General features: G+C 38.8%; 3 protein-coding genes across 5 annotated transcripts; 2 read left to right on the top strand and 1 right to left on the bottom strand.

Annotated features, from left to right (window-relative positions):
• Window positions 1-2,419: 2,419 nt before the first annotated feature.
• On the top strand, window positions 2,420-150,752 carry CPED1 (cadherin like and PC-esterase domain containing 1). Of its 2 annotated transcripts, none has more exons than XM_005519235.3 (23): window positions 2,420-2,571; window positions 3,047-3,521; window positions 15,665-15,851; window positions 36,519-36,625; window positions 38,481-38,556; window positions 49,813-49,969; window positions 51,489-51,657; window positions 64,052-64,194; window positions 65,564-65,636; window positions 67,181-67,348; window positions 68,359-68,463; window positions 69,493-69,662; window positions 75,036-75,103; window positions 75,422-75,466; window positions 77,322-77,508; window positions 80,305-80,473; window positions 124,670-124,787; window positions 131,284-131,420; window positions 141,119-141,339; window positions 141,587-141,688; window positions 141,908-141,995; window positions 143,844-143,990; window positions 147,619-150,752. In XM_005519235.3, exons 2-23 carry the CDS (start codon window positions 3,270-3,272, stop codon window positions 147,844-147,846), a joined length of 3,117 nt encoding a protein of 1,038 aa, XP_005519292.1. In that variant the 5' UTR covers window positions 2,420-2,571; window positions 3,047-3,269; the 3' UTR covers window positions 147,847-150,752. The 2 variants fall into 2 exon arrangements, with proteins under 2 accessions (XP_005519292.1, XP_014104364.1); XM_014248889.2 differs by having other exon boundaries at window positions 2,420-2,560.
• Window positions 150,753-166,708: 15,956 nt separating this feature from the next.
• Window positions 166,709-183,473, top strand: WNT16 (Wnt family member 16). 2 transcript variants are annotated; one of them, XR_015772473.1, is made up of 5 exons: window positions 166,709-167,021; window positions 167,114-167,352; window positions 169,126-169,412; window positions 175,914-177,099; window positions 178,159-183,473. XR_015772473.1 is itself a non-coding variant. In XM_005519521.2 (4 exons), the coding sequence occupies exons 1-4, from the start codon at window positions 166,936-166,938 to the stop codon at window positions 176,376-176,378; spliced, it is 1,077 nt and encodes a 358-aa protein (XP_005519578.1). In that variant the 5' UTR covers window positions 166,709-166,935; the 3' UTR covers window positions 176,379-177,936. The 2 variants fall into 2 exon arrangements, 1 of the variants encoding a protein (XP_005519578.1); XM_005519521.2 differs by lacking the exon at window positions 178,159-183,473 and having other exon boundaries at window positions 175,914-177,936.
• Window positions 183,018-211,866, bottom strand: FAM3C (FAM3 metabolism regulating signaling molecule C). Its single transcript, XM_005519234.3, has 10 exons — window positions 211,732-211,866; window positions 198,155-198,214; window positions 193,843-193,947; window positions 192,680-192,709; window positions 192,163-192,286; window positions 188,674-188,732; window positions 187,088-187,138; window positions 186,569-186,653; window positions 184,474-184,600; window positions 183,018-183,453 (listed from the first exon to the last, which is right to left on the bottom strand). Exons 2-10 carry the CDS (start codon window positions 198,165-198,167, stop codon window positions 183,364-183,366), a joined length of 684 nt encoding a protein of 227 aa, XP_005519291.1. The 5' UTR covers window positions 198,168-198,214; window positions 211,732-211,866; the 3' UTR covers window positions 183,018-183,363.
• Window positions 211,867-288,358: the final 76,492 nt, after the last annotated feature.

Genomic DNA, 288,358 nt, shown 5'->3' on the forward strand with positions numbered 1-288,358 from the left:
CCAGAGATGTCGTGGGATCCTGATTCAAAAGATAACAGGAATCATGTTCATTGCACTCTAGATGTGACTGAGGAAAGTATTTACATCCTAAGAAATGGGCATGGCATGCTGTTGTCATGAAAAGAAACCAAAAGTTAGAGAAAAATCCAGCTCACTCCTCAGAACATCTGGGGAAAGCAGATGCGTTGTAATGCAGTTAGGAAAAATGGTATGACCCAAAGAATGTACCCCCAAAAATGTAGACTTGTAAGTTCTTTTCCTTATCTTGTTCTCCCCAGTTCCCCTTATTGGTTGTGTAAATTCCCCCACCCCTTTCCCCTGTCCTCAAAAAGGAGTGCTTATCAATACCTCTTCCTCTTTCCCTCCTGCAACTTCACTCCGAAGGATCCCAAGAAATAAAGCTGCGACTGCCATCTCAGCAAAGGGAAAGAGCCTCATTTTTAGGGTCTCCTCTGGCAAGCTAGACTACCTCCCCTGCCTCCCTGGCCTCTGTGGGGTGGACAGTGGTAGCAGAGAGGCAGGGGACAAAGTAACAGTAGCACAGCTGCATAGAAGGCTGATTCCCAGGAATATACAGGACGCAGAATCATCCGCCTGCCTCTGCTGATACCTCCTTCATCTGTTCCCCGCTTGTCCTGAAGTCTTGGGACCCATGAATGGTTTTGGGGTTGCAGGAAGGGTGAATTGACTCTGAGACATTGGGGAAAATGCAAGAATAAAGACTTTACTTAAATAGCTGAAAGGGAAACATGATGTTGGGCTGGAGGGGGGAACATGATTACTCTCTGTGCTGAAGGTAACTGAGGGAGCAGGGGGTGGGGACAGAGAAGATTACTTTTTTCTAGAGTGGGGTTCTCCAAGGAGGTATGAGCTCCACATTACAAAACAACCATTAAGGCAAATCTATATAAAATGGTTTTAATCAAGTTTTTATTATGAGTTATTCTTCTAGGAATAACCCATAAAGCTCTGACTAAAATACCCTCACCAGAAATCTGAGAGAAGCTGACAGCCATGCAAATGCCGCCCACACAGCTGGTGGTTTTGGACCCAGAAATCTGGGCATGCCAAAATCTTCAGGACAAAATCTTCAGGAAGTCTCCTCTTCTGTTGATGGCATTAGTGTGGCTCCCAGGTAGGCTGGCCAGTAGTGTCTCTGCAATCCTTCTTTGAGTGTACCAGCTTCCTGAGTATCCCTCTCCATTGGATGGCAGAGAGCTACGCCACAGACAGCTGCAGGGAGTACCCATGGTTTTCTGATATCCTCTAGCCAGATTTGTTGGCTTGCTAGAGGTTTTGCAGCACAGGCTGGCTGGAGCAGCGCCTGAGGATGTTGAATTGGCGTGCAGGGAAGGAAGGAGCACAAGCAGCATGTCTCCAGAGAGCAAAGATGGGAGTTCCTCTGTGGTTCATAAGCATATATCACAGCAGGGCACAGGCATTTGGAATAGTCTTCTCTTGCTCAGGATAACCCAGGAGTCTAATTTAGGTAACTACAATTCCAGACATAAAACTAAAATGCAGTGTGTGCGACCACTAAGGTCCTGCATGAAGTATTCAATCACTTTGATAGCATTTTTTTTTGTCTGCAAACTAATAGCTTTAGTTTGATTGGGGGGGTGGGGGTTGGAATTTTAAAGCTGAATAAAAAAAAAAATTCAAAAAATATATAGTCTATCCTTCCTTGCTGTTTTTAGGCCTCTAATTTGGTAGTGCTGCTGCAGCTGCCAAACTGTAGATTGGCTCAAAGTTACTGTAACAACATTCATTTCTTATATATGAGGCAGTGTAGGAAGAACTGTCTTTTCAAAAAATCATTAACTAAGGATGGAAGATAACTTATAAACAGATATTTTTAGCTAAAATAACTTGATTATATTAGAAGTTCTGGTCTATAAATATAAGTTTGTGAACTGTTCCCATCTGTCTCGTCCCTGTCCTGTGTCAGTAGGGGGAAGTAGTAACTAAGACCTTCTGTGGCTTAGATACTAAGTGCTTTCATCAGAGTATTTTTGTCCACCCTCCTTTCTCTCCCTCTTTGACATCAGCAAGAAGTTTTATTTATATTCTGCTATGAGATATTACATCTACTAAGGAAAAGTACTGACACTGACTGCTTTGTCAGTGATGCTTATGTCCAAGTAAATCTGCTTAGTTTGCAACATTTTTTGTTAACCTGGATTAAAATACTGCAGGTGCTTCTCCCTGAAAGATATTAATATTGTTTCAATTAGGCTAATCACTGTAACAACAGTTTTCTAAAAATTGCAGTAATGGTGGTTCCGAGGCATGCAGCGTGAGCAAGGATCCCCCGTGCAGACCTCAGGCTCTGTCTCCAAACCCTGTGCCTGCTCTGAGCAGAGCCAGCTTAGCTCCACCCTCTGAGCAGTCCAGCCCTTATTTATATGAAGTCTGTGGTCCAACTGGCTTCAGATGGTGTGTGTTATGTGCGTGTGCCTGCCTCCTGAGTGTGTGAGACGAGCTGGGATCATGAGCCAGGGTTGTTCCAAGTGGTTTTAATCAGCAGCCCATTAGAGGAGAACGGAAAACTTCAAACAGGGTAAGAACCAAGTAAGTAAACCTAACTTTGAACTTGCAATCTGGACAAAACAAATGCAAATGAAAATCTTCATAGTCTGTCAGTTTTCAGATAAATTATCACTTTTAGAGAGAAAGCTGTGCCTTCTAACAGGAAGGAGGAAATTTAAAAGGACTGAAATTAAGGAAACTGTAAAAACAAAGTGGGAATTGAGAATGCAAGAGAGAAAAAACAGCAAACGATTGTTCACGAAGTTGGTACACTCTCTTACTTTTTTCAGCTGTGGACAGGACACATTAAGCTTTAACCTCTTGCTTTCTTGAACACTATTGGCTGGCTGAGTAAGTAGTTCCTTTTGTAAAGGGGGTGAGGATTTCTGTTCCTCACCTGTCTGCTGGCAGGTTTGTTTTTCTGAGAGCAGGGAGTGGAAGAGCTCTCCCCAGCTCCTTGCAGGATGTCCCATGGCATGCTGCTGTTTGCTGCCGCTCACTTGTTGTTTTTTCACAGGTTGTTCCAGTAACTCCATGGGAAGGTGTTCCTCAAACCTCAGCTCCTCTGCAACTCGTGACTTCTTGCCTGGCACCAGGAAAACATTCAGCAGCAGAAATGGGAAAATTCACGCTAGTTTTGGGTAAAGTGTGCTTCTGACTTTTTTTACCCTGGCAAGACGTGGCTACTTGGACTGCATCTGCAATGTGGCAAAGGACAAAGTGAGGTTGGCGAAGAGGCCATGGTTTGTGGGCAAGTCCCCAGATGCCGCAGGCTTTGTCGCCCTCGTCCCTTCCTTCTGGCCTTAGTAGTGGCCCTCTGTCTGTTCTGCCAGACCCTGACTCCTCTCATGTCCAGCAGCGTCCTTTCAGCAGTTGTTAATGGGATTGCACCCAACAAACTGACTAAAACTCAGCAAGGAAGATACAAGGAGGTCTCCCCAAGCACCATTCACTGCTTCCTCCCTGGCAGCAATTCAGAGACAGTGAAAAAGGTAAGTCAGCTGGAGCAGAGTGCTGAGCAATAATTAGCAAAGCAAGGGATAGCAAGTCTGGCAGGATCATCTGAGTCCAGCTAAAATTAGCCCAAGCTTGGAAGTCTGGATCTGTATACAAACAAATGGGTGATCTAATGACAGCAGCATATGGACAAGCACATTCCCATTACTAGCTCCTCAGTGTGCTATTAACACAGGAATCCTGAAATCTTCAACTGAAATATGGCATTGCTCTGTGATTCCAGCAAGATTTCAGTTTGCTGCACAGACCATGCTTTTATTTTGGCTCTGGGAATTGGTTTAGGCTTTACAGTACAGGCACGTAAATCAGGAGCCAGTGGGGTTTCATGGAAGTGACTGAGGCTGTTAATTGGCACAGGGACTGCAGCTGCCCTGTATTAGAGTTATCTGCTTGTCAGCTCTGAACTTTACTGGGATTCTGCTGAAAAGCTGGATTTAACTGCATCTGAGAAATAAAAGAATATTTTCAAATCACATTATATACTTTGGAATCTCTGTCTCACAAATTTTACTTTGTCCATAAGTTACCTGGCTTCATGTTTATTTTGTATAGGGTTTCTAGGATGGGTGTTAAAACCTAACAAATGGAGACACTGTTATTTTTGTTGGAAAATGTGGCTTGTTAAATGGTCTCCAGACCGAGGTAGTTATTTTTACTCTGGAATCTTATGATCAGCACTAGCACAAATGTTTCAGGTTTCCTTCAGTCCTATAGAGGAGCTGCTAACAGTGCAGCAGACAGCACACTGTGGAATTATCATTATGCTAACATTTTATATACACAACTGTAGCAGAACTGTAAAAAAATTGTAACCTCACAAATTATGGACAGCAACCACATGAAGCAGTTCAAAAATTAAAAAAACCCAAAAAACAAACAAGTCTGCTTCTTTGATTAGACAGAGTTCATAGTCTAAAAGGTCAGTAATATTGATTTTAGGAGAGCAGCTGTACAGTGCATCTTTTTCAACAATCAAAAACAGATATGGGGAATAACTATGGCGTGAACTCTTTAACCTTAACTCTTAAAATACTCAGTTTGTTTCTTATAGTACATGCTGCATTTGTCATAATTTTATTTTTTAATAACCTTTCAGTAAATTAGGTACCCAGATTCAGATCTGATCTGCAATATTACATAAATAATTACAGCTTAAAGGGAAATAAGCACAGCTGACATATGTGGGTTGCATTGGGTTATGTCTATAGAAACAGTCCATTCCTTTTTACTCATTGCTACTGTAATGGCAAAGAACATTTCATACATTGGGCTACTTAATGTCTGTAAGAGCTGGTGAAATAATGGCAAAGTTTTGCTAGTATGATTTTTGGCTGAAAATATCTATAGTATCTTGTTTTGCAAATTGCCTGAGAAAAAAGGCATATTGACATCGAACTTGGTGTGCTGGCCAATTGAAACGAGAAGAAAGCTTTTGTTTTTACAACATGTTGTACTTATGCTCTCCAGCATACGTGTTTGGATGTGACCATCACATGCACATGCTGGACCTTTCGTACAGATGTGTGTATATTAACCCTTATGTTTTCCAGGGCTGTGCTACCTTAACACATTCCTTTTCAAGTTCTTAAGACCACCCATAGCTGGCTCCCTGTTTGTCTTGAATTTTTCCTCCAGAGCATGATGAACAAAATGTCTTGCACATGTTGGGATGTTACTCTATGTTGCTCTCTGTTTCCCAACTTTCCCTGCTGGTTATGTGGGCTGAATAATAATCTCAGAGAACAGAAAAGACAAACATTGCCAAAAATCTCTACCACTTTGCTTTGAAAATGTGTTCTTGAACTGTGTGTTTTCATCCACTGCTTATTGAGACAGCTGAACTGTTATCTGGCTTGATTTTATTGGGCAGTCAGTAACATCTAAGACAGATGTTGCTTTTGAAACTTTACACTGTTTTATTTTACAGTCACGTGCCCACTGACAGGAGCTAGTTTGGAAACAACATTTCATTAAAGCCCTGGTTAAAATCTTCATGTATGAACCTGGAAAAATACTTTAACATATAGTTATTCACATTTGTAATTAACTAGTCATACATGAATTCTTATTCAATGAATAGTCCAGCAAGAAAATTTAAATGCATTAAAAAGAATCTGTTATACAGTTAAACAGTGACTTAAAGCAAACACCACATCATGTCTTATGAAATCAAAGTTCATTAATAAATTTTAAGGCAAATAAGACCCTGCTGGAGATAGAATTTTTTTTTTTTTAGGTAGCACATAGGGGATTTTGAGTGATAGCATGTGACACTGCAGATTCTCCTCTGCATAGGGCAGGTTTCCTTGCTTTCTTCAGAAAAACAACCAGTACTGTGTTGAGCCTGTTGTGAGAATTTGGTTCTGATTGTTATTACAGGGGCAAAATCCCCTTCCAAAATCTAGTAATTTCTTCATTCAGAGTATGCATGGCACTAAGTGCTTCAAAAAACCCCACAAAACCAAACCAAACGAAAAAAAAAACCCAGGCATCTTTTATGAGCCATTTGTTGGAAGCAAAGGAAGAGATCATATGTATTTCTGATGTCAACATCCACCTCATTTTGGAGAGTTACAGACAAGTGTAGAAGAAGCATGGGGATGGACATTGTCAATTACATCTGTAAATGTGTCTTTATGTGGGATGGAGCTCTTCCTATTGGGCACATAGTGCAAGCTGTCTTCTTTAAATTGCAAAAATGTAGATTTCATTCATAGCCTGGAAAACCAGAGAGAGCTCATAGTACTCCTCTCTCTCTGGTATCACACAGTTTTAAAAGCTGCTGGAGATCTTGTCCTGAAGCTTTAAATTCATAGGAACAGAGGTCAACATTTTCTAGTACAAAATTAAATGTTAATATTTGAAGCATGAAAAATAGAAGGCTTATTTTTGATTTTCCAGCATTAAAGGCAGTAGAGAGTGATATCACATCTAGCAGCAAACTGTCTGCAGGTTTAGCAGGGCACTCTTACCTCACAAATGATGAAATTTTTGTGGATTTGTATAGTAGGGAGAAGAGCTGGTGCTGTAGCATCAAAATTGGAATAGGTATCAACAAAAATAAAAAAGCCCACACAAGCCCGCTGTGTAGTTCGCCTGGCACAGTATTGTGCCAGAAATATTTTTGGTACCAGTGAGCTGATTACACTGATCTTAAATAATTTAGCTCTGCTTCTTGGCCAGTTTTGAGAAGAGCTAATTATCTGGTTAAGATGTGATTCCAGTCTCTGAATTAATTCAGCCAGAGGCAATTTATATGTCTCTGCACAGGAGTAATTTTGCCCAGGGAGGTGGTGTACCCCTGCTGGGTAGAAGGAATATAGGCTGTACTGCTTTTAGGAGTGCAGATACCTGGTGTTCAGTTGCTTTCCCAGTCAGAGAAGAACCAAACCCACTTTTCCTTTTTTCTTAAAAGGCCCAGTTCCCAAGCCATTAAGTTTTACATCCAGGTTGAAATTGTGAGCCTGGTTGAAACTGTGAGCCTGATGCAACATACTGGCAATGGGATTTTCTGTTTGGTCCTGGAAAGCAAAAGTGTCTCTTTTCCTTATTTCTTCTACAGCTGGAGAAAAAGGAGGAGGAAATTATTAATCACCTGTTATAGTTTTTACTCCAGTGACAGATACTTTTTTGGCCTACTAGCTTTCCAGCCATTGTGAATGTATTTAAACAAACAAACAAAAAATTCAGATTTTAAATTTGGTCCTGAAGGAGATTATTTCATGCATACTCACAGGCCTTTTGCTTCAAATCCCCTGGCCATTTAGGCCAGAGAACAAGAAAACAAAGATACACAGCTGATTGTATGAGAACTTGATGAGTGGGTCAGGCTGGCATCCAAATAAATGAAATACCACAGGTGTGGTGAAAAAAAGCTGTCTTCTTTTCAAGGCCCTGAACTTGCCACTTATGTTTTGTGTAAAAGGTGTATCTCAAAGATGAATTACACTGAAATGAGCAAACAGGAAGGATAAGAAAAGGCTTTTTATTGCTTCATTCTGAACAAATAGGATAGGATATAATTTCCTGGGAGTGGACAGTATGAAAGATCCAAGATAATGACAGCCTGATGTGGCCATATCTGAAAGATACTATGTACAAAAGGAAGGAAAAAAAATACAAACATCATGGTTTAGTCTTAACCAACATCTACAGGAAGATCCAGTCAAGCATCTTGCATAGGTTACTGGCTCAGGCATCTATATCTGAAAGTTGGCAGTGAAATTACTGAAAAGCTGAGAAAATGTTACTAGAGTATTAGAACACTGGACATCCAGATTGGAATTATCCTCTCTTTACTTGAGTGCTCCACTCTGTCAGAGGCAGATAGCTGGACTTCACAGTCAATGGAAATGACTGCATCTAAAGCAAAATTTATCATGAATTAATGCAGACATTTAAAACAAATTTAGTGAATTTCATCCTCTAAAGATATGTCTCCTATTGATTTGTTTTTTTATGGAATATGTTTGCTTCAGACAGAATAAGCAGGCAACAAAGGAGATAGGAGTGGAGTATGTTATGGAAGAAGGCATGGGGATAGGAAGCAGATGTAGGAGAATAGGGAACTACAGCTGCAAAGTAATAGTAACCTCAAAAAGTACTGAAGAGATTGTGTACAGAGGCAGCTGAATTTGTGCAAGGAAGGAGAAAGTGAGATGAGAATGGAAATGGGAAGAAAAGAGGACAAAGCTAATGAGAACTTCTGAAATGTAAATATCTGAAAAAGGAGAATTGAAGTTGGGTGTTAGAATGAGATTTTTTTTTTTTGCTATTATGCAGAATAGAGCATGGTGAGAGCTCTGGATAGAAAATATTTCATTATGCGTAATAAGGTTTGATACATTTTAAAGTAAATTTAGCTTAAAAGCTATTTTATAGAATAAGTAGGATGATAACTTTTCACAGAAGAACAAAGAACTTTGCTAGTATGAAACCTGTTGCAACTAGAAAGCAATCAGCATAGGAGGGTACAGCATCAGTGACTGATTTCCTCCAAATGATACCACATTCACATTCCGCCCTATGAAAGCAGGACATTTGTTTTCCTCTTTCGTAATGTAAAATGAAACGGCACTAAGGAAACAACTACTTCTACTAAGCAGAGAGCTAGAGATATTCTGGTGATAAAGGGCAAGGCTATTGTGGTAGCAGTCAGGAAAGAGGGGCAGGGTGGAGACTTGGAAGGAAGGGATCTTCGAGAAGGACACGTGAGGTGCAAATGGAGGCAGAATCTCACTCATGACTTCACTGCAACTTCCTCTAAAATGAGGTGTTTTGGTAAGTGGTAGCATTGGCTCATTGTCTGTTCTCAAGACAGGGCCTTTGGTACCATGTACCACATGCAGGCATAAAGCATTTTGATAAAATAGCTGTACCTCCTGCTCAGAATGTTGGTGATGACTGTGCAAATAACTCCAGTTTTGCTCTTGAATTTATAAAGTCATCAGAAGACAGCCATCAAAGTAATGCCAATAATCTAATTGCTTATTCTGTATTTATCCAACAAACAATTCAAAGCAGAATTACATTCCAGCCGTTTCATTCTTCAACACAGTCCTTTCTGATTAGGAACTTCACCAGAACATAAAGCAAACACATTTAAATATCCTCCAGAAAGTGAAACAGGAAATTAACTTCTCTCTTACTTCTTAATACAGCAGCCATGCCCACTTTTAAATATAATGGTAGTATGAACAACTTACTATTTCTCTGAACCTTTATGCAAACACAAAAAGGAATTTAGAAGTCACATTTGGAGCTAATAAACATCTGCATAGTCTCATAAATGAGCGGCTTGGGGCATTAGAACCACATGCTAAGTTTTTATTATCACTCTTCTTATTGATGTTGTTCATTAATAGTGCAGCATTTTCTGGGAGTCCCATTCATGTATTTTTTGTAATGTTGTTCTGCTAGGTGGTATTTAGTAGTAAAGGTGACTGACTTCCTTTGGTAGCTAAATGGAAATTTAGTCTGTTCACTGCCTGTGAATATTGCTAATAGTGCTGGCCTTGTTTTTATAAGGGCGGTTTTCCTTTGTGGTATTTTTGTTGCACTCTGCTTTCATGAAAAGGCCTTTTGGTTTGCACAGTGGCTCATACATCTCTTTTTCAGCTGCTCAGTACCTGCAGGAAGCAGGGGGGTTAAAGTAAGTGCAGTCAAGTTATTTGAAGCTACTGGACCAAGACTCTTGACAGTCTTGGCCAGCTCAGTGTGAAAAGTGGCTGCTTGTAATCAACACAGGGACTAATGACACCAGAACTGGGTAGCTGAAAAGATGATTAGCAGTTTTTGAGTTCTTTCCTGGGACAAGCTTAGGCCGACATGAGTTGGGCCATTATGTTAGGATAGAGAATTTTGTTTCTGCAGTTGAAGTGATGGTCAGTGAAATTCTATGGCAACAGTTCAAACTGTATATTTGCTTCTTTTCCAGGCATAGACAATGCATCAATATTTATGGAATTATGTAATATTCTTGGAATTTGAAAGAACTGCCAAGGAACTGTTTTGCTCTCTTCATCTTGAAATGTCTTCACTCTTTTCTTCTTGGCCAGAACAAAAACAGTAATTATTCATCATAAGATTCAGTTACTGACCAAATTCTAGTTTTTTTGGAACTACCCAGAAATTCTGTACAATAGAGGAAAACTTCAGAGACTAGTAGAATCAATTATATCCTTATACATTCATAATCTAGAATTGGATATGCCAGTTTCAAGGGAAATGTCAAAACATTTTCTTTTTAATAGAGAACTTTACAGCTCCCTGGAAGTTGCAGACAGACTGAACTAAGAATTGCAACTCTGAAAGTAGATGTCTATTTTCAGTTGCACAAGAATGGTTACATAATTCTTCAGATTTCATATTATATAATCTGGGCCTTTTATCTTGTTTGTTAACACATCAAAGGAGTATACATTCGATACAGTTTTTTAAAAAAGCATCTTTATTAAATTTTAATGGAGCTCAATTTGTTTTCTTTTGTGCTTTTCATGTTTTTCTGTAAACTGAAAACAAAATTACAAAATTAATTTTTATGCGTTTTTATTTACTTTACAGCCCATTCTGGTTTGTTTGGAACAGTTGTTAAGGCTGTAGATCATCTCTGTAACAGCCAATTTCATAAAATGAGGTCAGTGACTCAGCTAAGCGTAGTATTTTGTAAGCTATAAGAGCAGGTATATCATGTCAAAGCTGATCTAGGTCTCATCCAAAATCATACAGGAGATCTCAACCTTGCTGTAAAGCCTCATTAGTTTCTTGGAGACAAACAAACCATTTTCTAGGTATGACATGGGCTGCAGATGTTCTTGGTAATCCCTTTCATGTAAGATACATTGAATCTGTAATAAACCAACCTGCTAATAAATAGTCTGAGTCTTCAAACTGAGGAAGAACTAAAACATGGCTGGAACATGGAAGCATTTGACCATTTACCAATTATTCTCAAATTTTTAAAATGTTGTGGATCCATTACTTGTGTGTCTGAGTCTGTTGCACATTAAAATCATAGGAATGCCAAAAAAATCAGAACCGTAAAATGTGGAAATATGTGAACAGCTTATTTTCATCTATTGTATGCTGCTTCTCTTGTACTAACTCTGTCCAGACCTCATGATTGAGAAACATTTTATGAAAACCAGCAGACTCTTTAAATACATAAACATTACTGTTATTGCTATAATATTGGAAATACTCAAAAAAACATCTAGTAGTAATTAGATCAGCATGTCCAGTGATTTTGTATATGTCCATTTTGTATAACGCTTTGGAAAAAAGTACGGAATCACTTGCTACCAGCATGCAGTTGGCCAGATTTTTGAAAAAACTTCTGTGTAGGTGACAACCCACCCTACATAGCACTGGCTTGGCAAAGAAATAGAGAGAACACGCTGCATCTTATAACCTGGACTGCAAACAGCTATGAAAGGACGGGGCAGGGAAGATAAATTTGGCAACACTAAGCACGGATCTCAAGCAAGTACCGTAAAAGGTGTGGAGATACTTCATATTATTTAATAGTATCAGATTAGACATCAGGTCAAGCTGTTCAATTTAGACTCCTGAATGGTTTCCATGTCCCAGAGACGCCGCTGCGGCTCTTTGGGAAGCTGGTGGATAAAAGTGCCTGTGGGCAGCGCCTGTAGCCAGCCCGGGGGCTGGGGCACGGCCCGGTGTGTCCCTGCTCGGTCCCTCCCCGCAGCAGCAGAAGCCTGCGGAGCCCGGCAGCCTGGGCGGCTTTTGCGAGTCTCCGGAGTGAGTGTCCCGAGAAAAGCGCCCGCAGAAGCCGGTGCTGTGCCCTGTGTGTGAGGGCTGTCGCAAGGCCTCTGATCCCCCGCAGAAGCCGGTGCTGTGCCCTGTGTGTGAGGGCTGACACAAGGCCTCTGATCACCCATCCCGGGGACTGCGCCCGGTGGGAGCCTGGCACTGCGTGGGCCCCGTGGAGCCGCTCGGGGCCATTTCCTTTGTGTTTTGTGGAAATGACCCAGGTCACTGCCGCTGCCTGAACTTCCTCTTTTTTTTTTTTTTTTTTTTTTCTCCTATGCTATGAGTGTTGTGTTAAATATTCGTCACTGCCGAACCAGAGCGCTGTAAACATTGTAGCCCTTCCCCAGAGACGTGAGGAAGATGCATCCTCATGAAGGCTGCCGCTGAGGCGGGATCCTCCGTGGCGCATGGCGCTGCAGGCCCGAGCCCCTGAGGACGCCTCAGGGCTGCTTGGCTCCTGTCCCTTGTGCCTCGGGCCCGCAGGGGCCAAGGCCTGTAGCAGCAGATGTGCGAGCGAGGGAGCCCTGGCGTGCTGGCCCTGGAGCATTGAGTGCAGGGTCGTTTCTGGGCGCTTGAGGCAGGATCTCTTTATGTTTGAAGCAAAATACTTCAGAGGTGACACTGCAGGAGGTTTTGCACCCACAAAGAAAGGTGTGTTTTCATGGCATAATAGAAGTGGTAATTGTTAGTGAGGAGGGGGACACAGAAAGTGCCGCCGCATCCAAGGCAGGACCCTCGTCCCAGGCCGCGCTGGCAGAGACGGGAGAAGCTGTAATCGCCAGGAAAAATGGAGCAGGAGCAGAGACATGTCCTGGTCCGCAGCCCCTCCGTACTCCTCACGTGTCCTCAGTTCACCCTGCAGCGCTGGCCGCCGCAGCACACGTGGATGGAAAAAGGAATTTTCTAGCAAAATAAAGCAAGAGGTGTCTCTGTCTTCTGGGTTTCTTCCACGATGCAAGTGAAATGGAAAGTAGGAAGTATTTGGCTGGAATGCCTGGAAGAGAAAGGAGAGAGAGCACAAGAGGGGGGCTGGGACAAGGGCTGGATTTAGGAACAGGGAGGGAGGAAGGGAAATGGAGAGGAAGGGCTGCCAGCAGCAACTGGCGCTGCAAGAGAACAGGAAATCGAGAAGATAAGAGGAGAAGAAGGAGGGGCAAAGGCAGAAGGGGGCAAGAGTGACATTGCTGTGGTGGGCAATGGCCATCTGAGACTCTAACACTGTGCTTGCCACCTGATCAGTGTGTTTAAAAATTCTGGGATGTCAGGAACGCTGTCAAACAGGCGACCTAACACAGTTCCTGTGACTTCACCCTGTGCTATGTGTGCTTACTCTGGCCAGCAAGTGATCAACCTTTACTTGAATATCTCAGTTTCTAAACTAATTTTGGGTTGCACATTTAGCAAATGTGGAAGACTGATAGTGTTGTATTGAGACTTTTTTCAGGGTTCCTTCATCAGTAATCCTAACACTTTCCATGGAATGGCAATGACTGCACTGGAGCAAAAGAATCTTCGGTGTTAGAAGCTAAGGGCTCTGAAATATTTGTGTTCTTTACTGCTGCAGAAAAGCTTACACTTCAGCCAAGCACAGCATAAAACTGTGTCCCACATTCGGGGAATACACTGCTGCAAAGAGTGACTTTAGCACTAGATCCCAGGCCTATAAACAACCGGATGCGTCTTGAATGACATTTATTTGTAACAAAGCATCTCTCTCTTTTCAGTCTAGTTTACTGTGCAAAAAATGGTGGTGACTTTTTTGTGTAGTGCTTCCTATCTCCAGTGATAAACTTACTAAAATTAGAAGTTATGGAATAACTTAGTTTTCAAACTGCTGACAACTGTCAGGTTGAAATTCACAAACTTGCAAAGAGCTAATTTCATGTCCTGTATTTAATCCCTTCTGGTATATTTCAATCCTAAAACTTTCCAACCCTATCTTTCATCAAAATAAAATCTTAGTTTTTAATGGTGTTTTTATTGCAAAAGAACAGCCAGACTGTAGCAGCTATTAGTGTCCTAATTCCCACATGGAGCGTCCTATTTTTATGCTTTATTTTATTGGGGTTTGAACAGCAAGGTTTTGGTAGTAGGAGAGGCTACCAGGGTGGCTTCTGTGAGAAACTGCCAGAAGCTTCCCCCATGTCCCACAGAGTCAATTCCAGCCAGTTCCAAGACAGACCTGTCACTGGCCAAGGTCGAGCCCATCAGTGATGGTGGTAGCAACTCTGGAATAACAGATTTAAAGAGGGGGAAAAAAATGACTGTGCAACTGTGCAGACACCGGGTCAGTGAAGAAAGAGGGGGAGGAGGTAGAAGTTCAGCAGTTCAGGCACCAGAGCAAAGAGGTGTCTGCAGAATGTGATGAAGACTGTGGTGGGGAAGGCTGTCCCCTGCAGTCCACAGATGTCACAGTGGAGTAGAGATCCACCAGCTAGATCCACCACTAGAGATCTGGAAGTGGCCCACACTGGAACAGTTTGAAGAATTGCAGCCTGTAGGAAGAACTCATGTTGGAGAAGTTAGTGAAGGACTGTCTCCAATGGGAGGGATTCCACACTGAAGCAGGGGAAGAGTGTGAGGAGTCCTTCTGCTGAGGAGGAAAGAGCAGCAGAGACAATGTGTGATGACGAATTCACCAAGCCTCCAGTCCCAGCCCCCCTTCTCCACTGAGGGAGAGGTAGAGAATTTGTGAGGGAAGTTGAACCTGGGAAGAAGGGAGGGGTGGGGGCAAGGTGAATTGAGATTTGGTTCTATTTCTGATTATCTCGTTCTAATTCCATTTATTATCAAACAAATCAGTTTCCCCAAGCTGCGTCTGTTTTGCCTGTGACAGTAATCAATGAATGATCTATCCCTATTCTGACCTCTACCCACTGTATTTTTCCCTCTGTCCAGTTGGAAAGGGGAGTGGTAGGGTGGTTTTGGTGGGCACCTGGCTTCCAGATAGGATTAACCCACCACATTTATTTAAGGCATAAAATATCTCCCTTACCCAAAGATCAGATGGCAATGGCTCAGTGATTTGCTCTTCTCAGAAGTTAATGTTATGTTTGCACTATGACTGTGTGTTTGGGATGTCTGTTTTCCATTTCTTTCTTTTGAGAAGCTTATACCCCAGGGTAGATATAGAGGAGGGATTTTCTCTAGATGCCGTTGTCCCTAGGCACTATATGGGAAGACAGTAAGTGGTAGATAATCCAAGTGTTCCTTGGGATTCACTGGAGACATCAAATACCTTTCCACTTGCTCTTATATACAAGTCTCGCTGCCAGTCCTCCTTTGGGCTAGGTGGTGTTGGACTAATAAGGCAATAAAGGACTGACATAACAAGCTTACATTTAACTTTCTAGAGCACAGTAATCTCCAGTTCTGTTTAGGATTCCTGTGTATGATTTTACCCCAGTACTCTTCTTACTTAATAATGCTGCACAGCACAACTCAGATGCCTGCAATTTCCATCTGCATAAAACCCACATTCCTTGGAACACTTCACATGGGACCTACCAAGACCTCTCTGTTCAGGTGACCGTAGCCACAGTCAAAGTCAGATGGCAATTGCTGTTACCATCTCACCAGAGCAGCCCAGATCCTTGAGTGCTACGCAGAGCTTTCAAACCTTTATGGTATCAGCTTGAAATGAATATAGAAAAAATGGAGAGGCAGACAAAAAGGAATTTGTGGTCCCAAGTCCCTGATATAAAGAGAATTCTTAATCATACTAGAACTATTTTCACTGTTGTCACAGTAAGTTATGCTTTATTTTGTGAAAAACAACAACTGTATTTTATACTGCTGAGGAATGCCCTGTCCTACAACCATTGTCTTTGCACTGTGTTTGCTGTAGATCGATGTCTCCATTCTCCAGTACTTTGGAAGCCACACGAGAAGAGCAGTTCTCTATGCACCTGCTGCTCACCATGAAACGGACCGTCAGCTCTGTCAGCGCATCCTGGCAAAACATGGATATACAGTCACAGTCCTTGAAAACAGGAGACTTGTGGAAGATCTGAGGCATGAGGGCCCATATCACAGTAAGAATAATTGGACTTAGTTAATTTGTTAATTATTAAGTGTGATCACTAAATGTAGAATTGATCCAGTTTCTTCCACAGATATAAAGCATATAAACTCTGATAAAAATAAGGATAGAAGCCCAAATTATAGCCCTTCTCAGCTGTGTGGATAATTTTGCACAGTTAGGTGATTCTTTCATTAGCTATATCCTTCTGTAAAAAACAATGCAGCACAATAGTTCATCATAGTCTTGACAACTAAATCAGATCAGTTTGGTTCCTGATGACTTCTCATACCAACTTCATCAATATAACTGGGGGCTTTTCAATAGAATGTTGCATTACAAAACACATACCTGCTACATTTGTTTCTTTATCATTTTCTCTCCTAAAGAAAACTTGTACGTGTGAAGGCTATTTTTTCTTCTAGTAATGTTTTGATTGTTCTGCAGGCTTGTTAAAGAACACAGTATAAGACAAGTACATTTTGCACTTGCTGCTGAATATGGCATAAATTACTGTTGGTTCTCAGTTCCTGTTGAAATTTGATCAACACTTCAAGGAGACTACTGAAGAATCCCGATCTCTTGCACAAAGGACTGTAGCTCTATTGTGTAGAGTTACACTGTGCTTGATAGAGAAGCTTGGGCACTGGGTAGATATGTGATGACCATGTTTGAGTGTTCTTGGACACCTCAGCAGTATGAACTGAAACTGTGATGCCAATTTGGTCTTGGAAGTCAATTCAAGAAATGGAAAGCTTTGAAAAAAATGTGCATGCTACTATTCTGTCAGAAGAAAAATGGTGTAGTTAGATATTTCTTGTGCTAAAGGGAGTACTGTTTGCATCATTCAGGCTTGCAATACGCTTCTGGAGTTACCAAAGACTGCAGGTCTACCAAACCAGACAATTTCACAGATGAAAACTACAATTATTTACCATACTTGAGATTGCTTAAAATTCCATCACTAATTTCAAGTTTCTTTAAGCAACTTCCTTGAAAATAAGGTACATTTGGTTTTCTTTGGCAGGCTGAACCAAGAAGTTGTAAATTGTCTTCATCACACTTTTACTTTAATCTGGTTTTATAGTCACCTTTTAGCCACTCTTTGCCTTGAGTACTTTCCATCTCAGAGAGACAAAACACACCATGTCTGTGGGCTTTGCTAATGTCAGATGGGCTGCAGAGAAAAGTTGGTATCTCTGGGCACCATGTGCACCGTCTCTGTGAAATACTTTGGCTTCAAATAGCCAAGGGAGTGGGTATGCCAAATTCCGTTGCAACTTACAAAAAAAAAAAAGGGGGAAAAAAGACTCCACTAGATTTTCCTACTGTGCTGAATTCAAACTGAAGTTTTCCTGTACAGTTTTTACACTCCAAATATTGCCTCTGCAGAAATGAGCTTAACTGTGGATATTTATAATTTACAGGCTAGAATCAGTACTTCCTGAAGTATTTTTCCAGTAATAATAATAATTAAAAAAAAATAATAAAAAGGTCAGGTATTTTCCAGGAACATCCTACAGCTTCCAGCAGATGTTGGATTATGTAAAAAAGTCAAATGCTTGCCAATTTAAGGCAAAGAGTAAGACTCTACTAATTCCATTTCATGGCAGCATAAATCTGCCTTTAACTATTCTCTGTTATGTAAGTGTCTAGCTTTGAGGTTATGTTTTAAAAACAAGAAGTAAGTACTAGAACATATCTACATACCAACCCAATGATCTTTTCGTACAGCTAAGAAAATTACATTCAAAGTTAATTTTCTTGCCTAGATGATGGGGTTTAGTCTTCTGGATGGGATAGTATTCCTTATTTTGGAGAAGTATATTTTGAGCGATTCTTTGGCATATTTTTCTAATAGGAGTGTTTTAAGTTATGAAAAATAAGCTCCTTTAGGCCTCAATTAAAAATGTATAGATAATGCTCTGAGAAACACAGAGTATGAGTGCTGTGAAAATCTATTAAAAGAGTAATTTCTTGTTACTTGGTATTATTTAGAAGCTCTATCAGGTGCTTTTGTTTGTGTGCAGTCTTTCTTGCTCATATATCTTTTAAAGTTCACTCTAAATTTGAAAGGATTTTTTTGTTTTGAATGGCTGAGAGCCAAGACTCTAGCTGAAGTCATATATGGAAAAAAATTCACCACAAAACATTCCTAACTTTTTTTTTGTGTTGGCCTGCTAAGAGTTTTGGGACCAGTTCTGCTGCTGTTTGAAACCAAATTTGACAGCTCTGCACACTGATCTTCCAGAAAGATCCTCAACACCTGGGCTGCAGCACTGTGTTGAGTTCATTGCTGTCAGAGAGTAGAGAGAGTAACATCAGGGGAATAGTTTTCTTCAGTGGAAATTTTTTACTTCTTACAAATCAACCAAAACCATTTTGAGTTTTGGTAACTGGAAAACAGCTGGCTAAAAAGGAAAAACATAGCTTTTTTTTTTGTTTTTTTTTTTTTTTTTAAATCATGGCAAAGAGACTGTGGTTTATGGGTTTACTATGAAAAATCAATACAGATCTGTTCTGCAGTAAAACATAAATTATTCAAGCCCCTAATTTTTCACTGAAAAATAGCTTTGTCAGTAAATTCTCAAGCTGCTTTGCTTGAACAAAAAGTAGTTGTACTTTCACCATTCCTTAGCAATTAAACTCAGATGAAGGGAAAAGTCCATGGACGTCTGATAATACCTGTGCCTGCTCTGAGCTCTTTGAGATTTCCTTTTTCAGCAGACCTAAATGAGTCAGTTTGCTGTAAGTTTAACATGTCTCTTAGTCTGCTGCTGGGATGGAGATAGAGAGGTGGAACTGTGTTAGATCTGTGTTAGTAGCAAATGATGGAACAGTCAGATTTTGCAGAAAGCTGGGATTACCACCTTGGGAAATCTGTTTTAACATGGTCACTATCTTCAGTAAATATCTGTGGTAAATCCATTTTAAAGTAAACAGTTAAAAAGAAGTTGCTGATGAGCAAACAGCTCATCCTAACAGCTGATAAGAAAGGTGTCAGGTTATATTGGCCAGTACATCTACAAATGGCACGTTTATTTGGTTTGCCACGTACTGTGTTTGGCCTCCCCTGCCCTCCCCTCCCCTCCCCTCCCCCCCCCCTCCCCTCCCCTCCCCTCCCCTCCCCTCCCCTCCCCTCCCCTCCCCTCCCCTCCCCTCCCCTCCCCTCCCCTCCCGTTTTTTTGCCTCAACCCGGGACTGAGCGGTGTTGCTCTGTCAGAGACTAGTGGGATGAGCCACCTGGCTTCAGAGCCCCCTTAGATCCTCCCATAGTGGCAAATACCAGAGAAGAACTTGCCAAATATTTTTCAGTGTTTTCTGCCTTCTTCTCTGTTCTTCCAGTCTGAGAAGCTCTCATCTTCTGTTACCACAGTAAAGATTAACAGGATTTGTGTGTCCCTATGACTCTGTGCTACCCTGCCAACAGTTTCACAACATTTTTTAGAAGGAAGGTTTTATCTCAGAAATTTGTTTCACTGGTAGGAATTTCTGCCATCCAAAAATTGTGTTCCCACTGCCTGCTGCCTGAATCTTTCCTGAATTCCATCCTTTGCCCAGATGATATCTTCAAAGATAGACTGACTACTTATATCTTTCCTTACGGAGCCGTCAGTTTTTCTGTCCTTTGCTGAATGTGCCGGTGTCATTAGTCTTTGGTGACCCTTCCTTAATAGGCATTTGCTTCATTTCTCAATTCTTCACCTTTACTAATAGTTAAGCAAATCTCACCAAACTTCAGGCTCCAAGAAATGTGTGCAGCTGTATGCTACAAATCTGACTGGCCCATTTTAATTCATTCTGCAATAACATGCAAAATTCTGTCATTACCACTAGCTCTTGGAATGGAAAGGATTGTGCATATGCTCAGTGGTAGCCCATCGGATTGGCCATGGAAAAAGCATGTGTATTCAGGTTCCTGACAAACTGAGTGCAGCATAACATTATATGCTCCCTGCTGCCTTAGAGTGTGAGTAATTTGGTGGAAGCTTTTGCAATTGCAATAAGGGACTTTAAAAAAAAAGAATCATAAACCATTTTCATAGTATTGCTTTTACATGATCATTTCTTATTTTTAGAATACTGCAGTTAAGTATTTAAACTTTACTATTGCCTCTTTTTCCAGTTTGAGTGATATCCTTTGAAGATTAAATTTTAGCCATGCCATTAGAAAGATTGCCACAGTACAAATATTGATTTGGGTTGGGATTTTTTTGTGTGATTTAGTGTTCCATAAGATGAGTATTGAACCCATCTTTTCTTTGTTCAATATCTAGCTTTTCTGTCAATTTCCATGGAAATCAATGCCATTTTCATGTCCTATTCATTTTCCTGACATTGTTAAATAGGGATTATATACTACATAGATACTTAAATTTACATATATTGCAAAGAATATTAGATCTGAAGTTATTTACTCTTTTCTGATGTTATCAATATACACTGAATTCTGTTCTGTTTTCTGGTATTTTAAGAGCATGCTGTGTTCAAATACTTGGCTGTGTAAACTAAGCCCTGGTTCCAGCAGCTAACTATGAGGATGATCTGGCTGTTTGCAGATGTGGGAGTGGTGCTTGGGTGGAGCTGCACCAGGAACAGGAAGGGATGATTGAGACAACAGTCCCATGGGAGCAAATCTGAGCGAATCTTGGCCTTTCTCTTTATGTGCTAAGGTCAAGAGATCTGTCTGGTATTTAAAGTGGCACTGCTTATGTATTACAGTGAGGAGTAAATACCCGCTCACTGATAAAGCCACCTGAATATGTTCAGGCATAACTAATTTTTGCTGTAAAATGGTGGCTTAAGAATTGCATTTTTATGGGAGCTAAAGCCTCTGCTGCCCCTCTCTTGGCTCTCTGTATAGAGAGTTATGTTGCTTCTTTGTACCCTGTGGTGGTCACTCCCAGTAAAAGCTGGTGCTTGGGGAATGCCAGGAAACATGAGGCTGCAGGAGCAGGCACAGGTGTTCATAGATGTGGAGTGATGCTATCTGCAAAGTTTTCTGTCTCTCTCTATATTGCATGACTGAAGAAGCATCTGGGGAAAAATGCAAGAAAATTCTCATTTGATGTTCTGCAAAAGCAATTTTCCAAAGCAAATCTTGGTCAGTTTTTCATTTTGGTTTGTTTGGTATCCTTTGGAAAAATCACTTTTTCAAGAAAATTTACATTTTTCATGGAAGAAAATTACTCAGTTCACTTTGGTTTGCAGTTGGAGTTCCAAGGCTGGAAAATGTTGCCGCATCATTTAGAGATGGAGAAAACTAGGATAGAAACTGTATGAGTAACTGTCAGAACTAGGATGAAATGCATGCTCTTTGCTGTGTATCTTTATGTTATTCCTTTAGCGTATTCAATCACCCCTCACTATTCTCCTCACTGTTCATACTTTTCACCAGAGGCTAAACAGAAAAAGTATCAGCTTAATTGCTGACATCTGGCCAGCAGCAAGGTAGGAACTTGCAGAAGTTCTCCTTCGTAAGTGCAGCCAGTGACTGTTTCCTCAGAGCTGCTAATTAGTCTAGAGAATAAACTATAGCCATAGGTCTGGGAGGCCCCCAGGGCCATGGCTGGTGACTGTCAGACATCCATTTTTCATTTTCCAAGACATACCATATCAGCAAAATCAGTGAAAATGAGAGAAGGTGGTAGAGACAGGAGGACACAGCGATGCTCTTTCTTCAGTAAAAGTGAAGACTGGTATGTTTGGGTAAACAGAGGTACTTGTTAACACAAAGTGTTAACAAATTCTGCTGCCAAGGAAAAAAGAACAATCTGTTCATCATGCATGTAGTAATCAGGGTGCGATGTTCTACAACAAAGTTGTTATTAGGAAATCTGTTTTGGGAGTAAAGCTAGTGAAGTAATCAAATGGATTTCCTGGAGCTGTGGAGCATTCAATCTTAGATGTCTTGAAATATTAGGTAAAGAGATTATATTGGGTGTAGTGAGTCCTCTGGCCGGGCATGGTCTCACAGACTTCTTGGAGTACATGAATAGCCTTGAGAAAAAAAACTGAAGAGGGAAAATGGTGATTTCTAAAGATGGAGAGATTTCAGGTATGAATCAGCTGTGGTGATTCGGGGTTTGGAGGAACAAACAATATGTAGTTTAGAGCATCTTCTTAAAATGCAAAATATTCTCAAAACCCCCAGAATTTATGAGAATATATTCCTGATGGGAGTGGGGAAAAGGGAAAGGAGCAAAAATCTGTTGTGCTTAGATAATAGCCAGCTGAACTTTGAGAAGGTAGAAAGAGAATAGCGTATTATGAAATAGGGATGCTTTTCATGGGATGGCATGTAGAATAAGTACTAAGAGCAACAAATTTTCTCCCTTGCTGAATGGTTTTCTATGGAGTTAGAAATATATCAACAAGAGTAGGAAATACTAGTTTTAACTTTTTTTTTTTTTTTAATTTTACAGAATACAGTTAGGAGGAGCCCCTACTTGCTGTTTGTTTCAGCCTCGGACAAGTTTCCATGAAATCCAACTAACTTTAGCAAACAAATGTAAAGACTAAAGGCCCTAAGGAAAATTTCTTGTGTGTTCTGTAAACATCTGGTTGCCATTTTCAATTACAAGGACCAACCCACTGAAGGAAGCAGTTTAGTTTTTTTGGAACAGAAATGGGACACTGGGGTTTTTGTTCTTTTTTCATACTGGAGAGTAAAGGAAATGTCAGGAATAGAGAGGTCACTAGATGCTCAGCTTTTATAAATACAAAAGTCTCTGAGAAAATTAAAGTAAATTGAAATCAGGTTCTGAAAGTGTAAATAACCCTGTGGAAATAAGGTTAAATAAGCAGGACTGGAGATCCTAGCATGCCAGCAAAAGCACAAGATCATTCTATCATAAGTCAGTAATATAAAATACTGTGCCAAATAATAATGGTGAAGCTAGCCACAGAAATATTTTGTGGGTTACCACACAAATACATATGTATGTTCTAGTCTAGCAGATGTAACTTCTCTTCCCAAAATCCTTTTGGTTAACTGTTGGTACAAATATATAACCAACAGTATACAAAACTGGTTGGTTTCCTAATGCAAAATATATGTCATGCGAGTCCTGAGCTAAGTTTTGACAAATAAAACACATATTTTTGAAACACTTCTTTGTATGCTGTTAAACAAGGAGCTTCCTAAACAAGCTAAATAGGTAGAAATGTGTTCCTCAGAGCATACTGAGCTACAAACATGTAACAGATTTATTCTGCTTCCATAACATGGAAGTTCATTTAGTTTTGGGAAGGAAATAACATACCAGAAACATCCATTATCTTGATGACTTTTAGTTTTGCTTTTAGCAATTAATCTCATGATGCACACATCATTGGTTTCAGTACAAGACATAAGTTTCTGACATACACAAATGAATTCTGCTCTCTAATGTGATGCTGTGGTTTCATGTTAGAAAATCTAAATGCATCATATATTTTTCTGAACAATATGTATTCTTCTTCCTAATTACTAGCAGAACATGTTCATGCTTTGCAGAAGAGCACACAAATGATTTCTTTGTATTACTAAAATAAACCCTCTGTAAGATTGTACTGAATCCTCTGTTTCAAATGCACTCTTTTCATTTAGAAAGTGAAATTCTTTATTTGTTTATAACAAAAGTATGAAGACATTGAGCTCTGCCAGGTAAAATGAAAATATAGCATTTAGTCCTAAATGTACCAAACATATCTCTCTCAGAATGTTCTATTTATTTTTTTAAGCAGAACATACAGTCCAGTAGAGAGTGGTATTTAAGGGGCTGACTTAGAGATTACAATAATTAAAATGGTACACACTGATTACACAGTCAGCTAAAATTAAAGCTTTACTGGAATAAATTATGTCATGTTAACAGAATCTGAAAAACACCAGTGTCCAGGAAGATCCACATGTCAGCCAAAGGAAAGCAGCAATATGCACAGCTACTGAAATTAAATAAATACAAGGGATTTAGGCATCAGTATACCAGCCTTGTAATATGCTAATAATGTGCAAATCCTGTAGAAGAGTTTGAGGCAATTTTTATAACTGTAGTGTGTCGGATAAGAAGGTAGCAGCATACAATTGCTTTTTAAAGTATTTTTGGAATGTTTCCCTTTAAGAAATGAATCCTGGCTCTGATAGGGTTCAAGCAGACACTCTGGTTTATAAATATATATGCCCGTTTCTAAATGTCAGATAATTGTCTGCTAATATAGGTGCTGGGAGAATGTCAGTCAGTCTAGCCAGAAGCCTGTCACTGTCCTGCCAGAGCACTCTCTGTAAGGGATTGCTGGTGAGGACTGCTCAGTGATTTGGCTGCTGGAAGCTGAGGACCCTTTTTGATGCAGTCACTGGCTCTGAGCCCTGGTCAGCTGTGAGAAGTGTGCTGCTGCCTTTCAGCACTGTGCTCCCATTTTAGGTAGCGGCATTATATACCACTGAAACAAACACTTTTTTTTTTTTTTCTTTTCTACTTTGGCTACCATGACTTTCATTGGTTCAGGCAGAAAAAAGCTTATACACTATGTAGGCCTTCATTGTAATTTGCAGCCAGCCCACGCCATTCCTAGGTTCAGATTCCAACTTTCTCCAGCTGCATCCACTTTCAGCTGACAGCTCTTTTGAATGCTGCATCCTAAAGCCACCCCAGACATCAAAAGTGCAGTAGCCACCCACGGTTTAGAACATGTTTCTGAAAATTTCACACAACGTATTGTTTTTATGCTGGCTTATCTTACATCAAAAGGGAACCTTTTCTTCATGAGGGGAATGATTATTCTACCCTTCTGATGTTCACGGTACTCCCTCAGAGCTGATTTTTCAATGTAATATTGAATATTATTTTACTCAGTCCCTGAGGTTGTCCATTTGGAGGTAATCCTAGTTTGCACAGATGTCAAAGAGAGTAGAGGCTCCTCTGACATACTCAGAAATTGAAACTATTTCTCAGTTTCAAATTAGTCTTGAGAACCTTCAAATTTCTGGAAAAAAATTATTTAATACAGAAAATTACTACTAAAAGTGAACCCCCACACCCCCACTTTGGTTAAAAAGGAAAAACCCCACATATCAAGAATTTCTATCATTTTTGGCAGGCATGTTTCCTTACAAAACAGTGTCCATTTTTCACAACAGAAAGGCAAAATATTGAAGGGATTTGGATTAAAAAGTAACAGTGGAATAGGATTTGAGCAACTTCAACTGGTAGCAGGACTAAAAAAATATAGTCTTAAAATATTTCCTCAATGGTGCCTCACATAAATAAAATACATTTCTACTCTGATAGAGGGAAGCACAGAGGAGCTGAGTGATGTGCATTTTGGAAAGTTTGAACTAAATTGTTCAAGTCATAAAGTGTTTCTGTAACAAGATTATTGTTTAAAGACTTTGTTTCTGACATTTGTGCTAATGCTTTCAAAAATAAATATTTATCTATAAAAAGGATTCTCAGTTTTAATTTATAGCAACTACTTGAAGTATCTATATAGAGAGAGCTTACAGTGTTCTTCTGTGTTTTGTAAATATCAGATGAATCTGGCAGAACCACAGTTATTTTAGATCTGATAGAATACAGCTCAGTTGATCTGTTCATTGAAGAAAGACTTTTGGTGTAAAATGGTGTAAGACAAGATAATTTTTTGTTTATTAGAAATAAAACCAAATCACTATGATTTTTTTTTTTTTGCAACAGGTAAAATAGAAAACATATCAGCATGCCAAAGTACTGTTCAACAGGCTGATATACAAAATAAGAACAAGATCTAGCTATTTTGGAGCAAATCAAGAAATAAAGAAGCATTTGTCTGTTTAAATGGGAATTATGCATTTAAATATTTTTTTCCCATTTGGCTTCAGCAAATGTATTAAAAAACTCTCTCACTTCAGGTTTCACAGCCACAATGAAGCCAAGTATCAGTGGAGCCTGTCTAGAAGTCATTCTTCAACAAACAATAATTGAGGTAATTTTCTAAAAAGGTGAGGCTGAAGTCAAGGACTTTAAATACATAGAGTTTGACATGTTACCCTATTTTCCCTAGGAATGTAGTCTTAGGGCTTTAAAAAAGCTCTGAGGGTAGAAAAAAAGAAGTATTCAGGAAAGTACTAGCTCAGAAGGTAACTTAGACTAGTTAGGTTGCCTTTTTTAGAACAGGATGGTATATGAAGTAGGAGAAAGCATCAGGTTTTATTCTTCCTTTACCCAGCTCTATGGCACATATGATTTATGCCCTAGATGGTACAGTACACTTTTTTTTTTTTGCTAATCTAACAGTATGAGGATATCTGTTTATATTCAAAAGTGAGGTCTGACCCTACATTTCTTTAAAATGTTTGCAGAGATATTTCAAGGTCTACTTTAGACTCCATATTTTATGGATTCTCTGCATGGCAGTCCAGATATCTGTCATGGACTTCCACTATCCCATGGCACGCCAAGTGAGTAGAAGTGAAAGGCAGCATAGAGTGATACATAGAAAGTGGTATTTGAAGTACAGCTGGAAACCCTTACATTTGGCATGACTTAATTATTGCATCACTGTCTTCTGCAGTTTTGTCTAACTCATAAATAAAATGGGTCAACTCCCTAGTTCTAAGGACAAGTGATGCAGTATGGCTCATGTCCATGTATCTAAACTCTTTTCCCCTGTCTGAGGGTGGCCTGCTTTGCACTGAGTTTTAGGAACTGTCACTGGCTTAGGCTGTCTCCTGGGGTATTGCATGGCCACCCAGGGAGAAGAAAACAAACACAGTAGATGATTGCAGGCCAGTGGTTGAGCCTGTGTCATGATACTGTTTACTTTAGTAGTTGCTTTTATTCCCAAACTTCTTTTTTTCAGTTTTGTTTTTCCAGTATTGTTTCATGTCTCTTGGGTATGAGGGAATCTGGCACACTAATAAGGGTTGATACAGGTGCCTGAGTGCTGTCATTGCAGTGATCAAGGTCTGTGATTTGGATGTTAAAGTACGTTTTTTTGTTTCTTGCATTTGTGATCAAATTCAGTATTTTAACATCGTAATTGTTATCCTCATTGACTGTAATTAGAATGAGACAGGACATTAAGATAAATAAACCCATTTACTCCTTAGCTGCGTATTCTGAGGCTGCTATATTTCCATAGAAGGGAAGAGGCTGTTTTCTCAGCTCTGGTTCAGTTTCTACCTTTTAAAGTCAATGATGAATTCTCATTAGTGCCATCATTCAGAGGGCTTCTCAGCTCAGGTATATCATGTTCTGTTGCAAAGAGTGGGAGATTGGAGTGAAATGCAGGATGGAAAGTAATCGCAAGCTGACAATTTGGTTTCCTTGGGCAGAACTCCTCCCTAGGAACTACTTTCAAATTGGATCTTCTTTCCAGCCACCAGCTCTTTCTGTTTTTTGCATGTGCCTTTCTAAAAACCCAGACTCTTATAAAAGTAGCAGGATCCACAGGTTTTGCAGTTGTCTAGTGGGGAAAGGTGCCTCAGTACCACTTGTTCTTGTTGTTAAGTTCTGTGTACACACTCATCCAAGTTAGGATGTGCTTCCACAAGGTCCAAAAGGTGCTTTGGAGCTCCAGTTCACTCATCATGTTTGGCGCTGTGGTGGAGTCTCCCCAGGGACATTTTGGGGGTACCAGGGCAGGGGCTTGTATCAGGGTTACTGGGGTTACCCCACCCAGTATTGTGCCTCTGTGCTCCTTCGTGTGTGTGTGTCTGTGGACAAGAGAGTTTGTGGGCAGATCCCCTTCCTGCAATGTCCCTGGGAACAGCTGGAGCAGGGTGCTATTTGAATTCTCCCACCTGCTGCAGTTCCTCTGGGCTCCATTACACAGCTTGGTCCCTGCATGTCTCAGCTGCATGACCCTTCTTTCCACATGCACATTCTCTCCTTCCAGTTTTCACCTGGTTCTTCATGCCAATCTACTCTCAGTAGCCTGTCCATAATATTTCTCAATCTGTCTTTTTTGTCAGGCAGTTTCCTCCTCTACCTTCACAGAAGGTAAGAAAACACTTATACAGATTAATTTAGCTGAGCTTTGGCGGATCTGTGGCATCTGTGCTTTAACTAGGTACCAAGTACTTCCATCCTAAAATCCCACAATATGTGGGTGAGAAACATATATAGCAGTTTTGACTGTTGTAGCTTATGTTGTGTATTAAATACATATAAAGTAAGAATTCCAGCATTTGGGAGCAGTTGGGGTTCTAGGTTATTTTAGCTTGCGTACAAGAAGAGCATACTGTATTGGATTATTAGGAGCTTTTGGTTTCACTGAGGCTTGCTGTGCAGAAACTACCTGTGTGTGGAGAACATACCAAAGGAATCTGAATATTCATCCAAAGCATAGTGTGTAAGCACAGAAGTGGAATAACAGACTTGAGTGTTTGAATTGCCCCAATGTGTTTGTTGTTGGGTCAGAACTGCATATTTTCCTTTTATTTGCTATTGAACTCTTCTACAGCTCAGAAAGTATTTTGACAGCATATTTTCATACCTTGAGTTGACAGGTTTTGCCATAAAACCTACAGGTTGTTAGAGTTGCAATCTGTAATACAACTCAGCGGAGAATTACTCTTAGTCTGACAGCCTTTCCTGCAGTCATACTGCAGTGTTCTTCTCCCCATGTCAGACTAATAGAATTTTTGAATGCACTTTTATTTCCAGTATTCTACCCATTCTTTGGTTGCACAGAAAATATATGGATATGGTTTAATAATACTACAATTTTTTTTTTTTTTATACCTTTTGTTGTCTTACCAACAGGTATCTGCAAATTGAAAACCCAACTTTAAAACATTTGCTGTAGGTCTGAAAATTCTTTTTGGTTGTCTGTTATAGTTTGGTAATTTACTGATAGAAGAAAGGATTGTTAATCTATCGCATGACTGAATGTGATGTAAATGGAGAAAGGATTCCTCCTTTCCAGTCCTGTCTGTTTCCATTCTTTTACTTATGCCTGCAGTAGATTTCTTTTGCTTCTTTTGGAGAAAGTCATCTACCTTGTATTATCAAGTGCTCCAGTAAGGAAGATGGTACCTCTCTGACTTGGTAGCTAGGTCTAAGGCAGTTTCAGAGTTTGAGACCAGGCAGAAAAATTAAAATATCTTTACACATTTGAGAATATTTCTTATAGAAACAGGTAGCTCTTGAATTATTATGCTAATTTTTTTACTTTTAAAATTTGCCTTTGGATTGGCAAGGAAAGCAGGCTTGAAACCTGTCCCTGATATAAATAAACAGTAATAAAATGTTTCTTTCTTTCTGTCAAGAGTGGAAGCATTATGCCTCTCCATTTTTAGTTAGACCAAATATCCCTCCACAGCACTGGCAGAAGAGATACAGGATAGTCAAGCATTACTCTGTTTTTATGACAGGCACTGCAGACAACTTCAAATGCCTATTTCACTGCCTGAATTCTGAACTCAGATGTGACTGTGCATTAATTCGTGAGCATAGGGCATGTAGGTTTTGTGCTCAGCTGTTTGGAGACAGATGAACTGTCCTTGGAATTAAACTGGTTCCATTTAGTTCACACCAGCCTCTCCTCTACAAAGAGTGCTTCCCTTGGCACTTCAAATCCTCTTAGTTAGGGAGTAGTTGAGCCAGAAGAAAAATCCTGATCAATCCTCAAGGGGAGTGAGTAGTGACTGTCCCCAGGATTCCTTCAGCCTTTCCCTGGCAGCCACACAGCAACTGCACAAGTATTTTGTGAATGAATTGACTGTGTCCAACCGTCTCAGCCTCATACGTAGGGTATTTCCTCACACTTAAAACGCACCACAGCGATTAATGTGACAATAGATTTTAGCCTAATTTGTCACGCTAAGCTAGTGTCATGGCAGAGTACAGTCAGTGGTGAGCACACTCTGAAGCAGTGACAGATTTGTATATGGGCAGGTGAATAGCTGCTTTCCAGAATACTTCAGAAAATATCAGAAACCTCACCAACTTGTCCTGTGCTATCACTTATATGGAGTGATCATTTCTTCATTGTTGTTGTAGTGAGTCCATGTTGGTAATAGCTCATTACCATCAAGGGCCACACCAAAAGATAAATTTAAATACTTCCAATAACTACTGTTTTGAGGAGAAAATTCCTGAACACCTAGGTGTGAGACATTCCTTTAGGGAAAGTCTTATGAATGAAACAGCGATATCAAAAACTTGCAAGAAGACGTGTCACTAACAAAGAAAAACTATTCAGTCCAACAAGCACCTGATTTTTTTTTTATTATTATTCTGATATTTGCACAAGAAGACAGCCAAAGTGCTGTAATCAGAAATAGTCTTCAAAGGATATTTTCCCCTGGAGTGATACCTGTGAAGCTCAGATCTTCAGAGGTGTAGAATTCCCACATCCTCAGACCCCAACACACAGCCTGCCTGATGCTGCTGCCCTCTGAGATGCTGAAGAGCATGAAAATCAGACTAGAATTCAGAAGCTTTCAGTGAGGCAGAAGTGTCTTTCAGACAACTGTTAGTGCTTCCACATTATAATCCTGGCTGGATAACGATTGGCTCTCATAAATTGACTACATGGCAGGGTTGAAGCCCAACATATTTGTCTGTCCAGTTTAAAGTAGGATTTGTGCACAAACAGCTACTTCCATAAATCCATGCTTTATGGAATTCAGTACAATCTGTGGCCCCTCCATTACCATGCAGGAGCAGAGGAGGTTGACTTTTTTTTTCCCCCTTGTATATTATGAGGACTCATGACTCATGAAGTTAAAACTTACATTCATCTAAAACTTATATTTATTTTTTTTACAGATCAGGATTACAATATGCTATAACTGAATACTGTTAAATGCATCAGTATGTAAACAATAACTTTTCCTGAAAATCTTCTCTTTACATCCATGCAGCTTAGAGGTGCCAGAAAATATATTTCAAGTAGAGCTGACACGAATTGCTCTTAAAAAAGGATCCTGTACAAATCCCAGGATCTCCCTTAGGAGTGGTTCTATAGCCTCCTTAGAGTAAGGTATTCCAGTACTTTATATATGTGTTTAGAAACTCTTTTTATGTACTCTTTGCTGCAAATTAAAGTGCTTACTTTGTATCCTGTCTTTAGTGATTAGAGACAGCTGATTTTGGATGGATAAAAATTTATTCTGTGGTGTTGTTATTTAACTCCAGCCATCAGCAAAGCACCACTCAACTACTCGCTCATCTCCCCCTGGTGGGATAAGGGAGAGAATCAGAAGGGTAAAAAACTGTGTCTACAAGCAACAGAAAACAAGGAATTAATTCACCAGTTCCTGTGAACAGACAAGTTTCAGCCATCCCCAAGACAGGAGCTTCATAATGGGTGGAACCAAACCATTAATTGAGCTGACAAATGCCATCACTCTGAATGTGTGTGTCTTCCCCCCAGCTCCCTTCTTCCTTCTTTCCCCAGCTTTTGTTGTTAAGCACAGCATGATATGGTGTGGAATATCCTTTTGGCCAGTTGGGGTCAGCTGTCCTGGCTGTATCCCCTTCCAGCCTCATGCCTATCCCAGCCTCCTTGGTGCAGGTCAGAGTGAGACACCAAGAAGGCACTGACACTCATTAATAGTTAAAACAGTGGTGTGTTGTAAACTGGTTTGGTACCAAATCAAAAAGACATCACTGTGTGAGTTTGCTAGACAAAGGATTGACTCAATCGAAATTAGTCCCTGTAGGAGGTCTTCCAAAATCTATCTCCTTTTTCTAACCCTTTACTGAAACCATGTTTTCCAAAACTGGGGAACAGTCTTACTGGAGAGGTATGACCGAAACAAAATGAAGCAGAAGGATTAACTCCTGAACATTGTTACTGCCGTTACCCTCATAAACAGGTTTGGTTACAATTCTTGATATCTGCAGGGCTATTTAGAATTCTGTGGGGAATTGTCATGGAATAAATTAAAAATGAAATTTTAAAGGAGTGGATTCAACTCTTTCAGCATCAATAAATACTTGCCAAGAGGTGAAAAATTATTTATATTTGCTTTGTTGGTTGGTTTGGTTTTTTTTCTTTTTTGGAAACAATATTGTATTGTTAGTTCATATGTAGTTTATATATTTGGTCCTTCTCTGCAGTAGTGCTCTATGGCAAATTATACATCTCCATTTGATTTCTTCTTATGAACTATGGCACTTCTAACATGTTTTGAATTTCCCTGGATTGAATTTGGACCAATTATCAGAATTATTTTGAATTCTGACCATGCTTTGAAATGTCCTTATACTTCTTTTCAACTTGATGTCACTTGCTATTTATAAATGGACTTATTATTTCATCATTCAGTTTGTTACCAAAATATTTGTTCAGAATTGAATGTACAGTGGAGTATTTTTTGAGGTTCTACTTCAAAAAAAATCCACTTTGATAGTGGATTAGACTTCATTTTTTCAACTAGCTGTGCAATCACCTCATAGGTATGTTATGTGGAAACAATGTCTAAAGATTTACTAAAGTCAAATTGTTTCATTGCTAATATTTGCTTTTTTCCACTAAATCGGTTTCTCTGATTTCTGTTTACTAGATCAGTTACTCTGTCAGAAGAAAGGAGACTATTTTTATGTAATACGTTCTTGACAAATAAATGCTGACTGTTTCTTGTCTTCGTCTCCAGAGCTCATAAACGGGTTGATTTCAAGGTAGTGGTGTGAGCAAATGCAAAATTGCAAATTGACTTGAGATGAAATAAAAATAAATCCAAATGGCGCTTTTTATTTTTTTATATTTCCCAGAATGAATGAAATACAGGAAGATAAACATGAAAGATGAACATTTTATTTGATTTTTAAAGTTCTTTCATTTCAAAATTCAGGATGGAAACCTTGATAATGCAAAATGAAATTTTAGCCTGTGGTAATGAAATGAAGCTTAGTCATTTGATTAAATTAAATAATACACACCTAAAAGATTAAAAATTTCAGAGGTGCCTGCATCTAACAGTTTTCCTGCAAAATTTAGCCTCTAATGCCATAGTTCATGGGGAGAATGTGATCATTTCAAAGACTGGAATAAAATCACTTTACTTTAGAAATCAACTTCAGAAATTCTTGAAGTTTATCTATAAATTTGAAGCCCCATTAAATCCTACAGTTCTTATTTGGTTTCTGTTAACTTTGGTCTATTATATCGGAATACAAAAAGTCTCTGCAGAATATTATTGCAGAAAAAGTTGAATGTTTTTATTGATGTCTGCATTGCTATTTTCTCTGCTGCTACAAAACATTTGCTTTTCTCCCTAAACTATTATCTTTTAAATTAGTTTTTCTACATTAGCTATTTTAATTATTTCAAATGAAAAATAAGTGTCAAAGCCAATGAAAACAGTGCTATCTCATTGAAAATTAGAATTTTTACATTATATCAAATTTCAGTTGGAAAAGCTTTCAGTTTTCATACTCTCTGAATTGAATAGCATGTTCTTTGACTAATTCAGAATAAAAGGTGATCACATCAGTTTTCAATCAAATTATGCTATACTGCTATTTGAAGTAGAAACTTGGGTGGATATTTTTAGGTAAATATGAGATACACATTGCAGATATAAATACTTTTTGAGATGGGACTGGATTATGGCTTCAAAGACTGCAGGAGAGGAGAGGCTAAGAGCTGGCAAAAGACAGGTGAATAAAAGCATCATGCTGCCAGCTTGTATCCACTTCAAGCTCCCTTTGCCTCCATAGTTAGATATAATTCTGCAGATGAGCATTCCTTGTGTGTGCAAGGCCTTAATTAACAGACTGAACTAACTATCTTGATATTAAATGATATTCAGAGAGCAAATGAACATGCAATTGCATATTCTCATCTTGTTACCACCCTTTTACTTGTCCAAGTGCAAAATAATGCAAAGAGTAGAGAGTATCTCCATGAGGTGTAATTTCATACTGTCTAACTGATCTATGACTCCTGTGTGCTGAGCTCCACTGGTTTGCTGAATAAAGCAAACAGATTTCCGTAACTAGAGACAAAGTTCATTCTGTGGGAAAAGCTTCATGCAAATTTCTAGTAATTAAATTGTTCAGATATGAAGCATTCTTTTTAACCTTCCCCCTCAAATGTCCTGTAAAAGCTTGCTTCTGGTTTGAAGTCTGCAGGAAACCAGCAAAACAGTGTGTACATTGAAAATGGAATGTTATGAACATTATTAAAGTTTCTTCATTAAAGTCTCTAGAAACATTTTGAAACACAAGTCCTTCCGTACAGATGGTGTTTATTATTACTATCACTTTTGTTCTTTCTCTTTTATTGTAGAATGTTTTAGCTCACATGTATCTTGCTTTACTTTAAAAAGAAGTGCTGTGGAAGGAATCTTCGGTCCTTTGTGTGGCCCATGTGATACTGGAATACTAATAACAGTAGCACTTTTTTCCCTGAGATATACTTCTACTATTATTAAATATGCAGAAGGAAGACAGACTGTTGGTTTCCTGATCATAGATGTTCATTTTCCACAAAAAATTAAGCTCTGGAAGGAGTGACATGGGCAAATTTGAGGCAAGATGAAATAGAGGAACCTGTTATAGAACTAAACAGCTGAGGTAACCCATGACTCTTTTGGTTTTGTTTTCCAATAATGTTTTTTTCAGGTATAGTTAATGAGGGATATATTGATGATTTAAATAGAAGTCACACTGTTCTGTCAGCCTGAATCTGAGAGACAGTACTAGATGTACGCTGTTTTTCTAATAGGAAGTCTCCTGACTTCTATAAATAGACATGTTTCAGTTCTGATTGTTCTGTACTGAAATAACTGGCTAGAGGTTTAATTACGCAAATAGAAAACACAAGTAATGGCAGGCATTCAAGCTCTCCTGCACTTTTCTACTTCCTGGGTACTGGCTCAAAAGCAAACCAGATCTGAGGGTGCATTTTCCTTTTCTTCTCTTAGGTACATTCGTATTGATTACTCTGATGTATCCTAAAGGCAAGTACACAGTGCAGCATATCCTCTGGAGTCAGGGATCAAATTCTTCCCAGGGCAGGATGTGTCACAATAAACAAGGGAAGGAAATGAACTGCTTCTGAGAAATGGAGTTCCCTCCAGCTCCCTTTCAATTTGCACACAACTAGGCATTGTGATTTATATGTAATTATAATGATTTATTCAAAGGTGTTTACTAGTCAGAGGCATAAAAACTTGCTTATCTGATAATTACATAGCTGGTGAGGTCATTGAGTTGGTTGTTAGCACTGCCAAACTTTTGCACTAAAGTGAGATATTTGCTTGTACATTTCTTTAATGCTTCGTTTGTTTGCTATCTGTGACATTTTTATCTACCTGCAGGGGCTTTTTTGTTGTTTCTTTCACAAAGAAGCATGTAGTGAATCTGTCTTGCCTAAATTTCATATGCCCTAATTACTTTCATACCATAATACTGGTTCTCATAATGTGAAATTGAAGAACTTGTTACAGTAATAAACGCAGTATAACTGAAAATTGATCTCTTCAGCTTTGTCACAGTGCTTATAAACATAAAAAAGTAATAGTTACTTTCATAGACCTGGATCCATTCTATACAATCAGTTCATTACTGTACTTAACATAAATTGAGTGTTAAATCTCCTTAAGTGGAATCTTTACCCTGCTTGACATTTGTAATCATGATTGGGATAGGAAGAAAAAAATACATTTTGGAGAAAGAAAGAAAGAAAGGAAATAAATAAAATAAATACCTCTGTGCACCATCAGTGGGACCAAAATAAGGGGGTAATCTAAGAAAATTAAGAAGGTATCACAGATGGATAGCACAAAATGGAATAAAATACATGTAATCTTCCCAACCTTGGGAAAAAGAACCAGACAGTCCCTGAAATACCTATTCTGCAGGGAGCTTTGAGACCTGATTCTATACTTTTGGATGGTGTACTGCTTCTTTGATTGCCCTTTCTGTTTGTAAGTTCATTATTACTGATTGTCTTCCTGTCAATGAAATAACTCACTCTTTATTGAACATATGGTGTCCTCAGCAAATGTAATAATTCTGTTGTGAGCTGTCACCATCTCTAACTGGTCCATATAACAAAGCTTGTATACAGAACAAAACAAATGACCATGTGAGGAAGCTGACCAAGGTTATTTGAAGCAACAGTGGCATTTCTAAACCACATCACATGATGAGATATGAGCAAGTTCAAGACCTATTTGTATCTTCAGGCCAGCTTTGCCCCAGGAAGGAAGCATCACATTAGCTCGGAAGCTAGCAATCTAATTACCACTTGCACACCAGTTCTAGCTATGGCAGTCTGGTGTCTAATATTTAAGAATCCACTACACCAAAATTCCTGCTATTTGCAATAGCATGACCAGTAATACGTCCTGTAAAATTTACTTCCCATTAAAGAAAAACCTCAGAAGAACACCACCACTGCATGTACTGGATCCATGTTATAAGCATGCATGTTGAGGAGTTCAGAAAACAAAGAACAACTTAAAGCAGCATTGTGTTACCAAACTTTTTAATTTCTGAATGTTAAACAGGTCAAACAGCAGGGTTTGGACATCAGAAGGCAAGTATAGCAGGGAATGCCCACTGTGAAATATACTTCCAAAGCTTGAACTGTGGTACCAAATATGTCTTTTATCCTTCTGCCACCTGTAGCTGTTCATGTAATTAGCTCTCCAACAGTTTGCTGTTCTTCAGGATTTTGCTCAAAAGTATTTTTTATGCAAATAAGGATAGCATGATATTTTCTTTCTCAAAGTGCTTCTTTCCTTTCCGAACAGGTGGTATGACCCCTTGGGATCTTTTCATCTGCTTATCTTCCAGAAGAAATGATGGTACTGACTGCTTTCAAACAGAAGATTTGAGAAATATAGAGCATTTCCAGAAGGTATGAGATTACTGTACTATCTTTTGTGGGATTGGAAGGACAGGGTAGCCCAGATTTGCACCACTCACTCATAATAAGAGAGGTATCAAATGTTTATTTTATACTGCAGCAGCATGGCTTAGCAGAAATGTTTTTTCATGTTTTCTGTTTACTGAGAAATACTTGTCAGGTACCAGTATTTCATTCTTCTTTATATCACATCCAGTTATCATAAGCAATTTCTCATTTGAACATAGTATATTAGTTTGATTGTAAGTATTTTAATGTAAATACTGAAAATTGTTACAACTCAGTGTCAAGTTTACCTTTACTCTTCTTTAGCTTGAACTTTTGGATTCTTGGCTGCCCTCAACCAGCATGTCTGGCTGCAAAATTGTCTAAAAAGGCAATTATTTAAACAATTTTCCCTCTTGGAAAAGGGAATTTAGAAATAGTGAGAAACAATTAGAAAATGCATACAATATTTCAGAATGATAGTATAGGCAGAAGATAGAGATGCATGAATTTAGGCTTCATATCTTATATCACTACTGATTTTCACCTACGCAATTCCTCCCTTGTAAAATATAATTTAGGCACTTCTGCAAACAGTGACAATACTCCTACAATCGATAATGTGTAATCTGGACCAGGGCCTTCAGGGGAGTTCCTTGCTCTGGCACTGCAACCTGCTTCCGCGTGGTCCAAAGCATCAGTAGTACCAATTATCTTGGTATTTTCAGGATTTTTTTTTCTCACTTGAGCATGATGTGGACACAGTTTAGGTTACTTAGATATGTAATTTCTGTGTAAACACCTGACCTGTTGATAAAGATATGTGAGTAATATAAACTGAAGTCTTTGATAAAATGTGGCCAAGTTACAGGTACAGTTTGACTTGTATTTTAAGTAAAATAGCACAGATAATAATGGCAAGACTCTAAATTACTGACTCCAGCTTGAGGGTGTGAGAGAAATGGAGCTGCTTTTAAAAGGTGCCTTTGTTGATACAAAAAAACTACTGGTGTCCACAGAAGTCAGAGCTTCGAGCGTGTGCACTGGGGTTCTCTGGGACAGGATGCCCTATCGAAGTGTATGCAAAGTGAAATTTTTATGGCAGTTATAGTTTGCTAGAAACATGTTTTGAATATGCTCAGACAATAAAGCACCCTAGGCTTCTGCAAACTGCTTTTTTCTCATTCTACCTATAATAACATATCTGAGCCTCTAATGCTGTGCAATATAATAATCCTGACAGCATGCTGCAATGTCCAGATGTGTCACACATGAATAACTGAGACACAAGGTGATCAAAGGAATTTTCCGAGTTCTCTCAGGAAGTCTGCAGCTGAGCAGGGACTTAAACCAGATGGCCCATTCCTCCAGAAAACTTTAAATATTGAACTAACATTACTTGCTGCTGGCATGTCCGTACCAAAGTGCAGCAGTGTTTTGCTGCAGAGCTTACTTGTGATTTAGCTACATTGGCTTACTACTGATCGATCCCAAGCACAGCAATTCAAGAGGGTATTTCCATGCAGGGAGAGACAGTGGTTGGTAACTGAACAGAACAGAGAAGCTGCAGAGACTGAAAAGGGGACAGGGAATGGGTCAACATTCAGCAGCCATAGGGAGAGGTAAAGGCTTAAAATGTTGGGGTTTTATGGACACAGAGGAAGAGTCTACACCTTAACTTCATTATTCCAACATCACAAGGAGGGCAAAGTTATCATTTCCTCTTCATATTGATGGGAGTTTTGCACATGAGGTATCTCTGATAAATTAAACACAAACCTACTTAAGGCATTTTCCATTGAAGAAAAAAAGAACGTTTTTTTTTTAATGAAATCTTTAAAGCTTCTCTTTTTACATACAGGTAAACCTACTTCCAGAAATCCAGCATTTTCTTTGCAGAAAAGAGGGATTATGCCAGATAATAAAAGCCTTTTCAGGTAATCTGATTTCTTCAAATCTGCATATGTGATCATGGTCTTTTAATAGTAGTAACAGGAAGTTTCTGAAATGAGACTGTCAAGCTTACAATTCCATTTTACTTTTAGCCATGAATGCATAGAGGGAAAAAATGAAAGATTGATAATCCATTTTAAACATAGTTAACTATAGATTACAATTATGCAGTATCTTTCCAGGTAAAGATATTGCATCGTTCAGCTGTTGCATGTTGCAGAAATAATTTGGCTGTAAGTGTCTTATTTTTGGACTGTTTTGTGTTAATATAGTGTATTGGTATTTACACTTCTGTGACCTGGGCTTGGTGTAATATGTTTGTTCAGCTTTGCAAAAATGTTGTGGCATGGAGAAGGAGTAGGAGTCACAGTTTGGTTTCCATCCAGACATAATTTACTGATAAAAAGCCTTTATTGTGTATTAAGATCATCAACCAGAAAAGTTTAAAGGTTATGGGCAAGTTTCCAAAGAATTCTAATTTACCATGGGTAAAATTCATCTTTGAATAGAAACTGGAAAAAAACTGTTGTGAACTGTATTAGGTCTATTTAAACTTCCCTTTCTTTTACCCTCTTTTATATATATAATAAATTTAACACAGAAGGAAAGGATTCATTACATCTCATTTAACCATTTAGGAGTTAGATGTCCTCTGAAAGCAGTATTCTAATCTTCCATTTAAATAAGTGGAGAGAGATACATACCTACAAATGCTACTTCTTTTTATCTTAAAATATGTGTTTAAAATAGGTGTGTGGAATTAGTCTCTGCAGGTGCTTGCTACCCAATTATGTCTCACCACTGCCTGGAGAAATTGGTAGGCCCTGCTCGTGTTGTGACAGATTGTCTTAAAAAAAAACATTGGTTCACCTGCCACTTGAAAAAAGGCCAATTGCAGTGGCTTTATTATTTTACTGCCACAAGACCACAAACACAAGAGGCACTTACTACACACAGAGCTTTCTCTTTAAAATATGCACACTTTTACTGCCATCCATAAATGTGGTACAAGCCACTTTGTATTATTAAGCTGTTTGGTGTTTTATCCCATGCTGGGTTTATGTAGCAAGCTTCTGATAGTGGGAGTGGCTTTTGTGAGAAGCTGCCAGAAGCTTCCCTTCAGTCCAGCAGAGCCAATGCCAGCCAGCTCCAGGATGGATTTGCTGCTGGCCAAGGCTGAGCCCATAGTGGTGGTAGCACCTCTGGGATAAAATATTGAAGGGAAGTAAAACAATTGCACAACAGCACCTGGAGAGATTAATGAAGAAGGAGTGGGAAGAGGTGGTCCAGGCACCGGAGCAGAGGTTCACCAGCAGCCTGTGGTGCAGCCCAAGGGGTGACAGCTGTGCCTCTGTAGCCCACGGATGTACATGGGGGAGCAGAGATCCACCTGCGACCCATGGAACACCCAGTGCCAGGAGAGGTGGATGCCTGAAGGAAGCTGTGACCCTGTGGGAAGGCTCCTGGCAGGAGAGACCTGTGGAGAGAGGAGCCCACACTGGAGCAGTTTGTTCCTGAAGGACTGCACCCCATGGGAGGGACCCATGCTGGAGCAGTTCATGAAGAGCTGCAGCCTCTGGGAAGGACTCTCCTTGGAGAAGTTCACAGAGGACTGTCTCCTGGGAGAAGGGACCCCAAGCTGGAGTGTGAGGAGTCCTACCAGTGAGGAGAAAGGAGTGGCAGAGGCAATGTGTGATGAACTGACCACGGCTCCCATTCCCCTCTCCCTGCGTCACTGTGGGGAGGAGGTAGTAACTCAGAAGTAAAACTGAGCCTGGGAAGAAGGGAGGGATGGAGGGAAAGTGTTTAAGATTTAGTTTTATTTCTTGTTACCCTACTCTGAACTTGATTGGTAATAAATTCAATTAATATCCACACATTTTTTTTGCCTATGATGGTAATTAATGAGTGATCTCTCCCTGCAATGCCTCACAAGAATTTCATAAGTTTCTCTTGCCTGTCCAACTGAATGATAGGCTTTGGTGGGCACCTGGCATATAACCAGAGTCAACCTACCACATCTTGTCTTCAGGGAAGGGCCATTTGTAAGCATCTTATTCCTTACTTACATTTTTAGTGCTTTCCTGGCAAAGAGAAAAGAGAAAAGATGGTGAAATCCCAAGGTAATACATGTGCTTTGCGGTCTGGCTCTGAATCTTACCCTCACAGCAAAGGAGGATTATTCTAGCACTCAGTTGAGGAACTATCATACAGAAAAAGGCCTATCCCTTACTTCTCTGTTACCAATAAGAAAGGTTTAGAACCTAAATTAGCTGAAGTTTTTTAAAGTAAAAATAAAAAATCGTATCTCTTAAATCTAGGTATCTCCACATCAGCATGTGACTTAGGGCTGAGATAGCTATTTCAACACAAGGTTCTTGTGACAATTAAGATGCCATGGAGAGTCCAGCATGCCCAGTAGAATGGGCAGATTTGCCACAGAATCCATTTCCTTTTGGTCCAGCAGCTAGAGGTTTAGAGGGATATCCTGTGGTATCCTAGATGGCAATAGATGTCTATTTGTGGATACTGAATTTAACACTTGGTGTTTAGAGTAACCAAGCCCAAAAGAGCATTTATTCTCAGCATAATTCAGGGTTAGCTGAATTGCTCCACACAGACTTTATAGACTATACTTATGTACACTGACAGGAATGGCAACTTAGACTGTGGTACACAGTGGGGCCATCTCTGTATAGACCAGACCTCAGTTTAAACCCATGAATTAATCCTATTCAGTATCACTGGATATGTGACATGTAATCTAGAATGAGTGAAATTCATCCATAAAAGGTGAAATTAGAAGGAGAAGGGTAAATATTTTGATTTCAGGTTCAGGGGACAAAAAGGGCATAAGTTAGAGCAAACTAGTCTAGAGGTGAGACTTCAGATACTCCCCCTTCCATTCATCTGATAAAGCCAGCTCTTTCCACTTTCTTTTGCTTGCATTCTCCAACAATTCTCTCTTTCCAACAACAGCAGAGTTGCCAATTAGCAGGATTTGTTTGATCCTATATTTTAAAATTATTCACAGAAAGAACAGTTCTCATTAATATTTCCTCCACAAAACAGTTTGTTTCCTTTCAAACCAGCTATGTACTTTCCCTCTTGTGTGTTTGAGTCAACAGGGTTTCTCTGCAATTCCTGTTAAAGAGGATCAGTTGGTTTGTTATTACTGTCATTTAGTCAGCCTTCAAGGAGCCAAGCAATTTCCTGTAAAACTGAAAATACAAAGAATTGTGTCTCTAATTAAAGACGTAGCAAGCTGTAGAAAGAAACACCAGGCAGCAAGGCTGAGAAAATGGTATTACTGGATATACTGTGGCTATGACAGTGGTGATGTGGATAAGCAATGGTAAAGTGGTTTGGGTTTTCTTCATGTTACTTTATTTGTTGCTGTGCAACTCTTAAGATTCTAGGCTTTGTATTTAAAACAGCATGCCCATTCTCATACCCCTGTTGTATAGGAAAAGAAATTATTTATACAAAATATCAGGACAGTGCTTGTTTCTTTGTTCTTTCTCTTTAATGGAAAATGTTTTTGTCAGTCTGGCATTTCGTATTGCTTCTATCTCTATGGTGTTGGGGGAAATAATGCACTTACGATATTCTTTTTAAGAAGGAAGCTGGGAAGAGAAAAAAGTTAGGAAAATCCATCTGGACTAGAGGAGCAAAAAGATTAGAAATACATGCTGTGTGTGGATAAACTGGATTACCTTTGAAGAAGGGTTGCTGGAAGATGGTTGTGTGGATTTGTGGCAAAGGATTTGTGATGAGACATGAGAATAGTAAAAGATCTTAGAATTTGACATGGAAGACTACTTGCTGCACAGTCTGAGAGGATTGTTTGAACAAGTGCTTTTGCAGGGCAACTGGCCCAGTTTTTACTCAAGTGCCTGATGTCTGCTCACTGTATGGGACTTGGGCCTTGAGAAGGTTCTGATATAGCTAATAGATAACCAAGGAAGTCTCCTGGCATTTATTGCTCAGGTCAGCAAAAGCTTCAGTAGTTGTAGTGATCTGGAAATTAAATCTTCCTGCAAATGACCCAGACCTAGAAGCTCTCTGAGATTGGAAAATAACTGTAAAAGAGATTTCAGGCGTTCATACCTGGTAACCCACCATGTGTGGGTTTAGAACTGGGCTTGGATGCCTCCTGGAACTACTCCCAGCCAAGAGATGGAGAGGACTAAAATCCACAATGTAAGCAGAATTTCCCAGATTCAGTATAGGGCACAGGAAAAGTATACTGATGCATGTGCAACAAATACTATATTTGATGGGTTTTGCCTGGGAAAGTAGTGGAACTGTTTATAGCATTGCCTTCCTAATTTTCCTGTTCCATAAGGAATCCAAACTAGTGTGTCTTTCCATGTAAGCATTTGTCTAATTTCATCACTTCCACATCACAGGCCCAGCCTGTGCCATGCATAGCTATTTTCTCTACCCGTGCAAATAATTGATACTTTTTTAAAGTAATACTTTTGCTGTGTGCCTTCCTTCTGTGTTTCTGTTTATTGTCACTAGTGCAGACACTTTATGAGTGTCTGCCAGCCTCATGTGCTCCCATGATCTCCTGCTGGGCTGGCCAGCAGCATTAATCACACAGGTCTTGGGATAGGCATGAGCCTAATGAAATTGTATGGGAGGGAGAGCCAAAATAGTCCAGCTGTATGACTGTGTTCCCTCTCTGTGATATGTTTATGGTCTAGTGCTAACCCTGTGCTAACTTTCTTCTTCTGCTGCCTATACCCAGTGTCCTTGGGTTACTCTGGAGTTGACATGAAAGGTTATGACCTGAGGGGTAGGAAGCAAGACTTAGTGGAGCCACCTGTGGAAGAGAAGAGTTACAGATCAAATTTATTTTCTATTGTAACAATTCTATGTCTCTGAGACATGAATTTGATTTTTTTTATAGAAGGATGCATTTCTTTTGGCAGCTGGCCCTTATAAATATTTGCATACCAGTTTTGATCAGGTTTGTGCCTATTACCTTTCTGCTATTGAAGTTAATAGGAGCCTGAGGAGTGGCCAATAAAACCAGCATCTGATTTTTCCAATTAATTTGATTACAAACTATGTGAGGCAAGAATTTCATTGGTTTTACAGCAGTGTCAAATCTCAGCTAGATAAGAACAACTTAACAGCAAACATTAGTAGTTTGAAAAGAAATAAAGCAGCTAAATTAAGTTAATTACTTGGCCTTCTGTATTCTGCCTTGCCTCTAGTACAGAATTGTGGCTCTAATCATGCAACAGTCAGCCAGCATTGTCACTGAGCTGCTTTTTCCAAAGTTTGTAGCTTATCTGTGTAATTAAGTTCTAGTTTGAATGGTGCACACAGAAGAGGCAACCCTTCTAAAAAATACTGGAAAAAACCCCACACCTCTAACATTAATTCTTAAGATACTTTAGGAATGAAGACACAAACACTATACTTAATACTGTAAATAATATTTTTCATGTACCTGCCAAAACAGAGACGTAAAAAGCATGTTAAGTGATTAATCTAAACTGAAGCTGTATTTGCTGATGTTTCTAAAGGGAAAAATAAACAGCATCGTACAAATGTAGCATTGTCATAATTTTATCTTTTTAACTCTGAAACTTCACAGTGAATTTCAGTGCATTTCAACCCACAGTTTAAATTAATTTGCCTCTAGATCTGTTTTAGTATAAAATTGTTTGGTTTTTAATACTAAACTTGGTTAGGATAGTTTAAACTTCCAGAAATGACAAGCAGTTTGACATTTCTCCATTCTAAATATCCAGAGTGTGTTACTTTCAGATGAAGTGTATTACAGAGAGTAGGATCACTGCATTTTTTTAATGTAAAAAGCTTTTAAGGGCAGCTGAATCAGTAGTCAGCAGTGGGCAGGATATTGAACTTGCATCAATGTTGACATCGCAAATAAAGCTCATAATGCATATCAAGACCATCACATACTGAGTTTCTAGCAAAAAAAACATATTCCAGTGAACTCAATGCAAGTTTTTCCAGGACTTCACTGGGGGCCAGGATTGCCCCTAGTATTTCTAGTTTCCTTGAAATACTCATCATCTGCTTTGAGTTTCACAGCTACACTTTTCTAAATGCATAGGGCATAAAACTGAGTGCTAAAGGTTCTCTCTCTTTTTTTAGCAACCTCAGAGCATAATGTGTAAGACATTGTACATTACTAGTCTTTGTTTCAGTCTTTTCATCCAAAAATCAAATGGGTAGCAGGAGGCAATTCAATGGGATAGATCTGCTTTCTGTGACAGGTCTCAAGGCATGTAGTTGAAGTGGTTCAAGTGAAATCATCCATTCTCCAAAATCAACACTGAAAAACAGAAAAAAAATTGCATTTTGCATATTCATTGCTTTCACAGTTAAGCAGCTTAGAGCGGGTTGCTGTACCTGATTGAGACAAAGGTTACCAGGCTTTATTTTGATCAAAATTCCTTGTCCTGGAGGACTCGGAAGTCTGCCGAAGAATCTATGAAATTTTTTTAGGCATCTCCTGATGTGGAACAATCTTTGCAGCTGTTAAACACACCTTTCCAACCTACAGAGACTGGAAAATTGCCCAGCTGTAAATTCTAGAAGAGGACTATGTTGTAGAAATATAGCTTGCCTGGTCTGTATCACAGATAAGCTCTTTGTGCTCCAGCAGCCAACACAACAATATGGAGGGAGTTCTCCTAACTCGCCGAGGTGCCCTGTTTGAATGCAAACCTGCAAAGCTGACAGAGAGGACCTATTATCAGTAGTTCCTGAGTATGGTACTGTAGAAACAGCTGACAAATGACATGAGGTGCCATTCTCTTGTTTTTTTTAATGTCAGAGAATTGAGGCTCCTGTTAGAAACAGACTACCACTATGAAACTCTAGGAAGACATTCAAAAGGTTTCTATGCAGATGGAAAGGCTGCTCTACAGTTTCAGCATCAATGTACTTTAAGGTTCTAAAGCAGTGTTTTTCCTGCTAAAAAGAAAAGCAATTGGATGAATACCTTGCAAGTACAAATGTGCTGGGTTTACAATGTCATTTTATGAAAGAAATGAACAATGTGCTGGGCTAAGAACAAAGCACAGCACTTCAGTTACATTTCATTCCATCTCTAGCTTTGTGCTTCATTAAACAACCAGGAGCTCCCAGGGTGACTCAATCCCTCTTAAAATGTTTGTAACAGAACTGACAGTTGATGGGCACTTGAGAAACAAAATTACCTTTTTCTCACAGACAGTCTTAATTGTTCCTTGCTCCATGTCTGAGGTGTGTAAAATATAGTCTATTTGATCTTGTACAAAGTAAAGAAATTAACTAAAAACCCAAATCATAACCTTCCTTGTAACATTAAGGGATACTATAGAAGGAAAGATAAAGGACACATTCTCATTCATCTTCTGTTTCTTTTTCTTTCAACCAAATTTAACTCAGTTCAACCAGAAGGGTATTCTCCTGCTGAATTCCTTGCCTTTTCAGGTCATCAGGTGTTAACCTAAGTGTTCCATTTACCACCAGTCCAGGTGGCTACAGCCTGGCTTTGCTCCAGGAATTCTTAGTTTGTCCAAATGTACTTCTAGCTATTGGTAAACCTTTTGCTCAGACACATGTTGTAACTCTTTAATTAACTGTTCTTTATTATGTATGCGTTGAATCTCATGTTACACATCAGAACTCTGAGGCAAAGACAAGTAAATCACTTGTGAGCTGGAGATGGGGGGAGAAGGAGCAAGAAGTCATAGCTGTGTAAAAACACTTGTAAGAGGCCCCATTAGATGTCAGTGAGGCTGCTTCATTAGGTATCAGTTGTCACTGTCAACTGATCTCTTTGACTGTTGTACTTTGATAGATTGCGGTTGACAGAACAGTATCTGTCGCCAGTTCATGTGACAAAGAGGAGCTTAATTTTTTTGATCTAGAGGTGTTGACTTGCTTTGGTGGATTTTCTACCTCCTCTGCATATGCCATGCAGCTGTTCTTATGTCTCAGGTCTGTATTTTAACTCCTGCTGTGGTTAATGTGTGAATTCAGGTGAGAACATGTAGTGGCCTCCTTACTCATCAGCATGGCCTCACAGTGAACACCCTAGGAAAAGGTAAAGTGGTGTTTTTGTCGGTGTTTGCAACGGTACCATTCCAGAGATGTCAGCATCAGAAACCTTTTTCAAGCCAGAACTTCAGTGAAGCTTTGGGTTTTTTTTTCAAATTGAAAGCAAGTATCCAGCCATAAGTCCTTTGCTTTACACTGGAGCATTAAAAATGGCAGTAGCAAAAAGTACTTGTGGCAAAGCCTGCAGCTGCTCCTCAGGAAAAACAGCACGTTTCCATTACTGCATAGCCACTGTAAAAAGAAAAATAATCTTCTTTTTAATTTTTTTTTTCTCTGATCTTCAGAGTCTGCTGTAAAAAATACGATTTATAAATTTCAAATAATAAGATTTGAATTTTTGAAAGAGTGGATGTAGTCTGGACATGGTATTAGGATGCTGTGACTCTTTCTAACTTGGTTTCCCAAGCTGCCTGACATATCAACTGCTGAGGCTGCTTCACCTCTTCCACTATAAAATGTTGACGTTGTTTATGTACTTCAAGAGGACTGCTTAATTAACAACAGCTTGTGGAGTGATTTCAAGATGGAAAAACATGGCAATTACTGCAAACAGTAAAGGCACTGCAGGCTAATTTTCATTGATGATAAAGTTGATTAACAAATACACAGCTCTAATAAACACTGTTACTGCTTTTGAGTGCAGGAGCAGGTGAAGAGTTGCCATGAGAACGGATGCAGCTGAGTGTGCTCAGTTCAACACTACTGATGTCTCTTTATTATTATAATTGTGTTCATTGATTACTAGGAGTAGATTTACCAAAGTGAGGGAGAGTCACTCCCTTTTAACTCTGCCTGATGGTATACATGCTTTGTGTCGTCTCAAAGGAAGTGAGAGTATCACTTCTTAGAGCCCCCTTGTGATGGGCTGTCTCACAGGGGGTTGCTGACACAAAACCAACAAAGGGGTGTAAGGCACCAAAAAGATGCTCTGTAGAAGATGCATAATTTATGAGCATTGCCCTTTTTTAGTTTTCAGTGTTAATTGTCAGCACCCTGAAATTTGTTTAACTTTCTCTTCCTTAAGACATGGGAGGTGATTTTTTGGTTTTTGGGGCTTTATTTTGGTTTTTTGTTTTGTTTTGTTTTGGTTTTTGTTTTGTCTGTTTGTTTGGGGTTTTGTGTGTGTGTTTTTTGGGGTTTTTTTTTGGAAGAGGGGTGGCTGGGGTGTTTGGGGGTTGTTGTTTTTTTCTAAGTTAAGGCATTTTTCAGTGACTTAGAGCAATACCAATTATCTTCTACCTGGTAGTTTGAGAATTCGAGGAGAGTTGTGTTTTTCATCTGTCCCTACCCATTTGTTTTACTTTGTTAAATCCAGCTCCAGAAAATGGTCCACTGGGTAGTAAGAAATTAATTAATGTGAAAATAATCTTTTTTCTTTCCCTGAAACAACTAAAACTCTCATTTAAGAGGGATAAATACAGGTAGAGAAGCCACACCTCATTATTATCAAACTCTGTCTTGTGAGTTGTTACTTGTTGCTTTAGCAGCACAATTAGAAACATGTTTTTAAAAGGACACATTGCTTTCTCTTGAGTAATGATATGTACAGCCCTTCTCTGCCATGTTCTTATTTTCAGTAAAATGTTTACTTTATTTTAAATAGCTAAAGTGATGCACAGGAATAGTTACATGGGACCATTGCTAATTGCTATGGTGAACTACCATTGTCTATCTACAGGGTAGAAATTGCCATAGTAAAATGCCCTTGTGTCTTTACATCAAATCAGATATGGAAAAAATACAACTTGATTTTGCAGATCTGATTCCTAGGCATATTCAGAAGCAAGTCTGCTATATAAATTACTTAATGGGAGTTTACTGTCTTCCTCCTGTCACTACACAGTCAAGTAGGCAGAGCAGTCTGCTTTTGTCACTGTACCATCAAAATCCAGGTAGTCACTTGCAAAGTTCATATCAGTTATAATGCATAACACAACAGAAAGATTCACACAGTGTAGTGTGAATATAATTTGAGCATGATGTGCTCTAATAAATAACTGCCTGTTTTTGATTATTAGAGCCTTTAATCCTGTTAGATGGTGTATGTAAGGCAGAGGACCAGATTAATTCTAGATCCCAGTTGAGACTGGAAGGTTGAGCTGTGCTGATCTGATGAATGGCCAATAAATACAGACAATCACAATGTCATTTTAATAGCCTCTCTAGGAAAATGAGTAGTATTTTTCTTTAAATGTCTGTTTACAGCTCATCACCAGGAACATAACATCAGTTTTATTTTTCATTTCATGTACCAAAGTTGAGAGTGCATGCTTTAGAAAATAGGCTCTACACATAAATTCATAACATAGCACAATGCAGTATGTCATTAAAAAGAAAAATAATGCTGTTTGGGAATAATTTGAACAGCTTGATTTTTCCTGGCCATTACTTAAGAACTTGAAACGTGAGGTGTGTTAAGTTAATGAAAACTACCCTACATGAAATATTGACACGACATAAGGACTTTGTGCCTTTTTTATCAAGCACAGTAAAAGCAGAAAATACATACCACTCCTTGACTGATCTCACATCACAATATTTTGATTACTATTAATAGTCACATGCCTCAATAACCTTGAGAACTGTGGTACATGAACTGTGGTACCACTGTGTTTGGTGGCAGAACTGACTCCTATAGGTTTTAGTACCTGCAAATTGTAGCCTTAATGGTGAACACAGAAGCAAGGATATGTTTTTATTTATTGAGATATGTTATTACAATGGCAAAGTCCCTTCGTCCTTTGTCAAAGAAATTTTTATTCCCCATTAATTGTAATTAGTGCTTCATAAGAAACTAAGTTTTGGTATTCTATATTTGGAAATCAAGGATTTCAAAATTTTTTAGAAGAAAAAAGGGAATGCTTTTTTGTATGCATTATTGCTGCACTCACCTCTGAAGTGGAAGTTGCAGCTAAGCCTTTCAGCTTGCAGCTGGAAAGGAATGTTTGGTGGGGGTGAAACTCTCTGCTAGGAGATCCAAAAAGGTTTATTGTCTCAGCATTTGTTATTTTACATTTTCATCTGATGTTGATAGCTCTTCTCTGTCTATTGTATTTTATACATTTAATCCTTAGCAGCAGGAGTCCACTCCTGCTTTCAGTGCTCTGCTGACTTCCTTTCTCATCTCCTTGGTACTTTTCCAGACCTGCAGCTCCCACTTGTCACCCCAGACTGTTCTGGCCAGCCTGGACTGTCAAGGGCCAGCACCACAAGAAATGTGTCCCAGGGCAGCACAATCACTGAGCAGGCACGTGCCTCCCATCCGCAGCACTGGTGGAAGCAGAGCATGAGCACTAAGCTGTAAGTTAATGATAACCCACCCTCAGAAACTGCCAGTGCTTCAGCACACAGTTGTTTGGGAGTCAAGGATGCAGAATGGAGCAAAAGAGGAGACTACAGCAGATGGAGAACCTGGATGTATTGCATCTCATACTTGCAGAATGTTTTTTTCTGTTATTAGCCAAGTTTGCACATGTCTTGGTATAAACGTCCAAGTCTTTATGTTGAGGCATTGAAGCACCTCAACAGATAAATATAGACCCAGAAACACCCCAGAACCTTTAGGTCTCAAGGTGACTGAGCTGTTTCCTGCTCCTATCCTTGCTTTGCCGCTACCACGGACCCTCATGTGTAGTTCTTTGCACAGAGATTCTCCCTTAAGGTGAAGAACCAAGAAGTACTTGATAATTCGTCTGGTATCAAGTGCTGTTTCCTACACCACACTATTTCACAAATTTTATGTTCTGGGGACCTGCTGTTATGCAAAGGGCAGAAAAGGTTATCCTTAAGACAGATCTTATTAGACTTACTTAACAGATAGCAGAATTGAGGTCTGAAAAGGCCACATATTGCCAAAAATTACACAGAAATGGAAGAAGAGCCCTTTGTCTTTTACCAGTGATCAGTCTTAGAGACCAATAATTTCTGTAGTCATCTTCCCATTGAATTTTCTGTGAGGTAAATTGATACTCAGAGATTTTAAAAAGACAGATTAATAGCGCCATTGTGAATATGCACAAGTATAGCTCAGATTTTCCCAAGTAATGAGCTTTTAAATAACAGGTTTTTTTCTTGGGTTTGCTTTTTTTCTGTTCTGTTTCTATGTGTCTGGCTTTCTTTGTGTGTACTGTGGTAGCGGTAGGCCAGTTTATAGAGAGCTGTATCACTTCTTAAACAAAGTTACTTGCAGAATTCTTAGGTTTAACTGATTTATTATGGGTTATTTCTAGGATCCTAGTCTTTCATAATATTTGAAATTACTGGCTTTCATTAGGGGAAATACACGGCATCACATGTTTCTGTCCCTTTATTACAGAGAAAGTGCTAACAATAGTGCAGTCTTTCCATAGGTTTGGGTGGGGATGTTCTTCTGAATTCACTACAGATCAGCATCATATAGGATACCTTGACTATGTATTTCTGATATTTAAGATGCTTGGATTTCTTTAATTTAATCTTGATTTAATCTTTCACTCTGAATATTCTGGATTTGTAACACTTAATTATTCCCACAATGCAGTTACCCATATGTACCCTCAAACATCACTCCCTGGAAATATAGTTCCTTCATTTGTTTAGAAATTAAGGGTTAAAAATGCTGAAATCAGTAAAATGACTTGATGTAAAGCTTTGTTCCAGCCTACTTGATTTAATCTACTGTGTTGCTTAATTTAGGGGAAAAAGGGCTAATTTCCTATTTCCACGAATTCCACTATTTCACTATTTTCTTATAGCTCATTTTCAAAAGAACTGTAATATATGCTACATATATTTAATGCTACAACAGTAATAAATGCAGCATATTTTTATTTCTTTCCAGGAATCAAGTATCAACTACATCAGACCACAAGGACATCCTTAAAGCTCAAGACCTTTCTGTAATCATCAAAGCATATGTGCTTGTGACATCCTTAACACCTCTGCGGGCATTCATTCATTCAACCACCATGGTCTGGCATCCGCCCAAGAAGAAGCATTTTACCATAAAGGTAAAACATTTAATTTCCTCAGCTTTACATCTTTTAGGCAAAGTACATAGGCAGAAAACTAGAGAATATATTTTTTCTCTTTTACCCCTTCTTTATTAGCAGCCCACAGCCTACAGTGAATATTCTCCTAATATCCAGTTTTCATTTCTCAGAACAAGTGGAGTTTGCTTCATGAAGCAGGAAGGCATTGCCCTATGCACTGGGGGCCTGGGATTTGCATGTGTCCAAGCCCATTTTTATTGGTGACATTCGACAGTTAGTTGCAAAGTCAGAGTTTTTCTCTAAAGCACAGCAGTTTGGGTGCTGCTGTGCAGTAGCAACTTTTGCTGGGATATTGACAGTGTTGTGAAAAGGGGAAGTAAATATTTAAAACAGTTTGTTTAGATTTTTTTTTTTAGATGCGGTAAAACAGACTAGAGGAGGGTCAGGGCACTTCTAAATAAAGGGAATGAAGTGTACCATGGATAGGATGGTTCCCCCGTGGTCTCAGTTTTATGGAGAAGGATGTTTCATATGTGTCTTAGATTAATTCTGAACATGTCCAAGTGCATGGAGATACCCCTCTCTCTCCACAGCTTTCTTGCTCAGCAGCCCCATGGACTTGCAAATATGCCTTCCTATTCCTTTCTTCTTCTAGCAGGGGACTGTGCTTGTAACACATCAGCTCCTTGTGAAGAAACTACAGTTGTGCCACTGCTTCTCTTTTGAAGAATTAAGGTCACAACATGACAATGATTTATTGAGGTTACATAGATCAGCTCCTGCAGCAGCTGTTAAAGGATGGGTGTGCTTTGCCCATGTAGACTTCTTGGGGTAAGAGCAGGTCATGGCTTTGGATGAGTCTGAGTTGTGGTATCACTGTCAGGTCTATTGATGGTGTCAGCCGTTTGGTATGTTCTACAATTTTAGCTCTCACCAAGTGGAGTGCCTAGCTTAAGCTCATTATCTAATTCTAGTCATTGAAGAAACAGACACCTCTAGAGAACAAATCATCCTACTCAATTTAGATACCAGTTTTGGAATGAGTTTCCTGGTGAAAGCGTTTGCTTCCTTCTATGGGCTATGACATTCTTAGAGAACATGGCAAATTCTCGATTGCCAAAATTAGGTGAGTTGAATCTACTTCTCTCTTGCCCCCAACTTAAACTATGGAAATCCATAGAGATATATTACTTTGTCATGTATTTTCCTCTGTTTAGATTTGTGAAGAGTAATGGTCACTTGCTTTCAAATCCTGGGATTCAGTTTTGGTCTATGTTTATTAAAATAGCACAATATCCAGCAGCATCACTGTTGCAGCTCAAGTAGGACTACGTTAAGGGCTAGTAGTCATTACTAATTTTGATTTGGCTCTGAAAAACAATTCCCAGCGGGGGAAGTCTGCTGAACAGGGTGCCAGCCTCCATTTACAGAGCACTTTGGCAGCTGAAGAAGCAATAAAAATGATAGATGGAACTAGCAGTGCATCTATAGGGGTTCCAATCTATTTACTGCTGTTGGGGTGTTATGCCTTCCATAGCTTCAGACAAACTCATCAAAATTGTGAAAAAAACCCCGAAAGATAGGCACCTTTTGTGAAAGAAAACACATCTGTAGTGATGTAGATATTGACATGCAAATTAACAAAATGATGGAAAATGGGGTGTGTGAGGCTGCTTTTCAGCACAGTGTGCCCTGTAAAGAACATGGAAGGGGGCAGAGAACTTCCAGGAGAAGGGAGACACTGAGAATTCATAAAGTGGCTAGAAAGCACTACTGGGAAAATCATATAGAGGGTCTGTATTTGATTCAGAGGCAGCAGGTGGGTCACCCATCAGAAAATTCTTGGGAGAAGATATGAATTCAGCCATTGATATCTTTTGTTAAGAGATTTTGTCAAATTCCTCAAAAACTTCATGTAGCCCTCCATCAGTTGCCAGTGTGGCATACAATTCCAGTAGAGTCATCCCTCCCAAAGTAGCCAGTGGAGCAATGCATACTTGTAGCAGCCAAGGAGCCTGTTTCAGAAATCTCCTAAGCTTCAAGCTTCTGCCAGCTCTGTTTAGGATGGAAATTGCCACACTTTGAAGCTTCAACCTGTCAACATACAGACAGAATCTCCAAGACCTGTTTTTTCCACTGATTGACAGAATACCCAACAGGGACTAAATAAGCCTAGAGGGAAGACTTTGGTCTGGAAAAATTTGCCAGTGTTTTTCCATAACTGACTGAGTTGGTTTTTTTAATATTTTTTTTTAATGCAAATTTCAATTATCTGCTTTCAGTAATGTTATACCATAATTAAGAGACCTCCTCAGTGTGTATAGACCTCTGGTCAGGAAATTTTTTCTCATACCAATATAATTACAACATTTTTAATGAGAAATTCATCCACATTTATGGTTAACTTTGTTTTGCTATCACAAACTCAGTATGTTAAGTATGTTCAAAATTCTATCTCCCATGTACAACAATGCCTTATGGTTGCTAGGAGTTACTAGAATGTGGGAAATATGAAAGGGAGATTTAAAAGAACAACTGGAGATGGGGTAGCTATATGATATCAATGATTGAGAGAAACTGTGTAAAGAAAAAACAGGAGTTTCATTAAATAATACTGCATTCCCCACTGCCTTTTTGTTATTAAACTACTGCAAATGATTTTTGCAATGCATATTTGCTTTTTATTGTCATAGTGGCATGGCTTCTGAATGATTCCTTGAATAACCATTGGTCAAATGGCAGTTCAGGAAGAGTTCAAGTGTGTTTTGCTCACCAGCTGCCAGGCTTTCTCTGGATTATACATATTTCAGTATTTCATTTCAGAAAGCAAAAGAAGGTAAATCCCGAGCTGTCATGAGGATTTTGTGTGCAGTCAAAGGGTAACAAAAGTGCGGCTCTAGATTTGAGCCCAGCATGGGAAGATACAAGAGATGCAGGGGAGAAAAAGGCTTTCTTCCACACAGATGTTTAGATATGAGGCTTGTGTAATAGCCCTATTTCTTTGAGGAGAGTTGGAAACTGCTTATTTAGACCATCTGTGTGTTGAAAAAATATTGATAAAATAGAAGCTTTGTATTTTTCATATTGTACCAATAAAGAGAAGCATCTCTGTCAATGTATGCAATAATTCCTTTTGTGTTAATCGACATTATATATGTGTATTTAGAAGAATGCTGACCCCTGAATAATTATCTCCTTTATAGAAACCAGTGTGCAAACCAGTAGTTTATGATTAATTATTTCAAGGCTTAACACACTGCTTCCTTTGCCCTGCCATTAACCTTTCTCAACCTGATTCCAGTGCTTTATGAAGGGATTCACTTTTGTAGACAGAAGTACCACATCCTGCATTATCAGGGGAGGTTCTTCTGTGCTGTCAGCAACTTCCCTTGGCCCCTGCTATGGCTCATCATCCTTTTGCTCATCCAAAATAGACAGGTGCCTCCTGGACTTGAATTAGTTGACTGATGTTCTTGCATAACTCTTGATGCGCTCGGATGAAACCGTTCTTAAGTAATTTTCCAGTCATGAAGTGCAGTAAGTATAATTTATTAAAGCAGTGCTATGATGTGAGTCAATATAACTGGCACTGAAACTCTCTTTGTGTATTATGCATTTGGAAACTTGAGGAAAGAATTTTTATTTTTTTTTTGTCTTAACATACATGCAAATAAAGCTGGACCCTCACCTTTACAGGAAATCAATCTTAATATGACAGGCTGGTCTGGTTTTGAGCCAAGCGTGGTGGAAATTGAGTTGCAGTATCGCCGTCAAGTGGCCAGCTTTGGTACTACTTGAGTATTAGCCGCACGTATTTAAAGTGAGATAGAATGCAAACATACATATAGATAACGAGTAAAATTCTTGCAAACAGCTGAAAGGCTTGTGATTTTTTTCCCTTTATGTTTGTTTATTTGTTTTTTAATTTCATATAATTTCCTTGTCACTTACAGGAGCAAACACACAAGAAAAATTACCATAAATTCTTAATCAATTAGATTGCAGGGTTATTTGGGACTAAAATTAAATTTGCTCTTTAGGTTCTGTTAGAATGCTGTAATGCTCTTCTTTCTGGGAGACTGAACATAATACAAATGCTATCTCTGTTTTCTTTCCTCATGGTATCTGTAACTTCTCTTTTCATTGATATAAGAACAGAAGTCTTTCTGGACTGGAGGAGATCAAGGACATGCTTAGTCTGATACTCCATTTGTGGCAGTCAAGAGAGCATCATGAAACTGTGTAACAGGACAAACATAAAGTGGTAATGGTCCCTAGACAGACTCTATCTATTTCTGGTAACCTGTGGGGTTAGAAACACAAAACTGAAGTGTAATGAATATATGTCTTGATGTTTAATAAGATCCAGTGGGCTTCTTTGCATACAATTCTCTCCTAGATTTTTAAATTTATGAATGTTTTTGGTCTTAGCAATGCCTTCGAGCAATGATACTGTACAGATTATTTACATGTTCCTTGAGAAAGAGTATTTGTTTGCTTTAAAACTTCATCAAAGTCAAATATGACTTGATTTCATATCCTGAATTCTCATCTTAAAAGAAAGAATAAGAAATGCTTCCTTCTTTGTCTTCTTCATCTGTGTCAACCTGTCATGCAGTGCACAAATAAAATTCTTTCTTGAGTTCTTTTCTGCTTTTCTCATTCTGAATGTTCCTTATTTAGCCAAGTTAAGAGCTTGAGAGTGATTGTCCTCTACGACATGTGGATATGTCATAAGTTTTTAGACTATTATCCTGGCTCTTAGCTCTCTGGTGTTTTTCCAGTTCACCTATCCTCTTGCTTTGGCTGTTCAATCCAGTCAGCTCTCTAAGCATGCCCTTCTGTGGCTTCCAGCTTTCCTAGACCTGCCTCCTATTATCCTCATTCTTCTCATCTTCCCTTTTTTTTTTAATTCCAGTTTCCCTTAGTCAAGCTGATACACTTTTGGCTCTCACAGCAACCTGGGAAATACTGTTAGTAAACAACCATTACTTTTCCACTAAAATGTCAGAGCTGAGTTGGGAAACCATTCTTAGTTCAGTCTCAGTCAAAAAGCTGAATTTCATGGTAGCTGGAGCTGGTGAGTGGCTTTTTGCTTTTGGACTTAGTCTTAAGAGCAAGGAGCTTTGGAGAAAAGAAACCTTTCTCAGATGGCCTTTTCTTCTCCATGTAATTAAGTTATAAAAGTGTTAAGGGGCAAGATGTCAGGGTTTTTATGAACAATTTTTTTTTTCTGGACAACTTAATATCTTTTTAAAAAACTTTCGTAATGAAAAATATATACAGAAGCGGGAAATCTACTGTTAAAAATAGCTGGACACTAATGTGGTTTCCCCTTTCATCAAGTGCCATGTTAGAGCTGCAGAGATAGGGCACATCATAACAATAAATCAGGAGTGGAATAAACAGATTTACCTGAAGCTAATGAAATAAACTTATGATAAAATACTGAACTGTTTTCTCTGTTTTTTATTCTGGAACCACTGGTACATGGCTCATGAGTACATTTTTCTTCCATTACATGGCCTTTGACTATCTTTATGCCCTCTGGTCAGTGGAAAAGGTCTACCTGTGCTACCAGAAAATATAGGAAATAGTTTCATTGCTAAGTATGCTTCTTCCTTGCCTTCTGTGTGGAATTAGTTTTTATTCTTGCAGACATGTTAGATATTTAGATACTTCCATACATATAATCAAGGAGATTCTTGTTTGTGTGTAAAAGAATATTTTTATACCTATGAACAACTACTTATGCCCAAAAGTATTTGGACCTGGTGAAGAAATTTCACCAAAGACAGATCCAGTAAGAAGAATGAATGTACAAAAGTGAACTGAGAGAATAGAGCCTATGTTGAAAGGTTTTAGTGATTTACCGAATTTATTCAAGCTATTTTCAAGAAGAGGCAATTACTGTAAGACCATGAGAGCCTGAAGATCCAGCTGATCAGAAAGAGTGCAACAGCTCCAGTGCACAGCAGAACAATCTGGAGAGGATGCCCTTTGCTACTTCAAAAAGGGTAATTTCTTGAAACCAAAAGTCATGCTTTCACCACTCAGACATAAACCTTACTTTCAGCTCTTATCCTGATAACTTTTTCTGCCATGTCATTTTGAGGGCTACAACTAGGAACCAGCAAGATCTTTCAAAATCGATTAATAGAAATACTCTGAAGTAGGATGTTCTAAATCCCAAAATGTAAACCTCAAAATTGCATTGAATTGCTCAGTAGTGGTCTCTTTTCTTCTACCTCCTTGCCTCTGAGGTAGATTCAGAGCTCATCTATGTCTCCAAAGGGGAGTTACTGTTACAGGAAAAAACGTAGGAGTTCACATTGTTTAACCAAACCCAGAAGTGTCTAACTGATGATATACAATCAACTGGCAGCCAGTAATTATAATATACCTTCTATCAATTTCAGTAACAGAAGAGATAAATCATTATACCAGACACTTAAACACTTCATTTAACATTGCACATTCCTAAACATCCGTCTGTAAATACTCTTGGGAACTCTAGTGACATCTGCTCATTCACCCATGTTTATCCAGCCTCCATTTCACAGGCAACACAGATGACACAGTCCTGCTCTCCTGGGATGCAGTTTCCCTTCTTTTGTGCGTCTCTGCTTGGAGAAGAGGGAGGCCCTGCTCTGTGGTGCCCATTTCACATATACCTATGCAGGACCTGTGCCCATCCTTACATCTCAGTATTCCCTGAAATCTAGGCAGAAGCTGTGGTGCCAGCAGGCTGATTTGTGGCAGTGCCTGACCAGGTTTTGGCTCCTGCTCTCTCCACCCTGAGTCTCTCCCATGATGCAAATTTTCATGCTCCTTTTCTATTATTTCCCAAGCTGACTACTCCTTTGTTTCAAAAGTCACTTTGTCATTTCCTGATTATTATTTAACCTTGCTGATGGTCACATTCTTCTTTATCATAGTAAATTTGGTCAAACATCATCCCAGACAGTTCTGTGTATTCTAGACACACAGGTGGTGTTGTCCGTGGGCAGGCTGTATGAGCACTGCAGTGATAGATCTCCTGTCTTCAGTGTCTCACTTAGATTCCCCAGGGGAACCAAGCAACTTTAGATTGCAATTAATGTCACTGTTTTGAGACATCTGCTTTAGGATGGCATAAATTATGCTCTTCAAGCATCTGTGTTCTGCAGTGAGGTGTAAAAGGAACCTAGATGTTTAGCTTGTACATAGACATAAGCCATGTCGTCTTGTGTGGGATTCCTCCACATTACTGGCCCCTGAGTGACTTGTCTTCATGTGAGCTGTGTCTCTGAACACCTGTTGCAATCAACAGAGATCTAATCAGTGCAGTCAGTAAAGGAAGGTGTTCTAATTTTGCATTTATGGCCATTAATGTTAGTTAAGGACATGTTAGTTAATGTTAGTTGAGAAAAATCTTTTTTTGTTTCATAAGGAGGCACGATTGTTTAGTATTGAGCTAGAAAGCAACCTCAGAAGGATCACTACAGTTTGATTTTATACTCTTTCTCAGGGCTATCCTCAGCTGACCATTCAGGTAACTGCCCCAGGCTGCTCCAGCAGCTCTCCTGAGAAGTTAATTTGCAGAAAAATTGCCCAAGGAAAATTTTCTTGAGGGAATTACTACAGTCATCATAACATTCATCCCAGTGAGTGCCACACTCTTCCACTCTTCTTCAGGCTCCATGACTCCATGCATGAAATTTGCAAATGAGAATTCCTTTGTCAATTAAATTGCATTTTTTTAATGTGTCAGACCTTTACCTGATGATTCAGTGTATTTTTGAGGAGCCAGATGGATTTATGTCATTGAGATTATAAGGCTAATTTTAATGACTACAGATTTTAAAAACTGGATGTCAAAATGGGTGAAAAAAAAAGCATCATAAAATTAATATTGAGTTGGCCTTTTTTTTTTCCCAGTGGCTTTTCCTAAAGCAAGAAGTTATCGTGCAATGAAAGGTCAATGAGTTTAAATTAATCTAAAGAGTGTTTCTAGTTCATTCTGCCTTTACAGAAATGTACTTGATCCATGTAACTTGACTGCATTTCCACACTTCTGTAAGGCATTACATAAATAGTTGGAACATATCTCCAACTGTATGAGTCCAGTATCTGGATGAACACCTCCAAGCTTCTAAAAAGTCTTGCAATTCTGTATATAATGGAGTCATTGAATAAAATAAATGTGCATGTCTGCATTTAGTCTTACAGTCTACTAAAATTTAAACTCTATTCTTCTGCTTAAAAATTAGCCAGCCAGAGGTCAGCTTTGTCCCAGAACAGGTTCCTGCAATTGCTATCAGTATTTCCTACTCTGTCCTCTTTAAATCGTTCAAAGCTTCTATTAATCACACTCTATCAATGGTGAGGGTGAATTTTGCTGGACAGGCAGTCAGTTTCCTTTGAAAGTGAGAGGATCGGCATCAGTGGTGGTCACTTGAAGAAACCTTCAGCTCTTTAATATTTTGCAGTTGAACACAGATATTTATATACCTTTATTCACTCAGAAAAACCTGAGGTTGCTGCAGATTTTCACATATTATCACTCTTAATCCATACACTTTAAATTTTTCCTATCTGTTGCTGTAAACCCTGTGGAATCTGTTGGAGTCAAACTTAACCTGAACTTATTTAAATAGGGTTCTTTTATGAATTGGAATTTAACCTGAGTTTCATTAAAACCTAAGTATTCATCTCATCTCATCTCATCTCTATTGGCCCTGAACCAGCCTGACTAAATATTTATTTTCACCATTGGCTTAGAATAAACATTGGTCTCAAACCTGATATCCTCCAATGAGAACCTGTTGAGCAATGTTTCTGTTCTAGGCTGGCTAAGGAGGGCTGTAACTAAAATGCAATTTCTTGGGGATGCCAGTTCTATTTTAATGCCTGTTCTGGTGGCAACAGTTGACTATTATAGCTAACAGCATGCTCTGATTACCAGTAGGTCAAGCTAGCCTGTCTTCATCAATTGTTACTAGAAATGTATGGATTATGTATCCTTTGTGTTAAAGTGCTTGGGAATTAATGGTGAGGGAGGAAATGAGCTAATGGTGCTCTTACTCTTCCTTCCAGTAATCCCCATCCCTCCTTATAAAACTCTCCAGCTCCTTCTATTCCCTGTGCAGCACAGTAGACCATCTTCTCACTTATTCCTTCAATACCCACTGGAGATTTAGGAAGTTAAAGAAAAGGTGCAAGTCAGAGTAGTGGGAATGTAAGTTGTGTGCAGAATCTGGCAGAGGTGCTGTTAATAATTCCAAAATTCAGAGAAACCACCTTGGTGAGATGAGCCTTCATTTTAACTTTTTTCTTTATTTACCTGAACAGTTTAATTAACTGCTTTTGTCCTGAACGAGGAGCTGAAGTGGAACAATTTCACTTTAAGATGAATCTGAATCGGAACTGATTTGAAAAATGTGGAGCTTCTTGTTCTTAATCTTTGTACCACTCTGTGGGAGAAACACAGCTTTGGTGGTCTTAGACTTTGGGAAACAAGAACTTCTCCACCTGTTTTGGAGATGAAGTAGAGCATGATGTGAAGAGCTGCATAATCTCTAAATAATGCATCTGGGACTCCTTTACCCCATAGGCTCATGGAACTGCAGTACACATGGAAAACATTCTATGGTATAGAAATACAGTGTGATTTAATTCAAGATTTCAGCATCATGCAAATATCCAAAGAACAGAGTTGAGGAGTGCAACCTTTGCTTCACCATTTCCTGCAGTCAGAAGTTTAATTTTATAACTTCAGCCATATATATCATTGCCATTTTTTTTCCTACTGGCATTTCAAATCGCTTTGCTAAAAAGATGAAAAAAAAGTCCCAGGCACTATAAACCTTCGGCAAAGATCTGTGCATGGGTCACAATTCTTTTAGTCAGTAAAACTTAGAAAGGCAACCACTTGTTGAAATGAAAACAGAGGTGACAAGAACAGAAAGGAAAACAGACCAAATTCCTACCCTTCAGTTATTTACCAGCACAACTGGATGGAGTTAGTGAAACGGAAGAGAGCAAAAAGCTAAGGAGTATCAATGTTAGCTGCATATTTAAGTATCTCCCATGTCTGGCTGATAGCAATGTTACAGTATTTTTTAAAAAGGGAAAATAAAAAGTGCTTATTACATTTAACTACAATATGGTACCTGAAGAAACTGAAAGCCATTCATCTGTGCCAGTGCAGACCAGTGTGCTTGAAAGTATTCATGCTAACAAGGGGAGAATGGGAGACTCCAAAGCTGTCTAGAAAACTCTGTGGACTAGGGTGGAGAGAAGTATGCTATAAGTTCTGGTGTCAGCGCAGTGAATGCATCATAGCACATCAGGAACTAGCAGTGTATGCAGAGATCCATACTGGGTCTTTTCCTGTTCAACATCTTTGTCTGGATGATTGAGCAGAGTATATACTCAGCAAGTTTGCTGATGACAGAAAACTGGGAGGAGTCGCTGATACAGCAGATGATGATCCTGCCACCTGAAAGGATCTCAGCAGACTGGAGATAGGGGCTGACAAGGACCTCATGCAATTCAACATGGAATTGCAAAGTCCTACACCTGGGAAGGAAGAGCCTCAGGCACCAGCACCTGCTGGAGGCCAGCAGCTGGAAAACAGCTTTGCAGAAAAGGGTCTAGGACATCTAGCTGACCATCAGCCAGAAGTCTGCCCTTGTGGCACACCTGGAGTACTGTGTCCAGTTCTACATTCTCCAATACAAGAGGCATATGGAGAAAGTCCAGGGGTGGGTGGGGGGGCAGGCAATAAGGTGATTAAGAGTCTGCAGCATTCCTTATATGAGGAAATGCTGAAAGAGATGGGACTATTTAGCCTGGATAAGCTTCTCAGAGGCCAGAGGGATGTCACCAAAGTGTATGAATAGCTGAAGGAGGCTTTAAAGAAGACAAAGTCCCTTTTCAGTGGTGCCTAGGGACAGAACAGGAGGCCGTGGGCACAAGTTGAAACATGACATGCTCCTTCTGAGCATCAGGAAACACTTTTACTTAGAAGGTGACCAAGCACTGGCATGGGTTTCTCAGAGAAGTTGTGGAAGTCTTTATCCTTGGAGGTATTCAAAAGCTTTCTGGACACAATTCTGGGCAACTGACTGTAGATGACCCTGCTTAAGCAGGGAGTTTGGACCACATGACATCCAGAGCTCCTTGTGGTTCTGTGATCATGCTTTGGAGCCAAAATTTCACATTAAATTTTGTTGTGGACTTTTACCAAGGCCCACGCTTGGGAAACACATCTGCTGTGGATATATGTTCATGATTATAGCAGTCCAAGGCAGATAGAGAGGTGCCAAGCATATCACTCCTCAGGAGGGTTGTCTACAGAAGCCTACCTGCTTCCATTATGTTACACCACTGGGGCATGTATAAGTGGGTGATAACAGGAAATATATACTGGTATTTCTAAATAAATGTGGTAGCAAAATTTCCAATCAGAGAATTTTCCTTTCTTAGTGTTAATATATGTTCTGCATATACTTTACATGCTTTATTTCTGAAGATAGTATTTTTTGCTATGTGAAAGCGACTCTTTGGTAATACAGTACTACTATATTATCTAACAGTTTTACATAGTTCAGACCTTAACTGGGTTCTGTGCTCTATGATAACCCCAATGGAAATTCAAAGGTACCTCTTTCTTAGCACTGAGGACTCTGATATTACGAAATCTGCCTATGTCCCACTTTTCATGGGTCTCTGTGCTGCTTCAGTTTTTTCCCTGAATCTCTGTCTGAGGTGATGATAGGGGTGAATTTGCGTGAGTGATGAAAGCACCTGAAGACAGTGCTGTGCAGGCCAGCAAATAGGCCTTTGGTGGGGATTCATGAGTCTGAAAACCACAGTGCAGTGGCTGATCATTTTTCCAACATCTTTCTTCTATATTCTATTTAAAGCTTGTTGACCAGGGGTAAGGATTTGTAGTGAAGGTCAAGGGGGATATCGCTTGGCATATAAATGAGATAATAATAAAATAATAATATTCTCTATAAATATATAAATATATAAGATAATATAAATATAATAAATAATGTTCTCTAATAAAAGAGAAGGCTTTTACTTTGAGTGTGCTATTACCCACTGATGAAGATACAATAATTTGTGAGTTTGTTTGCCTAGAACCAGTGACAGCAAAATGTTTTATCAAATTAAGCCTAGATTCTGAGCAATATTTCTTAAAATGGTTAATAAAGATTTTGTTTCTGATATACTTATTTGTAAATAAAAAGTCATTCTATATTAGTGTGCTGTGTGAAGCTTTTCATTCCACTTCATTGTACAAATGAATAAGAATTGTAGGTAATATTCCAAGGCAATTTTTATCAGCCTTTTAATTTATGATTTTAAGCACTGATTTACTGTATAAGATCAAAAATATATGTATTCTCTTTCACAGCTGAAAAGGTTTTTTGAGATATTCTTCAGAAACAGTTCTCCCCAACAAGCCTTTAACAACATGAAGGAGGCTATAAACAAACTTCTACTTATAACTGAGGTCTTCAGCAAATCATCTCCCTCAGGACCAAATTCTTTCAATCAGTAAGTGACTTGCAGTAGTCATTGTAATTCTAGTGTGAAGATAGCTCCTTAGAATAGAATAAATATTGCAGAGGATACAAAAATCTTAAAATAAAAAATTCCCATCTTTTTCATACTTCTTTGTAAAGTAAGGACATGCTGCATTTAAGGAGTACAGCCCTTCAATACCCACAGTGTTTCTAGTTTGTGAAGAGGTTATGATGAATACTTAGGACCAGATGCTGTTCTAATGAAGTGTTTCTGGCAGCACAAATGAATAGAAATCACGCACAATTGGGCTAGTCCTAACATATATAAAGCTGTATTTCCTTTCAGTGAGCATTCTGTCATATGTCAAATAGTTAATGCTAGAGTAGCCCAGATTGTTTAGAGCTGGCTCTGGAAGGCAATCTGAACAAGAGACACTGTAAAACACTTTATAAGGTGTATGTTATGAAATATACCTAGGCACTAACAGTCACATTTCTGTGTGTAATCACTACTATTAGTGTTACAGTTCTTACACATAAATCAACCTCAATTATGTAATATTTTTACTAAATAAAGTTAATATTTGTTCTATGTATGTTATGTCCCATCCCTGACATTTTTATGATAAGTACTAAATAAGTTACTATTTATTAAATTTATGTGTTTAAGCTATTTTGAGAACCAGGTGTTTTAGTAGCAGTAATGTAAAGCTCATTATTTGACTTACACAACTTGGAATAAAGCTTATATTGTGAGTGGAGAGGGTAGCAAGGAGGGGAGGAGTGTAATGGGGATGAAGCTATTTTGACAGCGGTCCAAAATTTCTTCTTTACCAATGAAGTGGACTCTCTTGTTTGTGTAACACAAGATTTGCTTATAACTCCTGGCCTTTGTCTCCAAACATCCCCATAGGTGCAGCAGAGCTCTTTGGCTTCAGTGAGCCTGGAGTGTTTCACCATCCCTTCCCCTCCAAATGTCTTCAAGGCTTTTGCAGGGGCTCATTCACTCTCTTCCAAAGGCATTTCTTCCTTCACCACAATTCACCTCCCTTTCTGTCAATCATTAAAACCACTTTCATATAGCACTATTTTCACCACCTCACAATCTGACTCCTTTCACGTTTAATGCTGCTGGCTCTTAGAAATTTATTTAGTCTCTATCACATGTTGGTTTGTGACCCATCTGTGTTTGTTTTCCTGCATGTGTTCTCTGGACTTGAATGTGTATTGAATTTTACTGTGTACAGGGACATGGTTCAATGGTGGACTTGACCGTGCTAGGTTTATGATTGGAAACCATAATCTTAAAGGTCTTTTCCAACCTAAATTATTTAATGAGTCTATATTTCACAAGAGTACCTAACCTTACTGAAACTGATTTCTTTTATATTGTATTTCAGATGCAGCCAGTGTTTTCAAATGCTAACTTTTGACATTGGATTCAGCATGTCCATACACCCAGTAGTTCTTAAGGTGAGAAAATTGCACAAATTAATGACTGACTCAAAAAAATTACACCCAGAAGAACACAGCAGAAAACTCTCTTTGATAGGTACCCTCAAATGTCTAAGAAATGTACCAATACTTTAATATTAATTTTGGCTCATTGTGGAGAGTTTCTGTAGAAGAAACCAGTTTTCAAGAGTCAGAGTTCCTGTGATGAAATTCACCAGCCCATCAAAATGTGCAAACTTTTCAGTTTACATTAAAGGACTAATTATTATCCCAAATGAGTATCAGTGAAATAAAATCCATATGAAGCATTGCAGGAAAGTTGAGTTAGGTTTTAAATGTGACAGAGCAAAGATGAATGGAGGAAGTTAACAAAACACAATTGGCTTTTAATACAAATTAAAGTTCTCCATAAATTGGATTGTACTTCTTCATTTCATTACCTGCTTTGACCTCCACTGTGCTGCCTTCTTCCTGGATGATCCACAAGGCTCTTAAAACCAAGGAAGTGAGACCTGTGCAGTTTTTGTACCACTCCTGCCTCAGAACAACCTGTCCTGAAACTATTATTGTACTGCTTTCCAGCTGTTCTCATTACCTCATGTATACACATGAATATGCATATGCCTAAGTATGTAAAAAAAGTTTCTTTGTATTTATGACATACAGATATTAACAAAAATTGCTTAATATATTCCCACTTAAAATCTGTTCAAGTGTCTGGTAATAACAGTGCAGTCAATCTCTGCATTCTTTAAACACAAAGGAAAAATGCACATATGAAAGGAAGTTTGCAGAATTTAAAAAGTCCACAAAGACAATATTTTTGATTAGTCTGAGAAGACTTTTTTAGCTAGTATAAGAAATGTGGTATATCATAACAATTCAGTATATGTATACTAGGCTGTAATAAAATTATCCCAGAAGACCTTAAAAAACTAAACATAAAACATAATGTTTACCTACCTGTATAGAAGTTTCAACCATTATCCATAAATTTGTAGTAAATCAGTAAGATTTAGTAGTTTCTTCTGAAAAAACAAATGGCTCTAGAAAATAGCTGTTGATAATTAATGCAACATTGACTTTGAATATTATAAACTGAAAAGTATAGTATGCACACAACCTATTCAGATTGATGCTATATTTGTGTTTATGCCAAAACAATAATTTAGTCATAACTATGAATTTGTTCATTGTGTTTACATATGGTAAAACTTATACTTTCATCCGTAGTAACAGATGTTCTGTAGTAACCCTTAGCATATGAGTTTTTCAAGAGATATGTTAACATATAACCTGACATTTTATATTTTTAATCAAATTTCAAATCAAATATGGAAAACAAGCTTTTCACATGTGTCTGCAATACTGCACTCTTTCCACTGGAGGGCAGCAAACATTGTGGTATGGAGTTAAGACACTGTGGTGCAGCATTTGCTGTTTTGTAGTCCTGTCAACTTGTGTTGATAGTACATTTTCTTAAAGTTCCAGTTTAGTATTTATTGCTGTAAGAAAACTGGAATTTTTATTCAAAGTGTATTTTTTTATATTTTTTCCAACAGGTGCATGAAAACTTTGACTTTCAAGTTGAAAATGAATCAACTATTCAGGACCAAATTTCCAAAGAACTTCTTTTTGAAGATACATTTAAATTTCTCTTATCTAATGAATCTTCAACATCCAGTTTCATAGAAGCTTTGCAAAAAATATATGGATCATCTGTGAGCAAGGTAGTTCATTCCAACTCTTTCTTATTATTATTTAAAAATATTTATTTTTAAATTGTATGCTTCTGAAATTGTAGGTGCCAACTGATAGAATGAAGAATTTATTTAATCAAAACCATCTTTGATTGTATTCTGGGGATTAAAACTGTATTATATTAAACAATTGAGTTTTCTTTTGTAAAAATTCTACTCTCAAATGATGTAATTTTCCAAAATACTGTGCTTGAAAAATATATTTAAAGCTTTAAAAAAAAAAAATCCCATTATTTTTTTAAATGGTCTTTTTTTTAATATACAGATTTGTGTGTTTTCACAATTTCATCCAGAATGGGTTAACTCATGCATGGAGATCCATGAGCATCAGAATTAAATTTTGTTTCTTACAACTTTATGTCTTATTCTCATTGCAAAATCTAGTTCCAGGGTTTTGGGGTTTTTGGGGTTTTTTTTGGGTTGTGGTTTTTTGGTTTTTTTTTTTTTTTTTTTTTTGCATTTATAGAATCTAGCGTATAGAATATAGCATACATTTTGCTTCACTAGTGAAAACCATTTCTGATAAGCTGAGATCTCTTTCAGCAGTATTTCTCTCAGTCTGGGAATTTTTAAGGATGCATTTCTGAGAAGTCCCCTGCTTGAAAGACATACAGAGACTCATTTATCCAGGCAACTTCCGCCTCTTGGACAGATGTGGCTAAAACAGGGTCATGGGTTCTAAATTTATGTCAGGATAAAGTAGAAAGATGCAGTCATCCAGACATGTAGTGATATGATTACCCAGCCTATGTTCCAGAGACCAGTGGTTTCTACGGGTTGGTTTCTACACAAAACTAGGGCATAGTCTGCTTTACTCTGGACAGAAAAATGGGATGAGCTGTCAAGGAACTGGCTGGCTGAGGTTAGGGCTAGTTGAGAGCTGCTGTAACTTCTTCCCTATGATGAATGAAGGGATTGGGGTCTAATGAAAGCACATTGCTTTTGTGATTTCAGTAGACATTCTGCCCTTTCCTTCACAGGATGGAACATACAACAGAGAAGATGAGCAATGTTTCTCTTTGGAACAGATAAATTCAATGATTACTTTCATAAAGGAGCTGAAGAGTCTTGGACAATTTGAGCTGGTAAAGTAAATAGGTTTTTTTTTATTGGATATATATCTATAATGTAAATCTAACATTTCTCCTTCATTACTATTCTCTGCTGTCTTTGGCATATGTAATTAGGCTGGATGGGCAGGGAAGCAAGGAGATAGAGGTAACACTGATTTTACTTTGGTGGGTCATTTGAATTTAATTTAAAATAGATAAAGAAACAACAGAGTATTTGAGCTGAGCTTCCACTGAAAAGGACAGCTAAGCACAAACAGAGACCAGAAAATGGAAGGGAAGGAAAAGAATGAAAACAATGTAAATGACTAATGAGGTGATAAGAAAATAGAATGATAACAAAGCAAAGAAGGAAGGACTAGAGAAAGTACAGTACTGAGATCATTACCAGAGAGTAGATCTAGATGAAAAAGTAGAAAGAAAAAAAAAAAAAAAAGCAGGTGGAATATGTTATGTTTTCTTCTTCATGCTTTGAGGTAATTTTTGGAGAAGAATTTGGAGGAATAACAATCAATGTCTGTGAGTAGGCATAGTTAATGAGGGAAATGCTGGGTATTCAGAAAATAAAGGATCTGCAACTGAATCTTTTCTTCAGAAAGTATGCATGTTATCAGGATTTTTATGAGACTTCCTGGATGAGTACCCAGGATGGAGACTTTCTGAAGAGGCATTGAGTCTAGTAGATCTGGAATTCATAGAATTATTTGAGTTGGAAGGGGCCCGGAGGGATCATCAAGTCCAACTCTTAAGTGAATGGCCTATACAGGGATTGAACTTGTAACCTTGGCATTATTAGCTTCACACTCTGACCAGGTGAGCTAACCTCAGGGCCAGCTCAGAGGCAGAGAAGATCAACTTCCTCATCAGTACTGGTAATCCTGATTTGCAAGGCTGGGCATGACAGTCCTTTTCTAAGCATATGGGAAAGAACATTAATATATAATCAATCCTATGCTGTATATACTGTTTTCTGATCATTTGTCATATCTTTGCACTCTACAAATGTCATACTGTGTTGTCTCAAATCAGTGTCTCTCTTCTCAGCTTTTCCCTTCTTCTGCACCCAAGATCCAGATGTTGCTGCAGGAGCTATATCGAATGGTAGACCCAATGAGACGGCTTAATTCAGTCCTGACTGTGCATTGGTTGCTTTCCAGTGTCCTTCAACAGTTCCAGTTCATGAATAAAGAGGCACATACAAATCTTTCAGAGTGGTAAGATAACTATTATATGTGTTAAGGGTAGTTTCTCAAGTTATATAATTGCAATGTCTCCAGTGAGTGCCATAAAACTTTATCCTTCAGTAGATGTAGGTGTGCTTGTAACACTTGAGATGAAGGTCGATCATCCCATGTGGAGCCCTGTCAGCCATTCTGCCATTAGAACTGTAGCTAGGTTTATAAACAGAACAAGGTTTGCTTCTCTATCTAATATGAAGGACTGTGGATTGAAAATTAATCAGAAGTATCAGAATATTTTCTTTAAGAAAGATTAATTAGTTACATTTTTTTTCTAAACAACTGTAAACTCTAAATTAGGAGAATTTCCCAAGGTTAAGACTGTCTTAATTTATGCACCAATAAACAGCAAAACAGTAAAGAAAATCTAAAATTTCAGATGAAGGGTTTTCCAAAAGAATTAATAATTTTTATTTGCTCTAAATTTTCTGTCCAAAAAAACACAGGTCAGAGAGCATAATATTCTGAGAACCACATTTTAACTCCTTGTGAAAAGATGGAAAAAAATGCTGTAATTACAAGGTTAGATGCACTGAACTTTTGGCAAGAAGTTTTAACTTTCATGAGGAGAGAAAGAGGAAAGGAAGAACAGAACAAGGGAAAAAGGGACGAGGAAGGAGGGAAAAAGGGACAGGGAGGGAGGGAGGAAGGGAGGAAGGGAGGAAGGAAGGAAGGAAGGAAGGGAGGGAGGGAGGGAGGAAGGGAGGGAGGGAGGGAGGAAGGGAGGGAGGGGGGGAGGGAGGGAGGGAGGAAGGGAGGGAGGGAGGGAGGAAGGGAGGGAGGGAGGGAGGGAGGGAAGAAGGAAGGAAGGAAGGAAGGAAGGAAGGAAGGAAGGAAGGAAGGAAGGAAGGAAGGAAGGAAGGAAGGAAGGAAGGAAGGAAGGAAGGAAGGAAGGAAGGAAGGAAGGAAGGAAGGAAGCAAGGAAGTAAGGAAGGAGGGAAGGAAGGAAGGAAGGAAGGAAGGAAGGAAGGAAGGAAGGAAGGAAGGAAGGAAGGAAGGAAGGAAGAAAGGAAGGAAGGAAGGAAGGAAGGAAGGAAGGAAGGAAGGAAGGAAGGAAGGAAGGAAGGAAGGAAGGAAGGAAGGAAGGAAGGAAGGAAGGAAGGAAGGAAGGAAGGAAGGAAGGAAGGAAGGAAGGAAGGAAGGAAGGAAGGAAGGAAGGAAGGAAGGAAGGAAGTAAGTGGCGGAAGGAAGTGGCGGAAGGAAGGAAGGAAGTGGCGGAAGGAAGGAAGGAAGTGGCGGAAGGAAGGAAGTGGCGGAAGGAAGGAAGGAAGTGGCGGAAGGAAGGAAGGAAGGAAGGAAGGAAGGAAGGAAGGAAGGAAGGAAGGAAGGAAGGAAGGAAGGAAGGAAGGAAGGAAGGAAGGAAGGAAGGAAGGAAGGAAGGAAGGAAGGAAGGAAGGAAGGAAGGAAGGAAGGAAGGAAGGAAAGGAAGGAAGGAAGGAAAACTTATAATATATATAAAATATTCCAAAATATGTTTTCTGTTTCCATTATTATCTCTTAGCTAATGATGTTTCATATACATGTGTGCTATACTAACTACTGGCATTTATGATTTACAAACAAGGACTTGGGAAGAGGGTATTAGACAGTATGTTTCATTCCACTGAGTCTCAAGATGAATGTGTGAATAATATTAGTTTGTACATTTTGCTGGGAGAATGCTGTAGTGAGTATATAAGGCATCTGTAAGATTACTTAAGTTTTAATTTTGTTCCTTGTTGAATTGGGCATGGCTTTCAGCAAATCAATAATTATCTGTGTGTTTATTTGCTTTACTGTAAAGAGGAGCTTATACTTTATCACTGTACTAGGTAAATGTTTATTAGTGTTTTAAATATATGCAGTTCCATGAAAGTGCTAAATTATTGTTCTTACTGCCGACTCAGATCACTCTGATCACTCCGTGAGAAGTAACTCAAAGATGCAGCTGCTTGCATTCATATGTAAGCCCTTGCCCTTTTGCAGAAATATTTAGGTTTGCATATCAAAGCATACCAGCCTTTAGCAGCTTTCTGTTCTAATCTAAGCTGTGCCACTCACTCTGAGCAAGCCCCTTGGCCTCTTTTTTTTTCCTTCAAGCCCAACATTATTGTATGTGTATAAATGTGTAGAAGTACCATGACCTTTCTCCAGGGCATAGGCCAGTCTGCTTCTTTGCTCTGTATTTTTCTGCAGTGGCTAAACTAATAACACCATTCATTCATTCACTGTATAAAAAAACATGTCTTTTGACATTTCTAAATCAGAATCTTCTTCCTTTAGCTACATGCATGTGAGGTTTATGCATGTGTCAGATATGCATGTGATTATACTTAATTGCAGGGAGGAAAGAGCTTAGTTGTACTTACTCCCCAAATAACTCAGGTATGCATTCTCTTTGAGCTTTTTATTAAGCTTTTTTTTTCCCAGCTTTGATAAGTTTGTATATCCAAACACTTTTCCTGAATTTCTTCAGTTAAGACCAGGTTGTTTAATTTATTTATTTAACAGCTCTTATTTCTCTGACTGTGTAAAACTGGTATTTCCATTTATCAAATCTAGTGATTGCATAATTGACAGACAAGAAATATTTGGGAAAAATAGTGACTTCTGACTGAGGTCTTGTACAGTTACTTTGTTCACTGATCATGACTCCATAGGATGAAGGCAGGAAATAAGGATATAAAGATGTTTCCTAGTTCACATATTTTAACTCATTGCATAGACCATCAGAGCTATATTACAATTGCTACTGTCAATTCTTTGCCTTTCTTGTTTGCTGAATCAGAGAGATTCCTAAAGAGCAGGTTCACAGTCAATAGTTTGTGATGTACACATTGGGAATCTTTTGAAAGGTACATTCACAAGCATGTGCTCACCAAGAGTACTGACATAGAGACATTAGTTTCATTAGAGCTAACTGCAAAGTGTGTAGGCAAAGAGCACATCTGTACTTGACACCTCCAAGACAAATAAATAGGAGGCCACTCAAATAGATTAAGGACCTTTCTTGAGTAACAGCATGTGAAAGAAAGGAGTCTGCAAAGTCCTCTGTATTAGGAGGAGCTTCATAACTGCATCATATCTTAGTCCTCTGATTGCAAGGAGCTTGGACAAAGGAAAGCTTCATGGTGCTGATGATTAGAAAGCTCAGGCTGCAGTAGAGATAAATCACTGAACCATAGAGTCATTTATATTGGACAGGTTCCTCTCATCCTATGACTTATTATGTGGGAGAGTGACTCCACCTGGCTGTAACCTTGCTTCAGGGAGTTGTAGAGAGTGATAAGGTCTCCTGTGAGCCTCTTTTCCTCCAGACTAAATACCCTCACCTCACTGAGCTGCTCCTCATAAGGCTTGTGCTTCAGCCCCTTCCCCTGCTTCATTACCCTTCTCTGGACATGCTCCAGTACCTCAATGTATTTCATGCAGTGAGAAGCCAAAACTGAACATAAGATTTCAAGGTGTGGCGTCACCAGTGCTGAGTGCAGGGGGGACAATCACTGCCGCAGTCCTGCTGGCTGTGTTGCAATCTATCTTTCTCTAATATGATTTCTAAATGTTTCATGTTGCTATACTGCTGCAGTCAGATATAGTTATTATAGGTCTTTTAATGATGTCTGATGTTAATTGCAGTCTCTACAGATTTGAGATTCATACAGGTCATGCTGTTCCTTTCTAAGCAGGGACCTTGCAGTTGTGGTGGCAGCCACACTCCTGAGGTGTTCTCTGACTAAACCAAAGTCTGTCATTTCGTAGAGTTAAGACATGTTGCTTTCACTGTAAAACAAGGTTTGGGACCAGGCAAGCAAAAAGGAAGAAAAAAAATGTATTTTGTTCGGGCACCAGATGTACAAAGCGAAGCTGAGTCCCCAGGCAGGTGTGAAGGAGAGCTGCTTTATTGCAAAAACCAGGCCTTTTTAAGCAGCCAGGCCTTTATCAGTTACATAGTTTTAAATCATGGCAAACATAATCTGACCAACCACCATACCCCACAATGTGAACGCGTAATGGTTATAGAACTTGTTTTTGTACCTCTAATTCAGCTGAGTCACTTTCCCATAGTCCTCTTCTACTTAGCTGAAGTAGCAGGCTTGAGCCATGATTTTACAAGGGTAGTAAGGCTCTTATATTTTAAGTCTTTACCTATATGCAACAGTATTTGACAGACTTTAGCTGTTACTTCCTTGACAAGCATAAGGAGGGGTGCAAAATTACTTACAACTTGGAAAGCAAGCCCTCCAAGAGTTTAAGTGCCTCCTTTGAAGAAGGTGATGAATTTGCATGAAATTAGGGTGGTGTCTATACACTGCAAGCTCAGAACTACGTTTTCTTGCACACACAGACACAGATCTGCCAGCTGCTTCTTTCCTTATCTCATTGAGTTAATGCAGAAATCTGTTTTATCCCTGGAAAGTTTTTTATCACTGCACAGTTTACCTTTTTACATGATTGACCTCAATACTGCTTTCAGAAGCTCCTGTTGAAACATCAGTGATGGATGATTGAACAGAACAATATTGCCACCTCCCTTCCTTGACACAAACAGTGGCTTTGTGTCCTTCGAAATCCAAACTGCAGTATCCAGGAAGAAGCTGCATTACAAGAAATAAAAGAAACACTAGGAGGAAAACCAGTGAAAGCTTCAAGAAATGCTAATGGACCTCCAACCATGTCTTATCAGCCAGAAGGTTGGATTGAAGACAGGCCTACTCCCCTTTTTCTACCATGCTACCAAAGTTGTACTTGGAAGAAAAAATCTGCAGAGTTCACAATATGGGCACCACTGATATGTTGATTATTTGTTGCAATTGACTTGTCTTTTTTTTCACAGAGAATTTACACACGCACACACACACACACACACGCAGGATTTTTTTTTTCATTTGCAAACAAAGCAAAACACGTAGAGGTTCCATTTTAGAAAGTCATGCTAATGTCAGTACAGATAATCCCCTGGAGATTATCTTTATTTTTATCTTTACATGCCTTTATTTTTATTTAATTCTTTTTGAACAAAGTCTAACTTTGATCTTAAGTGTATGCAAAAAAATCTATCATAGAAGCAGGTAAAATATATGGTTTGGTTTATTTTCTTCTTGGCTATATCCACTCTTCCTTTTCCCAGCAATGCAACTATGTTTTGGAATTTATTTATTTTTTTTTGTATTGATGTGATGTGCTGCCATGCATTATGGAATGTGTGTTTTCTGTTACATTCACTCAGGAAATATCTCTAATGCTGGAAATATGAATTCAGAAGGTTCTTTTTTCTGTGGAGAATACTAAAATACTGAATTTTTTGCAAAATATTTCATTGTTTCTGTTCCTTACATTCATATAGAAATATGTCTGCTATTGAATTGACAGGCAACTTTCTCAAGAAAATATGAGTCCTAAGCAGAATGTTCCTTCTGACTTCAGAAAGAACCATGAAGGTAAGGGTTCAGAGTAAGGTCTTTTATACACAGTATGTTTTTCCTATTTATATTATGTCTGGTAACATGTGGATTGAGATCACATTGCCTTGCGTTCCAGCTGGAAAGTCTTAGCTTACTACATATAAAAGTTTCTTCCTTATCTTATGTAAATTGCTACATGGAGCCCATGAGCAGCATTTGCAAGCCTAAAGATCTTGCACTGTAAAGAATAAAAATACAATGTGTCTCTTAAAAGTAAAAGATGGTTGCTTCTATAGTAGGACAGTAATCAAGGTGAGAACAGAAAACTATTAGCTGTTTCTGTTTATCTTTCAGCATTGCATTATTCCAGTAAGACTGGAGAAAGACAATGCAGTTATGGTAAGTAAAGGTCTTTCTAGACCACAAAGGGGAAAAAAATTCTTCAAAAAATGTCTTGTGTTTCTCTGCATAATCGCTAAGCAAATAGAGTGGGCTTTTACTGAGTAAAGAAAAAGGATTTTTAAATAGCAAGAATGTTTATAAAGCACTTAATAAATGGGCTATTATGTTAAATAAGCCTCAAAACCAAAATTAAACATTGCTGTATGTCCATATTAATGTCAGTATTCCAGCACTCATTGATCCCTTGTCACACTTCAATAGACTTTTTCTCCCCTCTTTCCAATAACCTCAGCATACATTTGCTCCTATGGAAAAACCTTTAAACTTGTCTGGAGTTTAATAAGCTATTTTAAACTTTGTCTTCAGCTCGATAATGGAGTATTAAAGAGCTGCTTAAGAGATGAGGAGTTTTTCTAAAATATCTGTTTGTAGGAATATTTAAAATGTTTTAAAATATCTGTAAAGATGAAAAATATGTTTTTCTTTGGTGGTAGCAATGCTTTCTGCTGCCTTCCTTATTCCCAAATTATCTGAGGGGCACGTTTGTAAATGTGAAGCCATTTCCCTATGGTGGAAAGGTTTTGCTACACATTGAGCCTCATGTCCCCTCTGTTGCTGATCTCATGCTGCCTTCAGGAGCTATTGTTGTGCCAGATAGAGGCCAGAAATACTCCAGGGCTGGCTGTTTGGCATCACCTTTCTAATTGCATGATCCTTCATTTTAAAAATACCTCAATTAATTTTACTATGAAATTCTTCCTCATTTTTAAGCTAGTAGTGGGACAACATTTCTAAGTAAGGCATACAGAATATGAAGAACTATTTATATTCATCTGTAGAGACTTTCAAAGTGCCTTCTGTGTATCAATGTGTAAACTCTATCCCCTACAAAACTAGCCCAAATTCTGTTCTTCTGTTGGAATGTCTTCCCTTAAATTTTAATCCATGCAAAAGGGTTCTCAAATTGCCCCAGTTTGGTTCTCAGGGCAGATACTTCAAATTAGAAATAAAAATATTTGCCTCATTTTTTACCCTTTTAAGCCACAAGATTTTGTTAGATATTAGAGTAATTTCCTATCTGTAATATTTTCTCAAGTACCCAGTTTAAAACATGTACTAATGAATATATGTATAAAGCAGTTTTGAATGTATTATACTGTAAATCTGAATCCAATAGGCTGGATTAAAATATTTTTTGTAAGTAGGTTGCCAACAAATAATTATTCTCATGAGTAATTTGGCAAACTATAAAATAAAGGACACATTTGAGCAAATAGGATTTGATTGTTGAGATTTCATACACAGGAAAGGAGCTGGAATTTGTTGATATAGGAATTTCAATAAAACATTCTTCCAGCTGTACTGCAAATGACCCCATGGGTCTTGATATCTCCATGTGACTTGTTCTTATGAACAATAAGAATACTCTTATGTCTAAATTATTTTGATTTTTATTGGAAATTACACTTGTACATAAACCCTGTACACGGCCTGGTACCTAAGCAGGTTATGAATTTTGGCCTACCTCTTCTTTAAGTTTCAGTTAACTAGAGACAGATCTCCCAGACTTAATCCTTCCATTTTCAAAGGCTTACCCAGGCTTTGAGTTTTGTGACTAGGACTAAAGTGATTGGACACTGCATGTTTAAAATCCCTCCAAGGCCTGCAGATTTCTCTCAAGTGCCATTACAAACTCCATTAAAACTTTGCAGCAGGATTATGAATCTCAAAGTCACTAGGCATTAAATATCTTGCCACTGTACATGGTATCAATCTGCTAGAAGTTGCATGTTGTTTCAAAATGTTCATACATTTCACAATGTTTTTTTTCTTTGATGCCTTCTTGGAACAGATAAAGATACCCTATCTCATATCAGACAGATCTTCACCAGTCCACAGCTGGACTTGAATCCTCAGTTTAACCCAAAGATCAGAGAATACTATGCAGAAGTGCCATTTGACATGGTGACAGTGAAGATAGGAGCAGAACCCTCTAACTGTCAATGTCATGTACATCTCGACGACAAGAATGGGCCAAGGTATGAGCAACAAACTATGAGTGTAAAAACTTAATTTTGGAAGTATTGGAAATTTTTTTAATTGGAAATTTTTTTAGTTTCCAAAAACCCAGGACACAAGTAGATTAGTCACAGGAAAGTCAGAGGGAGTTCAACACTGAGAAATTTGTATTTATTTCCAATGTCCTGAAGGCAATGGTAATATGTTGTTCTCAAGCCATAATTAACTCTATCTTAATGGAGTGTACAGCTCCAATATCTCACCCAGCTTCTGTAGCCACTGACAGCATCAAAGCTGGGTGGGTAGAGACTATCACTATACTGCACACAGTAGGTGACAGGAAATTTGAGCTTTTGTATCCAGGTGTTAATTTTGCACAGTGCCCTGATCTGCTGCCGTGCTGGTCTTGGTCTGTTTACATGGGTCAAAATAGGGCAGCTGGCTTCAAAAGAAGAAATAAGTTGAAGTTTGCTAACTCAGAATGATCCATTTTTGTCATAGTTGTATTGTAGGGGATTGTCATAGAATCACAGAAGTCACATCGGAAAAGACTCTTAAGATCATCTTGTCCAGCTGTTAACCCAGCATTGCCAAGCCCACCACTAAACCATATCCATAAGTGTCACATCTACACAGCTTTTAAATTGCTCTCAAAATATTGACACAGCCACTGCCCTGGGCAGCCTGTTCCAATGCTTGACAGCCCTTTCAGTGAAGAAATTCTTCCTAATATCAAACCTAAACCTCCCCTGGTGCAACTTAAAGCCATTTCCTTTTGTCCTCTCACTTGGAAGAGGAGACTGACCCCCACCTTCTACAACCTCCTGTCCAGCAGTTGTCAAGAGTGACGTGGTCTCCCCTCAGTCTCCTTTTCTTCAGAATAGATACCTCTGGCTCCCTCAGCCACCTCTCACCAGACTTGTGCTCCAGTACCTTCACCTTGCTTCCTTCCTTCTCTGGATGTGCTCCAGCCACTCAATGTCTTTCGTGTAGTGAGGGGCACAAAACTGAACACAGGATTTGAGGTGTGGCCTCACCAATGCCAAGTACATGGGGGCAATCATTGCCCTGGTCCTGCTGGCCACATTATTCTTATCCTGACACAGGACAGAATGCCATTGACATTCTTGGCCACCTGGGCACATGCTGGGTCATGTTCAGCAGCTCTTGACCAGCACCCTCGGGTCCTTTTCTACCAGGTATCTTTGCAGCCACTTTGTCCGCAGTCTGTAGCTCTGCCTGCTCTGTGACCCAAGTGCAGGACCTGGAATTTGTCCTTGTTGAACCTATCCACCTGGCCTCAGCCTTTCCATCCAGCCTATCCAGATCCCTCTGAAGATCCTTTTTTCTCTCCGTTAGATCAACACTCCCACCCAACTTTGTGTTATCTGCAAACTGACTGACAGTGCCCTCAGTCTCCATGTCCATGTGATTGGTTTGGCCATACAGCCAGTTTTTTGTACAGCAAAATGTGTGTGAAAATAAGGTGTGAGCAGCCAGTTTTCTCCAGAAGAATGCTGTGGGAAACAGTGCCAAGGGCTTCACTAAAGTGTAGGTAGGCAACAGTCACAGACTTTCTCTCATCCACTAAGTGGGTTATCTTGTCATCCACAAGGATCCCAGCTTATGTGATCTTTTAGAGAACTATAAAGCTGGACGATAGAGGAGAGAGCAGTCATCACTAAACATCGTGTTTGAGCACTGACCCACAATAAACCATGATGTTTAATTGCTGCTATGAACCCTGGCACAGTTTTTGCTTTCCCAGCTAGCGCTGTCAGAGACAACAGCATGTACCAGGGACAATACCAATAGGTATTTTGGGTATGACCTGGTTTTAAGGTTGGGAGGAATAAATTGTTTATTTATCTGGGTCAGGTACCTCAGAAACAGAGAATGGGCTTCTTTACATACTAGCCATTAGTGAGTAGATAAATGGGAGAACAGGGACAGTGATTTACTTGGGAAGAAAAATTCTTAACCGTTTCAGAGCTAACTTTGCTTCATGACATGAAGTGCTTAACCAACACACCACCTTTTGACTGACTGGGAAGCAGATGCTTTGACCTAGAATGTCTGCTACTAACCAGAAAGTCTGTGCAGTTGTTACTGATCTAATGCCCAATATGTTTCCTGTTTTTTCAATAAGAAATCAGTCTTAATTAATCGTTTCAAAAGAAACTGTCATTAAATTCTTCCCCCAACATTTCTCTGTTTTAATGTTAACTGCCTTGGCAGTCAGCATGAATATATGTGAAAAACCTCAAAAAAACCTTGTAGAATGAAAAAGAATAGCAAGATGTTCTTTAAACTGAAAAATAAAAGTCCTGCATGTGCAGGTTCTGTGCCTTTCAGCATTTATTTCCCTGCTAAAGGAAGAAGAACACAGCTCATCTTTGCTCTAGTTTGTCACTCTGAGCAGTTTGTCTGGGAATCCATCACATTTGGCTAGTGGACAATTTCAGCAGCTAGCTACATTTCTGATTGTATTTGTCTCCCTACTGACTTCATCACAAATTTGGGCCTGTCAGGAATTATTGTCCTAATTATTTCATTCACAGATTTCATGTCAGAATACTTGTCACTGCCACTGTTTTCACTAAATTTCACTCTCAATATTTTGTCTTCTTGAAAGAACTTCAAATACTCACAAATCCTATTTTGCACTGATTTATTTAAAATCTCATGTATTTTATAAGAGAAAGAAAATGTTACTAATAGAAGCCTCTAGGAGCAAGTTTAACATCCATAGATAAGAGTGTAAAATCTTTGTTTCTTGAGTGTTTATTGCACTTCTTTCCTGTTTTGTCATACAGCAATGCTAACTACCCTCTTGGCCTTGGATTGAACAAAGTCATCATTCTCTTAATGGATGATTCACAGCCCAGCCCTGAGGTTGTGAGCAGCTACAGAATCACAATTTATCGAGAAGACCGCCCTAGCCTCCCTTTGTTTGATGACTATATGATGTGTGGGTTTGTGCAGGTATTGTCTCTACATTCTTTTGCTATACAAATTAATAGGAATAGCTGGATTGTGTTTATTTCATGGTAGAAATTAGGGTACCTGAGCCAAAGCTCATGTAGAGCCAGTTTTTGTTGAGATTGTATGAAATTCAGCATTTACAGAACACTTTAGATATAAAAGGCAAGCCCAGAGTCAGTACCTGTTACCATGTATTTGAGAGCTCCAGGTGAATTAATCCTTACTTTGGTCAGCCAAAAATTTCTTACAACTTTTCATAACTGTCTCCCTCTAACATTGGAGCCATGGTAATCCTTTTACCAGGAAAGATATTTATGGTGACAGTCTATTTATCAGTGTCCAAGACAAATGCTGCCAGATAATTTATGAATTAAAACTGTTTATTCTAGATCAATAAACACAATTAAAAAAACTTTCACTCATAATTCCAAAGGAAGGGATAATTATTGCTTACTTTGCATTTATCCAAATAAAAAATTTGGGAATGCACATAATTTACTCCCAACAAATAGCAGTCCTTAGGAAGGAGTGGGTCTGTTGAATGAAAAAAGGACCAGAGTCTGTCCAATATGGCTTAATAAGGGCTGGGAAAGGGGATCTCAGACTAAATTAGACACAAAAATTGAAAAAAGCTAATGAAAATAACAGTGAAGGTTTCAGTTTGTGATACTATAGTGATAAAAATACTATGCATAAGAGAGAAAACCTGGGACACATGCTGGATGAAAGCTCTTTGTGTTGCAAAGTTTGAGGACTACATGTTGGTTGTTGCTTGATATGGTGGGCAAAGATAAACTAGACAGTTCAAAGAGGGAAGTGACATTGTAAATGGTAATCGTGGGCAGTGCATTTTTCTGTGAAATTTTAGGCAGATTAACAGGATTGGTGGGTTTGTTCCAGGGCATCCAGGAGTAATATATTTTGTCACAATTAATTCTGCAACCAAGAAGCAGAATTTTTTAAACAATTGTGTTGAAACTGTCATGCTTGTTTATGTCAAATATCTAATCATATCTTTATTTATTTTCTGTACAAAGGTCTTAGTATATCCTTTAGCAAAACTTGCTATCCTTCCCTGGTTTCTTTCCATATACTGCAGAAGAGGTTGGGAGACCAGGGGGGTAGAAGGCAGAGCATTTATATGATGTGGTAGATCAAGAAGGATTTCTTCTTGGGGAGAAATAAGCACTAGGACTTAAAACAGGAGTCAAAGAGATTATAAATGTTGATAGCAAGTTCTGTGTTGGCAATAATTATCTCAATCAGGACTGCCAGAGAAAATGCAGGTAGTAGTCATAGTGTACTGCGTGCTGACCTGAATACCTGATTATGGTGATGCCTGGGCCCCCACCTATTCTCTGTCTCTTCTTTTAGACTTCTCTTACAAGCTCAAAAGGTCAAGGGCCTTTACGATTTGCACTGACTCAACACTACATGTAGTAGTTGCTACAGTAAAATAAGAATATACACATATAATACCTGAGATTTCAGTTCAGTTGTACAGCAACATGCTTGACATCTAAAGTATGGCAATATAAAAAGGAGAAGAGCAGTAAGTTGAACTGGAGTTATGTTACTAGGAGAACACACTGGCTGGAAAGATGTGAGGAAAGCTCTTTTTGTTTCCTTATTTGGGACACATATCTGAGTGTAGGAACAGGAATTCAACCTCAAAAATATCTTCCCACACCAGAGTTTACACTGTTGTTAATGTTTTATGATATCATTTATGAGACTGAGTATGAATCTTTGAAGCACTGTGAAGGCAAAGAGATCTAGACTGATAAACAGAAAAAGTGTTTTAGAAATTTCTTTTGATTGAGCTTGGTTTTGTGCTCCTCTGTGAATAACTGCCCTTTAATACAATTGTTCAGAGCTAGGGATGACTTCAGGAGTTCAGGGTAAAAATGAGATGAAAAGCATTCTTGTGGTATCTAATAAGCACTGTGAAGATACAGTATGAGATTCTAAAACAACTTTTAGATATGTTAGAGGCAAACTTATCAGAGAGTGCCTTTAAAAAACAAACAAAGGCTGGAGCTGGAGATAGAAATGGCATTCTAAAACACCTAAAAGTCTGCATTTTTTTCCTATTTGCTAGAAAGAATGTATCGCCTTTTCTTAGAATATTTTTTTTTATCAGTACAGAACTCAGGTCTTAAACAGCATCATTATATTTTGCTCTTCATACTAGAGAAATTTATGCAGTCTTGCAGAGTCAGTTGATACACCCTCATCAGTGGCATGAATACTTGTTCTGTTAGTAATGAGACGCCGTTTTAAAAGAAAAAGGATAAATACAGAGTGAACTGATGGAGTCTCCTTTGGACACTTGACTAGGTGCAAGTGGGATCACACATGAGGAGAGAAAGGCCACTGATAGTGGTGTGGTCTTTCTCATAGAAGGCTTCAGTTAAAATTCTAATCCAGCAGCTTTTTTTCCTCACTTTTTTTATGTTTAATCTCATTAAGATATTCAGGTTTCACTGCAAGATGATACTATAAGGAAGCTTACTATAAAAAGACAGAATGTGGGATGTGGTTTCCAACAGTCTAACAGTTCTCATGCAGTTGAATAATCCTGGGTTAATTTAGAGGTATTGAGTTGAGAAATGTGTGGTTCCAAGCCTTGCAACCCCTAAAAAGGGAAAAAAATACTGTCTCCTGTAGTTTTTGACAGCAGCTGTAATATCCCCATTAAAACCAAATTAGTGGAGGAGAAACAGTCATCTCACGATAGCACCTTCAGCAGATTTTGTTGCCTTCCATTCTGTGTTCTGCATTTTGACAGTATTGTTGGGACTGCAAATGGAGAGGCTATTGATTTGTGCTTGAACTTAATGTTGTGCAATTGCTGGCAATATTCAAATTAAGTATCCCTGAAAGAAGTGTTGTCATTTCATTATCACCTGTGAAGCTGTGATATGGAAGACAGTCATAATCCAAGGCAGTCAGCAGAAAAAACAGTGAGCTCTTAAGACATAGTTATCAGCATCGCTCTCAGGTGAAAGATCCCAGACTATGTACATACTGTCATAAAGGACAAAATATTTTACTCATTCTTGCACTGCCCATTATCTTTAAAATGCAAACAAATCTATCTATGCCTCACTTGAAATGTGTGGATGCTGCCTCTTTGACTGTTAATATTTGCCTAGTTGCAATCATAGAGAGTAACTGCAGATGTGCTTAGGGAAACTTTTTTGACCCTGTGAACTTCTGTATCTATTTGTACCTACAGTGTATTGTTGCCACATGGCTTGTTTTGTTTGTTTGTTTGGTCAGTTGGTTTGTTTGAGGGTGAGTTTGGGTTTGGTTTGTTGTTGTTGTCTTTTAATAATACAGTTAATTATTTGGGTTTGGATTTATATTGAGACCTATGGATAGCTAATGCTATATTTTATAGCATAGTGTGTTTCATTCTCTGTCATTTTCTTTTGTGCATTTGTACATTTTATTCCAAAATCAATGCTGTCCTACGGCTTTTCCAGGTCTGAAAGAATGAACTTACAGACAGCTTCAAAAACTTTCCTGATTTTTATAGAACATCTTATTCTTATGTATTATCTCTTGCATTTTTGTAAATCCTTTTATCATATTCTTTTTCTGAGAGCTGAAGAAGCCCAGCAGAGCTTATGATGAGATACTGGCATAGCATTGCTGACTGTAAAACACTAAATGGCTGCAATGCAGCTGGAAACAAAATGCTAGCAAGAACATGTTTATTTCTCTGTCTGTCTACTAAATTTCCATTGATCAAAAAGCAATTAAGACCTAAGACTATTAACTATATTTAACTTTAGTACAGATATTTTGGAGTACAGATGGAAGAAATTTTAGCTTAAGTTATAAATTTCCAAAGGAAAGTAAAATGGTTTTACTTTGTTTTAAACCATGTACTGTTGACATTGCGAAGCTTTTCATACCAGAATGTAAAAGCAAAAATTGTCAATTATAGAAACGGGTATTAACTCTTTGCCTACTACTTACATGGAAAGATTTCAAAGAATCTTGCAAATATTAAATAATGTAAAAAAAAAAAAAAAAGAAAAAAAAGAAAAAGGAACCAAACATCTTAGGAGAGAAACAAAGAACTTGTCCTGTAGTCGGACAGGCTGGATGCACACAAGTCTTTTCTGAATTTCTCATTAGCTTCATTAGGCTCAATGTGACCACCATTACAAACGACCCATTTCTTCTGTCTAAGGACATTGTGAATGCCATGAACAGACTCCTGGGTTTTGCAGTAGTTATTGTAGCAGCAGCTGACTCTCTTGGCAGTTCTAAGTTTGAGTGTCTTGCTTGAAAAGGCATGGAACGTGCATCTCTGGAACTACAGTCTAATTATATCAGCAACCAGACTGTATCTTATTTGCAAAGTTAGCTTACTTCCCTTTTAGAGCAAAAAAGAATATCTATTATAAGAGCAGGCATGCATTGCATTCCTCTGCCTTCTCAGATATAGAGTTGATGAATTTTTTTTCAGTGGTTTTGAATTTTTCAGAAAACAACATAAAAATGCCCCAGGCGTCAAAAAAAATAGTTTGAGTTCACTTTTTTTGTTGTTGTTGTTGTTATTCAAAGGATGATACGTTGATTCAGTGAGGACTATTTCACTTAAAATTTTTGGCATTCAAAATTTGTATAACTGTTAGATATTTTAGCCATTGTGCAGTCCAGAATGCTAACTCTTTTCAAGGAGGGAGTGGCTGGGACAACCAAAAAGCTCATTCATTTGATCTGAAAGAGCCAAGTCTACATTTTCCTCAGAAGCACTGGTGAGAGCACAGTATGACAATCATGTTTTCCAGGAGCAATGCCAACTTAAGCATCCCTTTCCCTGCCTGCAGCTACTCATGAACCAGATGGGAAAACTTTTTTAAAAAGAAACTAGTTTCTAGGATGGGCTTCTCATTCTCTCTATGTGAACACAAGGGAGTGGAAAGTGCAGGGGCAGAAATGAGCTGCTGAGCACAGAAGAAGGGTTACTGGGTGCTGTTTAAGGCAACTTTTTTCTTCATGAAAGAAATTCACACTGAGATTGGGTTTAAAGCTCTTGCTGGTTTTAAATGAACAGGAGCTTCATGTTCAAAAATTTTAGAAGTGATTTAAGAGTGGAAACACACAAAACACTAGAAGTATGTGTGCATTGCTCTTAACCTATAAATGATTTTGTTTCTGTATGACTGCAACCCACTTCCCAGGAAAAATGAAGTGAGGTTCACATTGCCTTGAGGAGCAAATACATAGTAAACTGAACATGTGTTAAATTGTCAGCAGGTCAGGTGAAAGCCACAAAATAGAGAGCTAATAGAAAGAGACTGCCATAAGAAGAAGGCTGAAGTCTTACATCTTCAACTGCTGTATGTCAACATGGTTCAATTAATTTCAGGGGAGCAATTCCAAATTATTGAGTACCTGTCCCAACAGAAACATATGGCTGAATTCTTTTCCATTGTATATGCCAGGCAATTCTTATGACTGAATTCATTTGCATAAAACTGCTGAAGTTTTTAGTAATTTTCCTCAATATTTATGTCGAACAACATCTTAAGATAATCTAAAAAACTACTTGAAGATGTTTTAAAGTATTTAAAGATCAAGGGATGTTCAATCACCATTCACGGTAAGTATAAACTGAACAAAGACCTGAATTTAATAACACAACTTGGTGCTTCTAAAAAAGTGTACTTAAGAGGATGCAGAAGTGAGAAATGTAAATAATAAATACACTTAGTTAATTTTCATGTAGAGGGTTAATGTGTCTCAGAGCAAACTTTGTCAAGTCAGCGTGTTCTATCTTTGTCAACATCTATACCACTGGGGAGAGAAAGCTTACCACATTTTCTTAATTATACCAAAGACTTCTGTGATGATTTAAAGCATTGCTCTGTAGATGAGTCATAGGAATAATTAACCATTGTGGTGGATATTCTTTATATTTATGCAGTTCTGTGCTAAACTCCTTTTGGATTGCAGAATCAGGATGTTGCTGTTAGGCTAACACCTTAATCAGCAGCCAGCATCTTCTGCTTTAGGGAAATGTCCCAAAAACACCACAGAGCATAGATCCACCATCTGAAGGAATTAATATAATGCTTTAGAAGTCAAGCCTGTCTTTCACCAACAAAGTTAACTTCATAGACAGTCTGCACTATCATCTGGTAGTCACGAGTTCACATAATCAGTGTTCAGTGAGACATCTGCTGCACTTTGAAGAGGCCACACAGAGAAAATGGGCACAACTTGGGCATAAAATGGAAAGTAATAACAAAAGAATGAGTTTGTATGTGCTTCTATTTAGGCATATCTTGCTTTGAGCATGGAATAAAAATTTATAATTTTATTCTGTGCGCTGTGCATGACTAGGATCATCATCCTATTCTTCAGTACTTCGGGGATGCCACATTACAAAGCCCAAACTTTAAGGCTCAAATTCGTGTTGGCTCCAGCTGCCCAGAGAAAAGTTTACAGTCTTCCAGTTTACTAGGCTCCTGATTTTATATTTGTTGTGCTTAGTCTTCTCTATGTAGCTAAGTTTCCTGTTTAACATGAGATACAAGATTAATACCAGATACCCTCCAGGAAATGCTTCCAGAAGTTTCAGGCAGAGACTGAAGAGAGCAGATGTTTCCATGTAGCAGCAGCTACATTTGTCATTATTACAGTGCACTGACTTGGGAAATGGTGTGTTACATGGATCACTGATGGATCAATTGCCGCCAGTGCTTTGAGACAATCTGTATGAATACTGATTCAATGATCCTACAATTATAAGCCAATAGTGACAGGGATGACACCAATGAGCTAATTTTGTTTATAATCATTAACTAGAAGAAGTTTTAAGTTGCTATAATAATTAGACCTTAAAGACTGAGAAATTTATAGGTAACTTTCAGCCTTAGTTTTTCCAATGTTCCTTTTCCTTGGCTGGCACTCTTGTGGATAAGTACTTCTTAAGTCAAGAGTGATATCACTTTAGCACCACTGACTTTATTGACACAACTAGGGTTGGTTGTAGCACTTCCTACCTCAGCAGTGGAAAATTTAGTATCTCCTACCATTCTTTTCTTCCTTTATGTGTTTGCAGTTTAGCACAGTCTTACTAGGAACATCCCACCCTCCTAGATACTCAGTTAGGTGACTCCTGACTTGAATTGTTATTTTGTTGCTATGCTGCCACAGAAAAATTTCATTAGATAAAAATTATGTGATGAAAGATAAACCTCAGTGACCTGACAGAGCAATTCCATTCTTTTGTGCGCTCAGGCCATTCCTCCCTTTCCCACAATCACTGATGTAATCCCATGAGTGTGCATGATACATTAGAGAAGATGAAGATCTGCCCATAAACTAGCCAAGGAGAAACTCGTAATTGCATGACTAAAAATGTCAGGGAGTTAAAATGTGACCTGTATGATTGCAACTGGGGAACAAAATCCCACTGGTGCTAGTGGGGTGTATGGTTGGAATTTCAGCCTTACAATGGCTGCTCCCTATGGTGCTACAGGATGGGGAAATGCTGAGGCTGATACAGTGCTGTGGGTGCAGATTCTATAGATACACTGCTATGTCTGAGCCCATGACAGATTGTTAGTAAAGACTGGAAGAGATCCAGATTTTTCTGATTCCTTGCCTTTAACCAAAGGATTAAAATGTCTTTTTAAATAATAGCAGCAAATCATTGTGGGTGGCTGTGAAAGGAGACAGATGACAGTAAATGCTGGGTAGGCAATTCTGCTCCTGGGAGAACACTGTTCTCTGGAAGAGTTTATCAGAAAACCTATTTTTATATAATTTTTGTCAGTTATGTGGTTTTTTGTTTGTGCTAAGTTATCAGGCAATCATCCCACATATTTAGATTTTCAGTTATAGTCCTTCTTTGCTCTTATTTTTGATGGTTTTAATATAATACAGGTCCAGAAACACTACTGGAATCACTTACATTTTGCTAGAGAACTGTTAGCAGTAACTTGAAAAAGATTCCTCATACCACACTTTTTTTGTGCTTATTCTTGCTTCCTCTCTCTGCCCTACACAGTAGTTTCTCCATGCATTGCTGCATTGTGGTGCAATTCAGGCAGATAGGTATAGCTTGATGGACTGATGGATGATGACTTTTCCTATAGGGAAAAGAGGGAGCCACACACTCAAATCACCCCAACCTGAGGCCAGCCGAGAGAGAGTGTTTGGGGGTGTCCTGGCCCAGCCTATTTGGGTTGTTTCCTTCTGGCTGCTCCTGCCTACAGAAAGGCACTGCTGGAGCCAGCCACTGGGCAGGCAGAGGCAGGTTCTCTTGAGTCATGCCCTAATGTTGTTCTAATGATATTACCTTGTGAGGGCACCTGGGATCTCTGGAGGGGAACAGATGATGTACTTAAGGACTCTGTTTCCCTCCACCAGCTGCTGTTGTTCCATGATTCCACAGGGAGCCTAGCTTAGCTGTCTCAATCACCATACTGGGTCAGGATTATGCATTGCCTACATTAACTAGGCTAAATTAGGAAGGTAGAGTGAAGCCCATAATCTTTTGATGCTTCCATTTTCAACTATACAATATCAGAACTTAAAAATTAATTGCTCAGTAAAGCATAAACCCTTACAGGTCTTTGAATGAACCACAAAGTATGAAAACTTGAAAGTTTGAGTTTAGCAGTTCTCTTTTACAAGTTCCAGAAAATCCAGTGACATTTAAAAGTACAGTAATTGAAGGGAGTAGGGAAGAAGAAGGGGTCATCCAAAGTTTCTGAACTGAAATATTTAGTGTATGTTTTGGGTAAATAGCTGTGTCGGTGTTTGCAATCTGTCAATGTATTGAATGCTGCCTGATTCACGAAGAGAAAGTTCATTAATTAGAAATAACTTGCACTGTATGACAGAACACAAAGCATTACAGCCATGATGAGGCTGCCACTTTATAAATCACAGTACAGGCATATGGGTGTAGTATTTGCAAAGTGTATGTTGAGTATAAATCTGTGGGGTTTTTATAAATGGTCACTGCAGTTTGTATTGAAGCAAAAGTCATTGTTAGGGTTAAACTTCAACAGCTTTGTGTGATACACCAGGGCTCTCTGATGCCTTGGTTACATTTTTTGGTGAACTGTGGCACTCGTTAAAAGGCTGATGTGGCAGTAGAGGGAGGAGGCTCTTTGTGCTGACTGTGTGCAAGCTGGTCTAAATACAAGGAACAATGTGCTACATGGCACACAGGCCATTCCAGCTACATGTTAATGAAATATCACAGTTTCTGGTACATGAGCTTGTTACTCTGCAAGACTTTGTGCCGTGCTCCTAGACATATCATGAGGGATGTATGGTAACACTATGTAAAGTCATGTTTGAGCACACAGAGTTGCATGTTCCTTAGTTACACAGCTGTACACCTCAGCTCTTCCAGTTCCGGGACTCTCCTAGTAGACTGTCATTTGGATTTAGTAACAGCTTCAGTGCCAAATTTTGTGATGTGTATAATGGTAAAAGAAAAGAAAAATATCCATAATTCAAGTCCTTTGAACAGGGAAAAGACTCCCTTTGACTTCCATGTATCTAACCTATTAGACTTATTTCTTAACAGGTAGGATCAAAAAATGAGTCTTTAGAAAAGAGTATACCTCCTATTGCATCTCCAGAAATAATTTCTAGTCTTTGATCATCTCAGCTTTTGATGCTAGTGGAAATTATTGGTGGCATTTTGGCATTGAAAAGCTGTAAAGTAAAATAGAGGGTATAGAGGTTATGAAAATATAAAGGGAAGTCCAATGAGTAATAGTAATGACATCATAAGGCTTAATAGCAATTTGTCTCAACTTCTAATGACAGACATAAAATCCTCATTTGGTAAAATAAAAGCAAAAAGGATAATTCTGCAATTCAGCCAAATAGCACAATAGAACAATGAAGAGTGATTTATTGCTGCACTGCATAAAGGCTGTCACTTACAGCTATATGGTCACAATGCATATTTGAAATGCAGATTGTTTTCCCTTTGCGCTGTTTTGGTAAAGAAGATGAGACATAACCAGAATTCTGCTGTGGGTCTCATGATCTGGTATAGATATTTTTGTTCTGCTTGAAAGAGCTTTGGGTGCTGTGGCTCCAGGTGTCAGTAACTTACATAGGCCACCATGCAAAAATTGGAAAATTGTATAATTCTGTATCTCAGTGAATACCTCAAAACCAAACTGAGACCTGAAGATTTTATCACAAAATGGGTCAGTCCTTGAGTTCTGGGCCTGTCCATGATAAAAGTGGGAAATTTGGTAACTCTTGTTAAGAAGCTTGAGAAATTGCATACTTCATGGACTGGAGAATTAGCTTAATTCATGTATGTCTCTAACATCAGTAAGTAGTTATACATATGTCACAAAAACCTAGGCGTTTTGTAGTTTCTTCTAGAGAAACTTTGGAAGCTCAGAATTCAACTTCTTTTCTTGAAGTTCAAGAGACAAATAAAGGACGTCAGTGTTGTAGATTATTTTATTTCGTTCCTCAGTAGCTTCTTGTAGAATGTTCTTAACTGAAGTCCAAAATAGAATCCTAGCTGTCTTGTCAGATTCTTTTCTGTATAAAGCTATTAAATGTATGAAAAAGGTTTTATTGTTCTAAAGACTGCTGGTTTCGGCCTATGTTGCTCCTGAGTAAGATGGTAAAAGCTTTTTGCATGGATAATTATAGTTTAATTGGTCTAATTTTGTGTTTAATAACTTTTAAAGAGCAGTAAAATGAGTCATTGAAAAGCATTTACAATGCAAGATGAGTCCAACACCTGAAGGACAAACTTCTGACAAAGTCAGGAAGCCAATCCACCACTGCTCTTGTTACTTTTGGAATTAGGGTAGGTATAAAACACAATCATTTATATAAAACACAATCACCCATATGTAACAAAGAAGAGACTCAGATTTGATACACTTTTCTTTGCTGAGAAAATCAGTTTCACAGTATAGATCCATTGCTATTTCTGTAGCTGTAAAATCTCAGTATCCTACAGAGAACTGTTATTCTCTTTACCTGGCCTTCCACAGTTTGTGTTTCAAAGCTGAAATCCAGGGCATTCATTATTGACAGTTCAATTGGTGTATTCTTTTCAGTTCACCTCATACACTGCTCTCAAATTCATCAGAAAATGTGAAATAGCCTGTTGAATTTTCCCCTTGATGATACCACAATAGATGTGAAAGAAGAGCTTCAGCATAAGGCTTCCTAAGTGTTAACAGATCATGAAAATTGGCAACAACTGTTGTGCTGAGTATCATAACCTGCAAGAGGAGGGCCAGCAATTCCACAGTGATGAGAAGAGAGTGCTTGGTGTTTGAGCTGTGGTCACATTTGCCTTTCAAGTCATTTGGGCCTCCATGCCACACTTTTCAGGAGAAGAAAGCTAATGCAGCTGCCTTTGTTAATCAGTCAGTATGACCCAAGCCCTCGGGGAGGCAGGCAAAGGCAGATATGTACTGAGACACACAATCCTTGCTGATTAACAGTGAAAGCTGGTAAAGTTACTCTCTAAGCCTGTCTGGCCCATCAGCTGCAGAAATGTAATTTAGATGATTATCTACATGCCCATTAAACCTTGTGACCCATCACTAGTCTGTTTGAAGTTTGCCTGCTTAAACTTGCTAATAGGAAGAATAGAAGGATTAACTCGGGGGTCATGAAATAGGAGAGCAGCAAAGAAGATGACAAAAGAGCAGAGGAAAACTTCCTACTGCATGTATTTGGTAAGGAGAAAGAACTACAGTACCATGATCATCTCAGCAGATACTGTTACTTTATGGAGGAAGCAAGCCATCTGGAATTCAGGCCATTTAATCCTTGTGTGTGTGTGCTTTCAATCTATTTTGTTTAGCTGCACAAATAAATTGAACTACCTGTGTGCTGAATGTTGTCAGGTTAGATGTTTACTAAACCTAATGCAACATAAAAGAGTGTAGAATGCTGGTGGACAGTGTTTCTGATTTTGTTCAGGGCTAGAGTGTGTAGATATGAACGAGTAAAAAATTTAAATCAATTACATCAGGGTAGCTGCAGTCAGGTCAGCATCAAGTTCAGTCTTGTTCCCTTCAGGATATGAAGCTCCAGCCATTACAGATGCTTGTTAACTAAAGGATTATGAATGAAAATATTACCCAGTGATCTATTTTTATTTATTCAAATTGAAATAAATATAAACATTTATAATAACCTGCTTAAATTATTTGCAGAATGTTGCAATGAAAATGGTGACCAGTTAAAACTAAACTCATAGAGAAAAGATGGGATGCATTGCAGAAAACAGAATGGAATACATGAGTACCTCAGTACGGGTGACCTAGGGTCTGACTAGATACTGGAAGAAAATGAGCTTGAAGTTTAAATGAAGTCTTGAAGGTCATTTACCTACTTTACATAGTACTACTCTTGAAGTGAGTCCTTGCCCTTTTGCTAAAGACAGTCAGCCTATTTGCCGAGAAACATTTGTTGGGAACATATTTCACTGTATTTCAAAGAAGAAAAAAAAACATTCCTCTCGTGCTATGTTAGGATCCCTAGGTTTTGCAGTATTAGGTCTCTTTATAAAGAATTATTGTGGTCTATTTTACAATACTTTTGGTATATTTACTTATTTAGAATTTTGTTCATATAGTTCTGATTAATCATAATTCTGTTTCTCATTTAATTGTGTTGAATCAAGCATATTTTCCAGTTATCTCAATCTGTTCATTTGAATGTACAGCTCTGTATGAAACACTGCAATATGCTACTGGCAGTATTCAGTCCTGTAGCAATTCATTTTAGAACCTGAAACTTTTCCCTCAGTATTTTTGGTATTTTTGTGACTGATAATGCAAACTCAGATACACAATGCTCTGAAGCTAATGCCTGTACTTTGTAATAAAATGCATAAATTTAAAAATTTCACTTTAACCATCACCTGAATATGCCTTGCACATTAATCTGGTTACAAGTTTTCCAAATAAGTGTCATCCACAGTTGGATCTTTAGTGTAAAACTGTCAGTCTTCACATTTTGGCCACACTGGCAGTGGTTCTCACCTCAAAAAATATAAAAGTTTTAGGAGGGAAACCAACTTCTGTTGCTGATCATAAGTTTTCCATTGAGTGACATGTACTCAGCTGTTTGCAACCAGACTGCTTCAGAGGACAGAAGTTATTCATAAATCTCATTCCATTGGTGTTGTCTGAAAAATAAAGTAGATGCCAATATCTGCTGGGAAGCCTTGTAGAAAACAGATCAAAGGCTTCTGGAGTTTATTTAAGAAGGAGCAGTTGTGAGTGGCTTAATGTCTGAGCATGGCATGAAAAGTGAAACAGCCATGCCAATGAGCCACCACATGCGGAAGTCCTCTGGACTTCAGTAAAGAATTTGAGTCATATGTGGTACAGGTGGACTGTTGTCTCATCCTGTCATTCTTTTATTCCTTTGTCTCTAAGGAAGGCATTGCTTCCTCTGTCGACCCCCATTAAAAAGGGGACAATTTCTTCTGAAAGTCATTGCAGGATAAAGCCACCTTCACTTACACAGTGTTGTGCCTACCAAAGAAATGCTGTCTTCTCTAGGGCGTTTGGTTTAAAGGTCTGTGATAGTGTGTAATTCACTTAACCTGTGGCCAGTGTTCTGGCCAGCATTTTTACTTTAATGGCATGAAGCTGTGTCAGACAAGATTTGGGCTAGATATTAGGAAAAGCTTTTTCATCCAGAGGGTGTTTGGGCACTGGAACAGGCTCTCGTAGGGAAGTGGTCACAGCACCAGCCTGACAGAATTCAAGGAGTGTTTGGACAATGCTCTCAGACACAGGGTGTGACTCTTGGGACTGTCCTGTGCAGGGCCAGTAGCTGAACTCAATGATCCTTATGTGTCTTTTCCAACTCTGGACATTCTATGAATCTATGGTTTGAGAGTTTCTGAATGAAACCTGTATCTCTGTTTCAGGGTGGGAAACTCTCTATTTTCCCATTAGAATTGTTTATTTTATGTTTGCTTCTGATATGTCTTTGTGGCAGGTTGACCCATGCCCACCAAAGCCACTCTATCACTCCACTCCTCAATTTGGCAGGAGAGAAAAAATATGATGAAAGGCTTGTGGGTCGAGGTAGGGTCAGGGAGAAGTCACTCACTGATAACTGTCATTGGCAAAACAGACTTGACTTAGGGGAATTTATTACCAATCAAAATCAGAGTAGGATAATGAAAAGTAAAACAAACCTTAAAAACACATTTCTCCCTACCCTTCCCTCCTTCCCAGGCCTTAATTTTGTTCTTGATTCTCTACCTCCAACCCACCAGTGCTAGGGAGAGAAGGGGAATGGGAGTTACGGCCGGTTCGTCACATGTTGTGTCTGCTGCTGCTTTCTCTTCAGAGAGAGGAGTCCTTACTGCTGCTCCAGCGTGACATCTCTCCCACAGGAGACAGTCCTCCTCAAACTTTTCCAGTGTGAGTCATTCTCCAAACTGCAGTTTTTCATGAACTGCTCTGGCATGTGTCCCTTTCCACAGGGTGCAGTCCTTTCAGAACAGACTGCTCCAGTGTGGGTCGCCTATGGAATCACAAGTCCTGCCAACAAACCTACTCCAGCGTGGACTCCTCTCCACAAGTTCTCAGGTCCCTGCCAGGAGTCTGCTCCAGCACAGGCTTCCCATGGGGTTTCAGTCTCCTCTCAGGCACCCATCTACTCCAGCATGGGGTTCTTCCATGGGCCGTGGATGGATCTCTGCTCCACCATGGACCTCCATAGGGGCATAGCCTGTCACACTATGATCTGCACCATGTTTTTTATGGGAATCTCTGCTCTAGCACTGGAGCACCTCCTCTCCCTCCTTCTCCACTGACTTTGGTGTCTGCACAGTTGTTTGTCTCACATATTCTCACTCCTCTCTTCTCTGGTCACAATTACTTCTGCACAGTAAATATTTTATATTCTTCCTTACTGTGTTATTCCAGAGGCACTACCACCATCTCTGAGTGGTTCAGTCTTGACCAGCAGCTGGTCTATCTTGGAGCTGGCTCTGTCTGACATGGAGGAACCTTCTGGCAACTTCTCACAGAAATTACCCCTGTAACTCCCTCCAGTACTAAAAGTACTAAACTTTCCATGCAAACCCACTGCAGTCCTGTAGAATGCCTTGATTTATAAAATACCTTGGGACAGCTGCAACATCTTCAGTTGATACCACTAATAGATTGTAATAAAAATAGTGTCTGTACTTTCCTATGGAGTCATTGCTCCTGTATTTTAGGGATTTCACATTATTTTCTTCTTCCTTCAAATATTCCCTCTGTGGCAACGTTTTCTTCATGAATGGCACATACAACAGTGAAAAAACCCAAAAAGCAAACCCTTAGAAGAACCTGAAAGGGCTTAAAAATCTAAATAAATGGCTATGCTGGCATCTCAAGGCAATAACTTACCCCTTAGTCATCTCTCTTTTTATTGACCGCAGTGGAGTACAAAGACACAAACGTTTTCCTGGCCGTACCAGGCTCTGTTGGGAGAGGGGCTGAGGAATGTTTCCTGTCACCCTGATCTCCTAGTTTGAGTTCCTGCAAGGAAAGGAAAAGCTTCAGCAGGGAAGTTCCCAACTATTGCATCTTTAGTAATGAAATCACTTTAGAAAAGGATCAAGGAACTTACTAGTTGCCACATGAAAAGAATACAAAGAGAAAGGGAGCAGGTATCAATTGCCATGATACTCACTGCTTATCACATCAGAAGCTCATTTCACATCTTCCTTCAAGCTGCTGATCCCAAAGAAACTAGGACTGTGCATGCCTGCCAGTTCTGTGTAAGTGCTCAGTATGTTCAAAATAATTTTTTACACCTTAATGCATCCAAGTGATCCTAGATACCTGTGGTTTGGTACCTGTACCAAACCCTGAATACCCTGAATGTTGCTGGCTGGTCACCTTATAGGGCAAAGTAATTTCTATGACCCCTTATTGCTATATGAATTTATTTCAATGAAGTATGTTGTCACAACTCAAAAACCCTACTGATGCTCCTGGTAACTGTCCCCATTTTGCTATACCATTCCTGATCCAGCAACCTAGTGTTTTTCATACTGTTGAGCTACAGATATAAATAAAAAAGAAAAAAATAAAAAAATTGGAAAAAAACCTCATGAGGGATTGTCTTGTTTTAATCAAAACTTTTTCCTAAGCAGACTTATTGTGCAATATGCCATAATATCTTTTTCAAGAGATGAAATGCTTGACAGAAAAGTTGCACAATTTTAATTTAGTGGTACTTTTGGGGGGATTTTTTAAAGCAGATGTTTAACACTTCAGAATTTTATTGTGGGAGAGTTTGAATGTGCTGGAAATTGGTTATGATAGTAACAAAAAAATCTCTAAGAGCTGCCAAGTAAATTCTAGACAAAAGGGAGCACTAATAGAATGCAGGAACTAAACAATAACATGGTAACAGCAAAAAGGCAGAAAATACTTCAGGAACCTCTAATACCCATGGCTTGATGAGGTTTCAGAGGGAAAACATGAAGATCTAGTGCATTTTTCTGCAAAGTGGTGTGCATGCTTAACTTCCCACACTGGACATTTCCACTGAAGTCAGAGGAATCACTTGTTCTGAATAATACTGTATGTCTCCATCTTTTCAGGCCCAAAGTCTTAAGCTATATTATTATGTCTGGGATGTGTATAGTTGTATCCATGTTCAGCATCCATTTGTCCAGGACAGTCATTATTTATTTATTCCTAAAACAGAAACATATTTGTAGTATCTATCGATGCTCCTGACTTTTGTCTTCTAAGTCTTTTTGCAATTTTGCATGATGACATGCTTTGTTATCTATGAAAAATGACCATGTTTGTTAAATATGAAAAATATAAATGATCTGTTTATTTTTTTTATGTGAATTATCACATTATTAATTCAGAAAAAGCATATTCATCGATTACACAGAGTCGATAAGTATCAAGGATTTTCTTATACATATAGAGCATGGGTAGTGTCCTCTGAACTAGTTTTGCAGTGGGATTTCCTGAAGTCTTTACAAATTGGTGGAACATAAGCTACTAGAATAATGAGAACTAACAAAGAAAGAATATAGCCTCTTAGTCCTTCTTTTTTCTTTCTTTCTTCCTGTTGATGTGTCCATCAGTAATATTTGGTTGTTTTGTTTGGGCATATTTGTGGAAAAGCATCTGTTAGGTCCACCTTCAATGTTCCTTTCAAAATGAAAAACTATGAAAATGAGAAATGCTAGTCTTCCTCATCTGCTAATGTAATGGAGTTTGATGAAATTCTGGGGGGGAAACAAGTCAAAGACATGCAATTTTGGAAATCTTCAAGTGGATTTAGAATTTGTGTCTCAATTCTCTTTGGGTCAGAACATTGGCAAGTAGGGGAAGTAATCAAAGGAGAGGGGGAAAACTTAATTGTATGTTTTGTGTTGGGAGTGACTGATCTTTTATCCTGTGAGCATCATACTCGGGTAACTCTTCAGACTTCAAGTTGTCATATTTTCCACTCATTTATGAATAGAGTAAAAAAGTACTCAACTGGCTATAAATTCCTTGCATGTACCTTTCAAATTTCTCCATAAAAACATTTTATCAACGGTATTAAATCAAATGCCATCAAGTATTCTGTGGCTGGTTTACTCGAGACTAAAAAAGTATATACAAAGAACTCTTTACCTGATCAGGAGATAATTGAAGCATTTTTTATTTTTAATAGTAAAATGCACTGAAGTATTACACAGTGCACATTATGTATTTTGTCAAATATGGTTTTATGTTCTTCCTTTCCTAAACTCACAGGTAAACACAGAACTTTCATTTGTCAGAAATCTTCAAGATACTAATGTTTACTGTCAAATCGACCACTCCTCTTACTGCTTCTTTATGTTTGCAGTTAAATAGTTAACTTCTCCCTTTGCCAAATCTTTGTATTCTTTTCACTGAATGAATTGACAAGTCTAACTCAGGAGTAAACACAACACCTGGAGTCTTCTAGCTGATTGTGCAATGAGAGCAGAGGCTAAACGGAGGTCTTCATAAAGATCTGGACATCCCACAGTAGAGTATGAGGAAAAAAAACCAACAAGAATTCTTTATACTTGATATAAAAAATATACTTGATATACTTGATAGTAGGAAAACATCAAAAACATGGAGATGCGTCATGCAGGACTGTGTGTTAATCTTCACATTAAAATCTTAGGGCATTACTTTTCCATTCTTAAAACAGTATGGAACAATTTAGAGGAGTTTTGGCTTGTCGGGTTTTTTTTTAATCTAAAATTCAAATCTTGTGCCTGGAAACATGAAATGTAAATGAAATTTTTGGCAGGGCCAGTCATGAGCAGAGTTCCTTCTTGTGGTTGTACAAGACAAGACTCTGCAGTATGCATACTGTATACCACCAAACAAATGACAGGAACGCATGACTAAAGAATTTACTTGTGTTTTAGCAACCTTGAGATCAAAATAATATAGATAGGTTACAGTGACCAAAGGAAAGTACTACAGTTATCTATACAAGCGGTAAATCCACTGAACAGAAGAGCCGTGTAAGAACAGCATCTATAGCAGTAGCTCTCAGTCTCTGGCATGCGCACTTTCACTGGTATTTCATTTCTGGTATTTGAAGTTCCTTCTCTATGATAACCTCTGCCACTGTTGCTCTCTGTTCAGCTGTGTATTCAGTCTTATGCTGTAATATTTTGTCTGCTACAGAGGGTTAGAGAAACTAAGGCTTGTGTTTAGAGCAAGACTAACAAAATAAAATTAATACTAAAAACAGTACAAGGTTATGGTACTTTGATTCTCCTGTATGAAATTTTTATAGGTCGTACATTTTCCTCTTTCTTTCTCCCTCCCCTTTTTCTTTCAGCTTTCTCACTTTTCTTGTTTCCTTTGAGAATTCTGCTGAGCATGTATAAAGTTTTAGGAAAAATGAGGTTAAAATTTGCCCTGCATGAGCCAATGCTCCCAGTAACCCACCTTCCCTTAGGGATGAAGTACAACATTTGTCACCTCAGTCACTGTGAAAGTTCTCATACAGATTTCACTCTCACAAAACTTCCAGTTCCCCAGCTTCAAGAGGGAAGTAGATGTTAGGAAAATTTTTAAGCTTGAAAATAGATTGGATATTTGTTTGCAATAATCCAAGCAGATTGGATTGCAATCCAAGAAGAATTGGAAGATGAGTACAAAAGACTGTAAGGCCACCTAGGACAGGTGGTGAAGCCCAGAATACAGTGACCCTCTGCAACAATGACCTTTCCCCCCTGTTGCAAACAGGGTTAAGCCCTCTTAAATATTGCACCACATTATCGAGTGCTTTAAAGGCTGTTGGTGAACAGGACTTTGAGATCCAGGATGTAAGGACATGGTCTGTGAATCCTTGGCTAAGTAGATACATTAGCTGTGCAGTTTTCTGGATGGTGTATAAAATACTGTTTCCTTTTACCTGAGCCCATGGAAGGCTTCTCCAGAGTTTGTTTGGCAGGGTGCTAAGACTCAGGCCCACTATCTCCTGATCGAGAAGGTGCACTGTAAGCTGTTAGAAATTGCAATTCCCAGTATTGCTAACACGTACAGATAGAGAACAGCTAGTGTGATAAGCAATGCTACCCAGAAAAAACCCTTCCAGAAGAAAAGACATCCCTATTAAAAAGACATGCCTATTAAAGGCATAATATAAACAGCAAAAAAACCATTGTGGATCACAGTGGGAGAAACTTGCCTTATGTCTCACTTATAGGAGTTCTTAACTTGCAGTAGTAAGGATAAAATTGCACTTTTCTTTTTTCTTTTTTTTTTTTTTAAGGAACTTTTGCCAAGGGATGAGAAGGTGCTTGTCTCACAGAACCCCAACCATCTTTAGTTCTTTGAAAAACACACTTTTGCACATGCTGATTTCAACTGTGCACACAGCTTTGGCCACACATTTCAAGATTTGTACACATGACTAGGATGCATTTTCCAAACTAATAATAAATATTCAAAAGTCTTTTAAAAAATGTGTGATGACTAACACATATTCAAAACTACCTGAAAGAAAATTCAGACTGCGAGACACAGGAATGTGGACTTGAAATGTCCAGCAGAGAAGTCAACATTATCTGCATGAAATTCTTCTGTGCAAAAGAAGGGAAAGATTATTCTCTTTATTTTACTTATATTCATGTATTTCTTTTCAGATATATTGCATACTTTATGTTGACAATATGAAGCAGTTTACTGTAATCCATAATAAACTTAGATTTTTTTTTTTTCTTGAGCTGTTTTATACTTTTTGCATTTTATTGTTGCAAATGAGGACTGAGCCTGTATTCAGCTGTTGCTGTTCCAGCCTGGCATAACCCTACCAAAGTAACTGAAGCTTTGTTACTGAGTACAGACTGTAGGTTTGTACATTTGCAAGGCATCTGGAAATTTTGGTGGATCAGTGCCAAACCCATAACTCATGGTTATTGCTTTCATTATGTGATGATTTTATGACATATTCCATTTTCATAACAGCAGTCTTTTAAATACAAGTGTCTGGGAACTGATACATTTCTGCCCCTAACCTTTGTTCATTGCTACCTTGGGTGAGGGTGTTTTATTGGAGACCAGGTAAAATGTATTTGTTTGAATCTAGTGTTTGATTATGACAAACTTCTAGCACTTCAGCTAAACGGTTTAGGCATCTGAGTCAGCTTCCAAGACAGGACTGAGGGCATCATAATGCTTCTGATCTTAAATCAGAAAATAACATGAAAGACTGAACCATTCATTCACTGAAAGACTGATATAGTCTCCTTAATATCATTTTCCTGGGAATATCAGTGTTTCCATTTGAAATGAGCACATCAGAAAAATGGAATGAAACAAGTTGTATTACTTTTTTTATACCTCTGGCTGTCTTTAGGAGTATAAAGTAACTTAACAGATATTTGATGCTTTGAATATTGGCAGTGTTAACCCTAGGTCTGAGACAGGATCATTTGCTTTCATTTGACACGTGGGTTTATGCACATAGGGTTTCAGAAATTACCAAATTTCACATTTGAATTATTACATATGACTAAACATTCTGTTTTAAAGAATGAGCTAAAGAAGCATAAATAGTGATTCAGTAGAAGGCATGGAATACTTTTTTTATCATCTTGGCAAGTTCTAAAATAAAATGTGTATAATTCCTTTGGAAGTTAGTTGATACATGTGCTAATTAGGTTCAGAAATAATGATTCATTATCTGTTCAGGCTTTCAGTTTTTCTACCCCTGCTTTGATTATTAGATGTCCAAAGAGGCTTCTTTTGAAGGCTGGTTCAGCATACTGGAATTGAAGCAATTTGGTTTTTCCAAAAATGACCTCTCAACCCAGAATGTCCTTCTGCTTCCTCCAGTCATACCCCAAAGTAAAAAAGAATGTAGCTCCTAGTTTCTTTTTCTTCTGCCTCCAATTCAGTTGTGTCCTGTCTTCTTCATTCTTAATGACCTCTTCCTGTTGTTCTCAATCTGCTCCAGGTTCTTCTGTCTATGTAACAAAATAGGTAGATTATTCCCCAGAAAGCTCTTTTCTCTGGCGGGAGAGAATAATTTGCTTCCTGGCCAATAGTTTCACTGGTGGTGAGATTCAGATCGAGGCGTGATGAGTACTGCTATGTCTTCCTCCTGACTGGCTTTGCCCTTCATAAAAAGTGCAGCACCACCTTATATAATTGTCTTGCTGATGGTCTAAGTGGTTCCTTCTGAATCATATTCCAATGATCATCCTGGACCAAAATATCTGACTAGTCAGTTTTCAGAGAATCTTTCTGTTACTAGTTTATGGAATTCTCCACAGTTCCAAATCAGTATAGTTGTCCTAAGGCAGCTGTATCTGCAATTTGATTTCTTATATAGTTTGATGATGGATTGATGTACAAAAGGATACCATGCAAACCTAATTTTCCAGTCAAGAAAAAAATCCACTCATTTGGGATTTTATCCAAGACAAAATATTTGCACCTGGAAAGTTGTGGTTTGGTCCCCACTACACAAAAAGGGCATGGACAGGTTGGAGAAGGTCCAGCACAAAGATGATCAAAGGACTGGGAAGCTTGCCAGGTGAGGAAAGGCTGAGACTGCTGGCTTTGTTCAGTCTTGGGAAAAGAAGACTTAGGGGAGACTTTAGCATTGTGTTCCAGTGTTTAAAGGATGGGTACAAAGAAGATGGAGACTCCCTTTTTACAAGGAGTTACATGGAAAAGATGAGGAGTAAAGTTATAAATTACTCTGGGGCAGATTTCATTTGGATACAGAAGGAATGTTTTTCACAATGAGGTCAGGCATTGAAATAAACTGCAAAGAAAACTGGTGGATTTACCCAACGTTGGACACCTAAGATTCAGTGGAAAGGTGCTGGGTCATTTTGTCTAGACTGTGCTTTTGACAAAGAAGTTGGAACAGATGCTTCCTGAGGTCACTTCCAACATGATATTCTATGTTTTTATGGTTCTATGGCAATTCAGATTGAGGCTCCAAGAAGGAACATCAGACAAAACTGGATTGAGAAAGTTCATTCCAGAACAGGTTAAAACCTTTGACTGGGACATCTTTGGTTAGAGGTGTATTAACCAACGGTGGGATGCACCAGGTCTCTGCTGTGTAGCTTTCAGTTGCTCCTGGTGAGCTGTTTGGTACTGCTTCCTCAGCAAACATGCAGTCACTTCTTGTAGAAATTCTCCTACACTCTTCAAAAAAAAAAATAACCAGGTTTTTTATATTGTGGTATGTAGAAATCAAAATGCTTTGGAGTCCTCAATAAATGAGTTATCACATTTCTGCCTTCTTTGAACCTCCTAAAGTCTGTTTCAACCTAAATTATTCCATACATCTGGGAGTGTAGAGTCCATGAAAATTAGTTGAGTGTCAAGACTGTTGAGAATGCCTCAGCTCCACAGGTTACTTCACAGTAACTCCATCCCATAGTATGCCCCTTCTGTAATTCCTGTGCACAGGAATCACAGGTGAGCTTTTCTCACCTCCTTTGTATATGTGTCCCAAGAAAGAAAACAGAGTATTTCCACTGCATCCAGCAAAATTTCACCTATCTTTGAAGGTCTGAGTTGACTGTAGCCCTTCAAATTTGCTAAATCCTACCAATAAGACTGTGTGCCTGCCAGCTGGCAATCAGATATACAAGTGAATAGAACTCATTAGCAGGGACTGGTTGTATTTGGAGATCAGACTTGCTGTGTACATATCCCACACATAGCTGCATCTAGATTCCAACCTCTGGACCTTTGGCAGAGTAAGGCAGGAGCATTGTCTGCCAAGTCAGACTGCAACTCCCCACTCAGCAAGTTAGAAGCTGTGCCAAACATGCCTTACTGTGAAGCTAAGTATGATACAAGTTACGTCCTAGTACTCTCATACCAGTTAGTCCACCTGAGAAGGTGGAACACATTCACTAATACTGTTTTTCTACACAGTTGTATTTACAATTTTGCGACATCTGACATTTTGATGGAGGGAGTTGATTAAGGTCCAAAGGTTGCAATGTACTGCTTGATATCACATTTAATCAAAAGTTCCACTCAGAAAAATTTGTCTCTTGATCATATTCACATAAAAATAACTTGGGTTAGTAATCAGTATCTTAGATTAATTCATGTTTTTAATAGTTTAAGTTGAAATGAGCATAAATAACCTGGAGTTTTCTATTAGCAGGTCTATTGGTTAAATATCCTTTTTTGTTTAGAATTCTGGATTCACTTTTTTTCACTTTCAAGCACATTCTATTTGTGCTTGAAAGAAGATTAATTCATGCCAGAGTCTATTCTGTATTGCACTGTTTTAAATTAACTTTATAGTTGCAAATCTCTAGAGAATTGCTATTTGTCCTGTGAATTAATTCCTTTCTACTAATGGTTAGTTAAAGATTCATCTATGAAACAAGGGAAGGTTCTATAAAGAAGAAATAATAGATGTGAAACAGATATTTGGCAAAGAACATTAGTGCTCATTCCTTCTCCCAATTGCTTTTTCTTAGTATTTCATGAGTGATAGATTATGTGGCTTCTCACAGATTTTTAGCTATATTGTGGAATGCCCTTTACTGGAAAACTTTAAGTGAGATCAGTAAAACTGCTGGTACACTTGATCTTGCCTCAGTATGGGAAAATGAACTAAATGACCCTGTGGATTTCTTTGCTAATGTGTTTCTATCCTGCTTTGTATGCACAGGATTCTCACAACTCAGATTTTTTTGTAAAAAGCTGCGCTATGCTACATTTAGTTAGCCTAAACTGGAAATAAAGTAGATCTGCTAAGAATTTTATCCATTTCTATTTCTCCTGTCTGAGTTTAAGAGCTTCTATTTCCCTTCAGCTTTAAAGAAGTGAAACAAGAGAGAAGTATAATTTAGAGACTTTTTATTGGCAGAAATCTTGCTCACAAATGCTTTGCTCTGTAAATTAAAGGTCAAGAGGATTTTAAACTAGGATGTTCCTTGCCAACAGTGCAATTTAGGAAGCAATTATTTGTAGCTAATATGGTTTGGAACAGATGCCATCATTAGAACAATGAGACTTCCCTTGATTTTGACCCAGTAAACATTCTGTTGTGAAGCTATGTAACCATACATATGGACATGAGGTAAATGAAGGAAGAGTTTGAGAATGGAAATCTCTAAATTGGTATCTGTATCATGATACAGATTTCAACTCAGATTGAATCTGGGACTGAGAATAAAGACTTCATTTATGATTGCTGAAGACTTATGAGGTTGTTGGAGGTCAACAGAACTGTGGTGTTATGATTTACATAAAAATATAAAAGCAAAGCAATTACTTTAATCCATTGTTCAAAGCAAGCTATTATGTCTACCTAGTTTAAATTAATAAACTGTGACGTAGTAGAAAACAAAGACATTTTCAGACATGTTTTACTTGCTAGCAAAATAATCTCCAACTATATATTGCTGCTTTAATGCTTTTCCAGAAATTCAGCCAAATCACTAAAAATTTAGTTTCCCAAGAAACTTTTTCTAAATACTGGCTTCATAAAACCAAATAGAAATTAATTTTTTTTTAAATGCTACTATTCTTTTTAAATGCCTTTTTTTATCTGAAGAAAGCTACTTTGTACAGTTATGAGAAACAATATATGGTCACAAGAGGTAAAGTTTTAATATGACTTAATTTTTGCAGCATAATCATTGGAAAATGTTAAAATTTTTTCCGCATTTATGGTCAACTGTGCACAATGAAGAAAAATTATTAATATTTTTCATGCTTTTTGCTCTGATATTGGTGGTAATTCCAACTGAAAGGAAGATGCATTTGCTAAACAAATGTGGCTAAATATGTTTTAGCCACACAGTTCCTATTGTATCTCCTGTTAGAGTCCTGTAGAATGGCCAGTGTCCAAGGACACAAAACGACGTAAAACATCTGTTCCAACATAAATATGGAAAACAACTTTAGGAGACATTTGTGTCTATTAGCATCAGCTGTGTTACATTTTTTAAACTTAGTATAAGTTCTAGTGTTCTGAACAAAGCCAGGGTATCTAAAATCCTGTTCTTCTGAAAGAGCAGAACAGAAATAGGACAGAAATGAAACAGTAAAAAAAAACAGCTGCTAAAAGAAGGCCTGTGATCACATGTAAATACTGGAATAATGTTTTAAAAAAAAAAAAAAAAAATTAATGATGCTACACACAGATCCCAGAAAAGCTGGACATATCTTGTCAAAAAGTATAATGATTTATTATCTTCAGGATCTATCTGGGTGTTTCTGAAAATAAAATTTGAACTGTGATTGCATACACATCATTAAGAAGGAGTACGTTTAGCTGTGGTTTTTTTCCATTTATAGCATTATGTTAAAGATTTTTGCCTAAATGCACTCCACTCTATTGATGCTTTTATCCAGTGAAGGAAGGCTCACATACTTTGAATACATAAAAGAACAAACAGTCTCAATTTCTGAGATTATGCTTAGTCTGTCCAACAAAAATGCTGACTTCAGTTACAAAAATTAACATTTACCATATTTTAAGCCTAGATAAGATTTCAAAAATAGCCACAGAAATTGTTAACTTGGTCCCTCTGTGTGGGAAGATTCTGCTGGATAATCCTATGGAAGGCAAAAATAGTTGTAGGCTTTATTGTGCAAGTTTGGTGCTTGGTCCAGGTAGGTGAAATCATGATGTCCTTAGCCAAGGGACATTTTCAGTGATCTCTTCCAGGCACAAACCCAGAAAAGCAGAGTCAATACATCATCTACACCTTCTTTATTTATTCTTTCCACTGGAGGTTATGTTTGGAAATAAACTCTTTATTCCCTGTTGTTTGACAGAGCTTGAATGCCTGACTGGCCAAATTAAGATGAGGCATTGTAGACCAGGCTCTGTCTGAAAGGTTAATCAATAAAAACAGAGGTCTCTGGTAGAAAAAATACTGTTTCAGAAAAAGAAAATGGAGTATTGTAATTGTTTTGTTCTACTTCAATAACTCTGTGTTTCATGGCTGTTATCAGCAAAGAGCAGATGGACAACTGAGTCATGGATCAAAGGTATACCACACTCTATAGGAATTTAAATTTTCTGTTTTACAAGAAATTAAACTAATAACCATAAACTTTAGACAGAAGCACTGAAAAAATGTGTAAATACACCAAAACAGAAATGTGAAAGTGTAATGTCTCCTCCAAATGCATTTTATTGTTCTCTCTGAAAGCAAGATATTTAAAATGGCTTAGCTTCAAAGCTCTATTTTTCATTATTGTGGTTTATGGCCCACAATTAGCTGTTTCCAAAGCCCATTCAAATCTCTTGTGTTCTTTGACTACTCCTACAGACTGTGAAAGAAATTGTTACCTATTGTGGATCATTAAGTTTTATATTTGGTTTGCTATAGGAAAAAATATTAACAGTATCTCCTGCTGCCTGCTATTCTTACAGCAGGAAAGATGGAGACACGTGTGTGGACTGCCTCTGTGCTTTACTGAAGCCTTAAAAGACATTTGTTTGATAAGTTGCAAGAGAACTGACATGATACCTGAAGAGCTACCATGTGCATTTCTGACAGCTGCTCCTGTAGCTGACAGTTTACATTGACCTTCTCTGCCAAATATTTTGCTTGGTCCCTGCTCTCTGCAAAAATGAAAATATGATAGTGGAATGGAAGGGAAAGTCTTCTATGACTCAAGTATTTTTTCAGTCTGTTCACTGTGCATGGGATTCATCTTACCTGATTTCTGTTTTCAACAGTGTGACCTAGTTCCTTTGGATGCCTATATGCTGGGGTGAATTAGCAATTTAAAGGCACAGTTCAGTTGATCTGTTCTGAATATTTTATCGATGTCTGGGTGGCTTAGCTATAAGGTTGTAGTGTCTGTGTTTCAGCTCCTAATATTTGATCAGATGAAACCTATCTTCTGTAATTTATATCCTGAGCAATCTGTTTAAAATGTGTTTGACTAAAATAAGTCATGCAAGCAAAGTTACGTGAGTCTCGTGCAGAGGAGGTAGGGAATGTGGTACAGACTCCTTTAGCAGGATGTTGGTTACATTCATTAGCACATGAAATTCATGTAGTTCAAACCTGATGTTGTAACTCTTGGTACCACTTTGTGACTACTGAGTATCTGATGATGGATGTTCAGGCTTGAAGACTTACAGGGTGTGGTCTGTATATGTGTACTTGAGCAGAATGAAAGCATTTGATCCTAAGGGATTGGACGTGTCTTGGATCTGGCTCTTCACCCACTGAAAATTCCTAAAACTCTTAAAAATACAGAGTCAGGTCATTATAGAGGTAACATGATTTTTGCATAAAGGTTTGTTTTGGAAAAAGAAGTGAAAGAAGACAAAATGGGGCAGGGGGTAGGAAAGAAGACAGGCGATGACAGAAATTGAGCAGAGAAACCACTTTTCCAATAATCACTTTATTTGAAAGTATAATTTCATTACCATTTTTTACTTTTTCTTTATATGGTTGAGGTTTTACCCTTCATCCAGGGTTTTATCATCTGTTAGAAATTTAATGTATAATTTAAATAAATGATAGAAAAATAAACCCACTAGTGATAAGAATGAAGGCTCTGTCTCTATGAAATAAAAATTCAGTGTTCACTTCTCACCTTATAAAGTTATGAAGCTTTGGTCCAGTCACATACTTCTGTGATTGTTCCCTACCTTTAGGTGTGAAAGTCGTTATTAGTTGTCAAAAGCTGTTGAAATATAAAAGCTGATCTGTAAATACTACTATTTGCTCTTACTATTTTGCAATAGAATATTATGAATAGCAAAGCAAATTAACATATAGTATAGAAGTTAAAAAATGCAGTTTTTATTCTTTTGAGTTTTCAAGTTCCTGCCTGCCAAAAAGGCTCCTTCAAAAGTGTCCATTGATCGTAAATAACAACTTAGAAAGGAAGTAAGGACCATCTGGAAATGTCTCTTTCATGGAAAGAACAAAGAAATGTATGGTGTCTAAGACTTGGAGTAGATTTCTGTCAAAATGGAAAGAGCACAACATATACTTTATTTTGGATATAGTTTTGATCCTCCCACTTGCTGAGCAAATGCTTGACTTTAAGAAGCTTGGAAACTTAATTAATAGTAATAAGGACCTGGATCAAGTTCATTCCTCTTGATAGGAGCATTCTCTTTGCATCAGCTCTTCATGGGAGCATTTCTGTTAGGAGGATACTTACAGTAATTTCTGTCTGTGGCTGATGGGCATTATCCTGGTTCCTCCAGAAGGCTATTAAATTTGGCACCATCCAAATACACTTCTGAAGCTACTACTGTCCATTCTTTGACTCAAAATTATTTCAGCTGTAGTGGTATAACTTACCAAACCTTGTTAAGCTGGAATCAAAGAATCCACTTACATGCCAAGACATGAATGACACAATACTCTTGGGTCAATGGGTTATCTCTGTCATAAAATATTACAGTTAAAAAATTAAGACAACTTGGTATTTTGTAGTCATCCTAAATTTGTCCAGATTTCCTTCAATTCTCTATGTCTCTAGTGTGTTTGAAGACTCTTTGAACAAAATGGAGGTGTTGATGCCTGTTTAAATCTAATCATCTCTCTCAGATGCCTAAACTGGATCATTAGTCCTTCAGAGTCATCTCAGTCCACTTAGTAAAGAGAATGGAGAAAAGTAATCCTTCAGAGAGTGAGATGGAGAACCTAACAGATGCCATCACAACATTACAGAAAACAGCTCTTCTTTAAGTCAATAGCAACCCAGTCCTTCTCCTTCTCAATGATTAAAGATAAGGATCACTTTTAAAACCAGGATTATAGTTTAGGTGATAGTGGTAAAAAAGACATTCACTGACCTTGTACTCTGCCTTTCCATAATTTTTGTAAACTGTCTTGCAGCTTCAGAAAAGACCTGTGAGTTTCCTGCATACTCTCTGTGAAAAGGGACTCTTACAATAAAGATACTACAGAAAGAAGTCTCTGTTCCTGTAACACCACTTCCTGTAACCAGGAACTGAAGTGGTTCTTCCTATGAAGTGCTGAGTATTTTGTTCTCAACCCAACAAAGTATTAATATGAGTGCTCAATCTTAATTGTGTGATCCTAAAGCAGGAAAATATGAATGGGAAACTATGTCCATTTCCCTAATGGTGGAAGCAGAACCTGATATAAATGAATACTTGTTTTGAGCTTTGTATTGCTATAATTATCTTATCTTTATAAACCAGAACTGATAATCAGTGACAGATAGCCAGTTAATTGTGAACTCCAATAAAGTGCTGAATTACAGCTCTTTTTTCAGTTGAAGCTGCATAATATCAAAGTAGGTTCTAAAACAGTAGTAACAACAAATACAGTATTTAATCTTCAGTCATTCAAATAAAACTTCATTGCAACAAGTAAAGTGCAGCTGATAAAATTAGATCTATTTTTGTCTCATAGAAAGAATATTTTTATTAGTTTGCGTTTGGATGTTATTAAATATATGAAACCTAAAGTGGAGCAGAATTCCCGGGCCAGATGAACCCCCAGTTTAGAGTTGGTCATTTCTTATGCCACTGAAGAATTGTTTTACTTAAACCATTAATTTAACTCACATCAATCAGTTCATAAAGGATTTGAATTTGCTTCTCCTACATCTCAGCATTTCTCATGAAAATTATAGAATCATCAGATTGTTAAATGTGGAAAAGACCTCTTAGATTATCAAGTTCAGCCATCAACCTATCATCACCACTGTTCACCAATAAACCAAGACCTTCAGTGCCATATCCACACATTTTTTTGAACACTTCCAGGTATGGTGACTGCATCACTTGCCTGGGCAGCCTGTTCCAGTGTTTGACAATTCTTTCTGTGAGGAAATTTTTCCAAATGCCTAATTTAAACCTCCCTTGGTGCAGCTTGAGGCCATTTCCATATCACTCCCAGGATATTTACTAATCAGCCTTTCCTGGCAAAACTAGAGGAATGCCCAGTCTGAATTGGAAAATCAGCACCATCAGGTTTCCTACAAGTGTGTGAAGGAAAAGCTACACCATAGGAAGCCCTCAAGGCACTTTTGGCCTGCAGCAGTTGCCTCAGGAGGGAAGGCTGAGGGAGGTGGTCTGTTATAATCCAGAATGCACAAGGTTTCCATGAGAGTTTGTCACAGCTTTCCTGTGCAAGAGGAAGTTGACAAGAGGGATCCAGGCTCATTATGGAAGAGCTTCACAGCAGAATAAAAGCTGATTGTCATGAGTTGAAACAGGGCAGTTTCTGGCTGGGAGTATGTAAGGGAACATTTCTTTCTTTGTGATTCAGTCTGCACAGTGGGGTTGGGCAGGGTCCATTCTTGGAGGTCTTCAAGCCCAGAATAGCAAAGAAATCTGAACAACCTGGTCTGATTTAATAGCTGAGACTGCACAGAGCAAGAGTTTAGATTACAGACCTCCTGAGGTTCTTTCTAAGTGGAATGATTTTGTGATTCTGTGAACTGTATGAAAGAAGATGGACACTTTTGAGGAGTGTAAAACAAACCTGATGTGCTCTTTGACTGTAGCAAATTGTTATGATGTGAAAGATTCAAAGCTATATGTGTTTGCTTATATTAATGGTTAGATGTGCCTTTTTGTTTTGAAATTCTATGATTTGACATTTGAAGTACATTATATAATTTATAAAAGATGAGGAGTGTTACAACTGTAATATATAAAATACAGATGAACATACCACAGCCTCAAGGTAACCCATTTCTTGTTTAGTAAGCCAGAAATACTTGTGGAAGTGTCATAGTATTCCAGAGTGCTACATTGTGCAAACAGATCTCTACCCTTTGTTGACATATGTGGAGCAAAAATATGTGGTTAAACAACCCATTGAACACTGCACATGTGGGTGTTGCAGGCAGCAAGTTATTCCAGACAAAATCTCAATAAAGCTATGATCAGCTTGCTTCTAGTTCATCATTTTTCTGACAGCGTATCATGATATGACACAGTATTTTTTTTTTATACATTACATCTGTGTGAGGAAAGCTTCAAATTAAGGATCTTGTATTTCAGAAAAGGACAAACAGACCTGAAGAGCTGCTCTGTTGGAGAAAAACATATTTATGAGTTGTATCTAGTAGGGTGCAAACACGAGCATTCGGGAAAATTATACTTTACTTTAGCTCCTGGCATTTGCGACATTCAATATTAAGCATGGTGAAACAATAGGAATTACTTTTGTAACTTGCTGTATTTGCTGTTTACAGGTACTTGTTAGTCTTATGCACCTTTGAAATAATTGCACTCAACAGCTGACACTGTCAGTCAGAAGACAGTGAGAAATATCTTGGGAAATGTCCAACTTCTTGTAAAAACTGGTTATGAGTAGCGCACTGTCAGTGGACCACCAGCACTCATAAACAACTATAGCACAGCTTTTGTTTGGCTTTAACTCAGAACTAATTTCACTGCTTCAGTCAGTTACTGGATGGTGAGAAAGGCAGAATAGGACCAAGAGAGCTTTTTTTGCTTTACATGAAAGGTCTTACAGCACATTCAAGTCTCATTTAATCATAGAACCATTAAGGTAGGAAAAGATCTCCAAGATCATCAAATCCAACCTTCATTTACATGAACCTTCACTTTTGCGTTCTGATACAGTGAAGAGGTTTATGCTGTTTCACCAGGAGGAAGTGGGATCATCCCTAAGACATGGAACTTGGCAGTGTGAAGGCCATTTGGAGCCTCTGCATGTCTGGGATTTCATAGCTGCATTCTAGGCTGATGAAGTTCATCAGCCTAGAAGGAACTTATTTAATCCCCACAATCACTATGTGGTGTTCTGTTAAGATCAGTCTTTGTATGGACATTTTGTAGTGCATAATTGTAAGCAATATTTTATCTACTATATGTTTTCTTTGAAGTTCACTAGTATGAAAACAGTGATGAAGTGCTTTCAGACTAGCAGACAATCTTGAGCTGTTTTCTCCTATGTTATTCTTTCAACACTGTAGGATAGTAGGTTAAATATTGCAAAATGGAGGAATTTCAAAGTATTTCCACACATTTTTTTAGCAGTTTAAAACAATTATTTAGGCAGTTCTATTAAATTGCCATAATACAGCACATCTAGACAGCCATATGTCCTAAGAAAACAATTTATTATTTGTTAAACCCATATCCTTCTTTCACCTTTCCCTTTTCTGACCTTCCCTCAAGATTTCTTATTGTCCTTCTCATGTTGGTAACATGAAAAAATAATTGGAAAAAGACAAGAAGTTCTTAAACATCAGTACTTTCCTATAAGTATCCTCCTCTGATTCAGTCAAGCAGAACTGAACCATTTTTTTGAGAGAAAGGGTTATTAGCAGATTAGTGGGTGGATCTGCACAGCAAAATTACTCCACATCTGTGTAATCCTATAAAAAAAAATACAGTAAAGTTTATACAGTATCTACTGTTGTCAGATGATAAAAAGGCTGTAAAAAGGATGTGGAAGGAAGGAATTAAAATTAAGTAAAAGCAAGATGACAACATCCTTGCACTAATACTTAATTTAACTTTTCTTAAATTTATATAATGCATTATATAAATTTATTAGATAAATTAGAATTATTAGATAACAGCATACAGTAGATAATGGAACCTAGTACATGCTTTATTATAAGACACTGTAATCTAATATTTGTTGGAACAGGTCCTTTCTATTATCTCAGTCTTTTTGTTGGTAGTATATCCTCTAAGTCTGATTTAAACTGGAAATATTTTAGTTTTTTGCAACAGCCTAGTCTGCTGTAGGGCCAGAGTCTCAATGTCCACAGTAAGCTCTTGCAGCTCCTTGCCACATGGAAGACAGCTGGCACTGGAGAGAATCTGGTCTGTGTGATTGGTTCAAGATTTGTAGGGCTTTTTGTAGAACTTTTTTTAATACTGGGAAGATACTGCATAAAATTCTTGTTCAAGATAGCTGTTATCTTACTGAGGAAGCGTAAGAAGATGAAAAATAGATGGTTAAAAACTAAGAGTATGGGAAGGTCCAGAGTGATACATCGGCTTGATTGTTCGTTTAGCTAAGGCAAAAATATTGAAAGTGTAAGATAATATTCAATCCATTATTTTAGAGCTGCTCAGCGAGCATTTCTTATAATCAAATAATCCTTTCAATCAGGAAGACAATGTGAGTCATAATGTATGGGGGTTTGCTACAGGATGTGAATGTATCCATGCCAACTCTGCTGAAGGAAAAACTTACTCCGTATCTCCAGAAAGATGAATTTACTGTAATTAATTTTATTAGTGGACAGAAGAAATTTAAACACTAAACACCTCACTGACTCCAAATACTTACAGAAGGTGGAGGAGTCCCTAGCTCTACAGAGAACTATTTCTTTGAAGTGCTGAATTTTGCTGAGCGAGTTCCACCTGGGCTGGGAACATTGCCCACATCCAAGTGTAGCCTCTGTCCTTACAAGAAAAACAGTAGTTAACATGTTTCTAACATCTCAGTGGAAACAACCTGAGTCACTTTGATTCATTATGTTTGTTGTGCTACCCTGATTGCTTTATCTGCCTCCTCTTTGCTCCCCAGACCTGAAGTAAATCACAGAAATCTTCCAGATGTCTTTCTATAAGGAGAGTGAATTTCTTTCTGAAAGTATTTGTATAGCTCAGGGGAAAATCAGTGTCCAATAAGATTTTATTAACTGCCTTAATACTTTGTTGAGGGAGCCTAAATTTTTATTTTTAAGGGTTTGGTTTTTTTTCTATTTCCACTATGTCCCATCTCTGTGCTAATGTGATCTCAATATTTAGCAATGCAAGAATTCAGCTCAGCATCACTTACCAAGTCGTGTGCAATAGAATAGTCATGAAGCATGTTATTCAGTTTTCAGAAGTAGTTGGTTTTTTGAGGGAGGCCTTGTTCAACTAGTGGCTGCTTGATTACTTTAGCTGAATGAAAAGTACATGTAGTAAATTACTGCAGGAAGGCTGTTAGAGAGCATGGAAAATTCTAACTTCAGCCTGCTTATTTGGCACTAACTGCATGCAATCTGTTTCTGCCCATGTGTGAGAGCTACCTGCATGCAGTCTGCTGTTCAGTGAGCCATCAAGCTGTAAGCCTGCTTTTTCAGTCTGTTGTGCACCAGAAGGCAAGTCTTTAATCAGTATTTTTTAAAAGAGATCACGGTTAGTAAAAATCCATTATATTCACTTCTGTGATTATAGAAGCCAGTGTGCTGCAAATTCACTGGAGTCAATTTCAAACCTATTATAGTTTAGAAAATAAATCACTACATGGCTAGATTTTTAGGTGTTCTAGGAAAACAAACTTAAGTGTCTTACTCTTGTCTCCCAGCTGTGTATATTAAATTAATATCTGGGGATATGTGAAATTTAGTGCTGGCCACAGCTATTAGAAATCAATTAAAATATTCTAACTTCAAGGCTCTTTTGAATGAAATACTTAATGATTTTCAAAATCAAATTTGTCCTTCATGCCATCATTTTTTTTTATGGTAAGCCACTGTGCAGTATAAGGGAAACATAAATGATAACCAGATTCTGTCTGTAAATGTATTTATCATTTGTGTTTTGATACAGTCTCCATTATGAGTGTTTTCCAAGAAACTTTAGTCTCAAATGATGTTGCCTTAATTCCTCTTAAGTAATTTTATTTTTACCAAAGCTTTTAACTGAAGAGGAAAAAAAGAGAAAAAAAGCATCACTTCTTAAATCTTCCCGTTGTCAGACTGTCTTTTGAAAATAAAGTCATAGTCATCCTTTCTGCAGCACCATGGGCTTATACAGAATGTTACACATATAAGTTATGGAGTTATGGATGGCGTTGGATGGACACCTATCCATGCACTGCTCATGTGTCACAGACATTTGAACAGATACTTTCTCTAGTGTCATTTACACATTCTTAGTTTTAGTCCTCACATTTTGTTGTGTAGGCAACAATGCTCTAAACTTTACATAAGTAATAGACTTTTCATAATGAATTTGCTGGTTACAGTTAGGAAGATTTGTGTAAATGCTCTCTATCTAAAAATATACTTTCTCAAGGTCTTTTGGCTCACTTAAGCAAACAGCCTAATGTTTTAATAAGAGAAGGGTCTGGTCTTTGGCCAGAAAACCTCAGAGATTGATTCTTTATCAGAGATGGGTCCTTTATCAAAGGTCACTTTAAAAACAGAACCAAATACAGACGGGTAAGGCAGCTGCTTGCAAGACTGCCAGGCACTCTGACCTGCCTCCCACTGAGCTGCTGGGAAAGCTCAAGGTGTAGGGATCACCCCTGCCCAGAGTCATTCCATGGCAATGAGCACATGCACATTTCAGGTGCCTCTTCTCTTCTTGGCACCTTTCAGATGAGAAGCATTAGTGGATGAGATGGCCTTTCACAGAAAATATATCCCCAGGCTCAAGTGTGACCCAATGGCACTGCCTTGTGTCCCCTTGTGTCTGTATATAGTTGGGTGATGTTTTTCAGTTCATGCCTGAGCAGACAAGCCACTTGGAACACACCTGCCTGTGAGCAAGAGTAGGTCCTTTCACGAGTGATATTGTTGTCTGAAGTGGAGGGTGTTTGGCTCTTGGGAACTGACTCAAATGAATCAAGTGTTCCACATGACTGCTCTGAGGATCTGACCCTGTCTGTTCCCTGGGACACCATTAAAGACAGCCAGCATCAAAGCCCATGGCTGCTCTGCAAACATGTGTCAGTGCAGACTGTAAATGTATAAAGGGAAATTCCTCCTGTTGCCCACACACACAAGTGTAATTTCCTTTAGAGTGAAGCTTCCATGCGTATGTAGACTCTGTCTTTACATGAAAGGGAGGAACTCACAGGTTTTTTTGGCATTGCCTTGGAAAACAGTTTTAGAAGTCTTCTACCTGATGTTTCTGAGCCTATATTAATGGCTTTCTCAATATTCCCCAGACCATGTGTAGCTGTGATGTGTATTCCAATGCATACTACACCATGGAGAACTGAATTTCTGTATAAAACAGTGTGTGCAGTAATTCCTTAAAAAAAAAAGAATTAATTTGCCCTGAAGCCAACATTATGTACATTACATTACATTTTGAAAGCTTGCCTTCAGTTTATCCATGGTTCACTAATACCTTTTCAGCCCTTTGGGATCCTTTAATCTCAGTTGAGAAAGTTGAGAAAAATTAGAATAAGAGAGGAAATACTGATATTCTTTTTTTTTTTTTTTCTTTGTCACATAAAGGAAGCAAAAGCAACAGAATCAGTGTTCATATTGAACTGATCTTGCAGAAATCTGTTCTTTTGCAACCTTGCAACCTGTCAGTCACCAGGCTTGCTGTTCATGATTAATATTTTGCTGAAAAAAATCAAAGTTACATTCCTTTTCTGATGTTCAGGTAATGTCGAGGAGAATCCAGGGCAATCAGTTGGAGACAGAGAGAGATTTAGGGATCCAGAGTTCTAGGGAAACAGAACATGTCCAAACAGTGTAACTAGGCTCATTATATACCGTGGAGGGAGTGTTAGTGAGATAAGGCTTGCAGAGAAAGGTTTAATATTTTTTTCTAGTAGAACATCGGATATAATTGGGGGGAAGAAAGCACACACACACACACACACACACACACACACACACACACACACAATTGGGTACACCCCTTTGTTAAACTTGAAATAAGAGTTCAGTTTGTAAATCTTGAGAAGATTCTCTGCACACCAGCACAATGATTAGGGTATCAGATATTTTCTGCCACAGATAGTGATATGGAAAGGAGGGTATCCTGGATTAACGTTTCTCTGGCAGTTATACATCCAGTGTTAGGTTACAGCAGAACCTGTCCTCCACTTTGAATTGCCATGATCTCTCATGGGTCATGATTGAACATGATCTCTCAGGGATCTCAGTACCTACTTCAGTCAGTCCTTTCTCACATGGCAGTTGTCAGGGATCTAGTGGTGCTCCCTCCATCCAATTTCAGCCTGTGTTCCTTATACACCCATAGACTATGGACAGAGTGGGTTCAAGGCTCTTTACAAGTCAACATTTAATTGTGTGTACAAAGCAAATGCAACCAGCTTCCTTGGGAGCACCTGGGACAGAACTAACCAGAATATCCTGTAGCCCCTAATTGGAGGGAAAACATTGGGAGCTTGAAGTGAAATCTCTGCTGCCAGTCAGTTCAAAGGGAGACTTTGAACTGTGTTTTCTATATCACAGGGAAATGTTATACCAGGGAAATACCAATTAATGCATTATGCACTGCACACTCCCAGTAACATGTTCTGAGAACACTTATTAGATCAAGTATTGTTGGCAAAGGGATTTTTAAACTCTGCTAGTGCTGAAGGGGCTGACTTACATATCTCTGTGAGCTGTGGGTGGCTTTGCCTATGCTCAATACAAGAAAATTAGGCACTTAGGAGGATGGTGATAACTGAATGAGGGTTTTGAGATGATACATTGCAAGGGTGAATAGTGGTGGATGGAGCTCCAAGATACAGAAAATAAGAGGCAGAGTTGTGAACTGGAATCAAACATTCTAAATCTCTCCTTTGAATTCTAACCTTGGTATGCCCCAGGCCCTAAATAAAAAGTTAATAAATGTACTTCACCATCTAAAGGATCTCATGCTAGAAATGAGAAAGAAGTGCTTTTGTTATGTTATACCCTGAAACACTGAGTTCATATCTCCAAGCCTTGCTCACTGGACCAAGTCCTAGGCTAATATGCTTTTTCAATGCATTGCATTCATTGTCAGAGTACTTAAATTTAAGAAATCATGAAGAAACAGTAATGCTTTTCAACTCATTCTTTCTGTCATCCCTTTTCATACTTTTTGAAAGTAGTGATAATTTTTCAGTCTGAGAAGTTCTGCTGTGTTTGTCATGGCTGTGATATAAAGGTCCTAGCCTAAAATCAAGGTACAAGGCTGGAGCTGAAGTACTTCTTGTACATAGGAGGCTTAGAGTATAGGTCTCTCTGCACTGTGATCTGTGAATGCCATATACCCTGAACATGCAAGAGTAGAAATGAATACTCCTTATAAAAATATGTGGGATTTCCCAGCTAGTATAGAACCCTTTTTACCTAATTACCAGGGAAAAAAAGTCAGGGTCACATCAGCACTTTATTGAGAGAACCATAAATACATAATAATTTCTTTGGCTATCACTTAAAACATTTACTTTTTGCACTCTCAAAGTATATTATTTTATCAAACTATTCCTCATTTTTAGATAGGGGACTTGGCAAAATTCAAATCAGTTCATATCCAGAGCTTTCACTTAAAGAGATAGATATAGAGAAAAGGATAAAATAGGAATTGAAAACTGATGCAGCTTTTAAAGTCTCCAGGTCAATTACAATATCACTTTTTAAACTAAAAAACCAGCAGAACATAAACAGCAAAATGCCTCTTTTTGTCTGATATTCCTTGTTCCTGTTTTATCTTCCTTTTTAGGGAGGAGGAAATACTAAATTCTTTTAATTCCTCTTCTTTCTTGCTTTGTGTACTTTGTTTATAAAGCATACAAGCTGGAAGTCATCACTGTTTTTGCTTGGGAAAAGCTTCATGAGGAAAACATGTTCACTAAGAAAGCACTTGAAAAAGCCATGCAGATCTTAACTACAAATACTGGAAAAAAAAGCAAAAAAAAACCCCTCTGTATTTATAATTAGGTACGTTTTGAAACATTTTCCAGAATTTAAGCTTATAATATTCTGTTCTTAATGGAGCTGGAGTTGGATTTCACTTTCAGTTGTCTTAATTCAAGTAGTTCTTCTGGATCTCTGAGCTTTTCAGAATGATGATTCACAAGACATTGCTAGATTAAGAGTCATTCTTTTTAGGTCTCATGTGAATATTTTTGTTCTGTGGCTCACAAATGCAGCACTTTGAACTGCTTGGGAGCAGGAAGGCAGATAGGGTCTAACTAATATCATGCATATAAAATGGAATTGAATCAAAATCCTTCATAGATTAAAAGGGTTTTTATTCCCCATGCATATAAAGGATGCTAAACTAGTGGTATGAAACTTGCAATATTTTCTTGAAGCAGTTTCATAGCTTTCTGTGAGGTTAGCATTCTGAGTGCAAAGGAAGACACTGCATCTGCTGTAGTGTCAGGATTAAATTTAATTGTCCATATAAACAGTAAGTGCTTTAAGTCTTTATGGAGAGGCATCTACTGGGGTTTTAAAAATTTCTTTAGCAGCTAATAAAGGTACTCTGTAGTTATGACAATCTTCAGTCAATGGTTAAAATGTGACATTCTCTAAGAAATTTTATAAGCAGATTTATATGTGATTGAGAAAAATCATGCAATTTAGGGTATGCTTCTATTCTTAAGAAACAGTAATATTAATTAACTATAATTAATTAGCTACATGAATAGCACAGTTAAGAACTTAAAGGCAATTCAGACTGCTGGCTGTGCTTTATCCACACACCAAACTGTTCTCTGATGCCCTGACAACATGAGCAGTATCTCAGCTTTTTGTATCATTCCCGACCTCCTACTGATGTCCGAGTGCTGCATTTTCCCACCCAGGAGTGCCCAGAGTCCTTTTCTAAGGTGGTTTTTATGGCCCCTACTAGATCTGTGTGGAACTGAAAATCTCATAGTCTTTTAATGTGTTATTTGTTACAGTTTTTGGGGTCATTGGGGAACTATTATCCCATTTTGCAGATTGAACTTACTAGGTTCCTTAAAAAATACTGTGATGATATAAAATACAGTTTCTTTGCTATAAAACATGGCTGCAGCACAAAGACATGTTACTCCATCAGTTCATCTCATTAATCCTGTTATTCTCTGTTTAATGACTTTGAGTGTCTTTTGATGTAGACAGTGTCTTTGTCTTAGGCAGTGCTTGAAGGCTAATAATAGTCATTGTTTTCCATCTGACAGCAGTAGCAAACTGAAGTTTCTTGGGAGAATGCCTGTCCTTATGACAGGTCTCTAGACTTTCCACACACGTAAATTTCAGTTCAGTCTAGTCAATTTGGGTGTTGAACTGAACTGGACTGAATCTCTGTATCTTTAGAGGTTCATCTATTACTGAATATTGTAACAGAGGGACAGAGGGAGACAGTTGAATAGAGGTCAATATGCCAACTGTTCATTTATTCCTGCCATATTAAGAAAGTTGATGAGAGGAACTCATTAATCTGCTCACAATTTATTGCCTAGCAATAAGGTATAGTTTCACTATTTAATGAGCTCACCCTCTGACTAATTTTTTTTAGAGAGGTCCTTCCATAGCATCATTTTAATCACTTTTCATGCAGCTTTAGTTATGTGTAAAATAGTAGAAAAAGATGGAGTAAAGAGACATGAAAGGATTTAATGAAAAACTCAGGTCAGCTTAAATAGAATCAGATCAAATAAAGTTCAGTCAGTGAGCCTACAAAGACCAACAGAAAAGTGTTCTAAATTAGCTATTTCACACGAAGCTCTATTCTGTCACATCTAAAGTGCAGTCAAAAGGAGTAAGACAGCCTTGGCAGCACCCTGAGAGAGGGCAGGGCTGCAGTGCCTGGCGGAGGTGGCTGGGTGACCTGCCAATGATGGCCAAGAGACTGCAGGATCAGAGCTGACAGGTTGAGGGGTCTCACACCTCTTTACCAAGAACACTCCATGGGGTTTATCTCATCCACTAGTTCTCAGCTATGCATGGTTTCTGGATGTTGAAAAGACACAATTTAGGACGTATATTGTATGCAACACTAAAATGAATTCCTGTGATCTTAGTTATATTTCTCTTGTTATTTAGTTTAAAATGCTCTGATACACTGATCTTTTATTTAACTGGGAGAGGTAGGCTTCAGTGATTTGGGCTGGGTATGATTTCAGAAATGAGTACTGAAGCAGAAATTGCCTGTTTTTCAGCACTGAGCTCACCACTCCCATTGATTGTTAGGAGTTTTCATATAAATGCAAGAAGGACTTCTACTGAATAGCTGACTGTAGAGCCTGTATACAGGAATCCTGGGTGGGAGTTCATAAAGCATTCAATTCGTTAACATAAGTCTACTTCCACCAAAAAGTATGGTTTTAGACACAGCTGTGAATGAGCAGAATTGGATTATTCCATAAAAATACTGAAAATCCTTCCTTTCTGTTTAAAAATGCCTTCTTGAGTTGATAGGTAGCAGCAGGTGTAGATGTTAAAAGTAACTTTGTTTTTATTTTGGTGCTCTATCACTGCTGGAGCACCAGCTGTTAAAATGAACACAGATGGACATTTTTTCCCTGTTGGTGTGACTTCTCGCAGGAAAGTCAAGGGCTTCTTTCCTTCTGCAGTTTCAGAGTAAGCATTTCTCATTAAGGTGGAGGTGGTGAAAAAGGTACAACAAAAATTAAAAATCCATTCATAGTTCAGTTAGATTCCTTAATCTGAAGCATCACTGCATCTACAATGGTCTTCACAGTACAACATTAATCCCATGGCATCAGCTGCATGAGTGTGGGTCAGCTTTATAATGCTTTGTTCATCTCTTTGTCTCCACCTGTGAAATTTTAAAACTGGTTATGATTTCTTTTAATACTATTTATATGTGCCTGAGTAAAACTATGTATGTGTATGTATATGCATAAGTGTATAATTCAGAAGAAATATAGTGTGGTTATTGAAAGGTGAATTAACAAACAAAATTCTTATTAAACTAGGCACCCAGACTGTAAATAAATGAAATACCTGAACTAATAGCTCCAGTTATTTTGAAGGTAATAATTGAGAAAACTCAGTAAAGTAACAGGCTTGAAAATCTGTTTGATCTCTTAAAGACTAAAACATTATGAAGAATTGGGTTCACTACAGTGTGATCTGAAAGAGACAAGGAAATTGTAATTTCACATGGTAGATGGACTTCAGAAATGTTATTCTCTAAGTATCAACTGATGTTGATTAAAAGCTATGTAGATGTGCAGAAGAAAGCTTTATTCCGCTTTTATATGCTACTGTCCAGAAAATATTCCATTAAGATAAAGCAAAGTTTACTAGGAAAAAGACACAGTCTGAGAGTCAATCCTAAATGTGCACTGAAGTATGTAATGCAAGGGAATTTTTCTTTTTATTCTAATCCAGAAATTACAAGGGCCTTTTTATGTCTCCCTTCTAAAAATGAAGGTTTGCAGAAAGAACAGACACACAGCAATAACTATCATTTAAGTTTCCACGTCTGGCTCTCATCTTTGTCATGAGTGATTTTTTGTAAACATACTTAAGATCACAAGATGTTTTATCTTTGGACAAGGCAAGAAGGATGTCAACACAACACCTGAAGAAAACAATAAAAAATCTGCTTGCATTTAGAAAAACCTTCAGTGTGCCATACATTTATGGAGCTGCAGTAAATCTATAGTTACCACAGATGCATTTTGCATATTATATTAAATATGTCAATGATGGTAAAGGATTGGTCTCCTACAAAGGTAAAAATTAAATAAGTCTTGTTCAGGGATTCACAATCTCTCATGATAGGACAGTTTAGATGTGAATTACAAATTAAATGCAAGAAGTGTCCTTTACTTTGAAAATACAACAAAGTCAAAAGGAATCAGTTACATAGTTTCCTGCATGTTGGTTGTAATTAGTAAAACAACAGCCACACGAAATTGTTATTAATGGTATTGCCCGAGAAATGTGATTAAAATAAAATTTTGTTTGCTTAAACACATACCCTGGGCAGAATGAACAAGAAAATGCGTTATTTTATGGCATTGTGTTGAGGGCAATGACAGCATATTCAGGAATTTGGGGCTCTCTTGTGAAGTCCTGTGAAATTGTTTTACTGCAAGGTAGGAACTTTCTGATGTTAATGTTAGTTGAAGTTATACTGTCAAATAGCTTTACAGTGTGTCCAGACCCAGAGACCCCAAAACACAGTTTAATACTAGAAGATACTGTGCCATTTATTTTGTCATAACAGCTTTCCCTAAGAGATTAAGCAGGGAACAGGACAACCCACACATAACCACTATTTTGTTGCTTATTTATGCACAGATATTACTGTAAGCCTTTGAAGTTCCTGGGAGGATTTTTTAAAATTTTTTTTTCACCACCATGGACTTTAATGAGATCATAATAATTGTGAGACAACTATTTCACTTTGCCTCTTGCATAATCAAGAACCAACAGTGTTTACAAAATTCCAAGATGTGTTCATGTTGCTATCCATATCAGTGGCACATATTCTACTGTCAGCACCTTGACTCTGAGTAAATTGTCTTTTGCTCATTGGTGCAATTTAGGCACAGCATCCTAGATGTAGCATAATTTCATGGCAACAGTAAATGATATTATGCAACAGTTGTGATACTAATTTTAGTACAGTTTTAGAAAATAGATTTTTTTTTTTTCCTTTAAGCACCTGTATCTCCTGAAGCTAATTTAGGGCATTTCATCACAGAAATGGATCCTATATGACTACAAATAGACATACAAAATTCCTAAGGGCAAATAGGTTGAGATTATACAATATGTAGAGACCACAGGATGTTACATGAAAGGTATGTATGTTTGCCTTAATAAATTTTCTTATATCTTTAGCAAATGTAGTATCTTGTATGTTTACTGTGGATTGGGAAAATTTATTGCAAAACCTTGGTCTGAATGAAAAAAGGATTCTAAATTTCATATTAAATTGTGTATTGAAGAGCTAAGGCTAAAGTAATTGCAGAACTACCACAAATAACTTTTTTACTCTTGAAGAGGCTTTCAAGGCAATGTGGATGGGCACAGTGCTGTCATTTTCACAGATTCTATTTTAATTTAGGACTGTGCTTCCAAAATTCGTCCAGAGGAGTCCTGTGGCTTGCAGCCTCTCTCTCATGAATACCTCTCAGCAATTTCACAGACAGTGTTTAAGACCTGTGAAGCTGGAGACACAAAAGGTTTGTACTTTATCTCCACTGTTTTTTCTGAAAATTAGCTCATGCAACTCATCAAAGAAAAACTAGAAACAATATTAACTCTTTGCTGCAGACATGCACTAACCTATGCACAATAAATTGAACTAATCACTTGTAACAGTTACTGATTTTTAAAATCAGGTTAATTTGTTTATATGAGATTTTTTTGTTTGATAATCTTCTAGTCAGTGATCCACCACTGCATGTGTTATTGTCATATAGTCTTTAAAAGTCATTGGAATATTCCATCAAAACCACTTAAAATAAAAATGTTTCGTTCTAAATAAAAGGGATTTTCTACTCAAAATAAAAATTAACTTTAGAAAAAGAACACAATTGCATCCATTCAATGCATTCCATCAATCCATTTGAATTTTATATTTCCACTGCTATATTAGAAACACAAAACTAGTTTTTAATTTTGCATATACCTTAAAACACAAGATGGGCAAGTCAAACATTATATGATAACCACTACAATCAAGATGTGCCTTTGGTTTAGTGAAAATTCAGATTACAACAGATTTTGTCAAGCAGGTGCTCATGTGAAAGTCACAGTTGCGTGAGGATTTCTTCAAGGTACTTTAACTACTCAGGTGTGTGGTCTTGTTCATATTTAAGTTGCTGTTCATGTTTAAGTTGCTGTTCATGTTTAAGTTGCTGTATTAGACAGTAAATAATTTTGTTCCATTCTTTATTAGAGAAATGAAATTAAACCAACAGTCCTCTATGGTTTACTGACACAACTGTTTTCTTTATCTTGCCATAAACAGGAGCAGACCCTCACAGCAGTAAATTTGCACAAACTCGTTGAATAATCAATAAAAAGTTACAGGAATGTGGGAACTGCCTGAATGCATCACTTCTTGTGAAGCAGAGGCAACCAGTAAATTTGTCTTACATGGAGGGAATACACAAAAGAGACACTGTTGTTCCTAGCAGCATATTTTATTCACACAAGTTGTGTATTATCCTATGCAACAATATCAGGATACAAAGCTCAAAACCAGAAAGCCCAAACTAAATCCACTGAATCCTTCCTCAGGTAGACAACCTCATTCTCCTGATATACAACATACTCCTTTTGAATACTGAATCTAGCTAAGGGAGGCTGAATGTAGTATCTTTTACAACCTTATTGTGAATAATATACACAGTTAAAGTCCAAACAGACTTCAGGAGATGTATATTCAAAGGACAAGTATATTAAACAGGGAAGAATAAATTGTGCTTATAAAGTGAATATTGCCAACAGGTGTCTAATGAGCCTAGAGCAGGGATTTGCAGTGTCTGGCAACAAGTGGCTGTATAGTTTTAATGTGCATCTCAGCTTCTAACTGGAATGGGAAAGTGTGGCTTTGTGTGGAAAATCCTTCCAAATATGTAGCAGCTAAATGATGCATGAATCCTGGCAACAAAAAATGGTAAATGGCAAATTCCCTGCTAAAGGAGTAATATTTCTTAAATAAGTTAAATTTTCAGAGAAGCCAAGCAATGTCATTTTCCCTCAGAAGACAGCTCAAAAATTCTGCAGAAGTCAGTAGGTGTCATACACTGTCCTCAGACTTGTACAGAGGCTGAGGTGGAGCAGCAGAGATAAAGATATAACCTTACTTTTTCTGACATTAATGGTAAAATTTAGAAGGCTGCTTTATAGTTCAGTGCAAGCAGGATTTCATGACTCCTTTCTAATCCTTTGATGTGGAGTAGAGACAGTAACTCAGGGTCCAACCAAAGACAGAAGTGACTTCCTCCTCTCCTAGTCACCATGGCACTATTTTTAGAGGAAGCTCAACACCTTACCAAATATACACAATTTACACAATTTCTCTCTCTGTCCCTTTTATAATCAAAAAATGCAAAGTGGAATATACAACAGAGGAAGCTTCTTTCCTTCCTGTTTACATCGTGGAATGAAATTACTTTTCTTCTACCAAATAAATATTTTCTTCTTTCCAAAGTTCTCCTTTGTTTCACATCCAGTTTGAACCAGACTATCATATCAAAATTAGCTCTTTGTCCAGTATTGTTGCATTACCAATAATACAAAAAGTCAGCAAACATTAACTGTGTGTTTGGCTTAGAGGGAAAGAGAGAGAACTGAAAGAGACCATGAGAACCCAACTTGTGCTAAATTCCTGCAGGTGAATCAGGTTACTGCAGTCTGTAGAAATGTGGTTTATAGCAATAACAAAATCCGGGGTGTGAGATATCAGAGATTCACTTCTAATTTTCTGTTGCTGTGACACATATTTTAATTAAATCCCACTTTCCATTCTTTCTAGCACTGCACGCAGTTTAAAATAATTCTGTGTGATGTCTCTCTGCATTCAACAGCTGTCTGGATTTGGCAGCAGAGACATAAATTGATGTCCAACAAAATGAATGTGTCCTTTGGTTACAAGGAGTAAATCTCAGTTTGGACATAAATCCATAGGCCTAAGGCTATTCTGTAGCAAATAATGTCCTTTTAAGAATAGTTTATACTTTTGTTTTTTCATAAATACAGCTAGAACAAAAAGAAAAATATTCCCATAGCCTATTCACAGAGAAAAAGATTTTTAAAGATCTTAGGGTACCAAATAAATACCTAATACAAAAGTAAACTAGTGATCAGTCAACAAATCAGCATCAGTGTAGGTTAAATATTTCGATTTTGAATTAGAAAGCTAGAATACTATTTTCTCTTTATATGGATGATTGTTTGGCACTATAGAAAAACCTTGATTTTAAATTTGAAAGAAAAATGTTTAATTATGACTATGACAACGTAAAAGGATAAATAAAAATAGAAGAGACTGAAAGAAAAAGCAAAACTATCAAATTAAGTGTCCAGCTGTTATTGGTTAAAACTTCCAATTTTAGGCTAATATTTTTTAAATGGAAAGTAAACAATCCTAGCTAATTATTTTGAAAGTATATTTGTTTTCATGCCCTTTTATGAGAACAGTTTTAGGGAGTACTGGCAATGTCTAATCTTGTATCTTAAGCAGAAGATTTATATATACAACTGATAACCAATGAGCCAAAAGTCCAGCTTTTGCTCTTCTGTAGAAACTTCCTACTTACAGGTTTTCATAAAAGTTAGATTGTGCCAATTTTTAATTTGTGAAGAAACTAACAGTGTGTCTCTCTTGCTCTCATTCACTTAAATGTTGGTAAACTTGCCCTTGTCTGGTAGAGCCAATGTTACTGCTTTTGCCTGAAGCACCACAAGATGCTGCCTGATCGAAATTGTGCTGAAAGCTGCAGTGTGTGCTGCTAACTTATATAAGTGAGGAAAGAGCAACTTCAAATTACTATATAATATAAGCCTAATTTCCAAACTAATATTAGCAATTTTTCACTGTTGTCTTCTTTTTGATGAGATTAATTTTATCTTTTAACACAATCCTGTTTTTGAAGGTTAAGAATGCATTGACCAACTGGGAAATTGAAACAGGAAAAGTTCACAACAGTTGGATTTAAGTGCATAAATTTACATGCATAATTTAAAAAATCTATGTAAAAATAAAAATAAAAAATAAAACTGATAGAATTATTCTGTTAGTATTAAATGCTAGTGCTTCCTAAAAATATGAATTTATCTCCATATATCTGTGTTCTCAAATATTTTTTCATTTGCCAATAACCTTTTGCATCTGCCAAAAATTGACCTATGTTTTTTTTTAATATACCTAGGGAGCCATTAAACGTAAACCAAAATATTTAAAAGAAGCTTTTCAAAAGTTACTTATCACTTTCTGTTGCCAAAGTTTAAACTTTTATTGATCAGATATTTTGGCTCCTCAATATTCATTTTATAGAGTTCTACTTTTCTAGTTTATTACCTTAAACCAACTCAGCTCATAAAAGTATAGGATGTTTAAAAGAAAATTCCATAAAATGAGGGATCTCATATGTTTTAGACTTTGCCAGAACTTTTATATATTTGGGTTGAAAGAAAAATTGCAATATCAGGAAAAAAATACTGAGCTTTCATATAATTTTAAAAGATATGTCACTGCCTGAAACATCTCTCAGATCATTTATTAAAATCTTTACAGTAGTGGCAGGGTCTGAGTCGAGACTTTAAATCAACCAACCATTCTGTCCCTGCTCTATTACTCAAAAGGTACAAAGCAGGTGTTTCCATGGCACCTATTGCTGGGTTATCGGAGAACTAGCACTTTTCAGTCTCCTCATGAGACTGCTGTGAAGCTGGGAATGATCATTTAGTCATGGCTTGCAAAATGAAAGCCAACAGCAAGATTCACAAGAGGTAATAGAAATCTTGAAGGGTAGAAGTATTCCTTGCCCCAGTGCTGGCCAGGCAACCACAGCTTGGAACAAGGGACCTCAAAGCCAAAGGAGGGTCAGCATGAGTAAGGGACTCACAACAGCATTGGGAGGCTACAGTAATTGTCTAAATCCAGCCTCTGGCATCCCAGCTGAGGAGGGTATTCATTTGGAAGAGAAGTCCCTGCTCCAGAACCTGATAACTTCAGATAAAAAATTCAATTTAACCCTTTGATAAAAATTCTACATAGGATCTCTCTTAGGTACCAAAGTTCAGATCTCTCTTTTCACACAAAAATTACCAGGTTACAAGCATGCTATTTTCCTGTCTTAATAAATTTTGAACTTTAAAGTGGTCCTTAACTGAGTGGGGAATATTTCCTCGAATAGCTGCATGATTAGGATGCAGAAAAATGCAAGTTTGAAACTCCTCTGAGCAATAAGAATGGGGTATCTCTATCTTCCTGCTTGCACCCTCCCACCATGGTCCTGAGCGTCCCTCCTTCCCTCCTTCCTCTATCTATGCTGTGAACTTGCCCATAACAGCCTCCACGAGTCCCCACACCCACACAAACAGGGGAAGCTGGGTTATGCTCACTGAACCACAGTGTGCTCAAGGCCACTGTCCAGGGGTTTGTTTAGGTTCAGTCTGCTATAATTTTCTCCATATCATCTACAAGTGCATCTGAGGGTGGTGCATGTTCTGCACAAGGCAGAAATAGGGGCAATTGTGCAGGGTACACAGAAACTGGTATTGCATGGTTGCAGCACTGTGGGATGTATTCATCACTTAGATGTACCCGTGCAGGCTCCCATATAAAAAAATTCTTGATGATTTTATTTGGAAGGACTTCTTTATCTGCTACGATGACTCACCCTGCTACTTACCAAAACATAGTCACTTGGACTTTTGCCGAAGTGCAAGCACAGGCTGCCTCCCTGGAAATTCCCTTGCTCCTGAGGTAGCAGCTGACTCTCCCAAGGCTGGGATCCTTCAGCGTTTCTTCGCTCAGCCTCCCCCTCAGTCCCTGGCCAGGTGAAATGCCAATAGGCAGCCCTGGGTTTCTTTGCTGTGGTGTCCTGTGCAGCAGCAATCCATCAGACACAGCTGGCTGCTGAGCTGCTGCATGGTAGTGGTGGTGGGCACCCACTCTAAGGCCAGGTCTGATCTCCAAACATTTGACTTTGGGGCTGTTTTCTGGGCTATGTTGAGAAACCCATCTGTGGTAGAAAGGCACAATATCATTGACACAAGGACCTTAGGCCTCTGCACTCTTCTTTGTGTAATGCCTTTAATAAGAGCAAAAGCAGGTTTTGTGGCAGTGGCTTAGGCACTGGGAGATACTGTCAGCACTGTGTACTTTTAAGAGCTGGAAGAAGTGTTTCTTCTGTTCATTTGAATACAAAGGCAATTCAAAAGTTTTCTGTCTTCCTTCAGAAATTAAATCTGTCAAGCCTCCAGTAAGATTTTGGAAAGGAATAGTTTTAGAAAACCAAAATAACAAAGCCATTTAACCTTAGATAAAGGATTACTAAGACCCACTGATTTTTAGCAATGCCAGTTTGTGCTCCTAATCTTCAAAATCATTTTTGTAAATAATATCAGGCTCTAATAAATCACATATGTTGTTTATTTGACCTTACTGTCATCTTCTGAAATGTATTTGTGTCATCTGGGACAGTTCTCTGAATTCTCACAAATTGAAAGAAAATTAGTGTTTTGGAAGGAAAGTCTTAATCTTCATTTTTATATCAATTTCTCTCAACCATACACCCAACCTTTAGGTGTTTCATTGTAGATGAGAATTAATCTTTAGACATGTCTGAATATGAATATTTTCTTTTTGCATTCAGCCTCCTAACCCATTTTCTCTTTCTCATATCCCTTCTGTTGAGAAAGGACAAGCTGCTACAAGAAAGGCAACATGGACTGAGAAATGAACCCACAAAATTGAGAATTTGTAGCTCTTTCAGGGAAAGGAAAAAACTCGCACCCTAGCTAAATGAAAAGGGCACAGCACAGTGAAAGGAAATAGTCTCTTCAAAGGGTTGGGGGGCATTTAATTTAGGGGAAACTCCCTTATGATTTTTTTTTTACTCATACATGAGTAAAATACTCATAAAAAATATCTTGCTTCCTGTGTAATAAAACTACTCAGAAGAATACAGAGAGGTGCTGATATTCATTGCTGTTTTCCAGGGCAATGGATTGTCCCTTGCCTTAGCTGTTCTGACAACAGGACCTGCGACTGGAGAGAAATAACTTGGCAGCCCCACGGCTGCCGATACTCTCTGCTGGCCAAGCCCGAGCTCCAGCGCTGCATGGAGGGCAGAAGGGTATGTACCAGGCTTTATATTTTAAATCATTCTCGTTTATCTGGGTAAATGAGTCCTGGATAAATAGTGTCCTGAAGTTTTAAAAATATTTTTAAGATTGATATGTGACAAAAATCCTTTTTTAACTAGAGAAGTATTTGGGTGAAAAGTTCACAGGGATGAAAACCAATCTTTGTCAGTAATTTACCCTCATATGCAGACACAGTTGACTGCTGCTGTTTCACAGAGGATCTTAGGTCACACCACTGGAGTTTCAAGACCTATGGTGTATGTGATTACCAGTCAGACCTGCAGTGAGCACACAAGGACAGCAAATGGAGGACGTATTTGCATTTTTGTCACAGTTTTGTCTCACATGCAAGTTGGTTTTCTTCTGCTGCATACCTAATGCATGGCATTGCTTGTGCACACTAATCTTACCGAGTCTTCTTGCACATTCTTTTCTTTTAGTGAAGCTTCTAAAGTGATTGCTTGGAAATACAAGGTCTCCTTAATAAGCATGCTATGACTGTAATACTGTTGAGAGAGAGCTCTGATCTGAGGCTCAGGTACCTTACTGAGGATACAAGTATCCAGAAAGTAAGTAATTAATTGTTATAAAGCTCTTTAAAGTGTATTGCCTAGGTAAGAATATAGTTACTAAAAGTGGCATTTTGATAAAATCCGAGAGCATTTCCATATAGACAAATACAAAAATGGTAGTGTTTCAATTAACATTTTCTCCTTAATTTCTGATAAATTTCTTGCCCTGCACAAAGTACTTTATTGCCATTTTGTTTTATTTCTGCCTATGGTCTTCTCTGTTACTATACAGCTGCAGGTTACTCCTAGAATAAATATTCAAAAAGAATTCTTTTTATGACAAAGGAGAATCTTAATTTACTTCTCATGTACAAAACAAGCTCTTCTGGATCAACCACAGAAAAAATATTCAAGAATTTGATTGCTTTACTTTTGTCTTTAATTTCAATGGACATCAGTCTGCTTTGACAAGCAGCCACCCTTTGGTCAGGCAACTGCAGGACAGCAGAGCAACAGTATGCCACTGTGGAAGTGGATTGCCAGGGTATTGCTGAGAGGATTTGCTGACATTTACACATCCCAAATCTGACCACTCATATTCATGAGTGTCAAAAACAGGACATAATTTCTAAAGGGTGTATTAAAACCAAGTAAATTAAATGAGTGTCTGTGAAGCTTAAATTCTTAATTCAAATTCCATAATGTTCTAACTGTCTGAGGTCACTGGTCTATTATAATGTCAGATGACAGCCAGATCCTAAGTGAGCTACATTAACACCTTGAGAAAAATCTCTGTAACTAATAGCACTTGTTTCCCATTATGTGTCTTTTACAGAAGCCTCCTGACACTGTCTGATAACCTCTGCTGCTCTGTAGAAATCTGCTGAATTACCTCTGTAACCTTTGCACAGATGTATATTGAATTGGTTTATTCTTTTAAAGTTATCACTCCAAAGCATGTTCCCCTTTTGGTATATTTCTTCTATCTCTTTCTCTCAGATGTTATTTACATCATAACTTTGTAGTGATTTTAGTTTTGTCTGAAATTTTGCAATAGCATTTTTGCTTCTTTTAGCAGATAAATAAATGTAGAGCCTGGATCAACTCCTTTTTGTCAATACAACTTAAGAACTAAGAGAGGCTTTCTTCCTGCCCAAGTCAGATGAATAAAAATAGTTCCCTTCTTAGCCAATAAGATCCCAATTCTGCCTTTGATAAGTCAAACTTTGGAATTACTTTACACTGCCCAAGAAATGTAGTAGAAAAAGATTTTTTTGTTTCATTTGCTCACTGAAAAAGACTTTTGTCTGTGTTATATAGGTTTAAGCATCCTGGACTTTTTATAAATGAGCTATTGAGTAGTAGGAAGATATAATTCTTGTGAACAAATACTTGTTTATTTTAAAAGAGATTTTCATAACCATCTGTAAATATTTATGTATTCTCAATTGTGATTTTAGTTTTGATTTATTATATACTTTGTCTCTAAGTACTAAAGAGATCACTGACATCATAAACTGAAGATATCATAGTTTCCATAATAAAATAAGCAGAAGGTTTCAATGCTGGAAACAAAAGCAGATGTCAAAAAAAAGCATGAGTGCCAAACAAAAGGGCAAAAAGTCTTCAACCCAAGTGAAGACACTGAAGTGATCTGGAATGCTGTTTGATTTACATTGTTGTTTGCTTAAGTTAGCTAAGAACGACAGATCTCATTCATGTGTCCACTCAAAATGGCCTCAACTAACCCATGTGCCTCTTTATTCAGGGGTTTTGAATATTCAGCTTGTGTAACTTTGCTCTCTGGAGTTCAAAATCCCTTACACAAGACACCTTTGCTGTTGGCATGGACAGAGGAATTGAGTGCACCCTCAGCAAGTTTGCAGACAACACTAAGCTGTGTGGTGCAGTTGACTTGCTGAAGAGAAGGGATGCCATCCAGAGGGACCTTGACAGGCTTGAGAGGTGGGGCTCTGTGAACCTCATGAAGTTGAACAAGGCCAAGTGCAAGGTCCTGCACCTGTGTCAGGGCAATCCAAATCACAAATACAGGCTGGACAGAGAATGGACTGAAAGCAGCACTGGGAGAACGACTTGGGGGTGTTTGTGGACAAAAAATTCAACATGACCCAGCAGTGTACACTCACAGCACAGAAAGCCAACTGTACCCTAGGCTGCCTCAGAAGCACTGTGAGCAGCAGGCTGAAGGAAGTCCTTTTCTCCCTCTGCTCTGCTGAGACCCTGCCTGGAGTACTGTGTTCCATTCGGGGTCCTCAACAAAAGGAAGGATGCTGATTGTTGGAATGAGTCCAGAGGAGGGACTCATGCATGAGTGGATCACTGGGCTTAGACACCTCTCCTATGAAGACAGGATCTGAGAATTGGGGCTGTTTAGTCTGGAGTAGAGAAGGCTTTGGGGAGATTTTAGAGAAGCCTTCCAGTATCTGAAGGGGATCTAGTAGAGAGAGGGAGAGAGACTTTTTTAAAAGGGCATGTAGTGATAGGACAAGGGGGAATGGACTACTGGAAGGTTCCCTGCACATGTCCAGGGGTTGGAACTAGATGATCTTTAAGGTCCCTTCCAAACCAAACCGTTCCATGAGTCTATGATCATGCTAAAACATAAACAGCATAAGTCTGTGATTGCATCTTTTAATTTAAATAGGTGGTGTTAATCTCTATACCATTGTCAGATTTCAACTTTGTCAGCTGGAGGCTGTTTTCACATGCTTCTCTATTAGTTTTATAAGGGAGAAAAAAAAGGACTAAAAAAAGCCTACTTATATTTCTACTTTTAATGGATGTGAAGGGAAATATGCAACAATTAAACAGTGCTGTGCTGTGTTCCTGACTTGTGTTCACTTCAGCAAGTGATGAATTAAGATGTAAAGTGAATGCTCTTTTTGACTGAAATGTAGCACATGGAAGATCAACTGTGTCTTTAAGTGCAACCCTTCTATTTTTCTTGTGTTTCATAGAACAACGGTAAAAGGCAGCAGATATCTCTCATCCCCTAATTTCTTGTATTCATTTGTCAATGTTTCTGAAATATATTTATGGTCACCCAAACAGAGCACTTCTTTCCTACCTGCATCATAATTAAGCCTTTAATAATGCTTTCTAATTTGCTTTCTAACTCCAGGCTGTTTCTATTTCTTATAATAAAATTGATCTGTTTTCCAAAGCTCAACTGAGCTTTATAATCTTTCTCTGTAATCAAAATCCATTTCCCTGTGTATGAGTTTCAGTTGATTTCACATCATCATTAACTGCTATTTTTGTTTGTGTGCATATAAAACTGTTTGAACTAAGTTGTTTCTGTGTGTTTTGGTTTAACCTGGTAGGCAGCTGAACACTACACAGCCATTCAGTCATTTGCACAAAGGAATGAGGGAAACGATCAGAAAATAGGTAAAACTTGTGGGTTCAGAAAAAGACAGTTTAGTAGAATGGAAGAGGAAGGGAAAATATTAATAAGTACACAAAGTAATGCACAATGCAATTTCTCAACACCCATTGACTGATGCCCTTCCCAGGGCAGCAGCTGCTGTCATCCAACCAATTCCCCCCTGTTTTATTGTTCAGCATGATGCCATACGGTTTGGAATATCCCTCTGGCCAGTTGGGGTCAGCTGTCCTGGCTGTGTCCCCTCCCAGCTTCTTGTGCCATCATCCTCTCTGGCAGGGAAGAATGAGAAGCTGAAAAGTCCCTGACTTAATGTAAGTAGTGCTCAGCAACAACAAAACCATCAGTGTGTTACCAATATTATTCTTATCCTGAATCCAAACCACAGCACTGTACCAGCTACTAGGAAGAAAATTAATTCTATCCCACCCAAAACCAGGACACTTGGTTTCATAAAAACATAGGACCACCTGTAGTGAAACAATAACTCAAGCTGGTGGAGACATGAGAAAATATGTACATGCACAGAAACAGTTTTATGAGGCCTTATTTTGCTTTATGATGTGTTAGCAAGAATGGTCAGTCATATGTTTGTATTTCATACATAGTAAACAGGAAAATTTTGAAATGCTGAGGTTAAGGCTGTTCTGGCTGAGTAGATTTTCTTTCAGTCCACTTTTAATATCAGCAGCATTTTTTCTCTTCCACTTTAAGGGTAATGAGATGCTGACTATCTCATTCATAGGGGACTCCATACATATGTCCTAATTGAATCAAATAAATTGTTCATCATAATAAAATACTTTATCTGTATTATGTTGACAAAAAAAAATCTCTGTAGCTGTGATTAATGACATTTTCCTATAAGACATACACAAATTTATTAAGATAATGCTTTGATTTTTGTACAAGATTGATTTTGTACTTTTAAAAATAGGTGAAGGAAAATGGGTTCTAACAGGTTATTATTTATCCAATTAGCAGTATATAGAAAGTTTGCCTCAAAGCAGGAGGGATATATATTTTGCTTATCATTGAGAAATACTAACCAGAGTTTAGTCTTATAATAAAATACCATTGAGTCATGTGTAATTAAGAACAGGAAATATGAAAAGGCAATATTTGTTGAAGTACTTAAAATTCAGCTGTTAAAACAGGAATTTTAACTTATGATTTCTTAATAATATTTTGGAGTTAAGTAGTGTTTTGAACTTACAGGTGTTTAAATTTCCCAAGTGTGGTTAATTTTTAATGATAGGTCTGGTTAAGAAGTGAATTCCACTATGCTTACACAATCTTTCAAACCCTTTAAGCTATAATGGAATTTTTCACACAAAATATTTGCAACAGAAGACAGTGAAAACATCTGTCTGTGTGGAAGTGTTGTTCTTTGTCTGGTAAAATTATAACCTTATGTTTGTCTGATCATTTAGTCATCCTGCAGACAACTGCCCCAACAACTTGAACAGTACATGATTAAGTCATGTGCCAGACCTGTAAAAAAAATGAGGTATGGCTTAGTCTACACACCTAAGCCATCATGTCCCTCATTATTATCATAGAGGTAAATACAGAATCATCTGAGAGCCTTTTGTTCAAAACATTAAATACTACATACCACATGCAACTACTCTGAGTTCATCTAACTGTATAGAAATAAATGTGGTTTTATTTACCATATGTTCAATCACATTGAGAGATTATTTTAATTCATCAGAACTCCTGGGCTAATTGAAGGACATAGGTTTTCTTCCTCAGGCTAAACACCACTTATTTTAGCCATTGAGTCCTCCAAGAATTTGCTAAAAATGAGGCTGACTTGGAAAAGGTGGACTTCGAAAGATGCTTTTGATGGTCTGCATACAGTAAAAAAATCCATCTGGCAGGGCAAGGGCTAGTTTGAAAAGAAGGTAGGATTACCTACAGATTTCCTCTTCATCCACTACAATTTTTTATTTTTTTTTCTTTTGAGGAGAAGAAAAAGAAGAATTTAGATTTTTTTTTTCCCAAGATTTACACATCTCACATCATGGTTGAACTAATGGTTTGAAGCAGGTTGTGGGATGCAGACAAAATCTTAACGAATGGATGCAGTGTGTGTGCAGACATGCTGATGATGTGCTAAGCATCCACCAGCCAGAGGTGCATCACATTACAAGAAATGTACAGCTATCTTTCTATCTGAGATCTCTCGACTTACGAGAGAGCATTCCCTTCAAAATCCCAGCACACAGTCTCTAGAGGATGACTGCTGATATTGTCACATGATGGCTGCGGACTTTAGAGCTCTCTCTCAGAGCTAGTGGGCAGGGACCATAGGTTTCACACACTGCAGTCCTAGTTTTCATACTTTTCAAAAAAACTGTGATTTCACCTTGGAAAACAGAGACAGAGTTAAACAAATATGCCTGATGCCGGTGATACAGTCCTGATGTAGCACATACCTACCTGAACAATCAAAAACTTCATGACCGTATTATCTGGTTTCTATAAGCGACTGACATCTTTAAGGATGACCTCCCCTTTTGATCTGTCTTTCTGTACAACCACAAGTCCACTTTGACTCATTTATTCCTTTCCCACTTGCAGCAAGGCTTGACTATTCTTTTAGCAGACCTGTTTCTAAAAGTAGGTGAATTTCCCTAGTGGTACAACCTGTATTCTTACCCAGTGTGATGTTGCTATCTTTCTCTTATCTGATTTGGAAATAGGCTGAGGGCAGTCTCATCAATCTTGTGATGATATTTGAAGAAGTATGTCAGGGCCTTAACAGTTGTCTGTTTCATCTAGTTATGCTAATTGCTCTAAGGGAATCTGCTCTAACTCCTGTCACCTATTTCTCATTCTCAGAACAGCAGAAAAACAATAGTAATATGCTAAGGCCCACCTGATATTTTTATATAATGCCCAGTATCATGGCATTTCCAGACTAGAGCTGCCACTTTAACACGATTGTAATTAACTTGTTTCTTCTGTTAGAGGTTTATTAAATGACGGCACATAATGCCCTTCCATCTCCAGACCTGACCAGAAAGGTACCCCAGGGCAGACTTGAAAATTTGTTCATGGGTCCACTGTTTATGTATATGTATCTGTGCAGGTATAGAAAAATTTCAAAGCCCTAAAATGCTAAATCATGTAATAGTGTAGACTGGAATGTGTGTATGTGTTTTGCTCTAATTTTGACATAACAAAAAAAAAAATAAGATAAAGAGATCTTAATCTTTGATACTCTGCAGTGTTTGAGACTTAGGAAATATTTGGCATGACTCTTCATACCTAAACTGCTAGTGAATGTACAGTGTTGGCAAATCTGTTCATCATGTTCATTGACATTGGCCATGGTTCTTTTCTTCTTTTTTTTTTCCGTGGAAGTTGTTGATCTGCTATTTGAAATCAGTAGTAGATGAGATTAGATCAAATATAGATAGGAGAATGATGAGAATTCTAATCACACTAGAATGAGATAAAAATGTCCCATCTGCCAATTTTGTGTAATTAATAGCTGAATAAGCTTCTTAGCAATTCCCATGTGCTGTGATAGTGAAATGGTGTCATATGATACTAGAAGAGAAACAGTCTTGTATGTTCTACCAACAGCTGTATGTGTGTAACTTGGTAGGGCCTGTTTGTTATTCTGCTAATGATATGTTGGGTTTTTACAGAAATGTTCTCACCCACATTACAAGCTCATGATGTCCTTGCCTGTGAATATCTGAGAACTGCTTTTTAAATAGATACGCATCAAGATACTACAGTGATGGGCTTATGAAATGGAGATTAAAGAGACATGGATATATACAGGCTGGAGAATCAAGAGATTTTGCAACCTAAAATAATTGTTGCTTAAAACCTCAAGTTAACCTACTTTAGAATTAGGACATATTCTAAGCATGGACTGTCTTCCTAATTGTAAATAACTTTATGCATGTGTGTGTCTGTCAGAGAGAGAAAGACAGAATATCCAACCAGTTCTTCCATGAATGCAAGGATCCTTGACTTCTGTGGGTCATGTTATGCTTGATTATGCTTCAGAGGTTTCTTCTGACATGATGTGAAAAGCTGGAAACCCCCTTGGGTTAGAGAGAAATGCTTGTGCAATACAAGCATGAACAGCAGCTGTTTAAGAATTTCCTCTATGAAGAGGCTTTGAGAGGTCCAGGACAGGAGTTAGAAGAGTCTCTATGAGCTCAGGGCTAGTTTTAATTTGTTTGCTACCATACCTAATCTGTCAAGAGCTTCTCTGCAGCCCACAATGTGTAAGGCATGGGAAGTTGAAGGCATTGTCATGTTCATTCTTGGCCATAACATCAGATGAGGGTAGGCTCATCTGAAATTCCTTCTTTTCTGTGGGAAGTATCACTGGTACACTGTTGTGGCTTATTTTTAATCACAATAGGTTAATAGTGCTAAGTGGAATCAGTTTTCAAAACTGTGACATTCCTGAAAGGAACAGATAAATAGATAAAAATGTTAGATGAGTGTAGTCTAAAATGCCTCTACCACATAAAATCTCTAAAAAAACTTTGGAAATACATCCTTAAACATGTCATCTTATGCAGTCTGAGTTTTATTTGCATAATCAAATGTTCAAGGTGGAAGTGGTAAAACATCAAACTCCAAATCAAATTAAGAAATGAAACAACAAAATTCCAACTTACAGGATGCCAGCTATCCTGATTGACAGAGGAGGTAAGAGAAGCTGAGTATTTCTGTGCAGAGAACAGGGCTGTTACTGTCTGATGGCTCTGTGGGGTTTCTTAATCCCAGTTTTACATGTTTGTTTCTCATTGTGGATTCTGGCTGAGCTGATTGGGGTAATTGATTCTGCACACAGTTTCCATTGGCAAACCACAGTGAACCTGGGTTCTCCTACTCTTTAAATTTGTCTTCTATTATCTGCTTCATCAGAAGGAAATGCTAGTCCTATCCACTCAAAATAGGGTAATAGCATTAAAAAGAATGCCCACAACACTTGAGGTTCTGTGGTCTCTCCATACAGAGATGTTTGTTTTTTCAGAGGAATCTATAGAATGAGTGGCAGCATACCCATATTTGAGTTCTTCATTCATTTGTAAGTTCAGGGTAGCCCAGCAGAGACTGCTATACTTAAAGTACTTCTGTCATCCTGGCAGGATTTCTAACTCTCTTCAGGCCATGATGCTTTCTGGTGGTTACATCACACGACTGGACTCTATTGAGATTATCCTCCATCCAAATAACCCCCTTTTCTTTCCCCTTTGAACCTGCAGAAAGGACCATCTTTCTGCAGATAAGGCACATCCTTCGTGGAGTGGGGGGAGGGGGGGTGGGGGTGTTATTTTGGTGTAAATTCTAATGAATCCCATTTATAGAAGACCAATACACACTGTGTAGGAGCAAACCACATGAAAAACTGTAGGGGAAAAAGCAGGAAGCTGCAAGCAATCATGAGAGCAATTGTGTACTAGCAATTAGAAGTAAATATAAACTTAAGCAAAAGAAATTATCACCAAGGATGAAAGATTCAGGGCTAATTTTGCAGCTGTAGCCATCTATAACCTGTACTTTTTGTCTTTAAAGTACATGATACAGCTTTTTATTGATCAAATCACACAGATTTTGCTAAAGGACAAATTTCGTATTAAGATGCCAGGGTACTGGAAGTTCAAAAAGATATTTCTGGAACATTATGAGAAGCATTTAAAAACCTCCTAACTAGCTGTATTCTTTCCTTATCTTTTTGTTTCTGGATTTTAGAGCTTCTAAGTTATTTTTTTTCCATTTGAAGATTCTATTTATAGGTGACTCAACCAACAGAGGGATGATGTATTATCTAATTGAAAGAGTGAATAAGACTCTTCAGGAATGGCAGAAGACTCATGATGTTAAATGTTATCACAATATCAATGAGGGGAAAACATTTATCAGTTACTCCTACTACCCCCAGTTCTGGATGAATGCAAACCAGAGACCGACTTTTGAAAAAGCACTAGAACAGCTGCTGCAGAGGTACTGCACAAACTCTATATCTCCCTTGTTTGTATTATCATTCTATTCACAAATGTGTTTAACACGTTTTTCAATTAAAGTCAGTAATGTGCACAGACCATATTGTGTGGTTAAAAAATAGCTGAAAATTATATCAGGCCTCTAATCAGGGTGCCAGATACAGTTCAGTGAAGTGCAAAGCAATGTAGTTAAAATGTTTGCCATCTGTTTAAAGCAACATGTGTTGTTTTTCTTTTCTGGGTTTCAGATCACGTCCCCTGGAGAACACAGACCAGACCGTATTAATTGTAGGTGGTGTTCAGTGGCTTAATTCCAATCACCTGCAAATTATCCAAAAGGTGTTAAACAGGTAATGTTATGTTCTTGGTGTCACTCAGATGTTTAATATGATAAATTATGGGAAACAACACCAAAAAAAATAAATACAAACTTTTAATTTGTTTTTTTCACAGGTGTGTACTTAAGTGACTGAAAAAAATGAAACATGCATTGTCCTTTCATGTGTCTCTTAAGTAAAAAGTGTATGCTTGTTTGTTTTTTTTGTTTTGTTTTTTAATTTGCAAAACAGGGAAAATCTATCAAATATCCTGGTAATTGTCAAATCCATAGGGATGGGCTTTCACCTTCCAGTGGATGGAATCCATTCTCTATCACAGGTAAGCTACAGTACATTTTGGGTGCTTTTTCATGGAAGACTTGTCATTTCATCATTAATTTTGCTGTCTGGTCAAAATATGTTACAGTATCTGCTGAGCACATTTTAAGTGGATCAAAGGAATATTAATGTTTGTATTTGCTCATACTGCTTAGTAATAATAGGGATTCAAACCACTTTCCTTATTTCATTGATTCTGCTGCAGTCAGAGAGCATTTAAGATGCCATGCTTGGTCCTCTGTCCCAAGAACCAGAAGAAGCTCTAATATTAATCCCACTGCCAAAACTGAGAGATTGTGCTGGAGACAAACAGATTGCTGCTCATACTACATCGTGCATAGGGCCTCCCCAGGCTTCCTCCATGGTTACTGCCAGATCCAATTCACTTGTCTGGCTTGCACAACTCAATAAATCTATCTTAACCCACCTATGAAGCCAGGACATTACAGAGCAGCTGGAATGTACCGGTGAATCCAGCATTATTTGCACGTTAATTGGATGTTACAATCAGTTTAAATCATATCCAAGACTCTCAGAGTAACAAATGTGCTCATTTCAATGCACTGTGTAACTCCCTCAATTCACTGTTTTTGTTTACAGTTTGGACAGTGATTCTCTATTGAACACATAAAATGCATGGATGAGAAGCACTGGAAGGCAGAGTGGAGTAAATGATGCCTACCAGTGCTGTGTGTCATGCTCCAGCTATTCCCAGGTGTTGAAAAGAGAAAATTATTACCTTTCAGAGATTACGTACAGTACTCCTTGTGCGCTGGGGACTAGCGCCCACATCTTTTTGCAACCATAACAAACTGCTGTATTCAGTGTGTGACTTCCTGCTACTCCCTCCCTTCTCTTCGCCACAGAGACTGCCCTGTCTGATTTTGCCCATTCTTTCTGTCTAAGTTAGTACTGCCTATCTGCCTTGTCTCTACTGAATGTCTTCTTATTGATTCAAACAATTTATCTTAATCTTAATTTATATGGAGGTGTTAAATAGAACAAAGTAAGGAAATTGTTGTCATTAACATGAAGAAACCTTTTCATAGGTCCTGTCATAGTTTTCAGTCAAGTTCAATCCTAGGATGAAGAACTTCAGTCCAGGGTATGTGAGGGAAGGATAGAGTGTTAAAGGCTTCCTAAGACTTTTTCTTATTCATTAAATTTACGAAACTCCAGAAATCAGCTACAGTGCATAACCAACATCCTTTTCCCTTTCATAACGGGAATCATATGCCAAATTACCCATGTGGTTTGTATGCTTCAGGATTACCCCAGCAACTCCCAAAGGCCTTTTGTCTGCCGTGTTGAATCCACTGTCTTGCCAACTTTATGGCTAACTTTTTTCCTATTCCTGGTCTTCTTGAAGTATATTCAGAAATAATAATCCATTCTTCAGTATAACCATATTTAAGATACCTATGGCCCTATAGTCCCTTTTAAGCAACTGCCTCAATGAATTTCATTTTAACCTAAATTCTTCTTTAAAGGAGCAGTTTCATCATTTGCTACAGATAAACTTTATAACTGGAACTTTTTTCTGAATTATACTTCATATTAGTGAAGTACATGTTAAAAACCATTACCCAAGAATTGTGTTTTAAACAATCATGAAATCTTCCTATAAAGGAAGCTGGACATCTACTGAAAAGTAATTATAATTTCTGAAAAAAACCCTACATCAGTCTTGAAGTAGTAGCTTTTGTTAAGAGTGAATTAATAGTAATTCATGTCTGTAGTATAACATAATTGTTTATTCAAAATGCAGTTTTGCTATTTTTTTCAATGACACAATAACCTTTAAACAGTCCTTCTGACAACACATTGCAATTTTTTATCTGGAATGCAGGCGGAAGTACAAAATTTGTGGAATGAAAACTTGATTATTCTGGATACAGCAAAAAATTTGGGCTATGAAGTGGTTGACACCTTTGTCATCACCATGGGACGTTACAAAGAATTCCTGCAAGGGAAGTGTGGCTGCCATTTTCATGAGGTAATAGTTTACACTATATTTACACTCCCAGGTATTTAAGATATTTTAACTGTCAGATCTTAGAAACAAGAAGATATATGGTGAGGTCAGCATCTGTCACTCAAAGTTAGGCCTGAATACAATTTGTGGGAAAGTGGTTTGTGTGGTGGCATTTGGCTGTCACTGCTCACAGTGCAAGGCCACCCAAGGACACCCAAGGACATGCTGAAACTGCTGGCATGGTAAAACAAAAATAAACATGCCCTTCTGCAAAGATAACTCATATAAAAATATGTTGCACAGTTTGCAGGTCCTTGTATTATTTGCTACATGTCATATATCTCTGTTGCTTCTGCATGGACTCAGTTTCTCTTTTTACTCAGTCTCACAAGTGTTTGTCTGATGCATTCCTAACCGAACAGCTCAGCACATTCACATCAAACCATACATACAATTAAAATGGAGCTTAAAATTGAAGAACCAATATTAATGCTATATCTCTGTTTTCCTATGTCTGAGAAAAAAATCATCTGTAATTTGTACAGTGATCCACTGTACAAACAGAAGTGTTGATTGTTTGTTCTCACTTACACTGGTAGTCCTGCTTTCTTGACTAAAATCTATAGAATTTTTCGGGAGTGTTATCAGACTCACATGAGCTCATGTGCCATGTTCCAGCTTCACAGCTTGTTTCCACTCAGTCTCCACAGCAGCTCACATGTTTTCAGGCCAGTGCCATGGCCTCTATCCTGCTTTGGGGCCAACATCAGCAGGTGTGGTTAGTTAACCAGTGCTCTACTCTGCTCAATACTTGAGAGGCACAAACACAGCTAAGTGCAAATGAAGCTGGAAAAGAGGGAGTAAATTACAGAGTAGATATTCACATGATTGATAAATAGTCCCATGGAGCAAATGCTTCCCTCCATTTTACCCAGGGAGCTGTATTGACTCTTTTTTTATCTAGAACCCAGATGCTGGGGTTTTTGTGGGTCATTGCTGATGTTTGCCATTTCCACAGATCTTACGAGCGAAACAGAAAGCTTCAAAATTAAATATTTCAAATGCTTTGTATGGAACTGGGTGGAAAAATAGCAGGGCGTAATCAGTCATCAGCATTTTTCATGTACTCCTCCATCATTTTGTATGAGCTCGTGCAGATTTGTTCTTGCTTCTCTGCCGAAAGAATCTCAACAGAGTATGTGTTTGTGGGGAGGATCAGGGGAGAATTTGGCTCACAGAGCTGTTGTTAATGAGATTTGAGAGGTCATTGTGCCTGAAAGAGCCATAGATAGGCTCAGTAAAATCCATCATGCACCAAAAACCAGACTTGATTCTTGAGGAAACCAAAAAGAAAGTCCTTGAGTTCTTTTGTTACTTCATTAGTTTTAATAGTTTTGTCATCAGCTTATTTCTGCATCCTGGCAAGTGGAGTTTCATTAGGTGCTGAAGCAGTTTGCACCAGGAAAATGGCATTTTGCCCCCAAGGACAGAGCCAAGAACACTGTGTAAAACCTCAGCACTTTTCATGTTTTCGGAAACCAGATGAGACAGATTAAATCTTGTACTTTGTACTTTCACTTTCTTTCTCTTAAAAACTGACATTCCTAAAGTCTCGGAAGATGTCACCCCTCTGTAAATGCCATCCGAGCTAAAGTACGGCTGTGCAAGAATGCAAGAGGGCTGGCCATTCTGTGCAGTCAAGAAACAACAACTGAAATGCCTTCAGCAGCTCTCATTTAGTTCCAACTAGCTGGCTGAAGAGAAATCTATTTCCTCTGAATGGCCTGAAGAATTATTTACATTCCCACCAAGCCATTTCAGATGGTCTCAGGTGACCCTGCTAGCAAAGAAATCTCCATCTCTGTAGACTCTACAATCTTTGCTCAGATTTCTAAGGGATCTGTACTTTCAAAGAGATTATACTGAGCTGGGACAAAATATCTTGCATAACCCTGGCACTCACTGCCCAACAAACTTATAGTTCTATGCACACATGAAACCTTGGTTTTTTTATCTAACTCATTCTTTAAAAATGCTTATGAACATTGGTCAGCATTATACAATTATTACAGAAGCTATTTTTAAATTCAGATTTATTTCCTATTTTAATGGCAGTGAAATCATAATCACTACACAGAAATTAGCGACCTTGGGATTTTTGTACCTTAATCCCAGTGGCTGGGTGAACATTAGATTGCATTCCTAGGAGATTATGCCTAACAGGAATGCAGTTTGAGTGATTGGGTCAAGGTGGCATCATTTTGAAATAATTGTAAGATCTAAGGCACTAATTTAGAAAAATGAACCTACAGTAATTGCATGAAAACAAATAATAGTCCTTGGCTTAGCTGTATGAAATTGATCAGAGGATATATTAATTTTCTACATGGATAATTCCTGGTCTATTTTCAGTTCTGGCAGCTCCCTCATAGTCTCTCTTCTCAGTCTTTCAAGCATTTGCACATGTTATTTCTTTACTCACACCTAATTTCGTATGGTTTATTTTATTATGAGCTTCACCACATATGTGTTGATTCTGATTGTTCAGTGAGAGTAAATATACATTATATATTTAAAAGCTAACATGCTTCTGCATAAATATGTGCATTAATAAACAAATTCTGCCTTTTCAACTGTCTGCTGTGATTGATATAGCAGGAAAACTGATGGGCATTAGAGCTATCAAGTTGGCATATACATACTATTTTAAAAATGAGTTAAACACATTTTCTGTCTTCTCTGGGTTTGCCCTGCCTGGGCTGAGGTTGTCTGTCCTGCATATGTGCAAGGTTCTAAAGTTTTGTCTCTCTCCAAGCGACTTCATTATTCACTGGTAACTGACTATTCGCTGAGACAAGACCTTCAGCATTTCACAGGAGATCACCCTCCCAATTGTTAAGCTCCAGACAACCTTACCTTTCACTTTCTCACTCGTTAGTTCCATGAGCATGGTTTTATTCCATACAAGTTGAACACAATAATTCCTGGCCTTTATACATGTTTTAGGGCCCAAGGTGAAGCAGTCTTCAACACTAAGTTACTGAATCCTGTTGTGGTTCTGTCTGTATGGTGTCCCAGGGAGAGGGTGTTAAATTGCACCATAATTCCCTTCTTGGAGAAACACGACACACGAGGGTTTTCATCTCACCGTGGGGCTGGGTCAGGTTTGCATCAAGACCTCAGAATGAGGCATTCTCACAGGACTCATAGCTGAGGCACGTTATATGTACCTCAAGTGCTTGGTATCAGAGCAAGATTAAACCTTTCCACAATTTGGAGCAGTCATGAGTTTGTTTTTTCATATGCTAAAAGTATACACACAAGCTGTTGAGTATGAATTTTATTGTTTTAAGTAAATTGTCTCTAATGAGGAGAACAGAGTCTAATACACAAAGGCATTACAGAGTCAAATGACTCAGTATAATGGGCCTATGCATGTAGATTTCAAAAATTAAGATCTTATTCTTAGTGAGTTTGTAACATTAGAAGCTGGCCATTAAAATAATGTTTATGAGAAACTTGCACCTCAAGGTAAGAGTATTAGGACCCGCTTCATGGACAACTGCCTCAGCATTTCTGCACACACAGCTGTGAGTCTGTCTTTCTAGGTGCAGGCAGAAAGCACTCACATATGTCATTTCTTTTGCAGGTGGTGAAATCCAATCCCTCTGAAGAAAGGCCACACATAACAATGACGTTATCAAGGCACTATACGCTGGGGAAATATTTCGGCAGTCAAAGCAAACCATCACAACTGCAGGACTATGCAACAAATTCTCAGTCCCCATATCATGTCCGAGGTCCAATAAATCAAGTTTATTCTGAAATCCTTCTCAGCAGGCTCTGTGCAAATAAGAGGGAGTTTGTCAGCACATAGCCTCTCTTGGATATAGCACCGAGGCTAGGGAAGTGCCACTGCCTGAGTGACAATTGAAGGACCACTGTGGATTTATGATATGCTTCCTTGATTGACTGCATGCACACAAAGAGACTTCAGGACATGTGTTTTTTTTCCAAAAACCTTATGAAATTAAGATATGCCCTGGTGACTCTGTTGTGTGAAAATGGAAGATGGAGGGTTGCAAAGGAGAGAAGAGGGGAAGGTACTTGAACGATTGCATAAAACTAGAACAGCTGTAGGTCAAGCAAGCGTGTATTATTGATAGTAAAAAGACATATATATTCTCTTGAACATTTGCAAAAGAGCTGTTTTAGGTCTTCAGCACTATCTATTTTTCTATTTATAGACATTGTAATATTTGAATGTATTTAGAAACTGACTACATTCCATTTGAAAGAGTTTTATTTTATATGGACGGGTTTCCCTTCCATATCAAACCTTTTCTGTTTCAACACTTGGTTTATAGAATCCGAAAATGTCTATTAGCATTTTGCTGATGATACTCAGTTTTGAACTCTAGTTTTTAGTGAAAACACATCTCTTCTTTGTATCTTAGATGGAACAGATATCTACTCTATTTTTTTGCATGTTCTGAAGCTAATAGGGAGATAGGTTACCTACACTTGAGACTGATTGTAACTGTTTCAGTGTAACATGTAAATATAGTGAATTTGTTAACATAAATTTATTTATGGTCCTAGTTTAGGAGAGTGTCCATATGCAGGAAGAATGTTTAGGTAAGTGCTTCAGTGTCTACCTTCTCCCGTAAGCCAATCAAGTATTTATTCTTCCTGCACAGAAGTGCCATTTCTTTAATGATTTTTTATAAAACACTTGCCAATGTGTGAAGCCAGTACCACAAACATTAAAAAAAAAAAAGCACACACAAGAATTTCAGGATCTGCTAATTTATCTATCATAAGAAGTGTGTGATATAATGGCAGCAGAATCTACTGCGAGCATCTCTTGCTTGGCACAGACAAGGACCTTCTCTGAATGCCAGTTTCACTTCAGACCTTCTGTGAGCTGCAGTTTCATGCTGTAGGCCAGCTACATCCCCAGTGTTTGCAGACCTGTGGGTTGACACCCCAGGGAGAAGCTGTGTGTTGGTCCCCTCCCACAGTGCTGGCAGCCCCCTCACTCACAGCTGAGATGCCCGATGTGAAACTGTGCACGGTCCAGGATTAGCAGCTGGGTGACAGGTTAGTGGCAACCCATAGGACTGTTGTCCCTACAGATTATCCAGTTATGGAATTTCATTCATCCAGTCACACAGCAGGCAATCAAGACACCACTCTACCACCAAGCATTAGAGAAGGGTGTTTTAAGCAGGCAGGTGCAAGTCTAACCAAGGGTCTGCTGAGTTCTGTGTCGTGCTTCTCTGTCACAATTTTACATATAATCCTCCGCTAGCTTTTGCTTCGGGAAAGGAAGCCACAAAAAATGTCAGGGAATAAACAAATTCCAACAAATAAAAAAACAAAGCAAAGAACTAATTATCATCTTACTTGCCTTAGTAGCACACAGAGGGCTACCCTGTATAGAAGTAGGGCTAGCAATTCACAACACAACATTTAGTATTTGCCTAAGATCCTGTATCTATAAACAGTCTGTATGCCCAGCTCTAGCTCTGTGAATTTGTGCTTCTTCAGGTAAGAAATGTAAAGTTTTAATAGGAAATTCTCTTGCAATATGGAGTTTGGCATCCTAGCTGATAGAGAGTATCCTCCAAAACAGGATCTGGCATTCCTGATTTAAGACACCTTTCACTATATTGAAAAACCTTCTAATTTAGATAATGAAAAAATTAGTGAGATGGTATGATTATATCTGTTTCTTTATAATATGCTGCTGATTGCTTACAGAAAATATCCCCAAATTTCAATGTAAGGTTTTCCCTGGCATGGAGATCTACATGAAAGATGGGTCAGGAGCTGTGTGTAAATACTGAAAATATCAGCATTTGGTTTTGAGCAATATGATTATCTAAAGAATGTAATTATATGCAAATGATTTAATATATTCTCTTGGGTCTGGAAATCCAGGGCTGCACAACCTTAAAGCTGAAGGATAGAATATCATCATTGATATTAGTAGATGCAAAATACAGCCAGATGTCTTTGGTATTAAGATGATCGATGATAGCTGTATTACAGTTCTGCTTCTGATAAGATTTTTTTTTTTGTAGCTCATTTAAATCCATATGCTGTTACTGTTCTTCTTGTTCTGTACATAAATGTTTTTAAGGCATTAACTGGGTTTTTGTGGGTTTTTTTTAGCCAAAACCTATTGCTGAAGCATCAACTTAGTTGTGAAAAAGAAAGAGCTGACTTTGTTATACTGTAGTGGATATCAGTGAATGTGCAATTCATCAGTTCTGGTTTCACCACAAAATGGTTTACATGTGCTGTACACCCAGGTGTCTTAATGTTTTCCAAATCTTAATATTTTTCAAATGTATTAAGTGTATATTTTCCTGTGTGTTTTCTATTTTTTACATGTCTATGTACGTTATTATGTCTGTACAAAGTCATTGGTACAATTTGCAAATTGATCTTTATTTAAACGAGTTCTTAGAATAAGCTTTTTCCAACACTATGTATGATCCACATAGTCTTAGGAATAAACAAAGGATACTAAGCTACATTTTTGTTATTTAACTTTAAAATATATCTAGTATCTCTATGAATGTGAAAGATGAGATTTGAGATTGACATGCAAGGATTGCTTGCTCATATGCATTAAAATTTATGGATTAAGACAATAAAAGGATTACTGTGTTTGAATTCCAGTGAGAGCACATGTTGCTATCTACAGTTTACTCTAGAGTTATTATATCTGCTGTGATATTTTGCCTGAATAAACATTAAAGTGTTCCTATAGTCCATATATCTACCTTAGTCTCATTGCTTACCATTAAAATAGCAAAGGACCTAGCTGTCAGGTTGAGTTCCACCTCCTAATAAAGCCGTGAATGGCCCTGGAATTAGTGGCAGGATTGAAATACTTAGGCTGAGGAACAAGTGCTCTGAAAAGTGGGGTTTCTTGCTCAGTGTCTGCCCAGCAGGATGTGGAGCTTAGAACAGAACTAGGGTATACTTTAAGTAACAGGTAGAGTAAGAATGGAACTGAGTTGCAAAATAAATAGTCTGATATACAGAGCAGTAGTCTCAGTTATTATTGCATGCCTTTAGCACTGCTTTTCCAGTGTCCAGTGAGTTGCAACTCCTCACCTCTCATGTAACTCCATAGATGTTGAAGTGAATTGGGTCAGAGCCTTGCAGGATACTTGGCCACCATGATCCAGTCCATCCTAATAAATATCTTCGGAATAACTGACTGACTTTGGAATAAACAGTATTGCCCTTTTTGTAGGGAAATGCCTTGACAAATCATCCCTGTCATCAGAGTTGCTGGATTTCAAGGAGCTGAAAGGATGGACTACAAATACAACATTTAGTCCTGGTATTCATTTGAAAATTATAATCTTTAGAATAGTATCTTTCACACTGTTTAGTACAAGGCCTTTATTTTTCTCTTCTGTGACACATTAAAGGGACATCAAAGTAAGTTTATTTGCTTAGTGGGTGGGGTAGCAAGGCATCAAATTACCTCAAGGTTGAAATAACCACTAATAGTTACGATTCTATTGCTATGTTGAGCCAAAGAGAATGCTTTGAAGATGCAGATATGTGTGATATTAAGTTGACTGCAGTCCAGGGATCTTTCAGATTACTCTCTTAAAGTAAAGCAATTTTTAGAGGTGCAGTGAACTATTTGGCATAGACTCAAACTGCTAAACAAGTCTCTGTAGGGTCACATGAAAAATATGGTCTTACCTTCTTGTTTGCCTGCTAGCTTTGCATCTGGCTTGTTTTACCTCACTGGCTGTCTGCACCTGCTCTACTCCACATCAGCCTTTCTTTCAGGTGACCTTAGAAATTTGTGTTTTGTCAGACTAGCAGCTTCTGGAAATCTGAGATACAATTTTTGCGGATTCAGTCTGAATCTTCAAAATAAGTTTTTCTCAAGCTCAAAAGCACTGGAATACAGCAGGGGTAGAGCAAGCCTCTTATCTAGGGCAGTGATTTTCTCTGATGAATTTAAAACAGCTGTGTATTAAGTAGTTAGTTTGCACAAGCACTTGCCTCTTCATGGAGTTTGCCTTTACCGAGCAAAAATTCATCTTTCAAACTCCACTGCTATTTTTACCTGTGTAAATCTTCCAAACACCAGAACAGTGTGTGTAAAATGCAGGCATAGCTGTTTATTGGTGCTGGTACATACCCTGAAGCATTTGCTGGTACCTTCACAGTATCCATTTAACAGAAAAACTCTGACTACACAGTAAAAAGACACTGTGCATTTCAGGCTTACTCACCTGTGGTTAGATTGTACCTAAAAATAGTGCTACATGTCAGTCTAGGCCAGTACCTGGAGCTAAGTGCCCTAGAAAACTACTCGGGTCATTAACTGCAGTGGTCAAGATGAGCCTGTGGGGTCACAGCAGGGTCTTCTGCAGCAAGAGTTTCTGTTGTGATGGACTTCTCCCATTTCTGTGGTTTTCCTTCTGACTGTTTGGCCAGCTCTCAGCACCTGTGGGCAGTCCTTCCTGCAATCCCTCAAGCATGTTCAACAGTCTTGGCAAGGGACACCACATTAAGCAGCCCTGAAATGAAGATCAAGCATATGTTTAAATAAAATCTGAACCGAGGTCTTTATGCAACACAGCATTTATTAAGCAGCACCTTCATTTCCTCTACTTCCCTGATGAGGAGCAGGATTCATTCCCTTTCAGCTGAAATTCAAGTACCAAGGTGTTTTACCAGCTTTTGACAACCTTTTTTCCCCACTGCTAGCTTGCCTGAAATGAAGGGGGGGACTGCTCTACATGCTCCTGCCTAACAGAGTGAGGTGTGTTCACACAGTCGCTGCAGTGGGCGTTTCCTCCCATACCTCATCGTGGGGACAACATTCCTACTTTCCTACATCAGTGTTTTCAATATTGTGATTTTTTTGATGTGTTTTGAGCAGTGACAGTCTGTGTGGTTAAAACAGACAGCTCAGTGTCTGCCTGCACCACCTGCCCCAGTGCTGCTCTAAGGACGCGGATTAGACTCTGGGTGAAGGCATGACTGCAGAACTAAAATCCTTGAGTGAGGAATAAAAATGGCCCAGACACCTCTTGACAAAGTCAGTGCAGTTATGATGAGCTCACTGCAGATCAAGCATGTGAAATTAATGTTGTCAGGAGCCCTTTAAAGTTAACAAATTATATGGATTATTGTGAGGGTTGGAAGACCAGATTTGTGTTTGTCAGAGTTTCTCACTTGCCATGTTCCAAAAACATCTTTTATATTTTCTTTTGTTCTTGTCATTATCAGCTTCCATATTTCTGTTAAAATTCTGTGGGACTAAGAGGTTTGAAGTAATATTTCTACTCTGCCTGACAATGATTGTGCAGCCTCCCCAGATGGTAGTCAAATCATCTAACAGATGAGAGAAGTTTTATTACTTCTGAATGGTATTTTTCCTTTACTTCCATATGCCAGCTCCAAAGTTTCTTTATATTTACAGAAAGCTTTAGTTATGATAGCTCTAATGCCTCCAATGTATTCAAAGAAACCTGCCAATCCCTATTTATCCTAACAGGATGGAAAACACTAAGCCTTGGAAACCTGACCATGCAAGCCATTAGATAATGCAGCACCCAGCATGATCTAGCCCACAAATGGCTTCCTTTGAAATAGAGAGTCACAGTTGTGTTCTACTAAAGTTTTCACTGGGGTGATTACAATTTAAACATTTTTTGTGTGGACTGAGAGATGTGTTCTTTTCAGCTCACAGCCTTTGTTGGGCTCTCTTTACAGCAAATGGTATCTATTAGCTACTGTAAAATCCTGTTTCAACATCCTTTGACACTGTCCTGCCCAGTTCTTATAAAACACATGCATACAAGGGGATTTACGGCTGATGATAAAAGGTTAAATCATAACAGGTCTTACTGCTCCACCCATTACTGTTCCCTAAATTCTACATTGCATCATTTCTGTGCAATAACAAGGAGTCAGGGTCTAGTAACCTCTTAATGCAGGGCTCCTCGGTCTCTAGAACAGTTCAGCAATGTAGCTCTGATGGAGTTATCAAAATAACACACCTTCAGCTGTGAAATGCATACAGCAGAGCCTGCAGGCATACTCAAAACTTGCCTGTTGGATCAAGGCCAGCCTGGAAGTCAAGGACAGAGACTTCAGAGACTGTTCTGAGGCACCAAAACCTGGTCTCCTGCTTAACCTTATGCATTTAATAGAGACATTGTGATTACGATTGCGGTCACACTAGGCTTCTTTGTAATCACCACAGAAAGACCAAAATCTGAATTATTCTCTAGAGGTGTCTATAATTTCTACAATATTGCTTACTGTAAAGGGAACCTAAAGAAACTCCAATTTTTCTGACTGGTGCCTAAAGATTTGAGAGAAGAATGTCAGTTCAACAATGTGTCTGTGGGATTCATTATGCAGGTAAGAGATGTTTTTACATCCCACTTCTGCTCCTTTACTGCAGGAACTTGATCACAAGCCCACCACAACGATCATCAGGAGATGCTTTCCAGCATAACATGGAACATGCTCAACACCTGCTCCTGGAGCTGCTTGTATGTTTAACAGTGCACTGTATCAGAGGGATGCCAGTCTGCAGGTGAGCAGAACATTTCACGGCAGTATGGGATATACATTTGGGTAATAAATGAAGAAAAAATCTCCACCCACTGCCTTACAACAGGGCTAGGTGAATGTCTGTTTCTGTGAGAAAAGCCAAGCTGAGAGGCACCTAACTCCAGGAAAGAGTAGAGATTGTTTTTCAAGTTTAGAGTTCATATCAGAGATGGGTGCCTGGTTGGTATCTGAGGGCTCCAGCTTCTAGCACATATTTCTGTACTAGAAGTGCATTGTGAGCCCAAGTAACTTAGGGACTGCTGACCATTATGCAGGAAAAATATCTAATAGGCATTAAAAAATGAGCCTAACCTTGGCCACCTTCCCCATTTTGGCTCTATGAAGAATCTCTCCACACCTCACACACAAATAGACCCCCAACATCACCACTCTGCGAGTGGCTTGCAGCTGTTCATGTAACTGCTCTCTGCCTTACTTAGTTCAAAACAATACAGTATAGAGGAGACCTCTTTGAATTGTAGTGTATAAACTAACTTGTGCAATTCCAGATGAGTGGGGCAGCTGTGAGATAGCAGTTACAAGAGAGTGAATGGTAACATCCCTGAATTCATAGAGAGGAAAGGCAAATGGAGAGCTGGAGCCAGGAGGGAGCTGGCAATCTCCCCACAAGTTAGATGCAGAAAAACCACATCCACTGAAGTGCTGTTGGTGGACTTGTCCTCACCTCCTGGGGTTTAAATGCCTGGCTTCAAAGTAATATTCTTAATGTGAATAAATACCTGCTACAAATACAAGTTTGTAAATGAGATGAAAAGGTCAGAAGCAGGACCTAATTGTTTGGCAACTATATCTAATTGTGCCTAGGGAGCCCGAGGGACTATAATGAATCTATAAAACAAGTTAACACCTGCTCCTCCCACTTCTGTTAATTAAAATTCAGTAGAGATACAAGTCATTGAAATGAGTGATCTGTCACTCCACGGGAGCCAGTCTGGAGTGGAGTGTCTGTCTAGACAGTGCTGCAATTACCACATTTTGTATCTGCCATCTTCCATGCTCCTCCAGCCTGGCCATTTGGATTATTTCCTAAGGCTTGAAGGACAGAATATCAGCCCTCAAGTTCACAGTCATTTCTACTTTTGACTAGACAATCTGTTTTGATAGTGGGGCCATCAATAGAGGTGCAGAGCTGACTGTAAGCTCTCAAATCCCAAATAACAACACCACCATCTCAACACTACAGAATATGGTCCTGCAGGAAAGAGTCAGTGCAGTAGCACAGCCCAAGCAAAGTGACTGCCATAGCCAGACAAGGGAGCACTCGTACATCTAGCAAAACTACTCTTGTTCAGAAGAGATGCTACCTGACATGGATTTCCTCCAGGTTATTCCACTTGGGAATTTAAGATTTGCCTTGCTCTGTCCACCATATTGAGGTATCTGCCTCATTTTGGGGCTTGGGGAAGCTGGTATGGTCCTGTCCCTTTCCGTCATCCTGACCACACACTTTCTGGGATGTTTGTAAGTGAAAACACCTCACTGTTTGTTGCCTGGTTCAAGGCTGTCATTACCTCTGCTAAGCAAAGGCTTTCTACACAGAGAATAGAAGATCTGAGGAGGAAAGTCTCAAATATAGAATATTTAAGGGTTTGACAGTAATTCAGCCACAGAGAAGTTGTTGAAGTGAAAAGTATGGCTAATGTCCAAGTGGCAGCGCACTGCAATATAAAATGAAAGAAAAATCAAGGCTTGATTTACAAGGGCTCTGGTAAAAATGCTGTGACACAACACTGGTAGATTTTAAATAGGGATTTGAGTCTTCAAATCTTTCACCAACTAATATTTAAGGATCTTGATTTTTTTTTTTTTTTGTTTCAAATGGAACATTTGGGGAATTTTTCTCATCACACACCAATATGAATGGCAGTGCAAGCTGAAATAGGAATCTGAGGTCCAATCTTGGCTTGTTCATATGTGATATCTTATTACTTTTGAAGAAAATACAAAAATCCAGCAGAAATTCTCCATCTCCTTCCAGGTTATTTGTGACAAATTTAGAGACAACTATTATGAAAACACCTAAGAAAATGCCCTGCTATGCTCACAGGTTCAAGTGCAATCAATGCATCTGCTTCCTGGATCCATAAATATTTTATGGCTATCTAGCCAAGAATGCAGATAATGCTGTGTCTTGCACATAGGCACGATATGTGGACCTGTTCATGTCTAGACTCCATTTTCCAACTGGTTATATTTTTGTCTCAAAAGATCCCCAACAAGGCCCTCTAGATGATCAGAAAATGATAAACCTCTGAAGCCCAAAGTTCTTCAGATTTGCTTTTCTTAGGTGCATACGCTTTATGAACATGACTGCTTTTAAGGAATTCATGGAGTCTCCTGGCACATCTTGATGAATCCTGAAAACAAATAATTGTCACCCTCCTACAAAAGCATTCCCTGTCTTTTCCTTTTCCTGCCTTTCTTTGAATATTCCTTGCTAAAATCTTGGGCCTTTCTTTTCCACTTCCATCATTTTTCCTTAATTCTACATCTCCCTTTCCACCTCCCCTGTCTAGGAACAAGTGAACAACCTTGTTTTACAATCTCCACCCATCACCGTAGCCTGCTGACTAGTGTCCAGTTCTCAGCTGGTGAAGCTGTAATCTCCATCAGCTTTATTTTGGACAAGTAGTGAAGGCTTTGTGAGCAAGACAATGTGCCTGTGTGTACACTGCATAACTGAAACCTGTTAGAAGCAAAAATTGTAAGAAGTCAAAAATTAAAATAAGGTGGGAATGCATTTCTGGTTTTCATTTTTGCTTACAAGATCCATCTTTTCCTTCATCTCCCTCATTTTATTCTCCACCTAATGAATTTCATCAAAATCTTATTTTCATAGAAATGTATCCTACCTGTCCATTTATCTTCCACCCCCTGTGCCTGTATAGACAAAATTAAATAGTGTATTTACACAGCCATGTCTTCCTTTTCAGCTGATTCTAATACAGGGACGGTGTAGTGAAGGCAGGAAAGATTTGTTTTGTTGAGGTGGAGACCCCTGATTTAAATAGGTGGAGCTGTATTCCCGTAGCAGGGCAGATTTGGGATTTGGTGAGTAAGTTGCACCAACTCTCACACTCACACATGCATAAGTGTTCTCAGGAGTCGTATTGTAAAGCAGTCCCCCTTGCGACACATCACCTCAGCATACAGCTTTAAGAGTCTTAAAGCTTCTATAAAAAAGTTATTTCCATAGTTTCTGGCCACTTTCTGTAAGTGACAGATTCTGCAGCTAGGGAGTAGTTTAACATCTGATTATATTTTTTTTAAACCCATTTGCTTATTTTTGTAAGGCAGGTAAATTTAAAGTTAATATACAGCTCTTCTATAGCCACAAATAATACAATGAATCTTTGTCCTCCAATATTTTGGCCGGGATCTGACCCAGTAGACACTTACTGTTAAGTTTATATAATATGAAAATATAGTCTGATATAGCTTCATTCACCAGACATTTATTTTTCTGCTTTATTTATACATTATTTGTACACATAGTGTCATTTATTCCTTGAAAGTAGCAACAGATATAAAATAGAGACCATATGGAATATTTGAAAGCTCTGAAGATCTTATCATCAGATCTGAGAATATGTTTCTTTCCATTTTGAATACATATTATTCACTTAAAATTTTGTATTTAGGCTTTCCTTTGAGCTATGCTGCATTAGTTTTTGCCTTCACCAATTTCTATAGGAGTACAAGTAATTTTTTTTGGTAAAGATACGTAATAAGCATTTACTCTCTGTCCTTAAATTCAGCTTATGTTTTTGTTTGGTCTTTGTCAGTATATTCTTAACTCTCAGTATCTACATTTACCATAAGAAGACATTAGTGTTGACATTGTTAACAATATCATCTTCAATCTCAATTGTAAAAATAAAAATAGTACATCAGTTCTTCATAACTGTGACAGCTACAATAAAACAAAATATATTGACTTCCCTTTCATGTATTTTTGCACCTGAATCACACACTCAAGCTCCCTCTACAATCATGAAAGTTTTTCATCACATGTGCCCATTTAGTTGTACTTCAAAGCACAAGTCAAGTATCACCAAGTGAGTCTAAACCTCCTTCCTCTGGAATGCCCCATACCATGGGCCAGCATGCTGTGATGCCCTGTGTAGCCTGAGGATGAGGTAAACAGGAAGTGCAGAGTTACTAGATTTGCATGCTAACCAAGCTATCAGCTGTGTGATAATAAAAATAGAAAGCCCCTAGGGCTTTCTTCCCCTTTGCTCCAACAGATATGGAAGTGTAACAAGCCTTGGAAAACACAAGATGATGTAAAGATCTAAAGATAGTAATTTCTGGAAAATGGGCTTATTATCCCTTTTTTTGGTGTGGACCAGGCCTGTTGTATATCATCGTGATGTTTGTCCATGACCAAATGGACTCTCTTGGATCCTTGCAGATAACACCTCTCAGAGTGCAGCTGAAGAGGATGTATGTTCCATTAAAACACAGATAATGGGATGTCTGGCACTGGAAAACAATTTTGAGGAATAACATAGAGCTTACACTCCAAGCTCATTATCCAAAAATATTTCCTAATCACTTCTGCAGAAATAGCCATAGATATTTAAAAAAATAAATCAGTGACAGCAATGGAGCACCTGTCAGACTCTGACATGCAAAAGTACCAAGCACAGCTGGGGCAGTGGTGAGCCCAAGCAAATTCTAATGCAATTGCTGAGGATAATCAGAAAATAAAATAGATTATATTTACAGAAATGAGAAATTAAAGGACTTGATGATTCTGCCTGTAGTCCTTCACTACCTAAAAGGTAGGAAAATTTTGAATCATAACCTAGTTGAATTTTCTGAGCAATATCAGAGGTTGAAAGCATTTTCTGTGAGTATATTTAAAGTATAGAAATATGCTTATTTCTAGACAGAAGATGACATTAACTTGGTTTGGAGGCTGTAAATAATTTGTTCATTGAGGAGAGAAGCTTAATACTGTGTGCATTATTAAAAGCAGATATTTATGGCACCATGGCACTTAATTTTACAGCTGTGTTTGTGAGCTCCTTTACACTTTGTCTGGGGAATCTTTCACATACCCTAGGAACTGCAACAAGAAAGAGATTCCAGGCATCTGGGCAGCAGCCCTGTCTCTGCAGAATGGTGAGGAGAGGCAGAGGGAGTGACAAATTGCCCGGCTCCACTCTGGGAGCCAGGATTAACCACTGCACTTTTAAGGCACTGGGACACTTCCATCAGAGGTGTTGGTGGAGTCCTGGCATCATCTGGACGCTCCAGGGCAATACTGGGCCAGGTTCCTCCTGCGTGTCTCTTCCAGCAGACACTACCTGGCTGTGTCATCTCCTGGACGGGGCTGGCGTGGAGGGTGCCTTGCCCTACTCTCCAGGATGAATCCCAAGGCATGATTGCTACTGCTCATGCCATGCTAAGGAATACAGATCTCTCCTCACAGGAGCAGGGGAAATTGTAGCTGCTCAAGCTCCACACTGATCCCATTTTCACTGGTGGTCCCTGGAGGTTTTTGCAGTTGTTGAGCTGTTCAAACATCTCAGAACACAGGAGTAAAATAAAGTTTTCAAATAAATAATTATAAAAACAATAGAAAACTACCAGTGGGAAAACCATAAAAAACCAAAAAAATTCCCCAAACTAACCAAACTATTCCCTTTTATCCCCATGGCCTTAACTTTTGCATAATTTAGATCAATGCTATTACAAGGTTGCTGAGATATTAAACCCCAGCTATTCTGATAACTTGCCAGTTTAGCAGAGTTCAATTAGTTGGGGACAGCCTAAACCCTGTAGACTTTGGCATCTTGCCCATGCCTACACGCATTTTAAACCACAGCTACCCTGTCTTATGCACCAGTGGAGAAATATCACAGCTGCAGGAATATAAGAAGGGTAAGGTTTCCGAAGCTGACTTTCTTTGACAACAGTGTTAAAAAGTTTAAGAGGGTTCACCTACTCCTGTGCCAGGCCCAGTCAAAAAATAAAAAATTGTTAGAGAAAAGAAGGTGATCACTGAGGAGAGGAAATAAGGAAGTGGCTCAGGAAAGAGGTAACATGTAACACTGACTTAGCAAGATTTAGTAAAGATATGATGTTTGTCATTTAACCCAATCAAAAATTTTGACAGTCTTATAAAACCTGCTAATGCAAGGCATCCTGTGACCATTTGAGATTAAAATGAACACTTATGAAGGGACAGATTATTTTCTTTCTAGGGAGTTTCTTGCATCTTGATTTTTGAGATCAGCAGTGCTCATTACCTCTGAAGAGATATGATTTTATATGGGCCTTGGATTATCCATAATGTAACTGTATAAGGTTTTAATTTTTTAATATTTTTCATCAAAAAGTGCTAAGTGGGAATGGGACAAGAAGTGTAACAAAGATTATTGGGGACATAAAGGAAAAATGCTGAGACACAAAAGATTAAATTCATGCACTGAAATGTGAGAAATCATTGCAATTTGGGGGGGAGGGGGAAGTGTGTAATTAATTATTTTAATTTGGAATGTTTTAAATGCTGTCCTATAACTTAGATGGCTCTTAAGTTGAAAAAGTAGGCCATTAATTTCTTCCCATTACCACCACACCAAGGTAGAAAGGGACTACTTCTGTGTACTACTACATTCTTTCACATTTCTTCCTGAGCTTCCTCAGTTTAATCTGGCCTTGTAGGTAAATGCACATGTGTGGTGCAAGAAACCTGACCACTGGACCAAGTGCTTTGCAAATTAGGCACATATCCATACCTCGATGAATGAGAAGATAACAAATAGAGCTTTGTATTACAACTGTTACAGATTCTTGTTTCCATCATTATCCTCACTCAAACAAAAAGAAATGCATTAGAAATTGAATTAGCAATGAGAGACCAAGGACCTGATCATGGATTTGATGATAATGCACCATCTGACACCAGAAAATTAAATAGCTCTCTGAATGTCATTTCTCACAGGATGCTGACAGTTCTGTGCATGTGAATCATGTCTCTATTAGGAGATGTAACAAAATCATCTACAAAAGGGTCATGTGGAAAGTTTTAATGCAAATTATGAGGTGGGGTGGGAATATAAATTGAGTTGTAGACAGATCTGCTCCTAGGGGAGCAGTTCTTCCTCCTTCCTCTACCTGTGTTATACCTAAAATCCAGTGCCCTCTTTGGGAGCAAGCATGCTGCTTCTGCACACATCAGGAACATGCATGAGCACACACACAGTACCTTATCCTGCTTATCTCAGGAACTTCTCTATAAAGCTTACACACACATCAACAAAGCTCTGGCGTTACATCCTCAGGGGAGAATGATTTAAAACTAAATAAGGGATACCTCCAGATGCCCCCTCTGCACTGAAATAATTTGGATTCTTCCATGCACTTGAGTTACTCCTTTCACCAAAATACACAATTATCTTCTAGAAGCTCTGCAACACCAGCCAGCAGTACCTACTCTAATCTCATACACTTGATCTAAAAAAAAAAAAAATCAATTATTTTGCTTCAAGTACAAAGAAAACATTAAGCAAACTTGAGATCAGGGGAAATTTTACTACTATTTTTAGTTTTTAATAGTAAGTAAAGTCTGGGTGAAATTAGAATTAATAAGTGGATTTTATTCCCACACCATTCACTCTATGTTTCGGAGCCTTTACAGCATTCCCTTGGTGAATTTTACTTAATATGTATATACAATAGTATGCTGAAAATATTCCCCTGGGGTAACTCTAGAAAATATCTACATTTAGACAGCCCATGTCAGAGAACAGAATTTGCTAGCAGCACTTCAGAAGAAAGTCATACCTACTTCCAGGATTCCCCACAAAATGGGAAATTCTGAAGCACACATGTAAATATTGGCAAGCCCAGGACACTGCCTCCAGATTTGTGACCACAGGAAACATCAGACTCTAAAGCCAGACTTTCTGGCAGCATGCCACCAGTAGATGTAGATTGCCAGAAGACCTGCTCAGCAATTGATTCAGCAGCTATCTGGAGTTATGGGCTCCAGAAAGCTTTATTTTCCTCTGGATCCTTTGGCAAGAACAGAAGGAATTGTAAGAAGCATGCATGCTCTTTCCTCACCTTCTTACTTCTCCCTTTTTTTTAGATATCCATGCACATAGAAAAAGTGGCTCTGTTTTCTGTGTTGTGCAGCTGCTATGAACATAATATTCAGGGGTAGCTTTGGAATCACTACACGTCTGTGAGGTCTGTTTATGAAGTCTCCATCTGACAACATGTCACTACTGGATGCACTTTAATTGCTGTCCCAGTCATTTCTGAACCCAGCATGCTACATCTGAATCAGCAACAGTGTGTACTTTCAGGTATTAATATTAAAATGAAGAACAGCAATAATGTTAAACCTCTGGACAAGGGGCAGAGGGATCTTGGAAGGCCATGTAGGGCAGAAGGGGAATCTCTGTCTTCCTCTCCCAACTTCCCTTCTACTGCCAGCCTGACCTTATTGAAGTCCTGAGACTTCTCTACAGACAATCCCCTGACAGAGAGATGCTGCACGGTGAGGGAGCACTGCACCAAGAGCACCAGGACTCCCAGCCCAAAGTCCGGGGACTCTGCACGTGTCTCCTCCTGCCCCTTCTCACTGAGGATGCAGTATTCCCACTACCCCATGCTGCAATGGCTCTGCCTGGGTACCGCTCTTTTGCCAGCAGGGTGCCTTCAATGCAAGGACTTGGCACGTCCTCAGCTCCCAGAGTGGTGGCACACCGTGCAGCCAAGCACTGCAGGACATTGAAAGCTTTCTCTGTTAGAAGCACAGATTTTGAGCCTGACCTGATAAATGTCATAGCTGAAGGGATACCCTGATACCGGTTTTCCTCTGTTCTTTTTTATAAGATAAGGGGATAATGATCCCATTTTATGTACAGGTGGGATTATGCAGTTTGTTCTGTCATAGTCATGTCTCTGATGAACATCAGAAGTTCCAGGAGAAGAAAAATAATTTGAATAAAACTTTCTAAAGTGGTGGCTTGTTTAGGAGAAGTTAACTTTGCATGTACCTACATCTACTAAGACAACAAATCTTGATTATAGTGAAAGCACTAACCCTTTTAAAGAGATAATTGGTCTATCTCTTAAGCACATTATCTGTGAAGTGAAACTTATTCACAGAGCTTCTGCACAACATAGTATTTTTTTTATATATTAGTGAATCATATATGTATTTATACATATATACATATATATACACATACATGCATACATACATATATATATATGTAATTGACCCTATCAGGATCCCATTAATGTTCATTAAATATTAAATTAATAAATGTCTCTTCAGGAAATCCAAAGCTGCTTAGACACATTTTCCTTTTATTTATTTTTTTCCTTTTGTCAGCATTTGTTTTTCATCTTTTTAACATAAAAAAATTTGGGCATTTTAGTATGAAAGGCCACAGATAGCCCCACCATGGCCAGAGAAACAAGATAAGCAGAAAGTCAAATTTATCTTCTGTGATTTATAGTAAGTTTTGTTCACTGAATCTTGGCACTTGACCTTAGCTTGGATTCGCTTCACTGTCTCTGCATCCCACTCATGTTGCTGTCTGTGATGGAGTGAATGGTTTTCCAGCACAGAGGGCTCTGAACCCTCAGTAAATTAGAATTATAGCCTTCAGAAACCTTTGGCAAATTACAATAAATTTTGGGAGATCAGCAAGGCATTTCTCAATTGTTTCCCTTTGCAGGTTTGCAAAGCACATAATGTGCAAAGGTGTTTGCTCTTCCACTCCTGGTAGCCAGCTGACCTGCATGCAGACCCAGAGCTCTAGACTAGCAGGAACACTACTCTGTGTGCTGCCTTTGCCTGGGGAAGAGTGTTGCTGGAGGAAATAAAGCAGAGAGACGGTGTAATTAGCAGGCAGGAAGCTAAAACGCAGGAGAAGGGCAGAGGATGGGGATCTGGTGGGGAATCCGGCTGTGACAGCAACAGGGGAGTGGTTGTAAGGGAAACAGATGGGAAGAAAGGCAGATGGGAGATTAGGATTCAAACACATAGTAATTGAAACTTTTTTAAATCAGATGGTCATGGAAAAATGTAGTTTGCTTCCAGTCACTTCTAGAGATTGAACTGGATGATCTCAAGAAGTCCCTTACAATAAATATTATTTTTTGTTTAGCATCAGCCAGCCAAATTGGAAGTGTTTCACTTCGCAGTGTATACAGTCAAAGAGTTTCCCTGACTAGACAAAGATGATTGTAGCAAAAAATGTACATAAAATCAGATCCCCATAAGAACCCAACAGAAAGGTAGTTTATTTATTTAAGGGGCCATATATGGAATGCTACAAATAGGACTGGAATTTTTGAAATCAATATTTTTAAAATTTAAATCTTACACTGCAATTTGCACGTAAGATTCTGTAGCTAGTATGGAAAAATTCACACATAAGAATTTAGAACCAAACTATCCATATTAACATTAATAAATTAAAAATAAAAAACCAGCAACAACAAAATCAAAACAAACAATCAACCACAGAGAAGAAACTTGTTTAAAGAACCTGCAGGAACAAAATAGTTTCAGAGTGGATGATAAATTCACAGAGCAGATAAAGCAGCACATAAGGAATCCACGTCTGCTAGACCAAGGCTTTGAGTTAACTTTAGAAGATGGAGCCAGGAAGCAGCAAAGAGGATAAAATGAACCATGTGTCCTGAAATAATTAGATAATTCTCTGACAAAGCCCACACATTTTGGCTGGTTCAGGCCTGTTTCATGGCTGGCTCCCTGTGTTTCAATGTCCCTCACTCTGGTCTAAGTTACTCTGCAACCACAAGCAGATATTCTCTAGACTAAAATTCGGTGCAAAACAGAGAAATCAAGTTGTATTGAAGGTTTTAAACAACTAGTGGGGTCATTAGCAATCTGCCCAGAGTTGAGGATGCTTTGGAGACACTTTGAGAGCAGACACATAAGTATGAAGTACGAAGGAGGCACCATTTTATAGATCTAAATAGATCACAGACTGTGCTCTTAAAACATCTCTGCACATTCATGGGGGGAAAACGCAAGGAAAACAGCATATCTACGTGATTATTTCTCAACATGTTGTACTCTTAAAAATGTTCATTTGTCATTGAGATGATTTATTGTGTTCTTCACTTGGAGCTATTGTCAGTCCACAAGAGCTGTTTCACTAATTTACAACAGTGTCAAATCAAAGTTTTACAGATCTGTCATTTTATCCAGATTATTTTTAGTGCAGGTGTTTTGCTTACACAGAAAGAAGCAGCAATATATTGTGATCAAAGAGGACTTGAAAGTCCAGAGTGCCAATGCCAGCTCTCCATCAGGTGCTAGCTGACTCATTGGCTTTTAATGTGTAACTAAGGACTAGCAATCGAGGTAGCAGCTGATAAGACTGTCTCACTGAAGTTAGCAGGAATGAACAAATGTTGGCCTAATGAATACTGATGCTGACTCAGTTAATGCTGCTAAAGCATTAGAAAATATCAATAAAAAGTGTAGGGAATGTTATGATGTATTAACATCTCTCTCATTTCTGTGGATTAAATCACTGCAGACCTACGGGTTCCTTTGCCCTCAGCTCTGCTCTGCCGAGCCCGGACCCCTCGCACACCTCGCAGCCCGGGAGGCAGCGCCGCAGAGGTGCGGCCGTGCGGGGCTGTGCGGGGCCGAGTGGAGCGGTGCTGTGTGGAGCGGCGCTTTGAGGAGCTGAGCGGTGTTTTGCGGGGCTGAGCGGTGTTTTGCGGGGCTGAGCGGCGCTTTGAGGAGCTGAGCGGTGTTTTGCGGGGCTGAGCGGTGTTTTGAGGGGCTGAGCGGTGTTTTGAGGGGCTGAGCTGTGTTTTGAGGGGCTGAGCGGTGTTTTGAGGGGCTGAGCGGTGTTTTGAGGGGCTGAGCTGTGTTTTGAGGAGCTGAGCGGTGTTTTGAGGGGCTGAGCTGTGTTTTGAGGGGCTGAGCGGCGTTTTGAGGGGCTGAGCGGAGTTTTGAGGGGCTGAGCGGAGTTTTGCGCCCCCACCTCGCCCCCGCCCGGCCCGCCCCGGCCCGCCCCGGCCCCCGGGCGGCCAATGCACGGGCGGGGAGGCACAGCCGGGGAAGGAGCCGGGGAAAACATCAATCCCAACTTTCTCACCTTGACGGGAACGGAGCGCTCCCGATGTGTCCCCTCCCGCCGTCCTCCCTGCCGGCCCAGCCTCCCCAGGAGGGCCGTCCGACGGGCCGGGCTCGCCTCGCCAGCTGCCCCCTGTCCCTCTAGGGGGAGAAACCCGAGTAGGGGGGTGTCCCTGGGCACAGTCCCCTCGGTCCCCGCCGCCCGGGGCCGGGCTTGATGCGGCTGCCATGGGGCTCGGGGCTCCCCTCGGACCGTGCCTGCTGCGGGCAGGGCTGCTGCTCGCCCTCTGCCCCGCCGCCGCCAGCACCTGGATGTGAGTAGCCGGGCTCGGGGTCAGGGTGGGAGGGCTGCGCGGGGCCCTCGTGTCCGTCGGGGCCCGGCGCTGACGCGGGGCTGCCTCCGCAGGTGGCTGGGCATCGCCGCCGCCGGCGGGCCCGAGAAGCCGGGCTGCGCCAGCCCTCCGCTGAGCCGCCGGCAGCAGGAGCTGTGCGAACAGAAGCCGGAGCTGATGCCCGCGATCCGGGAGGGAGCGCGCCTGGGGCTCCAGGAGTGCCGCAGCCAGTTCCGACACGAGCGCTGGGACTGCCGCTCGCCGCCCGCCGCCCGCCGCGGCCCCGCCGCCCTCGGGCAGCAGCTCAGCAGCGGTGAGTGACCTCCAGGCACGGCGGGAGGGACACGGGGCTGGCCCCGTTCTGGGTGTGCGTGGCTAGGAGCCCGCGGGGAGAGTCCCTGAGCCCCGGCGGCAGAGCCGGTCCCCGCCGCCGCACCGGGAGCTACCGCGGGCACACCGAATGCACCGAACAGACGAAACCTGCCCCTGTCTTTGCTACGTTGCTGTTGCTTCTTGTAATTTTCGCGTAGTACGTCCGTGGATGACACTGCCCGTGGTTAGAACTACTTAACTGTGTTGAAATGCTGTTGTTCTTAGGCTTAGGTTGGGTTTTATCCCCTTGTGTCATAGTTACTAAATAAGTGGGTCTATGACATATTATTTCGAAAAGATAACTTGCAGGTAAAGCCAAAGCTGCTTTTTTTTTTCTTTTTTGCATAAAATATTTATGAAATTGCTGGGATTTCCCCTGAAAGAAGGATGAGGGTTTTTGTATCAGATGTTGCACAAAAGATTTCCTGCAAGTCGCAAGGATCCTGTAACTTTTTTTTTTTAGCTCCCTGGTAACTGAATGTGTGATAGATGTGTTTTTAAGTATTGGGGTAATTGCTTTGTGTTCATGCAATCTTCACTTTGTACTAAAAGAGGCTAAAGCCCCTAAGCTTTAATCATGGAAACATAAAAAACTATGCATATCCCAGAAAGGAAAGGGAAAAAAAGAAAATGAGAGTTTTCCCTGCTGTGTGGAGCCGTATGTGTGTTAGTCCTTCTGTTCAACAGGAAGGATTGCTCCTGAAGACGCATAAATGAGTGCCACTATTCACCCACAAAGCTTCACTGGTGTGTACTGTAGAAGCCCTTTATGATGGTACCGCCACCACAGACTAATACAAACACGAGAAACAAACAGGAATTTTTTTTCCCACGAGCAGGAGCTTTGGAGACTGGAAATAAATAATTTTCACATCAGTGAAAATTGGCCCATTTCAGTAAAATTTCAGCTACATTTATTGACCACTCACTGATACTCAATTTGCTTAGAGTATGCTCTGCTTAACACAGTATAAAGCTGTATGCCACATTATGCCAGAAGTTTCAGAGAATGGGACAGGCACAAGAAACCCAAGCTGGTCCCTCCATGATTCTTCTGAGACATAGTGTAACAAGGAAAGGCCTTTCGTGCTGCTGTCTTTCCCATGCCAGCTTATTCTAGGAAAAGCACATGGCCTAAAGATCATTGTGCCATCCCGATTTCTGCCTGGCTTAAGATTTTTAGGGCTCTTTGAAACCTTTGTGAATTAGAAGAATGCTAACATTTGCTAAATTTAGCATGAAGTTTTGGCCCTGTACCAAGTAACCTGGGATCATTACAGATTCTCTGAGATTTAAACTGACCTTTTCTTCCTCAAACCAATATGAATAGTGAAAAGCAGAGTGGAGAGTAAGGGGTTTGGAATGCGGTTAGCTTTGAGTTGGATTTTTTATTTATTATTTGGCTTGAAAATTTCCGTGGCAAATAAAATCCCTAATCAGATTTAGAAAGAAGTTACCAAAAAATTGCTTGGTACAAGTAGTGAGAAACAGCATCATTAATAGCATGGTCATATGAGGAGGCCCTGAAGTCATTTTGGGGTATGAACATCCACTGCTTTGAACAAGTTAACGCTACAGCCCAGGCCGTGATGACTTTAGACTTGTAACCGTGCTCTTTTAATAATCATCTGGCTTGTAAAGGCCCTGTGTGTAGCCCAGCCAGGAGGGTGGTCGTGGGGAGTCACAGGGTGACATTTCACGCCTTGCCATGCAGGCACGAAGGAGACGGCGTTCGTCTCGGCGGTGACGGCAGCAGGGCTGGTGCACTCGGTGACACGGTCGTGCAGCGCGGGGAACATGACCGAGTGCTCCTGCGATGTCACCCTGCGGCACGGCGGCTCGGCCAGCGAGGGCTGGCACTGGGGCGGCTGCTCCGACGACATCCACTATGGAATGGCCTTCAGCAGGACCTTCCTGGACATGCCTTTCAAGAACATAACAGGCAAGAGCGGGAGCGGACTGGCGGCAATGAACCTGCACAACAACGAGGCTGGGAGGCAGGTAGGTGTCATTCAGATGTGGCAGCAACTGCTCGGTGACCTTCATTGACAAAATGGCATCAGCCAAAGGAGGCGGGTTCTTGGCGTGAACAGCAGTAACACGATCAAAGAAACATGTACGAACTCAGAATCAGAGCTGGTTTTAACCAACTAATCTCTGTATGTTAAAATAAAATCCACAAAAATGTAGTGCTTAGATAGTAAATTTATCTTAATTAGATATTTGATATTCAGTTGCAAACTTGAATAGTCCTGTTATCAGCATAATACGATATGATTTTTGTCACTGATTATTCTGTCACTATCATGACCTGCATTTTTAATTCTCTCTAATACTGAATGAGAAGGCCAGCTGGACAGAAGGCCTCATTACTCATCTGCAGTCCACACCTGCGGGTGCAAATTTAACATTGTTCAAAGGGGAAATAAAGAGTTAATATCTTCTGTAAAAACATGGGATAGAAATGATACCTTCAAAGTAGATCATTGGTTAGGACATACATCAAAGAAGTGAAAGGAGGCTGATTTTAGATTCTTTTAGACTCTTTTCATCCCAAAGAACTTCCAACCCAGGGCTGCTGAGGAAGACTCTGTGTTTGAGTGTGTGACATTGGACTCCTTCCTGTCCTGCAGAGGATGTAAAATGGGGGCAGAAGTCACTTATACAGGGAGATGTGAACCTGTAATCTAGTGCTTGGAGTTTACATCTGGCATGGCAGAGATTTGTAGCCTTATTTTTACTTTAAAATTGCTTTCTCTGCTTTACCTTGGAGATTTTATCTTTAATGGTCTCTCTGGGCCCATAATACTTTAAATCTGTTCTGCTTAGTGACACAGTTTTAGCTAAAGGAAAAAAAAAAGAAAGGGAAAACCTCTGGTTTTGACTACACGTTTTGATGGACTCCATTGTGACTCCAAAATTTCCTGTAGCTGTAAGCAGGATCAGTGGGTTTTACTTAACCAACTTTCCTATCTTCCATAGATAAGGAATAGCTATTGTAAGAGCCATGATGGTATAACTGAAAATTACTTTAATTTGAAGTAATTTTTTATAGGTAATATGTGTTATTTCATATAAGTTATATAATTGGAAAAGCAGAAAGTCTTTCAGGTTCCTTCCAACCCAAACCATTCCACAATTCCATGGTACTGTGACAAAGACCCTTTTCATAAAGGAATTAGATAAAGCAAACTTCAAACCTAAGTAAAAGCTGAGAACAGTTACTATTCATTTAATTAGATGCCAGTCAGCTAAATAATCTCCAAGGAAGGGTGATTGGTATCTTGTAGTAGGAGATGTTAATAAGAGAAACAGAAGATTAAATGATTATTTCCTTAAGGAAAGAGAAAAGTATTGTTTATCATATTTGTAGAGTGAAATAGTTAAGGAAGAAATATATAGTCAGCTTCCATGCATAAATATTTTGTAATTTCTTGGCAAAATGTAGGACAAAACAAATATTTTGGTCACTGTCCAGAATGAAAAATAATGTTTATTGTTGGTGCTTGGGATTTCTAGCAGCAATATTATCTGAAGTAAAGTTAGCATAACTCTTCCTTTTTTGTATTTTCAAATCTTAACTAGGAGATGCTGGAAAATGTTTGCCTTCATGTTTTGGGGCTTTCAAGAAGGATGTTTTGATCTCTTATGACCTTTTATAATAAATACTATCATGTTCCTGGTTTGGTGTCTTGCAAAAGCAGTCTTCCAGGGACAATACATCTGAGTTTGTTTGGAGTTAGTAACAGGACTGGTATGTGTAGAATTCTCTTGTTTCTCTCCTATTTCAGTACAAAACGTTATTTTACACTTCCACATTTCATAGTTATCATATCAGCATCTAAAAATTTTATATTTTAAAACTGTGTGTCTTTTGAGTTGTCCACTAATCTGACTCAGAAGATTCAGATTGCATCCTTATTCTGTTACAAGAAAAACATTCATCATCTTTTAGCATGGCAATTTTCAGTGTACTTAGATGTCCATATGTGAGTTGAGTTCTTCTGCTCCTTATACAAAAGGATGTGGGGAGTCAGGCACTATGGGTTGAGTACCACAGTAGTCAACTATGGTAGTCATAAAAAAAACCTAAAAAAAAAAAAATAAAAATACTAACGATAGTATTTTTTTACTGCTGGAAAAATTCTGCTCACTTTTCTACTTGTGGAAATTTATTTGATGTGGGACTTGTGTTCTCTCATTGAAAAATCTGGTTTATCAGAGAATTTGTTTTTGCTGATACTTGTGGATTGGTAAGAGACTCACCAGCAATTAGAACTGTTCTTAAGTGATGCACCTCTGGTAGGATGTGCTTGTCTTCACCAGTGGCTGAAATTGGACATTTGATTACAGGCATTGGTTCCTATGACAAAACAACTACTGGCAGTCCTTGTCTCACAGCTGAGAACAGTGCCTGCAAACAGAAAGCTTAACTTGGAGGTGTTAAGCATTAACTGGCATTAGAGGGTATGCAAACTGTGATTCCATTGACACTCTTCATTGCTGCAAATCAGTCTCTGCTTTCTGTCTCCTCTGTCTGTTCCAGCCACAGGTTCCCACCCTGTGCTGCTCCCTATGTTAATTGCAATGGATCTGTGAAAGGAAGACAGTTTAAAAATGATCTTTCTCTCAGGTTTAATTTTCAAAAAGAGCGGTGTTCATCCCGTTCATCACTTAACCCTGCACTCTTGTTGTGCGTGTTGTACCACCAAGGCTGAGTGGTGGCAACAGGGGCAGGAGGAACTGCTCAGATGGGTTTGTGGCTGACCACAACACTTGTGGACCCAGCTCAGCTCCACACTGATCATTTCTCACAGGCTAACAGTCAGTTCCATACCCACCTAAGAAAACCTGTCCCAACTTGCTCAGAACAACACATCTATCTGTCTGTCCCCTAGGTTTCTGTAACAGTGCTCCTCTGGAGCTCTCCATGGAATTTTGTTTCATAGGGAGAATCCTCTCACTATTTCATGAATAACTGAATAGATTCCCATATGAATTTGAAGTGTGGAACAGAACACTGGTTGTGGAGTCAGTGTGGAAGTCGTGGTCCCAGTAACTCTGCAGTCACTGGGCACTGCTGAGACACAGGTGTGTGCTGCAGCTGTGTCACACCTGAAGGGTGGCTTTAGAGGCACGATCTTAGGTTTGTTTGCAACGTCAGGAAAAGATGCCTAATCCCTAAATTTTGCCAGATGTTCAATTATGGGAACTTTTTAGTTGAAGTTCACATGGCAGACTGAGATGCCAGCAGCATGTTCTGTGATCAAGCAAAGCAAAATGTCACCTCCCTGTGCTGGCAGCTTAATGTATATTAGAGTCCATGCTGAAAATTTGCCCGTCCTAGCAGCTAGAAAGCAAGACACTGAATCACATTTGTAGTTCCTGCATTCATCTTCTCATCCACACACTGCTAATGTATGCTGCATTTTTAAGTTTTGATATCAGTCTAAGACTTCAACATCAGTTTCTGCTCCTGTTTAGAAATGGTCTCCCTCTACTTTTGTTTAATTCATCCTCAGATGACTCTGAGTGTCATCTGCTGGGCTACTTGCCCGCATGGAAGTAACTCACCCTTTGAACCAAGCAGGCATGTCCAGAGCTTCCTCTGACAATTTCTGGATCCTTCAGCCCTTAGTAAGTACTGCAGTGAAAACAAGGATTACATCTGTAACCTTATCAATCTAGTAGCACAATTTGATTTAAAACTACTTTGAGATTCTAGTTATTCAACAAAAATAAATTATCATTCAAAATTTGAAAAATACTATTAAATCCTCTCTATTTTTAAATTGTGTGTAAAATTTATCTTTTGATATTGTGTTTCTCTTTTCCTTAACATTTTTATTAGGTCATCTCTCCTCTAGCAGACTTTTTGTCCTTTTATTTTAAATTCTTATCTGCCTCAATCACTCTTACATCTTAATGATTAGTATTATGACTATCCAGTGATTTCACTATTGACAGATTCTTGAGATATGAGCAAGGCCAAGTCTGTCTATTAAAGAGAAAGTAGTCGGTGTAGAAGAGATGGTAAGTATCTCCCAGTGTTAACTAGCAGTTGATTTGCTGCTAAAAGAGTCTGTATGTGCTCATGGGTGAGAGTTTGCTTGTTGCAATGTTTTTATTTCTTCCAGTAGTGCCGAAAAATCTCCAATTGCAAAAGCAGCCCACAGCACGTGGAAGTATCTCCTGTACAGGTGCCTCTCTTCTCCAGGTTTAATTTGCAAAGGCTAATGGCTGCTCTAGGTCAGGGCATATGCCTGCTCTTTCTTGCTGTTTTTTGTGAATGTCTTGTATATTTGGCTTCCATAGTAACCTCCACCTACAAATCATTCCTGTTTATTCACCAAAGATGTGACTCCAAGCAAACAGTTAAATCATGTGTTTTTTAAAATGTTTGTAGAATTTTGTCCAAATGCCAGCTCAAGATTGTGTACCTTTGGGGCAGAATGTGGCAGGAGGCCTCAATGCCCACTGAAACCAATGGAATAACCGTGCTGGACTCATCCCCAGCTTCAGTGACCACAGTCACCCTCATGAAAAGTCCCAGTTTAGCACACAGATTAGAAATAGCTCATTTGATTTGCCTTATTCCTTGGCTGGTTGTGGAATTTGTGCTGCCTGAGCTACCAATGTGGAGCCTGGGACTTGAGTTTTTATCTGGTCCTGCAGAGGGCCAGTGGGGCTCGGTAGGATTTGAGGTCTCAGATCTCACTGCAGAATCAAGGCTTAGGAACTGGCACAAATGAAACTACTTTCACAGGTACAACCAGAGGAGGATATTTGTCTTCTCTTTTTTGAATTCAGTTTCAGAATGATATAGACTGACAGCAGTTAGTATCTGTGGAGGCTAAGGGATAAGCGAAGGCTTAGGATGAAATTTGATAAACATCTTGTAGTTGGGATATTGGGTTTTCTTTTGTTTTCCCCAGGTTTTGGTAAAAGTGGTTCATTCCTCCAGAGAGGATTAATTTGAATATGCATTGGCCTTGATGCATGAGAAGTTTCCAGACAAACTTACTTGTGAGTTAATTTAAAATCCACACTTACTGTTAAATTTCCCAGTTGCTTTGATTTTGGAAATTAAATATGGGAAAAGTTAATAAAATGTAAGATGTAAGATGGCAACATGAGCTTTTCACATTACTAACCAATGGCCCATATGAGTCTACAGGATGTCTCAGAAGGTACATTAATGCAAATGTGAAACAAACCAAAAATTATGATATCTTGTGCTACATCTGTACATGTGTGGTTCTTCAGTGCCCTTTCCAGACTCTAATGTGAGGGTTGTCACAAGACTAATTGTGTGATTTTATACCATGACTATTAGATGTTAGAAGGAAGTATTGTATTGATTGTCTCTTGAGTGTTTGAGTCAGTATCTAGATAAAGATATGAGACAAAGGAAGTTACTGCTTGTTTACAGATTCCAGTTATGTGAGGCTTGATATCCTATAAACTGTGCCAAAATTGTTGTGTGTTACAAAAAGCTTAACACAGGCTTCAGATTCCCATTGTTGGTCAGAGCTTTACTGTTCAGCCCAGCCCTTGCTTCTGCATGGGTATGGAAAAGTAACTCAAGGGTATTTAAGTGTTGTCAATAACTGTGTAAACCTTGCTAGAACATTGAGAGTTTTAATTTAATATGAATGTAACTTTCTAATTGTGTGAAATAGGAAACACTAGAAACCCATACTAGAACTACTTAAGTCTAAATTAAAAGAACAGGGCTTAAGACTATAAGTGAGAAGCACCTGAGATTTATTCCAGAATACCTGAGCTGAAGACATATCTGCCAAACCATGGTGGGCCTTTTGATAGACTTTCTGTGAAGCTCAGAGATGTGAGCATCCTCCTGCTCTTTCCACAGTTTGCCCTGAGGTGCCTCCTCTTGTGCTGCTTTGGGTGCAGAGCCACATTGGTTGCCCAGGCACTGTTGTGTGACTTCAGCCATTCCTGTGGCCTTAGTTACAAACAGGGCTGTGAATGTTTAGTGATCATCATGGTAGCTGTAAAGTGCCCTAAAAAGGCAACTTAACTGGGCACTTACTTGCCTGGTGTCTTCCAGCATAGGAAGGGTGCCTTGACCTGCCCTATCCTTGCTTTCTTTTTCTGCTATTCCCCACTAAACCCTTTAACCCGTGAGAGCCTTTTGCATTCCAGCAGTGGGAAGAGTGACTCAGGACATGTCATTCAGGTATTTAGGATCCTCCAGAATGGAAAGCCATCCAGAAATCACAGCTTTCACTGTTGTGGTCAGTATTGCTACATTATACCCACTGCAAACTGCAAATGAAGAGCACATCTGAAGATCATGCCTCTCACAGTGGGGGTCCAGGTCTGGAAATCTGGTTTCTAACACATGCTCTGACTTCCCTGTTACAGAAATGGCAGTGGCAGCTGCAATATTAAATACTTTGAGACCTCTGTGTTACTGATGTCAGGCAGCATTCCTGATGAATGAAAGACCAAATGTTGTTCTCCCTTTGCTTTCAGGCTGTAGCAAAGCTGATGTCTGTGGATTGCCGTTGTCATGGTGTTTCTGGGTCCTGTGCTGTGAAAACTTGTTGGAAAACCATGTCATCCTTTGAAAAGATTGGCCGCTTTTTAAAGGATAAGTATGAAAACAGCATACAAATATCAGACAGACTGAAAAAAAAGCTGCGCAGGAAAGAGAAAAGCCAGAGGAAAATACCAATCGGGAAAGAGGACCTGCTGTATGTGAACAAATCACCCAATTACTGCGTCGAAGACCAAAGACTGGGGATCCCTGGCACTCAGGGCAGAGAATGTAACCGCACCTCGCAGGGGCCCGAGGGCTGTAACCTGCTGTGCTGTGGGCGTGGGTACAACACCCACGTCGTCAGGCACGTGGAAAGGTGCGAGTGCAAGTTTGTCTGGTGCTGCTACGTGCGCTGCAGGAGGTGCGAGACCATGACCGATGTACACACCTGCAAGTAAGATGAAGTACAGGAAACCTGGCCAGACCATCCACGCTGTGTGGTGCACTGGGGCAGCAATCACTGTTACCATGTGGGATTTCAGAGGGATCGGCCTCAGGGGGAACAGGTACTGCCGGACAACGGGGAGCCCAAGCACGCTGCGACCGAAACAGCTGAGCAAACACCAGGCTGCACGCAGGGACAGCTTAGACAGCAAAAAAGGACTCCTGATGACACATTTGAACGTGTTACTCCATGAGCAGGGACAGATGCTAAACTTTTCAAGCGTTCAATAGACACGGTGTCCTGAAGATCCATGTGGTGGGTAGGTACAGTGGAGAAATGTCAAGATCTCATTGAGACAGAGACAGAAGAGTTAAGAGAGTTTGCAAGACACATTGGATATAGTCCTTATGTCTGTGCTTTTAAAACTGGGACTAGATGGATCCACTAGATAGTTAATTTTTGCAGACTTCAGAAAAACCCACAAAGGTAGGGAAGGAGTTCAGCTGTTGACCACAAAGCATTTGCTTTGCAGCCGTTCAGAAAACTGCCTTCTGCATAACGTGCAGGAAAGTGTTGGGAAGTGAGGAACATGTGTGACTGCAGAGAGCTCAGCAGTGTCTGCTGGAAAAGGAGGGTCAAGCTGCGCCCAGGGGAGAGAGGCAGGAGAATGTGAATGGGGCACCAAATAGCAATTTCAGGATTTTTTAACATGTTGTCCTTCAAACATGCAAGGGGTAAGTCTGAGAAGGGACCAGTTTGACATTTGAAGGAAATAAAATCCTCTGCAGGCATTTCCTGGGTATCTGAGCACACATTTTGTAAGTCAGCTGGTTGTCACCCCACTCTTGAATTCTATGCAATAACCTGCTGCATTCAACCATCTCACTGGTGGTTCACCATCATTATCAAAATTTACCACATGAGATTTAGACCAAAGGAATCTGCCATAAAGCAAAGGATTTTTTAAAAAAATTTATAGAATCAGCAGCTAGAATTTTTCATTAGGTTGCATCCTCAGTAAGTTCAATGCACAATGTAATTTATAGATTGACTCACACCACTAAAATATTTAAACTGTTAATGATAACATTTTCTCTGTCTCCATATGTTGGCTTAATTTTATTTTACATCTGTGAAAGATTGTTTATTTTTATGCAGTGATTTAATGCCTGGCTTAAAAAGCATCATGTGAAAGGATTACTGTTGTTTAATTGTGCAAAGAACTATTTTTGATAAGACAAGAAAGTTTATATTTCGTAAATATTTAAATTATGCAAGTTATGTAAAAGGTTTCCAAAACTAATGTGATAAGACTACAGCCCTTGAGATTTGTTGGTTAGATATTTGTTGATATTGTAGTAGCCTTTAATTGATTTTTATTTGCATGTGCTGGGGGAAATGAGTCAGAGAACTGTATAAATGTTAGGGGTTTTTACCATCAGGGTGGTTATAACTATTGCAGTTCATACACACTGATGAGAAACACTATGACTTTGTAAATGATCAGTTAATTAGTATTAGGCATACTTTCTTTTTCATTATTCTCTTAAATACATTTTACAAACACTGAATCCCAGGTCCAGCAGTAAGTACTCCCACTGAAATCAAGGGAACTTGGACGGGTTTGCAATCCCTTTTCTTCTTTCATACTAAGAGCCAGTTTTTAGAAACTTGGGACAGTTTGGCTGGGGCTTTCAAAGTTACTTTGAAGAATTCATTTCCTAGTTGTCAGTTATTTTCCCTGGAAAGATGGTGACCAGATTCTAAACTGTCACTCTCTATTGAATGTGTAGGTCAGGAAGAAGGAAACAAAATCTTCTGTGTTGTGGCATTTCATTGCCTTACGTGGATTATCATAGGAACATCAGTTCAGCAACAGTGGAGTCCATTATCTGCTATTTGGACCTTTACTCCACATTGGCCAGTCCATCTCCATTGGCCTGATCAAATTATTATTTTGGGACCACAAAATCTGCTGCCTTTGGGAAGGGTGCTCAGCATGCCTCACTGTCACAGGAGGTTTCAACACCTTCTCTGTGAAAACTTGGTAGGGAGGACACATCGTGGTGGAAGTCCCTGAAGAGAAAGTTGTGACCCCAGGCTGTTTCCACAGTGAAAATAAACCCACAGGTTCCTCAAGCTGTGCCACAGGACTGACAGCAAGGATGGAAGATGACAAAAAAGCACTAAGTCCAGATGGAACAGTATCATACTCTCTGCTGAGATCATATTTGGGATAATACAATTTTGACCACTTAAATAACCTTGAAATATTATTTGAACTCAGTAGTTGTTTTGGTTTTGTTTTTTTTTTTCTTTCCTGTTCACTGATTTAAAGATCGGCAAGAGAAAGAGAATTAAGTAGCTGCTTTGGCTGCCTCCAGGGATCAACAACTTCCCAAAGGATGGAGTGATTTCCATACATTTTACATAGCAGGCAATGTAGTTGGACTATTACAGTGCTCTGTGCCGATCCCTACCTCTCTCCACATATATTCTAATGCCCTGAAACATTGTTTTCATATCTGCATACTTCAAATGATGATAAACAGATGATTTTCATTTTACTAACTAATATACTACAAAACACAAGGTATAGCTATCTACATGGTGGGTTAAGTCTTTTTGAGGCACTTACGAGAACTAAGATATAAAAGTCAGAAATCAAGACATCCACCAAAGTTTTCAATGAGATGATTCACCTACTAAGACCTGGGAACTTGAGGCTGTACTGATAAAAACAGGCAGAAAAGGATAAGTAGAGAAGATTGCTGTAGCATTTGCTAGGAAAAAACATTTTTGCAAGCTATGTTCCACAGAAGATAGCAGTCTTCCACTGCCATTGATCAAGCCCAAAGAGGAGTCATGATTCCTTCTCAGTTTGAAGTTTCATTTTTCATGTTTTTGCATGAGCCTGTAGCTATATCATGCTATGGACAACCCTAAGAAAGATACAGACCTTTCTGAGGCAACAGGTGATTACATATTTAGAGATTATAGCAATCAAAATACAAGATTAAAGGAACTGGTTTGCAAGTTCTGGGGAGGAGAACATAGGGAAAGGAAGAATGTAAAAAGATACCTAAATGGAGAGTCACCAGTTTTTAACTTGCTAAAAAGTAATTGTTAACTTTTCAGCTAAGAAGATTTGGACGGCACATGAGTCAGCCCACCTAGATGGACAGTTCAGCAGAAGTGATCTCTGAGGAATCTGTTTTAACCTATGAGTCTATGAAGGATGCCTTAGATCTTTGTAACTTTGAAAGGGATAACTACAGAGGCAGCGAGGAGGAACTAAAAGTGGCTTTAAAGTTATCAGAAATGCAAAGAAACAACTCAAGCAGAGCATGTTCTCTCTTGCCATTCTTCATTTTTTCACCCCCCAGGGAGGCAGGAGCAGGATGTGGCTGAAGCTCAGGTGTTTGTGCCCTGTTGCTCAGAGGGTGAGAAGCAGGGTCCCTTGTATCCCTTGTACAGCATCAGGATCCACTGACACCCCATGGTATCACAGAACAGGTCATGAGCTGTTCTCAAACTTTCCTGTTTCAGCCTCAAAGTTCCCATCAAGCCTTACAGGCTTCTTCAAGTTTCTTTAACAGGCCCCTTGGATTAAGGGTAGGCTATGGCCCTACAGCCTTAAAACTGAAGAGGATTTCATCAATAAAAAGCCCTTTGCTCAGTATCCACCTTAGCCATGACCCAAGTCAGTTGGGGGGGCACCACAGCCCTTTCTATCCTTACACAGGAAAGTCAGTCAGCACTTAGGGTGGCAGTATTATTTCCCCTTCTGAAATTACCCACCTGGCCTCTTACTTTATTAATACACTTATTCTTGAGAAACACTCAGACTGCAGCAAACCCAAACAGTTCAGGAGACATTACATACACATCAAGCATTTAGCAGTCAATTCAATGTTTGAGGAAAGTGTCACAGTAAGACATCTGGAAAGCAAAACATGCTGAGCAAAATAAAGCTTTTTCCAAACTGGCAACCAGGAAACTAAGGCTGTAAAAGGGTCTGCTTTTTTCCAGAAGGAGGAAAAAAAATTGGATCACGAAGGACAGTAGGGAAGGTCCAGAGGCATCAAGGCAGAGAGCCCCTTCAGTTTATTTCTTAGGACTCCTATTAATCCATATAAAGCAGCACTAGTAAAGCAGTTGAGAGCTGTGGTTTACATTGAAGTCATGTTCAGGCACTTTGAATCTCAGCTGGGTCTTCCTTGGTGAAAATTAAGTTGAATCCTTGTGTCCTTCCCCCTCTCTTCTCACAGCTCTACTTTTTCAGGTAGACATACCTCACAACCTTTTTCTTGCCCTTCCCTTGTTACTCTGTTCTCAACAAGTCTGCATGATGTTACAAATATTCCCATCACCTTACATTGGAAAATATGGATCCTGGAGCTTTGTCACACACAGGTATTCACACGCCTGTACCTTTGTCTTCGTAACTGATTTCCTCTCTCCAGCTGGAGAGGCCAGAACAGTCATCTTTCTGCTTGGCAACTCAAATGAAATGGAGATAGATCACCAGAAAGTCTTGCTAATAAGATTCAGAGTTCATCTCAGCAGCAGGATACTGTAACTTCCCCACTCAAGACCGAGGGGGCAGGACCAGATCTTGCAGCAAGTCAAGGAGGCATGATGGTGGAGAAAAGCAAGGAGATCCCATTTGTGTGGCCACACCAGTACAAGTTCCAAATATTTGGTAAGTCTTATTAAATATGAAAGCATACAGCTGTGAGGACACTGCTTAGAGAGTAAGAGGAAGATTTCCATCAAAATTGTAAGAATCAAATTATTTAAGATGTGACAAAAATAATTCTACCACATTGTCTTAAAATACACTGTTTAAAAGGTTTGTTGCAAGTCCAACCTTAAGGGGTTAAGAGAATCATGATATATTTACTCAACTTGGATTGTTAATAAAGGCACACATTCTTCATTTAATTTTGTAGAGGAAATTTGAACTTTTTAATTTGAAGAGAGATGAAATATTCATTGGCATTCAAAGTCAAAAGAATAAAGACAATAAAGACAAGTGTAGTCCAGGGAAACTACTAATGAAGCCAAATAGAGTTTCTTCCTCTTAAGACCCTGCTGGGTAACTTCAAAATTGTTTTGGTATTATTCTGAATAGCAGTGTAGCCAATACAGGCATACACACCAACAGAACTGTATTTGTGTGAAAACTCCAGGAATTAAAGTTAGTTTTTCACAACAGGCTTAAGTAATGAGAAAGCATTTCAAACTAATTAGAAAAGGGGATTTTACTTCAGTGAAAAATTACATATGATATTAACACATCCTCCTACACAGGAAAATCTGGAAGATTTAACAAAAGCACTTTCACTGTGTCAGGTGCATTTATAGCTAATTTACATTAATACTGAGGGAAACACACATTATTTAAAAAGCTAGTTAAACATAGAGAACAACTCAGAATCCAGTCTTACTCTGGTGTCAGAGAGTATTTATTTTTCTTACAATATAATTCTCAATATTGCTTGAAACTTTTAGTGCACAGAATTTGACTCAGATAACATCAACAATAATACTATTTCTAATGCCTCTGTGTTAAACTCACTGTGGGTTCCTGAAAAATCCTTTGTGGCTTTTGTCCCACAGTAGTAGCTTGAAGTTTTTGAGAAATAGACCAGAATTCATGACACAAAGCTCCAAGAGATTATAGCCAGTTCTGTGTCAGCCCCAGTTATGTGAATATGGACACAGTCAGCATGGTATAACTTAGTTTCAGGAAAAGGTCAATCTGGCCCTACTTAAAAGAAACACGTGTTTAGAAAGAAAGATCTTCACACAGCTCTGATATAAGGTAAGAATAAGGCCACTTAAACTTGGTCCTTTTTTTTCCCCATGAAAAAAAGGATGAGGGAAACATCATCAGTGAAGTTTACACGTCACACATTGCATAACCCAAGACACAATGCTCTCACTGACATTCCACTGAAGACAAGATTGCCCCGGCTCACGAGAAATACTGTAGGTGGTGAAGGTGCACAAATGTGTACCCTGAAACAACCCTCACTAGAAGGCACACTGCTTTCTATCAGGCTCTTTGTGATGGGGAATGTGTTCCTGATGTTAGAACTACAAGAGGAAGCTCTTCCATCACACACATTCACTGCGTGACCAGCCACTGCAGCTGATCAGCCATAGGGAAAATCAATGGATAAGCAGCGGTACAAAAGCTGCAATAAAAAAAGAAAAAATCAGCTACAGTACTGCTGCTTAATGTGCCAGTTCCTTTCTATAAAGTAAACACTTTCAAGTTAAGTACAAATTCTTCCAAGCTGCTTTTAAATATCACACATGCTATTTATATATTTACCTTAGTTCATCCCCTAAAGATAGGAAAAAAAATTGCTATTGTGCCTTTCATGGCATATCTGTGTTAAACCATCATGTAGTCTTCCTTTGCCGATCATTCAGTTTTCATGGGGGACTACAAAATACATTTTTGGAGCACTTGGTATTAGAATAACCAAATAGATTTAATAAAAATTGATGCTGCCATTAAAAAGGCAGAGGATAAAAAACCCAGAAAATTAAAGCTCCTTATTAACGTATTACTAAAATCGACAATATTCCACCAAGTTAACATAGTCACAGCAACATTGCACTGTTAAGAGGACAGTACATTTGTCACAATCTCTTTATTGTCCACATACATAATTTATTAGCCAGTTATCTACAAGTATTATTTACCACAGGCAAACTAAATACTGTGCTTTTAAGAAACCTGCATAGAAATGATTGGATGTTTCTTTTATTTTGGACTTATTTACAAAAAAATTTCTATGTGTGTTAGCAATAAATAATCCCAATATTCAAAATGCCAGTGCTCATGCACACACTGACAAGATGGCTGCATGCTTTAAAAAAAAATTTTACAGTACAGTCTCCTTCATAGCCCTCTCTCTCTAATAATAGCAGAAAGTGCATTTTCTTCCATATTCTTTTTCCTTTTCTTCTGTTTTCATTTACTCTTGCTTCTGAGGGATACAGCCTTCCATCTCAACAACTTCTGGCCAGCCTTCGTACTTGTTTGTGTCCTTGTTATTCTTTATATGCTATAAATGGAAAATATCAATCTGCTGTTAATGTGAAGTCATTTATCCTTTTGCTTTAACTCATAGCTTTAAGAAATACTTATTTTCAGGCCATGAACAATGAAAAATCATCATTATTAACTTCTTGTATTTTAAATCAAATATAACAATCTGTAAGTATTTGCAATTTAAAGTAACTTGCTCAGGACCAGTGTATGGTAAAAAGTTAAGCCATATGGGGAAAAAATTTTTAAATTTTATTGTAGATGTTTGCTTTGGAAGAGAGAAGCAAGGAAAATTAATGCATTAAAGCATGAACCACTAAGTAAAAATAAATAAGGATTTCTAAATTTAAAGGCAATGAAAACAAATAGTGAGATTTGGATGAACATTTTATTTGTCCACCAAACAACCACATACAGTCAGGTAAGACCTTATTGCCTCCAAGAGTCTGCCACTGTTTCTGCACTTAGTTTCTCCTCCCTTACAGAGCTGGCAGAAGAAAACACATCTTCCTTACCCTGCTACTACAGAGCTACTTTTACCAGTAATTAAAGGCAACATTGACACATGCTGAATTGTAACAGCTAAAATATGGGAATATATATTGTATTTCAAAAATTTTGTGATGGCAGCAATTTGAGAGAAGAGCAAAGGTAACACCTGAGAGCTGGGAACACCAACACCTTAACTACCCACTTATCTCATGGAAGTTCAGTGTTCTTAGTGCATCTAAAATACAACTCAGGCAGAAAGCTTTGAATTCCTCAGTTCAACTTTATTCATTAAGAGGATGAATAATCTAGTTACTGGCATAGTAAGGTCTACACCATTTAAGATTTTTTTTCCTTATTTATGAGTCACCAAAGAATTTTTTTTGGTATGTTTAAAAGGAGGACGATATTTAAGGAGAAAACCTGAAAATAACACTGTGTGCCAGTACTGCAGTGGATACCCATCTTGAAGAAATGCATTTATAAAACATGCTATGCCTCTATTAATGCAGGCTCTTAAATTACAGCAAGTTATAAAATCACAAACCTGTTCAAATGGACTTTTAGTCTTAATTCCTTTACCACCACAGAAGACCCAGTTGTCTCTGAAGCCAAGGTTAGTAATAGATGTGCTTCCCAATTCTGCGATCAGTTTCCGTGCTTCCTCATTAAGCCTTGAAAAAACCAGAGAAGTTTGTATGCAAATAAAATACATTAGCCCTTAGAGCTTTCATTGCTCAGTGCACCTGATCTTACTTAACATACTTCAATATATTTTAAGTCAGTCAATATTGGGCAAGATCTATCTTTCAGAATCAGGTAAGGTTAGTTCTGAAATCACCTGATGCAACAAGTGCTGCTCTTTCCTACTATAACGTCAAGGAACCAGGATATAAAGCTACCACTACACCAACAACAGCCAAGAACCCTCTCCTGTGAGAATTTATACATCTCAAGTTCTGTTAGCAGTTCTCCAAGAAACTAAAAAAGCCTTTAAAGCAAACATTGTTTGCAGGCTCAAGCTGAAGTCTAGATAAAGTAAAAGCCATTTTAGATTAGAAGAATGAAATGAGTATCTGAAGTAAGTTCTCATACGCTTGGGGCAGTTGACTGAAAATCCAGAATGCTGCCTCACAGCATGGTTCAGTGTCTGTAAACCCAAGTAGGATAATTTTAGTATCGAAAGGAAAACAGTTCTGTAGGATAAGATATCATTCCAAAATCTCCATATAGAAGCTCTTTATTTCTTCAATTTACTAAATGTGCCTGATTACCAAACAGGACACAAAACTTCTGATTACTACCACCTATTGAGATATAGCTGTATGACTCACTTCAGGCAAAATTAAGAAAATAATTAAATAGTGTGTAAGTTATTTGCCCAACCCATAGTCCAACTTTCTCAAGCATTAGGGCAGCTTGATTCTTTGCAATTTTGTTTCTAAGACCTGGCATTTATATTTACTATCAGCTACCAGTGGTAGTTGTAGTATTGTCAGCAAGCAGTAGTTCCTGTCAGCATGACAAGGCCAAATACAACTTCTTGTTTAGCTGTATTCCATCTACATACAAATTTGCAAAAACATCAGTTGTAACATGATTACTGAAGCAAAACTAACACTATTTATCTAAAATGTCAAAGAAGAAAGGGAAAAAAGTAAAATGTAAAGTAAAAAAACAAGTGAACAGAACAACAGAGATTGATCCAATCTTGGCTAAAACCCCAGTAAATTGCTTTCTTCTTCCCTAAAAGCAGTGGATGCAAACACACACTGTTTACTGTGAAGATTCCACACTGCAAAGTCAGGACTTAGTCACAGGGAGGCTGCTTCTATATCAAAAATACAGACAAGTTGTACATAACAAATTGAACCAAAATAGAAAAAAACAAAATGTACAGATCACATTAACAAAAAAAGTTAATTATTAGTAAAATATCGGAGGAAAAGGAAAGAAGTTTCAGTTTTCACTGTGAAAGACAATCCTTTGCATAGGAAGACTTAAGTGAGGAGTAGATTATAATACATATTCTACAGTGATTTTAGTATTTATTGAAACTGACCCAAGTTGTGAAAGTTGGAAGACAATGGTTCTAAGAGACCTGAACTCTCTTAGAATACATCTAGATTAATAAATTGAATAGCTTTAGGGTGGAACAGTAAAACACCGAGGCAAAATAATATAAGGCTCACACTAGTAACCTCTGTGACTTTAAATGTAAGGATACAGGCAAGGCTTGTTGGGAATGGTCTCTGCCATCCTGTAACCACCAAACTCTGTCTTGGAGATTATCTGAAGAAAGTGCAGGACAGAACACACACTTTCCACCACAGTATGTTCTCATAATCATGTTCTTGTGTCTGGACCTATCTGAATTTACTAGCCTAAGACAGAATGAGCTATCAGCAATAGAAAAATCAGCATGCCTGTATCTGCTTAGTTTTAGTTTGATTTTTTTTGTGCCCAAATCACATCTGCATTATAAAACTAAAGGACTGAAAGTATAGTTCCAAATCTGTCACCTTGGAAGAACAAAATCTTATTAAAAGTGGTTGTGTGATAATTTTTTTAATGTATATTTAATGTATAAAACAGCATGTAAAAGTTAAAGGCATATTTGCTGTTTAAAACCAATTACATACTTGGTTGCACCATCATCATATGTTGCCATTAACACAATCGTTCCATCCTGGATGGTCTTCAGAAATTCAATAAGTGGTGCCACATCTGAAAAGAAAGAGAACATACAACTGTTTAATAATAAGCAATAATTCAGTATTTAAACACCTGCAAAGATATTACTTTTAAGAATATTTGTAAAGATAATATTTATATACATAAATATATATATCTTTATTATAAGATACGGAGTGAGAGAAAGCTAAAATGCATCAGAGAACTCTTATTTTATAAAAAGATTGTGTAAAGGCATAACCACTAATGAGAACTACTCTGGAGAACAAGTCTGATTAACCACACCATTCCCTCCCATCTCAACTACTTGTGTTTCTTTAGAATTGCACTCTCCTCACAATTCCCAAGGTAGAGGTGAAGCACTCCCTTAACTATCACCTTAAATCACACAGCAAATGGAGTCTGGACAAGAAGGAAGAAAAAAGGCACATCTGTTGTTTCTCTCTGACCAGTGTAATTGCACCTACCTCCTCCCCACATGTCAAAGAACTTAGTATCCAGTAATTCTCCTGTTTTACCTGAAGAAAAAGAGAAAAAGAAACATTTGGTGCCATCAAATATAGCCAAAATTATTTTACAGATAACAAACCCGACTCCTCTTACACTCTTTCAGAGAAAGTGCCGCAGAAGACATTAGAAAAATGAATTATGGTAACTTTTCTTTTATGGAAACAGCATAGTGGTTTGTGAAAAAGTGCAGGAAAAGGTAAGAGGAAAAAAGTGGGACAATCCACAGAAGTGTTGGGAGTCCAGGCCAGATGTGGTTTTAAGCAACCTGGTCTAGTGCAAGGTGTTGGGGGTTGGAACTGGGTGATCTCAAAGGTCCCTTCAAGCACAGATCATTCTATTATTCTAGGCAAAATTCTGATTTTGCATCAAAATCACTTTGCTAGAAGTGGAATCTAAAATAAATGGTAACACCCACAGGCTCTAAAACCAACAAAGAATATTCAGTTCATATATCTGCCTTCTTTTAAAGTCAGTTTCGCAAAAATAGACAGTACAGCCTTAGACTGCCTTTCGTGCCACATGGAAAGTCAGAAAGATTAAAATTAGACTCCATGTTTTGCTATAGACTGGAAATTTTAAGTAGACTTAAACATCCAGAATAAATAGAAAAAAGTGGACAATATAGTTAATCTCATTACCTTTTTTTATTATGCTGTCTACAAAGGAGTATTTGATGAAAGGTGGAGTATATTTTAACATATACGTTTATTTAAAGTTTGGAAGACAGAAAGACTGGAGCTATAAAATACAAAGATAGGTATTTTGGTTTTGAAAAGATTAAGACAATTTAGGAAAGCAACACAGGATTAGGAAGTATTGTTCAAGTTATGCTTTAAATTATGTAAATCAGAGTACAATCCACAAATAACAAGAATTTATGTTATGCAGTGAAATGACAAAGTGCTATCTCAGTGCAACAAGGAATCGTTTACCAACACATTAAAGACAAATTTGCCAGTGCTGACATTCAGTTCAGCTTTCAAGGTAACACACAGTTAAACTTGTTTGGTTTCAATGAAAATTACAAACCCTGAACACAATTACCTAATATGATGTATTTACGGACAAGATCTATGGACCAAATATTCTGATTCAAGTGAGGAGATAACGAACTGGTCTTGTTGTGTAGTAACAAAACTATTGAAGATGCTAAAGAAGTTTCACTGAAAACAGAGCAACAGAAGAATACAGTCTACAGTTTAATCACTGGTGGCAACACACAAGGTCAAGAGAAGTAGCATGCATCTCATGTCTTTTTCCATTTTTCTGTGCATTAGGAATTTACATGATATATCAAGAAGGCAGTCACCACAGCATTCCACGTTACTGTTTTTATAACACATTTTTAGAAGCAAAAATGCACTGAGTTTTCTGCTTTGTAACAAGGTATCAGTGCCAATACCTGACATGATCTCAGTATAAATAAGCTGAATACTTCCTTTTCTCCTTGGTGCTTGCCTTTCACCTTCAAATAGTATTTCACCTTAAATTTTAGAAACAATTTGAAAATGAAGACAATCTGCCCACTTAAAATGTCACTTACCATTGACCAAGGCCATATTTATTCCTCTGCCAACATTATTTTTTACTCCACTCATTAAACTGCAACAAAATAAATATTTTTATTTTTAATAGGGCAATTTTCTGATTGAAATATTTCTGTTTTTTAAATAGGATTGAGTTCTAAGAGATACATAGTTAAAAGACTGCATGTTCACAAGTATTTAAATGAAGCAAAATCTCCTTGAACTAATCTATGTTCTTAAAGCACTGCTGAATTTAGAATAATACATCACGTATCACCAGCTGTATTGATTTTATTTGATTGCTTAATCATGGTTTCAAAGTATGTCTGTATATTAAAATTGCTACAAAACTAGTGTTATTTATGTAGTTATGTTATTAGTGTTTTAAAAAATAACCAAATATTAATTTGTGGAGCTCAGCAGTCACATAACCAACATTTTAAGCTTTAACTTTTTTTTTGCAAGAACACAATGAAGAAAAATGTGTCAATGAGTTTAAAAGCTAACTGAACAGAAGCATTTAAAATTCACATTAAGAAACAAGAAAGGCAAAGCACTTAGCTTACACATAACAGGAAACCTAACTGTAAGAAAAATAGTGCAGTGATGGGACTTTAAGCAAATGTCGCATGCAATCTTGGACTAAAATCCCAAAAACATGTCAGAATCTATGACAGTAATTTATTGAGCAAACTCAAGAGGGGAAAAGGGGCTGAAAATAAGAGTCCCATTGTGAAATGGAAGCCCTTCAGAGTGGTAAAGAGGAAGAAACAGGAATGTTAAGATTTAGAGAGGATGCTGTGCTGCCTTAGACGATGGTGGCTGTACCACTCCAGTGAGTGAAAGCTTCCAGACCTGCCTCACTGGCAGTTCACACAGTGTGAAGTACTCTGATCTGCCTTCGGGCCCCAGATATCCCTCAATTAACAAGCTAGGATTAAAAGAGGTAACAAACAGGACAAACAGTTGGAACAATTACATAATTTAAGATAATGAAGAAGCCTTCAGCTGAGATCAAAAAAGCAAGAGCAGAGAGGTGCACACATGTCCTTAGTTACAAACACTCTAAAAGATGTTTTCATTTCATCCTGACCAGGATTTCTTTAATCTCCCTAGCTGGCTTTAGGAAGGGGCTGCACATGTGTACAATCCTGTTACGTTCAAAACTTTTTTTACATTTCTTCTGCAGCAATATTTTGATGATGCGTCCAGCATGTTTTTACTATTTCAGATTATGGCCTCCCAATACAGAATAAGGCTACAACTGAACTTGTATACAGCAGAAATCCTGCTTCACATTAAAATATGTATACAATAAAGAAAAGTTGAAAAATTATTTGCATTCTCAATATTATCAGCAACTTGAGTGCTTTCATACATCAAGTGACATCCCTACATTTAATACAAAGGAAAAATACTCTAAATATCATTCACAAATTATGAAAACTCTTTCCTGATGTCCTGTCTTGGAAGTATGAAGAACACAAAGTAATCAGAAAAAGAAAAACCTTTTTGCAGGTATGAGTTCAAAATATAAAGAAGTGCTACTCAAGAGGAAACTATATTCTTTCAGAGCTCAGATATATTACTTTATACACTTGAGACAGCTTGTGCATCATCACAAACACAACAGGCTGCAATGCAACAGCTTCTCACAGGAGGGCAGCCCTTCATCAACTTTAGAATTCTTCCAAGAATTTACAGTCAACAAGCTGAGAGCTTTTAAAAGAGAAACAAAACCTCTTTTGAGCAAAGCAGGAGATCATATAAAATCAATCAGAAAATTTGACTGATTTGACAGATAGGTCTGACAGACATGACCAGTTCTCCTCTGAAGGAATTCAGAAATATGCTTGCCAAGGAAAGCTGGACTTTAGAATCCAATAGCTGTGAACTGAAGTGCCTGCTTAGAGGACTTTTTACAGCAACTACTTTTTTTTCATCACTTTCCTCAGCAAAGTATCTAGTAGAGGATTTTCTCTTTTTTGGACAGAAATAACAAAACTCTTCTTAGTTAATCAGTTGTTAAGACATTAAAACCAAAAAAAAGGTCAAAAATCCTTGGTCAAAACCAAAAAAAGGTCAAAAACAAAACAACCTGACAATCCTGAAATTAAAATATATTACCTGCATTCTCACAACTTTTAATCATCAAATCAGCTTCAATCTTCACAGATATTAAGCTTCCTATATTAAGCAACCAGAATGAGACAGTGGCATGTTTTGTAACACCAGCAGAAATACCATGCTGAGAGATTAGATTAGCCTGCCCAAGGTCACCAAGCAAGTCCCCAGTGAGAATGGAAAGCAGAAGGAGCAGCCTGCAGTTGGTAGGTGCCAAGGTGAGCTCACGTGCTCCCCAACAACACCAAGTGCTCTGCTGCAAACTGACTCCCACACAAGGGAGCTAAGCCAGCCTTACACAGGAATGCTGCTTGGTGCTAGATACAGGCTCCTCTAAGATCACTTGAGACTAGTTCCACACCTATGTTAGACAGTAAAGTGGTGGAAAATGCTGCCAATACATTTTTGTCTCTTCTACATGAATTATGCTATTTAATATGTGGGGTTCTGTTGTTCACAGCCAAGTTGCCATTGGCTCTAGAATTCATTAGCACCAGCTGCTGTATGTGCTATCTGTACTAATATAGAGTGAGCTGAGAAACAGATAAACTGGAGAAGCTTAAGTGGAAGGCAAAAGCATTAAGTGTGACTGATGCTAAAAAAAACAACTCCTTTCAGCAACATCATGCCTTTTCTGACATGTTACCTGCAAAATCAAGTGGATAAATTACGAAATAGGAAGCTTCACACTCTGGGTAACAATAAGCAGGAACAACATAAGAGGAAAAACACATGTAAAAATAAATACTAATATTGCCATTATGGGAATTACTGAAAAGTACTCAGTTAAATACTTTATGCATAGTACTATTGATAATACTGTGTCAAAAGCATTATTAAAAAGAGGACTTAAAACCAAAATGTCTCAAGCACTTGTTTCAAAGTTATTTAAAGTTTATTAACTTTAGTTACCATCAGCACAGATAAATAACTACCAGTGGCAAATAAATATTTTCCTTTTTGAAGGCAACCTTAGAAGGAAAGTAGAAAATATGTTCTGACATTGGTACAGACGAAATATGGTTTAGAAGATTACTTGCAAAAGACAATACAATTATTCACTGAATTACTGTTAGAGGCACAAGGACAAGTTACTTAGAGACAAGTGTGCATCTGACTTAACAAAATCTAACTAACCCTTAAGTCTGAAAACCTGAAACAAAGTGCAAGCTATCTCACATGTATTAAAATAACATACATTTGTTCATTTACTGGCATAGCATTAAGTGTGCTTCATCAGAGATAAGGTTATAATGCAATGTGACCTTTCCATGGAACCAAACTGTTTACAGAAAAACCCTAATTTAACCTGCTGATTTTGTGTGCAAAGTGATCTACGTATTTGAAAGAGACACTTAAAAACAACAGGTAAAAATACTTACACATTATCCTCTACACAGATTTTGGGTCCAACTACATTCGCTGCTCCACTTGACATTTTGAATGCAAAATGCTTTTCAGGACAAGCTTTAGAGATTCCACACTTGTATCTTGGAGGTTTTGTAGCTTTCAAAAGGAAATAAACCAAGATTTTAGAGAACACCAGAGGTAGGCTAACTGACAAATCTATTCTGAAGGAATTCAAGGAAGAGAGCAAACACAAACACTATTGCATCTGTAGTTACACAGCAGTTTAAAATACTCTAAGTTCCTGAAGCACTTCATTATTCCAACTTCTTGTTGCCACCCTGCTGCTTGTTCTGGCAATGTCATCAAAAGCCACAAGCCAAAACTACAAAACAGACTCTACCAGAAATTTAGGAAAATCAGGAAAAGAGGAAAATTAGTTTCTGATTACATCTGAAGTGTAATTAAGACTTTCTTAAGTATGAAAATTCATCAGTCTCTGTTATTAGTAAAAGCAAGTCACAGCAGTAATACATGTCTATGAATACTCACAGCGTGCAGCTGCATCCAATGCTGATCTAGCTAAAATGAAAAAAGAAAGTTTTACAAGATGTTACTATTAAAATGTCATCTGCTAAATCATATCCTATAAATGTAAAATCTTTATGTACCCCTACAAAAACAGGCTAGTTGAAATGAAGTATCAAACACACGTGAATATTATGCTCCAATAAAAAACAACTTTTATGCATTAGCGGAATGAAAGTGATTAGGAATCCAGTTCAGAAGGACTGCTTTAATTTATGGCTCCTTGAGAGTCACGGAGTCAAAAACCCACAGATATCCAAAAACCTCTGAGAATTTATGGAGTTCAGGGCATTGAAGTGAAATTAGTTCCCTGCTTACAGTTTCACTGGGATGGGGTTCCTTTCACCTAAACTGGAAGCCTGCAGCTCAGGTGTATTTCAACCCAGCCATTCCTGACTCCCTTTCCTGAGATATGAAGAGACACAGGAGCCCCCATCATGCACACATCTGGATGACACCTCTGTCTCTTCAATAATTGCTACAGATGTCTCTGTGGACTGGTTTGGATGGCAGCTCACACTGCAGTAATCCAGAGTTAAAGAGCACAAACTTCACCCATGTACTAACCATTGTTTTGGGATTTTCTGGTAATAAAAAGCACCTTGAAAGAAAATTCTGGTTCAAAATAGACTCTGAAATTTGAGACACCTCAACTGCTAATCTTTTTCTGCATAGGACACCTGGGCACAGCTGGAATGTTTTGATTACTGTACATTCAATTAAACATGGTAGCATATCTGCACAACAGAAAAAGCCTCCCCAAAATAAATTCCAAATCTCTTTAGCAGTAGTAAGGCAGAGCACAGATTTCCAGAAACATGGTTCAAGTCACCTGATTTATTACTCTACACTAAGAATGCATTTCCAGTAAACAAAAAAAAAAAAAAAGCAGGTAAAATTATATCTCCTTGGCAGATAGAATCAAACTGATTAAGAGAGTAGGTTAAATATTTCATACAGAAAATAAATTATACATATATTATATACAAAAAATAACAAGCACACATATTAAGGATAAACACAATATTCTTAAGTTGAAGAGCCTAAGGAAAAACTAATACGATATTCTAGATAAAGGCTCAAGTAAATATTAATAAACATCCAGACAAAACAAAGCCACCACTTACCAAAAATGTGTCCTAAGTTTGCATCCATTTTTATTTCAAACACTTGAGATATGACATAAAACGTCAATAAAAATATTGCTATGACTACTACCAACTTTGCAGCACCTGTTAAGAAACGGAAAGAAGTTTCAAAAAATTATCTGCAAATGGTAACATTGGTTTACCAAAATCATCAACATGAGAAACGAGTATCAGATTACATTCTGGGGAACTCAGAAACAGGATGATCATTTGTAGACCTACTAAACAGAGTAAGTCTGAAAAAAAGGATGGCTATTATGGATGGATATTGTAACACAGGATGGATATTAGAATGTAGGATGTAACTGCACCAATCCGTCAGGTTATCATACTGAATGCACTCTGCTCTTAACTTTCTCTAGCTTCATGCTTGTCTGACACCATAGTACACCAGCTTAGCTCAGCAGCCAGGAGAAACCAGACTTCCATGAAAATCCAGCTTAACCAAATGAACTAAGATGATCCACCTAGCTATTGTCCAAAGGCAAAATTCCCACCTTCCCCATTCCACTTCCCTCTTCTTAGCCAGGAGTACCTGGCTCCTCACTGTTCACAAATACTGTGCTTCCCCCTGCCCTCAAGTTGAGCTACCTCTGTTTTAATATATGGCCCAGACTGAGTGATTAGGGATCTAAGGTTTATATAGGTTTATATGCTGTAGCTTGGCTACTATAGTTAGTCAGCTCTGAGTAGGTCATTCAAAAAAAAACAATCAAACACCAAAATCAAACCACCAGCCAACCAGAAACAAGCATTCTCACTTAAGAAAAAGTGAGATTTCTTTCAAAAAGCAAGTTGGATGACTCAAAGGCTATTTTAAAATAAGTAAGAAAAAGCAGTACCTCTCCTGTCCCCCTTTTAACATACTCAAGCAGGCAGCTCTAAGTTTTACAAGGCTAAGTTCCTGCAGTGCTGAGTGGTCAATCTACTTCCTGGGAGAAGAGCTGTAACCACACAACCACAGCAACCTGCATCTGAAATGGAAATGTATCTGATACTGCCACAAATCTCACCATTTTTTAGTATAATTTGCAATACATTTTTACAGAATACTCCACTCTTAACTGACTGCAAAATACTGACTAAGAGTACGAGTCATGTGAGGAGGCATCTGATCAACATTCTGCCTTCCTATCTCACTGCAGTATGTCAAACTGGTTGGAAGAATCAACCTGAAAGCATGCTCTTTTTTCTCAGATTGCCAGCCAAATCCTTTAGAAAAAACCAAACTTATATACTCCTGCAGATCTCAGACTGCTGCTGTGATGGGCTGCTCAGAAAAACTTAAAATAGACAGATTACTCAGCCTTCAGAAGGATGAGAGATGCTAATCAGTCCTCCCAAAAGGCTAAAAAAAGATTAGGGGATAGAAAAAGAAAATAAAGATGAAGAAAGATACAAGGGGTTTTTGCTTGTAGTTTGGTCTTTTTTCCTGTGTGAGCACCATACATATTATGATGTAAGAAAACACAGGTGCAGACCTAGTTTAAAAATATTATGCTGGAACTCCAAAGATCACTGCACTGGAAAGGAAGGGAACCATGTGTAAGCACTGGAGAAGCAGATGATCTGAACATATGTTAAGAAATGGGGTAAAGGTGTTCCAAGCAACACTCCTTAAAACCACAAGATGGTACCAGATTTTGGAATGTGTCATCTAGCAAGTGGCATTTGGAGAGCATGTTTTAGTATACAGTATGTGAGATGAACAAGAACTCCATCTGAGGACTAACCATCCCCTCTACTCTATATTCTGAGCTTTGCAAGTGAACTGCAAGTGCTCCCTGCAAAGGAACAGTAAGAAGTCTCCTAGAAGGTTCTTGAAGCATTTGAATCAAAACTGGTATGTTTGCTATGGGTGAAACATTCTATAGGAACTGCCATATCTGCTTTGTGGTTTTTAGAAAAAAAAAATAAATAAAAAACATGTATGTAAGAGGAAAAAAAACCCTGACCATGTTTGGAAAGTAATTTTTCAAATTTTCAAATTGGAGCATTTTCCAGCTCTTTATCAGATTTACTTTAGCAAATTGCTCCCAGTTATATATATTGTGGTTAATAAAGCAAAATTAGGAGTAGTGACAAAAATTGCTTGCATTAACAAGCTCTTGGAAAAGGTGTCATTCTCTTCTAGATGAGGCAACAGTTTCTCCTTCTGCAAAATAACACTGTAACTATTAATAAAAGTGCAATGCGGCAGAAACTCAAAACTGTTCCACTGCTAAACAGGCTATTCTGCTGTCTGTGTCTGTAAATGTCTAAAGCAATGTTTTCTTTTACTGCTATATTAGCAAAGATCTTATTTTCACAACCACTATAACTTCTGTCGAGTAGAATTAGTTTCTTAAAGCCTGTTCTACAGTAACTTAGCTCTGTGAAAAGGCTTTTATAGTTTTCAAGCTCCCAGCAGCCACTCAGAAAGTTTCAGACACTTAAAACAGCACATAGCAACTTTACTGAGGCGGGAAAGAAATGGCTTAAGACAACCATTTCCAATTTCCTTATTCCTTCATTGTCTTATAGAAATAGCAGCCGAAATATGTCAAGTCAAGGCACCCTAAGCAGTCACTGCAGATCAGCTACAAGCACTTTAACAAGGTAATTGCTCTTCAACCAATGCCAATTCCTAAATGAGTTTCATTAAACATCAATAAAGTAGAACAGCAATGCCTGTTATGCCAGTTAAGTGAAGCATACCCTGACAGGGTTTGATGGTGATACCAAACTGAGTGGGAGCAGGCATGTCTAAAGGGAGAGCCAACCTGCAGGAACACCTGGATGGGCTGGAAGAATGGGCTAACAGGAACAGTGAAGTTCAACAAGGACAAGTGTAAAATCTTCCACCACAGAACTCATAACCCAGCAGTAAAGAACAGACTGGAATCTACCCAGCTGGGGAGCAGGTTTGTGGAAAAGGACTAGAGCATTCTGGTGGACAACAAGCTCAATACAAATGGAGGGTGTTGGCAAAGAAGCCACAAGATGCTGGGCTGCATCAACGAGAGCATCACCAGCAGACAGAGATAAAGTCATTATTCCTCTCTGCACAGCACTTGTCAGGTCATATTTATTACACTCCCTTCAGTGTTGGATCCTGCTATTAAAAAAAGAAGAAAGTCAAAGACATGGACAATCTAGAGACAGTCCAACACAAAGATAATCAAAGGACTGGGAAGCCTGCCAGATGAGGAAAGGCTGAGACTGCTGGGTTTGTTCAGCCTTGAGACAAGACTTACAGGAGAACTTAGTACAATGATCCAGTATTTCAAGGGTGGCTACAAAGAAGATGGAGACTCCCTTTTTACAAGGAGTCACATGGAAAACAAGAGGGGTAGTGGGTACAAGTTATTCTGGGGAAGATTCCAATTAGACATGGAAAATTTGTCGCAGTGAGAACAATCATACATTGGAATAATCTCCCCAGGAAGTGGTGGACTCCCTAACACTGATCATTTTAAAATCTGGCTGGACAGAGTGCTGGGCTAGGGTTCAAATTAGACCAAGTTATAGCAGTATGAAAATTATAGGGTAAAATACAGCTGCCACTTCCTGGATGGAATGCTGTGAGCATGCTCAAATCCCATCCCACAATGATTCCATACACACACAATCTGCAACCTCAAGCACATGCTAACGGGCAACAGAGTGGAGCAGAGTGGAAACTCCTTGGACAGGCTCTGTTGAAATCAAACGGTCCTTTGTAGCTGATAAACCAGTACCAAGGGAGATAGAGCAGGTATCTTGCTGCTGAACCAGCAACTGTGGTGAAATCACTCATCTGAGATGAACTCTGTTCTTTGTAACTTACCTGTAATATTAACTTACACCATCATCCCAAAGTTACCTGCCCCCAGTGTACAACCACCCCTCACTGAGCACATGCTCTATATTTTATTGACTATATCTGTAGCAGCTAAGCAAAATAATTTCACATCAATGAGTAACAAAAGTATGTATTACTAGAGTCACTCAAGATCCACCCAAATGAAAAGGAAGTTCATTGAAGGGTCCCATAACAGGACACAGACTAGTCAGGCACAAGGATCTTGGCTTTCCTGGTGTGCTGACAGACTAACCAAACACTCAAGGTTTGAGGAAATCTCCACTTCTCACATGACAACTTTCTTGTGCTTCTGACAAGAAATGTCAGACCAGATGATTCTTGAGATCCCTTTTAATCTGGTATTCTACAATTCTGTGACTTTGAAACCTTATTGTCACAACTTGTTAATGTTGTCTATAGCAGTCATTTCATAAATGACCGAAGTCTGATTTTACAGAGCATACTTACCTGCTATTCTCATGTTTAGTCTTCAGCCAGCTAATGACACTATTGCATTAAAACAGCCACCTACGGGAAACAAACAAAAATAAAAAATAAAGCAAAAACTAAAGAAACAATTCACCGTAATTAGAGCCAAAAAAGCACTTTTGTGATGAGTAAAAAAAAAAACTCATCCATTTTCTAGTCCATAAAAGTAATGATGATTGTTCTGAATACCTGTTTCTTAACACTCACAGCTAAGGGAAGATTTAAGATATATTTCTGATGTGTTGCTTTCATCTGTTTCTCCACGAAATAAGTATTCTGAAAAAAACCATAAATTTCATCTAATCCCCTACAAATTCAGTTTAACTTTCAGTCCTTCAATTTGTGACCTAAGTACTTACCAGTGCACTATCTAAGCAGTCTTTAGTTTCCTAAAGCTATGTGGTAAAAGTCAACAACTCCACTGGCACTCCATCAAAACCCTACCTGCTTCTGGGTGCAAGTTGCTATTTGGCAACATAGCATAGCAAACTGTGCTTTGGAGAGGAAAGATTTAAGCATTTTGGTCTCTAGGATACTACATAAACGGCATTCAATGGAACTGAAAGAAGGTCAGCACTTAAATCTCTACATCACAGAAATGTAACAACGCATTTGTCACTCATAGGTACAGACAGAGGAATAACACGATGGTCAACAACGACAGAAGCACCAACCCTAGTACTACAATTACTTCAGAATAAACTGAAAACCACTCTAAGCAAACAGTGCCTAAGCATCTACCAGCTTCTTGAGAAGAGCAGGTCACCACATCGAGTCAAACTGGGCCACAAACTCCACAGGCTCTGAACAAAAGCTCCCACCTCCTCCTCCTCCTCAAGCAGCTCAGGGTCCAGGGGCCATACCAAACCTTCTGCACTCCACCTGCAGAGCCAGAGCTGCTCCAGGGTGGCTCTGTACCATGCTCATGCTCAGTCCTGGTGCACACATGCTGCACTGAGCCTGGACATCTGGTTCAACTTTCCCCAATTCAGGGATCTTGTTAACTCATCTACACTATTGCCACACTGAAAACATGTAATCAGCTATCACTATAATCCAAGCAGCTGTCCCAGACCCATCACAAAAGCTATAGCATCCCTAACCCTCTGCAGTCCTATGCCATGATTTTGAAAAACATCAAAAACATTATCTTTAGAAATTATTAGAAAAACTGCTGTTATTAGAAATACAAATTATTTGGAGACAAGCACTAAAACACCCACATAGTTCTCATGGTCTATACTAGGGAGAAAAAGTTGGTATTATGCAGATGACCTTTTGCCTTCACTTAGTTCAGTATCTTCAAGTTCAGTGATGTGTGTTCAGACCCTCTTTTCTGAAGACTCAGTCATTGTGCCCTATCCCTTCAAGTTTACATGAAAATGTCAGCATAGGAATAAACAGGAAAAAAAAAAATCCAAGTACAGAAATATTTGTTTCCATTCTATCAGAATTTGAAAATGCTTATCACCAAAGTTTAAAAGCAGACAAATGTTTTCGAGTACTAATGTTGTACAGTAAAGGAAATCTCACAGCGTATTATAGACCATAATATATCCATTTAGCTGCAGCCACACATATTATATCCTCATAGAAGAACTTCTTTCAGGGAAAGGCTAGTATTTATCTGTCTTGTAAAAAGGCAAAAATGAATCTGTTGGGGCAGATAAACTCATTTTATTTCAAAGTCTGGGAACAGAATTATTCTAGGCTTCTTCCTCTGCAGACACCCAGAAATATCTCAATGTTACAATAAACACTGGCTGTTCTTTGAACAACTATAAGCTTGTTTTAGGTCTGCATTGAAAAAAAAGAAGTTTCCTTTTTTGTTTTACCCTGAACAAAACCACATCATGAATTCAAAGCATGAAAATAAGAATATGAACAAAACCAGAAAGAAGAATCTAAGTGAAACAATCACATGATCTAACCTTGACTGCTTTTATCCCAATATTCCCTTTCACCCATTTCAGGGATCATTATTTGTTGCAATCAACAAATAAGAATATGCATTATTTTTTAAGTATGGAATGTGGTTTGATTTAGAAAAAGGAAAAATGGGTATACTATGCCTAAACTTGAAAGGAATGTAAAAATTTAGTGATTCTTTTTCTAAATTACAGTATACTGAAAAATCATGAGGTTTGATTTACCAAAAAATACAGTAGTGCTACAGTACAGACAAGTGTTACACAGCACTTTCCAGCTGCAGGAAAATAATTTATGGACATCAAGTCCTTTTCCTACACTTATTATCTTAGATTGTTTTTTTGGAGTATTTCAAGACAGAACAGGAATAAAACCAGAGAAGCTGTGAACCCTTATAAATGCTTATGGACCATTACTCCACATCTTTGGTATAAGATGTCATTAGATTTGGAATTTCATAATTGAAATTAGAGAACTGATTAGAATTGGTTTGGAATTTTTAATAGTCTACATTTTTGGATCATTTAAAAACAAACAACACAGGATCACAGCTGAGCTTGCTCAAACTCAGATGCAGAAAACCAGTACCAACAACATTCCTTTGATTGCTTTAGAAACGGGCCAAAACAACCTACACGCTATTTTTCTCTTCTTTGACGTAAATTCCATCAAGCAGAGGCAGGAGAATTAGAACCCTAGTATCCTCCTGACTTAGGAGGGTCAAGTAATACAAATAACCATTTATTACTACATCATTCTCTGTCAGGCAGTACAAAAAGGTCCCTCTGTATCCCTTATTAGAGACTGAGGCAGGAGCTGCAGCCCACGGCAGGGTTGACAGGCAGTGTCCCCATGAGTACAGCAGAACCTATGGAGATGCAAAGACCAAGGAAAACACCACAAAACAGGCAGCAGAAGCAATCAACATCTTCAAGTTGCAAAGTAAATGCCTGGGTTTGGGAAGCATCATGTGACTTAAATACAGATTTTCTTTTTCTTCAGACTGTTTTCTTAGCACAAAACTTAGGAAGTTTTTCAAAGTCTACAGCTTGGACAGCAGAAAGAAACCAAAAATTCTCTCGTGCAACAGTGTCTTGAAATGAAAAGTTATCCACAAAAGACCCTGAACAGGAGAAGACAAGAAATTAGAGGTTATAAATCCTTTTTGAATGCTGGCATGTCACTGTCCAGTTCCCCACACAGAGTTGCACATCCATCCATGCAGAAAAAGATTATTTATTCTAGATACAAACTAGGGAGAGGATATACGTAAAGACAGCAGGGAGCTGAGATTACTGGTTGCTTTTTTCCTGTCTCCTTGTGCATCCCAAATAACCCCCATGACAGTTTAAAATGCTCTCCATGGGGCACAGAAAACAGCAGTTTACAATAAAAAAAAAAAAGGTAGAGAAAAAACAAAGGGCTTTCCCCCACTCTGCTCCACTTGATTAACTTGTGTGCTATGACATACTCAATACAAATACAAAAAATTTAATATATGTATTTCATATATAACTCCACAGAGCTACTACAAATATTTTTGTTCATACCTAAACTAGTTTCAATAAGTAGACCAGTAGATGCTTGCTTTTAAAACTAACCTGTGTCTCTTGAGGGAACCCTGCTCGGCCCTTCCTGGAGGAAGCTAATAATATGACTTCATTTAGGAAAATTACAAGCCTATAATCCTTCCAAGCAAATCATTATCATATTTTGTTAGATGATATAAAGTTTCTAACACACCAAGACTGAGTTTTTTCATGTGTTAGACCGTGTGGTCATCAAGCAAGTTCTCCTCCTAGAATCATTGTGCAAGAGGAAACGGCATTGAGATAATTGACAAATTAACACTTCCTATTAATCTGGCCTCACTGACATAACACTGAATGAAGAGCAGATTTCAGTCCCAAGCTGAATGCAATTCAATTTGGTTAATTCTTTATCATGCTTTTCTCAACACTTATCCAGAGATGGGACACACGTCACTAGGGCAGGAGCACAGCCTCTGCCCTACTTACTGTGCAGAAAGCTGTGGCCACTTACCACAAACTTTGCCTTAAGAGGGGTTTCAGATATGATTGTAATTAATGTTTTGAAGGATGATAATGAAACATGTAGATTAGTCTATTTCATTTGCAGGATAATAGTATTTCCATTAGCAACTTGATAACATGAGTGGATTATGCTTACAAAAAGGGCACACAAAAACAAGCAAAGATGAGAGGCAAGAATTTAGAAGGTCAAGATAATTTTGAATGCTGACCTTAGCTGATTAGGAAGAGGTCCCAAAACCAATAACGATACTTAATAAAACCGAAAATTATACACTCCAAAACTGACATCAAGTGCAGCAAAACAAGCAGCAGAAATGGAAAAAGAGATTATAGCAGTTCTCTAATATTGGGGTCAACAATGTCGTACTGCCACAAAAGTCTAACTGTTCATTGTGAACTGCACTGATAGGACAGCTGTGCATGGAAAAAAAAGCAATTACTCTGTACAGCCTAAATAAACAAAAAATACCCTGCTCTATGTGCTATCTTGACTTTTAATTGAGACTTGTGTAGTTTTTTCCTATCTCAATGCATAATCCCCAAATGGAAGAATCTAGATAAGAATGACATGACCTAAATAAACCAACTAAGGGATAAAAGAATCAAGTCTGCTTTGCAAGGAACTGTGAAAGAGAGAAGTCAGTCTTTATCTCTTATCTTCAAGGTGTAATTCTAAAATTTTTTAGAAATTCTTTTTTTTAAATAATACTACTATTTATAGAAAATCTAAAATATATATTGAAGACATTATTACTTTAAATATATATTTTTATAATGAAAAAAAATGCTGAGAAGAACCACTCTCGGTATTCCCTGGCTGCTGCTTACCTATTTGCAGTTATAATATTAAAGGAAAGCAACCTTACAGTTACAAGGATAAACAAATAAATTAAACGGAGGCTGTAAATCATCATAAAAGTCTGGAAACAGAGGCAATTTTTCTTAACACAGATAGTCTACAAGGTGTGAGCTAATGTCCCCTTCAATACTAAGCCTACATTTCTATACTATTACATGCAAATCTGTACCCAGGTTATGTAATATTAAATGTGTGGCAGCCTGACATGTTTTGCATTCAATTCAGGGGGAAATTTTTTCCCCAGACCAGGACTTAAGTGTTTGTACACTTTCTAGCAAGGTCAAATAATGTTATACCTGGTTTTGTATGTATCTGCTATTTGTTAATATGAATAGCATACACTACACTGCATTTAAACACATATTCAAAATTACTTGGCACCGAAAAAAAAAACAAATTCTCCCCCCAAAAAAACCAAACCCAAAGGAAAAAAATCAAAAACACTCGAGCTTTTAGTTTTATTTCCAAGACTTTAGTAGATTAGGCCATTGTCTTTTGTTTTAGGGTTTTTGAGGTTTTTTTAGCACAAACTGCATTCCTCAATGATTAGCAGATGCATTTTATTCCTGTGAGAGAACAGCAAAAAATCCTCCAAACAAACAAAAAAAATTAGCTTTTCATACCTGGCAAAATATAATCATTGTGTTTAATTCAGCTTCTGCTGATAAGATATTTCAGTCTGCTGTGTTCAAGCAGTTCAGAGCAGTGGTGGTTTTTTACTCAATATTACACAGGGAATTAGATATGTCAAGGACAGCATTAGCTATTTTTATGTGAATTCTGGTTTTAAACAGTGGTTGTGCCAACCTGAATTATATGCCATGGACAAAAGAGCTGAGACATCCAAAAGCATTCAAGACTATTTTATTTAAATGCAGGATGCATTTTCTTATCCAGATGATTGCTTACTTTTCTGCTAGGCTATGAATAGTTTTTCCAATACATTTACAAAATTAATTTAATTTGAAATTAGTGAAGTACACATGGAAAAGAATTAAAGTAAATAATATAACTCAATTTTATTGTTATGATCACACACCATTTGTGTCTTCTGGAAACACAGGCTATGACTCCTACAGGAAGCACTCCTACATCCATACAAATACTTTGAGGTTCTGGTAAAACTCCACATAGAGGAAAGGTTTGTCCACACAGAAAAATTTAGAGATTCAGGAATACATATTTTCTTTTCTCCCTTGTGACAAATGTTACCATGAAGTAAAAATATCAATTTCTTATAAAAATGAGAATATTATATAAGAATTGTGTTCTTCCAAATACATATCAAGATTCATCTTGGTATTCCAGACAATTCCAGACTCAAAGTGTTAGCTTGTAAATACAAGTTTTACTTCTATCAAATTATAGCTATAACAAATGAATGTAGATAAATGTAGGAAATGAAACCCAAGCTTATTCCAAAACTAGGAGATAATCCAGCTACTGTTGCATGTCCTGTGTTGGGACTACCACTCTGTGGTTTCACTTTTAGGTTTCACTTTTTTAGTTTCACTTTAGAAAGGAAATACACACGAGAAGCAGCATTGTGCTGGAGTGTTTTGAAAGTTGATGTGCAAAACAAACCTTTCCCAAACAGCATGTCAAATCACTGACCATGAGAGCTTTTGCTAGTGGCATCAAGCCAGTATTTTCATCTTAGGCAGCACACAAACTAGCCAGTCTCAAACACTGAAAAATCCTTCTGAAACCCAAGAAGCTGAGATAAAAGTACTAAGACATTCATTCTTCCCACAGAGAATGAAACTCAAGCCACATTCCTTCTGCAATTAAAACAACAAAACCACAGCAATCCAAGAAAAGAAAGGAACACAACCAATCAACAACAAAAAAAAATTAGCCTTATACCAATATCTCAATCCATACTTTGAAGACTCTTCCCAATTATTACAAAAATTTTCTGGTCCATATAGATAAGAATGTGATTTATGGTCCCTAAAACCCACACTATTTATATGTTATAAAGGCAATTGTACCATTGAAGAGAATCTTAACTCTGTTTCATGCGGTTGGATAATATCACATACTGAAGTTCAGATAGATAAAATCATCAAGGACTAATTGCTGAACTTCATCCCCCAACTTACGTCCCCACATCATCACAGCAAACTACATAAATATCACAATAAAGATTTAAAAGAATGAGGTAACTCAAACTATTTTGTAACTGAAACACTGCTGTAATTACCACCTGTTCAAAAGTTTAAAACTTAGTTGTTTTCTGTCATACTTTTAAGAAACAAATTACAACCTTGATTTCATAAGACAGCAAAGTCTGTTCAGTTTTCCCACAATAGGAAGTAGATAAAGCTTTGCAATACTTTAATCTGTGGGATCACCAGGTCTCACTTGAAGGTGTTGCCAGAACTTAGTAGATGTTTCCAATATACAAGAGCATTCACATCAATAAAAAATGCCAAGCCTCTTATTAGAATATTGCATCACTATCAAGTAATATTATCCTGCCCTGCTATAGTGCAATTCTCAACAGAACTACCATACCAAAGGATATCTGCCTGAAGAACAATAAATAATAAGTAATAATAAATAAATAAACAATAATAAAGTACCCATAACTGTGACTTCACAGAATGGCTCAGGTTGGAAGGGACCCAAGTGGGTCATCTGGTACACCCTCCCTGCTCAAGCAGGGCCATCCCAGAGCACACAGCACAGGACTGTGGCCAGTTCTTGAGTATCTCCAGTGAGGACATATCTCCACAGCCTTTCTGGACAACCTGTTCCAGTGCATGGTCACTGCACAGTAAAGAAGTTGTTCCTCAGAAGAACTCTAAGGTGCAACTTCCTGTGCATCAGGTTCTGCCCATTGCCTTTTGTCCTACTGCTTAGCCCCCTCCCAGCAGAGCCTGGCTCCATCCCCTTGGCACCCTCCCTTCAGATACTGACAGACAGTGATGGGGTCCCCTCTCAGTCATCTCTGCTCGAGGCTGAACAGGCCCAGCTCCATCAGCCTTTCACTGAAAGAAAGATACTCCACACCTTAACCATCACTGCTGGACCTGCTCCAGGAGCTCCATGTCTCACAGGTACTGAGACTTGATAAAACCACATATGACCACCACATAAATTTACTTGATGGAATGGTTATGGAACATCATTTTACACTGAGGTCCATTTTAAATAAATTTGTCAAGCAAGCAAGAAGAGGAAAGGAGCACTACAAACACTTCCTCTACAGTTCCAGGTTTATTGCAGGAAAACCAATATTCTCTCCAACCACAATAAGACTCTAGATAGTAGCTTTAAAGAGTCAGAATGAGATGATCATCCTTTGAATGAGATTCATTTACTACACAGACCACCACACCGACCTCATGCCAGAGATGCATACCAAGACTACAAACATGGCAAGCCACCAAGTTTGTATATACTTTGCAAGGCAGAGAGGATTAAGACTACTAATTGTAACAAGGGACATCTCCATACACTGGTGGAAATAAAACCTAATCTAAAAGCTCAGCATGATCTGAGGCTGCATGTTGGAGAGAAGTTTTAACCTTTGCTTAGTAGCACCCTGATCTCACCAGGGAGCTGGGGAAAAGTCCTTCCCAGTGACAGGCACTGCTCACAGCACTGTTGGTATCTCAAGTTCTTGTTCTAAGGGACAATGAAATCCATGCTTCACTGAAGAGCCCTTTGTCATCTACTCATCTCCCATGTGAGGTAGCATTTGAATAGGTTTTGGCCATTTGAAGGATTAGAAGAGCACATCACTGGCTGAGCAGAGCACCCAGCAGAGAAAGCGCTGCACATCAGCTTGGGGAAGAAGGGCAGCAGCAGGCTCATCACACCACACCACGCCTACAGGATACTGCTAACGGGATCCAGTGCATATATGAGACTGCTGCTGCTATCTGATAGCCTCCATGTGCATGAGACACCAAGAACCAAAGTGCTTCTGTGGTGCTGGCAAAGCATTGTTACCGGTCCACATTAGCACTGGACAGGCCACCATTGGTGAGAGATGAGGTGAAAGATGCTTGAAAATGGAGAGGAAGTCAGGCATTGACATGACTCTTAACAGCTCTGAGTGACTCACTTCTTCCTACTGAAGACATAAAAGATGCCCAAAACCTGTAGTTTCCAGGTTTCTGAGCATGAAGATATCAGAACAAAGGTTCACAACTGACATCTTGGCTAGGTGCAACCTTAGAGCAAATATATATATAATTATTTATTTTATATTTCTATAATATATTGAATTATAGATAATAGACATAATATATATTTATAATTTTATATATATATATATATATATATATATAAAATACCAAAACCATAAGCCATATCTGAGAGGAATAATTTCACCAAAAAAAATCTAGGGACAATGCATTTTTTAATATATTATATATTTACATAATTTGTACACTTTAATATTTAGTTAACAACTGGCATATATCCACGAAGTAAAATTCAACACAGACATTTTCTATCCTTTGAGATGTTATAATCTAAGCATCATCATGAATGGAGAAATCTAAAATTAGGCTGCATAGCAATTTACTGCATGTCATTACCTATGTAGAAATTTACCACATTAGGAACACAAACTCCTTTGAGGAACAGCATCCCTCAGTGACAGAAAGGTGCTTATTACAGTGACCTTTCCACTGTGACTCTATGCACAGCTGACACAAAGATGCTGATATGCAAGCACTGCATACTCTAACAACTCATTGTGATCCCCTATGGATCATACTGTTCTAAGAGAAACTCTCTAATTGTTATGGGAACTCCTTTAATCAACCTCTGCCTGAATCAACTCAAATGCAGTTCCAACACCATTCATGTGTCACTGACATTCAGCTGACCAGCAAGCACACAGACAGCCAGGGCAGCCCCCCTAGAAAGTGCAAGAGTATCAAGGCTGATCCAAAAGCACAATTAAGTGTCTGGGAGCAGGTCAGTGTCTTTCTAGCAGCGGTAATACTAGCAAACGCCAAACATCTGTGAAATGATGCCTCAACTAACTGATACCAAAACAGATCAAAATGAAAAATTAAAATAAAAAACCTTTGCTACTAGAAGATGGTTACTTTCTCCTCAGACGAAAGACAACCGGAGAGAGGGTGGGAGAAGGGAAGCCAGCTAGCCACAAGAAAGCAAGTCTTATGAACAGAGGGGAGACTCTCATGTATTTCAGTGGTAAGATTTTAACTGGACTGTCATGAGAACTAGCACATGTTTGTACATATAAACATATTGTGCAACTTTCTGCCACTAATACTGACTCAACAGTATATCACATGCAGGGCAAAATTTACTCCAGCAGCTCCCTCTGTCCTTAGTCTTACAAAGTTCCTCCTCTCTTCCACAAAGTCTGTCCCACATTCTCTTGGCACTGAGGGTATGTGAGGCCAAGGCTGGAAAATGCTATTTGCAGCTCAGTCTGCAAATTAAGATACAAACTATTTTTGTATTATAAAAAACAGTATTGTATATGGGGAGCAAAAATAGTAGAACAATTCCAAAAGAGTAGCTACTGTTAATGCCCTGTGAAAACTTCAGTGTGACTAAATTTCAGGAACCTTGGGTGAAATACCATTTAATATAGTAATTCACCACTTATCATAAACATAAATGAAGGATAAGATTTTTAAATTTATAGATGACACTGAGAGGCAAGCAGACAGAAAAAATTTACAGGGTGGAATTAGAGTTGCAAATTACCCAGAAAAATATTAATTTATTTATTTTAACAAAAAAAAATCCTAAATTCCTCTCGGGATGCATATACCTTTAACAAAAGTATGAGCAGGCTATGCTTGGATTCATGGTTAGACACAGAATTGTAGATGATGAAGCAGGAAGCCAGAAGCACCTATTTATAGGTTACAGATGCTTAATCCTAGAAATACTAGGAAATGAGATTTGAAGCAGCAATATCAGTTTAAAGTTACTTCCTCATCACCCTTCTATCGTGTCCTCATGCCAGGAGATCTCAGACATATATAGTATAAGGAAGCATGAAAATTGATGAGAGAGGTGAGCTCACCTGCCAGGCTGCTCCTGCTCACATGGTTTTGCTCACTAAGGAAACTTAATGTACTAAAAGAGACTATAACTTAGATTAGAGGACAACTTTCAAGAGAGCTTTCAAGAGAGGCAAAGTGAAGCAGAATCGGCCTGCTAGTTTTGCTCACCCATGTCATGATCTCACTGCACAACTATCAGATTTCTGACACTAATGCAAATTACATTTTTCCTGAGAATTTATGTACAATCTTGGTATCAGGCCAGTGTGACACTTCTCAGTTCCTTTTAAAATGCATAACAACTATAATAATTCCAGAACTGCTGACAGCAAAACAATTGTCACAGGGCTAATGTAGCTGGCCACTGGCAGGTGAAACATGGAGGTTTACCATAATTATGCCTCAAGTCCTACACAGTCCCAGCAAATATTGGTGAAAAACTCAGAACTGAACATACACATGACTTATGTAATGACTCATGAACATACTGATTACCAATACAACTAGAAAGACCTGCAGCCATTACACTCACATGTCAGTCCCCTGACTTCACTGGAACTACAGGTTTAAAAAAACAAACCTAAGTTCTACTTGAATAACAAATCCTCTCTCATCAATTTAAATCTTTAAGAACAAGTTCTCTGTGTCTACTGTGGGTTCATTTTATGAACACCTAGCCTTCAGGCTGCAATATAATCTGTAAGTAGACAGGTATTTTTGCACAGTATCAATCCGTCCTATGATTTTGTTTAAAAAAAATAAAAAAATAAAAAATCTGTTTCTGGCATGTTAGTATTTTCCCCAAAAAACTGAAAACTAAATATTCAGGAATTCACATTTTAAATATTAACCTTCCAAAGGTCCACTGAAATTTTAAACTCTAAGTTATCCCTCCCTTCTACAAGCACTAAGAATTCTCATTAAATGTGGGTGGCCACTGGATGGTTGCACTCAAGGAGTTGTAGCCCAGTGTCCAAGAGACTAGAGCAGTGCCAAGTGGTGTGCCTCAGAGGTTGGTATTGGGATGGTGATTAGACACAGGATGATGAACAGACACACTGGTAATTGATTGCCAGCAGGTAATCCATCCCTGGAAGCACTCAAGGCCAGGTTTGAATGGGGCTTTAAGCAACCTGGTCTAGTGGAAGGTGTCCCTGCCCATGGCAGAGGGGGGCTGGAAATAGATTGTCTTTCAGACCCTTTCCAAACCATACCATTCCATGTAGAGCATATATGTCCTAAAGCACTTGGGCTACACTTCGAGAGGCTGGACAGGAACTCCTGGTTCTCTGAAGCAACTGTTATTATCTATTTGCTCTGCACTCTTACTGGGTGAAGTGGTCAGGACTTCTACAAAGATGGAAGCAAGCAAGGGCCTCCAACAAACAGGTGCTTCCTCCATGCTGAAGTGATTAGATATTATTACATGACAATAACAACTATTTGCTTGTGAAGAGCCTACCTGCAGGCTTAAAACAAGTCACAAAACTTGTTCTGCCACACAAACAACTATGCTAATCAACGGTTAGAAAAGATTTCTTCATACTTAAAAGAAACCCTGAGGGAAAATATGTGCTAATGAGAAGACACCTATACCCTGAGAAGTTTCGAAAGCTTTAAAAAAGAAAACAACATGACAGTCATTAAGTAGCCTTTGCTGGTGTGGGTTTGTGGTTTTGATTATTTTTCGAAATAACTCCCCAATTAGTATTACATAAATACTTTGTTAAAAGAGAGGAGCAGTCAGCTGGTTTCACCAGCAAAGAGCAACCACGGGCTCCAAGTCTGTGCGATATAACAGGCCACACAGAATATTTAAAATATCTGGAATATGCAAAGATCTTCCAAGTCCGAAGTTACTGTCACTTAACCTCTTTTAAATATGAGAAAATGGTAAGATAAACAAGTCAGGTGAGTTACATAGCCTCTCAGTGGCTCAGCCATACACGTGACTTAACATATGGTGGCATTTACCTAAGAGGAAAAAAAGAGAAAAAAGTAATTCCTATATGTTTTCCTACTTCAGCAACTCAGAGGCCAGTAACCAAAGGCACACAGACTGCCTCGACAAGTATCTCTCTGCAAACTGCACATTTAACTTCCTTAGGAGTTCACGGCTGCTCTCTGTACCGATGCATTCATTTAGCGTTCCTGTTAAACAAGAACTCAGCCACACAACCCAGGTGCCAACAGCGTCCGCGACCCCGTCCTCCACAGGGAAAGCCACGGGAACACCAGCACCGAGCAGCAGCAGCTGACTTTGTTTCAGCAGGAAGGGGCTGCCACGCTGCCAGGGCTTCACTCATTTCCCTGGACCGGGGCGTGCTGCCGGCCCGACCGCCGCCACCCGGTGCCTCCCCCTCCTGCGGCCACCGCCGCAGCTCCGGCCGCTCGCCGCCCGCCCCGCCGCCGCCTCCAGCCTGGCCCCGAGCCCCTGCCCGTGCCGGGGACCCCCGCCCAGCGCCCCGCCCGGCTCTGACCCGCGGCCCCGGCCCGCCTCCCTGCCGGGGCGGGAGGGGATGGCGGAAGGGCCAGGCGGGCCGGGGAAGGGGCGCCGCCGGGGAAAGCCGGCCGCGGGGGCAGGGGCTGGCGGCTGCCCCGCGCAGAGGAGAGCGATGCGCGCCCGGGCGGCGGGATGCCCTGCGGGGCGCGGGCAGGGGCCGGGCCCCATGCAGCCCCGCGGAGAACGCGAGCACCTACCGGGGCTGTGGGGCGCGGACACGTCGCGCAGCGTCCCCTCGGCGGCCGCGCCGCGAAGGCTGCCCCGGCCCGAGCAGGAACCCAGCGGAGCCGCCGCCGCTGCGCAGCCGGAGGAAGGCGCGGAGGGCGCCCCCGCCCCCTGCCGGTGGCGGACCGGGAGCGGCGCGCCCCGCCCCGCGCCCCGCCCCGCCCGCCGCCGCCCCGGGGCGCGCGGGGGCTGCGCGGGGCGGCCGCGGGGGCGGCCCCGCACACAGCGAGCCCGGCGGGGCCTGCCCGCCCTCTGCCCGGCCCGGGGGGCACCTGGACACCGAGATGCTTCTGCTGGCTTTCTCTGGCATTTACACACCTGTTCTTTTTCCTCACCCAAACACACCCCAAGTTATCGTCTGCTACCGAACAGAAATGACATTTTCAGTTTTAAAATAAAGTCCAGCTTTTTTTCTTTCAAAAACATTATAATCAATAGGACTGAGGTGCTCTGTGTTATTGCATAAGAAGAAAAGATAATTCCTGTCTCTTCTTTATCCTTTTTTTTTTTTTTTTTTTTTTTTTTTGGCGCTGATTTTCCTCTATCCCTGCCACGAGTTGCAGTAGGTAGGGAGTTAGGGGTAGTTGGGGTGGGTGGGGATGCAAGCAGGAAGAGCAGCATTTTATTTTGTGGAGGATTTCCACTGGCCTAACTCCCTCAGCTGGGCTATTACTGGGGTGGATATGGAAAGTGCTGGGGAAGCAGAGCTCCAGACTCTGTAAATTCCACTACTGCCAAACAGCGAGAGAGCATTTTTACAAAATCAGCATAGCGCTTCTCTTAGCCAAGAACAAAGCCACAGACAAAATGTAGGGCATATGGCACATCATCAATGTCAGGTAGACAAAAGGAAGTTTCCATGTCTTATTTTAACGACCCTGGGCAATAGGTATTTCTTTTATTGGTTTTAAAATAGTGTGCTTTGAGACCGACTGGTCATTGGTATGAGATGGTTATTTGGACATCAGTCAAGTAATTTCTTTAGAAAATTTTCACAACACAATGAAGTTTCAGGCATAACGTAATCTCAAAATAAGCAAAAGAGTACACAGTGAGAGCATTACACAAAAAAAGGAAGGTATTTATAGCTTTTAGTTCTAAATTATAATATAGATGCATAATTGTTTAACAGAGTGCTTAATATATTAAATTTAACCGTGTTCCCCTGGTTATTAATTAGGTGTCAGTAACTGATTAGTCAAGTCGGTATGTTAACAGATGCTGACTCCTTTGATAAACGAATGTTTGCAATTGAAACAAACATTTTAAAAAGATTACATAGGTAGTAATATCAAATCGTTTAAAGAAGAAATAATATTATCTGCACAATAAACAATACCTCAGAATACATCTGTATCAAAGTCAAAGACATGAGTTAGACTTGAGAACAGCTGCAATTGAATCCCGTTGATTATTTACTTGGCTCAAAAGGTGCCACAACACACAGAGGGGTGTAGAGTCACACTTCCCTGGAAACGTGGCAGCTGACAGAAGAGGACTTCCATAAGAAGTATAAATATATATACCTACAGTAGCTTGCTTTTTTATTATTGTCTGTGATGAACTGACCATTTTTTCTTCTGTAGATTAAGTTTGTCATGAAACAGAATGTGTTTCAAAGCCACATATATTCTAAATGTTTCATCATGTCCTAATATGTCCTAAATTTACAATTTTTAATTCCAAAATTTTGATATTTATTTAGAGATAAATCAATGAAATAACTTGGTTTTATAATTACACTGTCTAGGAAAAACATATACTACAATTTTTTAGCTTGCAAACATCATAAACCAAAGTGTCTTAAGAATTTGTGCGCATTGGGCCTGAACAGAGGTGACCTTGATGGCCTTACTTACATCTTTGACAAATTTCTTTGCTAGTGTCTCTAGCATTTGACCTGAACTTTCTTGTCTGTCTCATAACTACATTTTTTTACTAAGTGAAATCAAAGCATTGAACTATGATTTTGGATTATATTGAGAATGAAAACATTTCCTTAAAGTAGTTACAGGAAAACTAGATGTACTGCAAGCCTCATTTAGCATCCTAGAGATAACAGGAATAAATGAAAATAAAGTAAAATACAGAAGCAAACACTTTCATGTGCTTTACCTTTGTTCTGCTGATTATTGCCTCTGGCAAGAGATGTTCTGCTAATTAATCATGAGTCTTGATTCTCAGTTGTGGTATCAAAGCAGTTTCTGGTGACTTTTAAGAGCATGATTTCTCTACAAGCCTGAACTTCATGTTCATATGCTATAAACTGATACTTCTGCCCTAGCAAATCTTTCCATGGCACTTTGAATGAGCCAGACTGAGATTACTGGTGGAGACACAGCTCTCCAGAATTAGAAATATCTGTGGCATAGAAGTTACTTTTCTCAACACAGTAGTGCAGTCATAGGAAACACTTTGCATTTGATAGCACCATTTGATAGCTGTGATATATAAGCTGCATCCCTAAGCCCTCTTTTAAACATTATAGAGAGAAAAAAAAAAAGAAATAAAAGAGAAGAAAGTTCCTTAGAGAATGCTACCAGCAATTTGCCTTGAAGAAGTTGGAAAATGTGATTTTCACCAAGGTGTGAGTCTTTTAACTATAAATAGAAACTAAAATATGTAAGTACAACATGAATCTCACTCTTCTCTCCTGCCTCTTCCAAACATGTGAGAACATGTATGAAAAAAATCTCCCTTAAAATTATGTCATGTTGGCTTTTTGACTGGTGTTATAAAATTTTATATAAGCAGTATGGGTGTGTGTCTGAAAGAGAATGTATTATTTAGTGTTTGTCCAATGATGTGGTAGAATTTAAAATATTTATACATTCAGTATATATTTTCGTGTCCTCACCCTGTTGCTATCAAAAGTTGATTTTCAAGCAGCCAAAATAGCAGGTCTGATATGAGATGTCTGGGTAACAGTGGGTATGGAACTAAAATCAGTGCTCCAGTTTTAGACGAGAAGCATCTGAGGAACATTTCCCACTGAGGTTGTACTCATGGAGATCAAGAACAAGCATCACCAGCTGGAAATTGTAGATGTCCTGAGAAAGACACACTACAGACTATATTGTTCATGAGCTGCATTGTAAAAGGTCACGAGAGCCACTCTGAACATCTTGTGGCAGCATGAGAATTCTTCCACACAATAAACCTCCTCCAAATGTAACTGTTTGTCATAGAAAACATATGGAATTTGCTTCCAAGTTTATTAATATTCATTTCAGCAAGATATTTTTCCTGATCCACAGGCTCTCAACCAGACCCTACCTTTCCCAAGGCAGAGCTCCATGCATCGCTGCTGCTCTCTCACAAGAGGTCAGTTCCTGCTCTCCCTCCCAGTCCTGGCTAAACTGCCTGTATCCACCAGTAGCACCAACCCCATGTGTGAACTATGCCATGACATCACGGTGATCCCAGTGAGATACTGTGGCTCTGCAACTGCATTCCAACCTCTAATCCTCCCTATTGATTCTCCATGCTGTATGCATTCATGTACAAGAATGCCAGAAAAGGCACCAGGTTGAGCTGATGTCCCAGAAAAAGATATGAGAGCTTTTTCTATAATGCCATACTTTTGGCACTCTCTTATCACTGTGTATTGGCTTAAGCTGACCTCTTTCACCCTGTTCCCGTTACACCTCATCCCACACCACTTCCTTACTTGATGGTAGGCTGTCATCTCCCTCCCTGTTGTTTTGTCATTCCTAATTTCCAGCTCTCTTTACCATGCTTGCCAATCATGTGGCAGAGCTGCTTTAGCTCCCCTCTTTCAGGAATACCCAGTTTGTTCCTAGCAGTTGACACGCAGATAGGATCTTATAACCATAAAAACCAGGTCCCTGTTATTGATGCCAGCTGCATGATGCCAGCTGATGATCTGCAGCATCTGTCCACTTCTTTTCAAGACCTGTTTTCCTTTCTTTGGCAGGATTAACCAGAAAACCACCTGGCCCACCGTGTCCTTGACTCTCGCTACCAGAGCCATAGAGTTATGCCTAACATGTTCCCAGCTTCCCAAGGCCAAAATCTTTGCTGCCCATGTGGAAGAGTAGCAAAGGGTAACAGTCTAAAGCCCCACCAGTCTTTCTTCAGTATCTGAAATACAAGCCCCAGTGAGAAGAAAATTCCTTTTGCCAGCAGGTGAGGTCAGCCTATGGAGACCTTCTTCCCCATACCAGGGAGTCTGCCCCTTCTTTCACCTGCAGGTTGCACCTGGTGGTGTTGCAGGTTCAGGCTTAGTTGGTGCAATTGTTTTCCTGGACCAAGCTGCTGGACCCTGCTGCCAGGGCACTCAGTACTTTGTAGGTGCAGGTCTGCAGATAGGAATAGGAGCCTTCCTCCTGTTGCTAAAGCCAGAGGTTTCCAGTCTTCTTCCCCCCACCTGTGTGAATGTGTGAGGAATGTGCTCTGATTTTTTACAACACATCACAAAGGATGAGAGAGGAATGGATAGATAGTCTCTCTGTGTCCACCCACACCTTAGTGCTCAAGCAAGATAACCACTCCCCCTGTCTTACCAACATATAAACCATTGTCAGTAGTTATCGTGTCTGTGTTTTTCTAGTGGAAAGGAAAGAATTTAATCTTCTGAGAAACCATTCAGGGTGATGGGGCAGAAAGACAGGGCAGCTCAGCAAACATCTGCAGAGTAGAGACTATACTCGATTAGGCACATAGGTGCTACTATAATAAAAAGCATTAAATCCCATGTATTCAGAAATAGAAAGCAGTCTGTATAATTAAGGATTCTGCCAGCTCACACATCTTTCACCAGGATGGAATGACTGGACCCTCATCTATCTAAGCTTCAGGTGATGAGTAAGATAAAAACTTCATGGGCAGTGTTGATCATTCCATCCATACTGTCATGCTTGGCTAAAGCACAGAAAAGAAATTGCATCCTTACCTAGATTGATAGGCACAGCCCAGAAAAGGGGATTTGAGCCCTAACCACTGAACTACAGAACTGACATCTGAATGCCCTTGAAAGAGAAAAAGAGAGCTTGGACAGCAAACACACTTTGGGTGCAGCAGACCAAAATGCAGAAGGTTTCAGGTCAAAGGGATTTATCTAGAAACCAGACTAGGCTTGAGCCAGTACAGGCAGCTCAAATCTAATGAAAGGATCCCTGGTAACTGTGGAAATTCCAGAAACAGATAGATGGTGATGAAGCAGAGGTTCCAGCTCACCAGCCATGAGATCACACAGCAAAAATTATGTCTTCAAGGACCAGAAGACACAGTACTCTGAGGGTAAAATACTGAAGCTACGGCAGTTTGGATGCTGAGGTTAGAAAGCATTGCTTTGCAGCTGTGGGCAAAAGATCCAGAAACATGAGAACTTCAGGGATGGCTTGGAAGTTGTTGGCTCCTCGTTTAACACATATGCCTCTCTGACACTGTTCACTTGCTATTTCACACTGTTGTTATGCCTCTAGTATCTATGTAGCAATGGCATTGTTGAGCATCTCAAAGTACCACAATAACATTCACAGGGAAATGCAAGCAGACTCTGGCTTCTCCTGCAGCTAACCAACTCTTGTCTCAAAGACTCTTCTGGTTGAGACGGGCTCAGCCTTTCTGAGCAATAAAACAAATGCAGTGGAGATTTTCTGTTCACCACAGGCATGGTGGTTTTATGAGCTCAAGAGTTTAGGAGGAAAAAAATATTTCTCATTGGTTACTTCCTTCTCCTACAGAGTTGATATGGTCACTTAAACTCAGATGTCTTTGAAGGAGGCTTATCTCAATAGCTAAAGTGGTATGGTGTGAGAACCAGCCAATTTTAATAATAGTCTCATTAAGCACAATACCCTGTCAGAACAGACACCTCCTTTTTGCAGCAGGACAGCCCCTCCCTATACATCAGCACTTTTAGGTGTTTCTCATGCTGCTGGCTTCAATACTGTATGAGTTTACTACCATAGATTTTCTGACAAAAGAATAGTATTACTTTTATTGACTTTTAAAAAAACATATATTCCATATGATACGACAGATAACTTACATTTTAGTTAAAATAATGCCACTGAAAGAATGTTTGCTTTGTTTTGCAGCAATGTGCTGTACATCAAAGGAAAGAAAAAGCTCATGAGGTACAAGAAGATGCAGCTTTTAAGTTATTCCAAGGCAGGCACCCTTTGGTGCTGTGGTGTTTTGTGCTCTGCTTTTGCTGGGTCTATTCACCCAGTTTGCTAAACTTGTGTTCAAGTTTCTACTTGAATACTAGCTTGTAGATTGTCCAGACAGAAAAATCTCCTAGATCCACCCCACTGAAAATGCAGAGATGCACAACATCCAGAGGAAGGCAAACTTCTCCAAAGCATGAACTTCTTCTATCAGGTCTGCACAGCAGGCCATGGCCTGTCTTATGACTCTGTCTTCTGTAGGAAACCTCACTAGTTCTGCTAATGTGACATTGCATGTGTCTTGCAGTGTATGTACACAAAATGTCTTGCACATTTCTTTTCTGAAAGAAAGTGCTAACAGTCCCTTCTAAAACAAAACAGACAGCAGTTTTGGGTTTTGGCATTTGTATTTGCCTGAATGTGGCCTTTCTTTTTCTTCTTTGGTCACTGGTTTGGTTGGTTGGTTGGTTGGGGATTTTTTTGGGAGGGGGGTGTTCTGTTTTTCTTTTTTTTTTTTTTAATTTTCAGCAATAAATCTTGTCAAAAGGAAAATCTATTAACTACTAAAAAATAATCTAGGCAAGACTTGAATTCTAAATTTTTATTTCTTCTCAGTCTTATCAGTCTTTTATCTTGCAAACAGCATAAAGGAAGAGGAGTGGAAGTGAAAGTCTGTTCTGCTGTTGCAGTTAGTTTCTAGGCCAGACGTACTGAAATTAAAGTCACTCCACTCAGACTAGACAGAATTGTTACTGTAACAGATTTGAGTTACAAAGTATCTTTTAGTGTACTTTCCTTCTTGTAAAGCTCTATTTCTGTTACAAATTCACTGAAGATATTTCTCTGAGAAAAAGGATTGAAATTATCCCTCAATCTGTTCCTTTTAGGGTTTGCTAGAATTTACTGGTTGATCAGATAAAGATACACATAGTTTTCATAGATGTCAGGAGGAAGCTGAAAAGGGCCTCTGGTGGTCTCCTATTTCACTTTTTCATTTCCCATCAGAATCACGAGAGTCTGGTCTCTGTAAATCACCTATGCCATTACCCATATATGTTTATAATCCTAATGTGTAATCTAATATGCCTAACCTATAATCCTAATGTCTAAACCTTCCCTGTTGCAGTGCATACTCATTTCTTCCTCTCATCTATATTATTTGCTTTGCCTGTGCCATTCTTGTTTGTGATATTCTTGTTTGAAGACTTCTGTTTTCTCTCAGCCTTCCCTAAACAAAACAATAACACTCCCTCTAATCCTTACTCACAGATCATGTTTTACAGATTTATAGTCTCTTTCTCTGGATTGTAATTCCTCTGGAACATGGTAGCCAAACTTCAATACACCTTCCGTATGTAGGCGTCACCAATATAAAATAATCTATGGCACACAGTACTGTTCCATGATGTTTTCTTACATTTCATTTACTGATGCTTGCCTGTGTGTGACCCCTACATCCTCATCTGTGGATCTGCCACCCTGATGAGAGTTTCCAGTCCTACGTTTACGAAGCTGATTTTTTGAACTCTAAGTTGTAGCCTTTTTTATATAATTTCTGTTCTTTGTCAAGAGATTTTTGATGGTATTCCTATTCTCTAAAACCCCCACAGGCTCCTACAGATTGGTTGTAGCTGCTTATTTAGCAATATTCCATCATCTGGAGTGCCAATGGAAGCAGCATTCTTTACTAGAACAGGACAGGATAGACCACCAAAGCAGCACAGGGATTTTGGCATTACACAGATGAGTGCATTTTCCTTTCAGCAGTATAGCATACATGTCATGCAAGTTTTCTTCAGGTTGTGTGCCAAGATTGCACCAGAAAATCTCAAAAAAGACAGAGTTCACAACCCTCCTACCATATTGCAGCCACTGCATTTCTCCCATCTGCATGGCCTGTTGACTTGGTTAGACCACTCACCTAAATAATTTTATTTTTCTTTAGCATGATAACACCTCAGATGATTAGCTGAGGAAAGATATCTAGTCTTTGTGGTGTTTGGTGAAACATTTCTTCTTCATTAACAGAATTCTCATTGACTTCACAGCAACAAATGACATTAATCTGACATTTGCCCACCTACCAATAAAACATATTTACAGTCACAGAGTGGTTTTTTACTTACCACCATTTTATAATTGAAATAACTAGAAAATCCTACACTTCTTGTACCAGCTTTTGGGACTACAAGGTTTTATTTCTTGTAGCACTATTAGAAGCTGTATAAGTGAATAAAAACTGCTTAGAGGAAGATATACCAAGATTTCCATAGGTAATATCCCCTTCCTGTATTTAGGACTAATCTGGTATTAATGCCTGTCTTTAATCAGAGGCAGGCTTCTAGTTCAATTAATTGTTCTGAGCTTAAGAGCATTTATGGACATTAAAGAAATGTGGAAGTGGAGAGCAATTAATTATCTTCTGGTATCAGTGTCACTTGATAACAATTTCCCTAACTGAAGGGAACTTAGATTTCAGCTAGAGGGAGGGGTTCCTGGAGGAAAGTCTCAGAATCAAATGCCGCTGAATGTTCAGAGTGCTTTGCTCATTAACCTGATCCTACCAAACCACGTGGGTGTAAAAAAAATACCCAACAAATAACAGAAAGCCCCATAAAAATAGCTTTATCTACTTCCAACAGAGAGCAATCTGGCTAGAAAATTTCTGGTGAAACATTTCTTCATCAGGGTATGCCATTCATTGAAATCAAAATGTTCCACAAAAGAATTTCCATTTTTGACCAATTTCCAATGGAATCTGGGCAGGTTTCCAAGACAAAGGAGCCTGCCAGTTCTCTTCTTAACAGCCATTTGGCTGGTTCCAAGAGATCCTGAGCTTAAAGGCTGCTTTGCCTTGGGTTTGACGGAGTGCTGAGAGCTGGGAAGGAAGGACCCTCCTTTTTGTGGCTTCTTGGCAATCCAGACTTGTGGGGGTGAGGCTAACAGGCTTCCCCAGAACTGAGGCATAATGCCATGAAAAGACTCAACACTCCTTGGTTTCATTCCAAATTTTGAAATATTAAAATCTTCTATTGTATTTTAAAAAAAATTGCATTTCTTCCAGATGCTCTAGTGAGTCTTTATTCCAGATCAGAGCCTAATCCTGTAAGCATGTGCATATCCATTTATTACAAGCTGTTGTATAAAATTACACAGATTAATAGAGTTCTGGCAGGCTGACTATACATAGGCATGCAAATGACAAAGGCCACACCTTAACATTAGACAAGATAGTAGTGCCCATGTTGATGTGGGCATATAGCACTGCTGTTGCTAATGCTTTCTTCACAGTACTTAATAACTGCTTCTTTCGATATATCTTTGAAGTACTAATACATGATATTCCATTTTACAAGAAAAAAAAACCTAATATGGAAAAGTTACTGTCATTTTAGAACCACAAAGCATATTAATATAATCAGGTTGACTATTTCAAAGTCCAGCATATTCTATTACGAGTCTTACTTAAAATTAAATGCCTTCTTTTGTGCCTTAGATGATCATCCAATTCTGTCTTCAGCCAAAGAAAATAACTTTATTGCCTGTTCTTTTTACTTTTCACTTCTCACATGCTAGTCTTCTAGTCAAGGGACTTACAGGCCTTACAGCTCAGCTCACAGAGTGAGTATGTGTCTGTTTCTTTTCCAATCCTATGTGATGCAGTTGCTCTTGTCTCAAAGTTAGCCTAACATGGCAACAAGACCTGTGTACTGGTGCTCCTTGGGCTTGGTGATTCTACAGGGAGGAGAGTACAAACAGGAGAGTAGAAAACAGCTATGGAGATGGCAGTGACCTCGAAGCCACACTAGTTTTTTCAAAAAAAGGCTATTTGCTCTTCATGTGTTTCACGGTTGTTTGGTATTCTCACACTAAAATGTTTTGGGAAAAGCTCCAATATCTCTTTTGTGATGCACGGTGTCAAATATACAATTAGAATTACTAAATGTGATGAAAACTACTTACAATCCGCTAAATCGGGGTAATGGGTGGCCCACCAAAGAGTAGAGCTTCAGTCCAGCATGGCTTTTGGAAACTTGATGATTGGGCCAACAGAAACTTCACAGAGGCGTAAGAGAAGAGGTGCAAAGTTCTGCACCTGGAGCAGGATTACCCCATACACAGAGAATTAACTGGCTGAATAGTAGCACTGATGAGACGGGATCGTGGTGGAGGTCACAGTGGATGTGAGCTTGAGTATGAGCCACTATCATGGTGATGGGGTAGGAGCATGTCACAGCATTTGTCCAGCCTAAGGAAAAGCCAAGAGAATAGTAAAATTGCTGTTTTAACCTGGATAATGAGGGAGGGTCTAAAGGTACAACAAGCTATAGTCCTGCTTTGAGTGAGAATGGATCAGTCAACCTCCACATTTCTATGATTCCATTCAAACTGTATTTTCTAAAATTTTATTTAATTAACATTCAACACAATTTTCTAACCAAAAGCAAGAACCTGGAAGTTTCTTTATTGCAAATAACCAGGATTTTATGGTAGGATATGAAAAAATGTGCTCTACTCATGGCTTTTCGTGACCTTTTTTCCACAAATATATAGTATTTGCCATTGTCAAATACAGAGCTAAAGGGACCATTGACCTACCTATTAAGAAAAATACTGGTTCTAGATTCCTAAGGGAAATTACAGTGGCTCTTACGCATTTGTAGAATGTAAATATTTGCTGAAGGTAATAAAAATCTGACTGTCTTCCAGTCAACAGTCACAACTGATAGACACAGTATGTTTAGATACTGCCTCTGAGGCAGCATGAAATCCTGGTATTATGCAACATCCAGGAAAGTTTTTGTATCAATTTCAGTGGAACAGCATTATAGTTTTTATTTGCCCATTCAAGAGATTGTAAAGCAGTGCTAATTTACCACTCACTTGACTAAAATAGAGAAGTATGAGCATTTTAGAAACCAAACTATGCAAAAGAGTGTGCCTTTTGAAGGATAGATGTGTGTTGGCAAAGACAAGGGATTGAGTGTGGATTCACCATTGACTGGTTACCTAATATCCATTTTAGTCCTTGCACATATTAAACGAGTTTTAAAGTATCCCCACTTTTGCTGTCGTGCCAAATACACTGCCACTTGATGAATATGGGGGTGATCCTGACTCCTTTGAAATCATGGCAAACTTCCCATTGTCTTCATTGGCCAACACCTTGTACTCTGTGAACCACAGGAAGCAAAACTTTGACAAACATGAGCAAGAGTTGCTGGCAGAGTTGTATCTAATATCAAATTATCTGTTATGTGGTGATTAAACTTTATTTCTTGCTTAATCAAACATTCAGTCATGTTATGGGATAACAGCTACTGTGCCATAGATGGAAAACACAGAGTGCCTGGGAAGCACATGAAAAGCTGGTGTCTGAGCCTACCTCAAAGCTGAGGCTTTTCTTTTTGTTACAGCATTCTTAGGCTAACCTACACTCAAGTTTCTTGCCTCATGGGTGATATTATTTCTTTATTTTCTTTCCAAAGTACTGGACCATGTCCCCAGTTTTCCTCTCTTTCACTCAAATTAAGCTGAATCAGTCCCTCTCTGGATTTTCACGTACTCTGCTGCAACATTTTGTATTTAATGGGCTGCTTTTATTTAAAATTTTAATTTAACTCTTTTTTATTATTATTTTTTTATTTAAAACTTTTTTTTTTGTCAAGCAGAACCTCTGTGTGGTTTTGACTCAATCTGAAATTTATGTATCTTCAGGCTCCTACTACTATTTGTCTTGGCTTGCTTCCACAGGTCTCATTTCTCTGTATTTTGCAGTGCTTGGGAATGCCACTGGTGACTTTTCTTGGTCTTGGATAGGATTTTTCAGTCTTAGAAATTAAAACTTCTCCAGGATAGAAAAAGGAAATATTGGGTACAAGAGCAAGACAGGGAGTTTTTCCTGAGTCAACTGCTTCACTCAATTGACTACCTGGTCAGTCAGAAAAACACAGCTGAAAAAGCATTAAATAGATATAAAGTTAAGTTCAAGTCAATTTTGCACAGAGTGGAGAACCCCACCCAGAAGAATCAGAGATATCAGTGGAAGTTTATTATATCTATCCTCATAATTTCTTACATGGTTTTCCAATCCAATATATCCCCTGAGACTTCGTATTCTCAGTTTAGTGTATACAATGTTTGAACAGTTTCCAAGCTCTCTGAAAATATCTAAGAATCTAAATTGTTTTAATTGTAATGTAAATGGTTATCATTCTCAGATTACACTGCAGTCTGGCATTATGACTGAGCTTGCATTGGGAACACAACTGAAAATCTGTCTGCAGCACAGCTCTGCCAAGCATTGCACACTCTGGCTTTACTGAGTTTAGCAGCTGGTTGCTACTTTTATGAATCACCTTCTGAACTGCCGGGGTTTTTGCCATTTGTGAAGGTTTTCTAAGGATCTCCATGTCTGCATGTCCACAAATCCAGGACATACATCCACTGCTCTAGTGCTTACTTGTGCTATGGTGTGTAGGCACAGCCTGAGAGGTTTATAGCATATGGGATCCACTGTGCTACTGATTTGTGCATGCACTGGAAGTAAGACTCATTTTGAACACTGGTTTTACTATACATGCATTGAAGTTCAGTCTGCACATGCACAAGCTCTGATGTGTCTGGGGTACATCAGGCTCCGTACATATGCAGACACATGATCCCTGTCTGTATGAAAGAAGATTGCAGGGGTAGTAGGCAGGGTTGAAAAGATGACAGTCTTCCAGTGAAAAATGAAGTTCACTCTCCAGTTGAAATTTAAAAGTTTAATAAAGGACAATAGGAGAGAAAGATAATAAAGCAAAGTTTAGCAGCAGGGTGCTTGGCATTCAGCCAAGAGCACACCTGCTGTTTTGGAGACACCCTTTACATACCTTTTCTATTGCATCAACCTATTACAAATTCATAAACAAATATATATATTTAAACTTTTCTCCAAACTAGTTTAAATGGTCCAAGAACTGTTCAGCATGGCTCCTCCTTGAGCCTGCCTTTTTAGAGCACGCACATTTCTCAGCTGTGGTTTTAGTCAATTCTTATCCCCTCCAGCTTCGGTTTTGGTCCATACTTTCTTCAGATAGTGGGTGCTGGTAATTGGCATAACAGCAGCAGGGGTCTTCATTATACATTCATTAGATGTTATCCCAGCCAAGCAGGCAGTTCAATGACCACAAGCATAACTATAGCAGCCATTTCACTACTATGCCCAAGTTTAGTTAATAGCAGAAATAAAAACTATAGCAGTTACTTTAACATTATACATAATAATATCCATTTCAATATTTTGCAAAAAGCCAATATTATAATATGTATTTACAACACTTCCTCTGACTTTGAGTTCATCAGCAGAATGACATGTTGCTCAACATATGTCTGCAATATCACTGGTTTCAGGCAATGTAGATCCTTTCCCAAAGGCTGCAAGATAGTTTGAAATCAGATGGCCAGGATGCTTATCACTAAGGAAGAAAACAAGTATTCTCATCTCAGTGTCATACCCTGGTAAAACCTATGCAAAACTTCATAATCACAATTCAGAATAAATGGCTATGCATGAATTGTTACTTCTTTAAGAACTGAGGTAGTACAGCATGACCTCCCCTCAAACCTGTGAGACCAAGATGGCCATTTTCCAGATGATCTGAATAAAAAATATGTCGTATGAAGAGACACCACTGTGGCTATCTGCCTTACATGCATGATAGCCAGTGTGTGGGAAACTTTCCTGACTTCCTATAAGGACACAATCCTGTAGTTTTATCTCAGTGCTTTGAGAGCTCTCTCACACAACACAAAGCAAGGAACAAAATTTAAACCTGTGTATCGGACAAAACCAAAACATTAGGCTTCAATGCTGAAAGAAATTAAGAAATAGATATTGATGCAGTAGCTGCTAAAAACTAATTTTGTTTTCTTCATATGCAAGCAAAACACCAAACCTTTCCACAGAGCTTCCTGAGTTTGAACAGGCTGCACACATATGAGCATGGTACAGTATATTTCTACTCTAATAATTTCCATTGTGTAGAAGGGCTATTTTTTACTAAGCTGAGCAATAGTAGAATCATGGAATGGTCTGGATTGAAAGGGACCTTTAAAGTTCATCCAGTTCTAACCCACCTGCCACCAGCAGGGACACCCTCCACTAGACTATGTGGCCCTGTTCAACCTGGCCTTGACCTCTTGCAGGGATTGAACATCCAAGACTTGTCTGGACAACCTGTTCCAGTATCTCACCACTCTAAGAGCAAAGGAATGCTTCCTAATATCTAATCTAAACCTACCTTCTTTCTGTGTAAAGCCACTATACCAAGTCCTATCACTACCTGTCCTTGTAAAAAGTCCATCAGAGCGTCTTATTGAGAAACTAATATAATTACTGCTTCTAACTTCCTTTTTACTGACACACACTTGTACTTGGAGATAACTTCTGTTTCAAGACATAGCTGTTACCAGGAAAAAACAAATGATTTTTCCCGCTAGGCTGGTAAAGAAAACTGTGAAGCAGTACCAATTCAACCTGAACTGCAGTGGCTTGAGGTATGAAAGTCTATACAGATACAGGCTTTTCCACTTGGTTTTGCAAAAGTACTCCAGTCAGGATGTAGAGCTTGTAAGCTGTTCTGATGCACTGCATGGGCCAAACTGAAACTGCCAGCCCTGATAATCATTGTGACATAAACACAGGTCTGTGTGAGATAACCATCTCAGTTTTCACTTAAACTGTAGGTTAAAAAATAAATTAGTTCAAATCATACTGTGACTTTTAGATCTTCAATCTAAGACCTTGGAAAAAAAAATGTAATTTTTTGCAACTGTTGCTTGATGAAAGGAATTTTGATGTGGTAGCAGGTTACAGCATTCAACACTGTAGCCTTGACATCTCTTATTAAATATTTAACTGCTGGATATTGTATACTTGAAAAGCATCTGTGAAAATGAAACCTGCTCTTGAGAACACAAGGTTGATACTGTAAAAGCAAGGATGGATAAAAGAAATATTATGAAGTTGTTACATAATTTTTTATCTCTGAGAGAGAGAAGATTTTTATTTTTTTGATATTAATTTGAATGCATATTTTTCATGTGAGACAAAATTTTGTAGACTCCCTAAAATAAGTGCATTTAATTCACAGACTGGTTTAGTTTGGGGCTTTTTTTTCAGACTGTATGTGAAACATTTCTTATGTTTGTAAAGCAGATTACCTTTGAAACATGGTTGTCTAAGAAAGGAAAACATGAGAAGATCGAGACCCTCACACAGGTACCAAAACTTTTGTCCTTCATACATGATCTCACTATAACACTAGGAAACATCTCAGTTATTTTGCTTTTGAGAGTTAAAAGCTGGTGTTGATCAAAATCTCTGTAGAAATTTTACACTGACAACCAGATGAAACATGGTAAATAAAGAATTATTCCTCTAGTTCTTGTATTAAAGTGCTATTTTTTCCATGTAAATAAAAAGCTTTATGATAAATCAAGTAAATTGCCTAAGCACCTTCAGCTCTTTTTTGTTATGTATTTGTTATGCACTGCACTTCTCTATCCATATTTTACTGCAGCATAAGGGAACATTTAAATTGTAATTGTAGCAAGGCCTAGTAACACCCAGGTTTTGGGACAGGAATGCTCTAAGCTGCTGAGGAGGAACCTTGGCAGAGATTGCTTCTCAGAGGCAGCTAACACCACTCTGTCTCTAGTTGTTTCTGAGGACAGCAGTTAACTATTTTCTGTTCTGTGTATTCAATCCCTTGAAATACAGATCACTTGAATTTTCCTAGTAAGGGCAGAAATACCGGTTTAAAAGCCAATTGAAAGTACTGTAGTCATCTTGAATGAAATATCAAAACCAAAAAGTGGATAAACAATACACTGACCACAAATAGTGACAGCATTACATACTTGGTATTGTTGTATTTAAATAGTAGAATAAGGTTCCTGCATACATTCCTAGAATATATAAGCAATTTATACTCTGTTTTATTCTTAAATGTAATACATGCAGAGTATCAAATCTATAAAACATATCACGCCAACATGTCTGCAATTTGAAAACCTCCGTTCACCCCAGCTGGAAGTCAACCATTTGTGAAACAATTCTCAGGAACCTGGCTTTGTGCCCAGAGACTATGATGGAAGCAAGAACAATGTTTTTATAAGTGCTGGTAAGTCATTTAGCAGGTTCGCCTCACTTTTTAATCCATTTGGAAGAAAAAGGGAAGGAATGCTTTTGGTGCTTCAAAAAACGTGAGGCAAACACACTCACACACACACACACATGCATTACTCAAAGTAACTGAGACATGAAAGCTGTGAAGGACAGATGATGGCCATAAGTGTGTTAGTTAGGAGTTAGTGGGGAGCTGCAGGCTCTCAGGCAGTACATGCAGGCGCTCTTTGCTCCCTACTCCTGCACGTGTCTCGTGCCTGTCCCAAATGACAGCCCTAAGGAGCAGTAAAGATTCCATTCCCTATCTGCTGGCAGTGCCTTCAGCTCTTCTGTTGAAAATACCAGCACAGATGCCTGTTAGTGGCAGAAGCAGTGATGATTTATTTTGGGATGAAGACATGTCTCTCTTGGAAGCTGGATGAAATCCACCTATCTTATTTTGCAGAACTAATTTCAGCAGACTGTATTATCAACCTCTTCAGTCACTATGAGCCTTACTTGACTCAGATGAGGAAGAGATTCAGATAACAAAGAGAGATATAAGTGCACTCTTGAAGTTGCATTGCCATATCTATTCCTGTCTCTATAGGTATATTTCTATATTTTATTAGTACTGTTTCTGAGCTATAGGGATTTTTAACAGCGCGTTGCCTAATTTAATTCTCCAAGAAGAGACACAAAATTTGATGGCGTATGAGATGCTTTTATTTGACATTTTTGTTAGACCTGTGTCCATCAGTGTACTGGGAAAGACCAAGCAAACAATTCTGCCTTGCCCTTGACTTTCCAGCATGTGACTGATAATGTTCACAGTCACAAAGCTGCCTATGTGAGTCAATAGTTAATTTGTCCATCTCTCTAGTGCTCTTCAGATGAGTTTGGATTGCTTTTGGATGAGTGTGTTCTCTTTGTTTTTTGCCATACACAGACACCACAGAAAGTTTTAGATTGTGGCCTGCCCTTCTTGTTTCACACCAAAGCTTATGTGAAGTTCTGTGTAGATGCATTGATTTACTGTAACTCTGGTGTTGCCTCCTGTTTCTTCTTATTATCTTACTAGAGTTTAAGGTTAAGGTTGTTAGCCTGCCAAGAGAGCCATGGTGATCAACAAGAAAAGCTCCAGGTGTGCAAAAGGTTTCTGTGTCACACAGTCCATAGGAGGAAAATAACAAAAGGTTCAGAATAAAGAAGACCTCATTTCCATGGTATGTATCTCTGCACTTGAATTTGTCCCTTAAAATAGAGGGAGATATTATGGTATCTGAGATTATATTGAACAGCAACTACAAATAAGAAAGACTTCTTAGTGGCAATTTTTATGCACAGTAAGTTATTAATATATCATGGAATATCATAACTATATTATGGAAAAGTGTCAATTTTTCATGTAAAATAGGGCTATGAGATAATATGTGTTTGTGTCCCACTTTGCTGATGATCTCTTAACCCTTTGAAATTCCTTGACTACATTTACTGTTCTGCATGCAAATTAATGGAACACTTATGAAGCAGAGTTGAATCTTCTTGTACCAGTGGTGCATTTGGTCCTGTACAAGTGGCCAGAAAACATCAGACCACTTCCTAAATGTTCAGTACAATGCATGTCACTGGAGTATATTTTAGATAGCTAATCTTATACAGCAGTTTCTGTTTTTAGTTTAAAGCAAAATGTCAGTATTCTACATGCATATGAGTTTCTGGGTATATGACTTGCTAGGCAAAATAACTAACACAGTTTGCATCATCTAAAAGAATAATGCTTAATACTATGGGACTGGATGTAATAGCATAGAATAGCAAAGCTACACTAAATCTGTCTTACATAGTATTAACATAATATAATAAGTTTTGTTTGTAGTATTGCTTCAGGGCCAAGAATAGGCTGTCCTATAGCCCTGGAAAAGCGCTACTATGCAAAATAGTAAGAGGTGTGGTCTGATTATTTGAGGGCTCTGTGTGCTTACAAAGCACTCATGTGTCTGTGTGAATAATAGGAAGTTCCATCAGTTCCATGACACTTCTGGAAATAATAAATGTATTCAAAAAAAGCTTTGGATCCTTAACTGAATTGTCTAACAAACATTCTCAAATCAATGAATAGAAATAGGTGCTTGCAGTTGGCTTGGCTGAATCACTCTTTAAAGACATTTCTCCCTCTTGCTGTAAAATAAAACACTAATCAACGGGAACTTCAGTTAGGAGATTAAAATGACTGAGATGAATTGTGTAAGTGACCATCCAAATTTTGTAACATTCAAGAAAGTATTTGCACTGTTATACTTGAAAAGGGCGTTTTCTCCTTTTTGTTCTGTATCCTTCTGTGGTTGCAGAAGGTCTACTAGCAGGGGTGCCCAATTCTGCCCTGCTAGAACAGAGCTGATCACTTTCTCAAGAGATAACAAGTACTAGGACTGTGATCATTTCACAGGCAGAGTAAAAAGGGATGTCCTCTGATACTTTTCACCCTCTTAGATACCTAAAGAAAAAAAATTCTTGATCTTGCTCTTAATTACTGTCCCTTAATTGATTTCAAAACCAGGCAGCACTCCTGGCAGAGCATTTCTAAAAGCTACTTCTATGTCTCTAGCAGTCACTCACTTGGCATGCAGAATCATGGCTTTCAAGTTCCACTACCTGAAGCATGATAATAATTACTCAGAAAAAGATTTGTTTGCTTGCTTGAGACAAAGCCTTTATTCTTGAAGTTGTCTTGATCGGAATGTTAACAAAAGCCACAGGCTTCCAAGGTTGGACTGAATCCTTTTTATTAATATCAGTATAAACAAGCTCTGCATAATTCAATTTCTAACTGAATCTCTCATCTCAGGCATAGCTGCTTGGCTAATTACTCTGGAAAATTATTTTTTTTTTACCTGACTTGCTTTTAAAAATGGTTACTTCTGTGATACTGCAATGAAAAGTAATGTTATTTGGGAACTGAGGTGTCTTTATGATCTAATGACTACGATGAAAGTGAAAACTTCATTATAATAAAGTTTATTTTTGGTATTATGATTTCTACATTTACTGTAAGATAAATTCAAGCTTGGCATATCACATTTTGAAACTATTTAGATAGCTTATGCTAATTTATGCGACGTGGGGATTAATCTCTGTCAACTCTCAGTCAAAACCAGGCTGTCATCACTTTTATTTATTGGAATGCAAAAATACGACTGCAGAAAGCTGAAGGACTTCATGTGGGTGCTATCAGGAGAAGACAGATTGGTGGAGCTGTGGTTTTTCAAGAGAAGGAGGAATATGGTGGAACAGTGCAGTTGACAGAGGCCAAAGGATGACTCCAGCTCTAGGGTATGATATTCAGCTAGCAACAAAAGAAAGGGGTTTGGGGGGAAATGGGGGGTGCAGACCAAAAGAAAACTCAAAATTAATGAATAACCCAATTTTATTTCTTTCCTCTTCCTCAGTGCAAAGATATGGACTTGATGCCTGTTTGCAGATAATGAGAACAATAACAAAGAACCACATTGCCAATCACTTTCGCATCTACACAGATTAGCTCGTAACTCCACTGATTCTGCCTAGATGTCCAGGATGAGGGGACTAGCAGTATTACATAAAAATGCTTCTTTTTCAATAATATTTTGAGTCTGATTATCTTAGAATAACATTATGGTTTCATGAGTTAACATATCTTGGTATCAGAAAACAACTTCCAAACTTGTGTCTCTTCCTAGCGTAGCATAACTATTATTGCTATCTGCTTTTCCAGAGCTTCAAGTGATTAAATGAGTACTAGGAATGAAAATTAAATATTAGGTCTAGAGTTGGAGAAATAAAAAAAAAGGAAAAAAATAGAATTCACATTTGGAACTTATAGCATGACAGAATTGAGGATCTCTGTGCAATTTTAATTTTCTTTTTCAGTGTACAGACCTTGTGATTGTCTTTAATAATATGAAATTGTACTTCCATTTTTCAGTGCTTCCTCCCCTCAGACCATGGTTTGGATTAAAAAGAAATTGCATTTTCTTTACAGAGTTTTCATGATAGCTGTTAACAGAATAAGCTATTTAATTCAAAAGCATTGTTATTGTTACCTCCACAATGTGACTATTACATTATGCGGTATCATTTTTCTCATTCTATAAGCAGAGGCAGAGAAATGAAAACAAAAATTATCAATGTACAATATATGCCAATTTCTATTAAAGAAGAAAATTCCACCAGGGCCCTACATTTCCAAAGCATGAGGCTCCCCTATTGACCAAGACAGTAGGTTAAATGTAAGAAAATGCCTGGAATCATAAAAGCTGTCTGTGGTTGAGGAAGGTTCAGTTCCTCAGAAAAGCACTCAGCTATACAGTCTTAAGGTCATCACTGGCTATCCTGCTTTTCCCTGGCTCACCAATGCATGTCTACTTAAGTCTTTAAAGGAAATAACCTATAGTCTCTACCCTTACAGGCTCCAGATTTTTCCAAGAGCATCATCCATTCTCTTTGTGAATCTGGAATATTTTGCCATTAAATTAAAATTAAACATGATGTCACAACACTTACACACAAGGAAGAACAAACTGAGATTGAATGAGGAGCCATCACTGGGACATTTTACAGGCATATGAATGCTTGGCTTTGCTATCTAATTTTTTTTTTTTTCAATGGTTGTATAAGAAAGAAGAAAGCTAATTTGAAACAGATTTCCAGAGAGAGCACGATAATCAGAATACTAGAGTTGTACTTATCTTCAGTATTAGTAAGAAAGCAATCATCAATTTAAATAATCTTACAGTAACTGCTGCATACTCAGCTGTTCAAGTGAGTAAAAAGAAAAGTAATTATAATTTTCAAAGCACTGTGAATTTTTTTTTAATGGTACAGGATAGTAGGCTGTAAATTCATTCTTTCACATGGTGTGATAATTACCTGCCATATTTGAGATGGCCAAGTCTAATTCCTCTCATACTGAAATGCATGAAAATCTTTTCGCCATCTTCAGCAAGTGTGATGGCATCTCTGGATGGCTGTAAGGTTTTTTGGCATTTCACCTGAACAATGCAGATTCAGCACCTGCAAGTTTGTATTATTGTTTGTTCTTTTGTCCTAAACACAGTAGTTTCACAGAGATAAATTTTTTTTCATTTGTTTGTTTGGAGTGATGCTTTGCAGTTACTGTATTTTAAGCCTATGTCCTGTAGTAGCTGAACCAAAGAATAGACTCTGCAGAATTGTGAAAAGAATGTCCCTACCTAACTGCAGCTTTTCAAGGAGCTTGTTGTTGTTCTTGTTACAGCTGCACTGAGAAAATTAGAAAAGAGGGAAACAGCACAGTCTGATAACTAACAAGCCCCTGCCATACCCACAATTACAAGGAAAGTACAACTACAACAAATCCTCCTGCTGGAAAAATGCCAAGTGTGACTAGGACTGAGTCCAAAGTTTCTCAAACTATGTAATTATGAAGTTATCACTTGAAAAAAGCAATTTGTAAGGTCAAGAAATCCCACCTCTTTCTCAAACATTCCTGCTCTGTTATCAGGGCCATGTGAGCTATGTCTGATACACTCTCCTCTAAACACTCGCAGAGGGACCCTTGCATCAATGTGCAGGAGCAGGAATGTACTGCATCCCAGGGCTCCCATGTCCATCTGCTGGATGCAGACCCCTATAAACTTTTCAGCCCATTCCTGGTTCTCCCCAGGGAAACCTGTTCATCATTGCTGCAGGGTGGGTGCCCCAGCAGATGGGTCTGACTGCAGCTGTGAATGTCAGGAGTGGGAGGAGAGAGGCACTGCACAGTGCTGGTGCTGGCAGCTCCCATGTCCATGACTGGGGATGATACTTTTACATCACCTCTTTTTTCTAAATAAAATCTTATGTCTTGTTTATTATCTGGTATAGACTGACCAACTCTACATTTCTTGTAACTTCTTGCTGAATTTTTCTGTGTTTTTTACACCATATTTTTTGCTGATTGTCAGATTTCTTAAAATGTGACTAGATCCTACTGCTTTGATTGTTTCCTGGACACTGGGCAGCTCTGAAAAGTCACAGGAGAATGGTTTGGTTGGAAGTGATCATTAAAAACCATTTAGTTTCAACCCCTCTCCATTGGGAAGGGACACCTTCCACCAGACCAGGTTGCTGGAGTGGGAGAATCCCCTCTCCTGACCTGCTGACCTTCCTTTAATGCAACCCTGGGTACAAAAGCCCTTCTGTGCTGCAAGCATGCATTGCCAACTCATTTTGAACTTTTTACCAACTAAATGAGTACTTTTTACTTCTGCTTTGCATGTGCAATGAGTTATTTGCAGAATATTTCTGTAATTTTTGGAATACATAACTGCAACTGAATAATTGGCCTTGGCAGGCTGCCAGACACCTACCCAGCTGCTTGCTTACTCTCCCTCCTCAACATGACAGAAGAGGAAAATGTGAGAAAACTCGTGAGTAAAGACAAGGCAATCCCTTGCAGTCACTGTCTCAGGCAAAACAGTCTTGACTCAGAAAAGGTTGATTTCATTTATTACCCATTAAAAAAAAGAAAGAAGAAAAGTAGGGTAATGAGAAAGACAAAATCAAAGCACTTTCCCATCCACTCCAGACCTTCTTCCCAGGTTCAACTTCAATCCTTTTTCCCCTAAATCTCCCAGCTCTTCTACCCCAAGTGGGACAGGTGGATGGAGAATGAAGTGTTGCAGTCTATGCACAACTGCTCCTCTCTGCTGCTTTTTCCTCCTCACACTGTCCAGTTGCTCCAGTGAGTCCTTCCCCCAAGGGTTGTACAAAAAGGGTTGTACAAAAGGGTTCAAAAACAGACTGCTCCATTGTGGGTACTGCAGCTCCTTCCAGGAAATCTGCTCCTACGTGGGCTCTCCATGAGCTGCCTGTTTCTTCAAGGGTACATCCACAGGCTGTGGCATAGAGAACTCCATGGGCTGCCCTGTGTGTGTCTGCTCCATTGTATTCTATGGGCTGTGGGAGTATCTCTGCACCTCCTTCCTCTCCTTTTCTGATCTAGGTGCCTCCAGGGCTGTTTCTCTTATATTTTCTCAATCCTCTCTCTCTCTCTCTCTCTACAGGACTGAAGGTTTCTAATTCCCTTTTAAATATGTTTTCGTAGAGATGCCAGCAGTGTGGCTGACAGGCTCAGCTGTGTGGCTTATGGTACCTCAGTTTTGGAACCATTTGGAGCTGTCCCTGCCCAATGCAGGGACAGGTCCTGGTTTCTTTTCACAAAGGCCACCCTCACAGCCCCCTTCCAGCACCAGGGCATGGACACCCAATACAGTTACTGTGCAAGTGCTGCAAAGCCAGCTTCTCCAAAATGTGCCACATTTCAGCATTCATTCAGCTCAGCTCTGCATTCAATCCGTGACTGCGTGTGTCCCACCTGTAGTGAGTCAGTGTGCAGGTCAGGCATAGTCTGGCCATGGCTCATTGTCTCCCAGAGGCTGCTCCTGCCCTTTCTTCCCATGCTTGCAGCTGCATAACTCTCTTGCTCTAGCATGCCTCACAGTATTATATGCTTTGATTACCATTAGGATCTTTAATCCGATGAAAAACTGCACCCTTTTAATTTGCAGAATTAGCTTTCTGACAATTCCTGACAGATGGTGAACATCTAACTTAGTGCAGCTATAAGTTTAACTGTGTATGAATAACCATGATGGGCTCTGTTCCCAGTGTGCATGTGTGCTTTTTATTCCCAGAACACCCAAATGAAAATATGAGATGCTTTTTGAATGTGAAACAAGGACAGGTATATATGATTTAAAAGAGTTGCAAATGCCCATGACAGAGGTTGTTACAAACTTAGAGCTCTGGGAAAGAAACTAAACAAGTTTACAGGATTTATTTGCAGGAAAACAAACAAGGTTGCAGGATGTTCAGCTTTGCACATTGCAGTCTAGACAAAAATTATCCCAAATTGCACGAAACAATTCAAACCAGGCAAAGGATAATAGGTAAGGAAACCAAAGATCTTCAGCTGAAGGCCCAGAGAAGGATAAGGGTGCTCAAGTGAATGAAAGGATAATATTTGCTTTCTAGACAAGGCTATTCAGCCAGGAGCATTCCCCTAAGATGTGATGTGAGAGACACCTATGAAATCATGAGCATCACAGTGAAGATGAAGAGAATAAGAAACAAATATTATCTTGGACCCCAGCCAAGGTGATAGTGGCAGTGTTTTCCAAAATTGCAACATTTACAAGGGATAAGAGCATCCCAGAAGGTGCTGTACAATTTACTACTGTATGTCAAGCAGCCCTATCCAGACAAGCAGGAAGCCTGGGTGGAAAATGGTGGGACTGTCTGAGGACTGGAAATAAGAAGCAACTGGGAACAAAAGAGCCACAACAAAGAAACTCAGCAGATTCTTTTCTTCATTTGCTTTGATTCTTGGTAAGAGTCCCATAACCTGTAACTTTTATAGCAGAGAGCTCAGATGGCAGCCTGATTTGGCATAGGCATACACAAAGTATTTAGACTAATCAGAAGAATTAAATGTTAATAAGTCACCAGGACCAGATGACATTCACCCAAGAGTTCAGAAGGAAATGAGACATAATACTGCAGAACTATTGGCTATCCACAGCACATGCTGGAGGGGGAAGAAATGCTGGGTCTGTAGAAAAGAAAGGGACTGCTGAATACATGAATAAACAGTATCTATTGAAAAAGTGTCAGCATGGCTAGAGTGAAGGGGTGTCCTGCCTCCCTGGCCTACTGGAATTATAACACGGGCACAGGGAGTAGAACACTTGAATTTCTAAAAAGCCTTTGACTAGATTACATGCCAAAGGTTTACAAAAGACACAGCCTTTCATAGCCATAGGAATACAGAAAATTACCTTTTATCTACTACAATATGGCTAAAGGTTGGAAAATTAAGGCTAATCTGTACAGAGTGGAAAAATATTGGCAGTGGACTTCAGTAGGGGCTAGTATGAGGACCAGATTTATTCATATTCTTCACCAGTGATGTGGAAAAGGAAATGCAGCAAATTCCTCACATTTGAAAATTATACCAAGCTCTCACAATAGTCAATGAAGAACTCCAGAAGTTAAAAAAAACTGAATGAAAAAAGAGATATCTAATTCATTTCATTCTAGCTAAAAGAAAAGCAGTGCATATAGAGAAAAAGAATTGGAAGTGCACCTACAGAATTCAGGATTCTCAGGATTCCAGCTCAAGAAAGTGATCTTGGAAACACTGCAGTCAGTTTACAAAAATCATTATCATCGTGTTCAGTATCAGCCCCCCTATAAAGCCAGTGAAATACAGATCATTGACAGGAAAGGTGTTGAAAAATAACACAAGCAGCATCATTTTGCCACTACGTAAATCCCTCGTTCTGTGAACTTGAAATTTCTGGGTCCTCAAGAAAAACATAAGACCTAGACAAGGTACAGAGAAAGGCAACTAAAATGATTGAGGGGATATCACAGCAGTCTTACAAGGAAAGAGTCAAAAGGTGGAAGCTCTTTAAGAGGGAAATGAAGTTTGAAAGGAAAAAGGACTCAAATTACAAAATTATGAGGGCAGTGGAAAGGTCAATGCAGTAGTAAAATTTACTCCATCTTGCAATGCTAGGATTAGAGAGAACTTGGTGAAGCTAATTTAAAATAGGCAAAAGGGAGATACTATCACAGCCTTAAAAGGGAGTAGATAAATTCCTTAAAGGGAACAGGCAGTGATGCATGGTACCTTCTGACATCTTTTAACCAAGTCTTGTGGACAGTAGGGAACGAGCCTTTTCTGCTTTCTCCCAGTGGCATTTTCTACTGCCATTGTAAAAGACAGTATGGGCACTAACAGTTTGTCTCACTGATCCTGAAATCGGACATTTCATGTATTATTATCCCCAGTGTAACTGGGCTGGACTAAATGAGGCATAAGGAGAAACTTGTCTTGTCATAGAAAACACAGGCAAAAGCCACTGCTTTAATTTCTTCAGACCCCTTAAAGAAAAAAAAAAATGGAGGAAGAAAAAAGGAATTAAAAAGGAATTTCCTGTCACTAATTTCATGCTCCCCTTCATAAAAATATCCCACTTATGGTCCTTTTCTTAGAATTGTATTAAGCATTAACCACAATGCAAATTGTGCAATACACTCATATTGTATACCAAGGCAAAAAAATCAGGAAATACAAATAAACACAAGTACATGACAGCATTAATTAAATAATGCATTGGTCTCCTTAAGTCCTTTGTGAAATAAAATGGAATTTTTTAGATTTATTCTGTGCCCCACACAATAGTGACCAAATGAAGTGAAACTAGGTTTCAAGTTTTCACAGCTCTCTTCATCTCAGAAACATATGAAAGGTTTCACTGTCCTCCCACTCTGCCCACCACTCTTCCAGCAGATATGCAAATCAAATCTGCTCTGCTCCCTCACTAGCTCCCTTCTCCCATCAGAACAGATAAAAAACAGAGCTAGAGCTGCTTTCCTCACTTCTAATTCTACTGTTGAGCAGGACTGAAGCTTCTCACTTTTCTCTCCTATTCATGACCACAATAAAAATAAAGGAATACTATATCGTTTCCTGGTGGCACCCATAAAACAAAGGAAATCAAAACTTTCATTTCTTTCCATAGCCTCCCCTCTCCTATATATTGGTTTACTTGTTGTCCTCCTATTAACCCCAACGACCTGGCACAGGTATCTTTAGTCATTTCATTATCTTCAGGTGTCTCCGTCCTTCTGTAATCCTCATCTATTCAGGGCTCATTCATCCTCTTACCTCAGTTGAATGGTTAGTTATGGCCTCTCACGTGTATCCCCCACCTGCCCCTGAAGTCCTGGTCATTCTGCTCACATTGAGTTGTCCTCAGAGCTGATTCTGCCCAGTGGTGCCTATTACCCACACCACCAATGCAGGGTGGCCATGCAGTGACAGATCCCACGAGCCCAGCCCAGGAACACCCCGCTCCTGCTGCTCACACAGACACAGTGCAAGGGAGACACGAGACCCTTTCTCCCCAGCCAAGATTTAGTGTTATTCTTGTTGAGCTGAACTGAGTAAGGGCAAGTGACCAGAAAGTCCCACCATTCTTGTGCTCAGAGGATTTAGATCACTCTGCTGGATGATGTTGTCTCAGCTGTCCTGAAGCAGAATGTCTCTTTGAGTTCAAACAGTGCCCAGCCCCAGGGAGTGCCCTAACCAAAAGCACCTGTCAAAAGGAAGTTAAGCTACACCCACCCTTGGTTCTTGGTTTCCTTGGCCCTGAGGAATGCAGCTTCTCATATCAGACATTCCAGTTACTCTAAAACTGGTCATTCCTCCATCCAAATGCAAGAACCCACCCCAGTATTCTAAGCTGAACTGCACTCTATTGAAGAGTTTACATTCTGCCACTGAATGGAATGAGTCACAGAGGCTTCACCCAGCAGATCACTTAAACAGCTAAGAGAGTCATGGCAAAATATATCTATCTGGAGGGAGCCCATTGTTTTAGAAAAGAAGCATAACTGTGTAATATTTTTGTAATTTGGTGTTAAACTCAGCTTTTTTTATAACAATTAGAGATTTTTGTTCCTATTCCTTATAATTGATTATCTTTTATGTTTATTAGAAAGTTTAAATGGATATGTGGTATGTGAGTAGATTTTAGAGACTGTGAATCATACCAAATCTTTAGGTAGAAAAGTAAGTCAACTTAGAAGGTGATGCAAGGAAAAAGTTCTTTATTTTAAGGAGGCAGTATAGGTCATTTGTTATTATCTTTTTTTTTTTTTTTCATTAAGACTCTGAGCACATACCACTCTGAGAAAGAAAGAAAGAAATGGAAAAACCTTACAGAAGCAAAAAATTCTCTGTGAATTTTCAGCATCTCAATCCAGGCACCTTCAGACATTCCTATGTATTTTATTCCACCTTTCATTCTGTACCTCCAGTCTTTGTCCCATGTATTTGCCTCAGTAAAAATTTTCATAGCAGAACAACAACATAGAATCATTTCTGATAGCGGTCATATCATGACAACTGTGGGGAAGATGTTCTTTTCAGTTATCTCTCTGAGTGAGAAAATTGTACCCTTCCCTTTGCTATTGAGTATTGCACTGCTTATTTCAAAAATAATCAATGCTTGGTAACTCACAGTCACATTTCTCAAACTAATAATTTCTATGTTGCTGAAGCAAAATTCTGAATAACTTCCAACACAGAGATAAAGATGGCAAATCTGAAATCACTCTGTAACGCTTAAATCTGTATGATACTCAACACAATTCAAACAGCAGGCAGATCTTACCCAGTAGCATCCAGAAAAGCACCTACTTTTTGTCTGTGAACAAAATAGTCATTGCAGCTAGCCAAATGGCTACAGCAAATTTCAGCTAGTTTCTGGTAATATATTGTGATGCACAACACTGATGTGTGCAGAAAATCACAATAGAATTAAATAATGGATTTTATTTTCCAGCCCCTAATTTTTGAGAGAAGTCTTCAAAACTTATTTTTTTTATTGAAAATAATGTTTTTCAGTTTCTTCTAGTTTGAGTACTATATGATGACAAAAATAAACAGAATGTTACTTAAAAAAACCTGCACCATTAAGATACCTGTGAAATTTAGGTCTGCTCTTGTAATTATGCAGTGCACACCTAACATACAATGGTTTATATATGCAATTAAGAAATTAAACTCCTGTGGGAGCAGAAATGTGAATGATGTATAGTGGCATTCTAAGGAAATAGAAAACCTTCAACAGAAAGGTTCCTGGTCAGGGAGACTGTCTGGTGGTCTGAACTGGTAGTATTTTAAAGACAGAAACTTACATTAATGCTTTCAGAGTTAAAAATGTAGATGAAATTTTGTCTGTCTGGACATACAAGCTTTTGAAAAGCATTTATCATGTATGTTGAACAAAAAATGTTTCTGTACACATGAAAAAGGGCATTAACAATTTAAAATAACAAAACCCAAATTCTTGGTGTTATCATTATAGTAATGTACTCATTTCTCAGGTGATTTTTCCCTGGCTTTTGTTGTCCAGTGCATCAGGGTATGGAACTGTGACTGCAAATACAGGAGTACAGAGAACTACTCTTCAGAAGAAAAATAAGCCTACTTCTATTTTCAGCCACATCATAAGAGAGTTGAGTTAGATAAAGAATTCAGAGTGTGAGATTTTTGTCTCTTTCCTGTGTGGTATGTAGTTACTGCAGACATGTTTATTATTACATTACATTAATACACTTACATACACTATTGTAAAAATAAGAATTTGGAAGATGATTACAAACACAGCTGATATTACTAGAACTCTGACAACACTCACTCTTCTCTGTTAAGTCTGTCTAGCCAAGAATGAGAGACAAAGATTAGACAGATAAGTATAAAGGGATTTCTCTCTCTGGGACAGAATTTGTAATGAATGTATCAAACTCTGTTAGGCAACTGGAGAAGCCTTGGGTTATAACAGAGGTCCCATTAACATAAGGGTTCTTAGAGGAGTTTGGCACCTTGAGAGCAGCTTCCCACCTCCAGGTGTTAGGCAAGCTGTTCAGAACTTTGAAGATTGGAGTTTTACTTATTTGCACATAAAACTCCAATTAGTATGCATCAGATTTACAGGCTTGACAAAAACCCAGAGTAATTATCATCTGCCTACTTAGATATTGCTTAAGATATTCTTATAGTGTGGAAGAACTCTCTTTTCAAAGAGAAAATTTGTTGGTTTAAGTAAAATGGATTTAGTGTATGGTTTATAATTCATAAAATCTAGAGGGAATACAGAATTTGCCTATGGATTATATTTTAAATAAAAACTGAAGCAACAGAACAAACTAATTATTCATTTAATATGAATGATCTCCATAGAGGAAAAGATGTCTCCTCAGGTGTTCAGGGAATTAAACAGACACTGTCAAAGCTAAGGACAAAGAGTAACAAGTTTACAAAATCAATTCTATTTCCTCTACCTGTTCCCTGTAGCCACAGTGTTAATATCAGCTTTCATTCAAACTTGTCTCAGACCTATTTTCCCAGACTACTTTTTTTATTATTTTTTTTTTTTTTAGCAGTTTACAAATCTGGAAGATCCTTATATGGTTTAAAAATGAGGAGATGCATTCCTCATGCCTCTGAGAGTCCATTTCTGGGAACCATCTGCAGTCATTTTTACAGTAATAAAGGGTTGCATTCAGAATTGCTGCTAAGTGATGCAGGAGGACAGTCAAGAATAAAGCTTGTTTGTTTGCACTATTCATTTTTGAGCTTATCTTGGAAGCTCATAAAGGACCTATGACTCTTGACCACACTTAGCAAGGTTCTGGTAGATTTTATATTGGCACCTTGTTTCCAGATTAAGAGGCAAACTATATCCTCTTCTGAAGATATGCTACCCTGTGATATGCACATTTGGTTGACAAAATGTGGAGTTTAAGTAGAGTCAATTTCATTTAACTCATTGACAGCTGTGCCAGTCACCCATCTTTTTGGGCTGCATTCACCACCACTGTGCTCTATACACTCATTATTTTTCTCAGGTCTGAAATGAATGCAAATTGACTTGCTAGCAGTTAACCTCACTGGTGTCAGTGGCTGCCTAAGCTGCAGAAAAAGGGTGATTCAAATGTGTCTGCCTCCATCTGGGGCAGACACGATGGAGCTGCCTCCTTGTTGCTCTTGTCAGAGGGATCTCTTTGTCACATTGCACTGCACAAAGCTGTTTTATTCTTTCACAGCCTCAGCGAGCAAGGTAGGCTCTGTGACCTCAGTAAAGCGGGCAAATGTGGTTTTCTTCCCCACAGCTGAAAATTAAATGTATTATTTTGTCCTCCTACTGGACATAAAAAAATCAATTTTGTGTCAGCAACAAAGCTGCTCACTGAAGTGTTGTCTTCCATGGCCAAGGGAGCCCTGAGGCTGAGCAAATCCCCCTCTCTGCAGTGATATCTCACGCATCTGCTACCTCCATGCCTGGACCCAGAAAGTGCCTGTCCCTCTTTTCCCTTTCATCTCCTCTGCCAAGCCCTAGCCAGGTGACTGACCAGGGAAAGGCAAGACAGGGTAGTGCTGTCCACCCCTGGGTTTCCTCTCTGCTCTTCTCTCTGTCCCTGGGAAGCCTCCTGCTAACGTGGTTTCTCCCCAGGAGGAGCAGAGGCAGACAGGAGAGGGCAGGGGTGCAGGCTGTGTAATACAGGGGCTGTGGGGATGACTTGCTCTCTACAGTCTGAACAAGTCAGTGCAAATGGGGCCATGGAAAAGCCACTTTCTCACTGGTACTGACAGTGTGGATTTTTCTGCAATCATCTTCTTCACCTCTTTTGAAAACCAGTCCGACTCATTGAAGACCTGGTGTTTATTTAGATTCTTGTCAAAATGTGAACTATGGGGATTGCTCATCTTCCTGGGGCATCAGTGGAATATTTTTAGCCCATTTTTAGTGAGAGTATGTTCACAATCCAGATGTAAAAAAGAAGTTGTGTTGTGTGCCTACTGAATGAGGAGTAGCATTTGGAAAATTTCTGAGGTTCAAAAACTTTTTCTCTTCTAAAATTATTTGTCCAAAGTAGGCTGTGTAAAAAAATCCTTTAATAGATATTTTTTATCACAGTGATTTCTAGAGCAGGAACTGACAGGGAAAATGGCTTGCTGAGAACTGTAAACACAGTTAAAGTTAGAATATAGTGTGCTTAGACTCCACCTGTTCTGTAACCCTGCAGTTAATTATCTGTTAATATTTAACCAAGAGATACTACTGCAAGCAATGGACATCCCATATCTGGTTAGCACTATCTCCATGGGGACATAAAGTGAATCACAGAACTACAAGGCTAAGTGGCAGACAAGTTACAGTTTCTTGTACATCACTGGTGTCAATCCTTGAGAATTTAGCTCTAGTGTGTTAATAAAAATAGAGGGAACTTCTGTGTAGTATCTATTTTACCTATGTCTAAAGTGCTTGCTAAGTCAATTCTGTAAGCTAATGGGATGGTAATGGATCAATAGTAATAGCATGAGAAAATGCCACTCTAGCACACAGAAGCCATCAGATTAGCTGATTAATACTCCATCAGTCATCTAGTACAATAGAAATAGTTATTATGAAAGAACTCCAGTATGTGATCTCTTCACACTGATTTTTCTCTCCTTTTTTGTTTGTTTGTTTGCTTGTTTTGGTTTTTTGTGCTTTTTTACTCCCACAAATGTTGGAATGTTCCCTAAAAGTATTTATGAAGCAGTCAGATGCATTGACCACACAGAAGGCTAGAAAAAAAAATCTCCAGCCATAATTGTTTTTCAGGCACTGAGGGGCTTCCCTGAGAAACACAGAAAATGAGTCTTTCCTGTTTCCCATGTATCTCTGGTATCCATAAGACAAATGAAATGTCCTTTCAGGAATTACCTAGAGAGAGATTGATTTGCTTATCTTTTGGGAGTGTATGAAAGGGCCATTCTGTCCCTCACTTTTCAACCCAACTAACTAATCTGTTAATTATACCCAGGAGTGTGAAGAACACAAGGGCATAAGGATACGAGTAATGTAATTATTATCAGCAATCTTAGACTTTGGAACAGCAAACTGAGAGCTGGATGAGTAAACCTCAGTAAACATATAAACCAAAATTGAGTCAAGTGTTACTCTGAAACCTGAGAAAGCCAGATGGCTCCCCAGCCAAATTTAATGGAAAACACATTATCTCTGACAAGCACTGAATGCTTTGCTAAGCGGACAGGAAATCCTTCATTACCTGAGGAAAGTTTAGGAAGACTTGAATAATTATCATATGTGAATAGTAAATTACACAGTCTTACCAGTGAGAGTTCCTTATACCCTTGAGTTTTTCTTCCTTATGCCCTCAGATGGCTGTCAACAGTAAAGATTTTGGGCTCAGGGCTGTTTTCAGGCAGACCCTTCTCCAGCTGCCTGCTGTCTGCAAAGGAACCTTGGTGATTCTCCTGGCATCTCCTCCTGGTACTATATCCTGTAGCTCCAGCACTGCCAGCTGCTTCACAGGGGTTTCTGCCTTATCACTTACCTGTCTGTGTCACACCGTCTTGGCGCTCAGTCTGTTCCATATCAAGACTCTCTTATCTACCCCCATGTCTTTTGGGCAGAGCTATATCTGTTTCTGTTCTCCATTTCTCCAGGCAATGCTTGGATGAGGAATGTTGTCTCCACAGCCAAGATGGTCTCTGGGAAACAGAGTCCAGACAAAAGAAAGAGCATGTCCTCAGTCCAAAGCCTGTGTTTCAGCTCTGTGAGGGCACTTCAGAAATGTCAGAGTGCCAGGGATAATCCTTCTGCTTAAAAATACATCTCAAATCTTACCCTGGCCATTGTCTCTGAACAGGGATAAAGGCAACCTGTTCACTCAGGTGTTTTAAAATGACTCATCTTTTTTTGGCATCCTTCTTTTCTTTTTTTTTCCTACTGGCCACTCAGCTCCAGGAAATGGTTGCTGCCTCATTTTCTTACCATCAAGAGCAGTAACCCATGACTGTCTCGGGGAGATCACTGCTGTAGGCAGTGAGAGGAAATTGGGAAGAGGTAGTTATGCCTGGAAGGTCTGAGTCTGGGTTCTGTCCTCATCTGCCAGAGGCAGCAGCAACAATGCTGTTCATTCATAGCCTCTGGAAGAGGCATCTGTCTCTTCAAATGTCATTCATACTTGAGTGACTATTGCATCTCCTCCAGGGAAGACACCAGATGGAAGTGTTCTGAATGCCAGATTTGACTACAGGTTGCCAATGGGACCACACTGGGTCAGACATGAGGGCTCACTAGTTTATACCAGGAATCAGAAGGATTTCTGGCCAAACCTCATGCTGCTTGGCCTGAAATCATGCAGAAGCTGCCTGCCTATTTCATTCCCTCCTGAGTGTCCTCTGTAGATGGTATCAGAGCTCTTGCTATCTGTGAGCTGAAGCCTTCAGGGCTAATGATGCTTTTGTCATTTTCGGTATTGGGTAATTCTCAAGTGTGCGACTTTTACCACAAACCTGCTCTTTACTGAAGTGGAACCAGTTGACTCACACAGCAAGGAACAGAAAATGTCACAGCTCATCAGGATGCTCCTGCAGAGTCTAGATGTTGCAATGTATACTTGTGGCATAAGGCACATTATATCCCATGAACTACCAGGATTAATCATACAGGTAATGCCTACAAAAATATGAAGGTAAAAAGATGCTGTGAACAAATTTAGTCTTAAGCATGATGCAAAATTACCCTCACAGAATCAAAAATTACCTATCAATGTTAGCGTGCCTTTGGGTGTTCTCACTGCAGAAGCACATGAGGAATTAGTATCTTACTAACTCATTCTTAGTTCTGTAAAAGTTATTTCCCATTAAAAAATCCCTCAAGGGTGTGACCTACTAAACCACATTCCTTCATGCAGCCTGAGGTATTATCTGTACACTAACCATTCTGTCATTGTAATGCAAGACACCACACTATTTTGGAGGATTAGTATCCAAAATCATTCGACCACAAGACAAGGATCCCTGATGAGAAAACCCATGAGCTTGATCATCCCTTTATTAGCTGCTAAAATGTTCCCATTTGGCTTCCCTTTGCAAAATTTGGCTCTCAGTACTCAGAGATTAAATTTCAGAAAAGATGTTTTCACAAAAATAAATCTCTGCATTGTGTAAAAGAGAATGAGTTGAGGGATGAACATGGGGCTGTATCCAGATGAAACTGACTCTAGGACAGACTGACAGGCTTGGTCACCTACCTGATGGAGGCAAGGTTGTGGCAAATGACAGAGCAAAATGAATCTGCTCTTGTAATGTGTTGCAATCTCATTTAACCAGCTAATACAGACTGGTTGCCTCAAGTCAATCCATCTAGGGCAGAGAGCAAAGGAAGCAGTGTGGAATACCCACCTGGAAACACCTTCCAAAGGTCTGAACAAATGCCCTCTCTGTGAATTTTCATGAGTGGCAATGTGAAGGCAAGAAGACATCTTTCTAAATACTTTTTTCTAAGATGGAAATGAGCAGAAATCTCTGCCAGCTGCCACGAGACCGGTGGTGGCAAAATTGTGAGCTAACCTATCTGGCTTTTTATGGTGGCATTTCCCAGACAAAGCATCTCTGTGTTTTGTATACACAGAGCTGGGAATGTCTGCCTTACAGGAATGAAGAGAGGAATGTTGCATCACCTTTCTTGTCTCTTCCCAGGGAAGAACACTGGCTCTTGGATATTCCAGGAGGAACAAACTGGCTGCTTCAAACACTGCTTAGGGTAAAGCCATGTCCTGATGTTGCAATCAGGCCAGATTTGTTTTGGAAACCTGCTTTTCCAGAGTGGTCTGGCTGACATACTAATTATTCCAAACTTCTGGCTCTTTCTTGCTCTATGTCCTTTTGCAAGTTGTTGATGAGACCTACACAGCACCTAGCAGAGCCTGGCCTGCACACTGATCTACGCACACAAAGCACTCTTTGCTGAAGTTCACAGTGTGCAAGTGGGTGCTGGACAAAAGAACCAGCTGAAAATACAAACCAGGAATAATTGTGGTTGGCACAACTGCAGCTAACAGGGTGAAAATAATTTCACAGATCATCCACAGAGAGGCAAACCCCAAAAAATCCTTGGATATTTTATTTGCAAAGATTACCCTGACATTCTATCATTTTAGGCAGTGCAACCTTATTGAGGAGTTTTGACTGTTGTCAAGAGAGGTTGTTCTCTGGATTTGTATAAGTCAAATGTTGTAGTCCTTGATGTCTTGTCTTCCCCTTTCCTTAAGAAACTTTCTTAGACTGCCACTATTTTTGCTGTCCTCAGTCCGAATTAAAAATAACTTTATGAGAGGTACAACTGTTCTGCCATTATATTCAGTGGCAATGTAGGAGCCCTGGGAGAAGAAGAGGTTTTGAAATGGAAGAAGAATTCCCTTACAGGGCTGTTTCTTTCCTTGTTTCCACCGCTTCTTTTCTGCTTATTTTCACATATGAGACCTCTCTTTGAGCTATTTTGCTCAAAGTGAATTTTCCATACAATATTAGCCCTGAATAGAGATTATTTTAGAAGTGTCCATTTATATTCAGAGTGCATTTCAGTGTCTCATCTGCTTTTTCATGCTCCTAGTTCAAGGATAGTTTTGAAATCTGTTGCAGGATGTTTATCTTCATTTTGCTTGTGAATGCTATAATATATGTTCCCAGTACCATATTATTCAATAGGGAAGAGGGAAAAAATGTCTGGAGTAAGGTAGTGGCTAATAATAGTAATTTTAATTTTTTTCCTGAAGAGAATGGAGTTCTGACAACTGATGATTTTAACCTGCTTCTGAAATTTTAAATTAAATTGTTTTTCAATGACAGTCCAAGAATGGAATTAAGCAGGTTGCTGTCAGAAAGTTTGGGATGAGTGATTCATGAACTTTGAGGTAATACTCTAATTAAAAAAAAGAAATAAAAATCCCTATTACAGAGAAAAACATCACCTTCATTGGTAGAAAATCCCTCAAATGGAGAAAAAACATAAGTTGAATAAAAGGGTTTTGCAAAGCACTTCAGATGGATTTCTTGGGTCTCTGTCTACTGTTTGCTGTGCAACGTCCTGAGGAACACATCAGGATGCAGCCTGCTTGCACTTCCCTCTGCAGTACCCATCCTGCTAGCACAGAAAGCACAAGGATATTGCCATGCAGCATGAGGCCACTTCAAAATTGGCTTTCAGCTGTAAGGTTGCAATTAACAAGTTCTGCTTCCAAAGCTTCCCGATCCCCTCTTGCTTACATGGGAAAATTTCTGTTGATTTATATAGGAGAAAGATGGAGCCATTATTAATAATTTATTGTAGTGTTTAGTGCCTTTGCTCTCTAGTTTCTTCCGTACTTATCCAGAGCCGCTTGTCCTGCAGCCACCACCAGCTCAGGACACTGTGCCCTCCCCCTGACAGCAGCAAGAGCAGTAGGCACTGGCTTCCCATTGTTCTTGTCAGGGCAAGGTGGCTTCCAGGCCGTGGCACTCCTTCTTTCTGCCCTTCCATCCCTGCAGTCCTGCACTCTATCCAGCTACCTGTTCACCTCTGTCTCAAAGCATCCTAAAAACTGGTGGAGCACAGGTGACCCTATGCTGATCCAATGAGAGGGCTTATTTCCTGAAGAAAAGCACAATTACAAAATAAAAGTGATGTAAGCTCTTATAATATTTTATAGTAGGTACAACTGAATGCAGAAAAAAAAAAAGACATTGAAAATGTCCACTAAAAATAAACCCATTTAGTACATGGCAAGCTTTTATTCAACACTGACAGTATAATCTCTTATTCTGAAAGGAAAGCTTTGCACATGCTTCTCTGTTTTCAAGAGCTCCTTCATTAATATTACTCCCTCAGCTATAAAGTGAACTCATGACTTTGCATAATATTCTCCCTCCTGTATGAGACAGAATCGAGCCAGCATTGCACATGCCATTACTCCTGAAGGGCAGCTTTCCAGAGCTGCATTTTAATTAGGGTGATAGGTTTTTTATCTCTAATGGTTCAGGTAGACTTGTGGGTTTCTGAACCTTAATAAGTTACTGCATGTCAGCCAAGGCAGGTGATTGCCAGTGTGCTTGCTCCTTCCCTGGTACATGTCAGGGGAAACATTTTTTCATCTATTAACCTAAACTGAAGTCTGAGCTGACGTGTTTTACACCACCTTGGCAGTGAGAACCTCCAATCAATTACCAGTAGCTTGTTAAACTGCAGGTGAAATAATCTTATCTCTTAGTGCAGAGTGCTTAGTACATCTGTGACACAGCCCATCTCATCTTCCTTACGAGAACCTGGTTAATGGGAAAGAGCAAAGTCCATCTTGTCTGCCTTCTATTTCTTACAAATGCATGAACTCCAGGTTAATGAAACAGGTTTGCAGTCTGTAGGAGGAAGGATAGTTCTGTATATTAATAATGAATCTGCAGACAAGTAATTTCATACATTTTGACTATAAAATAGCATTGGAGATTTGACCCTTTCTTCCAGCAATGCAGATACTGGAGTAATTTGGGACTAAAGCTTTCCTGTGCTAACTGGTGTTATTTAACCTTGCTTTTGAGCTTGTTTATTTATACAGAAAGTGTGGAAAGTAATGCTTGTCTTTCTCACAAGGTTGTAAAGAAACTTTTATTGAATAATGGATGCAAAAAGTCCTGGGAACCTAGGCTAGAAGAAATAACATAAACCATTATTTGGCTCATGTTAATTGGGGGTTTATTTTTTAATGTCACAATCTACTGCAGTAGAAATTCTGAGATCATTTAGCCTTTTTGAGGAGACACCCAGCAATATAGCTGGAAGTGTTGAGTGTATTTATCTTGCAGTAAACCAAAACCTACGCTCAAGTTGTTTATGCTTGAATTCTAGAAACACAGGTGACGTCTAGCTCAGGTGTTGCCTCACTGCATGACTCATTGGCTGAAGTTGTGGCTGTCTCTTGGAACAGATGCTGAGTGCACATGTTTGTTCTGCCCATTTGGAGATGTGGCTGCAAAAGTGTTGGACTTCAGCTCAGGGCAAGGTGTTTTCTGTGGGTGCTTGAAAGCCTATATTTAGAGCGCAAAGGTAAGGTGCAGAGAAACCATCAGGGTTGCAAGGTAGACACACAGCAAATGTAGATGCCAGATAGGCTTTAAGAATACAGAAGGATAGGCTGTCTCAATTACTTAATTTCAAATTTCCATCATAGGTAGACATCCAAAATTTAGCTCTTAACGTCTTGCCATCTAACCCTCAAGATGCTGTAAGTCCACAGGTATCCATGTTTCCCATGTATAGTATTCCCCAAGTAATTGAAGAGTTTCCCTTATAAGTTTATGCATCTACAAAAGTTCAAGAACTGTTCAACATGAAGCCACATCATGATTTGTACAGGACTGTTTGTCAGATGGGACTCAGTCCAGTAGGCATGTATGTTGTAATGGCTACATAGATCTCTTCCAAATACTTGTCTGGAGCATATGCTGGCTGTGCTATTTTCCTTCTTTATGTGCAGATGTTCAAGGATGAATATTCAAGAGGGAGGAAGGTGATGCATCTTCTTCTGCTGGAGTGGATTTAAAGCTGCATGCCTAAGCTTGCTTGGGAAAGCATCCAGACTCTGGTTATATGTTGGAGATGCTAGGTTCATCAAAGCAGTGGGATGACAGATGAGGATTGAGAGGAGGAGTCGGTGGTTAGATGATTCAGGCACCAGGAAGATGACCTGGCCTCCAGTTTGTGCTCTAACCTGCACATAAAGCATTGAAAAGAGCACAGACTGTTCTACTTACCTGTAAAGATCTGATGACATCATGGAATTTAAATCCAGGATCTCTGCTGTTAGGTGGATGTTTCATTTGGCATCACCATGCTGCCAGAAGACCCAGGTTGCTCTTGGGTGCTAGCAAGGTTCACCTAAGAGCAAGGCTGTTGACTGAAGCTCACTTTAGCCTACTGACTAACAATTTCTATGCAAAGTGGGACTGCTGCACTACCTGATTTAAAGCTAATTTTCATAAACATAAATGGGTAGGGGAGCAATGCAAGGCTGAGGAACCCTGTAACCTAATCAGTGCCAACCAAGCACGTCTACTCTCCGAGCTACCAGCCCCACTGCCTTACAAGGGAGACCTTGTTCACCTTACAGACTGGGAGTCCAGGGGGATTCCTGCCCCCAGGGGTGTAAAATCCATTATGGAATGCTGGCAAAAGCATTTTTGACTTATTGTGGGATGTTTAAGGAGACAAACCAAGAGTGAAACAAAGGGAGGAATGAGGTCATTTAAGGAGAAACAAGTGTGGAAAAATAGAGGAGAAAAGGGATAAAATGTGTAAACAGGTGGTGGTGTCTGGTAGTGCCCTGTGCCTGATCCTCACAATAGGGGGATGTTTTGGGGAGGGGGGTGGGGAGGTGTGTGTGGCAGGTCAGAGCACCAGCAACCAGACTGTGGTAGCAGCCTGGGTGTGTGTCTGTCCCAGTGACAGCAGCAGGGGACACTGGGATCCACAGACAACTGCTGGCCATGTGTGTATATTTTTACATGTTTTCCACCTACAGGTTTTATCCTAATCAGAGAGAGAGGGGAACAGGATCAGGCTTTCTTTATTCTTCTTGCTTAAGTGCTGTGTTTTCTGTCTGCATGGGCAGCCATGTGTAGATATATCTGTCTCTATGTGCAGATGTGTGCATACATATTGTGTGCATGTGTGAGCACCCATGGTATGTGCTCAGCCTCACGACTTGCTGGACCTGGGACATGGAAATTGTGGCCTCACCTCGAATGGGCCACTGGATCATCAGCTTCTGAGAACAACAGCTCTGAATGTGAGGATCCAGGAGGGAATATGAACCCCCTCACAGAGAATGCTAAAGAAGACACCAGCAGATCCTTTCCAGTCACAACTCTGGAAGAAGGCTGTGGAGATAAGACAGGTTAAAGCTCTTCAGTGGTGCTCTGTCTAAGGCATTTAAAATTCAGAAGGAAGGTTTGAGGATGGTTTTTTTTCCTCTAAAGATTAGTCTAGATGGGTACCCATTCAGTGAGCTGATTTCTCCAGACTGTAAGCTGCTCCCTCGCTTTGAGGCAATTGCTTCAGCCTGAAGGAAGCTCTTACTACTTGGCTCACATGACGATAGGCAATGTTAAGATATTCTTTCTAAGTGCTTCAATTATGAAAGATTCACACTTGTTTAGTCATGTAAAAACAGGAGAGGAAGAGAGGGACTCATGCTGCTCATTTTTTGAGTGAAAGAACTCAAAAGTATAAATATATATAAGTATATAAATACACATATACAACATATTATATATTTTATATATACATTATATTTTATATGTGTAAAAGTAGAAGCAACTGTTTCTCAGGACTGTAAAAGAGCATTCCAGATATACAAGTATCCAACTACAAATATGTGGTCAGGTTAAAATATGTGAGGAAAACTCAGCATCAGCAAAGAAAAGAAACAGATGCCTGTGCTTATTGGCTGCTGCTGTCTATGAAAGTCTATTCCTGGGGAAAAAACCTACTGTATATAAAATAAACAAACATATGCTAGTGCCCCAAGCAAGTCAGATGGAATTTTATCACTTTACAGAAATAATGAATTCACCAGAAGTTTTGTTAAAGTATGCAAGAAAACAAAATATACTCTAGAGTAACTTGGTCTTGAAGGTAGTGAGATAAGTGAGAAAAAAAATTTAATGAACAGAACAAGCCTTAGTTATCAAAAAGTACAAATAAAATACTACTGGGAGTTGCTTCTAGTCCTTAGCAATGTCATTAATGGTAAGATTAATGAAATGTTATGAAACAGTAACTAAATGAAGTACAGTTCTAAATAGCATGAGTGCTAGAGATTAACTGAATTATCTATGGAGATTGGGAGTAGGAACCCATAGAGGAGGAGACATTTCATTCACTGATTGTTGATTATACTGTTGCAGTCCTCCAAAATACAGTGGTCAGACTTTGCCTGTGTGTGCCAGATTTGTGGCTTATAAAATTTTTAAGATTCAAATACTCTTTTGTTAATCTTTTCCTGAAAAAATACAGAAGACTCCATCTGTGGGTGTACAAGTGGAATCTTTCTAGCAAAAGCTGAGAAGAATTTAAGAATTATCCAAGGGAAAGATGAGCAGAAACAGTAGCTCATAGCATCTGGGAACGTGGGTTTTTTTCATGTCTGGTTTGTGTCTGTGATGATTTTGATTATTCATATAAACTCACTAATAGATGTTGCTTTGAATATTTACATGAAAGTGTAATTATGGGAGAGAAAGTCTGACAGGGAAAACCTTTCCCAAAACAATACTCAAGATTCAAGATTTTCATATGATTGCACATACAATTTTCCTTTAATTCAGGTGGTTTAAATTACTTCCATAATGTACTTTTACTTAAGGTCAGTGCTGCAAGTCTGGTTCAAGAACTGCTCATTGCACATTCCAAACTGATTACATTCACTTGCATTTTTTCTAATTACACCCACTTTAGGTGATGGGATCTATACACAATGAAAGGCAATATTTCCCTTTAAAGACTGCAATCACTGGTGATTTTGTCTATTCATATGGAGTGTCAGGCTCAGCCAGGTGCTGTCCTGAAACAAGCTGAGCACTTCAGAATGCCAAGTTGACTCAGCTCCTGCAGGAGCCAGCATTGTGGAGCCAGCAGGTGTTTGGCATGATACAGGGCAAGTAGTGAAATTACATTTTAGGGCTTTTCCTTGTAATTACTTTGCCTCGTGGGAATTCTGAAGTTTCTTTTTTCCTTTTTCCTTTTGTAGAAGTCACAGGCACCTGAGGGCTAAGCGTAAACAGACTGTTCTCATTTTATGAGTGCCATACTTGTGGCCAGTAATCACCAATAGCATGATACTGGCCATTATGTACAGGGTTGTGAAATAGGTATTGTAGCTCTACTTATCTTGAAATTAATTAAAGCTTAAAGGGCTTCTATGTAATTCCTTCTGCAGAAGAGATATAACAGAAAAAGAGCCAATTAATTTATCCACTATGGGGGAAGTAAGCGTCATTTATCCAGAGTGCTGAGAATCATCTCTTTGTACTCCACACTCCAAAACTTACCCTTCATTATTCAGAGAGACTAAAATCTTCATAGTCCCTGTCATATTCACAGCTTAGAGTGAATCTGTAGTGGGTCTGTACTATTCAGCTGCACCTTCCAGCTCAAGGCCACTTCCTCACTTTAGAATGCTAATTACTTCATATAATAAACATAATTAATTTCTACTGGATACCTGGTAAGAGTTTTGAATAAGTTAATTTTTCCATCAAAATTCTACTTTGGGACCAGGCTAATTTCCATAAATAATAGTTTTCCTGAATGATATATGTTTAAATCCTTATGAACATGTATCACCCTCTCTCCTCTGCTCCCAACCCTTCCTGTCCCCTCAGAACCCTGCCACTGAGATTTCTGAGGCTATTTGACAGCTGTGACCTGTTGGGTCTGGTTCTAGCCATGGGGAAGGGGATTCTGAGCCCTGTAACACTGGAACATCAGCATGATGTGCTCTTCCACATTTACACCCATGGGAAATAAAGAAAACATTTATATACTAACAATGAAGATACAGCATTTTAAATAAAGTCACTTCTTTTGAAAGTAAGAAATCTATATTATTCATTTTAAATCCTCACAGTGAAGATGTTCTGGTGATCTTTGAGCTATATTTTGGTCATCCCAGTTTGGAGAATGTGGGGATAGTGAATTTTTAACAAAAGAGAATCTTGTTTCATTTGTGAGGAAGAAAACATTACCAAAAGCTGTTGCAGTATAATAATTTTATGTTATTATCTATAGTGAGTGAAAGTAGGAGCAGAGTAAAAAGAGATCTTTTAACCTTAAAATTTAAGGTACCTTAAATTCTGCACCTTAAATTGCAGGTAATCATTCAATGACAGCAATCATAAAGGTCCCCACTCACAGTAGATTCAGAAAGGTCAGAAAACCTGGTCACTACACCTGTGCTATATCAGAAAATGCACAACAATTCCTGTAACAAACAAATTTCAAATATTTCATCTAATAAGTCAGAAGCATAAAAAAAATGCAGGAACAGAGCAGGAGAGAGAAAAGCCATGACAACATCAGGACTTTTCCTAGCATCTTACTACAGGCTTCCCATTTTCCTCATGGTGTGGTTTAAGAAAATATTTTTCTTTCCTTCCTGAAGTCCTACGACTATTTAAATTGCAAGAATATTCCTCAGACACACCTCTTAATTCAGTCACAAATTTCTCTGCACACTAGTTGATCTTTCAAAAAAATTTTAAAATTGGTTATTGACAAATGTCTGCCAAAACTGTTTCCTAGCAGTTTTTTGAAATCTTCCCAAAATAGTCTATGTTTATTACTATTTAAAAGACAGAAGTCAACATGAATTGTATACCTCAAGTCAACAAAATTCTGGAGAGTAATTTCCTAGAAATGAGTCAAAAATGTGTGAACTTCTGGCTTGGGAAAACTGAAAGATGATGAAAAAGAAGCCCATATCTTAGTTTTGGCTTATGTGAACTCTGCATCTATGGAGAGATTCAGATAGAAGTGTCCAAGGTCACATCATTTTCTTGGGTGATGCTGGACCTGGATTTTGATCAGACTCTCCTCACTAGGTCTTTGGCAGCTGGCACAGTCAGTACTGGAAGAGATTTGAAAGATTCCATTTAGTTCTGTCCTCAGCATTTTCTTCATTTCTATTTAAGTATGATCCCATCTATGTTAAACTATTCTATTGCTCAAACTACCATGTTACTACATACCACTATTATTAAACAAGTTTATAATCCAAGAACCCTAGGGATGCACTTAAAAGCTACAGCCCATTTTCAGTAAGTGCAAGGATGATACATATCCTTTCAACAAATGAATTATTTATTTACTACAGTGATACTTGAGAAAATTGAAACAAGTATATGTCAGAACATGTTATGTAAATACATGTTCAGAACTGATTTGCTTTTGGTTAAAAAATCTTATAAATCTGAAGGAAACATGAATACAATGGAGCCTAAATGATTTGTTCTAATGGCTGCATCTTGTGACCAAGAATTTTGGGGCTCTCAGTGCCATCTAGTGTTGTTTGGATGGAATTGAAATATAGCTATTTTCACAGTATTACATACATGTATGAATACACTCAATAATAAAAAATCTCTTTTAGATTAGCAATACTACACTTCTTAAAATATAAATAATTATTTAAATTCTGTTAAGCATGTATAACAGCAGAAGTCACACACATATATGATAAAGCAGGAGACAGCAGCCACCTGCTAGCTTTGTCTCCTGCAGTTCTGATCCTGCATCTTTCCTGGATCCCTGATTTTTCTCTCACCTCCTTTTCTACTCTGTACCGTCTATGCATTGCTTTGTCTTCACAGACATCTTGAAAATGTTACTTTGCTAAAGAAAAAAAACAAAAAACAAAAAACCCAGAAAAACCCCAAAAAACCCCAACACCAAACAAAGAAAAAATTCATTAGGGAAACTTGAGACCCAAACATAGATGAGGAGTTTACCTTCCACACAGAATTTCAACATCACCCTAAGGTCTTTATTGGTGACATTAATATGATATGTTCAAGGTCTATCTTTAAAACATACAATAGTTGGTTTTTCTGTATACTTATATCACTTTCTCTGGATTTTCTTATGAACTACTGAAAATCCTCAATTTTAGTGTTTGAAAAGTAATTTTTTTCTTAGAATATGAAGGCCTTTGATTGGTCAGTTCAGTCTGTAGTATTATAGTGTATGAATATAAACCAGGGGTTTTTTAAACATTAATAGTATTCCAGTCTTATCTTCCAACCCTATTTAGATTATTTATTGTTAACTGAGAATAAAAAATATGTGAAATGTGAATTCCTGTCTCAACAGTGCACACAATCCAAATCCAGAGTGCAACTAAGCAAATTGAAAAACTTTGGTTTGGCAGACTGATAAAAATTTCTCCAAGTGGATCTGTTTGGATGGTGGGTGCAGATTTGTTCTGCCCCTGCTCAGAACTGGTGGAGCTCTTTCCTGAATGCCTGGGGGCTGAGCTGGGCTAACCTGCTTCAGCATCATCCTCTAGCTGCTGCAATATCTGACTTCTGCAGGGCAGCAGAGGGGAGTGGTGGTGTCTGAACTCTTTTGTCAAGAGATACCCTCCATAAAATCTGCGCAAATGTTACAATTTTGGGTCTTGGTAAAGAAAAGAATAAACATACTAGCAAGAGCTTACTTTCACTATTATATTTAAACCATATTTCAGCCCAATTGACTTAAATGTGACAGTGAAAAGGAACCCGTTTCATAAATACTAGATGGGAGAGGAGACTGCTTAGTGTAGAAAACTTGCTGGAAAGATTATCACTGTTCCCCCTGGAACACCTAAACCTCACTGATAGGCCAGGGATACAGCACTGAGGAAGGCAAACTGAAAACAGGAAGAATTTACCACCTGTTTCTGTATCTGCCAGATGAACTGACGAGAGAAGCAGAACCACAGCCTGAGTCAATGTTCAACAAAGCAAGTTGTATTGACAGGGATTTTTTGTAAAAATTGCACATCATCATTCTCATTTTGCCTTTGGAGACTGCCTTTGACAGGAATGTGTTTTATGATTTAGAATAATTATTCATGCTGAAGATCTATATTTCATCACACGCTGAGACAAGCTGAGTATTGGATAAATTTGGGCTCTGAGTCCCAAAGTATATAAAAGAAGAATTTCACATCACTTAGAAAACCTGTCTGATGACAACAGGACAAAAAACACACTGATGACTTTCTATTTCTATTTCTAGCTTCCAAGACAACAACCGTGACTGAAAAGAGCTTCTTTTATCTCTGATGTGAAGGGATTTTATTCCTCCCTCTTGGATGTGTTCCTTTGCATTTCAACATGTGCTAAATTATTGCAATTCCCTGCTGATCTTCAGGACCAAATGGAAATTAAAATTAAATTTAGTTCCTGAATTACACAGCCTTGAGGCAGTGCAGGCCAGCAACGGTACTGACATCAGATGAATCCAGTCCTGTATTAGTGTTAAAAAGGGTCTCGACCTTTAAAGCTGGCAAAAATCTAGGTCAGGCTTTCAGAAATATTGAATCTCCTTTTTTTGACCTCTGAAGCAAGTTCAGTATCTCTCATTCAAGAGGAGAGAGACGTTATGGGGGAGGAGACCATTTGAGCTTCTTCCCTAAACATAATCAGTGACAAAATGTTCCTGCAGCTGTGAAAGGCAGAATCAGCAGGCTCTGTCACAGCACACAAAGAGAATCATGCTTAGCACCAAGCATAACAGAAGTGCTAACATTTGTGGAGAGAAGACCCAGTGGGATTTCTGAGAGCTGTGGATGGGGAGATCTGCTAACCTCCCTGATCATGCATGCTCCCTGTGGGGAACTTCATCTCCTGATGCAGAGGAAGGTGTTGAGACCTCCTGTGGTAAGGGAGGTTCACCTCCCTCCTCACCTCAATTCCACTCAAGGTGCTCTTCTGTCATTTATGACAACTCTGCACTTCTCTTCTGAACAGAGAAACCCGATGAAAAGAGATGAATGGACTGTGTAAAATATGGCATGGGAGTGGTTATGGGGACCATGACATTGTATGCCTTCAGTTTCCACATCTCCTGGTCTTGTCTGGAGGTGGTTTAGCAATGTGGTAGCACAGCAGCATCTCTGTGTTGCCTTTCTGTGACTTCAGAGAGTGCCTTAAGTGGTGTGACATGGGTTTCGGCTTTATACATGTCCCATGAGTCAGGAATGCAGGTGCAGCTCATTCTCTTCTCAAGAAGAATGGAAACAAGCACTGAGGGCAACCTTGTTTAATGTGCAGTGCTCCTGAACCCTTGAGAGCACCTGAGATAAGTGCCTGAAATGAGTTTCTTAAATATGGGTGGTTCTGAGATGAGGATGTAAGTGGCAGTGACAGTAAAGTGCCGTCAACTGCATGACTTGGTAGTAGACTTGGTTTACACATCAATATCTCATCAGGGTTAACAACCGGTGAAATGCTGACATTTATCAAATCCAGTTAAGCTTTCTAATTAACTTTCAACCTGTCACAGATAATCACAGCTACCAAGATAAGCCTTGTATCACTTGCATCACGTAGGTTTTTTTAAAAAGTGCATGAAAAAGTCAACATTTCAGGAGTAATTTCAGAAGGAAAATCATTACAGTTAACCCATTGAATTTGATTACTTTCTGAAATGACCAACATCTCAGCTAAGCAAACATTTTGTGAGTCTGTTGTTTGGAATTAATTAAATTTCATTAGTCTTGCATGTTTTCTGAAATCCATGGTAAACATCTGCCGCTCTATTAGGAATGGCGAGAATGAACGACACAGACTCAGGAGTCAATCAGGAGAATTTCTCTTAGTTTATTACATCAGGTCTTTTTTATAGACCGATACGTGGAAAGTACAGAAGAGAAACTCTTCTTGGTTAGTAAACTAACATATCACCATCATTGGTCAGTGGGGCTGACCACCCCTCGACCTTCTCCTGCAAGAAAACAAGGAACAGACAAACAGCACTTGCAAGGCTGTTTTCTGTCTCTGAGGATTGTTTTAAATCCTCCTCATGAATTCCCAGGCCACTTTCTCAGGCAAGACTGAGAAAGTTATGTGGCCTGCAGTTTCACATGCTCTCTGTTTCAGAGTTAGCATCCACAAACATCTATGATGTTCGTATTCAGGAGATGAAGTTGCTCTCTTGGACTAAATTAAAACTTCCTGTAAATCCAGTATCCTGTTGCTGACACCAGCCAAAAATTGATGCTCATGAAAGACTAGTAGGAGTGTGAGAAGCAATGCAATGTGTTTCTAGAGGACCCTCTAATCTCTAACCATATTCAGATACTGTCTATGCTATATTCTCTATATTCAACATACATGATTTTTTCTTCAGAAACCCATTAAGACCTCCTTTGAATCAATACAGACTTTTAACATTCATATCCTTAAACATGAGGGTTTACATCTTAAGTACACTATGTGAGAAAAAAAATATATTGTTTTAAACTTGCCTCTACCATCTTGTTTCCTTATTACCATCTAGCTGCTATACTGGAAGAGACTCTTTTCATGCCATTCATCACTGAACCATGGGCAACAGTGATCAAAATTTGCATTTTCTGTATTTCCATGACTTCCTAGTAATCTGCATTTTCTGCGTGCTCTTCCCCTCAGTCTTTCTCTCCTTTATGTTGGTGTTTCCATAGCCTGGTTGTATCTCTCCGTTTCAGAGACCCCATTGGTGCTTTTTTGCTACTTTATGGATTTCTCACTGATGGATCTCCTGTGACTTCAAGGAACAGAAAGGCACACTCCCACTACTGTCACATTTATCTGTCAGTGTACTGTTGCCCATGTCATGTTCCCCCTCTTGACAGTTAGCATCTGTTTCACAGGATACGTGACAGCAATACTGAGTTGCTGTTTTCAGTATTCCCTGGGCCCTCTAGTAAAGCATGAGACATGAGAATTTTCAGCTTGCAGTATCTAAAGTCAAGGGGAACAGATAAAACATAAGGACAGAAATGGTTGCTCTGATTAGAGCAAAGTGTTTCAATGGTGTCACGTTCTGGATAATATAATCAAATTTCTGTGAAAGAAAAACACTCCATGCCATTTTCCTTTTGCAGCAAGAAATCTAGCAGGCAGAGCACATAATGGGAGCCTCACCTAAAAATCCTAGTAGTTAAATAATAAGAAATCCCATTATAATAGCCATGCTCTGAGTCAGACAGGGAATATATATTTCTGACAGCACTGAAGGTGGCTGCCATTTCTGTATATAAAATTAATGCAGTACAGGATTTGCAGGTGGCAAGAAAACAAACAAAAGTCAGATGTCTTTGAAAAGCAGCTATCTTGATGAAACCTTGTTGAGGGGCTGAGAGCATGAAAAACTAAAACAGGTGTTCTGACAAATCTTGCCACTAATCAGAGCACAAAAGAGGCTAGTATGATTAAATCTATGCCTCTTGCATTTGATTTATAACCTCTTGCCTGTTAAAACTGCCTGCTGTACAGTGATTCACTTCATACTTTAATAAAGAATAACTTGAGATAGAAAATTGAATATTGGATGGTAATACAATGTAGTGAGTTTTGATGACCTGCTAATACAGAGAATTTTACGTTAATGGTTTGTGAATGACAACAAACTCACATTAAATTACAACAGAGCATATGTTTTCGATCTTGCACTCTTTACTGCAATTTATAGCAAAAAAAAAGAAAATCCAAAACATAAATACTACAGAAGGCATGCATTCCTCTGCCTTAGCACAAACCAGGTAGTTTGGAATGTTAATAACAGAGAAACCTAGCTCTGGTTCATTAAAATGAAAATAAACAGGTTTGCACCTTGATCTGTTTTGCTTGGAGCTGCTCCAGCTGATAAAAATGAAATGTGGGCTGCAGAGTTAACCTGTGCCACAGCTGCCAGGAGGTTCCTGTGTGTTAGAGATGAAGTGGTGGGGGGAGGCAGTTGTGTCCTAGCAGCAGCAGCAGCAGCACAGCTGCATTTTGATATCTAATGTAGAAGTAGGATTATATTTGATAAAGTGAACGAAGGATTACAGTGCATCTGACAGTAGAGGGGGCTTGAAGGAAAATTGTTTGCCATGGATTATAGGGACATAATCTTTTAATGTCCCCAGTAAATGTTGATTTTGGAGGAAAGATAGAGTAAATGCATATCAGTCTTTAGGGGGAGAGGGTTGTGTATGTAAGCTTTTGTAATGACCTAATATTATTTTAATTTGCTGATTATTGAGAAAGATGTTCTATTTCACAATCCTGTATATAGGGTGTGGTACTTGTCTAAATATCAGAGCTGTAAATAATAGGCATGGAAACAATAAATGTTTTATCTCTTTAGCTAATTCATTATTGATGTAGACTTCCTACCAGAGCAGCATATTTTGAAGTAATTCTGTAATGTCTTTCAAGAGAAAAAGGTCATTCTGAGGCTTTTTTTCCTTGTTTTTAGATTTAAGCCTTGCAAACATCAGATAATCAAAATACTTGATTAATATGTGAATCATCTGGTGGTGTTTCATATTCTCTAGTCTTTAAAGGAAAATTAAGCAGAAGTGCATTTAAATAACCAGTATTGTTACTCTCCTTCACTTCTGAAAACTCATTTCTCCTCTAAAGCTTGTTTTAACAAGTATTTGTTGTGGGGATACAAAGTATTAGATATCAAATCCAGGAAAAGAAGGTGCAAATCCCATTGAAAATTTTGCAATTTATCTCTTGCCTCCACCTTCTCAAGTTTTCTTCCATGAGCACCTGCTCACAAGGAACTCTGGCAGCCCTGATGTGCAGTTTGAGCACCTACTGGATTGTTGGCTGTCCCTTGGATCTCACATCTGAGCAACAAAACTTGGCCCACCTTTGGTTATTATTTGATGCTGATGAAGATAAAAAGTAGCATACATAATGAGATGTCAAAAGCATGTCTGGGGCCAGGTCAAAACCTTGGGACTCAGGCTGTTTTATCTTGGCTTCCTGACAAATGAGGCAATTGACCTAATTTTTTGTGAGTGACATCCGTCGGACCAGGATTTTGTTCGGAATTATCTATTACTATGTAATTATGCACAAGAGGATTGTAGGAAAAGTGTTTTAGGCTTAACTAGGAACTTCAGAACAAATAAATAAATAAACAGAGAACAAAGCACTCAGTAAAACCATGTCACCTATCACAGGAATCTAATTAATGCCTCCCAGGCACAATCTACTTATCTATATTTTGATACTCAGGAAATGTAGAAATTACATTACCATATAGCCTGGCTGCATTCTTTTTTTCCTTTTCAGCAGAAAAATCCTTCTCTTAAGGATGGGAACAAAATACTGAGCAGATAGTGACAGAGAGTTATGATGCCCTGTGCAAGGTCCCAGCAGAGGTTATCCCCATCTAAGCTGCAGGACTTGTTCAAGCACAATTTCATGGTCAGCAGAAAAGTGGCCTTTGTGGAATTGTGCAGGACCATCAAAATCCATAGAGAGTAGATTGGGAGAAGGTTTGGATAATTCCTGCGAGACAGATGTACTTTTTCATTATAGCCCATCCAGGGACTTGATTTACTGACAAAAGTCGAGGGCAAGTCTTCAAGAAACAAACTTCACTTACAAGCAAAACTTCTCTACTCAGGCTCTTGCTTATTGCTACTGAAACCAAGAGCAAACCTCGTGCTGACTTTTAAAATAAATGGGTCAAGATCACCTCACTTTGCAGACTTCAGATGTATTTAATGCTAGTTTTGAGTAGCAAACATCATTAGGAAAAGCAGCTGAAATAATTATTGCAAAAATTTCGGTTTTCACCTAAAATTTTTTATTTTTCATCTTCCAACAAATTTCTGCACTTAATCAAACTAAAAAAAATCTACAAAATCTTCAAATGTATACATATTCTTTTCAAATACTCTTCTATGGTTATCCAAATTTATAAGAAAAAATTATGCTGGTTATATGTGATCAAGGCAACATTTCAATATTCAGGGAATTTTTACTACAATAACTAGACCATGACTAAAAATCACTGGCAGGGTTAAGAGGATTCCACTTAAGCAATCAGAACATAAATGACGTTGATTGTCACAGTGTTTTATATGGCAGAACAAGTATGACTAAAATAAATATTTAAAACACAACATTGATTCATTTTTCCTCTGGCAAAAAATGACTTTATGCTATTGCATAAGAGGTCATGGTAGTCTGCATCTTGAGCAGCTGTAATCTTCAGAACAGAAAAAAACCTCCTGTTTAATACAATAAAAAAATGTGGACTCAGAAACTATCTATTTTCATTGACCACATGGAGTTCCTGGCATGTTAAGAGCCTTCTGAATACTCAATAGAAAGTAGCAGTTCCTGTGTACCTGGAAAAATTGTGGGTTTTGTTATAGAAGCAACAGCAATATTTTTTCTTGTAGAAAGTAGAAACTCACCTCAAATATAAATTCAATAAGGTAGGATAAAATTGTAGTAGTTCCTCATTCTAGTACAGCAGTAACAAGCCACCAATATAGGAGAACATTCAAACATTTTAATATCTAAACTACATTATAGCTTTTATAACTGAATCATGCATAACATCCTTTCTTTAGAAATTAAATTAAGGTATGAAGACTGTCTGGAATTAGATCAAATATGAGTGATTAACATCAGATGCAAAGAAAATTGCTTGCTGTGTGTCACCCAAACACATTCAACCACAAAAGGTATTTTCCATAACAAAGCAGGGATCACTTAAAATTTAAAAAAAAACCCAACGACGTTTCTTATATACAGCCCAAAGACCAAGGATATTTATTTCCAAAAACTAAAAAATAGTTTTCATTCTGTGTTGTGAAGTGCAGGAGGTGACAGGTAAAACACAGACCTAGAATGTAGAAAAATACATGAAGAAGACATGTTTCTTTGTAAGCACACACACGGAATTCCTCTTGGCTCTTGTGTATGAGTTTTGGGTCATGATGTTTTATGATAACATACTGTGCTCGATAGGGTCTCAGGAATCATTTCTATTTTTTCTGTTCCTGAAGTTAAAAAGGTAAGTGAGAGACACTAGGAGGATGCAGAGCAGCACTACTGATGCCATGATGTCGGTCAGAATCGTGAAGATGTGGGAAAGACCAGATTTGCCTGCCTCAGCAGGGCAGGAGAAGAGCTGGCTGCCACAATGTCACTTTGCAACAGCAGCTCCAGCAGCACTGGTTCCCAGGAATGGCCATGGCACTGTTTAGCAGCAGCACCTGAAGGCACACCAACAAAGCAGTCGGTAGGAGAAAACAGTGCTGGAGGTCTCCAGGGATGGCAGGGCAGCTTCCATCCTCCATTTCCATGTAACAGGCTCTCTGGTGAGAGGAGTTCATCCACAAGGCATTTCTATGACATTTAAGGGTTTCTGACTGGTTAGAGAGCTCCCTAGCAGGCAGTTAAATCAAAACGCTCACAGAAAACGACACCGGAAAATATGCCTAAAGCAGCGGGGTCTGAAATGAGAGGTGCATTTAAACATAAAGGATGCAAAGAGAAACAAACCTAGGGATTTAAAGACAGTAAAATCATAGAGAAAGTGAAATGAACCCATTGGATTAGACTTGTGTGTTGAGCTCTAGGCGAAAGATTAACTTTATTGAGGTCAATAAATAAACCTCCCCTTCAGAAACAAATTACTTAATTTAGTTCTGTGGTGAGACAGAGCCATCTGTAATGCCCACCCATCACCAGAGCAGTTCTATAAATAACTACCACTGTTGCACTAAAGCAGAAGAGGATTAAAGCTCTCATTTAGCTCCCTTGCAGAGACAAAATACAAGGATTTTACTGCATGTGAGTAGTGTAAGTGGTTGCTTACTGCTGGGTGAATGATGGCCATCACAAACACCTTCCCAGGACACAGTGGGACACACTTATTTTTTCCTTTGGAGCTCATATTTCTAGATCAGTAACTTAAAAAGAAAATTCCACATCCCTCCCCCCTCTCCCCCACTCAAAAAAAGGGGTTAAATGCAATTGAAAACGAAATTATTGGATAGGTTGAAATCTGGGTTGCCAAAACCAGTTCAGACACATAAAATAACTGTGTTAAAGGCCATTTTATGTCCCTTCATGGTTTTTCAATACTTATTTTGATTGTATGTGTCCCCTAGCGAGTATCAATGAAGAACACACTGTGCTGCAGATAAGTTCTATTTCAAATATACTAACCAATTCAGTGACAGTCTTACTTTTTTCCATCACTTGAATGTCTTCAAAGCATGCAGTAATAGAATAGGTTCTGCTTTTCTTCCTAATGATTATCTCTATATTTAATTGAAATCTTACTATGACTTGATTTAATATAAATATTAAAAACACATCTGCTATTATTTAATACTGGGGGAAAATGTCTCCTTAATTCAGAGAGACAGCAAATAATATATTTTTTCTCTTTTTCATTTATTGTTATTTATATTTTTCTTAGGACTGTTAAGTGCTACTTAGTTTTTGATCAATGCTTTTATGGCATAAAAAATTAAAGCATTTTAATTTCTATTTAAAGTGGTTTTCATCCTCCTTTTCCCTCTGCAACCTTTTCCTGTCCCTCAGCTAGAACAGGGCCATTTGATTCAGAACAGCTGAGAGGGCAGAGATTTCTGGGAGGCAGTGCATATCAAGGGCAGGGAAATCCTATCAGTGACTCTCAGGTCCCCAAGATGTGCAGATGAATGTCAAATCAACTGGCTGCCTGACTGCCTTTTAATCTCTGGTGAGGGGGTAATAGGAAAATGAGGGTTTTAATCTTTTTATTCCATATCACTTTGCAGCTGATCTCTGTAGGCAAAATGAATAGTCAAGGTTTCAAATCACAGCTGGAATTGTTGCTCTGAAGCTTTGGCTTACGTAGAGACCAGTTTTGATAACAAGCTGGCAAAGTTCTCACTGGGAGAAAGTCAAGGTTGGCATCCTGCCTGGATCACACCATCATCAGCAGAAAGATTTTAATTCACACCAACAGCACTAAAGCTCTCCACAGAATTCTTAATTTTTTTTAGTTTGAAAATGATTATGTATCTCTTTATTGAAGAATTTCAGAGTTTACTCAGCCTTCAAACAGAGGAGTACATAGGAGCTAAGTGGGACTTTAGGGCTCCAGGACTATAATTCTGTACCACTGAAAACCCAATAAAATTGTCATTCTTGAGTAGAAGTAGCAATATAATCTTACATCTCAGGAAATTGGGACAGACCAGAGTGTTACATTAATTGATGATAATGGTTACCAGCTCTCCACTGCACAATTTAAATACTGCAAATGTGTCTCAGTTTCTGCCAATATTTGAATGCCAGCAACACTATTGTGCTAAAGCAGTTCAGAGATTAATAATTTCCCTTTTCACACAGCATCTAACCTCTAATACATTTGCTCCATCTACCAACGGTGCAACATTTATGGGAGTTTCAAGGAGCAGCCCAAGGTGCAGTTGAGAGTGACAGCATATTCCTGTTCTCACACAGGTGGTGTTGCAGAGGTTTTAAGTAATTTTTCTCTTGATATAGAGAAGTCCGTCCCAAAGGGACAAGAGGGCCCTCAAAATGGTGCTGCATTGCTGCCTGTCACCTTTGGGGCTCTATATGGCCACTTGTGCTGTGTGTCTAGCAAGAACAGGGTTGCTAAAAGTGGGGAGAAGCAAGTCCATGCTGACAGTAGTTTGCTGATTGCCATGGTAAGTAGGAACATTACTGTGCCTCTAAATGGTCAAGATGTTCATTGCTCCAGCCATCCAGCGCTCCTCAGAGCAATGTTCTTATCGTAACCATAGGAGGAATTGTCTAGCACATCCCAGAGTCACACAAACTGGCATAGACAACAAATACGGGGTAGAATTGGTTATGTCTATACAGTATTCCAGGATATGTGCCCTCAGCCTATGCCCTAGGAGCTTGTGCTTGTGCCCCTGGTGAAACATTTCTAGCATTTCCACCACTGCTGACTTGCTGCAGCTTCTACACCCCGTTACTTTACTGTGCCGTTGAGCTTAAGGATTTGTACCGAACACTGCAGCTCAGTGCCTACCACAACCTCTCTGTGCCATTGCAACATTCTCTGATTTATGATACTGAGGACATTACGAGGAAAAAAATGCATTTTGTTTTGAGAGGAAAAATATGCTACTTCCATAAATATTTTTTTAATATTACTAGCAGATAACAGAAAGAGGGAGACAAAGATTTCTAACTTCTCTATTAAGCTATATAATGAAACAAGAAATTTTTTCTGATCCATTGAATTTAGGACTGATGCTGTTAACACAAAGCTATTCTGCATATTTCTAAACATCCTCATGGACTCTAGAACTTCTGTAATAGAATTTTAAATAATAGCTGAATGAGGGAAAGAAAATGTCTCTAATCTATACAAAACAAATGAAGGCATGTCCTGGTTTTTGCAGGATAAATTAGATAAAACAAGAGAAAATTATCCATTGCTCTGAAAGACACATTTGAAGTATAAATGCCTTATTAGGTTCTTAATAAATTCTGCTGGGGTATTGACTAATAGCTGACCAACACACATCAGGTTTTGGGCAGGATAAAGCCTTCCATAGTAATGTCAAGTTGCATGAAACTTCTTCAACATGTTGTTTAAATAAACACTGGCAAATTGACAGTATCACACTGGAACAGCTAAGAAAACATACCCAAGTGCAAGTGAAGGATGGTAGTAGCTGACAAAACCTGCTTGGGTTAACAGCTGAATTTGGGTCTGTCTACAAGCATAAAATATTTGAATATTATGGACAATCATTTTTAACTTTTTTGGTTTTATCTGAACTAGAATCTAGATTAATTTAAGAGAGATAGAGAAAGATTTTTTTTACAATGCAATTCCATTTTAGTTTGCAGTGAAATTCAGTATCTGTTGAATTATCAGTGACTGGATGTTGGCACCAAAAAAAAGATGAAATAAATTATTCATAACAATTAGCATAGAAGTGTAAAATTTCACAGGAGGGATTAAATTGGAGTGACTCATGCAATCTATCTTGCTGTTTACAGAGATTTCAGTAACCTAGTGAGGGTGGAAAAATTTACCATGAGACTCAGGCCTCAGGTCAGGTAAAGAGATGTTTTGAATGAGTTAATTGTAAAAGCTGTGTTTGAGTAATGTGTTGACTAAAAATAGGGTTGGAAGGTACTAACAGCTTCTGTGCAGTGGGTCATTGGCTAAATGCAGAATAACAGGCTTATTCACAGATGGTGGATGTGTTAGGTCAATGGAACTAGCAATCAAGTCTGTCCACAGAGAGTAACTCAAAACACCACTCAAAGCAACAGGATCCAGATCAGAAGATAGGACATTACACTCCTGGATATCCATATGCATTTGAGGCTGAAGGCAGTGGTACAATCCTTCAGAAAAGAAAAAAAGATTTCTAGAAGCAGCAAAAATTAGAGCTTCTCTGTCCCAGACTGACAAAGTATTTAGATGTGACATTTGAAAGCAAAGGAATTATCTGTTTAATATATGCAAGAAAACACCTTCATGTACATTCCTTGTAAACAAACAGAACTTCAGCAAAAGAAACCCAGTTCTTAACATTTGTCCCTCTGTCACAATTAATCTTGCAAGTGCCTAGTCATGAACTAATAACTCTGATTATTGGGACAAAATATATTCAGAAGCAAAAGACTTAGATGATAATGGCATTTTATAGTTCCATAAGGGTCTCAAAGGTGTCTGTATCTGACCACAATCATTTGAGGTCCTTTCTGAGGCCATCTCATATATTTCTGTGATACCACAGATTTTTTAGAAGAATTTGAAAGGATGGTGAGATTTTGACTGGAAGATGGTTGTGAAAGAACTTTCTGAGACATACATCAAGCGGAAGAATAAAGTTGAAAGAGAATTCCTTTGACTAGGAGGCTAAAGCAAGATGAAACTGCAAGTATTTGCAATTTGTCATGAAGCTTGAAGAGAATTCTCCCTGGAGCTGTGAAAATTTTCATAGTTAATGTTCAGACTAAGTAAGATGTGACAAAAAAAAAAAAAATTGATTTCTCTGTAAACATATGCCCAAGTTTTAAATAAGCATGATTAGTTGGATGGATATTTCGGGCAAGAAAAATGTTTTGGCCCAATTCTTAAAATGCTTGTGGGTAATTTAAAATTAGCTGAATGTCTGTGTTGTATCCTCAGTATTCAGTCATTGTCTTGGGTGATTCGTGCTGGTTGCAATGATGTTGAACTGTCAGTTTTCTAAATAGCAGCAGAGTAGCAATCTCTGTGTAAGCAGGTCTATTTGGTACAGTGAGATTCAGATAAAACCTCCCAAGGCATAATTTTGCTACAAAGGGGAACAGTCAGAGGAAGACTTTGATGGATAACAAATTAAAGTAAGTGATTGACAAGACAGACCCAAATTCACATATTCAGCAGCACCAATTCTGAGAGGCCAACAGTGTGCTGGGATTTTTTACCAGGATGTTAACAGAAATAATTACCATTTTTTGTTATCAGACTACCTCATAAACTCCTAAGTTGATTCTGTACTTCTGCTAACAAGAAAAATTACAAGGACATTTGCTTAGTCATATTTTCACTTACTTCATTTCTGTTCCACCTGCAGTCTGCAGAATCACAGTCAAAGCTTCTGGGAAAAAGCTTCAGGGTTTAATAAGTGCAATATCTTGTAGACTAGTTCCCTTAGTGTCTCTTGACCTTTTCTTTCACAGAAGCATTTTATTATATTTTAAAAATTTCTGCATATCTTTGTGCAAAAAGTGAGACTCTCCTATGGATATAAATCTGATTTGCCGAAGAAGCTTGGTTTCTATGACATGGAAGGATTATTCATTTATATTGTCTTTTATTTTAAACCTTACGTTTCTGTGAATTATTTCAACAAGAAGTGTCTTTCTCAGTTTGATGGTTCAAGTTCTGATCTCATGAATCAGTATTTTCCTGTTACTTATTTAGTAAGACAGTACAGTTTCATGAACACACGATCCCTGTGTAACTGTACTTGTGTTTCCACACTATTTAAAAATAAGAAAGCAAGAACATGCTTCAAATACAGTACAAGCGCTTCAATCTTTTACACGAAGGGGAACAAGAAAAGAAGTACTGAAGTGATGGGAGAACAGAATATAAATTAAAAAACATTAAGATACATTAGCCTCTGAATTCACTAAAGATCATGACGTTAAAAACAGAATCATTAAATATTTGCATTTGAAATGCACTTCCAGAGGTCATCCTCCACTATTCATGCCCTGGTCCATCAACTCAAAGCAAATCTAATCAGAGAAAATTGCTCAGGGCCATGTCTTGTTAATTCTTGAGCGTCTCCAGTGATGAAAAGTCCACAGCAGCTCTGGCCAACCTGTTTTGGACCAACCTTATGTTTAAAAAATAATAACATTGTATTGCTGTTATAACGAATCACAATTTACCATGTTCAAACTTGTTTTCCTCTCTTCCTAGGGACAAAGATAATCTAGTCATTTGCGATGAGGATACAAACATGGAAACAATCATAATTAGGAAGGAAACAAAGGGGTTAATGATCTTAAGATTGTTATTTAATTAAGGTGAGTAGAAATTGATCTAATTGTTTGGAACACTAAGTCATGCTGAAGGAGTTGTTGAGATTCCAAGAGATTAGTAACAAAGGTTTCCAAAGATAATTGTTGGCAGTGAATTCTTAATGTTTTCATTAATAATCTGGGCACCAAAATAACACTTTGTTAATACAATTTCCTGACAACATAAATTTGGAAGATAAGAACACATGAGACAGGTAGACACATGAATAGATAACCTTAAACTGAAGAAAAACCAAACACATCAGATTTAACAATATAAGAAGCACATAAGTAAGGCTCACATATGCCTCTCCCAAGTCTGCACTTTTTAACACACCTGTGGGTCTTGGGCTAAGGCTAGCCCACTCCCTTGGTTAGGGCTAGGAGAGAGACAAATTTTAGAAAGCTGACAAACCATGGTGATCAAAATAATGTCTAGGCCATTTTAGGAATAAGATTCAGTCCAAGACTAGGTCTTGTGCTAGATTTTGGGCTTAGTGTTCAGAGACACAAGTGTTAGAGCCTCTCTCACAATCTGGTTTTAATATAAAGTACCATTGCATTGGGTTTGTGTGGCAAGATTTAGGTAGCAGGGAGGGTACAGGAGTGGCTTCTGTGAGAAACAGAAGAGCAACAGAGCCAATGCCAGCCAGCTCCAGGGTGGATCTGCCCCGGGCCAAGGCTAGGGCCATCAGTGATGATGGGATAACAGGCATAAGAAATGGAGAATTCTCAGTGGAGAGAGGAGTGAAAGCAACCAGCTCTGCAGACACCAAGGTCAGTGAAGCAGAGGGAGGAGGTGCTCCAGGCACCAGATCAGAGGCTCCCCTGCAGCCCATGGAGGACCATGGTGACACAGAAATCTACCTGCAGCCCATAGAGAGCACAATGCCAGAGCATGTGGATGCCCAAAGGAGCCTGTGACCTGTGGGAAGGCCAAGCTGGAGCAGGTCATGAAGAACTGCAGGTGTGGGAAGGACTCATGTTCATGGAGGACTGTCTCCTGTGTGAGAGACCTCATGCTGGAGCAGAAGTGTGTGAGGAGCCCTCCTGAGGGAGGAGGAGCTGCAGAGACAATGCATGATGAACAGGCCACAATTCATAATGCCCACCTGCTATGCCTCTGCACCACTGTGGGGAGGAGATAGAGAATTTGGGAATCAGGTTGAGCTCAGGAGGAAGGGAAAGGTGGGGAAAAGGTGTTCTGAAATTTGTGGGTTTTCTCATTATCCTCTTTTGATATGATTGGCAATAAATTCAAATATTGTCCCCAAGCTGAGTCTGTTTTGCCTGTGATAGTAAATGGTGAATGATCTTCCCTGTCGTTATCCCAAACCACAAGATTTCATTATTTTTTTTTCTCCCCTGTGCAGCTGAGGAGGGGAGTGATAGAGCAGCTCTGATGGACACCAGGTGTCCCACCTATGATAGTGAAGCCACTTGCCTGAAAAAGGCTGCAGCAGAAACAAGATGGGCAGAAAAAGCCTCTAATAGCATTCAGGTTAAATGGATTATTGAGTGCGCACTGCGGAAATGGAACTAATTAAGAGGTTGCATAGTATGCTCCTAACATTTACAATCTTATAAGGGACCCTCTATAATTATTTTCTTCCAGCATTGCAAACAGAGAAAATGAGGTTTGGGAAGAAAGAAAGATTTTTGAAGAGCACATCACCAGTGTGCAGAAGGGATAATTTTGGTGGTGATCATGGCACATCTGGCTCATTTGTACACTTCTGGTGTCTGGGAGTCTTGAACACACTATTCTGCTTTGACTCCCCTGGGCTCCCACCTACACTGTCTTACAGTAGAAGTGCACCCAAACACAAAATAATCACCTAATTAATTAGGTTAATTAATAACTTAATTAACTGTCCTGTTAGTAATGTGCTAAATAGTGAAGAGCAATTGAGGCTTCATCGATATTAAAAGGTACAGAATAATATTATTGTTCTACATATAAAGGGTCACAACATTCTTACTATTAAAAATTGAGATTAATACGAATAAATCATGTCATCTGGCTCACGATATTGGAGAGAAACAAAATTTGTCCCTCTCCTGAAGGACCTCCTTAATCACTTACAGACAGGCTGTGTACCTGCATCTGTTAGCAGATGAGAGACCCTTACTCCCTCAGTTTTCCTGGCAAGGGTAGATATAATGGAGAAAGAAAGGGTGCTACAGGGCCTCAGCACTGCTCAGTGTTAGAGGATAAGGAGATGGTTCTTGGATATTATTTATTTGTCTCCTCACTTAACATTTCAACCACACCCCTACATGTACATAGGAAATTCATTGTATAGGCAATTCACCTGGCTGTGAATTTCTGTTAATATGAAAAATTAGCCCCAGGTAATTATGAATATGTTGGGAAAGTCAACACTGCTTGCAAGTTCTCAAAGTTATGTGTACCTCTAGAAAGATTTTCACTAGAACTTCATGGGCACATTCACAAGAATAAGTGAACCTCCAATTTTAATTACTTGTCCCAAAGAATTGGGATACAGGAGATTTTCAGGTAAGAATTATAATTCAGGACACATTATAATTTTATTTTCTTTTTGGAAATGACTGGACGACTGAACGTGAAATTGCAATAAATTGCTTTAGGTTACCATCAGGACTGGACATATGCTTAAATACGTCAGATTTGGCAATTGCAGAAAGCAAAAGCTGTAGTGTGAATTACAGGCGTCATTATGGGTGTTGCCTGTAGTAAAATTGGACTGTTCATTAAACTATAGTTTTTAGCTAGTTAGACCTTTAAATATGTATGTAAGTATTATAAAAATTAAAGCAATTACCATGATAATTAAATGAGTCATCTATGATTACACCTGAGTTTAGTGTCATGTTTAAGGCAAAAGGTGCACTTTGGGCTTTAAAAGGTTAATTGGCCTTTAGGAAAAAAGAATTGGATTGACATGCTAACAAGTACTAGATGGTATCTTGTTCCTAAGTAATAAAGTGTAAGATAATAGCAACCTTCCCTATGTGTCTCCATGACTTGCTTGGACTTCTGTGAAGAAATTTTACTTGTAGACCTCAAAATTAATTGATTTTAAGACTTTCTGTATTAAGCAAAATAATTGTTCATATTTTTTTTTCTCAAATTTTTAAGAATTTAAACGCTTTATTAATACTGTTACTAAGAAGAGTGTTAACTTTGTTAGTGGACACTCCTGTAGACATCATCCATTATTGGCATGTGAGCCTGTGGTGATTAATGTCTTAAGTTAGCAGTAATACCAAGTGAAAAAAGCACTGAGCTTTCAGGAAACACCTGATACTACCCAGTACTTGGGAGTGACATAGCACTCCTGCTTTATACAGGATGTACAGGATCAGGCTGCCTATATTTACAAGGCTTGAACAGGCTGCAGGAGCCTGAAACAGTCATAACAGGACTTGCAAAGTAATTGTCAGATTAACATTGTACTTATCTGCCAAAGGTAACAGAGATGTTTCCTTTCATTTCTCCTCCTTCTGATGGTCCATGACTGCTGCAAATGGATGCACCATGCTGGTGCAAAAGTCACCTAAGTGTTCCATATTCACCACCTATGACATTCCCATATGTTACTTCCAGATCCTTATTTCTTTTCATCTCTAGCTCCCTGTGCAGGCAGAGCTAATGCTGGGGCATCCACATGGCTAAAATGACCGTCCTACAGCTACAGGTATCTTTACCCTTGGAACTTTTCTTTCCTTTTTCTGTTTATCTTCTTTTATTTTCTTTTACTCTTTGTTACTTCACCCTACAAATCACATTGAAAAAAGTCTTTGATCTCAGTCCAGAATGCAGATGCAAGAGCTAAAAGAATCCTGATTTTTGTCAGAGAGCTCTGTAAGTCTGTAAGCAAATAAAAGAAATTAATAAAACCAATTTACGTGAGGGACTCCCTTATGCTCACAGGCCTGGGAGTAGGAAGATGACAAACTCCATTAGTTTGCTATTGGATGCCCACTCCAATAAAAATGAAAACCTATTTGAGATGCTCTTTGATATCTCACATTGCCACTAGACAGTGACCCAGAAAGGCATGGACCTTTCAAAGATTTTCAGCAGCTGTGTTTTATTCTGTCTATTAAGCATGTCTCCTCTGTTCCAGAGACAAGTATGTTACTGGTAATTTCAGGTAAAAATCTGTGTTAGCTTTTTCCTCATGCACTTAGTTGTTTCTCTAATGGCAGAGAAATGCTGTGCTTCTGTGAGGAGATCAGAATTTCCTTAAGAACTCCCTCAGGATAGGACCTGCTGCCATAGCTCTCAGGGGCCTCTGAATGAGTCTGCTCCAAAATGCATTCTTTTTCCCTGCAGAGTGAGGTGGGGACAGGGTTAGTGTTTGTAGGATTAGGAATCTTCAGAAATATGGATATGCTTCCCTACCCTGGGAAAGGCTACGTAAATTTGTGTGGTCTAAAGATCCAAATGAGAGCATTCATACTCAGATGACCCCTGAAAAACTTGTAACCTAGATGGAAAACCTCTGCCAAGGGGAACTGAAGATTGTTCCCACATGTCCCTGTTTTATTTGGGGAATTCTGTTAGACAGTGCCCTGCTTTTTTTATATCCCAGCTGGAGATGAAACACCATGCAGCCATCCAGTGGGACTGGGGAGAAAATTGGAGGATGAGGGGTACATTTGGAGTGATGCAGTAACAAAGAGACAGGATGCCCCTACTGTTAGCAACCCTGGATGTCTCACAAACAAATCACCTTTTTAGCAACCTCTTTCCCTTCTACACTTTTTCTGTTTTGTAATTTAAGCAGCTCTTCAGGAAAGACTTCAGATTCACAAAGGCAGGTCACTCAAGAGGATGTCTTCTAAGTTTACTCCCCAGTTTACTCTGAGCCAAATTTACTGTGTACACCAGTGTTGTACTATGTTTCCCCTGGACTCAAAAAAAACCCTCCAAAAAAACCCACAAAAAACCCACAAAAAAAAACAACCAAAAAATCCCCGAGAAAGCATCATCATAGAGGGAGAACATTAGACAGAGATGGCTAACAAAAAACCCGTTGGCAGATACCCTGGTATCCACAGAAATTTCTGGACTAAGAAAATGATAGACAGAAACATTCACATTAGGTGATTTTAGGATCAGAAATGTTAGACAAATGGTAAACAACACAAGCATGGCTAATTTAGCATGCACAGCATCAGCCAGAACCTCTGGGGAACAATAAAGTGAAACATGAATTTCTTCTCTGCTCTCAAGACGTTCTTCAAATAGGCATGCACAGGATTATGACTATTTTTCCCTTCAGTCTTCAGACTGTTTGTGTTATCTCTCTTAGGATCCCCCGATCCTATAGAATCAATGATCTGAAACTGACTATGTAGGAGCCAAGAAAAATGTATGACACGTAACAGTGGGAAGTCCAAAGATCCTCTTCTGCACCTTGATACAAGCCTGTATCATGATACAAACATCAGCTATCACTGAGCCTGTTTGGAAGTTGCTCACATATTGTTTCCTTGCTTAACTTTCCTTTTGTTTCCTTGTTACCACCTCTTGAGGTTATATAACCAGTTCATAGATTTCCTGCCTCTCTTTCTACCTCTTTCTTTCTTTCCCCCCATGGATTTCTGGTCTCAGAAACTAACATGCTGTGCAGTGCAGGCTAAAGACCCTCTGTTATCCCCCCATCTGATTCTGCTGCCTTGACAGTCACAGAAACATTACTTTCACAGCTCAAAAAGGCTGGACTAAAGCCAGCTAAATATAGTTTTAATGGGATCGCATTCCCTGGTGACTGAGAAGGCTTAACTGGCACATGGCCTCTTTGGGTTGTTTTTCCAGTAGCCACAAAAGTGAATTGCCCTTCCACGAGCTATAAAAGGGGAGATCAAGAAGTAATATTAAGAGAGAGAATATGAAAGTACAAGGTGTCAAACAGTTTTATAGGTTAGCACAGGAATCATTAATCATGAAGACTACATCCTACTGAAAGAATGGCAGCAAATAAAGGACAGAAAACATGAAGTTCCCTGTCCTATAGCACATTTCCCTTCTAATGTGGAAGGTTATTTGCCTGTATTTCAAAACTCCTAGGAAGAAAACCTTTACTATAACAGAAATGATCCAGCAGTTTTCAGAGAGCAAGCTTTCGCCACTTCCACAGGAATACTGGAAAAAATAATCCTAGCGAGGACCAGGGGTGTCCTGATGAAAGTACCTATTGACTTTTCATCAAATCCTTGAACTGATAATTAAACCAAGTGAGATGAAGAACAAAGTAAGTGGTATTAAAATGTAATCAGTGATAAATGCAAATGTCAATAATCTAATTAGTGCTATTCTTCCTTGAGAGGCAGCAAATAATAAAACCACAGAGGATTACAGTCTAAGACTACACTTCAGGATTTTCTGCTGTGTAGAAGAAACTCTATTGCAAAACCAGTTATACATTCACACCTGTCCTTCCATCACCATGGCTATTTCTTCATGGGAGATGTAGTTTTACTCTACCAATCCAGAGCTTGTGAAGTACTGAGGCTGCTGGATGAACAGACCCACAAGACCTTCATGACTCAATGCTGATGTTACAGATTTACCCTAAGACTTCACAGACACAGTCTGAGCAGTTGAGTACCTTGGTTTTCCTTCTTTGTTGTTTAGAGCCAGTGTCCATACATCAGAGCTCTTTCTAGCTGATACCCCTGAGGGAAACACAGGCACCGCCTCAAGAAAGATGTTTTCCTTTGTTGACAGACACACCAACACACCACCATACCTTAGTGAGATTACCTTTGCCAATGAAAGCACTCCTCCATCAGCCTGTTTCCACCTACATAAGCAATTTTGCTGGCATAAGGACGTGAAACAGAAGACATGATTTGTTCACATGCCTATGATGATAGTATTTAGCACTACTTAGATCTCTCAGCTTAAACTGAGGACCTTAGGCCAAAAATCATACAAGTTCTAGCCAGGATAGCAAGTGTTGGCTAAGCCAGCATCCCCCCTAGGCAATTTGGTTTCACCACTAAATGTCACTAGTAGACCTGTCAAATGAAGAAGAGTGGGCATTATCAGAATTTTCTTTAGCTCTTTTAGGAAAACTACGTGAGCCGAGCTAGGAAAACCCCTAAGTGTTGCTGCTCCTCATGGCATCTCCACGAGAGGGCTCTGCTGGCATGCCTACATGGGCCCGGCGTCCTGGGACGGGGCAGCTCCCGCAGCTCCTCGGAGCCCTGGCACCGCCGGCCCTCTCTAGGACAGTCCCCAGTAAACTGTCAGATTGGCTGAAAAAAATTAAACACACAAAACTCAAATCTGGGAATAAGAAAAACAAAAAGAAAGGGGAAAAGAAAAGGAAAAGAAAAAGTGGGAGAGATGATGGGAGGGAAAGAAAGAAAAGAAAAGAAAGAAAAGAAAGAAAAGAAAGAAAAGAAAGAAAAGAAAGAAAAGAAAGAAAATAATAAAAAAAAAAAAAAGAAAAAAAAAGAAAAAAAAAGAAAAAAAGGAAAGGAATCAAAATCCAATGTCCACCATATTTGCAGCCAAAAATACTGGTCTTGACCCAATAATAGCATGCCATGGGGCTTCTTTACAAAATAAGGGCCAAAGTTTGCAGTGAGAAGTTGAACCCTACCACAAAAGAAACCCTGCCAGCAAAAGAAAAAAAAAAAACAAACAAAAAAAAACCCCACCCAAAACACATGTCACAAACTTTATTCTCCAAAGACTTTAGTTTCTCATATGCCTGAGAGCGTTGTTAGGGTCTTCACTCCATGGCTGCTTGTTTCCTGCAGCAGTGAACCCAGGTTAACAATGTCCATCTGTCTCCTCTGGGCAATGAGGTGTTTGCTCCATTCACAGGAGGAGCTAAACAGTGAGATCACTTTGTTTCTTGTTTGCCCCTGTACAACTGGCTTCATACTCCTTCCTAAGTGAAAAGTTCAGTCTGTGTAACTGAGCATAGGTGAAAGGAAGACTGAGGCAAGGGCTTTCATCACTGTACTCAGCATCACATCCTTCTGCTCTGAATGATGAGATTTCTGAAACAGAAGGCGATGTGCACAGCATCAGGAAAGCAAAACTAGGTCACTCTCATGTCTAGAAATATAGTGTATGTTTCACCACAGCAAGGGATTTGCTTTATATATTGAATAGTTGTAGAATATTATTAATTTTCTAAAAATATAACTAATTCCTATTTTTCTCTCTAATAATTACAGAGATTTTGCAGGCCTAAGGCTGACTATGTGTGAGGTTTTTATCTATTTTTGAATATATATATATATATATGAAATATTGCTGTAATCTGCAGACTGAGCTTTCAACAGCTTCAGCGGCCTGAAATAACTGCAAACCTAATAACAAAATAACAGTAAGACAAATATAACCTTTTTTCAATGTGTCTTATGAATTTGAGATCTGTAGAATTTTATTTAAATCTCACAGACATCACTCAGGTGAAGAAAACTGTGACATTCCTGCAGGGATTAGAAGCAGTAATGAATGTGAATGACTCAACCCTGGTCAAGCTAACTACAGTCATCTGAGTTCATAGCCTGAGCTGTCATGTGAGCCCAGAACCCACACACCTGCTCACACCCTGACTCACATCTGGAATGAGACAACTGACTTTCCAGGCAAGAAAGCTCATGCCCAGGCTAGATCTACCTCACACACTGGTTTTGCCCTGGTAGGCAAAGCTGACAGAGTCAGAATGAAAGTAACCACCAAATGTCTCTTAAGTTTTAAGTACAAAGGGGAACAAATCTGTGTATGTGCCAGTCTGTGTGTCCTGGTCCAATGACACTGTTATGCTCTGGTATGAATTTGAAGACACGACCACAAATTTTAGCTGGTTCAAAATGCAGAAGGCAGCTGCCTGCTGCTTCCCCAGCACACCTCCAAAGATGTGCAGTGTGGTGCACCATGCAGGGCTCCCTGGCTCCCCAGTCATCTGTAATCAGTGGCTGGCTGTAGCTCACAGATCACACATGCTTTTGTCTTCACCAGATTTAGAGTATTTTGCTACTTGTGCTGAGGGTAAAGATGAAGTTCATTTTGTCATCAGTGGTAGAATGCTAGTTCTGAAAGAAGAACTGCTACTTGAACTCAAATAGTGGTGCAAAAGTCTCTCATAAAATTGGATCAAAAGTCTAAAACTCCTTTAGGCCATACACCCCACCCCCCTCCCTCTTCCCGCTTGCATATGCCATTTTGGGCTCCATCACACTACTGAGTTCAGCTGAGAGCCCTGACTGAACCCTACCTCAGCTGAAATGCCTGAATCCTGATGGCATAGTGGTCTCAAGGAAGGGCATTTAAGTATCACTTGGTAAGTAGCCTGCAGCTCTTAATTTCCAGACCATGTTGAAACACCTTCCAGTTCATTTGGATTCTGATGAAGAAGGCTGATGATGAAGAGTAGCATTTTGGGCAAAAAGATGTTAAAATCTGATGTTTGGCTTTTTGAATTTTATGTTGTTTTATTCTGATTTTGATTGACTTTGTCCCAAATGATAAGCTTAATTTAATGAACTGGAAAATAAAATTGTTGATTTTCATTGTGACTATTTAGAGATTGGAGTACTTACTCATTCTTGAGTTTGTGACATTTTTAAAGGTTGCATGGGATTTTCATCACATCCCTTCCGCTACAGTCCTATCAAATCAGACACCTGACCTCTCCCCTCCTGGCAATTGATAGGAGGAGAACAGTCATTAGAATTAGTCATTAGGAGAACAGTTAGTAAAAATAAAAGAGATAAGCAGAAGAAAGAAGAAATGTCAGTATCCATGGCAGACAAGCTCTTCTACATGCTCTTCATAGTAAGCATTCTCTATATCTAGGGGCAGAACCAATGCTGACTCAAAAAAGAAGCTCCTTGCTGCTACAAGGATGGCCTGTGACAAACACCAAACTGCAGCTTACCTGCCCCTTATTTTGTCTTTGAAATACTAGGCAGGAATTGCTACAGTTGTCCCAGAAGCACAAGACATACCTATTCCCTTTTTGCTTCAAAATGCAATCTGAAGCCCATTTTTTCAGTATTTCAACTTTGAAACAGCTTTCTACAACCAGATTCACTAGAGCTGTGTCCTTTGCTTTGAAAATACTATCATGTGGGGATTTGCCTGCACTCTGAAATTCCTAGGATAATTCTACTATGGGTGTTGCTATAAAATTCAGTGTTGATGATTGTGTTCCATTGTCTTAATGACTTGCTTTTCACATTCTTCTGCACCTAATTAGATTCAGATCAAATGAAGTCATAAGTGCCTGGGGATAAAGAAAAACTCTTAAAGGGCAATTGTCTCAGTGAATGCAAACCTCTAAGGGGAGTTTGAAGCAGATGCAGTGATTAATTGGTTATTTCAACTTCTTATGATGAACTGTGCTGACAGGACAGGTATTTTCATGCTATCTGACTTGATTGCAAAAGCTGTTTGTGTAAGAAAAGAGCAGCATCGAAGAGATAATAATTTAATGTGCACATGGGGACTGTATCATCAAAATAAGTGTATGGAAGTCCTGAATATGTAATAATTAGTGTGGAGAGGCTAAGAGCATATTTCTAAGACTTAGGATATGCTGAATAATTGCTCCAGAAGGGGTGATGTTAGTAATGTTATGACAAGTAATAAATATTTAGCTGAAATATACTGACATCAGTAATTCAGAAGTAACTCAGAAAATACAAATTCTTCTGTATTATGCTGAAGTCTTATGAAGGTAATGAGCAAAGAGCCAGCACAGCAATGGCTGGGAGCAAATGCAAGATTCATCACTGAGAATCCATGCCCTAGCACTGGTACCTGTTACCTCAAATCCTTCATGGGAATGACAGGGTTAGGATAACCTAATATTTCTGCTCTGATTAGCCAGTGTTGAAAAGAAACTTCATACCCTACAGGTTCCAATCAGTCTAGCAATGCAAACTCTCAACTTCTGTTTAATTTACTAATATGGGTGGAAAACACCTTCAGCAAGAGAAGGGATTTCAGAACTTTAGCTAAGGGAGTTAGAGGTGTTTAGCCTGGAAAAGAGGAGGCTCAGGGGTGACCTTATCACTCTCTAGAACTCCCTGAAAGGTGGCTTTACCCAGTAGACATTGGACCCTTCTCTCAGGCAACCAACCAGGAGGACAGAACATAGTATCAAGCTATGACAGGGGAGGTTTTGGAAGAATTTCTTCACAGAAAGAACGATTAAACACTGGAATGGTCGGCCCAGGGAGGTGGTGGAATCACTGTTCCTGGAGGAGTTTAAGTGAAGACTGGATATGGCATTCAGTGCCATGGTCTAATTGACATCGTGGTGTTGGTTTACAGGGTTGGACTTGATGATCTCAGAAGTCTTTTCCAAACTAATTGCTTCTGTGATTTGTTAACTTGGTCCCTTGCAGGCTGTAACTGTACACCATTTTCTGTGGTATAACTTTGACCTTCCATGTATGTTATTAGGTCATGTCATTAAAGTACAGATTGTTTGGAGCTAAGCACCCAACAATCACCTTTGGAGTCTCTCTGGGCTCTGATATTGGAAATACTTGCATGTGAGACTGTCTTGCAAATGACCTTTCCCCATCATCCCCCTTTTGGCCTCATCTTTTTTACAGTCTGACTTATATCCTGGCATGGGTTCCTTAACTGCTCCTTTTTTTCCTCACTGCTCTCACTTTATTATCATTTTGTTTTGCCATCCTTTCTCCCTGCTGTATGTACTCTGTGCAGACATGTGCCCTCCCATCCTACATTGGGGTTTGTCTATTTTTATCTCATTTTTTTTTTTCTTTTTAACAGAACACATACACACACACAGGTATGCACAATGCTCAAACTAGTAAGATGTATGAAGCAAAAGAAAAAGAAACACATTGACACATTATGTTTTGGTCTTACTTCCTCTTGTTCTTCCCATTCTTTTGATTTTTGGCTTGATCTCTCATGAATAATCTGGCTATATAAACACTTTGCAGTAGGAACTCTATCTTTTATCAGTACCTAACACACTTCTGGATGCTATATAAAAGCTGCAGTATGTGGTAAAGATATTTGCCTTAAGAACTCAGTAATACAGGTACTTAGCATTCAGACTTGATTATCTTTCATTAGGCAATTGGCTCTGAAATAGCATAGGAACATAAGGAGCTAGTCAACTTGTATTAGTCAAGGGACTGCCCTTGGTCCATTTATATCTTTTTTGCATGTTTACATGGAAAAAAATCAAGGCACCTTAACTGTGGCTCTACAGCTTCTGTCTAGGAAAACAATACTCCTACACTCAAGGTTATACACTTATTTTAGAGAGGAAGAAGAACAAAGGATTGTAAAATTTAAAAAATGCTCAAATAACATGCTATAACATGGTTCAGTGCTCCTATTTTAAGATAAGATTTTGCTGTTATGCATGCCCAGTGAAAAGTTACAGGAGTGTCCCAGTCACCAGATTCCTTCCCAGACATTCCCGTTAAATTCACAGGGTTTGTGTCCCCTTTTACCATATCACATGCTCAGCATGGGAGACAACAGCCTTGTCCACAACTCAGTGGTTAGCAAACTTGTCCAGGATGTTTGTTATGTGGGTCTGAGCCTGTGGCAGGCCTGAAAGACAAGTTCTTCACCATGCTTGAAAGGATGCTGCTACTGCTGGAGTATTTTCAAGGCATGAATTGAGGCATGAAGGAGGCATTAAAAAACAGAACTAATAAAATTGCAGTTTCTAATATATACAAAAGAGAGGCAGAACTTAAAACATAAATTTCTCGCTGGTTTTCATATCCACCTAGTTCACATCACCTAAATCTTGATTTCTGGATTGCTAGTCATCCATTCATTGAACATAAAATTCAGTTGTGACTAAACACTGCCAAAAGAACCAGGTACCTAAGTATCAGCATGGCAAAATCAGAATCCTTGAATTTTTGTAACTGCAACAATCAGAAAGGGCATTAGAAAATGTGGAGGGATGTCTTTGATTAGTTGTCAGCTAAAAATGGCTTATTTCAATTTTTTTTTAATTAAAACCATTGAGGTGTTGGAAGAAACCAAATCTTTTTATTTTGTTTCATATTTTGAATGTGTACATTTTAAGAATGCTCAGTCAAAAGTAACTTTAATGCACAGCCTTTACAACATTATGAATAATGCTACCTTATTAAAAGTGAGTCATTCTGAAAAAAATCCTCAGTATTGCACTCCTGCTCCTGGCAATGTTTTTGCATTTTATTCTTTTGTTGTGATGAGCATAGACCTTGAGGTTATCATTTTGCTTCACTCCAGTCTTACATTTCACATTGCAGACAGGATCAAGTTTTAGCAAGCACTGAAGGGAATGTGGTTAAACTCCCTTTTACTATTTTTTAATACAGTAGAAACATGTGAATGAACCTACAGCTTTGCCATTTTTTTCTGGTCCAAGACAACACAGCAAAGCTAGGAAAAATAATCATCTCCTCCTCAGATTTGAGGGTTTTGGATCCAAAATTAGGTCATAAAACTTTTCTATTAGGTTGATGCTCCAAGAGCAGTTCAGGACAGCACATGATACCAAATACCTTATATCACCTCTCTCACTGTGTTGCAGTGGACTGAATACACAGGGTCAGGGAATCCACCTGATTAGAACCAAAGTGGGTAAAACCAATCCAGATAATCAATCAAAACCCCATCTTCCTATGTTATGTCTCCCACTCACCCCTCCTTCCACAGCCCTACCACATAACCCTCCCCCACCCCAAGCAAACAGTGTACACAAAATCCTGGTTAGGTTTAATCCCGTTCAGCCCCCTGATCACGTAGCAACATAGGAGAGGTTTCAACTGAGGCTCCTAAATGCACTTGTCTCCAGTGTTAAAATTTTAAGGTGAAGCCCTCACAGAGTTTCTGTCCCTCCACTACAATTAAGAGACATATAGGCAAGAATTCAGGGATATCAGCTGATACCCCAGATGTCCTAGTTTATCTGAGGTACTTCTACAGAGCTGGCATGTCTCTTGCAAGATCTAAGAGAGACCTATGCCTTTCCAGATGCGTAGCTGGGCAGCAGATGAGTTAGTGAAGGGACATGCACAACACTATGTATTTATGATTAGTCAACTGAATATAAGACATTTAAAAATCCACCTGCATTATTCTCAAGCTGAATACGTACCCTAACCTGTGTAAACCCAAAGCAGAAAACCACTCACAATCATGCCAACAAACACCAGGGATAAGGGCAGTGCAGGATGTAGGTATTGCTCAAACACAGCAGGAGTGAAAACCTCCTTTCTTACACCAAAAATGCTTTCTTTTGAATGGAAATCTCTTTGTGTACTAGAACATGGTTTTTATAATTACCATGTTATTAGTAAAAGCAACAGCAATAATCTTTTACCTTTGGAACAGAGGAAGTCATTAGCTCCCCTTTAGTCCTACAAAGACCTCTCAGGAAAGAGGTCCAGCTCAAGATGCATTTTCTCTTGATCTGTAGTCTCTATCTTAAAGCATATTCAATTATCCTGGAATATTTCTATAATTAATTTGCATTCCTTTGTCCACAGACAAAGAGGCTCTGACTCAAGGTGCTTCTGGACTCAGCCTGGGGTGAGGACAGCCCTGAAGGTTTATGATCCACTGCTGTCTGGTAGTGGAGTGGACTGTGATGAACAGGACAGTAAGCTGAGGTGAAATGCCCTCCAAAATAAAGCACTAAAATATCATAAGTTCAAATATGTGTGATGAAAATGAAGAAAACTCTAATTTCAAGAATAAAATCAGTTGCTGCAACCAAATAAGTGGATAACATGAACTGAGCAAGAATGAGAAACCTAATTCCCCCAAAACTCATGAGTTTAACCTCAATGCATTTTTCTGCTGATTTGTTTTGATTTCCTCACTGTTAAGGTTTTAAAGCAGTAACTAAAAAAATTACTAGAAAACTTACTTATTTCTTGCTGTGAGATATGGATTAGAACAAGAGCAAAACAGGCTTAAAACTTAAAAGGAATAAAGACAGTTTATTAACAAAACTACAGGAATAAGAACACCAGAATAAACCTCCAGAAAACCCTTTTATCCCCCACTACCCACCATTCCCTTGTTCACATGACAACATAGAGACAAAAAACTTTGGAACTTTGGTGTTTTAAACAGTCCCAATTCCTGCTAGAGTCTTTTCATCAGTCTTTGTAGAGAAACAGAAGTCTTCTTCTGCTAATCTATGGAGTTTCTCACAAGAAAACTATATCTGTTATAGTTTTGTATTTCTCTGATGCCAGCTGCCCGGAAATCTGTCATCAGTGGTCTCCTCCCATTTCACATCACTCTGAGGTGTGTTATGGGTCATGAGTCTAGGGATGTCATTTTTAAGGATGAGTTATTCAAAGGCAAAAGTCTTCTTCATCTGTCTCTGTGAGCTTCCTGGAAACAGAAGTTTTTTCTTTGCCTCTACAACGGCCCCAAATCTTCAACTATTACTTCTCCCCCTCTGTTCCAGCACCTCACTGTATCACAACTACTCCACCTTTTGCTCAAAATTCACACTTTGAACACTCCATTCCTCCCAATATACTCTGTCATGAATTAAAGGAGTTTCTTCAGAACACTATTGTCCATCTCCATAGCTTTAACAGAAAAATATTTCAGCTTATAAAGCATCTCCTTATTCTCTCTTCCCCATCTAAAACTTAACTCTTTTCTTCATGGTCTTTGGTGGTTTTATTATGTCTTCTTCATGTTGATTACCCCCTCTCTCTCTCTTCCCCTCTCTCTGGGAAAAAGGAGTAATCTGTACGTCTCATCCAGGTAGTAAAAGAATTAAAGTCTTGGAAAAGCTGCAGATGTTCATGGTGTCAGGTTTCAGTCCAGCAGCAGAAACTGCAAACCAAGCCAGGCCGGCCGGCTTCGTTTTTTCCCCCTCCACCCTCTGAGGCCTTGTCTGGCCTGGAGGTGGGGGAGGAGGCTGAGACAGAGCCTTGTTACCTTCTCAGAAGCCGGAAACCAAAAAAGATCAAGAGAGCCCTGGCTTTACATCTTAAGGTGATGTTCACGAGTTGATCTCACTTTTGAATGGTTAAAACCACTGCCAATTCTCAGAAATGACCGATAACTGATCAGGAGAAAAGACTCCCATCAGCCACCAGCAGCTTCAACTTCCTTAGCTTCCAAAGCTATCTTAGAGGTAAAGTCACCCTATGACACTCACTCTTCCATAAAACATGTGGACAATACCTTTGATATGAATATTTCACTTCTAATGAAAACAAGTGTTCATACATCTTCCTGCTTATGTGGGATTTCTGTGAGCATCTCTACTGTGAGGAAAATGAAAAAAAATTGTTCATTCTCTATTCCCATCTGGGCCTTTCTCAGAGTTTACTGCCTTTCCCTCATACTATTCCCCTGAATAGACATTAAAAAAAAGGCAAACTGAAAAAAAAAAAAAAAAAAATAAAAGACCCAAAGGACATTTAGGGAACACAAAACTCTCGTTCCTTCAATATTAAATTTACCAGTAAACCTCATTGCTCAATTTTTACATATATGAATACAGACATAGAGCAGCATGTGACAGAAGAGAAACATAAAGAGAGATCATCATTACTTAGAGAGATTGATTCAGAAATTAAAAGCAGACAGCCCGTCTCATCTAGAATGGGAAGAACTTCCTGGGAAAAGTTTTTCCAGCTCAGAAAGTCTATGAAGTCTATGACTCAGCTAAAATTAAACCTAGAAGCAAGGACTTGCCTGGAGGGACACCTCCAGGGTAGAACAAAAATTGGATGTAACCCTTTTTTTAAAATTCTATTTG

The sequence above is a fragment of the Pseudopodoces humilis genome, chromosome 5 (genome assembly GCF_049639895.1).
Source record: "Pseudopodoces humilis isolate 2021_Gansu_Grassland_sample_001 chromosome 5, ASM4963989v1, whole genome shotgun sequence".
Lineage (NCBI taxonomy): Eukaryota > Metazoa > Chordata > Aves > Passeriformes > Paridae > Pseudopodoces > Pseudopodoces humilis.

Bases quoted from the DNA above. Each gene is read 5' to 3' on its own strand.
- CPED1 (XM_005519235.3), top strand. From the start codon at position 3,270: ATGGTTTGTGGGCAAGTCCCCAGATGCCGCAGGCTTTGTCGCCCTCGT. The intron at 124,788-131,283 runs GTTTGTACTTTA...GCTGTTTTCCAG, and splicing joins TGAAGCTGGAGACACAAAAG to GGCAATGGATTGTCCCTTGC. The intron at 131,421-141,118 runs GTATGTACCAGG...TTCCATTTGAAG, and splicing joins GCTGCATGGAGGGCAGAAGG to ATTCTATTTATAGGTGACTC.
- WNT16 (XM_005519521.2), top strand. From the start codon at position 166,936: ATGGGGCTCGGGGCTCCCCTCGGACCGTGCCTGCTGCGGGCAGGGCTG. The intron at 167,022-167,113 runs GTGAGTAGCCGG...CTGCCTCCGCAG, and splicing joins GCCGCCGCCAGCACCTGGAT to GTGGCTGGGCATCGCCGCCG. The intron at 167,353-169,125 runs GTGAGTGACCTC...CTTGCCATGCAG, and splicing joins CGGGCAGCAGCTCAGCAGCG to GCACGAAGGAGACGGCGTTC.
- FAM3C (XM_005519234.3), bottom strand. The intron at 192,710-193,842 runs GTAAGTGGTGGC...TTTTCATTTTAG, and splicing joins AAACTTAGGACACATTTTTG to CTAGATCAGCATTGGATGCA. The intron at 186,654-187,087 runs GTAGGTGCAATT...CTTTCTTTTCAG, and splicing joins CTTTGACATGTGGGGAGGAG to ATGTGGCACCACTTATTGAA.